Source organism: Urocitellus parryii, chromosome 10, assembly GCF_045843805.1.
Source record: "Urocitellus parryii isolate mUroPar1 chromosome 10, mUroPar1.hap1, whole genome shotgun sequence".
In the NCBI taxonomy this organism is placed as follows: Eukaryota; Metazoa; Chordata; class Mammalia; order Rodentia; family Sciuridae; genus Urocitellus; species Urocitellus parryii.
The window spans coordinates 86563881-86828925 of NC_135540.1; the positions used below are offsets into that span (position 1 = coordinate 86563881).

The window sequence follows — 265045 nt, forward strand, 5'->3', positions numbered from 1 at the left end:
TTTTGTCAAGGAGAACATTTTAATCCCATGTTTCTGAAAGCTCTTTCTGGGAACAGATTGTTTGCTTAGTGAGTCTGGTTGACCATCCAGTTAGGACTCTGGGCTCAGCAACATTGCTTTCTGACTCCCATTAATTCCATGGCAGATATGATAAGATACAGGGTCATGTGTGAACTTTAGAATTTATAAAAGTGATTCATTGAACTTGTATTTATTGGCCAATGGTATGGGGATACAGGACTGAACACAAAAGGAACTGACTCTTGCTTTTTCCCGGGTAGGGGGCTCAACTATCTCCATTTAGACAATTCTATATCTAGAATTCATGGAAAATTTTTGTTGTATACATTACCACTGCTTATTTGCTTGCTCAGGATAGGTGTTGCCAACTGATCTTGTTGCTCTTTCATGCTGAGCCCAATTAGGGCTTCAGGAATAAATGATGTGTGCACTTCCTGTATACCTTCTTTATTGGTGTGGTATTAGAAACAAGAGTATATTGCTGCTGGGTGTGGTGGCACACACTTGTAATTCCAGAGACTTGGGAGGATCATGAGTTCAAAACAAGCCTTAGCAACTTAGCAAGACTGTCTCAGAAAAAGAAAACTAAAAAGGATGGGGGATGTAGTTCAGTGGTTAAACGCCCCTGGGATCAGTTCCCGGTGCCAAAAAAATAAAGAGTATATTTCTTTCTTTTTCTTTTTTTTTAACATTTTTTAGTTGTCAATAGACCTTCATTTTATTTCTTTATTTAAATGTAGTGCTGAGAATTGAACCCAGTGCCTCACACATGCTAGGCAAGCACTCTACCACTGAGCCACAACTTCAGCCCCATAAACAGTTTATTTCTTTAACCACTGATTTTGATCAGAGTAATGCTTTCTGTTTATAAAAAAAGGTCTGTTGTTTTATTTTCATGTAATACTTTTGGGATCTTTGTTCTCTTGAATTTATCCAAGGAACTGAAAATATTCTGGAATATTACAAGATGTTACAATAGGTCCCACTTTGAAGACTGAAGTGGAAATTCCATGAAGTGTGAAAAAGAAAATATCAGGCAATATACACACATGGGTGACAAGGTGTGCATGTTAAGGGGGAAGGAAATAAAAGCCAATCTGGAAACCAGGTTCTTTTGCAAGATAAGGCTTATTCCTCAAGACCTGGCTTGGTCTTGAAGTGGGTGTCTGGTGATTTTGCCCATGGGCTTATAGGCCACCTTGGACCCAGACTCAGGCTGGCAACAGCCACAGAGCTGAGACACACAGACGCAAGGCAAGACAGCATATGGGGGCCCTTGACTGTGGTGGAAAGGAAGGATGACAGCAGAAACAGTCTGTGACCCTTGTCTTGTCCAAGGCTCTGCAGGTTCTGGTTTATCCAAAACATTCCAAATCTTCTTGCCAAAGCCACTTAGTGCAATGTTTTTTGTTTTTGTTTTTTAAGCTCTTATCCAAGTTTTGAGTAATATGTATCCATTTGGAAAAGAAGCAACCAATTGGGAAAAAGTGGGACATCTAAGAACTTCATTCTTCTGTTTATTGAAAGGGGTGCTTGCTTTGTCAGCCAGGAGCAGTGACAGCAGCCCAGGATACAGAAACAGCTACTTCAGAAACAGCTGTTTCAGATGCTGGTAAATCAAGAGCACATTGCCTTTCCTAAAAAACTGAAGTTATTTCAGATCAGGGTTGCTCAACAGTAGCATTTTTTGTGGTGGAAAGGAAGGATGACAGCATGTAACCCTTGTCTGGCCCAAGGCTCTGCAGGTTCTGGTTTATTTGGGTTGTTTTGGGGTTGCCCGAGACATTATAGGACATTTAACATTCCTGGCCTGTACCAACTGTGCCTCTACCTCCCAGGTAGGACAACTAGGGACATTTCTAGACACTGTCAGATGGGGAGTGGGGAGGCGCGCGCAAAATTGCATCCAGTTTCTTGCTTGGGGAAAGGAAGTTTATATTTTAGTTGTAAAAAGTGAGTAATATTTGAGGGACTGGAAACACTTGAATGTGTCTGAATTATTCAAACTTCGTATGAACTACAATTCAAATAGAAATGTTTAGATTTCGTAAGAACATTTTTTTTTCCTGGCATACTTCTGCCATATTAGAAAAATTCAGTATTGGGCTAAGTTTAGAAGTTACAAAGTTGAAACTAACCATTTTAATTCCAATATCATCTTTAAGAAAACCTAAAATGAAAATAGCATCCACCGTGTTCCTTCCCAGGGCTGCAAATGCCCCCAGAATACTGTTTATTGATCCCAAAGAAAGAATCTGGAGGACTCCACAGGGACATTTTTGGACATTTTGTCACTAACTCATTGCTCAGCAGCTGGGTACAATGTAGGACCACACCATACCTGCAAGCAGGGCAATATATTGGATAGTCTTATGCCATTGCGTGGGTAGATTTCTTAAGTGAGTCTATTCTTTTATTTTACAACCAACCTCATTCTGCTTTGCTTCTCCAAGACAAGACTGGAAATAAAGGAAGTGGCCAACTCGCCCTCTCCATCTCCTTTCTTATCACATTCTTTAGAGTTCTTATCTACTGCAAATTTGCCTAGGAACTGGTTAGTGTGGAACCCAACACACCGCCAACCAGAATAGTCATATTTTAACATTATATAAAAAATGATCATTTAGAGTGCAATGTTTAGGATGTTCATAAATTTCCTTTCCTTAAAAGCTCAGTGACTCCCTCAGCAAGATCACCAGAACTGGGGCCCAAGAAGAACTCTGATCACATTTTGCTTATGGCAATTAACTATTTTAATAAGCAATTGGTGATGATGAATAGGTCAACAGAGACAACAAGGATCTAAAAATACTGAGCCCAATGAAAGAACATTAAGTGCTGGGCAGTAATTGTTGTGCCAGAAGATAGCTTCCTTGAAAATACTCTAGCATTGTGCCACATTGATAACCAGTAATAAAATAGAAAAAAAAAATCTAGTCAAAGCACCGAGTATGGAAACTGCTCAAGTGGTGGCTGACAGCAACCAGGAGACAGCAGGAGTTGAAGTACACATCAGGCTCTTTCTACTTGGATACACTGATATGGACCCATCCTTATGACTGGTTTCCCCAGGCATATCTGGGACAACCAATGGCATTCAAAATGTAGGCAAATCAGGTCTAAGAAAGACCAGGATCACCATTTAGCCCAGCCTCAACTACACCTACCTGTTGGAAGCCATCTCAGTCTCATGCTGCCCTTTATCTTTTGTAGGACTCCTTTCTGTGACCTTACCCCAACACAAGTTCTTCTAGGTCAAGATTCTGTCAGTTAGCATGGAGCCACCTGTATATTCCAGTCAGGAAGTGTTTTCTCTAACCTGTTCTCTGTCCTTCTACCTTAACAGCCAATTCAAAGATTGAAAGGGAAACCAGAGAACACATTTGATAGGAAAGCAGTAGACGTGCTCCGTAGGTGGACTTTGGTGTTCCTGGAGTGCCAGACATAGTTGAACCCACTGTCAATATGGTTGTATGCCTCCAGTTTCAGCCAGTGCCCATCATTCCTGGACAAAATCCATCCACTTTAGCTCCTCCCAGGTTGGGAGCACAGCTCTGAGAAGCCAGACCAAATACCAGACAGAAATGGACATGCCTCTGCACCTGGGAATGTGGGAACTAGCTTTAGTATTCCAGTCAGATTTTCCCGGAAACCTCCAGTTCTGACTCCTCCAGGTCAGTCTGTTCCCCCAAGGGGGATACATGTTGTGTTCCTCACTCTCCCCATATCTATAGATATATGAGCTGAAGTGTTCAGTGGCCCTTGCTCTTGGGGGGAGCTCCAAACCTGCATCTGCTTATGGGGCTGTTTGGGTGTAGACAGCAAATTTCAAGGAAAGTGTTCAAATTCAAAGCTCAGGTGTTCCCAGGCAAAATAAGCTGCAGGCCATGGCCTATCAGCCTGGTACTGTTTCCTGTGAACCTACATATTTTGTTATGGGGCCACCTGGATTATCAATTCCTCTCAAAATGAAGTTCCTCTATAAAGAAGCTTCACAAACCTAGGAAAACGAGGTTAGCATGTGCCCTGTGACTCTTAAGCAATTTCTCACTGTTACCTAAAAATAAAACAGCATAACTGCTAAATCATCTCTGAACTGTTTAAATTTTTAAAAAGCAAGTTTCAGGCAAAATTGAGAAGTCATAGGGATTTGCCATTTCTGTGTCCCATCCTATATATTTTTTTTTTAATTTCCTTTTGTGTTCTCCTAATCTCAAACCATTTGTACCACATCAGGAAAGGTTCTGATACTGGTCATTTGCCCTTTGAATTCCTACAACACTTGGCACATTACTGAAGTAACACTGATGTTACTGATTTCCAACACTTGGGCTGTGGCCTCCAGAGGGAAAGACAGCCCACATTGTAACACAGTAATTCTACATTGGCAAATTCTTAGGGAAAAAAAAAAAAGACTCAGAAAGGGACTGTTTTGGAAAAAAAAATTAAAATACAAAAATTTGGTTCACAGGTTATCAGATTCTCCAAGTAGAAATAGCTTCAGTGATAAAGATCTTCAGAGAGTGACTTGGTAGATGATAATGAAAGGGTGAGCTAATTAGAAATTAGCAACTCAATTAGAAACAAATTAGAAACTAAAACTACAGCCAACCAGGCAGACTACCCAATTGATTCCAGTAGGGCTGACAGAGATTCACTCCAAGATTTTCATGGTGTTTCGTGCATAGCAAATAAAATGACTCAAAGGGCTAAATTGACAGGGCTTACTCAAAAAGAGGAAGCTGACTATCCTAAAGCAATAAGTTGATCTACCCTTAAAGTGAGAATTAATGGAGATCAACTGTCCTGAAAGGACAGAGCATATGACTTGATGGGAACTTTTCAATGCCCTGGTTGCCCACATCTTGAAACTGGAAGGAAAAAGGCTACAGATACTTGTTAGGCACAGCAGAATGTTTACCAAAGCATGATAAGGGGCTCAGAGCAGGTGTGCTGGTAAATGTTTAACCATGGGCTCTCCTGGAGACAAAGCCTGGATTTGTAGTTTTTGCAATAATATCGCTAAACAGAGTTGGGACATGTGACAGGCCACATGATTAGATGTTGTTTCTTCCATCCAGATAGACAAATAGATATAAATACCCCCAAGAGCACAAATACTGATGTACTAAAATACCTTAGAAGTGATGAATTTTGAGTACTTATTATCTTTTCTGTTTGTTTTTGTTGTTTTTAACCCTCTGCTCTGCCCAGCCAGACATTGGAGCTCCTGTGCTGACTCAGCTCCTACCCCTATGCTGCTGGTGCCACCACTTACCTCTGTTTTTAATATAATTTATTTAGTTGCAACTTTCATAGTTCAATTTTTAATAATGACTGGGCTTAAACAACCATTTCAGAGAGTTTTGGAAAAAATTAACTGGCTGCACTAGTTACAAAGACACCGCTAGTCATAAAGACAAAAATCAAAAGACAAAGAGAAACAGACGGAGGGAGCCTAGCAGTGCCATAATGAACATATCATTGTATCTCCAGACATAGTGCAGAAACCTCAAGAAAAGTGAAATGAAAGAAGTAGAAGAAATCCTGGTGGTTGCAATTGTAAAGTATCACTGGGACATTTCTGTGCTATACTTCACATAGAAAAACATGTGCACTAATAAAGAATCCAGAAGAAAGAAAAAGGAAATACCCAGAGTGGGCTGTCATCACTGAAGCATATGCTAGAATGAGATGAAGAAATGGGAGGAAAGGGAGAAAAACATGCAGCTGGGCAAAAACAAAGCAGCCTCAGAGATTTAATATCATGCTTCTCTGTTTGGGAAATAATTGTATTTCAGAGCCTCAGATATTAAAAATTTGTTGAAAGAAGGAAATTTAAAAATGCAAATTTGTTAATTTGATCTACAAACATTGCTGACTTCCAAGGACTGAGACAGAGAACACATTTTCACAATCATGGGGAAAGAAACTGGGGAAACAAATTACTCTTACTTTTTTCCTACACTGTAATTTTTGTACTCAGACACATGGGATGGCATTGAAGGTAACTCAGTGGTTTTCAAAGGTGGCCCCAAGGCTCTCCTGTGCTTACTGATGGCAAATGCATAGCCCATCACCCACTTCCAATCTCCTTCCCATGGCAATTATCACTAATGGACCTCAACGCCTTGGCACCCTGAGCAAAATGTGATCTGAGGATCTCAGTCAAATTGCACCAGCGAACAGAGCTTCAGGCACGCAAACTTCTAAGCAATTTTGGCCAAGACAAGTCACACACACACACACACAAAAACCCAACCAGGATGAAGATCTGCTAAAAAAATAAAATAAAAAAATTCTTGATGTTAGGAAAAAAAACACACTAAAACCACCTAATCTACCACTACAGAAAGTACCACTATGGAAAAGGACTTGGCTGCTTAAGTCAAATGTAGGGCTGCAGAGACTTCAAAACTATAAGCCACTGCTGCACTAATAGCAAAATAAAAAATTTCATCTAACAATCAAGGGCTTGGAAAGGATCCTAATGGTTATTTTATCTCCATTAAGGACAACTGGATATGTAGGCCATTAACCGTAGGCTCAGCTGTGCTTGTGCCCAATTGGAAACATTTACATTTCAAGTTTTAAAAACAATTACCATCATTTAGGCATAGTCAATAGACAGTTGGTGAGTCTTTAATGCAGTAAAAATGCCAAATAAACAAACATTCTATCATTGTATTTCCTCTGTAATAGAGAGCACAGTGTGTAGATATCTAACACAACAATATTCCAAGGTCATTCTCTGACATCCTTTGACAATGACTAAGGCTTTTAAATTTATGTACACATAGAATTCTCTCACAACTTGATTTTAACTTAATCAACTTGGGAAATTTCAATTATGTAAAGTAGGAAAGATAGAAAATAGAAACAAAGGCTCAAAACTTTCAAGGTATTTTTCAGTGCAAAGAATGATAAAAACAATCAGATTGTTGGAATAACAACTCAATTGATGTGTCATAGATTGTAGTAAAATACGACTAGCAGTAAGTCTGTTTCACCCAAGTTCCTTGTTAGCATGTTTTCAAATCAGTTCGAATAAAGGTGATCTCCTTTCTTAAAAAAAGAGAGAGAGAAAGAAAATATATAAAATCATCACAGAAGCGTAGGCATTATCACACTAATATAAAACAAATGAACATCAGAAAGAATAAGAAAAAATTACATGGAGCACAACTCAGAAAAATTGTCATAAAAGAGGATTAAAGGCCTGGTGTGGTAGTGAAAGTCTGTAATCCCAGCAGCTCAGGAGGCAGAGGAAGGAGGATTGTGAGTTCAAAGTCATTCCCAGCAACTTAGGCCCTAAGCGACTTACCAAGACCCTGTCTCTAAATAAAATAAGAAAAAGGGCTGGGGGTGTGTGTCAGTGGTTAATCGTTCCTGGGTTCAGTCCCTGGTACAAAAAAAAAAAAAAAAAAAAAAGATCTTAAGGTCAATATTTCTTTGCCCAAGTGTGTTGTTAGTCAGCCTTAGAAAAATCGACTTAAGGAGGAAAGATTTATTTTGATGCATGGTTTCAGAGGTTTCAGTTCATGGTCACTTGGCTGCATTTTTTCCAGTCCTGTGATGAGGCAGATCATGACAGGGGGTGAGTGTGTAACACAGGTGCTCGCCTCAGGGTATCCGGAAAGAGACGGTATGTGAAAGGAGCCAGGGTGCCAGGATACCATCAAGGGCCTGCCCTCAGTGACTTACTGCCTTCATCTGGGCATCACTTCCTAAAATTGCCACCACTTCCCAGTAGCACCACCAGCTGGGAGCCGAGCCTTCAACACATGAGCCTTTGGGGGACATTGCAGATCCAAATCATAATGAGAACATGTGAATACAGTGGGACTTAAACCAAAGACCCTTGGTTTTGTAGTGAAGGAGGACTAACCCGTGGTTACCCCAGGTTCTGTGCCTTAAGAGTTCATCATTACAGACAAGTCCTCTACAAAACCAATTCAAGGTCAAAAGCATTTAGAAAACATTGTCAAAGAACCTGCTGCATCATTTGAAAATGATTTCTCTAAAAAAAAAAAGAATACCCGCCCCAAAATGATTTATCTATATCCTTAAGATAGATGGATAGTCAGGTGTCCAAGTGAGTGCACACACATTGGGGAAATGACCTCAAAAAACGGGAAACTCCGGAAGCAAATGTACATAATAAATAAGCATGCTTTAAAAACTGGAGAAGTGCTTAAGTTTACAAAATGGCGTTTTAGCCTACAGAGAAATTCCTCATTCAGAGGAAGGCAAACAAAATTAGTAGGCAGCAAACAAAAATGAGCTATGCAACTCTATTTTGCTCCTGAACTATAGTGAGAAATGACTTATCTCCATAGTGCCAAAGATGAAGTACCTGACCAGAGAAAAATACTCCTTATGATCAAGGGAGATTTATCATGAACAAGCACTTGGTGGAGAATAGAAAAAATTCAATTCATTGCTATAAGTTGCACAAAATGCCTTTGTCAATTAGCTGCATACGAAGGGCATTCCTTTGAAAATTTGGGGACTAAAAGGTAATTTGAAGGAAACTTCCTCTGAATAATTAATGTTTCCTATGAGTTACAAGAAAGCCAAGCAATTACAGGTGTCTGAATTGCATATTTAAGACAGGAACCAGACATGCTACCCCCAATCCTTTTCTTAAGGCTCATCACAACCCAAAAGTACTGTTAGGAGAAATCATCCCAGTCACTCTGCAAGGTGGCTGGTGACACTGCAGACCTTGTTAGTTATTAGCCAACATGAAGGGAAGGTCCGATAAAACCCATTCCATGGTTTTTATTTTTTTTAAGCACTTTTCATTTTTTTTAAGTCTCAATCTTCAAAATTAATCACATAAAATTTTTATTTGGTCAATGTTCCCAATTCTATCAAAGGTGTAATAACTCAAAGCAGGTATCAAAGTCTTTGAGATAACAGGATAGATGCTCTCAGATTTTTAATTTGGTTCTGGAGGGGTTCAGAATATTCGACCCTGAAATAAAGCTCTTCAGCATGTTGAGTGTTTTAAGCTGAAGGAAAGAGAAATAGCAGGTGCAGGCAGAAGACTCATGTAGTAGCTGCCCTCCCTGTACCTGGAGGACAGGATTGTCCTTGTCTCTGAAGATGTTATGCTGAGAGGAATCTGAATAAGTTTTCTCAAATTCATTATTCTTAGTTCACACTTCGTTTTGTCTTATCGTGTTTTCCCATAATTTTCGGTTCTTTATCAAACCTAGTATAAAAATATTCAGGTTTAACCATTTCCTTTAGTCTTAATTTTCTTGGGGAGATTTCTGTATCATGAAAATAAAAAAGTATTCAAATATATGCTTTTTTCCTGTTCTTAGCCTAATTTACGGGTGCCCCAGCCAATGATTTTAAGGTGGGTAGAAAGCAATGAAAGAAAGTGAATAGGATTGATTTGTTTTTCCATCTAGTAATTATAGAGTGCCCACTATATCCCAAGCCTTGATGAGATTCAGTAGAGAGCAAGGTACATTTCCCCTAGCCCATCAACTGTGGCCAACAGAGAAATATTTAGAAAATGGCTGGGCATGGTGCTATGCACCTATAATTCTAGCAAATGGGGAGGTCAAGGGAGGAGAGTCATAATTTTGAGGCCATCCCTGGCATCTTAGTGAGACCCTGACTCCAAATAAAAAAAAATAGTATCGACTGGGGATGTAGCTCAGTAGTAGAGAGTACACTTGGGTTTAATTCCCAGTGGCAGAAAAGAAAATTGGAAAAGGAAAGATAAAGTTACAAAGAGAAGGTGAGTCAGATTTCAAAAGAACAGGCTTTCCAAACTAGAAAACAAACAGGTGTTTACGGCATTTCCCAGCTTTGTTATCAGTCTGCTCTTGGTAGGAAAGCAGTACATTTTCCCCCATGAGTATCAGTTTTGCAAAGGCTCTGATGTGTCTTCAGACATTAGCTTAGCAAAAATCTGGGATAAAATCATTTTGGTTAGGGCCTCTGAATTTATAAGAAACAGTTGGGTTTTCATTATTTTGGAGATCAGAACCAGTCGAGATGACTCCAATCTTTTGGGTTTATATCAGTGTGTAAAGCGTCCTTGGCCCTGAATTTGATATGTCAAGTACTCCATCATCTTGGAAGCTGAGCAATGCATCAGTTTTTGCATCTCCAAGTCCTGAGGTACAAACCCAGCTGCCAGGGCTGGTTGCTCTGCAGTGGGAGGATCTAACACAAAGTGCTTTTCACTCCCTGGGCAGAAGCCTGGAGAAGTCTAATTACACACCATAGAAGTCAGCCTTGAGGTTCCTGAGTCTTTACTTTTGACCAGTACTATCTGAAGCACTTTCTTACCAATTCATAGTCAGTCCTCAAAACCCTGTGAGAAAAATCACTTGTTACAGTTATTATTATAATTAATGCTTCTTCAGCACTTCCACTGCGTGCCACGGGCCTTGGCTAAGCACCAGGTGCCCTTCTAACAACTTGACATCCATCCATTCACTTCATTCCCATAATGCTCCTATGAACATAAGGTACAACTATTATCCCTGTCCTAGAGATAATGAAAGCGAGGTACTCAGCGGTTAAGTAATTTGCTCAAAGACCCAGAGCCTGAAAGGGATACAGTCAGGATCTGATCCCAGTGGTCCTGCTGCAGAATTGGTGCGTTTAACCACTGCCAGATAGGGGGCCTTTTCAGAAATGAGTGTTCTTTCAATTTTACAGATCAAAGGTCAAGGTCATTATTAGAATACAACACCTAGATTTTGAACTAATTATGTCTTTTGACTTCAAGTCAGACTTCTTTCAATAGTAACAAGAGCAGCAGCAGGGACAGCAGTCAACGCTGTGATGAGGCTTACTGTGAGCCCTGCACTGTTCCAAACACCTGTGACAGATTAGCTCATTGAATCTATAGCATTAAGGCATAGATACTATTATTGATCCTATCTTATAGATGAAGAATTGAGGGCACAGAAAGGTTAAATAACTTGCCCAGGGTCACACAGTTGAAAAAAAATGGCAGTTTCGCTTTGAACTTAGACACTTCCAGACTCTCCATTCTAGACTGTATGCTCTGCACTCCCCAGCACAGGGAAAGAGGAAAAGAAGGGAAGGGCACTAACATTTATGGGTCATGCTTTTAGAAGCTGTGATAGATTGTAGGATTATCAAAATATTCAGTGCCCCTCCCTCTCACCTATTTTTGGGCCTGTCCCTAAAGAAGGATGACACTCAGCATTGACAGCTTGGCCCTGCCTGGCTTTGTCCATGACAGGAGTGGAAGTGGTGCCGGTTCTAAGCAGAAGTTGTAGGAGTCTCTGTGAAATTCTGGCATCTCTCTTTTTCCTCCTATGTGGGACCCAGACAGAAGCTGTCTTGGGAGGAATAGATTGTGAGCAGAACCGCAGCTGCTTGTCCAGGATGTGAATGCAAACAGTAAGTACCTGTGGGTGTTGTGAGGCCTGAAATTTCAGGCCCATTTGTTTCCATAGCATAACAGCTTAAACAGATAAATATCTTCTAATTATTTAATCTTCACAACAAACCTATTAGGTAGTTAATGAGTAGCTCCAGGATGAAACTAATATTCATAGAGGTTTAGTAATTTGCTCAGAGATTTCAAAGTGTAGGAGCGAGGGTTTGCCGCTCTTTCCATTGCTTTATCATCTCTACTCGCTCATCTGCATTCAATGCCTAGGATGAATGGGAATATTAATTGACATCAGTGGCCGCCAGCTGTGGTACATGATGGCTCTAAGGAGCTGAGTCTGCCGGTAAGTCACTGCTTGCTAAGAAAGAACCGTGTTTAGAAAGACACGGATGAGATGGAAGAATTTTTCATGCATCTTTAGACATTGGCAATTTCACAGTGCTTTAAACATGATAGGCACAAAATTATGTTAGATGAAATTTCATTTGATATGAGTGGAATTTCATCCAGGAGTGAAAATTATATTAGAAAATTGGAAAATTGGTTGCTTTAGTGCTTGAGCTTCGTATCTGGTCTGTGATATGATCCTTCTCTTACATGAAAGAATCAACTAGTTAGTAGAACTTTCTGACACCAATCCCTGTGTCTCAGCAAAAGGCTATGACCACCTGAGAGCTGTTCCATTTTATCCTGTGCCCATGCCTTTTATATTCCTAGCAGGTCCCCCTGGTTGCCTACCCAGGATCCTTTCACTGCCAGCCTGGCCTTTCTTACTAACCTTTGCTTTGTTCACATATTGCCCACCTCTACAAAGCTGTGAATCTTAGGAGGTGCTGGAGAAGGAACTGCAATTAGTCAAGGCAACCAAGCAGATCTCACTTTCTCGGACAGTGATTGGTTTGCTAATGTGTGGTCTGTGAGCCTATCCTGGGCATGAAACAGGAAGATACAAATTGTATTGCAGATTTGAAATCCAGTCCTGCTTTAAACACAATTCTATGTCATATCAACAGTGGTTGTAGGTTTTGATGGTGAAACTCATATGATACAATAGATTTTATTCTAATTCTTTTTTAACTTTATAGAGAGACACAAGACAGGAATACTGAGTACCTGCAGACATCCAAGAGGCTCAGAGGCATACATACATACATACATACATACATACATACAGCTTATTGTTTCCTGTCACCCATCCTGAGCCTGTGCAGCTGCTTAGGATGATCAGGGTACATGGGCGCACTTGATCACTCTGTCACCAGTCTTCCATCTGGGTGCCACATCAGCTCTCCTAGTACACATTCAAATCCACAATCAGGGATTTACCAGCAAACAAGGAAACCATTCCTCATCTAAGTTAACTTGGTAGTTGTTAAGGAAACAGTGCTGTGAGAAGGCAGAACCAAGGTCATTTTCCCAGGTAGGCCTAAAAGTGTTAGAAGACTCAGGACTGACGTTAACCTTTATAGGAAGTTGTCAGGGGACTTAAGGAAAGATTTCTAGGTTCTTAATAGGAGACACTGGGTTTGTGAGTGCGCACACATGCACACACAAAGAATACAGAGAGAAAAAAGAAAAAGAATAGAGAGAGAAAAAAGAGGAGAGATATTCAGAACAAGGATTCTCATCCTTTGGACATTTTTGTGTCTGGAGTTGATGTTTGAAACTATATTTTCCTGGTCCATTCAACTCCCCACATTCCACTTCAAGATGTCTTTTTATAACTTCCCCACTTTCCTCAAACTTCTTCCCCAATTCTTACTTTCAGTGGACATCTTGCTTCCTACTTATCTGAGAAAATGTGAACAATAAGAAAACTTTAACACATTCCCACCACCACTTATCAAATGATTTCCTTTTTATCCATATCCTCTGTCTTCCCTCCTTTTGCCATAGGTCTATTGCTTATTCTCCAGCCCAAGGTCATCTCTGCTGCTCATGCCTTGGATCTTATCCCCAACTCCTCTCTTCAAGAACATCATCCTAGCACTATTCTCCTGTTTGATCATTTCCATCAGCATATATTCTTTAGTATTTCCTATTTTTAAAAAAGCCTTTCACTTGACCCCACATCCTACTCAAGCTACTGGCCCATTATAGCAAACATCTCAAAGGAGTTCGCTGTTTTCTGATTCTTCTGGTCTCACTTATTTGGAGTTGGGTTTTCTTTTACTTGTAACCTAAATTACCTTGAATATTCTCATCTCATGAACTCAAAAATTTTTTCCACTGAATACTGGTTGTTACTATGACTCAAGATTATTAAATTGGGAGAAAGTGTGTTTCAATATGAGAAACCATCACTGAAATAGCAGCATATTGTAACACCTTTCAAATATGAACAAACTGAATAAGAAAATGCTCATGTATTTTCTTAAAGGAGTTACTCCTTTGAATCTCCTATCTGTATAATCTTTTCATAGTTTATTCATTTACTTTTTTTAAAAAAAGGGAGTTTCATTTAATGCTCTAAATTAAAAGCTAGAAACCGTTGGTTATTTGACATTTCCTGTAAAAAGTTTTTTGTTTGCAGACAACATGGTGTTATATATTTACTTGTCTTAGTTTGGGAAATTTTTGAGAGTATGATTCAAGACAAACTAAAATAGTATCTTTGCAATTCAAGTACGAGCTTTGTTATTATTGTTGTTTTTTGGGGGGAGCATCTTTTGTAAATCACTAGATGCTTTTGTGTGTGTGTGTGTGTGTGTGTGTGTGTGTGTGTGTGCTGGAGATTGAACTCAGGGCCTTGTGCATATGAGGCAAATACTCTGAGCTACATCCCCAGCCCTCACTAGAAGCTTTATAGGTATTTATTAACAAAAAAAATCTAGTATACAAGTTTAGAACATTTTAAAGTTATTTAGATATGTGATACATTAAATGAAGTTCAAAATTCTATTATCTCTATTACATATATTTATTAGATGTCTAATAGCTCATTTACTCAATAAACAATCATCTTAATTATATAATGTGTTATAATATTTTCTAACTAAAAAATAAATTTGACGTTTTGTGATGTTCTCCCATGCATGAACACACGGAACTGTGGCAATAATCTGGTAAGATCAGTAGGGTAAACAATTACCCCCACCCTTTTTAAGAGGTGGTAAAAATGAAGTGTTTATGATAAAAATCAGAATACAAAAAAATACTCTGAAAGGCCATAGCATGCCGAGAACCTCACAAGTTGAAATTTAATATAAAGGATCTTGTCTTTGGGAGTTCAAAAGAACAAATGCACAAACAAAATGGCTTACTTTAGTATTTGTTGCAAGCAATCAAGAATGTGAGTTTGCCATATTACATCTCCTAAACAGCTACTAAGGTCTTGAATTGCATTGAAAACACTTTTTTAACTGCCAACATTTACCGGAGCTGCCAGACAAGGAACAGACTCAATCTTGTAGCTGAATGGAGCTTGAATTGCATTGAAAACACTTTTTTAACTGCCAACATTTACTGGAGCTGTCAGACAAGGAACAGACTCAATCTTGTAGCTGAGTGGAGCCACAGATCTTACTGAAGTAAGCATACGTGTCAAGGAAGCCTAGGAGTCCAGGATCATTAGGAGCTGAGGGTGGGCTTCAGTCAACAGTCAGTAAAATACAGGAGCCTCAGCTGTACTACTGCAGGAAAATTAGTTCTGCCAGCAAGCTGAGTGAGCCTGGAAACCAGCACAGCCTCACTAACTTATTGATTGCAGCTTCTGACAGAAGACCCAGTTAAGCTGTGCCTTGACTCCTGACCCACAGAAATTAAAATAACAAATGTGTTGTTTTGAACTGCTAAATTCACAATAATGTGTAACAAAATACGAAAGCTATTTGTGTGTGTGTGTGTGTGTGTGTGTGTGTTCTCTTTTTTTGGTCAGTGAGGATAAGGGTTTGTCAATTTTGTTTATATTTCCAAAGACCCAACTCATGATTTCATTCATGACAATACAATGATCTTGACATATCATTCATTTTAATCAAATGGAGTATGAATTCTCATTTTTCCAAGTGTACAGGTTGCAGAATCACATTGGTTATACGGCCACTTATATACATACAGCAATACTAGTGTCTATTGTATTCTGTGCCCTTCCTAGTAATACTTATTCAACTTACCTACTTTTAAGCAATGTAACCTTTTTGCTGCCAAATAGTTGCCTACATTTCTTTGTTTTACAGGCTTTACTTAGGCAATCTTTTTGTGGGTCAGGAACACTAGAGTAAAAAAGAAATGGAAGATTGACCCATGCTACACATGGCAACCACTTGTATTTCACCTTTTCTGTTGTAATAGGCAAAAATTGTCTTGCAGAGGCACTAGACATATAAAGGTCAAAAGTTATGCCTTTGGATCTTATCTCCACTCCTGATGAAGAACAAGGACTTTGGGTCACTTTCCCCCAACTTTGCCCTTTTAGCAGGAAATAACTAGAACTTTGTTAAGAGAAATGAGTCACAAGAGCCACACAATGGCAAGCTCTACCACTATGGATATCCCACTAGATGCACAGAATAATAGATCTATTTAAATACATCTATAATGAAAAGTCAGAGATGGAAAAAGACTAGAAAATCAGGTATTAGAAACTTTACATTCTCATAGGTGGAATATAAACTTTATATTCTCATAAAAAATTAGAAAAATTATAAACTTTATATTCTCATAAAACCAAGTGGTCTTATGTTTTTATAATTAGAAAAATCAAAAGTAATATATAATTGTAGCAAAGTCGATGTGTAAAGCTTTAATTTTTAAATGAAAACAACCAGTCATGAGTGCTTAAAGTAGAAATGAAAACAAACAAAAAATACTATTTCTAAAAACAACAACAACAACAACAAAAAACAACAGTTAATTTGGGGGCTGGGGATGTGGCTCAAGCAGTAGCGCGCTCCCCTGGCATGTGTGCAACCCGGGTTCGATCCTCAGCACCACATACAAAGATGTTGTGTCTGCCGAAAACTAAAATGTAAATAAAATATTAAAAAAAAAAAAACAGTTAATTTGCCAGGAAAGAAAATCAAAATGGAAACTCCTTCCAGAAGAGCTCCCAATTCCATTATATATTTATTTGTTGTTGTTTACTCTAGAATGTAAGTTACATGAATGAATGAACTTTTGTCGTTTCCTGCTATATCTCCAGTGTTTATAGTTGAATGAACTAATGTAGTTTGCTTTGTTGGTGAAGATTACCAGTTCTGATGAGAAGTAGGAGGCTCTTATCTCGTTGCAACAAAGCTGTGAAACTTAAGGGTTTGTTTTTTGTTTTTGTTTTTTTTTTTAAAGAGAGAGTGAGAGAGGAGAGAGAGAGAGAGAGAATTTTTAATATTTATTTTTTAGTTCTCAGCAGACACAACATCTTTGTTGGTATGTGGTGCTGAGGATCAAACCCGGGCCGCACGCATGCCAGGCGAGCAGGCTACCGCTTGAGCCACATCCCCAGCCCCAAGGGTTTGTTTTTCTATCAGCATAATTTCAGACCAGTTAAAAGGTGAGCTCTCCCGGGGGCAGGTCGAATGCCTATAATCCCAGCAGCTTTGGAAGCTGCAGCAGGAGGATCCGGAGTTCAAAGCCAGCCTCAGCAACTTATTGAGGCCCTAATCAACTCAGTGAGATCTTGTCTCTAAACAAAATACCAAAAAGGGTTGGACATGTGGCTCAGTGTGGTTTAGTGCCCCTCGGTTCAATCCCAGGTACTGGAAAAAAAAGAAAAAAAAAAAAAAAGAAAAAGTGAGCTCTCCCTTCACCTCTTATAGTAAGTAACTCTGGGTGGTTATTCTTTTCTTCTGGAAATGCTAGAGGTGTAAACTACTCTTGAATGTTTCAAATCATCAGGATGAAGGTTTTATGCTTTATCATTATTGCTCTACTGTTGTAGCAGCCTTCAATACATGGAAACCATCTTTAAAGTACAGCTTTGCTAATGTTTCTAAAGCTTAACTGGCTTCTACTCAGAGAGCATGTGGATCCCACCTAAAGCTTTAATGGTTACCATCTTCATGGTTTTCAGAGACCAGCCAATAATACTGATTGCTTTCATGCTAATTGCTTGCAAAAAAACAAGGCTTTGCTGTCTTATTGTTGTCTTGGCGTGATCCCTGCCCTATGTACACCTCATCCAATCACCCACCGACTGCCACCATGGACCTTTGGACTGCCCTGTTGCTAAATATCCTTAACTCTCCAAATCACACCTTATGGAGAACAAGGACTTTGGGTCACTTTCCCCTAACTTTGCCCTTTCAGCAGGAAATAACTAGAATATGTTGGTGCCAAATACCCTAAAATAATTTAGGGCCCAAAGTCCTTGAGGGGCGAGTGTTAGGGAAGAGACAGATGAGGATGGTAGGAAACATGGGGTTAAGAGAATAATTTTATAAAATGAGCCCACTGTGCTGACCCCTACATGCTTTCTTTTCCAAGAAGTGATTTACCTGCAGCCCTGCTTAGCCTAAGTGGACAGGATATGTCATATTCCTCAGCAAAGTACCTGTTAACTGCAGCAGAAATGCAGGCCCAAGATCATGTCAACGGGAGAAAACCAAGAGAATTTTGTGACCAGATCCTGAAACTCTGGGAGATAAGGATAGTTCCTCCCAACCATAAAATCTGTAAGAATGTATAAGATTCCAATAAGAACCAGTCAGCATGGGCTGTGACCCAGAGTTGCCATGACAGTGGGGACTTGAAGGTAAAATGTCACCTTGCTGTCACTCAAAAGTTAAGAAGTGGACCTGGGCAGGACTCTCTGAAAACATCTCTGGGATCCCCAAAAAAACCGGAATGCAGGAGAGGCATGTGGTCCCTCTCCTCTCTGAGATGACCCACTCTTTTCCTTGAGAGTGTCCCCTTTCCCTTTTCTGGGCCTTTCAATAAACTCATTCCTGTTACTCTGAGCAACATGTCTGAAATCTTTCTGACCTGATCACAAGAATCAGGGTCTGAAAAGGGGGCCTTCACCCTGTCTCAGTTTCTCAGAAAGCCCCAGCTTCACAAGAGGGTTAACAAACAAGCAGAGGAAAGAGCATGTGTAGAAGTCCAGACAGACAGGAGAGTGCAGAATACATGCACTCTGTCTTAGTCCATTTGGGCTGCTGTAACAAAATACCATAGATCACATGGCTTATGAACAGCAGAAACTCATGTCTCACAATTCTGGAGGCTGCAAAGCCCAAGACCAAGGTGCCAGCAGATTTTACTGTCTTCTTCATAGACAGTTATAACATTAATTTAGCGGAGAGATCTCTCTCAGGCCTCTTTTATAGGAGGGGCTTTGTACCCCCATGACCTAATCACCTCCCAAGGATCCCACCTAATACCATCACTTTGGAGATGAGCATTTCAACATCAGAATTGGGGGGGGGGTGTTGTAGGGACAGATGAGGCAGGGCACCGAAGATAGAAGGAAAGAATTTTATTTGGCTGGAGCCAGGTTCAGAGGGCACAGCTTTGTTGCTGTAAGCAATCAATGCCCTGAACCCCAAGTTCAGGTAGTTTCAGGATTTTATGCCCAGCATGTAGGGGGAGGGGCTCAGAAGTTCACATAAAAGCAGCTTTTTCTTTACTGTTCTGGGCAAGTTAACCCTTCAAAGACAACATCTGAGAAGGGGAGAGCTTCTTCTCCCCTTTCTTTCCTCCCTCTGCCAGCTGTTACCATGGAGCCCAACTGGTAACTTCTCTTATCTTAGAAATACAGATATCTCCGTGAAGGCCCAGCTCAAGATCAGAGGCCTTGTTTTCACATAAACTACTATACTGGGTACATGTTTGTAAAAAGCTAGTAGGGGGGTGTCCAGCACCTGGAGTGCTGATTTCTCCCCATTCAGTGGCCAAGTAAGATAGGGCAACACAAAAATAGGAAGTTATATACACTGAACTCTTTTGTAGAGACCGTCCTAAAATCAGCTGTAGTGAAGATTTCTGGAGAAGCCCAATTAAGACTTTTCTGTGGAGAAAGGGGGTGCCACTACAGGGGTACATACACATTCAGACCGTAGCAACCAGGAATAGCAAATATCATTTTTTGCATAATATTTTAATTTTATGCTATAATAATCAGAAATAGTTTATCTTTGGAAGGAATTCATATATAGAGGGATCACCTAGAGTTAGAAAATAATCATGTCCAAGGATTAAATGGATAAAATACAGAATAGAGAGGAATTTTAATTGGGATTCAAATTAACTAAAACAATAAAATTATAGAAAAATGTTTAGTATTTTGTGACATAGAAGTAATGAAATTAACTTGTTTACATTGAAAGTAAGTTCTAAATTATATTTGAAATGTACACCCTACATAAAAAGTGTTAGAGTCTGTAAACAAGTCAGGATGGAGCCTGGCATTTTGCCAGGGGGAGTGGTTTGTGAGGTGGCGCCAGCAAGCCATTAAGTGTGGAGATTTCTTATTGGTTGACTGCTGTATCTATTTTATGTTAATTAAGATAAGCTGTGTGGAATGTATATATACCCCTCCTGTCCTACAATAAACGGCTCTCACTCCTGCTGTATCAATGTACACAAGTTGTTCCTCACCCCCGGGTTATTTTGCTGCAGCCGGACTGTGGCAAAAAGCATGTTATAATTTTCAATAAAGCACCAGGTACTTCTAACAAACTCAGAGTTCTAGAAAAAATTAAGAACTTTGAAGCTGCATATGGTGGTATACACTTGTAATCCTAGCAGCACAAAAAACTAAGGCAGGAGGATTGCAAGTTCAAAGCCAGCTTTAGCAACTTAGCCAGGTCCTTGGTAATTTAGTGAGATCTTGCCTTAAAATAAAAAATAAAGAGCTGGGGATGTGGCTCTGTGGTTAAGTTGCTCTGGGTTCAATCCCTAATACCAAACAAATAAACAAAAGGAAATGTGCTAGATGATTACTGCTATTTTTAATCTCTACTGGAAAATTTCGTACAAATAAACATGTACATTTTCCTTTTAGTATTAACATTTTTTATAATACTAGGGATTGAACCCTATCACTGAACTATATCCCTAGTTCTTATTTTAGGTCTCAGTAAATTGCCAGGCTGGCCTTGAACATAGAATCCTCCTGGCTCAATCTTCCAAGTTGCTGGGATTATCTGGTCCAAGTAAATTCTTAACATTGTCACAAATTTTCATCCCTCTACCCAACATACAGGCATACAGACCCCTTCTCCATACTTAATGGGAAACTAAAGGCAAACTCAGTTGTTGCCAGGAAGTGGCCTTAAAAAACATTTCTTAGATGGAAGGAGAACCTCATTGTTATACAGAATACATATATGATGTTGTGATGAGAAAAAGAAAAAAAAAGTGTGTCACATTAGATTGGATAGAGAGAGGACGGGAGAGGAGGGGAGGAGCAGGGAGGATAGGAAGGGCAGCAGAATAGACAATATGATTGATGTATGTACATTCCATGTATGTATTATATGTCAAAATACATTCTGCTGTCATGTATGACTAAAAAAAATAAAAATAAATCGTATGGTTTAAAAAAATTTTTCTTAATACTTTTACAGGCAACTTTCTCAGCATGCTTTCAGGGCCATAGTTTATACTGGTGTTTCATTAACTCATCTCTATGGAAAGTCCTGATACCCATAAAGCTAAAATAGGTTCACTTATTATTCTGATATCCTGACTGAACAATTCTTTCTGGAATATCTTGGTTAAACAACACTGTTGAAACTCTCCTTTGTCAGGCCCTATCTTTTCACTCATTCTAATTTTTTTTAGAGTTTAAAATTTTTTTTCCTGATAAAATTTTTTTTAGTTGTAAATGGACACAATACCTTTATTTTATTTATTTTTATGTGATGCTGAGGATCAAACCCAGTGCTTCACACATGCTAGGCACGCACTATAGACTGAGCCACAACCCGAGCCCACTCATACTCACTTTTAAAATTTACCTGCTGCTACCAGTTTGGGGTTTTGTATTTCAATTTATTTTGGAATGATTTACTGGCATTGAATTATTCCACTTATATTTTTACATAACTATAATAGCATATTTTAATATGACTATTATCAATACCCGCTTAAGAGTGACTTTTACCAGTTTTATGGTGATAGGGCCATTTAACAGTTTACTCATCACAGTTGACAAGGTATCAAAAATAGCTTTATTAAATATAACAATATTATTAATTATCAACAGCAATTATGATGATGAATAGCTCCTCTACTAGTTATTGAGGATGTACTAGTTCTGAATGCTTGTCTCTCAATTTCTGGTAGAGCAGCCAAACATTCTTTTTTAACGCCCTCAGCGTGGCATTTCTAATATTGAATTTAGAAAACCCCAAAACTACAGACCTGATTGATTTGAACAAGAATCTAGTTCACATGTAGTAATTACTACTGATAGAACAGCATTAGGGTTAAGAATATGAATTTTGAAGTTAGACTGCTGGGTTCCAAGTCCTTATACAGAAGTGAGTAGTTTTGGGTTGCCAGATTTAGCAAACTATGATAGCCAGTTAAATTTGAATTTCATTTAACAGAAATACTTAGTGTAAGTATGTCCCAAATATTGCATAATATATACTAAAATTTTTAATGATCTTAATTTCAAATTTAACTGAGCATCCTGCATTTTATCTGGCAACCATTATTTAACCTCTGTAAACTTCAATTTTCTTATTAGTTGAATGGGGATAATAGTAGTACCAACTTGATAAGGTTGTTGTGAAGACTGACTTAAAATATGTAAAATACTGACTAATGACCTTTAAATAGAACATCTCAATAAATGTTAACTACTATTATTGTAATAGTTTTATGGTAGTGTTATAAATACTTACTGGAGGTTATTTTTGGAGCTTCTGCTATCAGCTATGATGATTAGCTGGTAACAGACTGATTCTATTGCCACCAACAACAATTAAACTGGTCGAAATGCATTTAAAGTGTTTTTTTTTTAATAGATTAAGTGATTGGCAGTACAAGACTGCAATTCCCTAGAGTGAAAACAAATCAATTTTTCATCTTCCCATTTTCTGACCAGAGGTACTTTAAGACTGGACAGCAAATAAAGAAAACCCCACACAAACATGGCAATTTGTTGTTAGTGAATTAGTTTGGGGAAGCTGAGACAGCTGAATTTGTGAGTTTCTGTACTGTAGTGACAGGTGCAAAGTAGAGAACACTTCCAGAAACCCACGAGTCACCATGAGTCTTTGAGTAAACTATAAACTCTGCATGCAGAGTGAGGTTCCAAGAGGCTGGACAGGACAGTTCTTTGTCCCCGAGGAATATGCCTGGCTTAGCATTTCTGCTTCATCATTTATTGGCTGAGAAGCCTGTGGGAAGAAAATCCTCAATGCAGATGCAGTAGCGGATTCTATCCAGGCAAAAAATCATGGCTGGGGCCATGGGGTAAAGATGCCCCTTTTGGTTCCAGGATGAACTGTGCATCTGAGACTTCCTCTTTCCACTCCAGGACAATCTGAGGGCTAAGTTGCACATACCACCAGCACTGATTTTGTAGATGTTTCTTTCTGAAGGTCTTTGGTGGTGGGGGGGCACAGTGAAGCATACACTGGCTCTTTGTAACACAGTCATCTTCTTTTTTGAGACAGGTGAAGAATACTTCTCTTTCAAAAGTTTGTGCCCCATAGTGAACTGCTCAAACTATTCCCAAACCCAGAAGGCAGATGATAAATCACCAAGCAGCCCAGGCTATTTTGCCTTTGAATCCATTTCTTTAAAAGAGAATCATTACTAAGAATTCTAATGCTGAATGTAGAAGCAGACAAACCCTTCTCAAATTTCTTCCCCCACTCCCGTAGTTTCTACAACTAGTTTCTTCCCATCTTATGGAATCCTAATTGTTAGTTTGAAATAAGATTTGTGGTGAGCCGTTTCTGTGAACTGTGGCCGCCATTACAAGATGGCGCTGGTTTCCCCTGTAGTCTGTGACAAACAACTCCTTATCAGAATGAGTTGGCACGCTGTGACTTGGCACCCTATGAGAAAAGTCCACGTGGCAGCTTCGCATTGGGGCTTGAGGTGCTTTATTAAGGCTGGGAGGGGCATCCAGGGGTTAAGAAGAAAAGTATCAAGGACCTGAATAAACTGCTGAGAGAAGATTCCCGAGTTGCGTCTTCCTTGCGGGCAAGGGGTCGCGACAAAGATTGCTTTTAATGTTCAGTCATAGTAATGTACAACTAGTAACAAAAGTCTTTCCATTTACATTGAGCTCACCCTTTATTAAGAATAAAACAGGCGATGGGAATAGGAAAACAGAATGAATCAGACATAACTTTCTTATGTTCATATATGAATACATGACCAGTGAAACTCTACATCATTTATAACCACAAGAATGGGATCCTAATTAGGATAAGTTATACTCTATGTAGGTGTAATATGTCAAAATACACTCTATTATCATGTATATCTAAAAAGAACAACAAAAGAATAAAACAATTTTCTCAAAGTTTAAAAAATAAGGAACCGTGACCATGGATTAAGTGAACATAATATCTATTTTTATTACGAAAACATTAAATTTTGACAAATTGCTTCATCTGCTTTTTAAAAATCTATTATCTGACTTAAACCTACTCAGCAAAAATGCCAATAAATTATATAAATCATAGTTTGGGTCTTTTTAAAACTAGGAACATATCATTTATAATAACCAAACAATACTAAACTGAATTGTATGAGCTATTAACTTGTAATTTATCTTCCATATTTAGCTTAAAATAAAAAGAAAACCAACTGTATTAATACACTGCTGCAAAAATTTATCAGAACCTCCCTCCACATCACTGTGTCAGAACCCTTCTTTCTTCAGAGGTACAAAATACAGCCACATCAGGTGTCAAAGCACTCATTCTCTATTGCCCTCTCCTGCTCATCTTGGGAGTCACATGCCACCAAGTGCTGATAACACATGCCCAGACTATCTTGCCTTTAAGTAAATTTCCTTTCTATAAAAGGAAATCATTAGCTAAGAGCTCAAATGCTCAATTTAGAAACAATGATTCCAATCCAATACGTAAAAATCAAATGTGTTAGTATTTAAAAGCCACAAATTCTGAAAAGTAAACAACCAATGAACTAATAAGGCCAATAGCACTGCCACCACATGCCTTCAAATGGTTTTGTGTGCGCTTGAGCATTTGTCTTCACAAATTATATTTTGGGACAGATTAGATGAATTTAAATAAAATGGGTGTTCTGTAGAGAGTTTTAGGGTTTTCAACATGGGTGGCAAAATTAAAAAATACATCAATAGTTTTATTAGTCAATGTTTTCCACTTGGTTTCTAAATCTTTATTTCCTGTAGAGGCAAACCAAAACACTCTTAAGATTCCATCTTCAAAATTACAATATAATGTCTATTATTCCTAGAGATTTTAGAGTTAGATATGATCCTGGTCCTTGATACCATCTTCATTTTCATCATCCTCATCGTCTTGATCTCCAGATTCAAGTTCATCCTCTTCTTCAATCTAAAGGGAAAATATAAATTTAATACTATGGAAATCTGTTCAAACTCAGATATAATATACATGATAAATGTATACATGTATTCTGTTTTAGTAATTATAGTAGAATATACACCATCTGATGTCCTTGATTTAATGCTCAAGATTCCCTGTCATTTTTAACACAAATGAGATATATCAGTTAACTTTACTAATAAATTACATCTCCACATGCAAATCTGAACCAAACATGACAAAGATGATGGTCCACTTGGGTGCTCAGAGTCTTGTTATCACAGGAGTTATCAAATTAATTCACTTTTTAGGTCATGGTCCAAAAGAAAATAGTCTAAAGTGCTGGAAAATAAATTTAATCTGTGTCTTAAACCAACTCACTGAATAGTGAAAGAAATGTAGATAATACCTTATTCATAAATCCACATAACAATACCTATAATAAAGGAACAATTTTTCCATGCTGTGTTAAAAATTTTTTAAATGTTCACAAAGAAATATAATACAAATCATTTCTGGAAACATTTCTATCTTACTGGATGACCAAGATCCTTGAGTTTATTCTTCAATGACAATATTTTCTGATCTTGATCGGCCAACAGCACCAAGAGATCATCTTGTTCTTTTTTAGAATCTGTAACTTCCAACTGTAGTTTGTCTTTCTCATTTTGTAAAATGGCAATAGTGCTGTTTGATGAATCCAGCTGCTCTTTAATGGCAGTTCTTTCCTCAGACAGAGCTTTAACTTCATTCTAGAAAAAGGTGAAAGTCAATAATCTGAAGTTAGTATTTACTGTGCTAGATTTTTAACAAATAGTTTCTTCCTGTGACAAATCACTATGCTGGTCCAATCTGAGGCATTTAGGGGTGGGAGTTGAAGATACATGAGACTTAAAACATATACATCCAGTAACATGAGAATTTTTAGACTATTCATTGAAGATGGTTACTGTGAAAAATAGATTAATATTGAAAATGTAGTTAGCTATTCCTCAAAAAATCCTAATAAAAAAAGCAATACCAATCAGAGGAATAAACAAAGAAACAAAATATTTCACAGCAGAAGTCTGGTTACCATCAGAATTAGAACCAAAAACTCAAGTTAAAAAAAAAAAAGTTGCCAGGTGCGGTGCACGCCTGTAATCCCAGTGGCTTAGAAGATTGATGCAGGAGGATGGGGAGTTCAAACAGTGAGACCCTGTTTCTAAATAAAATACAAAATAGGGCTGGGGATGTGGCTCAGTGGTCGAGTGCCCCTTAGTTAAATCCCCAGTACCCAAAAAAGTTCACATCATAGAATTAAGTGAGAAAGAATAATAGTTTAAAATAAAATCCATGGTTTAAAAATAAAACAATATGGGGCTGGGGATGTGGCTCAAGCGGTGGCGCGCTCGCCTGGCATGCGTGCGGCCTGGGTTCGATCCTCAGCACCACATACCAACAAGGATGTTGTGTCCGCCGAGAACTAAAAAATAAATATTGGAAATTCTCTCTCTCTCTCTCTCTCTCACTCTCTCTTTAAAATAAAATAAAATAAAATAAAATAAAATAAAACAATATGATCACAATCCAAAAAGCATAATTATACTTTATTTTTCCTTTTGTATTTTTCCCTTCATGCCTTTTATTTTTTATCAGTCACCTTATTCCTTTCTGCATTTATTTATTCTGAAGTCTCTATAACAGACTATCAGAATTTAATGTTCCTGTGTTCTTCAGCCTGAATTTGGCTTGTGTATTAGCCAAGTTTGTATTCCTTACTTTGTTATTGTGATTAGATATTGATATTGACAAGAAACTTAAATATTTTCAATGAATTTTACTTTTGTTGTACATGTACATAAACTTCTATTTCAAGTATTCAATACCATCATTTGAAACAGCATTAAAAAATCTTTATGACATCTTTGGTCATCAAAACATGAATGGTAATGTTATGATAAAATTACATCCCATCAGCTTTCTTCATAAACCTAAGGATCTGAGATTAAGTGAAATAAAATCAAATGTTCTAGTGCTCATATCATACTAAACATAATAAATAGTTTTACCAAAAACCAACCTTCAATTCTTTAGTTTCTTGTAGTAATGCTGATAGTCTTCCCTCTACATCAGTAGTTTTAGAAGCTATTATAGACTCATTTTCTCCTTGTACAGGAATGGATTTTGTCTGAAAGTAGAAATTGGAAAAAAAAACAACAACTGTTTTTTGGAAGTTATAAACAGTATGAACTCTCAAAGTGGTAATTTAATCTTGTTGTTTTGAAATTTTATTTCCAACTACAGAAAATATAACTCTTCGTATATTTTTGTGCAACAAAGTACTCTTCACTGACAGAGGAGCCGTCCCCATCTGGAGCAGCATTAGATCTTATCAGAGTATGAGGAAGGCTGGGCTAATAAGCTTCCTCAAGGTCAGCCTAGAAAAGTAATTAATGAGGCAGCTCCAGTGAAGCTATAACACAATATATAATAAACAGAAATTATTTTTTCAAAGCTTTTCCCTCATAAACTTCCTGTACCATGGGTCTACATCCTGTACCATGGGTCTACGCTGTCGTTTCAGATAAGACAAATAGGTAGATGATAAATTGAGCCAAAGGACATTAATTGGCAAAATGCAAGAATTTTTTAAAGTACTATAGTAGATGCTATTAAATCAAAGTCTTAAATTCTATTCCCATAAAATACCAGGAAGTGAAGTGCTAATGCAACAAATATCTAAAAACGTGGAAATGGCTTTGGAACTAGATAATGAGTAAGAAGCTCAAAGGGTTTTGTGGTGCATATTAGTTAAAGCCTGAATTACCTCAAAGTGACTGTTGGTGTAAATATGGACATAAAAGGATTCTGGTGAGGGCTCAGAAAGAAAAGCTATAAAGAAAGCTTTTATGATCTTCAGAGATACACATGTGCTATCCTGAACAGAATGTTGAAAGAAATATGAACATTAAAGGTACTTCTGGTGAGGTCTCAGATGAAAATGAGAAACATGTGAAAATGAGAAACATGTCATTGTGAATCAGAGAAAAGGCAGTTCTTGTTATAAAGTGGAAAAGAACTTGTGCTGAATTGTGTCCTAGTGTTTTGTAAAAATATTGAACTTTAAGGTTAGAAACTTGGATATTTAGCTGAGATAAAGCCTCATTTCAACTTGCTGCCAAGAGTAAAATGTAAATGAGAGACAAATTGACAAAGGAATGGCTAGGCAAAAAGAGTCGGAACTTGAAGATTTGGAAAATTCTGCCTATCTATATTGCAAAACATAAGAAGGCATATTTTGGAAACATCAAAGTTTGGAGAACTTTTAGGGATTATATGTGTGATTAATGGAACCAATCAACCAGCTCAGCAAATACCAGAAAGAGAGATGAAGTTATCCAAAAAGCATCTGTGGAAGACCCTCTTATCTAATGGCTTGGAGTCCTATGAACTACAGGGGAAGCCAACAAGGTTTCTGATCATTTTGACTGGAGCAGGCAGAGATAGGATGTAATACTAGCAAAATAAACCATTCACTAAAAACTTGGAGAATCTTGTCTACAAAATGACTGCCTCTCTGGTCAGGAAGCCTATGTTACTAGAATTCTGGCTAATGAGTGATCTAAAGAGAAGGTGCAATCTGATGAATCTGCTTCTTTTTCATTGAGGCTGAGAAATAATATATCACTCTGTGTTTACTACCTTTCAGAGGAAAAAAAAAAAAAATTCACGTACAAATGCTTCCATTTTCTGTAACAGCTCATGCTTTTCTGTGTGTAGTCTGGTGATCTCTACAGATTGTGAGTTTAATTGAGACTTTAAAGTTGCCAGTTCCTAAGAAACAAAAGAAGTTGAATCATACCATTAAGCAGTATTAATTTCATCAAGGAAATATATGTTTACAGAAATAAATCTTAAAAAAATGATTTCCTTTCTTGACCCTACCCTCTCAAACTGGAGGTTCACTGTTCAAACACAGATAAAATAATACTACGGTGAAAATGTGTTAACTGAAAGCTTATAATAATGAACTTCCCAATGTTTTTAATCCTTTTCTTCCCTATCCCACAAAAATACAATAAAAGAAAAGCAATTAAAATGGTGGTTTTTTAACCAGGAGTTATAAGGAAATGTCCCCCACCTGGGACATTTATAATGTTTGTCACCATTGAGTAGGCAGCAGAATGCAGGCATATAAAAAAATCTTTTTTCTTGTTTTCTTTAAAATTTCTGTTAGGTGTATATGTGGTTTTTCTTTAACTCTCCTGGTTTTTTAGTCCTCAAAATGAGTTATATGGATAGTAACATTATAGATCATTTTTGTTTTCTTTTTACACAGTATTTAATGATATATATTACAATTAACAAAAGCCTATATTACTAGTTAACAAAACCATCATTTTTAAAAATGTGTATTTTTAACAATCTAAAGTTTATAAAAGAAAATTGGAAAAAATACAAAACTAAAAGATAATTTTCTTCTGTGAAAATATCACATCAAAGTTTTACTGGGTCACATAATTAAATAATAAAGTTTTTACTTGGGATTTACAAATTAAGGTTAATATGTAACCTTATATGTAATATAAAGTCATATGTAATATGTAACCTTAATATGTAATATGTATACTTAATTTCTTTACATTTTGAGACAGTTCTATAATAGGTAGACTTTCTAAAACCCAAATAGCATTATTAATCTTCCCCACACAAGCAAAACATTATGGACATACTGGAGATCTGAAAATCCTTAGTGAAGGTGATTTGAAAAATAAAAAAGACCTGATTTTAGAATCTACTCTGAAGTATGCAGACATTATAAAAATAAGTCACAATCTATGGACAGTTTCTCCTCTCTCAGACGAGTGCACTAAGGTCAGCTAGCTGACAGAGGAGGAAGTCAGTCCTGGGTTCTAATATTAGTATTGTTTGAATTTTTTAAAGAAAATTCCTTTTAATAATAAGAGGGAAATGATGGAATGAAGAAGTGAGAGAAAAGGTAACTTCAAAACAAAAACCCCCAAACAAAATCTGTTTAGTGGTGATATACTAATGAGCCTGATAATTTTCTAAGTTTTTCTTCCAATTACTACATTATTTAGTTATTACCATGAAAAAAAGTTATTTTGTTTTTCAGCTGGAGTCATCTGAGATATATGCTAGTTTACTCTTTTCCAATTCCAACTTTCTGGACAGGAAAATTACCTGTTTTAATTCTGCAATTTGTTCAGAATCTTTAGTTGAAGACTGTTCATTCATGTCAGAAGCAGTTTGGGAAGATTTCTACAAGGAAAACAGAAATGAACTATGAAATAAAAACAATTTAATGAGAAAGGAAAAAAACAAAAGCAGAACTGTACACACATAAACTCTACCTTACAAATGTTTACCCAAAACTTTCACATCAATGTTAATTTTTTTATGCAAGATAAAATTTCAACCCATATTATGACTTCTTCATAGCTAATAAGTTTATGTATTAAAAGAGTTATTTCAGGCTGGGGTTGTAGCTCAGTGGTAAGAGTGCTTGCCTTGTATGCATGAGGCCATGGGTTCCATCCTCAGCACCACATAAAAATAAAGATATTGGGTCTATCTACAACTAAAAACTATATTAAAAAAATAAATAAAAGAGTTATCTCATTTAAATTTCACAACAATGAGACAGACATTACCTCCAACAATTTATAAATTAGAAAACAAGTTTAAAGAGGTTTACTTTGCTGCTTAAATTAAATTACTTAGGAAGCACTGAAGCTTAGACAGTCTAACTTCAAAGTTCATATTCTAAAATTTTAATGTATGATACTTCGGCATAAGGGTTCCAGCAAAATAAACAGTGCTCAGGATGTAGCTCAGTGGCAGAGTGCCCACTTACCATGTATAGGCCAGGGGTTCAATCCCCAGTACTCTACAAACATAACAAAATGAATAATCAAGAGAATGAGAATTATTCTCAACTTCTTATTCATTTATATTTTTACTTACCAAATTTTCAATCAAAGAGTCTTTTTCAGCAAGTTGGGTTTGTAAAAGTTCTCGATTACTTTTTAACTCTTCTATCTCTTCTCGTAATCTACTAATTTCTTCTGGCTGAATACCATTCATCTGAGCCCCATTATTGTAAGGACCTTGATGCTGATTGTCTTTTCCTATTAGATGGAAAAAAATTTAAAAAGCTAGCATAAAATGAAAGTTTTTCATTTTTGAACCAGAAGACTGAAAATAGATTAATATGAGATTTAACTATAACTTCTTTATCTCAATTTGGCAGTAATTTTGCAATCACATCTCATCTTTGCATCTCATTTTTTATTGATAAAAATAGAGAACTAATGATACTTCCAGGGTTTCTAGCAGGAAAATACATAGTTTTGCCTAAATTGTATGATTTGGTGATTTATGATTAAGAATTAGTTTCTAATGCATTCTGTTGTCGTAAATAACAAATTAGAATAAAAAATAATTAAAAAAAAGAATTAGAGTAGTTTCAATTTCAATTCTAACAATGAATGTAAAATAAAGTCCCTTTAAAAATTCTTCCCAGAGGAATAACTTTATATATGGGCTACAATACCTGACATATTGTCCTAAATACAGGAAGAAATTTTTTTTTCCTGAAATATTTAGTCACCCTTGTATACATAAAACAAACTTCATATTTCTAAGTAACCAGCATTCCAATCACAAATATTATTAGGATAATATTATTTACAAACAGATGACTCTGACTATTTGCTAGAGACTGAACTAGAACTACATACATACAAACATACATACAAGCACACAAACACATACATAAAATTTCATTTAATTCTCAGATGACACAAATTTTACTATTTCCATTTTGCAGATGAGAAAGTTGAAAGATTAGATTAGTTATTCTCAACTGGCTATATATTAAAATCACCAAGGGAGCTTAGAATAATTATTGATGCCCAGATCCAAACCTAGACTAATCAAATCAGAAACTCCAGTGGGGTTTCAACATTTGTATGTTTTTAAAAGTTTCTCAAGATTCTAACATGCAATTGTGGTTGACAGCCAATGGGTCAGATAATCAAACAGGTATCAAGGGTCCTAGACTTCAAATTTTAAAGATCTAGTCTTAACTACACTTAGTTACCAAAACATTTTGCTTTAAAATCTGATTTACATTTTTTGTCATAATGATTAAGGTTAAAGAAAGACAAATCTAGAGAAAAAATCCTTTTGATTTGTCAAGCTCTTGAGGAGATAATGACCTGGACACAATAATGCTGATGTGTAGTTATACTTACCTAGCTGTACTTTAAGAAGATTATACTGATCCTTTTGCTGCTGAATCTGAGATGCTTGCTGTGTGACTGCTGTTTGGAGCTGTTCATTTTGACATTTTAATGTAGAAATCTGCTGCTTTAATTCCTCAAGTTGTAGATCCTGTAAAACAAAACAATTCCAACAGAATTTGTAGCTCTAAGTAGATGAACAATTTAAAATACAGAGGTCATTTGGGGTCGGTATGATAAAGTATTCCAAATACTTCCAAAATCATTCTGTAATTAAACAGTAATACATTAATAAATTAACCAAAGCCAATTAACATGCAGCAGAACTATAAGATTTCAAGCAGAGTCCAATTAATAAATATATAGCCCAGTTTACAATCTCACTGTAATTATGGGGGAAAATCATGGAAAATAAACTCCACTTTAAAGTCCATCAAAACATTTAAGAAAATTTGTACCCAAATATTTAAGAAACTTAGTATATGAAGATGTGTGTGTGTGTGTGTGTGTGTGTATATACATCAATTTTATTTTTTAATAGTAAAAGATAATCATGAACAAAACAGAAGATTAAAAAAGCTTCCAACTCTTACCACACTAATACACCTATAGTTGGAATTGGATGTATTTATTTTCTTCCAATCCATTTTTTTAAACTTGTCAGAATGAGTCCATATGTAATTTTATTAACATTTATTTTTTTATTTTCTTCTTCTTCTTCTTTTTTTTTGGCACTGGGGATTAAACCCAGGGGTACTTTACTACTGAAATACAACCTCAGCCCCTTTTAGTTTTTATTTTAAGACATGGTCTTGATAAGCTACTGTCGCTAGCCTTGAACTTGTGATCCTCCTGCTTCAGCCTCCTGAACTGCTGGGATTACAGATGTGTGCCATGATGCCTGGCTGTAACATTTAATATTTAAATGTACTATCTAATCACACTGCTAATACTTTCCCAATCGTAATTTCTTTTTGCAGGCGAGTGGAAGATTGAATCCAGGGGCGCTTAAACACTGAGCCACAACCCCGTCCCTTTTTATATTTTATTAGAGACAGGGTCTCACTGAGTTACCTAGCACCTCACTAAATTGCCGAGGCTGGCTTTGAACTTTTAATCCTCCTGCCTTGGCCTCCTGAGCCACAGGAATTGTAGGTGTGTGCCACAGCACCAGGTCCAATCATGATTTTTAGTGCTCACTTAATATCTGATCAAGTAGATGCAATATAAATTATGTTGAGTGTTTTTTATACTGATGTTGCTTTCCATTTTTCAAAATGATAAATATCATCAAAATAAATATCTTAGTTTAAGTGGCGAGAATATATAAAATTAACATTTTTAAAGATGAGTCATGATAGTAAATGTGTCAAATCATTCTTTTCTTCTTCCAAAAAAAATGTACTTTTTGGTCCCAAAAAGGCTACATATCCCATTCCAAGTATGTATGTATTTATTTATTTATGTATTTATTTATTTATCTATCATTCCAAAAATATTAAATTTATTGCCTAGAAATGACTCCACATTTCTTTTTTTTTAAATTTTTTTTAGTTGTCGAGAGATCTTTATTTTATTTATTTATTCATATGCGGTGCTGAGAATCAAATCCAGTGCCTCACACATGCTAGGCAAGCTCTCTATCACTGAACTACAACCTCACCACATGACTCCACATTTCTACCAAGACATAGATGAAAAATACTAATAACCATGGGTAGCTGATGATTCAAATTTTGATCAAGATGATTCTAGTTTATTGATTTGCTTATAAATTGAAAAGCTGAGACTGAATGCTAAAGATACCACAATATTTTCATTCTTTCTTCAAATTTCAATCTCAATAACATAGGTGGTGGGGAAGAAAATAACATGCAAGGAAGGAGATGAACTTGCCCTACATGTGCTGTCATACATGCATTTTTTATGATACTGCAACTTTAACAATTTAAATAATCTTATTTTTAAGATTTTATTGAAACACTTTCTAGAATTCCTGTCAAGGTATATTCCATGATAAAAAATTAAATAAAAATAAAAATCAAGAAACACATTATAAAGGAAAAGGTTTAAAGTGCTCAATATAATCTAAGAAGTAGAAGTTTATTAGTATCTTGAAAATGTCATCTGATGATTCCGAAAATGTAGTTTCAACTTAATTCATCGTTACCCAAATACATCAGTTTCTTCTCTTATACTAACTCACTCTGTATCATCTATTCAGTTATCCAAGATAAAAATTTAAGAATCACATTTGACCCTCTTGGCATCTTTACATCTGCCTCCAAATCTTATCACATCCTGCTTAAGTTTTTGTTCTTTAGCTTCCACATTTCTCAAGTCTATTCTCTTCATACCACATAGTATGTCTCACTAACATACATATATTTGAATTCTGTTCAACCAGTAACTAAGAGACCTGGGGCACACTGAAATTCTCTGTCTCATTTATCCTAAAGATAAAAACTACTTCCTAGGGGTGTTGTGAAAATTTAATTAAACAGTTTTTTTTTTTTTTTTTTTCTGTACCAAGGATAGAACCCAGGGGCACTTAACCATATCCCCTCCATTTTTATTTTTTGAGACAGGGTCTCGCTAAGTTGCTGAGGCTAGATTTGAACTTGCAATCTTCCTACCTCAGCTCCTCGGCTGCTAGGATTATAGGCATGTGCCACAGCTCCTGGCCAAATTAAACAGTGTTTAAAACATGCTGAATGAGCTCATAGAACACAGTAAACAAAAAAGGGTAGTCACTGGCACCATAATAGTTACCATCAGTACTCTATTTCCTACTCTACCTAATCTACCACAATAACTTGCTTCTTGGGCTCCCTCCTCCTATCTATCCTTACCTCTCAAAATTTCTTCTTTACACAGCTAATAGAGTATTCTATGTGCACACCAAGGGCACTGCAGTTAAACTTACACTGTCATCCTTACCTCTCTTCTTTATCTCTCTTTTCCCATGGCTTATTATTAGGCATCCCTCTAGGACTCAGCTTCTGATTCTACAGGCTTCTGCTCCTACCTAGCTAAGTCAGATACCTCTCAGTGCTGCCATACCTTTGATCATCTCTATTACTGGACTTCATATGCTATAATATGTATACTACAATTATTTACTTATAGATTTGTCTCCTCCTGGGATTGGTGTGGGAATATGCTGAATCATGAACCCACAATATCCTGCCAAACGTTTAGCACATATCAGGTGCTGAATTTACTGAATACTCAGATGCTTTAAAAAATAATGAATTTTACTTTCTAACTTCTCTTTCATTTGAAATCCCCTTAAATTTTTTTCCCTAAAGTAGAAAGTACCTAATAATAATAAGATGTAAGAGAATAATAAGTAATAAGAGAATACAATTCCTTAGTACTTACTTGTTCACGAATCATATTTTTGTAGTGAGTCACAATATTGTCATGCTGTTCTAAAGTTTTCTTTACCTCCTCTTCTTTCTTATCTTCTTCACTTGACTTATAAATAGCTTTAGTAATAACACCTATAAAAGAAAGCTTACTTAAAATTTGTTTTAAACTTTTTTTGTTTATTTTTATGGCGCTAGGAATGAAACCTATAATCTTACACTTGCTAAACACTCCTTGCCACTGAGCCACACTCCCAGCAATTTTAAACATTTTGTTTCTTTATTTTGGTACTGGGGATTGAATCCTGGGACATTTTACTACTGAGCCACATTCCAAGCCCTTTGTATTTTTTATTTTGAGACAGGATCTCACTAAGTTGCTTAGGGCCTTGCTAAATTGTTGAGGCTAGCTTGTGATCTTCTTGTCTCTCAAGTTGCTGGGGTTAGAGGCATATGCCACTGTGCCCAGCTGTTTTAAACATTTTAAATACTATTTTATTAAGACTTAATCAGCAGAAACAGATGGCCTAGTTCCACGAGAGAAATAAACTTTGCAGTCATAGGAGAAATCCAAAAGTCTTTAAATAGGCTTTAGATCGAGCACTAGGGAAAAATAAAAAATCCTACTTGTAGACTTACAAAATTTGCATGTTTCCAGAATACGCAAACATAATTACTTTTTAATAAATATTAGTATAAATCTTCTCATCTTACCTTCAAGTTCTTTCACCAGCTTTGTAAACTCATGATCAAATATCATGTATTCTGGACTGGGGAAGTTCGGTTGGGGTTTCTGTGATGCTCTGGAGTATAACTCATGCTTGCTAATAAAGCCTAGTTTCTCTATGAAATTCTCTTTACCAATCCTCTTCTCTATTAATTGTTTTAGTTTCTCTCTACAGAGATAAATATTGAGATGTTAAAAAAATCTTGATAACAAAAGCTTGATTTAATTATACTTCAGCAGGAAAAAAAAAAAAAAAAGTATCATCATCTCCAGATGCCATTAGAGAGTCATTCTGCCCTTACTTACTTCATATAGCTCTCAAGTGAGTTGTCATTGAAGTAAATTGAAATACCCAACAGAAGGGCACATAACCCTTGAACCAACTGCTCCTCTTCTCCAAGATTTTCTGCAATTTGTCCAGTAAGCTGAAATCTTTGTTAAGGAGGTTAATGATTCATAATATCTAGAATATGTTTGTTTGCAATTTGAATTTAACATACATTTCATGTAAGATTTCTTACAAGGAACTCTGTATATAATCCAAGCCAGCATAAAAAAAAACAATGGTATTCACAAAGACACATAGCTTAAACCAGTATCATTACAACTATAATAATTTAAACATATGAATACTGTTGAGAATTCAAACAATTTGGAAATAGAGCTATTTCTTTTTCTTTCTTTTTTGTGCTGGGGATTAAACCCAGGGCCTTACATATGTAACAGAAGCACTCAACCAACTGAGCTATATCCCCAGCCTGGAAACAGAGCTATTTCTAAGAAGAAGAAATTAAAACTATGTAAGGTAAGTACTTACATGCATGTCACTAAAACATAAAGGATACAAATGGAACATTGGCTGAATTGTGAAGAAAATGTGTGACTGCGATGGGACAGTTGCTTAACCAGGTACAAAGCAACATTAATAATCCAACTCTTGTCTGTATTTTACTTCCCTGCAATAGATAAATTGGTTAAAATAGCTTTCCATTTTTAAATTTTTTTCAAGCTTAAAGTCTATTTGAATAAAAATAATTTTAACATCATACAAAAGGTGTGATGGGAAGTCAGATTTTAAAAGTTGAATAAAAGAATGCATTCTTATGTCCACTAGAATGTAGAATTAGAATTGGTTCTTGTTCATGAGCATATACTGGGCTATTTAAAATACTCCTAATAGAAAACGTAGGTTTATAAGAAAAAAATTTATGATACTAGAGGCTTTAAAAAGATCTACTAATCCCAAGACAAGTATGCAAATTTATGGTATTTCAATCAGAATTTAAAAAACAAGTTCTTGATAAAAAGAAAACTTCTACCTTTTTAAAAAACCATTAAGGGAAAAACAAATAATCTACTGACCATTTAGTCAAAGTCTATGAGAGAATATATTCTCAAACAAGAAAAAAAAAAATGCTACAAAACTCAGTGACAGCATGCCAAGATAATGAGAAATCACAAACATCATCAAAAGGGAAAGGGTTTTAGCTAAGTGCCCTGAAGCACTAACTGCACTACTTCCAAGTATAGTTAAACAATATTGAAAATTAGTATGTCCAGCAAATTATAATTTTCTAAATTTTTATATAACATATTTACAACTCCTATGTGAAATATTCTTGGTTCATAGCATTGCTGCTGTCCATATTTGTACTACTATAACCTGTACTTTTTTTTTTTAAAGAAAAATAAACTTGTTTGGCATAATGAAAATCAGCATAGTAATGTATTACTTTGAGGCAATTATCAGAAAATATCCAAAATATAATAAGATTTAGACAATCCAAAGATTTAGACAATGAATAAACCACTGTTTTCTTGTTTGTTTGTTTTCATTTTCTGATACTGGGGATTGAACCCAGGGCTTTGTGCATGCAAAGGGAAGCTCTCTACTGGCTGAGCTATATCCGCAGCCTAAACCTCTGAGTTTTTAAAATTTTCTACAACCCAGACTGTTCCAACTTTATGAACCTTAATGTCAATATCTTGGTCTTTCTATTTTCAGGTATATTTACTATTGAATTGAATAAATTCAAACTGGATTTCTTCAAATGATTTACCATGTAAGCATTAAGATGAGTTCAGTTTTCACACCATGTGTTATTTTTACCTTTTCCTTCATGTCATTACTGTGCTCACAAAGCATCTTAATGTTACTCATGTAAGCTAGAAAGTTAAAAACTGAGTCATTCTTAATTAACTACATACTGTAGAAAACTTGCAACTACTCAATTTATAAATTTAAATGTTTTGTTTATCTCCCTGGTTACATACAAATAGTTTACTACTTAGGATAACCACTTGCAGATATCAAGTATATCTACAATGCATGTAGAAGAATTTTGTATATATAAGAATGTGCCAAACAAAAATATCGCCTTCCCCCCCCCAAAAAAAAAAAACTGGGGGCCTCGTGTATGCTAAGTGCATACTACCAAAAAGCTACACCCCGAGTTCCAGAAGATTTTTTCTTTCCTGGAACTAAACAATCTGATTCCCAAGATTATGTAGAAAAATAAACAAGTGAAAATAATTAGGAACACTGTGAAAAAATTGTAAAATAGTAATGCAGGGATAATAGATCATGAACAGAGAATAACTGAGAGACAAGAAAGAAAAGTCCAGAAATCAGCTCATACACAAATGAGAAGTCAGTATATTAAAAAAGTACCATATAACCCTAAGTGGGTTTCAGATAGAATTTAAAAATGTTGAGGTAGCCAGGGGTGGTGCTGTGCACCTGTAGTCGCAGCTACACAGGAGGCTGAGGTGGGAGGATTGCTTAAACCCTTTTGATTTGAGGCCAACTTGGGCAATACAGTGAGATGCCATCTCCAAAGTGACTTTTAAAAAGTTGGATCAACTAGATGGCTATCTAGGAAAAAACAAACAAACAAACAAAAAACCAGTGGATCCATATCTTACATAATTTGCTGAGAAAAATGGAACAAAAAATTAAATAAAAAGAAAAAACCCACAAGTTACAATAAAAATATGGGTAAATTTCTTAAAATCATAAAGTGGGGAGGGTTTTCTAAATATGACTTAAAAATTCAGAAGCCATAAAAGAAAAGTCTGAGAAAAAAAATTGAAACAAAAACATTAAGATCTAAAGACAAATGACATACCAGCAAAAAACACATGTAAATCAAATCAAAGACAAATATTAATCTAGTATAAAATGAGCAGAGAATATAAGATACAAAAAAAAATTGTACTCCTCTTCTCAGAGCCACCAGCGTGTGAACCACTGAGGAGATCTGGAAAAACAATTGGAGGGCAAAACTATAATTTCAGAGTAATATGAGAGTTTGGTCATGAGAAATCATGACTATACAGAATGAAAGAAAACTACAAATAAAATATTTGAAGCTCAATCATCTAATCTTTAACTAATAAGCTGTTATGTTTTTCCCATTACATTTTCTAAGTAAAAATTTTTCTCATCCCTAGTAGGTACATTTTGAATGTAATATATTTGTACTGTTTATAAAAATATAAAAAGCTAGTATTTTAAACTTTCAGTGTTCCAAGAATTAAAATGAGGTTCTAGCATATTATGATCAGATTGGTTTTCTAGTGGTAGCCTCTTGGAACAGAGAATTAGTAAGGAAGGGAAATTCTAAAACTTTTTTCTTGGATTATGAAAATGTTTTCCATATTATATAGTTGCTAATTACAAAGGTACACTCAAATATCAAAAAATCATCAGACTGAACATGTATGGTCTGTTTATTTTACTGTGTAAATCAATATTCCCCCCAAATTCCCTTTTAAATGACTGACATGTTTACTCATAAAACATTTTCCTAATATCAAAAATTCTGAGCCTGGGAGTATAGCTCTGTGGTAGAATGCTTGCTTAGCATGCACGAGGCCCTTGGATTTGAGCACTAGCACCACCAAAGAAACAAAAACCAAAACTGCAGGTAGAAGAAATGGGCCAAATATGTGTATATGTGAGTGAATGAGACAGAAAGAGTTATTATAACTACATGTTAAATCATGCTTATGCAGAAAGATACACTTCTTAACATTCATCATTACTATCCACATTGTATAACTGAAATATGTCTAAACATGGATATTAAGTAAGGTACATTTATTTTTTGCCACTCAAAAGAAAATCAAACCAAACACAAATAACACTCTCCCTCATCACAACAAAAACTAACGCCCAATGGTAGTTGTAGCATATGGATTATGTCCAGAACAATCCATAGTATTTAATTTAAAGTCATTCAATTTATAAAAATTTTACTACTGCATATTTTAAATAATATAAGTAACAGAAAAGTCAAACATACACTGATTAAGACAAAATGCTTAACCATAAATTTTGCTTCCTTTGAAACAGTTTCAGGGGAAATAAAGAAGCAAGCTTGTGGGGAAAACACAAAAAAACCAAAACCAAGAGAATTCCAGAAAGTGCAAGCATCACCAGAGAAAGCACCAGGACACAGCATTAGATTCTCATTCCCATAGTTCTTAGTAACACCACTACAATATCCCATGGAGAAAATTGGAAAGCCACTTGTGACAGAGATAAACTTGTTGACACATAAAAGTGTGAGTAGAATATAACTTCAAACAAGCAGTTAAAAAAACCAATCAGCAAAACCCAAGACAAAGGAAAAGCCTTGCTGTAAGAGGACAATGCCTAAGCTTAATCATGATACATACCCGTCTGTCGATCTTATCACCCTGCAAATTATACATTAAAAATTACTCATAAATATTACTACTTTGAAAAAATATAAATCTAGAAAAAGCCCTCAACTACTTTTTTGGTCTCTGTAAATTCAAGCCAGTAATTTGGAACAGGACAGTTATAATCTTTTCTTGTAGAAAGATGATACATGTTTAAAGGATAAAGGTTGATTTTATAGCACTGTGATTACTTAGAGTGAGGAAGACACTTGAGAAATCTTTAGGATTTCTCATTATACATTTATTATAATTATAATATGGAAACATGTTTGTGGATAGTAACAATCAGATTACTGTTCAGCTTAAGAAAGCTGTTTCAACAAACATAAAAATGTCAAGTATTAATTAAGTAAAGATATGAAAATTTTGGTGTTTTTTTTTTTAAATCGCTAAGAGATAAGTAATAAGTAGTCCGTTGAAGTAAACCAATGTAAACATTGACACCTTTTTTTCTACAAGTTAATTTTTAAGCTTTCACTTCTAACTTCAATAGATGACATTCATGTTTCTTTAAAAGGTCAAGACAAGGGTTATGGTCTAGAGTGGCAAGCTCAGTGGCAGAGTGTGGGCTCAGTATGCAAGAGTGGTTCAATCTCTATCACCAATAAATAAATAAATACACAAATAAATAAATAAAATTCAAAAAGCTCAAAAAAAGGAAAAATTCAATGTGTGGCAAAATGAAAAACTAAGGAAGAATACAGTGCATTATCACAGGAGAATGGGGAGGTTAATTCTACTCCTAGAGAAAGTGGACAGAGACTGATTCACATTTTAACTTTCCATGAGTGACTCTGACTACAGTTCTGCTAAAGCATGAACTTGAACTATTGAAAAGCAAGGCTAGTATATGTGGACAAATTATTAAGTAAATGATATTTTTAAATGTCCTACCACCCATATTTCAACAAAGCTTGTTATTCTCATTAAGAATCTAAAGGAATGCAAATATGTTTGTTTTTCTACATCTTATTAGGATAATTATGTGTTGGGGACATGAAGATCTTTAGAACCCACAAACACAGAAGGGGTATACTGAATAACTGTGAATGCAATGGGTTTTACTTCTGTATGATCAACTGCTTTGGGAAAAGAAAGGGGACAGAACATAGCTATGAACTGCTTTATTCTTCTCTCATAAACTGATCTGAATTCAGATACTGAGCAGAAAGAGAAAATGACATTCAAGAACACTGTAAATACTTCAAAAAGAAAACAAAAGCCAAAAAAACACCTTTCTGCCCCAAACTGTGCTTTCACCATGAAACAGATCTTATCTAACTATTTGGTAAAACTAGTCATATAAAAATATTTATTGCTTCCTCTCCACAAAACTGCTTCTGGTTACAATGAAATAAAAAGTAGGAAAGTATTTTTCATGTGCATCTTCTAAGGACATCCTTAAATTGTTTTATCACTGGCATCAAAACATACAGCTCAAACTTACAATGTTTTACCTGTGAAAGGATGTTGGTGCACTGTTGCAGTAAGGAAACAGGAGGGTTGCCAATACTCGTAGCAAGTTGAACCCTGAGCAACTGTTCTTTCTGAGTAGCATTTTCTTGTAAAGCATGGGCAAGAGCCACAGCAGCACACCAGTTTGAAAGTGAATCAGTAGAAAACAAACCTCCACATAATAACTGTCCAGCTGAGACTGAATTCCCTGTTGCTACAAAGATGGCAGGCAGATAAAAATAATAGATTATTTGTGGAGATAATAATATATTATTATTATGTGTGGAAATAAACCAAAATTTACAACAAAAATTTTAAATTATTTTATACACACACACACACACACACACACACACACACACACCCAAGTATGAAACTCTACTAAATGCTACATTGTTACCAGAAGTATTCAGTCACATTTTCAAAACAAGAAAAGCCTGCTTTTCAAAATAAAATGAATGAGCTGGGCGTGGTGACACACCACTGTAATCCCTGTGAATCGGGAGGCTGAGGCAGGAGGACTGCAAATTTAAGACTAGCCTCAGCAACTATGCAAGGGCCTAAGCAACTTAACAAGACCCTGTGTCAAAATGAAAAAATAAAAAGGGCTGGAAATGTGGCTCAGGGATAAAGTACCCCTGGGTTGAATCCCCAGTAACAACAACAACAACAAAAAAGCCAACAAAGTGAAAAATGAGAGAAAGGTATCTTGGAGGAAAAGTAGCATAACAAATATCAGAACACCTTAGGCAACCAACTGATAATGATAATTCATAAAATTATTACTTTAACTGAAAACAATATTTCTAAAATAAATTCTAAAGAAATGCCACATTCTTTATTCTATTAAGTACAGGGTCTTACTTTCATTTATAGAAAATAATTTATGGTAATAAAAATTTTTTAACCATAAAAGCTTTTGGTAAAATATAATACTCAATTTTGATTTAAAAAAACTCTACAGTTTATGTAATTAAAATGAGATTTACTTATGTTTCCAATAGCCTATGTCAAATTACTCTTAAAGTTAACAAAGGTAAATATTAAAAGAATTCACCCCAGATAAATTGAAATATTTAAAGAACCCATAAAGAGGGAATGGATCTAATCTATACTAGAACAAGAGATTAAAATGTCAAGTACAATTTCATGGTAGGATGTATCCTTAGAGTGGTATTTACTACTAACAATAGTTTCTGTTTATTAGCATCTATTATGCCAGATATTGGGATATGTGCTTTACATAGATAATTGCATTAATTCTCTCACCCAACCTTGCATCCTTCCTTCCTGTACTAAGGACTGAACCCAGTGGTGCTGTACCACTAAGTTATATCCTCAGCCCATTTTATGCTTTTTAGACATGATCTCACTCAAGTTGCTTAGGGCCTCACTAAGTTGCTAAGGCTGGCCTTGAATTTGCCAATCCTCCCTCCTCAGCCTCTTGAGCAGCTGGGATTACAAGTGTATGCCATGGTACCTGGCCTCTCAATATTTCTAATGGGTAAGTATTATTCTCACATAAAGATAGTATTATCCTCTCATAACTTAAAAAAGCAAGAGAAGAGGAAACTCTATAATGTAAACTCTAGTCTGACTTCATAAACACTGTTCTCTACTTTTAACTAATTTAGGCTTAATAATTCAATTTATTTTTTAAGCATATAAAAAAATAAGTATTTTAGCTCAAGCACAAATGAAAATTCAATTATAAAAGCTTGAAAGACAATTATATTTGCTTTTAAAAATAGAAATTATAATTAAATTATTTACCATCAATAGTGGAAGGTAGAAGCGTTGACACAATTTCTCCTTGTCCTTTTTGGTTTTTGTATAAGAAACACTGGAAACAATAGAGAACAGCACAGCGCAACACAAATGGCTGCCTTTCATTAACCATGGACATGAGAAGTACTACAATTGCTGGTCTGTTGCATTTAAAAAGAAAAAAAGAAAATGAAGCATTATGACCCAAGCACACAAATGAAAAACCAGTCATTTTTCTTGAATGAAAAACTATAACTAGAACACCAGCAAGTTAAGTATTTCCATCTCCATTTTGTAGAAAAGGAAACTGCAGTGGAGAATAATAATTTGTTTGTTTATGGCATATACCTGTAAAGTGCAAGGGTGATTATACATGAGCCTAAATATTTAAGTTCCAAAGACCACACACTCATTTTTTTTGTACTATAGATTAAACCCAGGGGTGCTTTACCACTGAGCTTCATGCCCAGCCCTTTTAAATTTTTTTAGTTTGAGACAGGGTTCTGCTATGTTGCTGAGGCTGGTCTTGAACTTGTGATTCTCTTGCCTTGGAAGTTTCCCAAGTAGCTGGGACTATAGAAAAAGACCTCTCACTCTTAAAATACCAATATATTTACCTTTTTTCTTGGCAGTATTAGGGACTGAATCTGGGTGTGTTCTACTACTGAGCTATATCCCCAATCTTTTTTTATATTGAGAACAGGTCTTGCTAAGTTGCAGAAACTGAATCAAAATTATGATTCTTCTGCCTCAGCTTCCTGATCAACTGTTATAGGCATGTGCCACTATGCCCAATACCAGTATATTTACTTGTCAGATAATTTCTAGTTTTAAAACATAGAATTCAATTTTTTACAACGGAGTAAGATGTATAATGAGATATAGTAAGCTTTTATTTCCTCAAAGGAATCTCAGTCATTTCCCATTTTCTACCTTGGTGGGTTTGAAGGTGCGTTTACAGAAGCAAAGTAGTCTTGGTTTACTTGGCAGCCTCGAATAACTTCTGATACAGTATTTATGGTCTGTGAAGAAGAGAAAAAAATACTATATAAAAAAATAAATCAAGGAAAAAAACCTGTTTTCAAAAAAAGAAAATATTACATGCTGCTTTTTGTTTTTAAACTCCAAAAATCAGACACCCCAGATATCAGTTATAACATTATAATCTTGTAACATTTTCTCAACATAAAATTTTAAAACAGTAAATGTAGGGTTCTCATAAAAAAACAAAACACTTAAAATTGCAAAAAAAGCCCCTAAGTTAATAATATTCTAAGAGAAAAGAGATCTATTTCTATAAAACTAGAGAAAATGCTCTGAAATAAAATCAGAGAATACATTTAAAAAGTTTGAGGCCAGCCTGCGCAACTTGGACCTTGTCTCAAAATAAATAGGGCTGGGGATGTAGTGCAGTGTTAGAGCACTTGCCTAGCATGTGTGAGGCCCTGAGTTTAGTTTCCAGTAGTGCAACAGAGGAAAAACTAAAAAACAAAATATAACCAATTAAAAACTCAATTTAAGGATGACGTTGGAAAAAACCTCCAAGAAAATGGAATAAAAGGACAAAACTCTTTTTCAAAATAACATGTTATACATGACATATGCTATTTTTGTAGAATAAAAGTAATTTTTTTTAGAATTTTTTTATTAGTTGTTCAAAACATTACATAGCTCGACATATCATATTTCATACATTTGATTAAAAGTAATTTTTTTAAAAAGACAAATAGGTCCAGAAAGTCTAATCTGTTGTAGAAGATAAACAGAAAAAAGAGGAAATTATCAAGGAATTCCAAAATTTTCCTCAGAACTAAAGGACATGTGTCTTCAGTTGAAAAATAGCCCAATGAGTGGTAAAAATAATTAGGGAGTAGAAGAAGGTCCTTAATACAGCATATCATCACTAAATTTCAGAAAAATCAGAAATAAAGAAAATATTTCAAAAATTTCTACAGGAAAAAAAGGTTATTAAAAGGTTTAGAACTCAGAACAGTTAGAGATTTCTTTTTGGGGGGGAAGGGGAGTACTAGGGTTGAACTCAGGGGCACTCAATAACTGAGCCACATCTCCAGCCCTTTTTTGTATTTTATTTAGAGAAAGGGTCTCATTGAGTTGCTTAGCACTTCAATGTTGCTGAGGCTGGCTTTGAACTTGCAATCCTTCTGTCTCAGCCTCAGCCTCAGCCTCCTGAGCTGCTGTTATTACAGGCGTGTGCCACCTTGCTCCACAGTTATAGATTTCTTAACAAGTTACATGAGAACAATGTTCTGGAAGTTGAATATCATTTCTAACTCTGAATTCCATACTTAAACATTGAATTAACTCTGAAGGTAGAAGAATATAATTTTCAGATATGAAAGAGCTAAAAGAAATTTTTTTTGTCATTTACTTTTTTTTAACAGGAAAATAAGACAATTAACTAATGGGTAAGAGAAAAAGATATAGAATCTAGATGACTAAGAAATTCAAGTGAAGAAGAGGTACAGGGAAATCTAGGAATGTCAAGAAAAAAGAATTTGCTATTCTATGAATCAACTCATTGAGTAAAATTAAGTCACTTTGTTCTCAGGTACAGGTACAGAGTATGTACAACAAAATTAAAAACAATTCTGGATGGATCTGTTAAAAAGTTTTAAGCTTTATGAATCATGCTATAAAACTTGTGGAATGAGTATGTACAACAAAATTAAAAACAATTCTGGATGTATCTGTTAAAAAGTTTTAAGCTTTATAAATCATGCTATAAAACTTGTGGAATGAGTATACCTTTTGGAACATCATTATTATTTAGTAAGATAGTAAGGAATCCAACATAAAGACAGGTAAACCTAAAAAGTAGTAATAACTATTTTTCCTTCAGCTAATATCTGATTCTTCCACAGAGTGGCTTCTGCCTTAGTTTCAATTACCTCAGTCAGGATATCAGCAGGGACTCCAGTAGCCATTAAGATAGTGCAAAGCTGTTGCAGTAACCCACACTGGAACATAGCTTTCTGACAGCTACTGGTAGCACCAGGAGGGTTGGTGGGAGATACTAGTACCCGCACAAGCTGAAAGAGAAAACAAAATTGGTCTTTTAAAGATTTATAAAGTCTTGACGCAAATCTGATCCATGTGAACAAGAGAATCTATATAAAGCATCCCCTCACCTGCTTAGCCAGATCTAGGTGCTCTTTCCTTCATGCTCCCATGGCAACAGTGCTGTTAACAGTACATATTATATTATGCTATTTGCTTAAGGTTGTCTCCTTCAGGTGACTGTGAACTCCCAGAGAGTAGCAACTGACTTGGTCATTTTTGTATTCCAAATAAGCACAATATTTGTAATAATACATATTCAGTAATGAATAAATGATTAAGTTAGAGGATTGCAGACCCCTTATCAAAGTGCAGGTAAATTACCTAATAATAGAGAAGGACTGAAAACACAAGGGCCTGAGGTTTAACAGATACCCCTTAAACTGAAAATTTAAAGAAAGGCTAAAACTAACAATTAGAGATATGGCAGAAGATTTGTGCATAAGGCAAGGGGTTGGCCTTGTTAATTGTTAATGCTAATTAAATTCCTATGAGTCTATGATTATTCTAAACCTGAACATGAAATTTCAGAAACATTATAAAAGTCACTCCAAATGACTGTTCTGGCATTGTTACATCTTCAAAATAATTTTACATATATCCTGCATTATAAAACTACAGTTATATATATACATAAAATCTTGTATAATGAGACCAAATAGGAAATTTATAATATTTTGTTAACAACGAAATGAAAATCAAATGTTACACATTATTTTTCTGCACAGAGAAGTTATGAACTTAATCAATGACATAAAAGGGTAAACTAAAACAATTGTATTGCTACAGATGGTGAATATCATATAGATTGTGATTTCACTAAGAAAGGTGACATTTTTGTAGCGGGAAGGGGTACACATAAAAAAATAAAAGTGGGTTTGAAAAGCTAGAGAATAAAAGGTAACCAGAAGGGCTAGGGTCTTACTTTCATTTATAGAAAATAATTTATGGTAATAAAAATTTTTTAACCATAAAAGCTTTGGTAAAATATAATACTCAATTTTGATTTAAAAAAACTCTAATGGGAATGGATCTAATCTACACTAGAACAAGAGATTAAAATGTTAAGTGCAATTTCATGATAGGATTTATCCTTAGAGTGGTATTTACTACTAACAATAGCATGTGTGAAGCACTGGGTTCGATTCTCAGCACTGCATATAATAAATACAATAAAGGTCCATTAATAACTAAAAAATATATTTAAAAAAAGTAACCAGATAGCACTAGAACTTGGGAAAAACTTCAACTACTCGTTAAATCAGTAATGAACAAATTGATTATCTAGAAATTTCCACATGTGGATTACCATTCTCAAAGAGGGTTGATTAGTAAATTGATGTTTAATAGATTAAAAAAACAAAAAACCACCATCACCACCACCACCAACAAAACACTGTAAGTGGTGGTGATTCCTGTCCTTGGTCTTTTCTAATCAGGCTTCTGGGTTTTTCCCCCTTTATTTATTTCTCTCCCACCCTTATTATTACTATTACTATTACTACTTCTTTTTGAGTAAAGCAAGTACCAGGCAATGTTATTTCCTGCCTAAATATTTCTGAGTGCATTTCCAGTCAATAAAGACTAGTTAAAATCTTTAATAAAGATTTTTTAAAATGCGATTCTTCAAAAACATAATCATGCCATTATTGCACCTAAGAAAATTAACAATAATTCTTTAGCATCTAATAGCAGCTCAGTATTTTTATTGATGATACAAATAAAGAAAAGTAATTATCAACTTCCAAGATGGCAGAGGAGGATGGCTGAAAAAAGGAATACTTGATGATAATAAGATAAAGGAAGACCTAATAACATTCAAATATGTAAATTATTGTCACAAGGAACAGATTCCCATTATTTCTGAAAATAAGACTAGGGAAAAACTGTAGAAGTTTGGTCAAGACAGATTTTAATTTAACATATGGATTAATAACTAATTTTTTTCAAAAAGTGCTTTCCCAAGTTTTTATCTGAATAAAAGCCCCCAAGTATACCTGCATTCCAAGAGTTCAAAGCTCCCTAGAAAATAAAGTGAGACTTAGTCTCTTAAAAAAGAAAATAAATAAAGTTCCAAAGTAGCTCAATTTTGTTTTTCAATGGCTTAGAATTAAATCATCATGATTATAACTTTGATGTTGAATAATTTCAATTAGGATGTATATATCCAAACAGGAGAACAATTATGCATTTTCATTTGTGTATAACAGCTTGAAACATAAGCAACTCCAAATAAAGCTACTTAGAAAGAATACTCTAACAAAATAACGCGTGGCCTGTGAAGTCATGAATGAATCAACTACTCAATCTTTGAGGTGAAGAACTTATCAAAATAAAGTAATCTCAGTTCCTCTGCTTAGAAGTTTATAGTCTGCACTGGTAAAGAGGAAAGTTGTAGTAGGGTAGGCACAGTTAGCTTATTCACACTTTTTTTTTTTTTTTTTTTTTGAGACTACATTGCCCAGACAAGTCTTATACCCCTGGGCTCAAGTGATCCTTCATGTTAGCCTCCCAAGTACTGGCACTAAAGATGCACACCACTGCACCTGACCTAGATTATTCACTTTTTTGAAAACAATCAATCAAACAAACAAACCCCCAGAAAAACAACCAACTCATTATATAACTAGAATAATGTATTTTTTCTATTTAATGAAAAAAATTTTGGTAAAACAGTACTTTATTAAACTTTCTTCAAAATAATTCTTTACATAGCATTAAAATCATAAAATAGGAGCAGGCTCCTCCCACAGTGAGAAATTAAATTCTTACTGTTGGTCAGGAAATGTTTTTGCATACATATCATCAGATCCCTTCACTCACTCTGATCTCATTTTTGTAGTACTGGGGATTATACCTAGTGGCACTCTACCATTAAGCTACTTACCCTGACCTTTTTAATTCTACCCCCTCCAACACCACTTTAGGACAAGCTCCTGCTGAGTTGCTGAGGCTGCCCTTGAATTTGTGATCTTCCTGCCTTCACTTCCTTTGTAGCTGAGATTTCAGATGTGTGCCTGACTTACATTATGAAAATTTCTTTGAATATTCTTAAGAAAGCAGTATTTAACAAAGACTATAAAGTGACCCTCTTTATAAAACATAAAAATAATGAATTCTTGACATGTGAAGACAGAAATGATGAAGTCAGGAGTATAAATGTAATTGACTTTTTGACCATTTTTTCTGTTACAACACTTTTGTAACAGTTTTTAGACATATTCTAAATAGGGTAATGAGATAATTTTTAATCTAAACTAGGACACTGTTGAAGTGAAAGAGGGCATTATTAGTAATTACAAAAAAGAATCCTGTCCTGGTAAACGGGGGTGTATAGTCACCCTGATTATCAATCAGTGCTACGCAGGCAACTCTGAGGACATGGAATGATATTCAAACTCTCACTACAAGGAAGTGTACAATCTCATTTTGAGGTGTGTAACTTCCAAGATACTGGCATAATTCAGAGACATTCAAAGACCCATAAGAATCACTAGAGGAGAACATAAATTAGGAGGCTGGTACAAATTTAAGGATTTGGAGAAGGGGATTCAAAAGAGGAGTAAGTAAATAAATCTAACAACTTGAAAACTTTCTTCACTATAGAAATCATTTGGGATCCTACTGTCCTCACTTTTACATCCATCCTAAGCATTTACCATGAAGCTTAAATAAAATGACAAGGTGATTTGTCAATTTAATTTTTATTAATCTTAAAATTAACTTATAATCAATCTTTAGGCGAACATAATCATTCACATCTTAGCATCCAGTGCTTGGCTCTTAGTAAATATTTATTGAATTAATGTATAGGAAGTTAATATTCTGAATATTAAAATTTACTATATTAGAGCCCTAATTAAAGAAAGCATATTTTAAAAATTCAGAAAAACAAAATTGAACCTATTATTTCCTAATGTAAAACCTATCAGGAAACTGTGTCTGTATTTGCTTTAAAATAATGCAGCAGAGCAAGAGAAGAATAAAAGAGGAACAAAAAAAAATGTGGGATGTTAATTATCAAAGTTGAATAATGGTTGGATTGGGGGAAGGGATTTCTGGCTCTTAATATAACTGCAAATTTTCCATATTAAAAAGTTTTAAAGCCCACCTGAAACCAACTGAATTCCTTGGATCTACCAAATGCAAGTAATCTCCTTTTCTTTGAAATAATCTCTTAAAAAACTCACATCACATTTATGTCTAAGGACAATATACCTGTAACATTAGATGTAGATTGGTCACTTTCTGTGCAGACCAGCCAGAATTTTCATCTCCAACTTCAAACCAAGGTTTCATGCGCTGAATATATGAGCCTTCTTTAAAAAAATTTTGATTGGAATTGTTGTTTTTTAACAAGTTTTGGAGCAGAATCAAACAATCTTCAACTACTATACCTGGGGAGAAAATGTGAAATGGAAGTGTTAAGGCTGATAACATCTGAAGGAAAGTTCAATCTCCAAACATTTTCAAAAAGGTAAATCTCCATGCTTAGAATCTCCTCAGTATGGGAAGGCACACACCCTCTCTCTTGATGGCCACAGGCCACAATCCATGTGCTCTTTCTCAAATCTCATAATAATGTTTTGATTTCTATGTCCAACCATCCACTTACCACATTAACTCATACTTCTTATTCAAATCTAGGGTTAAACACCAAGACTCAAGGATCAGGTTAGCATCACCAGTTACATCCTCTTACAGTAGCTTGTTCTCATTAATACATGTCTGTCTTCTCCACTAGATTTTAATTCACAAACACAGAAATTTGTGAATGCCCTACTTACTTCTATATTGTTGGTAGAGACAAGACATCAGGTATATACATAGTAACTATTAAATATTTATTAAATTAATCAATCATACCTTATTTAATCTCTAAGAAGCATTTGACATTATTGTCTCTGTGTCTCTTCTTTAAAACCTCCTTTTCTTTTGGTTTCTAAAACACTACTTTCACCTGATTTCCCAATAGCTTTCTGGTTATTCCTTAGACTTTCTGTTTTTCATGGTTTCCATCCTTCATTGTTTGATCCTTTTCCCACTTCTCTGCTTTACAACATACTACTCTCTCTCAGGACAGTTTCATCTACACTACAGTTTCACCTATCATCACAGTGAAAACTTTCCAACTGATCCCAACTTTACCAAATGCCAGATTAACCAATGATTCCCATTTTCTCCGTAAAGCATACTGACTGATGACAGATGCTCACAACTGGTAGATTCCTCTATTTATACCCACACTTTTGCTCCTACTAGTTGAGCTCCACATTTATAACATCAATTACTTCTTAAAACATACTTTTAAAATGTTTTACAGAAAAACTGAGTGATAATAAAGTTTCCATATGTTCTCCGTTTTCTAATTTCTCCTATTATTATTGTTTTTACAGAGAGAGAGAGAGAGAGAGAGAATGAATTTTAATATTTATTTTTTAGTTTTCGGCAGACACAACATCTTTGTATGTGGTGCTGAGGATCGAACCCGGGCCGCAAGCATGCCAGGCGCTTGAGCGCACTACCACTTGAGCCACATCCCCAGCCCCTAATTCCTCCTATTATTAACATTTTGTATTAGTGTGGTACATAACTATATAACACAAAAATGTTAATTATGCAAGTATATTTACACAAATATAAATAATAAACACTTATATATTATATAGCGTAAAATATATGTATATTTATATATTTGTAATGGGGATTAAATCCAAGGTTACTTTACCAGAGTTATATTCCTAGACTTTCTTATTTATTTATTTTGAGTTGGGCTTGCCAAATCATTGAGGCTGGCCTTGAATGTTCAATTCTCCTAGTTCAGTCTTTTTACATTTTATTTTGTGACAGTGTCTCACTAAGTTGCCCAGGCTGGTCTGGAATTTGCCATCCTCCTGCCTCATTCTCTCAAGTAGCTGGGACTATAGGTATGTGCCACTGCTCCTGGCTATGTTTAACTTTTTAAGAAACTGATAATCTTTCAAAGTGGTTGTACCATTTCGCATGCCTACTAGCAATGAGTTTCTATTTGTCCACATCCTCACCAGCAATTGATGTTATCAGTGTCTTGGATTTTGTGTAGTGATCTTATGGTTTTAATTTGTAGTTCCCTCATGTGTATGATGTTGAGTATCTATTGACATGCTTACTTGCCATCTTCTTTTGTGTGAAGTCATTCAAATCTTTTACCCATTTTTACACTGTCTTGTTTTCTTATTGTTAAGTTTTTTAAATTCTTGGTATATTTTGGATATGCATCCCAGTTCATGGCCTTTCTTTCCATTCTGTCAACAGTGTCTTTTGCAGAGCACAAATTTTCAATTTTAATAAAATCCCATTAGTCAATTTTTTTCATTCAAGAATCATGCTTTTGGCATTTTACCTAAGAGTTAATTGTTTTTTGTTCATGAATTTACAATGATATTTACACTGGTTATTAATTAAATATTATGTAAACTGCCAAAATATAAATGTGAAAACAGGTATTTTTATGAAAACTAAATTTAAGTCTTTGGCAAAGCTCAATGAAAGGAAGTCATTAAAAACATCTCCTTGGTTAAGTATAGATAATGATTCTGAAAGACAAGGAAAAAAACTGTAAAAATGGAAAAATTCTGTATTCCACTTTAAAAAAAAAACCAAATACAAATCCTACATGATAAAATATAGGTGTGATGTAAACGATGAAAACTAATTAGCAGACTCATATTCAGAAAAAAGTCCTAGTCCTAAGATTAATACATAAATATATATATTTTTATATATAACATATATTTATATATATTTTATATATTTTTTTATCTTATTACATTTAACATAAAGCGTTTAAGGTATATATTTTAAGTACTTCTTAAGAATCTCCAATTTAACCACTCCCGATCTGTCTAGAGTAGTGGCTACCTTACTTCATATTACTGGATCCTCACCTTATAAGGAGGAATCACTCTATTTACCTCTTATATAGGACCACACATCTCCATTAAATAAAGTCTGCATTTAGGACAATCTGATGGCTCTGGAGGAAAAAAGTATGTCAAAACCCTCACTACAAAGGGCAGTCCTTTCTTCAGGTATACATGTAGTAAATACTAGAGCCTTGATGGCCACTGTCAGTTACAAGAGCCTCTGGAACTTGTCTTAGTAACCATGACAACTAGCTAATTCTACTTTGCCTTAAAATACCATTTTCTTCAATAATTTCCAAAAACATATTTGTTGGGTCATCTATACTCTACCATTTTTTATCATTGCATTCCCTTTACCACATTTAATTTTCTTTCAAAAACTTTTATGGTCTCAATAATATCAAATACAGCTGTACCCTCAATTACTTCTTGTAGTAATTTTCTTTTACAAATCTGCTTTATCCTATAATATTCTTAAGTAAAAGGCAGTTCATGCTCAATTGTATGCACCTAAGAGTTGGGATGCCAAATCTCTGATCCTCCCAATCCAGTATACTTTTTAGAGATCATAGTTCCTCTACCCTCTTACAAAAAAAAATCCTGTTCATTTAAGGTTCAGAATACCTGACTATACCATCTTTCCTTTTTTGCTATTATTGTTGGCTTACCACCCCTCACTGTAGTTATTAACAAATTTCTGGTCACTACTCTTTGCTCATTGAAAATACCACTGGCATGTTGCTCAAAGTTTTCTTTTTCTTAGTTGTACTATCATTCTTGATAGCTTTATAGTAAAAAAAAAAAAAAACAAAAAAACAAACAACTAATGTTGCCTCTTGTTTTGTGGCTTCACCTTCAATGACATTTCTTATTCTCTTACTAAAACCTCCTATTTTTCTGGTTCGAGTATTCTCAGTTTATCTATTTTAGGGCTCCCCTAAAACTTTCAACTTATCAACCAGACATCTTCCTTTCTTTTTGGAAACCCCATTCTGTCTTTACTTTCTTCCTTATCCAGCTTAGATTATATAGATCCTCATTTCTTCCACTTCATAGGTAATATGCTAAATACTGTTTCACTGTCTTCATAAAACCTTCCTGGAAAAGAACTAATAAGCCCTTGACTTTTTTCTACATCTGCATCTAGGCAGCTGAACACTGCTGGGAGGAAGAGTCATATAATCAAGCATGTACACCACCATAAAATCCTGGTGAACAACCTTGATGGGGCTGTATCCACTACTATGAGTCTTACTAATTATTGTAGTCAATTAGCTCTCCTATCCTTCAAAAAATGATTTCTAACCTTCTCAATTAAATCTCAACCATGTTCTCCATTGCTCTCATCAAGAGTCTGCCTTAAACTCAACCTCCTGTCAACAAATCTGTAAAAGGACCTGCACCTTCACCTATACTATCAGAAAGACAGGAAAAATGTGGCCCAGTATTATCTGAAGAGATGTAGCTAAGACTTCCCAGAAATCATGAAAAATACCAAGATAGATCATAGAAGCCTAACAGGATAAAGAAAAAGAAATCTATACTCATTCAATATGTCAGAATAAAAGAGGATCAAGAATGAGCTCCCATTTCTCAAACTGTATTCCCTAGAAATTAAGAATTTAGTGAGTACTAAAGGAATCTCTTCAAATAATCTCTTCATACTATACCTCCATCACTGTTCCCCTCCTCTGTAATAATGTCCAGTAGCCTCTCAAAAGCATTTTCAAAAGCAACAATTTTCTGAATTGCTCCATTGCTTCTTGTTAATGCCTGTAGTAGTAAGACACCCTTATGGAGAAAAAAAGGATAATGTTCAGTGAACTACAATATTTACTAGACATTTTAAAATCAATGGCAGGAATTTCACAAGTTCTACTCCTTCACTTTACATATAGGGAAAATAAAGGCAAAGAAGTATTGTAATTTTTCTAAGGTTACAAATCTCAAAGGGATTTACCAGGTCTAACAATCCCTAATTTAGTTCGTATATATATATATATATATATATATATATAAATATATATATATGAACTAAATATATATATATTTATATATATATATACACACACACACATATATATATATATATATATATATATATATATATACACACATACATATACATGCGCCTGTGTGTGAGTGCACACACATACCCCCATATTTATCAATCACTATAGCTTTCATTGTGGCTTAAGTGAGTTGGACATAATTATCTTCTCAAGAATGCTGCTATACATGCTTATATACATGCTAGAAAGACCACCACATTCTAGTAGAGAAAGTGCACAAATTCTTTTAAATATCTGGCCTCGAAATTCCTAAAACTTGATTCTAAGTCAACAGAAAAAAGAATGATAAAACTCATGTATCATGAATGTCATGTCCAGCATAAGACAATTCATGATAGTCTTTGCCTTTGCCTTTTAATTTTTCTTAGCTTCTGTTATTAGTTTATATAGTTTGCCACTACTTTATTATTCTACAAAAACTCGACTTCTCTACTTATTACCCACTTGTGCTTATTTCAGAATCAAATAAGAAGTACTTATGAGCCCATAAGTATCCATGACAGTCAAGGGGATAGCAAATATTTAATGAAAAAAATTTCAGATGCTACTTCAAAAGAATAGCAAAGATACTTCAAAAGTCCCACAGAAGCATATAAGCTATTAGCTGTCAGTTGGAGAAAAATGCCCATGGCCTTACTGGGCTTATTCCATCATTTTACTGTCAAGTTTCAACACAAAGATGAGAGAGAAAGGAAAAAGTGGTTATTTTTACACATCAAATTCTTGAGTTTAATGCTGACAACTTGAGTTTAACTGCTGACAAAGAGAAGAAGAAATACAGTAGAAAAAAACCATTGAGGTTCTGAGATTGATAAAGTGGGTTTAGAAACTGATTGTGCAAATTAAAGCAAATTACATAAATTCATAGAGTTTCCGTATAAAACAGGACAATAGACTATTACAGGATTTTAAAATAAAGACTGAGGAGGTAAAATAGTTTCTATAGAACCTACTATATTTTAAATTTTCAAAACATGTTAGTTTCTTTTCCCCTTGAATAGGTTTTATTGAGACTAAAGAAAATAAAGCTGTAAAACAATAAAAACCAAGAATCCAGACATTGTAACAAAAATAAAACTTAATCCCTAATCATAAAATTAATAAAAAACAATATGTAGAGAAAATCATTTTATCTATCTCAAATAAAAATTGAGGACAAACGTTAGAAAAATAGATGGAGAGTTAAAGGAAAATAATAGATAATGCAGCTCTCTCAACAAATATATAGATACAGATAAAGATATATAGGTATATATCAGGATTGGGAATGTAGGCCACCAATAGAGGGCTTGTACATCATGTATGAGCCCCTGAATTCAGTCCCCCATACCACAAAAAGGCAATTTTATGTCTGCAAAGGAAAATACAAGATATTCAAGGAAAGGCACCTCAAATTCCTAATGGATGTGTGCTCATTTAAATAAGAGAATTCTTGACAAATAACTCTCAAATATTAAAGAATAAAAAAATATTTCTTACAAATAGAATTACTATAATTTTACCAATTATAATATTGCACCAACATACATATACAAAATTCTAAGTAAGTTTAAAAAAAATTGAATATATGGGATAGAAGTCAAGAGTTTTGTTTCTACTTTGTCTCTAACCAGACATTATGAAGTTAAGAGCAATCCAAATGATAGTCACTAGAATTTAGGAAGAACAGGGTCAGGAAAAACAAATATAAAAATGAATGAGATATGGCTTACAAATAAAAAGTCCCTTAGTTTTTAAGGCTCTTGGGCTTCTGACTGCAAATATGGAGACTGAATTTAAAAAGCTTTTTTCAATTGCTAGCTGAAGTATTATAGTTTTGTGTTTGTGTATGGGAATGGTGCTGGGGAGCAAACCCAGAACCACCTGCATGCTAGGCAATACCTCTACCACTGAGCTACACTCTTAGCCCTTTTTATTTTATTTGAGACAAGGCTCACTAAAATGCCTAGGTGGTACCCAAACTTGTGATTCTCCCACCTCAGCCTCCTGAGCAGCTGAGATTACAGGTGTGTACCACTATGCACAGCTTATTTCAGAGTTTTCATCAAACTGTAGGTAACAACATAGAAAAAAGTTCAAGCAATACAGCATCAATAAAACATAGTCAAATTTAGGGCTAAAGGTTTAGCTTAGGGGTAGGGCACTTTCCTAATGTGAAGAACTGGGTTTGATCCCCAGCATAGCAAATGTAAGTGAGTACATAAATAATAATCAAATATTCAGACTTACATGTAAACATTAAAATAAACCAGAGCAACTCATGCTATATAGTTAAACAGATATTACCAGAGAAAATCCTTTAAAATTAAGGGAGGTTGAAAACAGCAAATGAAATGCTTTGCTAAGCTTACACAGTTAACATCTAGAAATGTTTCCTGTATTTTTTAGGAGAAAAAAGAAATTCTGGGGGTAGAGTTCTGTGTGAAATACAACCTTTCAGAAGACAGTGGAAGAAATCCCAAACTTGCAGAGGGAATAAATCTGAATAGCAAAATGGTTTTTCTATTCCAAAATATTGGAGAGTAAGGAAACATAAATAATGTGGTCTTGTACATAAAGGTCTAAAAGACTGATCACTACCCCAATCTTCCAAATTCTTATACACCATAAGGGTAAAAAAAAGATTTTATTTTCAAGAGAGAAAAAAATCCTGTATATTCTTGGATTTTTTTCAAATAACTTACATCATTACGAATAACTTCCCTGGAATCTGCCAATAAGTCCATCAGTCTGGAAACACCTAGAATAGAGAACCATGAGAACGATATTGGCAGATTAAAACTATGAATAGTGATTCAATTTACAATTTGTTAGAACACCATTTCATTCACCTTCTCTAGGAAATGATCCTCACATTTTAAACAAAATTATATTGGGATGATAAATCACTTACCCATTGGACTGACTAAAATAATCTGCTGCACCTGGGGCCCTAGTTGTTTTAAAAGAGAAGTCAGAAGCTTCACACCAGGCCAACGGACATGGAAATCAAATTCCTGTAATATAAACATTTAAAATATTTAACATCTATAATTCACATTTTGAAGAAAAACATTTTATTTCTGACTATTAGTGGTACCAGAAACTAAAGTTAAAAATGAAACTGTAGAAAACTTTTATAAAGAAATAGTGGGTGATGAAGCTCAGTGGTAGAACGCTTGTCTTGCATGTGCAGGGCTCTGCGTTCAATCCCCAGTACAAATAAAGAAAACAAATAAATAAGTAAATAAAAGTGAGAAATAAAAAGCAATAAAAAGTCAATGTAAATTGAATAAACTAACTAAAATGTTAGTGATGAAATAAAACAGTATTTGGTAAAAACAAATAGGATGCAAACAGTATTTTAATAGCTTATATATTTCTTGAAACATGCATATGGACTTCTTGCATGCATGCATGCATGCAGAAATATGACACAATACATTTTTAAAGGTATACACATGTTGCTTCCTCAATAATACCCAACACGCAATTTAAAAAACATGGGGCTGGGGATGTGCCTCAAGCGGTAGCGCACTCGCCTGGCATGCGAGCGGCCTGGGTTTGATTCTCAGCACCACATACAAACAAAGATGGTGTGTCCGCCGAAAACTAAAAAATAAATATTAAAAAAAAAAAGATGACAAAAATAGGGCTGAGGATGTGGCTCAAGTGGTAGCACACTCGCCTGGCATGTGCGGTGCTCTGGGTTTGATCCTCAACACCTCATAAAAATAAAATATTGTGTCCACCTAAAACTAAAAAATATTTTAAAAGAAAGATGACAAAAATATCAAGGTTCCCTATTTACCTCCAATAAAGATAACAGGAGAGTGACATTTTCTTGCTGCTTAATGAAAATTTCTGTAAACTGGCTTCCCAAATCCTCACTCTGTCTTGTGGAATTTTCTTCTGTAATATTAAAAAATAAAGTACTTCAACATGACACTGTGTTAATTTAAAGTATCCTTTCATTAAAGAGTTAAGCAGAAACAATATTATTCCTGGTATTTAACAATTCCATACTGAAACAGTATGGCTGGTAGCAATATCACAATTACAATGAAAAGCTTTATTCTCAAAATAACTTTCAATGCCATTTAAATTATTTAAATACATTTTATTCTTTAAATGTTTAAATATGATTATCTGAAGATATTTAAATATTTACATTTTCTCAAGATAGTAAGTTAAACTTCTATTAGGGAAAGGGAACTGTTTTGGGGGTGATAAAAATATTCTATCTTGAATGTGGTAGTGGTTGCACTACTGAATTCTTTTGTCCAAACTCACAAGACAAACTTCAAAAACTAATTTTTATTATGTATAAATTATATCTCAAAATCCCCTCAAAATATTATTGATATATAGTCCTTGATGACTGTTACTATTTTGAATAATTTGATTATAAAATTAAACCAATCATCTGCAGATTCTTTAGTTCCTTTTCCACATATAAAACTAATTTGGCAATAAAGTCAGAATTTAACATTTCATTTCTCATTTATTCTTTAAAAGATTTTCTATCTGTCCTTATTGTTTAAAAGTTTAAAAGTCTTTATTATTTAAATGTTCTTTAATAAAAAAAAATCGAAGGATCACTAAAACTGGAAGCAACAACTATCAAAAGCAAATAGTCACTTAAGATCTACCTACATTATAAAGTCCATTTAGAGATGGTAAATATACTACTTCCCATTCCCTCACTCATATCAGACACAGCTGATTGATCAGAGTCTCTATTAAACATCGGAATCCTTTTACACATATTGCTCCAGGCAGTGACTATAAGCCAGTGGAGCTGGCAGTAAAAATCAAACCTGTTTACTATTTTACTATTCCTCAGAATTTTTTTTGGATGTGACATTTTAAAATTAAAATAGTATAGAAACAGGAAAAAAAAACAGCAGATGACAGAAAAAAAAAAAACAACAACAACAGTGATAATGATAATCCCATCTAATTATTTATAGAGTAAAAAGAGACCAAAAAGGAGAAAAAAGTTTTTTCAAGTTTGATTAAGTACCATATATAGTAGGCTAATTCTTCAGAAACTCTAAAAATGTTTCTCTTAATCATCCCTTGTATCAATAAAATAATTCACTGTTTCTAAGCCTTAAAACTGCTCTTAAGCAGAAAATACTTTAGTTTTTCTGAACATAGACTGTTAGGGAAGCAAGGGAACAGAGTAACAGATCAGGAGGCAAGAAGCTTGGGAAGAGGTGAAAGTAGCTATTAGGAGTCATAAATCGTTATGAAAATAGAGGGAACAGGATTTGCTGACATACTGCATAGAAGGATAGATGGGAGAAGAGGGAGGAAAGGTGATTCCAAAGGTTTTGGCCTAAAAAATGTAGTTGATATCTTCTGAGCTGAAAAACACTGTGAGAGAAGCAGGTTAGGAGCACAGAAAGAATCCCAAAGTTAGTTTTCAACATGCTAAGTTTGAGATAGCTCACAAAAATCCAAATGGATATATCAAGTAAGTAGTTGGATAAATGTAAAAATAAATGTCAGTGGAGAGAACTGCATTGGACACACACATTAGAATGGCAACCAATGGATAAATGATATTTAAAGTCACAAGATTTGGGTGACAAAGGGCTTCTACAAAAAACATATCTAACAATACACTTAATGGTGAAAGATGGTATGTTTTCCCTTAAGCAAAGGAAGAGGCAACAATGTGCTTTCTTCGAAATTCTAGTCAAGACTGTCCTGAAAATCCTAGCCAGTGCCATAAGGCAGGAAAAAGAAATAAAAGGCATACAGAATAGAAAAAGAAGTGAAACTGTCTTATGTGTAGGTGACATGCTTGTTTATGTAGAGAATCTTATAAAATCTACAAAAAAAGAAATTAGAATTAATAAGTAAGCTTAGCAGAGTAAAGGAATAAAAGGTCACTATGCAAAATCAATTATAATTCTATACAACAGTAATGAACAACTAGAAATTGAAATTTAAAAACTGGACCAGCCAGCACCAAAAAGAATAAATTTGGCATAAATGGTTACAACTTATACTGATATTGCGTAAAAACTCTAAAATGCTACTGAAGAAATTAAAGAAGAGCTAAATATATTGTGTTCTTATCTCACAAGGCACAATATTGTTAAAATATCAGTTTTCCCCCAATTGGTATAGAGAGTCAACAGAATCTCAATTAAAATTTCAATTGGCCTTTTCATTGAAATTCACAGATTCTACAATTGGTATGCAAATGTAAAAAATCTGTCAAAACAATTCCACAGAACAAAGTTTTCATTACATAATTTCAGGATTTATTATACAGCTACAGTAATTAAAATAGTGCTGTGTAGGCAAAAAAAAATAGATAACACAAATCAATAGAAGAAAAGAGAAAGTTCAGAAATAAACTCATTTATTTTGAATTACAGACTTAAGACTTAACAGGAAAACTAGAAATGGACCATGATTTAATTGTAAGAGTTAAAACTACAAATTTTCAAAGGACAACATAGGGGAAAATCTTAGTTAGCTGAGATTTGGCAAAGATTTTGTAAATAGGACACAAAAAGCCTAAATCATAAAAGGAAAAAAACTGGTACGATGAACCTATTTAAAATTTAAACATTTTGCTCTTCAAAAAACAATGTTAGAAAGTGTCATAGACTGAAAAAATGTGAAATATATATCACAAAGGATTTGCATGTAGAATATGTAAAGAACTACCACAACTCAAGTGTAAGACAACCCAGTAAAAAAACAGGAAAACGATTTAAATATAACACTTCACTAAAGAATAAAGAAGGTATGGATGGGAAAAAGAAAAAAAAAAAAAGAAATCACAGGAGAAGTTGTTTAACAACATTATTCATTAGGAGAATACATATTAAAATTATAATAGGCTACTAGAACAACTAAAAAGTAAATAAAAACAAACAAAAAACCTGATTACACCAAGTGTTGGAGAGTATATGGAAGAATTTGAACTCACACATTACTGTTGGAAATGTAAAATATTACTTGTTTGGAAAATGCTTTGACTGGATGTGATGGTACCTGCCCATGATCCCAGCAATTCAGGAGGCTGAGGAAAGAGGATTACAAGTTCAAAGTCAGCCTCAGTAACTTATTGAGGACCTAAGCAACTGAGTGAAAGCCTATCTCAAAACAAAAAAAAAAAATAAAAAGAGCTGGGAATGTGACTCAGTGGTTAAGTGCCCCTGGGTTCAATCATTGCTACAAAAAAAAAAAAAAAAAAAAAAAAAAAAAAAAAAAGATTATATAGCCACACAAAAAATAAAAAGAAATGACCTACTGATATGAGTTAAAAAGAAAAGAAGCTACACTCCCCCACCAAGAACACACTGTATGATTTCATTTATATAAAATTCTACAATAATATAATATAATCTACAGTGACATAAAGCACATTTGTGACTAAATAGGGGCAAGAAGGAAGCACAAAATTTTTAATAAGTTCAGTATTTTGATAGTGGTGCTGGTGGCTTCACAAATTTATACATATACCAAAATTAATCAAACTGTACATTTATACATGTGTACTTACTATATATTAATTATACTTCAATAAAGCTGCATACGCAGGAAGAAAACCAAGTAGAGCTATCAAGTGAGAATTTAAATGTGCAAGTATATGAATATATAATGTATATTATTTCTGTGGAGAGGTCTGGATTGGCAATACACATTTGAGAATGGCAAACATAAATAATATCTGAAATCACCAGCACAGATGAGATCACCAAGGGAGAGATAAGAAAAAGAAAATGTGTCCTGAGGCATTCCAATATTAACAGGTTGGGGAGATGAGGAGGAAAAACACAAAGGAGAATAAAAAAGTAAATAGTTCGGGGCTGGGGCTGTAGCTCAGTGGTAGAGCACTTGCCTCGCAGGTGTGAGACCCTGGGTTCAATCCTCAACACGACATAAAAATGAAGGAAGGAAGGAAGGAAGGAAGGAAGGAAGGAAGGAAGGAAGGAAGGAAGGAAGGAAGGAAGATATTGTATTCATCTACAACCAAAAAAAAAAGAAAAAGAAAAATTAGACAGTGAGATAAGAAGACAACTTAGGGGACTGTGAAGACTGAGAAGTAAATGAAAAAAAAAATGCCTCAAGAAAAATAAGTTGATTAAATGAGTATTATCATCAAGATGTGAAAGATGTTAAAAAAGTTCATTAATAATATTTCCAGAAACTTGCATTTTATAAATGAGTCCTAATATTTTATTTTATATTTATACTTTTATGATAAGAATTGTATGCAATCTAAATAAAAAGAGTAGTTATTTGAGTTTATGATGATTTGGATTCTAATAAACACAAATTCACTGCATATTATTTAGCATTGGCACACTATTAATTTTTTGTCCTTTAAGTTTCATTTCTTAGGTTAGTGGTAGCTTTAGAAGTATTGTTTAGGGAAGCAGTAACTATTTCCACTTCAGGAAAAACAGGTAGAGAAGATAAAAGGATAAAAAAGTATACAAAGTGACTATACTTAAAAAGCTATCACATCAGGATTGGTTATCATAAAGACAGAAGGAAGTTCTGGAGTATAAGGAAATCAAAAGGGAGGGAGTAAAGATGAGAAAGGGGAAGAAATGTGAAATGAATTTAACAAAATCATTCATGTTTATACATAAATATACCACAGGAAATTTTACCTATAAGTCTATGTAAAAAGCACCAATCAAAAATAAGTGAAAGAAGATCAGTAGAGGAAGGTGAATAAGTGGAGGGAGAGAGAGAATGAGAATGGAGACTGAAATTAAATTCCATAGATGTATGACTTTGTCAAAATAAATCCAAGGGCTAGGGTTGTGGCTCAGTGGCAGAGTGCTTGCCTAGCATGTGTGAGACACTGGATTTGATCCCCAGTACCATATAAAAATAAAAAAATAAATAAAAGTATTGTGTCCATCTACTACTAAAAAAAACAATTAAAAGTTATCTTGCATCTTTAAATACACAAATTAATAAACCCAAGTACTATGTATAACTATAATGTTCTGATAAAAAAAAAAGATTTAAAAATTGTTCAATGCAATCATTAGGATCCTGCATGACCACTGATTTGGTGAGGATATTAAGGTGGCAGGGGCTTGATTCTACAAAGGCCTAAAATTAATCATAAGGAAGCCTAACACTCAAACATTACTAGAGTAGTTTCAAGGAACATTCTAGCTATGGATCTGCATAAAGGATTTCCTATTGTTCCTTTGGGAGCTGATAAACTTCTGTGTTTTAATTATTAGCATACCCTAGAAGTAAAATCTTGTTTGGTAAATTGTGATTTTCAAAATTCAAAAGTGAATTTAAAATTGGAGCTGGGAAAAACACCGATTAAATAGCAAGAACTGCATACCCTTCCCATTTATTTGCAAGTTGACATAGTGATGGAAAGGTAATCTGGAAAGAAACTGAAAAATATATGAACATATAGGAGCTGATAAAAATCTTTTGAAAATTTCCCTCTTTATAATCAGCTATGAATAGGAGCTCTGCTTCTCAGTGTGGTTAAACAGCATGTAGCCAATAAACTCCCTCAAGATTTGGAAGGATAATTGGTCTCTCTTTTGAAAGCCAACCCAGAGCCCTATGAACCATGGTTATGGGGTAGATCACACCAAGAACACGAAGAATCTCTAGTCAAATTCTAATAAAATTCTATATATTGGAAAATAAAATTTAATGAAAAGTAGTTCATGGAGAATACATGAGATAAATAAAAAGTTCTCCAAATACATAAGAAATCTGTAGATTTCAGAGTTCCTATTCATAGATGATTATAAAAGACAAGTAGCAATATGCACATCATAGTGGTGATATCTGTAGTCCCAGCTACTAGTGAAGCTGAGGCAAGAGGATCTCTTAAGCCCAGGAATTTGAGGCTAGCCTGAGCAACACAGTGAGATCCCATTTCAAAAACAAAACAAAATGAAATAAAGTAAGACTAAACAAAAGCTACCAAAAGACAAATACTACATTCTCTCTGCCTTAGAATTGTCTCTCTAGTATTTTTCAAAATGCAGGAAACACACATTAATAGACATGATGAAAGCAAGCACCTGTAGGCAAGTATCTTTGGATAAAACAAAGTTGAACAGCCTTCTTCACTGTAGGCTTCTCAGTGCTTACTACCCTTGGGTAAATTCTGTGGTGCTTCAAAAGGAATTACTGCATATTATGTTTGTAATTAGGAATCCCTTTTAATTCAGAGCACTCTCTGAAATCTTTGGCTACACTTTGAGGAATGCAGGTCTAACAGCCGAAAAAGTTTAATTCAATGTTTGCACTGAGCACAAGCTAACAACCTTGCAAGAAGAATACCTTTGATTTACTCTGTGGACGTATCATATAAAATATTATATCTTATCAGTTATATAATTAAGATCTAAATTTTGAATTTAAGTACTAAGATGTGGTCCTATTCCAAGGATCAATGGTGCTTTATAGTTTAAAACTGTCAAGTAGGGGGGGCGCAGCCATGCAGAGCTCGGAACTTCCTGGGAAGACGGCCAAGGAACCCTTGCTTCATAAAGAAAAGCAAATGAAAGATGCACAGCCCGAGGCAGGAGGAAGAAATCCTTGGAGTCTCCTGAGACCCCAAGTTCTCCTGCTTAAGAGAAGCTGGTAAACTGAAATCTAGCTAGATGCATTGAGTGAAACTGGGAAACTAGTTTTCACATGGACGCTGTAATTTTTCGTCGCATTATAAAATGTGACTTAATGGGCTGGGGATGTGGCTCAAGCGGTAGCACGCTCGCCTGGCATGCGTGCGGCCAGGGTTCGATCCTCAGCACCACATACTAACAAAGATGTTGTGTCCACCGAGAACTAAAAAATAAATATTAAAAATTCTTTCTCTCTCTCTCTCCTCTCTCACTCTCTCTTTAAAAAAAAATAAAATAAAAAATTAAAAAAATAATAAAAAAAAATAAAATGTGACTTAATTGAGTTGAGGGAAGGGGATGGTTTAATAGGCTTTGATGGATATGGCACTTTTTCTTTCCTTCTTCAGCCAGACACAGAAGAGCAAACTATATTGCAGAAATGAATAAGACAGAATGGAGGATTTGAGAAAACTGGTTCAAGCAAAATTTGGCTGGCATCAGACAAAAGAACTTGACAAAAATCTGCCCCTCAGGTCTCTCTGCAGTCCTGCTTCCTTACTACTGGAATCCGAGCTAAAATTGATGGCCTGCATATACATATTTGTGTGTATAGATTTAAGGTGACTGGGAAAGTAGCTCAGTGGCAGAATGCTTGCTTAGCATGTACAAGACTCTGGGTTCGATCCCCAGCACTGCAAAAATATATGGAGAAGGAGATTTGAAGGAACTGTTGTGGGTTGACTTATCTCCTCCAAAAAGATGCCAGTGTGACCAAAGATCGTTTAGAGACATCAATCTACACATACTCAGTCCACTGGTCTTGAAATCTGCAGAATGTTCCAGGTGTTGAAGCATTGTTGCCCCTACTCTACCTAGTGGAAAATATTTGGGGAATTTATAAAGTTGCAAAAAAAACCCAAAAAAACAAAAAACAACAACAAAAAAAAACAAAAACCCCACCATCAAACCATTCGGATAATCCATTGCTGAAAGGAATTTTATCACAAGTATGAATTACCCTGACTCCACCTGGAATTTTCATCTGATATTCCAGTGGCCTATGATAATGTCAGTCAGTTGGCATTTCTTAACAGCCACTGTGTACAGAGTGGATTTCTAAATTCTAAAAAGAAAAAAAAAGTACTGATCAGGAGGGGCTTCCTTCTAATTGGGAAAAAAAATCCATCACTCACAAAGACATAAAAATGAAATATTCAGAGTGTATTTACTTGTCATCTTACTTTTGTTCATTAATTTCATCCCCATAAACTAAGCTTTAGGTTAGGAGGCAGACTCCATGCCTTTATAGAATCTTCTATTCTCAGTCTAAACCCCTGCTACATTTGTCGGAGCTTCTTAGAAATTCAATCTCCACCTTATTCTTACAGAACCTGAATTTGTATTTGAACAAGGTGCCAAATCGCATGTATGTATATTACATTATTAAAAAAAACTGATCTAAACTGTTAAAAAAATAAATAAATAAATAAAACTGTCAAGCATTAAGAAAGTATTAGTGAAATACACTCTATTTCATTTAAGGCATTTTCATATGACAGCACTTTCAACTTTAACAGAGTCCCCCAAATTAGCTACGCAATTAAGTTAATACACAAAGCTTTTGGTGTAGTGGTAAATCAAGCTAAAACTACTAAGCTACTATAATAATTACATATAAAACTTATAAACCAAAATTACAACCACTGGAAATTGTGTTTTTATTATATATATATATATATATATATATATATATATATATATATACACACACAAACACACACACACATAAATACACACATATATGTATGTGCTATGTACATACACACACACAGACACACACACACACAGAGGTAGGAGTTAAGTAAACACTCTCTCATCAAGTATACTATATTGCAAATCCTAGAGCTGTTTATTTTTTACATGGTATAGTTTAGATATTATACCTAACTTATTATAATCTGTAAAAGTAAATGACCTTCTACTGTAAGACAAGTGAAAAACTAAAAATGAAATGTCCTTTGTTACTACAATGAAAATAAACTTGATAGAGATAAGCAAAATCAAAGACTACATTTTTAAGTCCTTATATCCCTCTGAACACTTTTAATTCAACACCTATAGATACATTTATTTATAGTTGTACTTTTTTCCTGAAATGTAAACAATATTTTAAAATACAACTGGACTTTCATTCAGACCTCCACTTTATACCAAGTTCACAACCCATATTACAGAGAACAAAATTATAGATTATCAGGGCTGGGGATGTGGCTCAAGCGGTAGCACGCTCGCCTGGCATGCGTGCGGCCCGGGTTCGATCCTCAACACCACATACAAACAAAGATGTTGTGTCCGCCGAGAACTGAAAAATAAATATTAAAAAATTCTCTAAAAAAAAAATTATAGATTATCTATAAAAGTAATCCTATTCAGAGAGCAGGAATATGAAGTAATCTTCTTTTGCGCTGTGGTCTATCAGTTAAACAAGTATACCTATGTTTTCAAATGGTTATCTGAACCTTCTATAAACCCGTTATGTAAATTATACAACTTAATAAAGAATCTAGACAGAAAAATAAAAAAATAAAATTGGCCACTACTTATTCAATTAGAAATCTACAGAATACTTGAAAAAATGACAGTAAGAAAATACCATTCTTCTCTTAAATGGATGATACTGTATAAATTACGTAGTCTCTAGGCTTTCATTTTCTCATTTTTAGAAAAGAGAAAAATAACACCAAGCCTCACAGACTGCTATGAGGATAGTGGGTTAGTGAACATGAAAGGACTCTGCAAATTTTAAAGCTCTTTATAAATATGAAAAACAATAATAGAGGGGGCTGGGGATGTGGCTCAAGCGGTAGCGCGCTAGCCTGGCATGCCTGTGGCCCGGGTTCGATCCTCAGCACCACATACCAACAAACATGTTGTGTCCACCGAAAACTAAAAAATAAATATTAAAAATTTTTTAAAAAAAGGTACATTGCTCTGGTGTTTTCTGATTTCTAACAAGGGATTCAAATGTTGCAAAAGGCAATGCCACATATAGTAAGTTAGTTTCTTTGTGGTTTCTCTGTTAGGTATAGGCAACTTTGTTATGTACCATTTTAAACCTATTTCATACAAGAATATTTCATTCTTCATTTTAAGAAGTTAAGTATCTCAGAAAAATTAGTAAAATAAAACTTGGTTACTTTAATTATGAGGGAAAGTAAATAGAACTTGACATTCCACTAAAGTACAAATGCATTCTATGAATTAATGTAAAAAATGTCAGTAACTAGAATATTATTGTGCATGCATTATTTTAAAGGGACAATATCAATATATAAATAGTCTCTAAACTTAATAAGAACCTTCCAGTTCTTATTAAATATAGATAGATAAATATGTATACATATATATATATTCAAACATTATTTTTAAATAAACTGTCTAAAGTTTTTTTGGAAGTACAAACAAAATAATTTAGATAAATTGTCCTACAAGAGAAAATGCTTTGATTTTATTTTTAAAAGCACTAGAACATTTGTGTGTGTGTGTGTGTGTGTTCTAAGAGAATAGACACATTTAGTAGTGATAAGAATAACAGTTAACATAAGATTATCAAATATTCCTCTTCAATTAAGGAATTCTGACACAGTGAATCAAATCTCACTTTTTACCAGCTAGAAAAAACATAACTTGACAGTGTCCTTTTTTATTATTAAAAATTATGCCTAAAAGCATCATGCATATGTAAATGCAATCTATTACCTGCAAAATCATCTGGAAAAGTAGACAAAAATAAATAAAAGACAAGTAGGTAATAAAACAACTTCATAAAAGTGTAGTTGTATATATGTAAAATAGCTTAAAAAAGAAAATTAAGAGACTAATATTCATTTTAGTCAAATAGCTGAGACACCCTAAAAGATACAGCATTTGCTATATCTTTAGGATCATGAAACAGACTTATCACTAAATTAAGGTAACCCTCAAGGAAAAGAACTCTAAAATAGATTTATTATGTCAGCTAAGAATTACCTTTCAATGAAACAGTAAATAAAGTATCAATAACTAAAGGATACATTTCTCAATATTTAGTTTCTAAAAATTGATTCAGAATGAGTAAATTTTCAGAAGAAAAATCCTAGAAAAATTTATTCTACTACTGTTTATATAAAGAATTGTTTTTCCTCTTTTAGCCAAAGGATTTTTAGATGAAAAAAAAAGCCCAAATACAAAAAGGAAAACAGAAAAAGCAGCTATTAAACATGATTATATTCTAAGATTGTGACAAGGGAAACTACCTATCCACAAAATATTGTTACTATGCACTTTTTTTTTTAAAGAGAGAAATTATCCCCTGCACACTAAGAAGAAAAGCTACATTTCTAACATGAAATAACTAAGAAAAAATAAAAAGGAAAGCCTTCCTTTAGCATGTTTGAACACTTGTATTGCATTTCATTTTCTCTTCTTGGAATTGAGAGTATTCAACACAATTTCATTTTACATGTTCCTATTACTAGTATTCTATGAATTTTATATCTACATATATTTCTGCTCTACTTTCATTTTAATAAAATATGAACAAGATCAACATATATCTACATTTCTTTATGCTTTGTCTACTCAGAATTTTAACATCAATATTGATACTGAATATAAATATCATTTTATAATTCTAACCAAAGGGATAATATCAATACATAAGTGGTCTCTGAACTGATAATCTTCCAGTTCTTACTGAATATAGATAGGTAAACATGTATACATACATGTGTGTGTGTTGTATATATACACTCAAATATTTTTAAATAAATTGTCTAAAATTTTATTGTCTAAAGTGTTATTTACTTTATAGAATTTTATTTTATAGAATAAAATATAGAACATATAGAATATATAGAATAACAATATAGACTATATAGAATAAAATAAAAATAATACTTTAGAACAAAACAACATATAGAACATATAGAATAAAACATATAGACAAAATATACAGACTTTCAGTCAAGTGTTTCACAAAGTGACAATAAAATTAACAACAGACTACCTTAAGTATGCAAATATTTGAAACAAAAAAGGAAAAGGAGAATGTACCAAACAAATGTGTGGATTCAAACAGATTCATGGACTGGGGCTATAGCTCAGTGGCAGAACGCTTGCCTAGCATGTGTGAGGCACTGCGTTCAATCCTTAGCACCACATAAAAATGAAGCAAATGAAATAAAGGCATGCTGTTTATCTACACCTACCAAAAAAAAATATATATATATATATATCATTTCACACCAACCAGACAATGTAAATGGAAAAAAGCTTTATAAACTTAATAAATCATGCTTTATAAACATAAGTAAAAAGTTTAAGAATTTATTATGAAAAAATCCTCTCATTTTGTAATGCTTATCATAATAACACATATATAAAATAGTTAATTTCCAGTCAATAGCCAAATGTGGTTTTTAACTCAAAATTGGCTAATCTGCACACTACCTAAAACCAAATACAAAGAGGAGAGAAATATCACTCAAGAAAAGATTTTATTCCATTTCCTCATAATTTCCCCAATCACACACAAAACAATCATCCTAAAGACATTTGCAAGGGCTGAGCTTACTTATTTTGCGATTAAATAACAATAATAAGAAAAATAAATAAATAAACTTGTAAAATAAACACCAATTTAAAATCTGCAAAATTGGTACAATCTAGTTAACTTTTGCATAAAAACACAGTAAAGTAAGTGGGAACTTACCTACTTCTTCTTCTTCATCATTAGATATTATATTATATAATGTGTCCAAAGCATAACCTATTATTTCAGAATCCGAACTGAAAAAAAGAAATTATTATACACTGCTAGTTAGAGTGTAAACTGTTATGATCATTTTTAGACAGTTTTCAGCAAGACTAAAGGAAACATTCCACTTGTATAAATATACTCTAATATTAAAAATATCAGTGTGCAAACTACAAAGAGTGTGCAAACAACTTAAATGTTCAATAACAAAAAATTACCATGGCAGGACTGGGGCTATAGCTCAGTGGGAGATCACTTGCCTCACATGCGTGAGGCACCAGGTTCTAACCTCAGCACTACATGAAAATAAATAAAGATATTGTGTCCATCTACAACTTAAAAAAATATTTAAAAAAATACTATGGCAAATCCATACACTTTAAGGTAGCAATGGAAGAACCGTATTTTCAAAGAATATTTAATGGCAAAGTAATTAAAACACACAGATACAATGCCAAGTGAAAAAAAATTAACCCAACAATTAACTAATAGAACAATCCCATTTAGTAACACACACACACACACACACACACACATACATACACACACACACACACACATACACATATACACACACACACCCCTGTCTTTATATATTTCTAAAAAAATTATCAATTTGTAGCCAGAAATTGGGTGCATGACTATATTTGGGAGGATAAGGAAGGAAGATTGCAAATTCAAGACTAGCCTGGGCAACTTATCAATAGTCTGTCTCAAAATAAAAAATAAAAAAGGGTTGAGAATATAGCCCAGTGGCAGAGTATCTCTGGGCTCAAATCCCTAGTACCAAAAATATAAAGAGATAAATAAATAAAAATATAAAGGTGTAAAATAAATCTAACTTCAAAAGCAACAAAATTAGCACAACTTGGTTAATTTTATGTATGTGTGGATAGCTACGTACCTCCATATATCACATAGACATATAGTATTATATGTAGTTGGACTACCTTCACCACACTTAAGAAAACAAAACAAAAAAAAAAAACCCTTAGGGTGACTATACAATTTATAAAATGAGGATGTATAACATTTTGTTGTGCTGACAGTCAAATTTTGAAATCATGTAGGATGATGACAGCATTTAGAGTAGTAGCAAGAGTGAAATACAGGTCCCCTCACCACCAAAAACAAAACAAAACAAAACAAAACCTCACAACTATATGTAATGATGAAAGGATGAATGTGTTCCCTCTAAGATCAGGAATATGATAGCAATGTTCCAGTTTACCACCTCTATCTCTTACCATCTCTATCCAACAATGAAACTGAAGTTCAAGTTAGAATACTACACAAGAAAATGAAGTAAAAGGTACATAGATTGGAAAGGAAAAGTAAAACTATACCTATTCATTGATGACATATAAGATTGGAAAGGAAAAGTAAAATACACCTATTCATAGATGACATATTTTATACATAGAAAATCCTAAGGAATCCACTAAAAAATTGTTAGAACTAATAAATTCAGCAAAGTCACAAGACACAAGGAATATACAAAAATCCACTGAATAATCAGAAAATGAATTTAAGAAAATTGTGTGTAAATAACATCAAGAAGATTGGTACAAATAATAAAATATTTTGAAATAAACTTTACTAAAGATCATAAGACTCATGCACTGAAAAATGCAAAATAGTGTTGAAAAAAGTGTTCAAGAACTAAATAAATAAAACGATACCCTGTGTTCATAGATAGAAAAAGGCAATATTGTTAATACAGTAATAAACTGCAAATTGATATATAAATTCAATGCAACCCATCAAAACACTAGCTGCCATTTTTGCAGAAATTGACAAACTGATTATAAAAGGTCATATGGAAAAAAAAAAAAAAAAAAAAAGGTCATATGGAAAGGTACTGTATTCAGAATAGCCAAAAAAACAAAGATGGAGATCTTGGAAGAACTCTGTGGCCCAGGGTCAGGAGTGAGAGTCTCCAAGTGGGCATCATGAACAGATCTAAAGAAAACTGATTTCAGGGTCCATTAATGTAAACCGAATAATTTGTAATTGTATTTATAAAACTCATTTGGAGATTGAGCCAGCACCTGGAATTCTTCCCAGCTTTACTTTGGGTTGTAATTTTAGCTCCCTTATATATCCTATATGCCTGCAGCCTGCTGTGTTATGGATGCTTATTTCAGCATTATTTCAGAAGTATCTGACTTTGTATTTGAAGTTTCACACTCTCCCTGTATAAAGAGTGCTGATGAACTGGTAATGGGGCTTTGAGGCCTCTCTCTTTCAGCACTAGCCCTTGGTTTATAATGGGCTGTTGAAGCTGGAGAAAATCTTGCCCATTCCCTCAATTTGCTGTGATTACTAAGCCTTTAATACACTACACACAGGCATGTGAATAATACATTTTAGTAATAACTTTTTGAAGAGCTTACATGTTTCTTCTCTGTTAAAGTTCTTTTTGTGGAAGCTCATTTTGCAAGCATTTAGAAAATGAAAAATTGGCAAATAACAGCAATAAGTTTATTGTGGAAAGCCTGGCATATACCAAAATTTAGATCTTCTTCACTTTGTCTTTTTTCTAAACATATGTACTATCAAAATAACTTTAATGGAATTGGGATTTTTATATTAAGCTTTAAAAACAATTTAGGAATATATTTCCAAGGCATTGAGAATTCTTAGAAAATGTTCAATGTCTCCCTCATTGGATGTAAGTTTAGTTAATGAACCTTGTTAAGGTAGTGTGACTTTGTTTTTAGGGTGAGGAACTGGGGCAGGAAGTATTTAAATATCTGTTTCAGCCATTTTCATTCTTCTACAAATGCTCATTAAAATAGCATTTCTTCCCAGCAGCTCCAGAGGCTGAGACAGGGGAATTGTCAAGTTCAAAATCAGCTTCAGCAACTAAGTGAGGCTTGAAGAAAGATTGTAAGATCATATCTCAAAATAAAGAATAAAAAAAGGGGTAGGTGACTTGGGAGGCTGAGGCAGGATGATCGCAAATTTAAAACCAGCCTCGCCAAAAGCGAGATGCTAAGCAACTCAGTGAGATCCTGTCTCTACATAAAATACAAAATAGGGCTGAGGATGTGGCTCAGTGGTCAAGTGCCCCTGAGTTCAATCCCTGGTACCAAAAAAAAAAAAAAAAAAAAAGCGGGGGGTGGGGAGGTGGGCTAGGAATGTGATTCAATGGTTAAGTTCCCCTGTGCTCAATCTCTAGTACCAAAAAAAAACAACAACAAAAAAAAAACACAATAACAACAAACAATTTTCACCTTCCATCTATTATCAGTGTCATTTATTATTTTGCTATACTAAGAAATAATGTTGAAGAAAGCAATAATAAAAAAAACACAGAACAACAAAGTTTAAGAACTCATATTTGGGGCTGGGGTTGTGGCTCAGTGGCAGAGCACTGGTCTCGCACATGTGAGGCACTGGTTTGGATCCTCAGCACCACATAAAAATGAATAAACAAAATAAAGATATTTTTTAAAAAGAATTCATATTTTCAGATTTCAAAATTTAATACAAAATTACAGTAATCAAGACAGCATGGTACAGGATGATACACATATAGATCACCAGAATAGAACTGAAAATCCAGAAATAAATAGCAATATTTATTTGAGCTGATTTTCTGCAAGGGGGCCAAGATCATTCAATAAAGAAAGAATCATCTCTTTAACAGATGGTACTGGGTCGATTAGATATGAACATGCAAAAGAATGAAGTGGGGCTCCTTTCTCACACCTTATATAAAAATTAACTCAAAATGGATGAAGACCTAAATGCAGGAGCTGAAGTTATAAAACTCTTTGAAGAAAATACAGGCATAAATCTGCGAAATCTTGGATTAGGCAATGTTTTTTTAAAATATGACACCAAAATCACACATAACAAAAGATAAAACAGATAAATTGCATTTCATGGAAATTAAAAACTGTGCTTCAAAGGATACCACCAAAAAAGTGAAAAGACAATCCACAAAATGAAAGAACTTACATATTTAAAAAGGGCCTTATATCCAGAATACATGAAAACTTCTGTAACTCAACATTAAAAGATGAATAAGCTTATTTTAAAAATGGGCAAGGAATCTGAATAGACAATTCTTTAAAAAGACACACATAACATCAATATGCACATGAAGAGATGTTCAATATCATTAGTCATTAGGAAAAGGTAAATCAAACCAAATTCAGAAAATGAAATTAATAGCACTGTATGCCCATTAAAAAAAAGATAATGACAAGGACATGGAAAATTGGATTTTCATATATTGCTGGTTTAAATGTAAAATGGTACATCCTCTTTGGAACAGTATGGCAATTCCTCAAATAGTTAACCACAGTGAGGCACGTAGCTCATGCCTATAATCCCAGAGACTAAGGAGACCAAGGCATTTGAGACCAGCCTCAGAAATTTAGTGAGACCCTGTTTTGAAATAAAAAATGATGATGATAAAAATAATTTTAAAAAGGCTGGGAATATAGCCCAGTGGTAGAGTGTCCCTAAATTCAATCCCCAGTACTTAAAAAAAAAAAAAAAAAGTTAACTACAGAGTTATCAAATGACCCAAAACTGTATGCCTATATATATATCCAATAGACAGAAAAATAGAACTGGGTGTGGTGGCATAAGCCTGTAATCCCAGCAACACAGGAGACTGAGGCAGGAGGATAACAAGTTTGAAGTCAGCCTCAGCAACTTAGCAAGGCCCTATCTCAAAATAAAAAATAAAAAAGGACTGGGGATGTGGCTCAGTAGTTAAGCACTCCTGGGTTCAAATCTTGGGTACAAACAAAAAAGTAGATTAGTGGTTACTAGGTACTGGGGGGAGTAAGGAATAGAGAATGAGAACTAATAGATACAGGATTTCTTTCTGATGTAAATGTTCTGAAATTAGACAGTGATGTTTGTTGTATAACTTTGTGACTAAAATCACTGAAATGTACAATGAAGAAGGGGGAAATTTTTGACATATACATTATATCTTAATTAAAGAAAACAAAACCACTGAAGTGTCCTGGTTTGGGAATATCAGTGGGCCTTGAGTGTAGGAGTCAGGAGAATGAGCAGTCTCTTTTTCAGATAGTGACAGGAGAATCAGACCCATGGCCAGATGTTCCCAAGAAAGGGAACACAACTTTTTGTGATATACTAAAGATAAAGAGCATTCAGTAGAAGAATTCTGAGTGTTTATGTAGGACAGGAGAAGTAACATGCAATAGTAATTAAGATGAGGACATGTGGAAAGATGGCTGCAGAATATAGATTTTTTTACACTCAATGAAGGTTTTTTTTTGTTGTTTTTTAAGAGAGAGAAAGGAGAGAGAGAGAGAGAATTCTTTAATATTTATTTTCTAGTTTTCGGCGGACACAACATCTTTGTTGGTATGTGGTGCTGAGGATCGAACCCGGGCCGCACGCACGCCAGGCGAGCGTGCTACCGCTGAGCCACATCCCCAGCCCCATCAATGAAGTTTTAAAAAAATCTTCACAGAACACTTTGAAAACAGGAAACTAGGCAAGTTTCAGAGGCAATGAAAAGAAGAATTTGGCACAAAAAAGTACAGAACCTGGCAAAAGGTAAATATGTAATAATTTTTAAAATCTATTATTTAACCTTTATCAAGAATATCTACTTATTTTCTGCTATGCAATAAAAATGACAATAAAGATCACTGTGAGAGGTAGCATTTTATTTCCCATATTGAGATGGTAATTGTTTCATTATGAAATTTGTAAGACTCAGTGAAAAATGCACATATGATTTAACACACATGAGATAAACAAAAATTGTAAGTATGTATAATCATTATACTAATCTGCTTCTTTTTCCAGCTCTTCCAGAAGTCACAAACATTTCTTGGCTGATGGCTCCCTTCTTCCATTTTCAAAGCCAGCAATAGTTGCCTTCCTATTTTGCCTGTGAAGGCCTTTGTGATCCAACGAGTGCCCCTGGATAATCCAGGCTAATATCTCCACCTCAAAGTTCTTAATTACATCTACAAAGTCCCTTTTGCCATCTAAGGTAACATTCAGAGATGTTGGTGCTTAGGATGTAGACATCTTTGTGGGTGAGGGTGTGGATTATTCCACCTAACATAATTAACCACTATTATATTAATAATACAGTTCTGACAAATCCAGTGAGTTTATTCAAATGTATGAGACTAACTTGGCCTTGAAAAAGTAGTTAATTTGGGTTATGCTGTACAGGAAGAAGAAAAATCCTAACTGGTATGAATAAGAAGTTGAGCATTACTGAATTATAACCAAAAAAACAGTCTATAGTTGGACTGCTAAAGCAATACACCGACCTTTACATTATTTGCCTCAAAAATTTGAATATCACATTACATTGAGGTAGTAAAATGCATTACATAGTTAGATGACAAAGAAATCAGAGGCAAAGATACAGTTTGGAGGTGGTGGTAGTTTAAGTTATGTTTAAAACTCTTGATACAACTACTCTTCAAAAGGTGGAACTTAATTCTCCTCCCCTTACACGCAGGCTGCGCTTACTTAGTTCTGACAACCAAAATGTGGAGAGATTGATGGTGACTTCTAAGATTAATTGGCTCTCTTCTGAGGCATACTGGCTTTCTCTTTGTTCTTTCTAGGATGATTTGTTCTGAAGCCAGATGCCATAACATGAGAATGCTCAAGCAGCCCTATTGAGGGAACAACACAATAAGGCACTGAGGCCCCTTTATTTATTTATTTATTTATTTATTTATTTGTATTGGAGATGGAACCAGGATTCTTTACCACTGAGCTATATCCCGGATATTTTTATTTTTTATTTTAAGACAGGGTTTCACTAAGTTGCTTAGGGCCTTGTTATGTTGCTGAGGCTGGCCTTAAACTTTTCATCCTCCTGCCTCAGCCTCCCCAACCTCTGGAATTATAGGCATGTGCCACCATGCCCAACTCACTGAGGCCTCTTGCCAAAAGCAGTATGAGTGAACCTCTTGCAATGAGATCACCAATCCAAATTAAGCTTTCAGATTACTATAGTCCTGGCTGTTATCTTTACTGTAACCTCCTAAGATACCTTGAGTGCTAAGCCTCTCAATTCCTGATCCATAGAAATTGAGGAAATAAATATTTATTGAGCCACCAAATTTTTTTTCCTGCAGAAGACAACAAACTTCTGTGGTGAATCTTTTTTTAAAATTGTAATTAGCTATATATGACAGCAGAATGCATTACACTTCATATTACATATATAGAGCACAATTTTTCATACCTCTAGTTGTACACAAAGTAGAGTCACTCCATTGTGTCTTCATACATTACTTAGGGTAATGATGTCCCTCTCATTCCATATTCTTTCCTACCCCCCTGTCCCCTCCCTTCCCTTTGCCCTATCTAAAGTTTATCTTATCCTCCCATGCCCCCATCCCCCAACCACATTATGAATCAGCATCCTTAAATCAGAGAAAACATTTTGGCATTTGGTTTTTTGGGATTGGCTAACTTCACTTAGCATTATCTTCTCCAACTCCTACCTATAAATGCCATGACTTTATTCTCTTTTAATACTGAATAATATTCCATTGTGTATATATACCTCATTTTTTTAAATCCATTCATCTACTGAAGGGCATCTAGTTGGTTCCATAGTTTAGCTATTGTGAATTGTGCTGCTATAAACATTGAGGTGGCTGTGTCCCTGTAGTATGCTGTTTTTAAGTCCTTTGGGTATAGACTGAGGAGTGGGGTAGCTGGGTCAAATGGTGGTTCCATTCCCAGTTTTCCAAGGATTCTCCATACTATTTTCCATATTGGCTGCACCAATTTGCAGTCCCACCAGCAATGTATGAGTGTGCCTTTTCCCCACATCCTCACCAACACGTATTGTTGTTTTCTTAATAGCTGCCATTCTGACTGGAGATTAAATCTTTTTTTTTTAATATCTTTATTTTGTTTACTTATTTTTATGTGGTGCTGAGGATCGAACTCAGGGTCTCACATGTGCGAGGTGAGTGCTCTACCACTGAGCCACAAGCCCAGGCCCCCACCAGATGAAATCTTAAGAGTAGTTTTGATTTGCATTTCTCTAATTGCTAGAGATGTTAAACATTTTTTTCATATTTTTTTTGGTGTTAAGATTTTTGAATTCTTTATATATACTAGAGTTTAGTGCTGTATCTCATGTGCATGTGGTAAAAATTTGTTCCCAAAGAGGCATCAAATTTTTAACTTATTTGTTACATAGCAGAAGGCTATGGAAATAGTTTAAGTAATAAATACTGAGAGCCAGAACTAAGGCCAATAAAGGAAATAGAAAATCATTGATTCCAGTTGTTTTTTGGTCTAATAATGGGTTAAAGAGAGAGATGAAATTCAGCATAAACCCTTGTTGAAAGGAAAAGTACTACTGACTGGGAAGAACTCAGGACAAAAGGCAATTGTGGGCAAAGAAGGTTTAGGAGCAGAAGGACCAGAGATAAATTAACTGTGAACATCTTGAATTTGAAGTACCTTTGAGTGATATTGGTGTGACAGAAGGGATGACCAACTAAAGCTTGAAAGACATATTTGATCAGAGGTAAGATTTGAAAGCTATCAATGTAGTAATTAAAACTAAAGATGCAGATAAAATCTCTTAAGAAGAAACTGAAAGAGCTAAAACTAGGCTGAGTGATCTTTCTCTGAAGACACATCAAATTTAATACTTCACTCTTATCTATAGTTTACTTCCTTAAAAAACAGTAAGTCTAGATAACTGATATGCGGTAATATGTATATAATATTATGGTATAGTACATCTAGGGAATATCAAAACAATTAACTTGCCCAATTTAAACCCTGAGCAGTTTCTTCATCTTATTTTTATGTCTATCGCAATGCTTAGCTCAGTGGCTTGTACCTAGTTTCCAATAAAATGACAACTAAGGGTAAAAATCTTAATAGTTTTAATGTGTCAATCTTTTGGAATAATGAGGCCAACTCTAAAACAAATTTATTAAAATTTCAGGAAAAATTAAGGAAAGTCAGAGACTTACCGATCTGTTTGTAAAACGTGGATAAGATGTTCCATAGCTTGAATACCCACTTCCAAGCGGTATTTCTATACATAAAAAAAGAAAAATGTTATTAAAGTAATAAATATCCAACTTAAGAAACTTAATAATCTACAAAGCATTACAGACCTTAGATAATGATTTGAGGGCACGCACAGCATTTCTTCGATCATCCAATAAAGTAGATGAAGCTACTCGGTCACAAAGCTTTTGAATCTGTCATGAAAAAATAAAATAGCATTAAAATAATAAGAAAAACTAAAGAAAAAAAAAACCACCAAGTTCCCCTTTCACCAATTTATGCCATCCAATTTTGAAAAGAAAAAAAAAAACTAATTAATGCGATATTGTGAATATGGTCTTTCAAAAATCTAAATATTTATCTAGATAATATTATAATCTCATTATAGGGATTGAACAAACTATGAGAGTAGTCAAATAAAATAAGTCATACAAGTTGAGGAATGAAGAGAAATCATTAGCTTTATAAATATGCCTGCTATGACTGAATCAAGAAGAAAGCAATAGGGTTATGGAAGAAAAAAGGAAGCAATTAAAAGCAATTATTTATATCATAATTTTACTAAACATTTCCATTATATATTTGAAAAAGAAAAACTGTATATCAAAATTTAAGGTTGTAAGTGTGTCTCAAAAACTTATAAGGAAGAAATGTTTCTATTTTAAAGTAATTTATGGGAATTAAAATTCAAGTTGAATTTTAAAATGAATCTTGGTGCATTATTTACAATAGGAAAAAACTAGAAACGACTGTATCAGGAAGAGAAAATCCAAATAAACTGTGATAAATTCTTTGGTGGAATGCTACACAACTATTCAAAAGAATTAACTGTACTGTCATAAGAATATCATGATGTAATAGTGAGGGAAAGAAGCAATTTGTAAAACTTTATACTTCTGCTATTCAAAAGATACTATGAAGTCAATGAAAATAGTAAGTCACAGAGTAGGTGAAAATATTTGGAAAATATCTGATAAATAATGTAGTTTTAAAAATTACTATTGTGTGAGCTGGAGATGTGGCTCAGCGGTAGCGCGCTCGCCTGGCATGCGTGTGGCCCGGGTTCGATCCTCAGCACCACATACCAACAAAGATGTTGTGTCCGCCGAACACTAAAAAATAAATATTAAAAATTAAAAAAAAAAAACTACTATTGTAGATCCTTTTTGGCTCGTTTGGTATAAGTTACTCTAAATTCTTCAATGACACTTCTTTTTTTTTTTTTTTTTGAATTTTTAATGTTTATTTTTTAGTTCTCGGCGGACACAACATCTTTGTTGGTATGTGGTGCTGAGGATCGAACCCGGGTCGCACGCATGCCAGGCGAGGGCGCTACCGCTTGAGCCACATCCCCAGCCCTCAATGACACTTCTTAACAAAGATTCTATAAATAAGACTTTGGCATGTCACTCAAAGATAAATATGATTTAAAATAAGGATACTTTTGTCTATAAGCCTCACAAAAATAAAAAGTCAATTTTATAAAATATAAAAACAGGGCTGGGCATATATGCCTTAATCCCAGCAATTCAGGACGCTGAGGCAGAAGGATTCCAAGCCAGCCTTGGCAACTTAGCAAGGTGCTAAGCAATTTAGCAAGACCCTGTCTCTAAATAAAATGTAAAAGGACTGGTGATGTGGCTTAGTGGTTAAGCGCCCCTGGGTTCAATCCCTGGTACAGTAAAAACAAACAAACAAAAGCAAAAGCAAAACAAAACAGGCAGAACTAATCTATGCTATTAGAAATATATTGAATATATTTACCAATAGAATATACTGGTAAATATACCAATATTTACTCTTGGGAGTGGGCAGTGACTGGAGCACAAAGAACACTTCTGAGTTATTGGTAATATTCAGTTTCTTAATCAGGATGATTATACCGATTTACTGAGGCTGTGAAAAATATACAAAGTTTATATATATGACAAGTTTTCTTATATTCTCCAATTTATTTATTTTTTTTAATATTTTTTTTTTTTTTTAGTTCTCGGCAGACACAACATCTTTGTTGGTATGTGGTGCTGAGGATCGAACCCGGGCCGCACGCATGCCAGGCGAGCGTGCTACCGCTTGAGCCACATCCCCAGCCCTATATTCTCCAATTTAAAAAAATTAAAAATAGAATCAAGCATAGACAAAGATATAAATTAGCTGGGCACAGTGGTGCACACCTGTTATCCCAGCCATTTAGGAGGCTGAGGTAGAAGAATGGTAAGCCTGAGGCCAATCTGTGCAATGGAACAAGACCCTGTCTTAAAGAAACAAACAAAAACACTGAAGATTTATCTCAGTGGTAGAGTACTTGCCTAGCATGCATGAGGCCTTGGGTTCCCCAATAAAACATGCACACATACACGTACAAATACCCTTTGGTCAGGTATTTCTATCTTGGGAACTTTAAAAACATACCTAGAACTATAAAGTGTTATATCCTAGAATGTTCTTTGCAGCAATATTTATAATAGTTAAAAGGAAATCTAATATTCACTCACCAGACAAGTGAAATGATACATGTACATTATGAAGTGATAAATGCATGAAGCAGATGCATACATACTCACATGAAAAGATGTTTAAGATATAAGTAAAAAAAAATTGTAAATAGTATGCTTAGCATGAGATCACTTTTCTTTTAATACCATAGCAATAACAATCTATATGAATCTATAGAAAAAATAATTCAGACTACATAATTATATCAATAATTTTGGTAGTGAACAGGTATTACTTTTTTTTTTTTTTTTGATACTGGGGATTAAACCCAGGGCCTCCCTACTGCTAAGCACACACTCTGCCCCTGAATTACAACCCTAGCCCAAGGTATTACTTTAATGATGCTTTAATGAACAGAAAAGAGCCTTAAAGTGGTTTTCTTTCTTTCTTTTTTTTTTGAGAGAGAGAGAGAGAGAGAGAGAGAGAGAGAGAGAGAGAGAGAGGGAGAGAGAGAGGGAGAGAGAGAGAGAGAGAGAGAGAGAGATTTTTAATATTTATTTTTTAGTTTTCGGTGGACACATCTTTATTTTATTTTTATGTGGTGCTGAGGATCGAACCCAGCGCCCTGCGCATGCCAGGCAAGCGCGCTACCACTTGAGCCACATCCCCAGCCCCTTTAAAGTAGTTTTCTGATTCATTTGAATTTCTAGAATATTTTTTTTAAAGATTCTATCTTCATTCTGGTGCTCAAGATAAAATGAAATAAGCAACTGATAATAATAAATCATCACAATAAAATATTCTTAGTTGGTTCCATTTCCTCAATAATATCCAAATTTTTTAGACTAGAATGCATAGCCATTTACTAAGTCAATAAACACATACTGAGTATACACGTATTTGTTCTTGTGCTAACCAAAATAAGATATGGTCTATGGCCAAGAAGAGTTTGTTCAAGAAGATAGTCATATAAATAAATTAAGTATAACAAGTTAAAGTTAAAGGTGCCATCTACAACCTGTGCAGATAGCTAAACTAGAGGTTGCTCAAGTGAAATTCTTAAGGCATCAAAATTAACACAGATATACAATTTACCTTTAAATCAAGCCTGGTGACAGCTCCTCTGCCCCTGGCCTCAAGATTCCCAAATGGGAGAGCAAGGAATCTCACAAGAGCGAGCACATTTCAGAGTGGACTTTTACTGGGGGGACTCCAGATTCTTTAGAAATTTCCATCCAATGAAGGTCAAGGGGACCAGGGTCACAAGGGCAGGTAAGGTAACTCAATCCCTGAGGATGTAGGAAGGCAAGCCCATGCACACAGACACATTTGTATTTTCTCTACCCTAAAGATCGGGGCCCGGTTACTTAAGCAACCAGACCACAGGGTGACTGACAGTGCCACTTGGATCAAGAGGGGAAGCAAACGCTGCTCACATGCTATGTCAGCCTCCCACATATAGGTTTATTAAGTATGTATTCTGACAAACGGAAGCATAAAAAAGATCAATTCTACCAGCAGCTCGGGAGGTTGAGGCAGGAGGATCTTGAATTCAAAGCCAGCCTCAGCCTAAGCAACAGCAAGGTGCTGAGCAACTCAATGAGACCCTGTCTTTAAATAAAATACAAAATATGGCTGGGGATGTGGCTCAGTGGTTGAGTGCTCCTGAGTTCAATACTTGGTACCCTCCCAAAAAGTCAATTCTATTTAAAAGTAAGACTGTTTAAAGAATGGCATAATGGGCAGGGGATGTAGCTCAGGGCACAGGGCTTACTGGTAGGTCTGATCCCCAGCACTCTAATGAAAAAAACTCGTCCCCAACAGTTTTTGATATCTGGATACCTTAATAATATTCCAGATGGCTGAAGTTTATTAATAAGGGATCTCTCTCCACAAGGAAGTATTATGTTGATACTTTTTATAGACAATGAAAATCAAATAAAAGGAAAATATATTACATATGGTTCAAACACTACATAAACTTGGTCATGTTTTAGTCCAAGCACAGATTAGTATTTTTCAGTGGATATTTACCAAGCAAAATTTTAGCACAAGTATGGCTAATCTGTACTGTTCTGTAGAAATTACAGATATCAATGATCATTTCTTCACTTACTCCTTACTTGAAAAACCAACTCAGTGCTGTATAATGGTGCCCCAATGTTCATCTCTCCTTCCTTTCAGCTATCAGAAGCTTTTATGCTTTAGCTGGGTACATGGCTGTCCACCTGGACTACTTTCTAAGACTTCCTTGCTTCTTGGCATGAAGAATAACTATATTCCAGCCAACAAGTTGTAACTTCAAGGTCATGTTCTTAAAATGAAGCTATTTGTTTTTCATTACTCTTTCTCCTTTTCCCAGCCTTGAACTTGAACCTGGTGGTAATAAAGAATTTTTAACATTTCAAAGTTCAGCATTCTAGGGGATGGCAGAAAAAGATGAAAAGCACTACTTGGACTCCTGAGAACTACCCTACTGTAGTGACTGCTACTAGCTTAGAGTTTGTTGGAGAAGATATAAACTTCTCTTAAATAAACCTGTTTTCCAGCTTCTGTTACAGCAGTTGAACCAATACCCAAACAAAATCACTTTACAGAAGAAACAAACTCAAGCAAAATAAACAGATACTGTAGACTTTCAGCCTAATTTCTTGTAACAAAGAAATTAATATTTTTTTAAAACCTTCTGGTGAAACTACTATATTCACTGATTAGTGAACTGAAAAATCTCCAATATCTGCTGTTAAATTACTTTAAAAAGCAAATACCAGAATATAACTATTTCATTCTTCAAAAGAAACCTACTTACATAAATACACATATTGATAAAAAACAAAACAAAACAAACAAAAACTCCCCAAACACTATATAAGGGTATATATGAGACTTTTGCTAGAGATTACTCCTGGTGATGAGAAATGAGTTGGGAAGAAAGAAAAAGGCAATTTAAAACTATATATTGATTTGAATTATTTACAATGTTTTCATTCATTTCAGTAACAAAAGAGAAAAATTTAAAGAAATTTTCAGAACTCATTAGATTTTGCTTTAATTCTAATATTCACTATAACATACCAACTAACTTGCTATTTTCCTCTACTATTGAGGAATGAATCTGGGGTGTTCTACCACTGAGGTACATCACCAACTCTTTTTATTTTGAAATAGTCTTAAAGAATGCCCAGACTGGCCTTGAAATTGTGATCCTCCTATTCAGCCTTCTGTGTAGCTGTGATTACACATGAGTACCACTGTCCCCAGCTCAGTTTTCATTATTCAGGGCAGTTATGTTCTATAAAATTACCACAAACAATGAATTAGTGGATATTAAACTACTGCTCTTAAAGGAAATGTAGGGTTAGAGACAAACTGATACAAAACCTCATCTTATGTGTACTTCTCTTTAAAGACGTCTACTAATACTGCACTCACAGCCAATGGCCCGGTAAGTCATATCACAGCTTTCTTGTATTCAGGACAGAATTCACCATAATATTTAGGGGCCAGTTTTAATAGAGAAATCCCCAAGGAAAGGAAAAGCACAAAATGTAAAAAACCCATAAACCTACGTAGACCAGGAAAGGACATTTGTTTATAGCATGAGGATTGAAACAAGGGACAGTGTGGCCTTATTTGACCTCAGTTAGTGATTTGTACTTTGCTAACACAATTTTTCATTTCCCTGCACATGTCCACAAATAACCACAAAAGTGTTTCCAGTATTGATTTTGGGGTTACAGATAACAGTTTAGTGAGTAGGTGGACTTGCAAATAAAGAATTGATAAATAATAAGGATCATTTTAAATATAATCACCATCTGCAAAATGGAAGCATAAACTAATTGAATTCTAAGATTACTTAATATTCAAAATTTAGAATATTTTAAAAATACTCAATTTTAACCTAGTATCAGTAATATATTATACTTAATACACCATTTGAATGCAGTTCATGCAAGTGATTGTACATCAAAATTCCTTTTTGTTTTTAATAACTATCACTTGAGATTCACAATTCCACTTATCAAGTAAAACATGAAAATAAAAATAATCCGACCAACAATTAGTAAATTGGGCATAACCAGAATTATAATCCAATAACCTGTCAATTAAAATTAAAAATTTTTATTAATAGTGCAAAATGAAACACAATGATATGCAAGTGAGACAGAAAAAAAAAGCTGCAGTAGCAATGGGAATAGGAGAGAATAGGAAAAAACGTAAGATGGGAGATGAAAATAAAAACTACCAAGAGGTAAAGAGTTAAAAAAAAAAAAAAAGAACACAACATGAAAGTAGGACAGTGAAGGTACTCTTAAAATTTGAAGGACACTGGCATAACACAGTTTGTAGAATTTTCTCACAATTCCTTGTAAAAGTTCTTTTTTTTCCTTCAATATTTAGTAGTACTTACCTGACATGAAAAAAAATTGGACAGGAACAACAATGAAAATTCTAACCATTCAATCAATTGTTCAACAAATGTTTATCTAGCACATGATACCAAGTTGATTTTATGAAATAACCTGCATTCATGAAGTTTAAAACATAATTTGAACTCCCTAGAACAGAATTTCCCTAGGGTGACTATTTACTGCAGGACTACCATGTTGACCAACAGACAATTCATTTATAATGTTTAATGCAATGAAAAAATTACTGGCTTAGAATATAAAAAAGACAGTTTTTGTTTTAAATTTGACTCTGTTACTGAGAAGACTTCATAAATAAAGCAAAAGGCAATCTTATCTTCAGGTGACCTAAATTATTATGATATAAAAAAAGATGTGGGAATGCTACAAAGTCAAACACAAATCAAATGAATCCAACACAACCCATTTCCACTGCAATTATCTATAAGTCTACCAAGGTAACATACTGCTTCATTTATTCTCCATTTATTCCGTGTTTTCTTCAAAATGAACTGTTTTTCAAATGGACATCCTTTTAAACAAGGTTATCATACTATATAGCCTATTACAAATGTTATCATGACCAAATCTAACACAAAAAAATTCAAATTAAAGTAAAATAACTTTATACAAAGAATGGTCATGGCATTTCTCCCCGAGGAATAAAAATGATAAGCATAACTTTTCTATAAATCCATACCAGTGAAAAAGTAGAGTGCAAAAGTGCAAAGCAGTATAAATAAAAAAGGGCAACTACATAAAAGAGAAATTATACTATCAATAAATGTATTCAAAGAATTCTTATATTCTCTCCTAAAAGATAAACTGATTCAAGAATGATTATAATTACTTCTCAAATCATTAGGCATCAGGATTTACTTTATCTTTTAGATATTCTGTGGGTAATACTTCTTGAACTCAATATTGGAGGATTCTGAAAATGTAGCATTCCAAGGCTGGGGATATGGCTTTGTGGTAGAGTGCTTGCCCAGCATGTGGTTAGATGTCTAGCACCATACACACACATACAAACACACCCCAAGTAGACTTCCCTTACATAAATACATATGCTAAATTCTGCCCTAAGTATATTTATCAAAATAGACGCATGGTTTGGCACAGTGGTGTGCACCTACATTCCCAGCTTTTCCAGAGGCTAACAAAAGAGGATCCCTGGAGCCCAGGAGCTAGAGGCCAGCCTGAGCAACATAGTGGGGGGTAGGAAGTAAGAATATGGATAAATACAGTCAGCAAACACAGCTTATTTTATATCTCCATTTTGAAAATGTCTAAAATTATAACAGTGCCTGCTTAAAACACTGTATAAATACAAGAGGTTTTTGTTGTTTTGGGTCATCATGCTCCTTTGGGGACAAAATCCTTTCTTTTTTTTTTTTCTTTTTTTTTTTTTTTTTAAAGAGAGAGTGAGAGAGGAGAGAGAGAGAGAGAGAATTTTTAATATTTATTTTATTTAGTTCTCGGCGGACACAACATCTTTGTTGGTATGTGGTGCTGAGGATCGAACCCGGGCCGCACGCATGCCAGGCGAGCGGGCTACCGCTTGAGCCACATCCCCAGCCCCACAAAATCCTTTCTTCAAGAACATCAACTCACATTCTTTGGCATACATCTTCATAATGCTAGAAGCATCTAAAATTTAAATGATTCTAGCATTTTAAAATCACCCTAAATAATCAACACAATTAACCCTCAAAAAGGCCATGTGTTATACAACAGACACTGCTTAAAAAGACATATTTGCTTGGATACAAAAGTGATTTTTAACATAAATCATTACTATGATCTTCTCTGACATTGTAATTGCAAGGCAAGCCAAGAAAGAAAACTCATTCTAGTTATGATATTGACCTGGTTATAAATGTGGAATGTGAAACATCAACCCAAATAGGAATTTCAGATTACACATTTATAGAAATATGGAATAATACTGTGCTTGATCAAACTAAAACAGTCTAAATTTAAGCCCACACTCCTTAATTTTAAATAAAAGTATAGCTGTGTCTATATTGTTAGCCCTTTTGCTTTCTGAGCCAGATCATCAAAGTTTGACCTTAAAAGAGACATCAAATTAGTACTGTAATTCTGTACACTTTTTCTGGATGTTAGCAACTTTCATACCTCACAATTTAACTTTAGAACAGAAAACACCCATCAAATGTATTCAAGTTTTCTTTTGGAATTTTCAAGAAACTACCTTTTAAAGAATGCACCAATTGATGTTGGATAGTTGGGAAAGCTAAGCCCTTTCAATTATAAAAGATGCTACAGAAATATTCTTGAATGTGTTTTCTTCTCTACAGATGTGGGAGTTATCTTAGAGTAACTACAAGTGGAGTTGTTGGGCCATATGACATGTGTGCATGATTTTAATTTTGCCTACTGATGCCAAAATGTATTTTGTGGTAGCTGTATATAATTGCATACTCCCTAGTAGTGTTGAAAGTTTTCCATTGTTTTTTTACCCTTGCTTAGCAAAGTCACACACATTAAAATTCACCAATCTGAAGGGAAAAAAAAAAAAAAAAGAATGCACCAACTGAAAGGCAAATGCAAAACTTAGTACACATAAACATTCAAAACTATAGGGGGCTAGGGTTGTGGCTCAGAAAAATAGGTAGAATTCAAATAGGTAGAGTTCTTGCTTAGCATGCTGGAGGCACTGGGTTTGATTCTTAGCAACACATAAAAATAAATAAACAAACAAACAAACAAACAAATAAAGGTATTGTGTCCATCTACAACTAATCCCCTCCCCAAAACCAAAAACAATTCTGCATAGGAATTTCACAATAGTGTTAATTTGTACCCTGCAAAGTATGTCAAGGATAAGAAGGCTTCAATCATCAGAAATCATTGTCTTTCTGTACATCTAGTTAAAAAAGAAATCACAAAATATTTGACTCTAAAATATAAAAAGTTTAATGTGAATGAATTAGAATTAACTGACAATCCTATGATCCAAATATAAATATTTACTATTTGGTTCTGAGTATTCTTAACAGTATGAAAGCTTGGTAATATACAATCAACAATATAATTCTCTAATTGTAGCTCAGTAGTAGAGTGAATGCTTAGCATATACAAAGCCTTGGGCTCAATCCTCAGCACTAGAAAAAAAGAAAGAAAAAAATTTTTTAAAAAGCCAGAGGAAACTGTGAAAGCAGTGAATCTGAAAATTTTCTAATATCCTGAAAAAGTAGTCTTAGTACCTAATATTTATAAGTTGCTATGATTATAGATCTGATTTCTTTCAAATAAAAGCATTAATTTTATAAACATTAAGTATAGCAAGTCTGAGACCAGCCTTAGCAATTTAGTGAGGCCCTAAGCAACTTACTGAAACTCAGTCTCAAAAAAAAAAAAGGGGAGGGCGGGGGTGGCTGGGGATGCTCAGTGGTAAATCCCCAGTACCAAAACAAAAACAAACAAGCAAGCAAACAAACAACCAAACAAACAAAAAAAACCCCTAACCCAAAAAATCCAAAACACCTTTGATCAAAAGAGACTTTAATAGAGGAATAATATATAGAGATATAAATATTTATATACAGATGTTTATATATCTATATATAAATAGTACAAAGCATAATCAAAGCACAATCTAGTTAAAATACAAAAACAGCTGAAAGGGGAAAGAAGTTAGGGGTGCAAGTTAGGGAAGACACTGATGATCGATTTGAAAAATAGGTAGAATTCAAAGAGGCCTTCCATTGGAAAAAGATGAAAAAAGCAAGAAATATGGAAAACCACAACGAAAAGAATATGATTTAATTTTGTAGAAAAAGGAGGAAACTAAATGATAATAAAGAAGTTAGAGATTCCAAACTTGGTAAGTAAAATATCCTGTCCAAATTAAACCATTAATTAAAACATCTAATATTATACTATATACTCCACTGATGCTCTATAATACTTCTAAATTAGTGACCTATGACTTTTCTTTTGTAGTAGCAGGGGTTGACACTGAGCTACATCCACAGTCCTTTTTATTTTCTATTTTGAGACAAGGTCTTGGTAAATTGCTGAGGCTGTCCTGGAACTTTCAATGCTCCTGCCTCAGCCTCCTGAATAGCTAAGATTACAGGTGTGCACCATTGTGTCTAGCTGAATTATTGAATTTCCTGATGGAATGAGAGTGAAATAAGTTTTATTCATGCTGTAACTCAAGAGTAAATTGATTTTCTTTTTTTTTTTTAATATTTATTTATTTAGTTCTCGGCGGACACAACATCTTTGTTGGTATGTGGTGCTGAGGATCGAACCCGGGCCGCACGCATGCCAGGCGAACGCGCTACCGCTTGAGCCACATCCCCAGCCCTGAGTAAATTGATTTTCTTCAGAAGACAAATTACTATTCCATATTGAGTGTATACACTCAGGCAAAGCTTCTTTTTCCTGTCAATTTATATATACAATACACACAAGTGACATTCAAACATTATTTTGAAATCATAATGTAAAAGATATGTTGTTCTATTCAATGACAAGATAAAAGTGTCCCAACTCTGCAATACTGGCAAGGTATTTAGTGATCTGGGTCTATAATACAAGGAGGCTTAACCTGCATAATCTGTAAAAATTTCTTCAGCTTTAAAATCCTATACTCAAATTCTACATCATCATTTCTACAGAATTCACAGTGACAAGGCTAACTATATTTAAAAAAAGAAGAAAATTCTTCCTCTAACCCACATATAGTAAACACTATCCTTTGTTAAGCATCTACCATATGCTAGGTTCTAATTTTTATTTCACTCAGTCTTCATTACACCCTGAAGAGAGAAGGTATTAGCCCCCTCTTTCCTGTTCAATTCAATCAAGGGTGGAAGGACAGGATTCAAATCAGCATCTAACTCCAAAGCAAGCTCTAATAGGCCACACTTCAAAACCTGATGTCTCAAACATGAACACCATACAAAATAAACAAATAACAGCTGAAGAAGTGGGCTGTGACTTTGGTAATCTTTAAAGAACATAGTCTTCTAATAAGGTAGCTCACTGCCTTATGTGGGAATGAACAAGTGAAGCTTGTGAAGCTTGTGAGGAGAGGAGTGGAGGGGGACAGAGGAAGTCAGACACAGATATGTCCTGAATTTCAACTGAAGCAAAGAGTCACCAGCCTTCTACTTATGCCTTAAACAGTTCTAATATGGAGTCTGGAGATGTAGATCAGTGGTAAAGAGTTTGCCTCCTATAAATCAGACTATGGGTTCAGTCCCCAGTGTGCCCCCCACACAACCCCCTCCCCAAAAAAACAGTTCTAACCTGGAACTAATCTAGATCAGTGGTACAACCCTTGTCTAGCATGTTAAGGTTTTGGTTTTGATCCCCAGCACTGCCCCTCCAAAAACAAAAAAGTCTACCTCAGTTTTTGTGCAGTTAACTTTATTACATAAATTTCCCACATAATAACTGAAACATGAGCATCAGCAATAAAATTTAGGCTTTGAAATCTACACCTTGGTTGAATTCTAGCTCTAAAGTCTTGGTCAGTTTACTTCACTTCTCTTTTTAAGCCTCATTTTCTTCATTTGTGAAGTGAGAATACCATTACCACTCATCAAGAATTGTTAGGAATTAAAGGAGAATGTAGAATATAAAGAGATCAGCTTAGTATCTAAGGCAAGTTAAGAGACTGACAAGTGAAAGCTACTATTATTACCCTTCAGGAACCCAGAAACAAAGGTGTTCATGACTCTATCCAAAGTTTACCTTTAAAATGTCACAGTTGGTAGCTTTTCTGTAGATTTTAAATTATTACCAAATTAAAACAAATATAAATTTTAAAAAGTCATACACATCCATTTCCAATAGACACGAAACTTCAAAACGAGTTTATCCCAAGCCTAAAAATCCATGTAGCTATTAAATAATTGTTTTAGGTGGCAAACACTCTTTTTTTAAAATGATGTTGCAAATCGTGAAGACAGGAATGAATTCTGTCCTCAAAGTGGTTTTGGAGGGAAAGATCTCTATAAACATTAAAACAAGTATTTGTCAAATGACATTTTTGGGTCAGCCTGAAAAGCGGGGTCTGAACAGATAGCACCGGGATCAACAACCGTCCTTCCAGTTGATGGGACAGGAGCAGGTGGCTTTGTGCCCCAATGAATATCATTTTATTCTTAGCCACAAGCTCTTGCCAACAGCTGGGTTTTAAATCTCTTTCCAGTCTTCTCCAACGCCCAGATTTCAGACTGCGAGTGAGGCAACAGGACTTTAGGCTCCTATGGCCAGTGGAGATACAAGGCTAAAGGGAAATGGGGAGGAGCCCACGGCCCCTAGGGGCGTGGGGGACAGGTCGTGCCATCTCAGCCAGGGATCTGTCCCACCGCAGACCACTCCCCACACCAGAGCTGCTAGGCCTGCTAGACTAGGAATGCGGCTGCTGTCAGTCCAGCAGAGCCGTCGCGGTGGGACTGCGCTGTGGGCGTGAGACTAACTCCGGAATTTCGGGAGGGGAAGGAAAGCAAAGGAGAGGTGATATATGGATCGCCGGCCCGCAGTGGGGAGCGGCAGGTCACCTCCAAGCCCCTGAGTGCTTCGTCCCCTAGTGGCTCTGACCCTTCCCAAGTCCCGGACTCACCGTCTCGGCTTCGGTGTGTTGGGGTCCGGCACTCTGACCCCCCATTACCCCGCGGAGGAAATTCATCTTGTCGCTCGGCCACCGGCTTTACCAGCCCCTTGGGTAAAGAAAATAGGGCAACTTCCCCTGCCTTCTGCAGGGCCTACACCCCTAGCCCACACTCTGCACTTCTCGGCCGGGGACACCACCACCTCCCACTCGGCGGCCGCTCCTGCTGCCTAAGCCCGGAAACAGCCGCCGCCGCCGGCCGAGATGCGCAGGCGCGGGGACGTGGCGTTACGTGGCGGCTCGAAGGGCGAAGGCAAAAGGGGAGAGGAGGTGAAAGAGGCCCAGTAGCAGCTGCCTGGAAAGCCCCGCCCACTGGTCAGGCCCCGCCTCCCGCGGCAGGGACACGCCTCCTCTCCCTCCCTTCGCGGATAGTTCTAGCTGGCCACAGCCACCCACGTGGTCGAAATCCAGCCCTGCCGGCTGGAGAGAATCAGATTAGACTACGCGTTTTGGCTCGCAGTGTGTTCAGTTGTCGCCGAACGGGACTTACTGCAAGCTATCAAATCTGGGTCTTATTTTGTTGAGTCGAAAGTGAAATTTTCCTTCGGCCAACGTGACAGGTAAGGGAGTCCCCACCCTGGGAGGATTCGTTTGGTTTTTCGGTTTAGCAGCACGAGCTTTTTGGCCTTGTGAGGTCCCATAAATTGCATTTCTTTACAGGGCTTTGTTTGGTGGTAAAAAGGGTGCTAGAGACCCCTCATTCCACTGCCACTGGAGGGCGCGTTTCTCAGCTCTTGCTATTCAAACCTGCTAAAAGGAATTCCTAGATCTAAGCACCCCGCACACCGCTAATTTTCAAGTGTTGTAAGAAAGCAACCCATCGCAACCTGCATTTAGCTTAAAGAAATCAGAAATTAGACATAATTTTTTTTTCTTTAGTGTCCGTTTGGCAGCGAGGAACCATGTTTTATTAGCGCAACCTTTTCAGTGTTTTTTAAACATGCAAAATGTCATCTTTCCAAATCGGAAAAATGCCTATTCTGTGAGGTTTCCAGGTACACGTTTCTGGAATGATCTTGTAAATTTCTTGAGACGAGAAAGCTCAGTCAACTAACTGACTCATGCACTTCTTCACTTGGATTCCCTACAGGTCTCAGATGCAACATTTAATATTGAACTCGTCATTTTCCCCAACCTCCCTTAAAGAAAAAAAAAAATCAATACGCTTCTACTGCGTTGCCCTGCCATATTCAGTAGTACTACTGTCTAAATAATTGCCTAAGCCAGAAGAAAGAAACCGGGAGAAAAGACTTTGGCTTTCCACCCCCAACATGTCCAATCAGTTAGTCAGGTGTAAGATTTCTATTTGTAAAATTTTCTCAAATAGGTCCTCTGCTCTTCGTCCTCTTTGCCTCTGACTGTTTATATTCTTCTCGTCATTTCTCACTGAGATTACAGCAATAGCCTCCTAACTAGTTTGTCTGCATTCAGCCCTGGCTTTCCTCCAGTGCACTCTCCAGTCTACCAAACATCTGTCCGTGTCAGTCCTCTTCTTAAAATCCTCCAGTGGTTTCTCATTTTCTGTAATAAAATCCAAACTCCTTAGATGGGTATACAGGCCTGTTAGGATCTGACTGCTGCCTACTTTTCCATCTCCTGTCTCCCCCATGTATCCTAGGCTTTTTTTTCTCTTGTCTCAGTATGCCCTTCCCCTTTGTCCTCTTAATTAGGCAAATGCCTGTTAATTCTTTAAGCCTCATCTCTAGCATCATCTCCTGAAAGCTTCCTTGAAACCTGGATGCATATGTACATGCTCACATCTTAATACATGGTGGGTACTCAATAAAAAAATTGTTAAATCAAACTGTTAATGGCCAGACCATGTTATCCATTTTTATATCTCTGCTGCTTAACACTGTCTTATAAAAGGTGGCATTAATGGATAAATGAATAAATCATCAAAAGAGTATATGAATATTATGCTGAGAAAGAGGGTCTTTTTTTTTGTTGTTCGTAATCCGTGAAGTGGAATTGTAGAGAATACACACCATAAAGGTTATGGTGAACGTTTAATTTTTTAGTGCTAAGGTTTTTCACCTGGGAGACTTTGAGAATGGTAGGGGAAGACTGCCCAAGATGGGCTAGGGTTGTAGCTCAGTGGTAGAGTGCTTGCCTAGCATGTGTGAGGCACTGGGTTCTAATCCTCAGCACCACATAAAAACAAATAAATAAAATAAAGATTAAATGCCTTAAAAAATTAGAAAAAGAAAGACTGCCCAAGATACTGTGTGCTATCCTGCAGTTTAAAACTAGAATCTGACATTTTGCTTCAGACATTTTCCATGGGGTACTTTATCGCACCCTAAAAAGAGTAACCAATAAATGCTCAGCATTTTTAATATCAAGTAATATGTACAAAGAACCTCACCCAGTTTCTAAGCCTTACCCATCCCTGAGCCTGACTGCACCCCATCATCAGGGATGAACTCTTGAGATGGAGCAACACTCAGAAGTATCTATTCCTCCTGTTATTTGGTAATAAAACACAGTACCTAGACAATTTAGCAAAGTTGTTTTAAGGTACCAGCCTTGTCAAAATATCCTATTTTGTTTTAAACTTTGGTGAGTATAGTAGTAACAGCTTATGACTTTTTCTTCATTTGACCCATTTTTTTACCCTAACGTAACAGCATCCCCTGAGCAGGAGGGACTACTGGCAGAAGTAACGAACAATTAGGTACAGAGGTAATGAAATTGGAGCCACCCAAAATCCCCTGGCAGCACTCAGTCTGGGTTTTAAGAACTGGTGGATCTGCTCTCTATTGGCCTCAAGAAGAGGCAGAGAGGGTACAATGTCTAATTTGTCCCCCAATTAAGGTCGGAAAGGGAAATGAAGCATCACTACTAATGGACAAGCATGAAATGGACTCCTTACTTAACAGGAAGAATGTTACATATTAATCCACTTGCACTGGTTTTATAGTGGAAACCACATCTTATTTTGTTTGTTTTCTTTCATTATCTGACATAATTCTTAACATGGTAATTGCTCAAGAACCATTTGTTAAATAAAGGACGATATGAAAAAGTTGTGACTGTCTGACATACACTATTATACTTCTGACTTTCATAAATCTAAGCGTTCAAGATATATTGCCATGAGTCATTACAATATACATAATCCAAAATTTTGAGAAAATAATGATTTTCCTTTTCCCAAACCAAAACCGACAGATCATTTAACAGAATCCATTGGTTTGATAATCCATTTTTAAAAATTGCTTCTTTCAGTGGTCTACTTTCCCCATCCTTTCATAACCTCCAGTGGAAAACTCAGCAAAAACAATGAAATATTATTGTGTAAAGATTGCTTTTTAGTTGGGAGGAGGTAGTGGGGTGGAATACTGTCTATATTTACTTAGGAAAATGAGTAGAAATGATAATTGGTGTTTGAAATACATCATATACAGGTTTTAAAAGACTAGTTACTAGAAAATTGGTGTCCAAAAACATTGTTGATAACAATTATGCATTACTGTCAGCTAACGAAACAGCATACAACAAAATAAACAGATAATGATGAAGCAGCTGTGAAAATTCATGACTAATCAAAAAATCACAATGTCAGAAATGTAGTACTTTTCATGTGATAGGTTCTGTTCAAAGTACTTTACATAAAATAATTTACTTAATCTTTACAACAAGCCTATGAGATGGATAGAGTCGTTAGTCCTGTTTTATAGGTGGAGAAACAGGTCAAGAGAGTGACTTGACCAATGTTGTACCACTAGAAAGTGGCAGAGCTGGGCATAAATTGGCAGTCTGGCTCCAAAGCCTGTATGCCTGTGTATTACATTATCCTACCTCTCTATATTTGAGACAGTGATCATACACTAAGTAGAAGGTAGCCTAGAAGACCCTACATATTCTGGCCCCTCTGCCCTTTTGGCCCTTACACTGTTCTTCCTGTGTTTGTGATGCTTACTCCTGTATCCACATGGAGGTATGACTCTTTCACCCTAGGGGCTGCTCAAATGTTACATAGGTCTTTCCTGAATGTTCTAACTTGCAGCCTTCTCATATTGTCTCCCTCTCTTCCACTTATTATTTTCTCTGTAACACTTATTGTCTGATACATTTTCTCTATACAATATTTTCCCAGCCAGGCACAGTGGCACATGCCTGCAATTTCAGTGGCTGGGGAGGCTGAGGCTCCAGGAGGATCATGAGTTCAAAGCCAGCCTTAGCAAAAGCAAGGTGCTAAGCAACTCAGTGAGAACCTGTTTCTAAGTAAAATACAAAATAGGGCCGGGAGTGTGGCTCAGTAGTTTAGTGCCCAGGAGTTCAATCCCTGGTACCAAAAAAAAAAAAAAAAAAATTCCCATATCTCATTGGATCTGTTACACTGTCAAGTATACCTGAGAGAAAGAAACAAAAACAAACAAACCCTGCCAGTTGTAAGGTGTGTTCTACCAAAAGATACCTTCCAATTTTAGGTTTTATAAAATGGGAGCAAAATGTAAGTTGTAGGATTAATGAAATGTAGTGAGTATGATTTTATATATTATTTATATTCCTCCCCCACCAGAATTCTAAACCCATCAGAGGATAACTTTAGTCGTTTTGTAAATTACTTTATCTCTAGTGCTTTGCACAGTATCTGACATATGATAAGCAATTGGTAGCTCTAGTGGTTGAATGAATTTCCCAAATGAGGAAATTCCCACTAGGGATTTGTGTACATAAGAGGAGAAATTCTACTGTTGGTAAGCACAGAGTGGCAACCAGACTTCCTCTGCAGAGTCCAAATCAGGATTCTCAGAAAGTGTTACTGACATGCCAGTTTTAGTTTATGACTATTTTGGTGGTCTTTAATGACTAACTTGACAATTAACTTTCATTATACATAAAGATAAACATCTGTGGAGAAAAGGACCTGCATTTTTAGATCAGATGTCAGTCCCTGCAGGTAATACACTTTGCTTTTAGATATACTATATTAATGCAATGGTTTTCTTCTTCCTCTTCTTCTTTTTTTATTTTTAAGACAGGTCCTTACCCGCCTAGGCAATTAATGTAAATAATTCTGTATAGCCTTCCAGATATAAAATATGTGTATATAATCCCCCTCTTTTTTTTTTTTTTTTATAACACAAGTAGATGTAGCACATTATACATACTGTTCTTTTGTGGTGCTGGCAAATCAAACCCAGGGCCTTGCCTATTCTAGGCAAGCATTCTGTCACTGAGCTATGCCTCATACCCATTTTTCCTGTTAATATATCTGGAGATTGTTTCATATCAGTAAAAATGAGGCTTCATCATCCTTTCTTTTTTTTTTTTTTTTTTACTTATTTATTTATTTATTTTTCACAGATCATTTTTTTTTTATTGTTGGTCGTTCAAAACATTACATAGTTCTTAATACATCATATTTCACAATTTGATTCAAGTGGGTTATGAACTCCCAATTATACCCCATATACAGATTGCTGAATCACATCAGTTACCCTTCCATTGATTGACAAATTGCCTTTCTAGTTCATCATCCTTTCTTAATGTGTTCTATGCAGCACTTTTCAAAGTATTTTTTTAAAGCCCCAGGAATTCCTTAGTTGAGGAAGGTACAAGAAAGAGGGTTTTAGGCCCCTATCCTGCTCCACTCAATCGGTTTCATTTGTTTATACTTCCTGTTTCATTTGACTAAAAACATTCAGGCACCCTGGAACACCACCAAGGCAAGGACTGGGAATAGCATATACTCCAGAGTTCACACTTCCTTCTCCAACCTTTTTTTGTTGTTTGTTTTTGTTGTTGTTTTGGTACAAGGGATTTAACCCAGGGGCACTTTACCATTGAGCTATATTCCCAGCCCTTTTGTTTTTTATTTTGAGACAGTGCCTCCCAGAGTTGCTTAGGGCCTCACTAGTAACTGAGGCTGGCCTTGAACTTGCTATCCTCCTATCTTAGCCTTCTGGAATGTTGGGATTACAACCCAGCTGCAATTTTTTTCAAAACAACCATAATTGTTACCTACCTCATGTGTTTGTTTTTAGGATATTATTAGATAAATATTAGCACTTGAAACATAGTATATCTACTCAATAAAGGTTAGAATGAATATAAATCATCTTTCATGTATATTATCAATTTTGTAACAACTGAACATTTAACGATATTACTTTAATAATATCCAACTCAACTATATTGGCTCCTATTTCTGAAAAGTCTGTTACTTCAAACATGGTTTAATCTGAGTCATGGAGACATTTTGTCCAAAATCAGGACTTTCTCTATTTATAGACTTTGTTCCAAAGGGGGTTAAGGTAGTTGCCATGACCCACAATCCTATCTCCAGGGTCCAAGTTCATCCAGGAAGATACCAAACTTCTTTCCTAATAGTCTCAATCAAAATCCCTACGGATCTCATTGAATCTGATTGGGTCATGTGTCCATGTGTTGAACCAATTTCTTTAGTCCAGGGTTTGAGATGTTCTGATTTGCCTTGAGTCATATGCTCTCTAATCATGGAGTGGGAGTCTTCAGCTCACCTGAAAGCATATGGCATAAAAACTGGGAAACAGGGCGATTCCTCAGAGGAAAGCTGGAATTCAACCATGTCAGGAGAAAGTTTTATCAAGATAGGAAAAACAGTGGATGCTTACTCTATCCCCTAAGGGACTTAACTGCTTTGCCAATTAAAAAAAAAAAAATTTTTTTTCTAATAGTAGCTTTTTTGTTTTGGTTTGGTTTTGCTTTTGCTTTTGGTTTAGGCACATTGGTAGTGTCAGTTCGGTGGCTCTGCAAAAGGTTCAGAAATTCATGTTATTTAATAAAAGTAATTTTTAGGTTATATTGTATTTATATCTACAAGCAAGCACACACTTTTTTTGGGGGGGGCGGTGCCAGGGAGTAAACTCGGGGGCAGTTGACCACAGAGTCACATCCCCAGCCCTATTTTATATTTTATTTAGATACAGGGTTTCACTGAGTTGTTTAGCTCCTTGCTTTCGCTAAGGCTGGCTTTGAACTCAAGATCCTCCTGCCTCAGCCTCCCAAACTGCTGGGATTACAGGTGTGCACCACCGGGCCTGGCCACACTTTCTTTTAAAGTGTGATGAAGATGTATTTCCATTTTTAAGAAAATATAATATACAGAATTGCTTACTTATGAAACATCTAAATTAGGAAATCACATTTTTCAGTTCCAAAAGACTTTATATAAAGCCATCAAGGGATGAGTTGATCCAGGCCCTGGCACTCTTGCTTCCTGTGGAGAACTTGTCACTTCCCCACACCCATGTATTCTCTCCTCCTATGCAGCTGGCTGAACAGGCAGATCCTGAATAGTCGAGATGGGATTGGAGTTTTTACTGTCCCATTCCATAGCTTGAGCAAAGCCTTTTAAGTTCACATTATTGACAAAGCCAAGATTCCATGGAATCTTAAGATGACTTATTATGGAGTCACTGCCATCTGTACCAGCAAGCCATAACAAGTTGCAGCTGATCTGTCTCATTGTCCTGAGTCAGTGGCCCAAGTGGGGTTCAGTAGGGGGAGAGGTTAGCAGGGTTGTCCATCTCTCGAGATCAGAATGAAGTCTTTCAAGGTAGAGTGGATCTCCAGGGCCAGCAGATGGTAGCTGACCTGGACCGGAGATTTTCAAAGCCGGCCCACATCTTCAAGGTCCTCTCATTCTCCCCAGTTTCACTTTTTTTTTTTTTTTTTTTTTTTTTTGGTGGATATGGGGATCAAATCCAGGGCTTCAAGCATGCAAAACAAGCACTCTGTCACCAAATTGAACTACATCCCTAGCTCCCAATTCCAGTTCTTTAATGAAGATGATTACAAGGTGCTAGTGCCCTGTGATTAGTGAATACACCACGCAGATAATCAAGGTGGACTCTGCTCATTAACTTGCAGATGTTAAGTGGACTATCCAGAACTGGCGTAGGCATGTGGTTTGAAGAAAGAAGACGGAGTTGTGCATGGACATCCTTGTCCACCAGCAGCTCAGAAGATGAGAAGCTGAGAGGTTCATAAGCACAGAGAGGCAAAGGAGAGATGTCTTCCCCTTGGCCAGAATTTGTCTCCTGAAGCTGCCTTTCCCATGTTCTCCTAAGTACCATACTAGTTGTGGGTAGTTTGAAGAGCTTTGACTTGCTCTCCCCATCACTCATTTCCATCAACAGTGCACACATACGAGGCTCATTTCCACCTACACACACATGGCCCAGGGTAGGGCTACAAAGTCTGTGAGAGACCCAAAGTGACCCATACCCAAGTCTTGAAAGTACTCCCTCTCCAAAGTATGTGATTGTGATTCCTAAATAGCACAGAATCCATGGTCATTGCAGCAGCCAGTCCCCCTGTGAGGGTGCTACTATCTAGATCTGGTTCTAGTATCTGGGTCAGAGCAAAATGACTATACTGATATTTTTATGGTAGAATACATATCAGATCTTTGTTTTTGTTCAGAATTCATACCATTTCAATCAGTACAGTAACATTTACCACATTTTGTTTGAGCACATATTAGTGCTTCCTGTCAACTTCAGAAGAGACCTGGGCGTGTTTGACAGGTCGATCTGGCTGGAATTAAATGTATTGCAGCCGCTTTAGCTTTTCCTCCTGGGGTTTTTAGAGCTGCAGCTTCTGGGTAGCTGCTCATCTCTGGCCAGAGCTCCCTACTGCAGTGGTTTTTTTTTTTTTTTCCTGACAACTTGGGGAGGATGGTCCTTCTTATGGTCTAACTCTTGTCCTCCCCAGCCTGATGAGCTGCTTTGTTCAGAAATCTTTACTCAGGGTTCCTTTTACAGCCCCTCCCTCTTTTATTTATTTTTGGCAGTGGTGGCTGGAGATAGATTTGTAGGAGCTGATGATAAAGAGAGGGTAGAAGGAGTTTCAGGAGAGAGGAAGGAAAGGAGGAAGGGGATAAAGTGGTGAGAGAGAACCAAGAAATTGAATGAAATTGCTGACTAATAACTGCAACTAGAGTATTACACCCACGTAAATAGTTTTTTTTTTCCCCTTCTTCAGTAGTTAAAATAGCTCAGTGTACCAGAATACTGAAACCAGATGTGCTTGGTTTCTTGAATTATTCAGCAAACATTTGAGTCTCTCGTCCTCTGTGCCAGGCCCTTACATATGTCATTTTGGACCACTAGAAATTCTTACTCCTATTTTCACATAGAGAGAAGCTTGGGCCTCAGCATGATATGGACCAAAAAGGCATTTTGTTTCTGCAAACCTAGATAGACCTATGTTTTCATTCTAGTCCTGTCACTTTTAGACTGGCCTTGGGCAGATTACTGTCTCAGTTGTGATTATCATGTACTGCAATAGAAAACCAAACTAAATAATTTCTTAAATAAATTAGGAGGTAAGCAGTGCAGGACTAACAGAGGCTCTAGGTTACCATCTGGGATCTAAGTTGATTCCAGTCTTTCTGCACAGCTAGCTTTGATATTAGTTCTTCTCTGGATTATAAACTGTTTCATCTCCACTTAGCAGTGCATACCTGTTTTGGGCAGGAAAAAGGATAAAGGTGAAAGACAAAAATTATCTGCCACAGAGGGTACTCTCCCTATTCTTTCACACTTTTAACTCTTTGTTTTGAACAAATTAACAGAGATTTCAAAAATCATATAAAGACTTCCCATATGCCCTTCAGCCAGATCCTTCAAATGTTAATGTTTTCATTCAGATTGCTTTGTCATTTATATCTCTTCAAATATACACATTCCACTAAACCATCTCAAAGGAATTTATAGGGGCAAACACTTCAGTGTATAACTCCTAAAAACAAAAGCATTTTCTGAAATAACATATGTAATACCAGGAAATTAACAGTGATATATTGTTATTATCTAATCTACAGGCCTTTAAAAATTTTTGCCAGTGGTCTCACTAATTACCTTTTTGGGAGGATTTTTTATTTTCTTTCCCTGGTGTAGGATCTGATCTGAATTACATTTGCCTTTAGTGTCACATCTCTTTGGTTGCCTTTAATCTAGAATAATTTCCCTATCTTTCTTCGTCTTTCATTATCTTGAACATTCTTGAGAGTATAGCAGGTCAGTTTATTCTGTAGGGTGCCCCTCGATTTGGTTTTGTTTGATCCTGCTCTGCAGTTCTGTTCAGGTTCTTCATCTTTAGCAGGAATATCATAAAATTGCTGTCCTCACAGAACATCCTTTCAAAAGGTACATGAGATCTATTTGTCCCATTACTAGTAATATTACTTGTTGTTTTAAAGTTTTGTCAGTCAATCTTCTCCATTGCATAGATACTGTTTTTTCCCCTTTGTAATTGATGAGTGTCATTTGGGGAGACATGCTTTAATACTATATAAAAGACCCTGTTTGGGGTTGGGGATAGTGGTAGCAGTGCTTGCCTAGCATACACAGGGCCCTGGGTTTGATCCACAGCATGGCAAAAACAAAAACAAAATCCTACTTCTCTCAAATTTTCACCCACCAGTTCTCATAGTTCCTCTTTGTGATTTTAGAAATTCCATACTCTCTCAATTCTTTTGGCACCCCTCCAGCTATACAACTAAAACTACCTCTATATTAGTCTACAGAACTATTCGTGGGATGTTGCTGTTTACTAAAAGAAGACAGCATTATGTGTATGTTGCATAAAAACATCTTTGATTCAAATATCTTTGTATTTGGAAAATTTCCACCTCCATTATTGTCCAAGACAATTGTTCTCTTTTTGGGCAATGGTTATTCATTTATTCCCCCAGTGATCATAATCGGCAGAGACCTGGGAGAGGGAAAATAGAGAATAATGGCATTTGTTCAGCTTTATAAATAAACACAATCATGTGTTTATTGATTCTTTGCAGTTTTTAAAATATTTAACAGAGAGAAGGAACTGTAAAAATCTTTCCTCTTCTGCCAGCTAAAAGAATTGGAATTTTAAAATTTCCTTATCACAGTCAGTATTAAATAACATGAAAATTTAACACAAATTGGCAACAAAATCTCACTTCATTTAACTGAGAATTTTATACTTAACTTTATGAAATAGTATCAGTACATGACAGAAATAAAAAATGACACCAGAAAATAAATAAATCAGGATACAGAACTGTATATACTGAATGATCACAGCTAAGTTTAAAATATATACACAGGAAAAAGCTTAGAAGGAAATGTAGTAAGATGTGAATTTAGAGTAGGTACAAGAGTATGTATATTCTGATGGAAGGGTAATGTTTTTTTCTTTCTGTCCCATAATTTCCACCTTTCTTCTGTCTCATTATTTCCACCCTTTTTTTTTCTTCAAAATCACAAACAACGACATACTTATAAGACCATATTAAATATAAATACTTGTGGAAGGGAACACCATCTGGAGCTCTAACTAAACTATTAGTTTGCTTAGATGGAGAGTCCCAAGAAGCCCCATATTGTAGCTGATGCCTGAGCCCAAATTTCATCCTATCCACTTTGGTACCATCTCTTTATTCCTTATTACTTTTCTTCCCTTTCTTTGTTATCTTTTGTTCTATTCCTCCTAATATAAAGATAGGTAAGGAAATTAATTATAAGAGAGACAGTTTGATATGGTAGGAACAACTTTTTTTAATATTTATTTTTTAGCTTTAGGTGGACACAATATCTTTATTTTATTTTTATGTGGTGCTGAGGATCAAACCAGCACCCTGCGAATGCCAGGTAAGCGCGCTACTGCTTGAGCCACATCCCCAGCACAACATTATTTTTTGAGGCTAGACAGACTTGGACTCTCGCTTCATTGATGAAACATTCAATTGAACAGCTACCATGCCACTGGGGATTTAGTGATGATTAAAACAGACAAAAGTGCTTTTATGGAAGTTATATTCTAGTGGGAGAAAACAATGATTTTGGATTTCCTGGTAAATCCCCTGGATCAAAAAAATCTGTCTAATCAACCAGATGATTAAATGTACCAAATTAAGCCATTTAGATCTTAGTCTTTTGGGTCAGTACATCCTTTTTTTTTTTTTTTTTTAAGAGAGAGGTAAGAGAGAGAGACAGAGAATTTTTAATATTTATTTTTTAGTTTTTGGCGGACACAACATCTTTGTTTGTATGTGGTGCTGAGGATCAAACCTGGGCCGCACACATGCCAGGCGAGCGTGCTACCCCAGTACATCCTTGTTTTTAGTTGTAGTTGGACACAGTACCTTTGTTTTATTTATTTATTTTTGTGTGGTGCTGAGGATCTAACCCAGTGCCTCGCACGTGCTAGGTGAACACTCCACCACTGAGCCATAACCCCGGCCCTCACTTAAATCTTTTTTGAAAATGCAAATATTAGTGGAAAGAGTATATCATCACTAGAACAGTCCTTTATATATTTGTATGAATTATTTCTGTCATATATCTTGAGAGCTATCTGAGAGCCATTCTTTGCAAGAGTAAACATTTTAATTGAAGAGAGGACCACTAGGGGCTATTCAGAAAGTATAGACTTGAGAATTTTAGAGTAGGCAGTGTGACATTCCTGTGGAAAGAGGTGACTTAGGAAAGGCAAGAAGTATATAAAAAGAAAAATGGTAAGATTCAGAGAATAAATTTCACTTATGAGTTTGCCCTGGGGGAAAACCCAGAAGCCTTCCCAGACTTTCTCCTTCTGAAAGTTGTTTTCTGAAAGGGTGCCTTATAACTTTATTCAGGGATGTTTCCGTGGCCTTCCCAAACCCCTCATGTTGGCATATGCTGCTAAAATGTATCATCTCCTTTACAAGATTTAAAAAAAAAAAAATGAGTAAGAATCAATAATAGAACCTCACTAAATTGTAAGTTGCAGGTTCTTGCCTCTTTTTTAAAAAATATTTTTAAGGGCTGGGGATGTGGCTCAAGCGGTAGCGCGCTCGCCTGGCATGCGTGCAGCCCGGGTTCCATCCTCAGCACCACATACCAACAAAGATGTTGTGTCCGCCGAGAACTAAAAAATAAATATTAAAAAAATATATATTTTTAAAGTTGTTGATGGATCTTTATTTTTATTTATTTGTATGTGGTGCCAAGAATCAAACCCACTGCCTCATGCATGCCAGGCAAGTGCTCCAACACTGAGCCACAACCCCAGGCCTTGCCTCTTTTAGTATAGGGCCTCTTGTTCACATTCCCCACCTCCCCCATATTAGGAATTGAACCCAGAGCCTATGTTTGACCACTGATCTGCATCCCTAGTCCTATTTATACTTTTTACTTGGGGATGGGTTCTCACTAAGTTGCTAAGGTTTGCTTTGAGTTTGCAATATTCCTTTTTTTTTTTAAGATATTTTATTAGTTGTTGGTGGCCCTTTATGTACTTTTATGTGGTGCTGAGAATCGAACCCAATGCGTCACACATGCTAGGCAAGCACTCTACCATTGAGCCACAACCCCAGACCCTGAGTTTGTAATACTTCCTGGCACTTCAGATATGCATCATTGCACCTGGCTTTTGTTCACATTTTAAAATAGCAGTTTGACAGAAGTACTTCATACAAATATATAAAAGGTTGTTAAGCTAGTGATGATATATTCTTTCCACTAATATTCGCATTTTCAAAAAAGATCTAAGTGGGGGCTGGGGTTGTGGCTCAGCCGTAGAGTGCTTGCTTAGTAAGCTGGGTTCAATCCTCAGCACCACATAAAAATAAATAAATAAAACAAAGGTGTTGTGTCCAACTACAACTAAAAAGAAGGTTTTGAATATGTAGATGTTGATGAAACCTGAGTTGGAGAGGAAATTCCTAAGGCCTCAGTAGTTGAGAAAGACCATTTTAGTGTCAGCAGCTGATCACAGCAGGGGATGCCTGCTGGTATCAACTCTGAGGGTTGCAGCTGGCAAAGCCAGATTCTTCTCTACTACTATTGAGTGATATGTTGCAGCTCTTAATGAAGGGTTATGCTCTCCTGTGTCACAGCAGACTCTAGCAGCTCACCACCAATCTCCTTCTGGGTTTTTGTCTCAGAAATTCAAAGAATGAAATCCATGGACAGTAATGGGATCCAAAGGTGAAAGGAGTAGGATTTATTCAAGTGAGAAGAAAAGGGGGGCTGGGATTGTGGCTCAGCGGGAGAGCGCTTGCCTAGCGAGGGCGGGACCCAGGTTCCAGGTTCGATCCTCAGCACTACATAAAAATAAAGGCATTGTGTTGTGTCCATCTACACCTAAAAAAAATAAAAATATATACATTAAAAAAAAAAAGAGGCAGAACTCTTGGAGGGTGAGAGAGGATCCAATAGCTGGTTGGTACTTAAATGTACTAGTCTAGATGCTCATATAGCTACTGGGTGGGGGTATCAAACAATGTTTATGCTAATCAGGCTTTGGAAAAACACCAGCACTACAGGTCAAAGTCTGTGCCTACCAGGTATCAGAAAAGTACCAATTCCTGGGCTGGGGATGTGGCTCAAGTGGTAGCGCGCTCGCCTGGCATGCGTGCGGCCCAGGTTCAGCACCACATACCAACAAAGATGTTGTGTCCGCCGAGAACTAAAAAATGGATATTGAAAATTCTCTCTCTCTCTCTCCTCTCTCACTCTCTCTTTAAGAAAAAAAAAAAAAGAAAAGTACCAATTCCTTAATCTTCTAATTGGCTGTGTCCTTTTAACCCTTGAGTTTGAATTTTCCTGTATCCTCTGTTAGGGGCCACACCCCACCCCCACCCCTTCTGTTTTTACTACTGCTTCAGGTAGAGTAGTAAAAGGTTTGGGTGAAATATTTGGAATGTTTCTACAGTTGAACCTCATGAAGTGACCTTTACATTAAAAAAAAAAAAAAAAAAGCTTTAATTGGGACCCAATAACTATCCTATCTTATTCATTACGGTCTGTCATTTTTTTTAAACCTTTATTTCATTTATTTTTATGTGGTGCTGGGTATCAAACCCAGTGGCTCACATGTGCTAGGCAAGGGCTCTACCACTGAGCTACAACCCCAGCCCAGTTCAGTCATTTTCACTTGCATCCACACCTAGTTCACCCTTCACCTCTATGAAGTCCTGCCTCTATCCCTGTCATTATGAAATTGCATCACCTGAAATAAGGGAGAAGTTCTGTGAGTGTCTCAGGCCTATCTTGTTTAAAGGAACAGAAAGTAAGTTTTTCAGGTCAAAGAAGAGTTGGCTATAATGATACAAGGGAATCTTCAATATTATGGCAGTACTCATAAGAGCCTGGCCCCATTACAACAGAAGAGTCATCATACAGGTAGTGTGTGATTTGTGTGCCTCTTTGTCATCTTCATAATCTCTTGCCTCTGCTTTTTTCAGTGCATCTCTTCTGTTCTCTTGCTACTCCCTGAGACTAGCTTTCTCTTTGAACTCAGATCTTCTCTGATACCATCTGCATTAAGCTTGCAGGTTGCTTTGACTTGCCACTGTGTACTCCCCATACATTCTGAACACCCTCTCCCAGCTCAGCTTCTGGTGGCTGATTCAGTATGACTTTGAGAATCTTATTGAGTTCAGGTTAGATCAGATGGCCATCCTGGTTCATTATCATCTGTGCCATTTTTAAATCTTGGATTTCAGAGTGAAAGCAGAGAGAGAGACAGAAATCTGATATATCTGTTATGAAGACCTTTGGAATGATCAGTTTCACCTCAGAAGCAGAGTGTTTGTTGGTATAATTTCTTAACAATAATTACCATGAATGATCCTTGGTACTAAGCACCTTACATATGTCATCTCCATTAACTGTCCTAGCTCCACTACTCTTTTATCCCTTTTCCTGCTGGAGAAAACTACTGAAGGTGACAAAAATCAATGATTAGGATTTGACCTGAGATTTTTCTGTCTGCTCAGCCTGTGCCCTCTCCACTTTTCCATCCCTCGTCTTTGACTGCTCCAACAACTGTCCTCATTTAAATCTGGTCAGAGTAACTTACTTCCTTAGCTAAACTGACTCACCTTGGGGAAGTACATGATTTGTGAGGTGGGAAAATTAACCAATGGGTTACAAAGACCCATATGGCCACAGCATTTTCCAGTTGTTTTTAGTTTGACATTTGTGATCTTGCCTGAACTCATGGAGACATGAGAAACTGCCCTCTTGGTTTCTCATGTTGAATTACCTACCAACCTAAAAAACCATCCAAACACACCTCACATTTTGTCATTAATATAAGGTATTGTTAATATTCAGTAATAGCATAGTGCCTGGAACGTGGTGAGATGTTTGATAAGCTTTTCTTTATTTTTTTCCTTTAAGCCCAACTAGCCAATATTAGCTTATATCCTCCCATAAAATTGAAGCCAAAGTCATCAGAATTGATTTGTTTTTATGTAAGCTAGAGTTTAGGGTAAAATGAAGAAGTTGAAGGGACTCATAATAGGTTAGTAACCTTTAGAATGTAAAACACTACGTTTTTTAGCTGAGCATAATGGTACATGCCTGTAATTCCAGCTACTCAGGAGGTTGAAGCAGGAGGATTACAAAATTGAAGCCAGCCTTGGCAATTTAGTGAGAACCTGTCTCAAAATTTAAAAAATTTTTTGAAAGTGGAGGGGGCTGGGAGTGTACTTCAGTGTTATTATCGCCCCTGGGTTCAGTCCCCAGCTTTACAAAACAAACAAACAGAAAAATCCTGCACTTTAAAAAATAAAAACAAAGACATGGACTTCCTTTTCTTCATTTGAACCCAGGACCTTGCACATGCTATGCAAGCACTTTGTCACTGAGTTATATCCCCAGCTCCAAACTTTAAACTTAATAGAGAAGATCCCAGTGAAGAGGATGAAGTGGACATAATATCATCCCTCTCTTCCTCAAGATGTATGTACCCTTTCCTCAAGTCTCACCAATGACAGCCACCACCAGCATGTTGGCCTCCAGGAGGCACTGTTTCCCTGTACAGCTGTGGCCTGAATCAAGTCTACAACTGCCCTGAATTCTAGCTGATAGGGAATATATTCCATAGGGCAGGAAGCGCAGAGGCTGAGAGTGACGTCAGTCTAGATAATCTGATTATAAGGGTTTATTTATCCTCAGCTGTAGCTCATTGGAGATCCTTCTTCTTGACTAATGGATTATTCATGTGGACTGGTCCCTTCTTCCAATATGCAGAAGTCTTTTGTCAGCCCTGGTGCTGGAGGCTGGAGTAAAGCAAAACATGTAATTCCCTTTTCATAGCCAAGTCTAGAAGGGAGAAAGGTAGTCACCTAGATTCCTCAAGACCAGGTCAAGAGGAGTCTTGACAGCCTTCCCAAGACAGCCTCCTCGTCCCTAGTTTTCTGGTTTACAGATGAGAGGATGCTTCCCTTTGGGCAACACCTGTCCTCCAGGGGGCAGTCATTTCAGCTCATAGCATTGTCCAAGCACTTGGATAACGGAGGGCCTACTCGTTACATGTATGTTTGAATTTATTATGAAACAAATTTTTATTTTATATATACATTGGCTGAAGAGCAGCCAGTACTGGTAATAACAGTAGTTAACAAAAATCAATTAGCTAGTTCATTAAATTAGGATATTTACATTTTTAAATTTCAAGATTAATATTTAAAGTTGAATTATTGATTCTGCTTTCCCTAAATCCAATGTTACTAAAAATAAATGTCACAAAAATTGAAAAATATTTGATTTGCTTTGGTTTTTTTGTTGTGTGTGTGTGTGTGTGAGCGCGCACGCTGGGGATCAAACTCAGGGCCTCCACTATGATAGGCAAATGCTGTTCACAAGGCCATTTTAGTTTCATAAAATGTATGTTTGACAGGCCTAAGAGCTACTCAGCATTTTAAAAAATGGGTTTGTTAAACCATAGCATTATAGTTGAACTAACCATTAATGATCCTTTACAGAAAAAAAACGTGATTAACATCCTCATTCATCAATTTGATTCATCAATTTCTTCACCCTAACCTGTTTGTGGATGTGTAGTTTTATCTGGGGACAGGAGAATCATATGTCTCAGATATACTCGTTTTTTATTACATTCTTCTCTTGTTAAACATATTTACACTTATGGACTTGATTATTTATGTATGTTTTTTTATTTCCCTCTTGCTGTTAAGGTTTAGCTTCAGCTCACACTGATAATTAGGATAGTCATTTTCATGCTGATTTGTTCCTTGTGACCTAAGGTGGATCTCTGGTAGTGGACAAAGTTGATTGTGGTCAGGACATTGTTCTAAAGACTTTTTTTGTATTGTCATCATAAGGGGGTTCAAGGAGGTCTCTCTAGAAGCAGAGGAGACCTCTACCCCAACCGTCCAGGTGCTTGACACGTTGTTAACAATACAATCTAAGGATGCATCAGGTTTTAGCAAAGAGGAAGAGCTTTATCTGAAAATGAAAGGTGAAGCTACACATTCTCAGAGAAAAATGTGTGGGATATCTTGTGAGTGAGAAGTGGTTCTGGGGTTTACGCCTTTTTTTTTTTTTTTTTTTTGGTGCCAGGGACTGAACCCAGGGGCACTTAACCACTGAGCTACATCCCTAGCCCATTTGAGACAGGGTCTCACTAAGTTGCTCTAGGGCCTAGCTAAGTTGCTGAAGCTGACTTTGAACTTGTGATCCTTCTCCTCCTGCTTCAGCATTCTGAGTTGCTGGGATTACACAGCCAGCAATGGTTTTTTGTTTAAAGGAAACTTGGGTGGTTGTGGGAAGACCTGTGGGAACAACCTCAGCCTGGTGAACTCAGTTCTTTGGTCATGGATCCAAGATTTTTAGCGTGGTCTGGTCTTCTAGGATCTTCAGGTTGCTATTGTCTCTTTTATTTAGTTAATGTTTGGAATGTGCCTATATTATATATTTCTTAAAATACATTTCCCTTTGCTTATCTAATCTGAAAATGCATCGTGTAAGCGCACTAAAACAAGGCAGTTTTCACAGATGAGTGAATGTATGGTGACTTTACTCTGATCATGAGGCTTTTAGATTTAAAGCTACAGTTTCTTTTTCTTCTCCTTTTGTTTCCTTTCTACCTACCTTCTATTTATTTCTTCTATTCTAGCTCAATATTAGCTAAAAGTAACCACCCTACAGAGAGACATTGTTGATGTAGAGTGACACCTGCCTGTGGAACCAAAGCAGCCTGGGACTAGGGGTCTGCACCACTGACCCTGGCAATCCTGCAGGAAGGATTTCAAGAGAGTTGTACATAGTAGCAATTTATTAGAAAGATGGGGAATACACATGTTCAGGACTGAACAGGTCAGCCCAGGGAGGTCCACATAGGCCTTACAAAGTCCTTGTTTTTAAAGACTGAACTTGGAAACCCTCCTGCTCTGAAATAAGCAGCAGCACATGCTGACTCCACAGGGAAGCCTCCTTCCCCTTTGACATGATAAGGAAGGCTCAGGGAGGCTCTGGCTCTGGGACTGGAAAGAAGGGGAAATCTGTGAAACTCCTGGAAGTGAAAACCTGTTTGAAACCTGTGAAATTTTATCCTAATGTATCCCTTTCCCCTTCTAAAATCTCTCTTCTCAGAGATTTTGGAGATGGAACTTTTTAAACAGTGAAGTTTTCTTCATCTTTCCTCCAAGCTGGCTTTGGATATAACCTACTTTCCTACCAATTTGACTCTGAGTATCTCTGGAGCAGAGAGAATTATGGTTTAGTTTCCTTATCCCTCGGGGCTGGTATTAGAACTGCCTGGTAACAGTTTTTTTTTTTTTGTTCTTCCTACTTTGATGAAGTTCTCTATTATCCTCAGTCCTGTGACCTGTGGACTCTCTGATTTTCTCCCTCTAAGTTATTACCCTTTACTGTCTGTCCTTTCCCCTACTACCTGCTCATGGCTGCTGACCTACCTAACATTGTAATGCCCATTATAGGATCATTGGTCTAAGGTTACACTGCTAGCAAGTGGCAGAGCTTGGGACTGAAACCAGTCTAGCTCCAGAGATCATAATAGTATATAAGAATAGACAATATTGACTGGATGTGGTGGTGCACGCCTGTATTCCTAGAGGCTTGGAAGACTGAGACAGGAGGACCTTGGTTCAAAGCCAGCTTCAGTAAAAGTGAGGCACTAAGCAACTTAGTGAGACCCTTCCTCTAAATAAAAAACAAAATAGGGCTGGGGATGTAGCTCAGTGATCAAGTGCCCCTGAGTTCAATCCTCAGTCCCTCCCTGAAAAAAAAAAATAGACAATATTGCCTCAATATCTAGATTTTTTTTTAAATCCATTTTTTTTAAGAGAGAGTGAGAGAGAGAGAGAGAGAGAGAGAGAGAGAATTTTTAATATTTTTTTTTTAGTTCTCGGCGGACACAACATCTTTGTTGGTATGTGGTGCTGAGGATCGAACCCGGGCCGCACGCATGCCAGGCGAGCGCGCTACCGCTTGAGCCACATCCCCAGCCCTCAATATCTAGATTTATTAAAAAATCTGAAGTTCAAGTCTAAGTAGAATCTTTGAGTAGCCAAAGAACTCACCTGTGAATTTTATCTTTTTACTTTACTTCCTTGAGCCTTTCTTTATCTGTAAGATGGAAATAATACATCAAACCTTATAGAATTGTTATGAGGATTAAATGAGAGGGGGAGAGAGAGAAAGAGCAAGAGTAAGCAGAATTAGAAATAGTATCTGGCATGTAGCAAGTGTTCATTATCGAAACCCTGTTCCTCTGCTCAATAATTGAGTACTGTCATCCTCATTATCATCATCGTCGTCATCCTTATCCATGAGTTTTTTCAAATTTATATATATATATTTGTTGATGAACCCTTATTTTATTCACTTATTTATATGCAGTGCTGAGAAGTGAACTCAGTGCCTCACACATGCTAGGCAAGCACTCCACCACTGAGCCACAACCCCAGCCCTCATCCTCCCTGAGTTTTAAGGACACTAAAACTTCATGGCATCTCCTTGTCTGTAGATGTCAAGAAGACTTTATGCTTTTGCCTTCTTCACAGTCCTTTTTCACAGTATTTGCTTCCCCTCTACCTCCTCTTTTTAGAGACCCTGCCCAGTTCATTTAAGAGATTCTGGCTGTGGAAGAACCTTTCCACTGGAAGGCCTTTCCACTCCTTAACCCCAGGAATCCTCAGCCCCCAACTCAGTCCCAACCTGCCCTCACATTCCTAACCTCCTTATCTCCCCAACCCCCCAACCCCCCACCACCCAGCCTGGCTTTCTCAGCTATAGCTGGGCAGAGTGTTCTCTTCTCCGGCTCTCAACCTGACTGTACTGACCTGCATAGGCCTTTTATTTGTATTTTTTAAACTAAGCTTCACAGTTTATCACCAATGGGAAATAGACTGGAGAAAATACACAGAACAATCCATGGAAAGTACAAAGGTGACTTAATTTGCTCTGGTCTATAATTCCTGACTTCTTGAAACAGTAAAACAGGAATTCCTGCAGGTTGCTACCTTGTTTCTCTGTGTAGATCTGTACCTCCCTGCAGCCTGAAGGTGAAGCCCAGGCTTTTGTGGGTGTTCTCGTTTCTGAAGTGAGCAATTTACATCTCTGAGGAAGCTCCAAACGGTGAAAGTCAGGCAGTTGAATGTATAAATGATTGTTAGGGAAATTATCCCTTCTCTGCAGCACTGACTTTAGATCTCTGGACAGGCCTAGAGGTCCAAATTTTAAAAATATAACCTTCATAGAAATCATATAGGATTATAAATTTTGCCTAAGATCTAAAATTTATTAGTTACTGAAAACTGGTCAAGCTGAGGTTTAAAAGAGGCAGTACAGAAAATGCAGGCATCAGGTGGGTAGGGAGGAATGGAGCAGAGCACATTTTGAAAACTGAAAGATCTTTAATAAATGATTCTTTTTTTTTTTTTTTTTTTTTTTTTTTTACTGCTGGGCACCAAACCCAGGGCCTTATCCATGCTCGGCCTTGAGATACACAAGAAGTGTTGTTACAAAAGAGAATTATATTTAGGTTGAAACTGTCTTTTAATGAAACACATAAGAGAATGAAATGACCTTCAGTGACATCTTATGAGTCAAATGAATAGCAAAAGAGGGGAGGAAAAAGAAAACTTTCTGGTTTCTCTCTTGGCTAACAGCCCTCTGTAGTTCCCCACTGCCCTTGATAAAATGAAAAATATTTGATTTAGGGCTGGGGATGTAGCTTAGCTCATCTGCCTAACATACAGGAGGAGCTGGGTTCAATCCCCAGCCCTGTAAGGAAAAAAAAAAAATCATTTATAAAGATCTTTTAGGGGCTGGGGATGTGGCTCAAGCAGTAGCGCGCTCACCTGTCATGCGTGCGGCCTGGGTTCGATCCTCAGCACCACATACAAACAAAGATGTTGTGTCCGCCGAAAACCTTAAAAAATAAACATTTTTTAAAAATTCTCTCTTAAAAAAAAAAAAAAAAAAAAGATCTTTTAGCCCTCAAAATTTGCCCTGCTTCCTCCATCCCTTCCAATCTACCTTGTCTTTGCACTGATTTTTTTTTTTTCTCCCCTTGGTACTGGAGATTAACCCAGGCTTTTGAGCACATCCCCTGCTCTTTTTATTTTTATTTTTATTTTTTTGGTACTGGGAATTGAACTCAGGTCTTGGTGCATACTAGGCAAGCACTCAGCCCCTCTTTTTAAAAAATTCAAGACAGCTTCTTGGTAAATTGCAAGAGGCTAACCTTAAACCTGTGATTGTCCTGCCTTGGCCTCCCAAGGAGCTGGAATTAACAAGTGTGCATCACCATGCCCAGCTGCACTACCTCTCTTAAATCCCAGGTTGATTAAACAGCTTTATGTCCTAAGGATTTACCTCTGCTATACCCTCCATCTGGACTATTTCCCACCCACAAAGTTAAATCCTATTCATCCTTCAGTTCAGAAGGCCTCTTTGGCATCTCCGGATGCCTCTACCTCTGCCTTTCTCTTATTATGTTAAAATCACCTGCCTGCTCCCTGTTTACCAGGCTAAGCAGATGTCAGTCTTTAGGAGGCTGCAAACCCTGTTTGTCTAGTTCACAGTCCTGTACATTTCAGTCTTGGCCTTTTGTAGAGGTTAAGTAAATACTTGTTGAATGAAAGATTGGAAGATGCATAATTGGCTATGAGTAAGTGCTGTGCATTGAAAGACTTTGAAAGGTAAGAGTCCTATGCATACTGGTCACTCCTTCTGAGTTGTGTCACATTGCAGATGGCAACAGGTCCAGAAATTATTTGAAACCCTGTAAAATTGACTTCTACTATCTGGACCTTGGACCACACTCAAGTTTACTCATTTGTTAATGTGTAAGAACAAACGTTAACTTAGAGAGGAAGAGTCTTCTCCTGTCAGCACTTTCTCTCCCCACAGGAAGTTACCGGAAACCAGATTACAATCAAAGGGTTGCAGTGGGAGCCTCGTTCTTCCTTCTTCAGTAGCATTTACTGAGTGCCTACTTAATATTGCCAACAAAAGAATGTGGGTGGGGATACCAGCTCTGGATCCCCTTCAAATGCCACCCCCACCCTGCCCAAAAGTCTATCTCTTTTCTATCCTTTAAATAAAACTTCTTTTCTGCAAAAAAAAAAAAAAAAAAAAAAAGAATGTGGATGATCTAAGGAAGCCCCTCAGTTGAGAGAGTTTCAGCAACATTTCCCTTTCCTCTATGGATACTGTTCCAGTGTCATGGCCACCTGGCCTTGCCTCTAATAATGTGGGAATCATCCTCAAAGTTGTTCCGTGAGCTCTACTTCTGTCTTTTCAAGGTGAACCATCCTCTTTTTCCTGACTTCAACTATAGTTAATTTTGTATTTCAGTCTGGTTATGATGCAAGTTCACCTCATGGGACTATTTGGAAATTTCTTCTGAGTCCCTAGCCATTTCTGTGCTATCTAATGCCAGTTTCATTTTCAGATTCCAGGGTTGGGGCATGGGCTGGGGCATCCAGGGCAGTCAAGACTTTGCTGTAGCTTCCATATGTAACACTGCTAGTGTAACCGTACATGATGCTCATTCATAGCAGGAGTCACATTAAGATGTAAAATTCAGTGTGTGCAAAGAAATGTTGAATATAATAAATCATAAGCTTGTTGGAAAGGAAAATCGTTTCCTCTACTGTCTTAGGTGCTATACTTGGGGACTTGTGAATCATGACAAAAGATAGAGATTAACGAGAAAAAGCAAGGTTTAATCACATATTTTTATTAATATATTTACAGAAATTCAGAAAAATGTGGTTCAAAGGGGTGGTTAGAATTTGGTATTTAATACCATCTTAATAGATGAAAGGGAGAAGTACATTTCTGGGAAAATAAATTACTTAAATGGAGAACGGGTAGAAGAGATGATAGTTTTGTGACTATGATTATCTAGGGATGGGGTGGAAACTTCTCATCGCTAGTGATAAGAGTCAGCTGTCTCTGGTTGTTCTTGGGGAGGAGATTTATAATAATTGAGTTATTTTGGGAGGTTCTGCTTTTAGACAGATAAGGGATTTCAGGAACTGAAATGCCATTTGCTGAATATAGTTTTAATGAGAGTGCCATGTTCTGGGACCGATTAAGGTGTCTTTTTACTCTGTAGAACACTCCAGTGGATAGAAGACAACCTGATGAAATTGTTCTCAAAAGTTATTTCAGTATTTGTATTTGAGTCTAGAAGCCTTCAAACAAGTGTCTAAAATATAAAACAAATATAAACAAACACAGTATATATTACTGGGTCCAGATGATGCTGTTATTCCAAGTGTAAAATACTGCTTAACAAGATTCCTTTCAGCAAATTAAGGGGTTTAAAAAAAGATTTTATTTAAATCAAATGGTTTAAAATGGTTACTATGAACAGGAAGTTGTGGCAGGCACCTATGGTCCCAGATACTCAGGAAACTAAGGAGAGAGGATTGCTTGTAGTCAGGAGTTCAAGATCAGTCTAGGCAGCATAGCTGGACTCAAAAATAAGGGGAGGGGTGCGTCTGGGAATTTAGCTTAGTAGTAGAGTGCTTGTTTAGCACGTGCAAGGCTCTTCTTTCAATACCTGGTACCCCAAAACAAATCTAAAAACAAAAAAAAAATCAAGAAAATTGTTAGTGTGATATTTAAAATCGTTTCCCTCTATTTGTAAGGGTCACATTAATAAATTATATTAGTAGATTTTTATCCCCGCCTCACACACACACTTTATGGTGGTACCATGGATCAAACTCAGGGTCTCATGCATGCTGGGCAAGCACTGTACCCCCCAGCTACATCCCAGCGACCCCCACCGCCTGCCTTTAACAATAAAAATAAATGATTTCATCCAACAGCTATTTGTTGTACCAGGCACTATTCTATTTGGAAATTTCATTTTAAACTTTATTTTATAATGTGCCAAAGAAGAACAAAGAAACTAAGTACAGGGGCTGGAGTTGTAGCTCAGAGGTAGAGCGCTCACTTGCCATGTGTAAGGCACTGGGTTCCATCCTCAGCACCAATCAAAAATAAAATAAAAGATATTGTGTCCACCTATAACTAAAAAATAAATATTAAAAAAAAATAAGTCTACGGTTAAAAACACTGAACTCTTGCTGTACAGGTTCCCTAAGGGAAAAGTGAATAAAAACTAAGTTACCATCCAAACAGAAGGAAAGCTGGGCACAGTGATACAGACCTACAGTCCCAGTGATTCTGGAGGCTGAGATAGGAGGAGCAAAAGTTCAAGGCCAGCCTGGGTAAATTAGTGAGACGGTGTCACAAAATTAAAAATAAATCTTGGTGAAGGATCATAATAACTTCCAGGCCAACCTCAGTAATTTAGCAAGACCCTCAGCAACTTAGTGAGACACTGTCTTAAAATAAAAACTAAAAATGGATGGAGATGTAGTACAGTGTAAAGCACCTGTGGGTTCAGTCCCCAGTACCAATAATAATAATTGTAATAAAAAAATAAAAAGGACTAGGATGTAGCTCAGTGGTAGAGTGCACCTGGGTTTAATCCCCAGTATCTGACAAAATAGACAAATAAAAAGAGAGACAAATAAAGAGACAAATAAAAATAAAAAAATAAAAAGCCAGAATTATAGGCAGAGAATCCCCAATTGCTAAACAATTAGAATTTATAAATTATAGCTGAAGCAGGGGGAAAGATTTTGGTCCATAGAGAGGCAGATTCAGTACCTACAGAATAATTTAGTAGTACTCATGTTTGTGGGAAAGAGGATGCAGAAAAATAAATTTTCAGTGGTATCTGTTGGGTTGATGGAATAACCTCATCAAATTGGAATATAGAAATTAAAAGAGTAATGAGATTTCTAGAATAGTGATGCCAGGATAGAGAACTTTAACCTTACTAGGATGAGCTGAATTTAGAAACTAAGGGATTGAGGAGATACTGTTATAATTACTTACAGAGCAGTTATTGATTATTTCACATACTATATACTTGTTATGCTCGAATTCGGGACCCCCAAAAGACCACCAGAGACCCAAGATTGATGTAAACAGCAAAGAGGTGTTTATTGCGAGCTAGCTTGGTCCTCTGCGCGTACACACAGCAACTGGTGATGCTAAGAGCCCAGGGTTTGCAGCAGTTTTATACATTCTTTGGAGAAGGCAGGGACATCACATACATCATAGCATCTCTTAGCAAATCATCACACACCGCGGGAAAATCAAACAACAACTCTAAAACATGATTAGCACATTCACTGGCGGGAACAAGTTGGGTAGGGGTGATTGGTTACTACAAGAGGGATTCGTTTGAACTGATTGGTTTAAGCCAAGAGGGGTGTACGTGCTGAACTACATGGTTTCCCAACATATTATCAACCACCATAAACTACTGGGAGGGTCATCTGGCATCCCAGGTGTTTCCCTGTCTCATGCTGATTGGTGGCTGCTAGGGGGTTGCTATGGATCCCCACCTAGCCTGACTGAGTCAGGGACACCTGGCGCAGCAGATCTCTCCTGTTATTTGTAGATAAACAAATTAGCAGGGTGGGAATGTGCCTAGGAGTGCTCTGTGGGTCTTTCCAAGGACAAAGGTGATGTCCCTTCCTTGGACAGGCTTTTCTCTGAGATAGAGGCTGGTTTTTCAACTTCCCATATATTATCTGATTTTTTTTTTTTTTCAGTACCAGTGATTGAACCCTCTGAGCCACATCACCAGCCCTTTTTTTTATCTTTTTTGCTACATTGCTTAGGGTCTCACTAAGTTGCTAAGGCTGACCTCAAACTTGGGATTCTCCTGCCTCAGCCTCCCAAGCCACTAGGATTACAGGCATGAGCCACCAGGGCACATTTTCTGATTAAGTTCTTAAAACAATCTACTGCAGTAGTAGGGGTTTTCTACTTCATTTAAGAGGAAACAAATTCTATAACCATTCTTTTATTGGTGAACATTTATTGTGTGTTTTTTTCTATGCTGAATTAAATATGTCATATTCTTTTGTACTGGTGCTTTTATTTACATTGATTGCATATTTAATAGATAAATGGAAGATCAGATTTCTATATTTGCTATGAATAGAAGAGAAAAAAAAAAGATACATAGTAAACCCTGGAAGGAAATCAGTGTTAACAGTCCAGACTTAGTACTGCATACCTGTAATCCCAGCTATTCAGGAGGCTGAGGCAGGAGGATTGTAAGTTAAAGGTCAGCTTTGTCAATTTAGTTAGACCCTTTCACAAAATTTTAAAACACTTAAAAGAGCTGGGAAAAATGGTAAAGCACCCCCTGGTTCAATTCCCAGTATTTAAGGGGGGGGGGAGCATTAACTGTATTTGTATTCAGTGGTATAATGTAATTATGGTAAATATATTTTTGTTTTCCATTTTGTACACATTGGTATTGAGCATGTATTACTTAAATGAAAATAAGAAATTAATGAATAAATAATGTTGCCTAGATTTTAATATTATTGCCTTATAGCTAAGGAAAATATTCATGGAATCCTTTGTAAAAGCAGTAACTCTAGGAGAAAACATATGTCAACATGAACCATGACACAGCCAGATAAAATATTAATTTCAAAATCAAAATATTATGTTGTGGTTCATAAACTAATTGGAATTCAATCTTGCAAGCACTTTGTAAGGAATGTAAACAAGATCAACATTATAAAAGACTGGCTAGGCAGTCTATTTTCTAGGTGAAATAAGAAACCAGAGTTAGGGCCAGGCTGAAACAGCAAGTAGAATACGGGTTTTAGAGTCAGCTGCTTACTGATATGTGGTTTTGAACAAGTTGCTCAAACCTCTCTGAGACTCTGTTTCTTCTGTACAATGGAAATTGTGATTCCCACTATGCAGAATTGTGCTGAGGATGGAATGGGCTCAATAGAGTAGAAGAGAAATTCAAGATAGCAGATATAGATAGCTGTCTTAAGGATAGCTCTCTTAAAGAAGCAGAGATACAAAGTGGTAGTTAGAGAGGAACATGTTAGGAGAAGTCTTGCTTTTTTACCCCCTTAGAACTGGGGATTGAGCCCAGGGCCTTGCACATGCCAGGCAAGCATTCTACAACTGAGCTACATCCTCAGCCCCTTAAATTTTATTTTAAGACAGGGTTTTGGGAAGGTGCCCGTGTTCTCCGCTCTCCTTGAATTTGCAATCCTCCTGCCTCAGCCTCCCAAGTAGCTGGGATTACAGTCATGTGCTGCTATGCCAGGCAGCCTATTTTTGAGTTAGGCATTTTTTTTTTTAATAGATGAACAGCATGTCTTTATTTTATTTTCTTGTGGTGCTAAGGATCGAACCCAGTGCCTTACATATGCTAGGCAAGCTCTCTGCCACTGAGCTACAGTCCAAGCCCTACCTTGGGCTATTTTAAAGCTTGTTGGAGAGGGAAAATTTGGCAATGATGGAGAACTGCAGTAGCCATGTTGTGGAAGTAAGGAGGGAGGGACTGGGTTTAGATGGAGCACAGTGTATTGAAAAATTATCAGGTGGGAAAGAGGAGTGAGTGGGTACAGATGCCAGTGTGAATAAAGACGCTAGAGTTTAAAAGTGCCCTGCTTGCTCTTGATCCTGTTGTAGGCCTGTGATCAAGTCCCTCCCTCCCGCAAACAGCAATGACCAAAAGGAGTTGTTTGAAGACTTGAAGAAAGCTCAGAAGCTGTGAAATAGTTGTCTGGGAGAGTTGGAGGGTAAATTGATAGGAAATATTGCACAGTTGTGTTGTTTGTGCAGGTAAAGGCCACAGAGGGCCTTCTGCAAGTCAGTAGGCAAAGATTTAAAGTGAGATCAGATAGCATGCTGTCTATTTTCCTCCAGGCACAGTCACTGGGCTAAAGTCAAGGTGTCAGCAGGACCGCTTCCTACTGGAAGCTGTAGGGTGAGTTGGTTTCACAGCTTTTGCCAACTTCCAGAGGCCACCTGCACTTCTCATGATCACTTTGGGCTCCCCTATACTTGCCACCTTGAGATCCCTAATTCAATCATATCTGCAAGTTACTTTTGCAAGTTACTTCACATGTAAGATACTCACAGGTCTGCAGATTAAGACACAGGCATCTTTGAGGAGGGCCAGTGAGTTCAGTATGCTTTCATATAATTGACTTTCTGTATTTCTTCTTTTATGAATAACCTGTTCATGACATTTATTTGTCACATATTGATGTATGCATATTGCATATTTCTCCCCAGTTTATTTCTTGGCTTTCAATTGTTTACAAAATGCTAACTCATATTAAGTACATTAATTTAAAAAATCTTTTTATTATGGAAAATCTTAAACAAATAAATGTAGAGAGAATAATGTATTAAATCTCCTCATACCCATCACCAAGTTTAAATAATTACCAACTCAAAGCTAATTTCATTTTGTCCCTATTCTTGCCCACACCTCCCTTATTATTTATCATCTTGAAGCAAATTCCAGATATATCATTTCATCCATAAACATTTCAATGAAATACATTAATGTTTTCATAAATAATATAGCCTGAGGTGGTTGTTTTTTATGTGCCATGCACCACAAAAAGCTCAATTCATTTGTCATTTTAAAAGAAAGAAAATCTTAATTTGTTTTTGTTTTTTTTGGTATTGGGTATTGAACCTAGGGCCTCATCACTGAGCTATACTTTCCAATCTCTGTTTTTGGTAACTTTTCTGTGGTACTGGGAATTGAACCTAGGGGCAGAATATCCTCAGCCCTTTATTTTGTTTTTATTTTGAGACAGGGTCCAAGTTGTTGAGGTTGGCCTCCAATTTGTAATCCTCCTGCTCAGCCTCCTGAGTTGCTGGGATTACAGGCTTTCACTACTGTACCCAGCTTGTTTTTGTACCTTTTAAGGAAGATGTTTTCCTTTTCTTCCACTTGTCTTTATTAGGGATAACCATTTTATAACTGCTTCAACAAATATAATTGAGCACCTAGCATGTGGAAAATCCTAGGAGTTTAACTTCATGTTATCCTTATGTGTGTATGAATAGGGAACTGTAGAAAAGGATTACATTTATAAAATTAGCAGGTTGCCCATTTGAGTCCACACTCCTGATTTAGTCCTCTTTCCATGACGACACTGATGATTGGGAACAACTGCTAGTAGGCTGGCAGTTATCCGCCATGCCCGAATCATTTACACATTTAAATGTTTTCTGCCAAGACCACTGGATACTGGGAGGTAAAAATCAAATGAGCAAACAGGAGGAAAAAAACATAACCTCTCCTTCATAGTCAGCCTGCTGCTTGACGACCCTTCCACATTCCCCAGACAATGGGCTGGCTCTCTAATCCTTTGTTGACCACAGCCCACACTGGGCAGATTGTTGGCCACCACAGGTGGGCTAGAGTGCTGCTGGCTTCCACTTGGAAAAGGAAGGTATATGACCATTCGGTTTTTACTTAGGACTAGGTAAGAATCGGTGATCCAGATTATTTCTCTGAGTTTCAGATATAAAAGGGGGCCACAGAGCAGGAGTTCGGTGTGTGCGGATCATAGCCTAGCAACTCCACAGCCAAAACAAACACAGCTCAACCCTCACTACCATAAACACCAGCGGATTTATTGGGCACCTCTCTGATATCCTCACCACCTACTCTCTTAACTCCTTTCAGCCTGGTTTGTACCCCTTTCTGTGAAAACTCCTCTCTTGAAGGTTACTAGTTAAATCCTGGATATTAGATCAGTCTTTCTGTCCTTTCTTCATTGACTGTTACCCACCTGCTTCTTTAAACTTCTTGGCTCTCTTAGCTGCTGTGATACTAAATGATTCTCTTTTACTCAGGTGTTTCTTTATGCATCTTTGCTATGGTCGCCCTTTGTCTCTGAAAGTGGCTCCTCTAAATGCTTTGACAGTCACCTATACTTCTTTCTTAGCACTCTCCTCAGCTTCAGCTCTCTTATTCCCAAATCTTTATTTGAAGCCCCTAACTTCTTTCCTGAACTCCAGACCCTTGTTTGTGGGTAATGTCTGTGTTGCCTTTCTCAGAAACAATTATGGCAGCAGCAACTGAAAAGAATCACGGTGTGTGGATTATAGAATCTGATTGCTAAAAATAAGGCAGACCTGAGTGGCTACAGAGTCACACAGCCTTCCCTCCAAAGGATCAGGATGCAGGAATTTTGTTGTTTTTGTTATTTTTTTTTAATCCAGGACCTGATGCATGGCAAGCACTATCCCACTCAACTACATCCTCTTCACTCTTCCTCTAGGCTTGATGCTTCCCCCCATCCCCAGGCTCTGAAATGTTAATGAGTTATATTTTGTCTTTTCCCAGATAATCAAATCCTCTTATTTTTACCCCAGCCCCTACTAGTGCAGACTTCACTGACTAAACCTTCTGAACACTGGGCCTTGAGCCACAGGGCCATCTCCAGAACATTCACTTGATCTTGGCCATTGCACCTTCTCAAAGTTGTGCCTTCCTCTGTGTCCAGTCGATCCTAACCTCTTTCATCCCTTAGTCATGCTGAGGACTACTGCAAACCTCTTTCACTGCTATTTCTAGATGTGATGTTTCAGCCTTCAGTGAACCCTACCTTCTAATGCCATCTTAAATCCTTCCTGGGATGTAGTGAAGAACAAAAAACATACCTCTAAAGCAAATTTTAAAAATTATTACTTTAATAACATTCTTTCCTTTTATTAATTATTTTCAATTTTGTATCATGTGAAAAGTTGGAAGGCCTAGTTTTGCTAGTGTCCTATAAATTTAGGCAAGCTCTCTTTTTGGCCCACGTGCTAGCCAAAGTTGTGCCTCAAATATTTTTAAACATTCATCTTGATCATGTTGCTGCATGGGAAAAATGCCTTCAGGTACTTTGTACCTAAGGCATAGAGCATATATATCAGTGTGCAAGGCCTTTCATAGTTAATTTTTCAGGTTTTTCTTTTTTTAGGTGCTGGGAATCAAACCCAGGGCTTTGTGAATGCTAGACAATTCTCAACCACTAAGCTATGCCCCTAGTCCCACAGTTATTCTCTTGAGTTTTAGTAACTGGGGACTTCTTCCTCTTCCTCTATTTTTTCAGACATGGGGGGGCCAGTGGTCTTGCTATGTTGCCCAGACTGGTCTCCAACCCCTAGACTTGAGCCATTCGAATAGCTGGTATGATGGGCCTGTGACACTGTGCCTGGCTCTTTTCATCTTAAGTCATTCATTGATGAAATAATTATTAAACATGTAGGTTGGGGAAGAAGGCCCAGTCTCTGAAGCAGGGATTAAAACCTTAGATACCTGGAGGGCAGGCCACTAAGTACAATAAAGCAGATGGTATGGGAACAAAAGTGGAGAAAAGATGCCTCCTCCCTGGGGAGCAGTAATTACTGGTCCTTCCCCTGTTTCCATGTGCAAAAGTGGGTTGGTTTTTACTACATCATCTTTTCTAAGAGAAGCTGGATGTTTGAATTTTGATGTGAAATATTTAAATTTTAAATGTCAATATCCTGTTCTAAAACCTTTTAAGCACTTTGAGTGTTAAAAAGCAAGATTGCAGGCTAAACAGGACCTATAGACTGTCAGGTTGCAACCCCTGATCTCTAGAAGTCCCTCTGTGACACTCCATGTTACCTGACACCTTGCATTTACATGCTTTGCTACATATCCCATTATGAGGACTGCCCAATCCATTCTTTCCATTGATCTAAAGCCTACTTGATCCTTGAGATCCAACTCAAAGCCTGTTGCGTGGTACATTTGGCTTTTCAGCAGTATCAATAAAGGCAGCACATAGGGGAAACCACAGTCTGAAATGAGTTGACAGGTGGTCTAGATACCAAATCTTGGGAGGTCAGCCAAGGTAGGGATCAGATTCTCAATTGACAAGTCCAGGGAACAGGGAGCCAGAGCACAAGAGGTTCAGTAACTTAGGTTAAGGAGTCTGAGCAAGTGTTAGGAACAGCCTGCCAAAGAACAGAATGGAACTTGGTAACAGTCACAGAAGCTTTTTTTTTTTTTTTTTTTTTAAATTCAGTTTTTGTAGGGAAAGAGAAAAAGAAGTGTTCTGAGTTTTTTTTTTTTGTTGTTGTTGTTGTTTTTACTTAATATGTGCTATATATGTCTCAAAGTGATACCTGAAGTTCAGAGAGATCAAATAGCTTAGTCATGTCAAGCAGCCAATAAATGGCAGAATGAGAATGTAGATTTTTCACTTTGTGAGAACCAGTACACCAGTGGTTATCAATTTGGGCTGTGTATTAGAATCACATGGGGATTGTGTGTGTGTTTAATATATTAATAAAATATATCCAAATATGATATGTTTGAAGTTTGGTTCCTGGAACACATTAATAAAATTCAGATGCCTAAGGCCTGGGGATGTAGCTCAGTGGTGGAGCATTGTCCTAGCATGCACAGGGCCCTGCACTTGCCCTAGCATGCACACAGTCCTGGGTTTCATCCCCAGCACTACAATAAATAAATAAATAAACAAACAAACAAATCGGATGCTTGTGTTGCACCTATATAAATCTGTAGGGGAGGGCCAGATGTCTATAGGCGACAGAGTTCTGCAGATGCTTTCAGTGGTGATGGAGGCCAGGAGCCACTGCCTTTTCCCACCATACTGACTGCTGAGTCAGTAAGCAGTGAATAATGAACAGTGGAAGTCAGGGAGGCCAGGGAACTCAAGTAAGTGGTTTTTAATTAGCCTTTTCTTCAACTGAAAATGTATATCTGTACTCACTCCACAAATAGATAACCAGTTTGGGAGTTTGGGGAACAGAAAGGAGGGACCAGTCAAGGGCATTGAGGCATTCAGAATAGGAAGTAATTGTTCTTCAAATGTTGGTTTGGGGGCTGGGGATATAGCTCAGTTGGTAGAGTGCTTGCCTAGCATGCACAAGACCCTGGGTTCAAACCCCAGCACCACAAAAAAAAAAAAAAAAAAAAAAAAAGTTGGTTTGGTCTTTTGCCTTGATTTTTAAAAGTGTACAATTCAGGATTTTTTTGCTATGTTCACAGAGTTGTGCTACCATCACCAGTCAAGTTCTGTTAACAACATTTTTGTTGGGGCTGGAGATGTGGCTCAAGCGGTAGCGCGCTCGCCTGGCATGTGTGCAGCCCGGGTTCGATCCTCAGCACCACATACAAACAAAGATGTTGTGTCCGCCGAAAACTAAAAAATAGATATTAAAAATTTCTCTTAAAAAAAAACAACATTTTTGTTACCTCAAAAAAAGTCTCCATCTTTTTAGCTATAAGTCCTGCTGTCCCTATCCCCATCCCCAGCCTAAGCCACCACTAATCTACTTTCTATCTCTGTAGAGTTTCCTATTCTGTCCCACTCACCATTCTGGACTCTTAATTTTTGTTGGTTTGGTTTGGTTTTTTGTTTTGCAGTGCTGGGGGTAGAACACAGGATTTCACACATGTTAGGCACTCTACCTCTGAGCTACCCCTCTAGCCCCCTAATGTTATTATTGTTGTTTTGACATGTGATCTTGCTGTGTTGTCCAGAGAGGTTTCATAATCAAGGTAGGCTCAAGTGATTCTCTCATGTCAGCCTCCCAAGTAGCTGGGACTGCAGGTAGGTGCCACTGTGTCCAGCTTCCTAATGTTGGTTTTTAACTCAGACACTTCATTGATGCAGAACCCATAAGATCTTTGTTTTTATTTATGGTTTTTGCTTTCACTGAAGTGTGATGTATGTATACATAAGTCTGCAGATCAGTGGAATTTTACAAACTGAACTCATCCATGTAACTAGCACCTGGATCAAGAACCCAAACCTTCTTACTAGGGGCTACCTTTGTGTCCTACTCTTTCCTCTTCTTCTTACTTCTAAAATCATAGGCCATTTTGCTCCTTTCATATTTTATATGAATGAGATTATAGAATATTTTGTGTCTGACTTTTTTATTCAACATTTTTTATGAGATTCACCCTTATAATTGTCAATAGCCAAGATGATCTTTTAATGTTTTTAAATTCACCCAGTTTCCATCAGAACACATTTGGAAGGGCTCCATGAAACTAAAATTCTTCAGATGATTTACTGAGTAAGCCACTTCCCTTGGTCAGTATGAAGACAATCCATTCCTGAAGGATTTGTTCAAGAATTTAAATTTAGAAAAATGATAGTTTTGCCGAACTAGTGGTATACAGATCATTAAACTTGAACTTCTCAAGAAGAGAATGACAGTATTAAACTCATAATGATTTGTTGAGTATCACAAATAAGTTATAAATATTTCAACGATATAAAAGATTGAATTACTTATCTGGATCGTTCTTGGGATATTTTTATTTGGGCATATCTTTGGGAGTTATGATCCCTCCCTTTTACGTATGGTATTCAATATCAACCCCTTTCTTCACCCAGATATGTTTAGATAGACTAAACATATAGCTAGTAATGAAATAGTGTTTTTATGCCTACAAGAAAATGTAAGGTATATCTTCTAAATTACTTACATTAGCAGTCATAGATTGATTATTAAGCATTTTAAGTACATCATCAAATGTTCAAAATGCCACAAAATTCACTCTTAGTTTTCTCAGCAATTTCTTCTTTCTGCACACTCAACATTCTCAAAAAAGCTAGCAGTATGATTCTTAAATATGGCCAAGTACTTTCCACAAATTTGTTTCTTATGGAATTCCGATTTATTTATTTATTTATTTTTGCCCTTGATAACAAAGTACAAGGAAGGTCTTTGTGTGTCAGTCCTTTCCTAGGGCTCTGAAACTACCAGGGAATTCAAGTTTTGTCCTGTGCTCTCTTCCCCTAAAGAAACCTCAGTTGTTCTAGAATCATGGGAGGCCAACCAGAACGGAAGCTTTGAGGACAGAGGCTCTGTGACATTTAAAATACACACAACAAACATAATAACCACGAGTGTGCTTCCTTCACTTCTCTGTACCCATAAAACTAGCAATGAAGTTTAGTCCTCACCTATTACTGTTACATACTAGTGTTTTTCTAAAATGATTTAAAAAATGCATTTCTAAGCAAATGGGTAGAACTTAATCAGTTCTACAGATTTCGATGATCAAATATCATCCCTGCTTGTGCTGTTATTCCCTTAAGATCCTACATTTTATAAGAAAGGTAATCAGACCCCTGCTATTTCTAAGAAGAAGAAGAAAAACTTCTGTGTTTAAATGCTTAAAGACTGTATGTTTTCTTAGTTTACAGAGGAAATGTAGTTTATTCATGGAAATTAAGACCAACTTTCAAGACTCTTCTCTTTGCTTACCACAGAAATGGGTGTTTTATAATAAAGGTGTTTTCTTGCACAAATATTTTTTGGTTTCTTTTTCTTTTTCAGCACTGGGGATTAAACCTAGGGACCCTTTACCATTGAGCTGCATCCCTAGCCCTTTTTATTTTTTATTTTGGGACAGGGTTTCCCTAAGTTGCTGAGGCTTGCCTTGAACTTGGAACAATCCTCCTGCCTCAACCTCTTGAGTTGCTAGAATTATAGGTGTGTGACATTGTGCCTGGCTTATACAAATATTTTTGTAGGATTTACATACATTGGATATGCTTGAAGAAAAAAATTTTTTCTTAATTATTATTATTATTACTATTATTATTTAATGCCAGTGGTTGAACCTAGGGGCTTATAACTACTGAGCCACATCCCTCCCCACTCCCCAGCCCTTTTTATTTTTTATTTAGAGACAGGATCTTGCTAAATAGCTTAGGGCCTCACTAGGTTGCTGAGGCTGGCTTTCAATTTGTGATCCTCCTGCTTTAGCCTCCTAAGTCACTGGGATTACAGGCATGAGCCACTGCATTTGGTGAAGAAAATTCTTCTTTAAATGCCATTTTCCTCCTTCCTGAGGTGGTATGCTTTTGTAGTTGTGCCCTTTGGGCATAATCTGGTAGCAGTGCTTATGGTTGCTATCACCTCTTTGCTGCCCCTTCATTTTTTAAAAAATTAATTTAATTTATTTTTTAACTACTAGGGATTTAGCTCTGGCTTCGAATAATGCTGGGTAAGTGCTCTACCAGTGAGCTGGCCCCCAGCCCATACTGCTGCCCCTTCTGCAGGAGATAGCAATTGTCTACCATATCAATTTCTTGACTGGCTTTAGTTGAATATAATATTCTTTCTCTCAGTTCTCAGCCATACCCTTAGCAAATCTGTATCTTAAACCTTATTGTGTTACCATGACAATAAAATTCTTCTTTTCATTTGTCACTCCCATTATTAAAAGCAATGATTAATTATATGACCATTCTCTTATTTTAAAAATCATAATATTAGCCTTTTTCCACACTTAGGTTTATTTAAATAATACTTAATGGAAAGCATCCATTTTATGGACAAGAATACTATCTTTTTATCTACTATTAAGTATAAATACTTTAAATGAAGATTCTTTATAACTTTCAAGGTCCCTAAGCACACTGTGGGTGCTCAGCAAATATGGACTAGAATACCCATTTTTTTAAAAAATTAGTCTAATACCCTGCTTTTGTTACTTTTTAAAATCCTGTCTTTATTAACTCCCTACTGTTCTCTGTTGCACTGGATTTTCTTTCTTCTCGTTTTTAAAGGTAAGACCTTGTTTATAATATATTTAAAAAAATTTTTTTAGACATTGATGGACCTTTATTTTATTCATTTATTTGTATGCAGTGCTGAGAATCGAACTCAGTGCCTCACACGTTAGGCAAGTGCTCTACCACTGAGCCACAACCCTAGCCCTTTTTTTTTTTTAAATTTTTTTTTGTAGTTGTACACAGTAACTTTTTTATTTATGTGGTGCTGAGGATCGAACCCAGGGCCTTGCACATGCAGAGTGAGCGCTCTACTGCTGAGACATAACACCAGCCCCAACCCTAGCCCTTTAATATACTTTTTTTGTTGTTTTGGTACTAGAGGTTGAACAGGGGTGCTTAACCACTGAGCCACATCTGCAGTCCTTTTTTCATTTTATTATTATTTTTCTTATTTGGAGACAGGGTCTAAGTCCTTGTGGCCTCTCTAAGTTGCTGAGATTGGCTTTGAACTTGTGATCCTTTTGCCTCAGCCTCCTGAGCCGCTGGATTTACATGTATGTGCCACTGTACACAGCTTATTATGCTTTATAGATTTGAATTTCCAAGACTACAAAGAAGACAATTTATTTCCTCTTAGGAACCATGTTTGAAAGCCATGTACCTGTCACCCAGTGAAGACTGATGTCTGGACCATGACCATATGGCCTAAAAATAATGTTGATAGTTTATGTTTATGTAATAATGCTTTGTGTGTCGGGCCCTGTGCTGAGGGCTATCTGTGCAGTAGCTCCATATGGTAGAAACTACAATTGTGCCTTTTTACAATATGAGAAAACAGACTCGGAGAACTTAATAACATGTAAATTCTAAATGCTGAGCTGGGATTAAGAACCAGATTTCAGGACTGGAAATATAGCTCAGTTGATTGAGTGCTTGCCTTGCATGCACAAAGCCATGGGTTCAATCCCTAGCAGTACAAAAAAGCAAACAAAAAAAAAAACAACAAAAAACCGGATTTCACCAACTATGTGTGTATATGTTTTAAGACTTTTTTTAAAAAAATGCATATTTATTCATTCATTCATTAATTCTAATCGGTTAAAAAATGCTTATTTTGAAATAATGTAGATTAATGTGAAGTTACACAGAATCTCATGGGCAAGAGTTCTTTGTAACCTTCACCTGCCTCCTCCAGTACTGACATCCTTTATGACTAGAGTATAAGATCAAAATCAGGAAATGTCTGAGATTCCAGTTTAAGTAATCTGAGGTCATTGATTTACACAGAAATTTAGTTAAATATGATTTTAAAATATGGCATGTTCTAGAAAGTTTTAATTTTAATAAATAACTCATTACCAAGATATACTTTGGAAAAAAAAAACATGATTTAGATAATTGATTCTTAAACTTTTGGGACATAGACCCCTTTTAGAAGAAAGTAAAATATGAACCTGGTCCTCATTTAAAAAGATATATATATATATATATATGTATGTACACATATACACACAGTATTCACAGTTTCCCAAATATTCCTTATGCTCACCTCCCAAAATGTGTATAGACTTCAAGATAAAAACTTCTGAATTAGCCATGCACAGTGGTGCACACCTGTAGTCCCAGAGGCTCAGGAGTCTGAGGCAGGAGGATTACAAATTCAAAGCCAGTCTCAGCAATCTGGTGAAGCCCTAAGCAACTTAGAGAGACTGTGTCTCAAAATAAAACATAAAAAGGGCTGGGGATGTAGGTCAGTGGTTAGGCACCCTTGGGTTCAATACTGGTACCAAAAGAGAACATAAAAACAAAACGAAACTTCTGATTTAATGCTGGAATTACACTTAGTGGTACAGCACATGTTTGGCATGTGGTTGTAAGGCCCTTGGTTTGATCCCCAGCACCTCCATCCCCACCAATTTCAGTTTAATGCAACCTTTAAAGAAATACATTTACTTAAATTTGGAGAGTGGGTGGCATACACCTGTAATTTCAGTACAAGGGAGGCTGAGACAGGATTGCAAATTTGAGGCCAGCCTTGGCAACTCAGTGAGTCCCTGTCTCAAAAGAATTTTTTAAAAGAGTTGAGCATGTAGCTCAGTGGTAAAGTATCCCTGGGTTCAATTGCCAGTAAAAAAAATAAAATAAAGAAAAATTTGGAAACTATTTAACTGCCCTTTTTAGTGTCCTTTTTTAAAAATCTTTTCCTGATTTTGTTTATATAAAAAAGTTTCCACCCTCTGCCCTCTTATTATTTCTCTACTTAAATGGCTGAGAGTCTCTTGGGTTTACTATAGCTCTTGGTTACTTAGAGGGGGGCAAAATAAAGATAAAAAAACAAGAAACAAAACCAAAACACCTTTGCTTCCAGCATCATTGCCCTTATGAACCCACTTAATCTAGGTCCTCTTTCTTGTACACAAAAAGCCTTTGGTCAATAGCTTTCAGTTCCGTTTCCATTTTCAGGTCACCACCCAGAACTTGGGAATTTGAGGTCATAGTCTGAAGTTAGGGGCAGGCCCAGCAGGAAGCCCAGCTAGTTACAGGAAAGTAACTGGAATCTCCTGGCAGTTGGAGCCAGCTGCCAAGAGCCAGGTAATTTACAACCAGGACTTACCTAGATAATGTGAGTCAGCAAGGTACAGGTCAGAGTGGCAACCTGCAAGAAGGAGGAGGATGTGTGTGTGTGTGTGTATGTGTGTGTAGACCATAGGCCTGGATATATGTGTGTGTGTGGTTAGACCATAGGCCTAGATATATGTGCATGTGTGTGTGTGTATTCCTGGAGAAATGTATATGTGTATACATACACATGCATGTATGTATATATATATATATGTATATATATATATATATATATATATATATATATATATACACACACACACACACACACACACACACGCGCACATACATGTGTGTGTATATGTATACACATATACATATCTCCAGGCTTATGCTCTAACCAGGATAGGGCACATCTTGATTTTTTTTTTTTTACTGGGGATTGAACTCCAGGCTACATCCCCAGCCTTTTAAAAAAAAAATTTTTTTTTTAAACCTTGAGACAGGTTCTCTCTAAGTTCCCCAGGCTAACTTCAAACTTGAGATTCTCCTGCCCCAGCCTCCCAGTAACTGGAATTACAGGGTGTGAGGCTGCATCCAATCCACATCTTCATTTTGAGGGAGATTCTTGCCTTAGTCCTAAACCTCTTATATGCTTCCAGCAGAGGTAAAGCTCAGAGAAATAGTTTGCCATCATGGAGCCAGAACCCAGGGTTTAGTTAGGCTGGACACTGCGAGGAAATGGTTACACCTGGAAATGTGGATGGGAAATAGGGCGATGCTGACACTGCCTGAAGGATGGTTGGCTGTATTTGGCTCTAAACTGGCCTGAAAGCAGAAGAAAGCCACAAGTTTCATTGTGTCTAACATCTGCATAATTTCTTTATGGAGCTCTTTGTCTCATCAGTAGTTTCACAATGACTCTACCATCTTTTAAGTTTTCTGATTGTTGATGAATATTTTGTAAAGAGGTTTTTGTCCTTGTTTTTGTTTTTTATTACCTTAAATGGTTTTATAGGGCTGTGGATGTGACTCAGTGATAGACTACTTGCTTAGCATGTGTGAGGCCCTGGGTTTAGAGGAGCCCCAGCCTTGCAAAAAAAGTTTTAGAGCCTGCTTGTTGAAAGAGATTAATGAAACAAAATTGCTTTTGAGGGCTGGGGATGTGGCTCAAGCAGTAGCGCGCTCGCCTAGCATGCGTGCGGCCAGGGTTCGATCCTCAGCACCACATACCAACAAAGATGTTGTGTCCGCCGAGAACTAAGAAAAAAAATAAAATAAAACGTTAAAAATGCTCTCTCTCTCTCTCTCTGTCCCTCTCTCTCTCTCTTAGAAAAAAAAAAATTGCTTTTGAATGTACTTTATCCTTTCCTCCTCCTTCTGAACTTGACTCTATTTCAAAGACTTAGGCCATGGTTTCTTCACTCTGCCAAACAACCAAGTATTTGATCCAAGAAGAGATTGGTGAGGGGATGGAAGGACAGGAAGTCTGTGACTTCGTGTAGCACTGTGTTGGATCCCCGATGTTGGTTTGCCTCAGTTTGTTTTTAAGAGATGGGAAGGGGTCTTACTATGTCACCCAAGCTGGCTCTGAACTCCTGAGCTCAAGGGATTCTCCTGCCTCAGCCTCCTGAGTGCTGGGACTATAGACATGCACCACCATGTCCCCAGTTTGCCTCACTTTTACAACATATGCTTACTTTATCAAGACACCATGCTAAATATTGTAAATAATCTTTACAACAACCCTAAAGTGGGCTGTTTATCCATAAAGGAAACTAAGTGTCAGAGAAATGAACTAACTTGATCAATGTTACTGAACTACTTAAAGAAGAAAATGGAATGTGATCCCTTGTGTTTCATGCTTCTCCATTGAAGTACAAAGTTGGCTCCCTGGCTCTGACTTCTTTCAGTACAAACTCCCTCCTTCTCCCATGAGGAGACCTGGCTCAGGGACACTCCTTGACACTGACTTAATCCATAGGAGACTGATTAATGAGCCACCAGAATTCCATTTCACAAAGGGAGATAGACCTTTCCAATCAACACATAACTGCTGACCCCCAGTGCCTGTAAGCATTAAATCAGAGGAAAGAGTTGGATAACTTGAGCCATCTCATGTCCAGACTGCACAGCTCGAAGAACTAAACACATCCCATCCCGCAGCCCAGTAATGACTAGAATATTCTTGTCTGACAAAATAGTCCTGGATAGTGCAACATAAACACTGGTGAAATGTTTCCTCTTTTCAAAGTCATTTTCTGGACTCCAAGCAACTCAGGGCAGATGACTCTTCAATTGTTTACATTATCTTTGGTTGTTACACTGTCCAGGATTACCATATCTCTTAGATCACTTAGCCTGAGGTGATTGTAGCTATCATAGCTTGATGAGTATTGGATAGAACCAATTAGAATTCATGAATTCAGGATGAGTTACTCTTGTAATCCCATAATCTAATTCTTTGTGTGTTGATTTTTGGTTACGAGTATCTCTAAATTCTGAAGAAGTGATAAATGGGCAGGTGGCACAACCAGTTTATGCATGTTTCTGGATGTGTGACATATTTCTCATATACACAATAACTGAATGGAGAATAAAAACCCTTTTAGACACTGACACATCTCAAGTCATAAAGAGCTAATAATTGTAAAGATTGTAGGGAGAAATTCACATTTGCTTTTTTCAGGCCATAATAAGCTTTCTTCTTTCTTATTCCACAAGGAATGGATTCATCCTATTCATGTGAATAGGCTTTTCTGTGCATTAAAAAACTGTGTAAGGAAGCCAGTCAGACCAAGAGAGAGCCCTGGAATTCTCAAGTAATGTGTTTTCAATCAGGAAGTCAGTGAAAGCAGCGGGCAGTCAGTGAAAAGGAATCAGTTGCAAGCAATCCATATGTACACATTCAAGGACCAAACAGTAAGTGCCAGTTTTATTGAGCACTCACCATATGTTGTGTTTTGTGGGTATTAACTTTTCTAATCTTAATAGTACCCAAATAAGGTAGATATTATTATTGTCCCCATTTTACCCTATCTTGCTGAGTCCTGACATCTTGCAAAAGTACAAAGGAATTAATGGGCTCCCTGAAGTCCTTTTGTGAGAGCACTAATGCCATTCATTAGGGTGTATCCTCATGACCTAATCAGTCCCTAGTCTTCTCAACCCTTACTTTAAGTGGGGAATGCAATCCCTAAATATTCATGTCCCCATCTACTTCACCAGCAAAGTGATGGTAATGGACTTGGTTGATCTTTTAAGACTTAGGAAACTTGGACTGGGGTTGTAGCTCAGTGGTGGAGTGCTTGCCTTGCAAACATCGGGCCCTGGGTTCAATCCTCAGCACCACATATAAATAACTAGAAATAAAGATATTGTGTCTATCTACAACTAATATATATATTTTAAAAAAGATTTAGGAAACTTGAAAAAGATCAAATGAGAGGGTATAGAGAAAAAAGGCTTTATAAATTAAAATGTCAGGTAAGTACTTTAAGCTGAGAAAATAAAAATCAGGAATAAGATAATATAATTCTAGTAATGTTACTCTTTTAAAACCTTTATTTGCTGGATTGGGGCTAGAGCTTAGTTGTAGAGTGCTTGTCTAACATGTATGAAAGCTCTAGTTTTATTCCCAGCACTGGAAAAATAATTAACTTGCTAATGAGTGATAGGATACATTTTATTTTATTTTCAACTTTTTAATTAAAAAAAATTCTGCACACTTTTAATGGTGCATTATAGTTATACATACTGATGGGACTTGTTGTTACATATTTGTATGTGCACACAATACACAATATAATTTGGCCGGTACATTTTCATTTTCTTTTTTTTTTTTTTTGGTACTGAGGATTGAACTCAGGGATGCTTTTGCCACTGAGCCACATCGCCAGCCTTTTTAAATTTTTATTTTGAGACAGAGTCTCACTACATTGCTCAGATCAGCCTCAAACTTGTAATCCTCCTGCTGAAGCTTCCCAAGTAGCTGATATTACAGGTATGTGCAACCATACCCAGCGAAGAGACTGTTCAAAGATGGCTTTAGATCAGAAAGTACTGAATGAAGTAGCCAGATATTATTTTATTTATTTTATACAAGAATGTGGATAAGGAAACATTTGGAAGAACACTCACCAAAATTGTGTCCACCTTCTCAATAAGTGTCATTTATGACAGTTCTGTTACCCAGAACAAAACTTGCAAAGGATTCTATTCTAGATTTCTCTCATATTTCCTATATCTACTTAGTCATCACATTTTTTGTCCCATATAGTTCTCAAATTTCTTTTCTCCTTGCCATTGTCTTAGACTTTTGTTACTTTTTAACCACTTTTAAAACAGATATAATTCATTTTTATCTGTCAAATAATGTAAAATTTTAAAGTACCAAACAAGAGAACCAACTTGATTGGAGCTTCCACTGGCCAAATCAAGGACAATTTGAGCAGGAAAATAAATACCAATAGCAACAAGTTATGACACAGGAACCTATCAGTTCACACTGATATAAATAATGATAAAATAAATGGGAAAAAAGGAGAGGTCTCTCTTATAGTATAATTCCAGCTAATAAATGTAGGAAGAATGATGGAATTAGAAAAATCACAACTTGGCAGCCATTATAGCAAATTTGATTCAAGCAAGAATTATACATGGATATTTTTAAATGGATAGGTAAACACAGTTTCAAAGTATTACTCCACACAAGATAATTATTAATTACAGAGAGGAATATAGTAGTAACTTTACACTGGAGAATCCTGGCAGACAAGACATTAACCAAGTAAAGAAAGCTAACATCACTACAGAGGGGGCAAATGGACACCCTGTGCCTCTGATATGATGCGCTGAGAAGAACATAACAGTGCTTCTCTGGTATTGTTAAAAACAACCTAGATATAAGGAAACACCAGAAGGTGTCACACTTAAGGGAATTCTTCACAGTAATTGTCCTGTACTCTTTAAAATGTTGAAGTCATGAAAGAAAAAGATGGAGAAACAGATGACACAAGACTAAGGTGACATGATAAGTAAATATTATTTGTAATCCTGACTTGTATCCTGAAAAGAGAATAAATTAAAATTTTTTTCTTATAGAGTATATTATTTGAACAATTGATGAAATTTGAATTTCTTAATTAATGTTAATACCTAATTTTGATAATTATGTTTTATTTACATAAGAGAATACCTTTATCTTTAAACACACTGAAGTGTTTAGGAGTAAAGGTACATTATGTCATAAATTTTTTTGAAATCAGATTTCTTCTAGTTGTGAAATACAGTGTTGTCTGGATTCTTTTTTATGGATAGAAGTCACATGGCAATTCACTAGTTGTCTGGCAGAGTGCCCATGGGTTTCTTTGAAACTCCTGGATTCACTCATTCAGTAATTACCATTGAGCGCCAATATATCAAGCACAGTACTAGGTACAGGATGAGACAGTGGAAATACAAAGAACTTAGGGAATTGGCAGCTTACTGAGAGAGAGAGAGAGAAAAAGATAATGATAAAGTAAATATAATACATATTAACATTTGAGGAAGGGTTGGTGAAAGGTATGGGATTTTTAAAAACTCTTTTTGCAACTTTTCAGGATCTATGAATTTATTTCAAATAGAAAAATAAAAATGTCTAATGCAAAAACTATTAGGAAGGGAAAAATGAAAGAAGGTGATTGTAATGTACTAGAGTTTTATGAACAACTTAAAAAAATTGTACCTATATTTGGTTACATGAAAAATCTTAGCAAATTCCAAAAAGCATTAACAAGTAGGCTGCACTCATAGCTCATAATACATTAAAATTAACAAGCAAAACAGAATCTTTTTTTTTTATCGGTTGTTCAAAACATTACAAAGCTCTTGACATATATTTCATACATTTGATTCAAGTGGGTTATGAACTCCCATTTTTACCCCCAAAATCTTTAAATTTAAAAATAAAAATGTTTAGTTATTCTCCATTAACTCTCTTTAAATAATAACTGAATCAAAGAAGTCTAACTACATTTGCAATCTGTTTAGAAAACAATAGTGAATAAAATCTACGGGATTTGACCTAAAGTATTGGGAAGGGAAAATCCACAGCCTTAAAAAAAAAAAAAGTATTAATCAAGAAAGAATAACAATAAACACATCATATACTGTTCTGGAATTTAGAGCCAAAACATTAAAAATACTCAAAGCTCAGGAGAAACACTGCTTTCTCTCTGTTTTCCCACAGTGGTCAGACAAGTCATCATATGCATATAGAGCATTTTCTTTTTTTCTTTTTTTTTTTTTTGAGAGAGAATTTTTTTAATATGTATTTTTCAGTTTTCGGCGGACACAACATCTTTTGTGTGTATGTGGTGCTGAGGATAGAACCTGGGCTGCATGCATGCCAGGTGGGAGTGCTACCGCTTGAGCCACATCCCCAGCCCATATAGAGCATTTTCAGTGTGACCATAACAGGTGCTGAATCCAAGAGGCCAAGAGAATTCTTCCTTCTTGAGACTTACTGGGATGTATATGTGTGTAGAGGGCAAGAAGGGTTATCAGATATTAAACGATAAATTCAAAAAGTACTAGTCAGTGTTTCTAATGGACTATCACTTAACAGTAACTTTTATTCTAAATTTATTCCCTGTTGCTTTTCTCTGCCTCTCCCTTTCTGTCTCTCCTTGTTTTTTGTGTTTGTTTCTTCTCTCCTCCCGTATTGCTGCTTCTCTCCATCTTTTCCAGTTCTCTGAGGATACTATATTTCCATTACATTTGCCCATCCTGAGCCTTTATGCTTGATGTTGTGTCATTCAGTGGTGGCTACTGAATGATTTTAAAGACTCTTCTAAGCTATTACTAACTAGACATCTGACAACAGAGAACATATAGACTGTTGTTTAGCTTATATTTTTATAAAAATGAGAATTTATGAACTATAAGAGAGAATGCAAAACAATTACAGAATATAGACAAGCTAATAGATGATTTAAGTAGTGTGAAGTTAATTGAAATTTTAAGGATTTTATATAAGGGGAACTCATATCTAACTCACCTTTAGAAGGCTTGAGTGAGATTTTTTTTTTCTTTTTTTCTTTTTTGCAATGCTAGGGATTGAACCCAGGTCCTCATGTATGCTAGGGAAGTGCCCTACCACTCAGCTATACTCCCAGTTCTTAAGATATTTTAATGTGGGTACTGGAGGAAATCAGTGGGTCTAAAATGCTTTGATTTTTCTCAGGCTTTTGCTAAAGGTTCACATTTAAAGCCTTGAGGTGGGAATGTAATTGGAATGTCAGAGGAGGAGCTGGAATGGTATAAGAGGAATAATGGTAAGAAGAGAGGTGGAAGTAATGGGTAAGGATTAGATGAGGTAGGCTGGTAGGCCATGGTAAGTACTTGATATTTGTATTGCCCTTGGAAGATTTTGGGGATCTCATCTGATTTACTGCTGTAAAGGATCTGGCTCTTGTGAGGGAGATGGACAATAATGAAATAAAATTGAAAGCATCTCAATCAAGTAGAAAACTCTTGGAATAGACAATGGTGGCTTGGATTACTAGTAGCACTAATAGTGATGTGAAGTGTTTAATCCAGAACAAATGAAGGTAGAGGCTACAGACTTCAGTGACATTGGCTGTGTGGTATCAGAAAAGAGGGTATTCAAGGATGATTTCAAAGTTTTCAGCCTGAGTGACTAAATGAATCCCATTAATACTGGCTTCCCTGGCTAGTCTTTGGGAATTGGGTTGCTTCCTGGAGGTTATTTTGAGAGGCAGGAAGGTTAATTAAGCAACTACTGCAATCATCCTAAAATGTTGAAAGGAGCCTGAACCTGGGAAGAGGCTATCAGTACTATCAGAGGTATTCAGAGGACTACTTAGGAGAATAGGCTAGAGTTACTTACTAAAACTGAAGATAGCCGAATCTTCTTTTTCCCAGTCAATTCACTTTTTGGTGTAAACCCTGGACTAGGGGTTGTTTGAATGTGCTTTTGTATAGCCCTAGAGCTAAGCTAAGAAAGTTTCTTGCATTTGAAAAAGGTTTATAAAGGGGTGTGGATCAGGATATGAAACAAAGACCACAACACACGCGTCTCTCAAAACCTAAAATATTTACTCTTTGGGCCTTCACAGCAAAGTTTGCCAGCCTCTAGAGCAGCAGTAGCAACATCACCTGAGAACTTGTGAGAAATGCAAATTACCAGGTTTTAGCATAGACCTGCTGAATCAGAAACTCTGAGAGGCATGTTTTAACAAACACTCCAGGTGATTCTGATGCACTATAAGGTCTGAGAACCACTGTATCAGAGTACATGGTGAATATTTATAACAGCATTACACATGAGTACCAAATTTGAAACAATTAAAATGCTAGTCAGCAGTAGAGAAGATAAGTAAATATGGTAATTAATACAGTAGAAATGTTCTATGTAGTTTATGGTTAAGAACATGGATTATGAAGGTTGATTGCTTGTGTTTGAAATAGTAGCTGTGTGTCTTTGGGTAAGTTACTTGACACCCGGAACCTCAATTTCCTTATCTGTTAAGTGGGCATAAAAATAGTAATTAGAACTATGCTTTTTATTTAAAAGGTAATCTGCATGTAATGTATTATACTTTAAGGAACATCTCAATAACCTTCATGAAGCAACCCAATTCCCAAAGACTAGCCAGGGAAGCCAGTATTAATGGGATTCATTTAGTCACTCAGGCTGAAAACTTTGAAATCATCCTTGAATACCCTCTTTTCTGATACCACACAGCCAATGTCACTGAAGTCTGTAGCCTCTACCTTCATTTGTTCTGGATTAAACACTTCACATCACTATTAGTGCTACTAGTAATCCAAGCCATCATTGTCTATTCCAAGAGTTTTCTACTTGATTGAGATGCTAATAAAAGAGATGGTTTGCCCATATATTTTGCAACAACAAGAATATTAAGTAATATAAGGTAAAGCCATTGTAGATTTTGGAGGCCCCAAAGTTGGTATTGCTTTTGTGCACCTGTTTTTACATTTGTAAAGTAAGTTAAAATCATCCTTTTAGGATTGTTAAGAAAAACTGATGAAACTTGTATGTTTGCATCATGTTTGGTACGTAGGCATTAATGTTATTTCTTTCGTAATCTCCCTTTTTACTTCTCTGCATTCCAAAATTCTTCCGCTGTCCCGAGGTTCTCTGAAAATAAGTTTCCAGAAAGGGATAAAGTGGCATCTTTAAAGATTTGGTTTTCCAGTAATCAAAACCAGGAGTCATTGTCCATCGTTAAGTCCTGGGGGCAAGACTGGTCCTAGAAGTGGGACAAGATTGTAATCTTAATATTTCCTGGGATTTCAAACCTTTTAGCCTTAATACCATAAAATGCTTAATATGTACTTAGCTATGCGTAAATACATAACGGACAAAATACTTTCTTTCTGTAGAGACCATGTCACATTTTTCCAGTACCCCAGGGCCTAGCACTTAGTAGGCTTGCAACTTAAATTGTTTTGAACCATTAGGATATAACCTTCTATTTCCTAGAATGTATTAATAAATGAGTTTTGTGTATAAACAGCTGAAACCACAGGCTCGACTTAAAGCTCCTCTAGAGTAGCAAACTGAAAACACCTAGTTCAGAGAGATTACTAAATTCTCTCCGTATTAACATTACTAAAGGGACCAGGAATATAAGTCTGCAAGACATTGCGCCGCAGGGAACCAGCTCTTGTTCGCGCCATCTGGAAGAAGGACAGAGAGGCTGGAGCCCCAACGCTGGAGAAAGCGGCCTCCTTGTGACGTCAAATCAGCGGACTCTCTCCCCGGCTTTAGGCCGGTTCCGGTTCCCCGGCTTTCCGGGCGCCAGTGTACGCGAGCGCGGCGGCGTACTGCGCCTGCTCCGCAGAGGGACGCGAGAAGGTTGGGTCCGGCTTGCCAAGGAGATGCGTGATTGGCTGACGCTGTGCTGGGGGGTTCCCTGGCCCTTTCGGCAGGGGTAAAACAATAAGAGGGGGCGGTGGCAAAGGGGGCGGGACGTCCGTGTTCCTTGTCGTTCGCCGCAGCATCTGGCGCCCGGGAAGAGGTGGTTGTGAGGGAAGCGATCTCGCGGTTCTCCGGCTTCCGAGGCTTCTGGTTTGTCGCGGGGAGGAGGCAGCGAGCGAGAAGAATCCGCTGCAGCCGATCCTCGGCTACTCTCCTGCTCACCTCCGCGCGACGTACCCGCCGCCGCTGTTGGTTGGAGGTGTGTACGGGGGCCGGGAGGGGAGGTCGGTGTGGTGGTCGGAAGGGGACATTTCCTTCGCGCTCCGCGGCTCGCGGCAACCGTCCAGTGTGTAAGCTCTGGTGTCCGAGGTGTTGCGGCAGAGAGACATTGTTCTTACCGGCTGCCTACGTTGCGGTGTGTGCGTGAGAGAACCCAAGCCTTTCCTCAAAAGGTGAGGAATGGGAGGCCTCGTAGGAAGGAAGGTGACCAGTGCGCGTGGTGCGGACGGAGGTCTCCGAGGGCACAGGTGGGGCTAGGATTTGGTATAGGGATGAGATGGCGAGGTGGTCAGAGGGACTCAGCAGCTCCCGAAGGAGCGATGAAAGCTTAATGCGGGAAACGGGGGAGTGGGCTTTCTAGAGATGTTGTGAGCTGGGGAGGCCACCAGCCTTGTCTCCAAGTCATTTGCGCCTCTTATTCCTGGTTGCTTCGGAGTGGGGACGCGGTCGCCGCCCCGCCCGTGGGGGAGGGGAAAAGAGGCTGTGTCGGCGGAGGCAGAAGCGACGCAGATGCGAAAGTAGCGGCCTCCGGGCACCATTTCTGTGCAAGGAAACAGAATCCCGGTTTGAAGGCAGCCGCCGCTTCGCTTGCCCGGAGCTTAGTGTTCCGGCGTCTATGACACCCCCCCTCTCTTCGGGTTTATTCCGAACGCGTTCGGATACTAGGGTCTTAACGCGTGCCTTCTTCCGTCCCCTTGTTATGCAGAGGATCCTCTGTTGATCCAGGAGTAGAAATTTTGGTGTTTTGGGGAATGGGTTTCTTTCCTTCCACTTTTTTCTCCCTTCGTGGAGCAAGGGGGACGGAGGGGAAGTTAAGCTTCCCTAGATTGTGAATTTTGTTAGTGGAATCAGATCGAATTTTTCCTGCGTCCCTAAAAGCACATTTCTTAAGATGGCCCTATGCTGCTTTGGGGCGAATATAGATTCGCGTCTACAATTTTCCGCATAGATCGATTTTCCTCCAAGATGTAACTAAATTTTTAACGGAATTTTGGCAAGGTGCTTTTGCACGTGCACTTAAGCTGTAATAGGAAAGTTGTCCCATTATTTCCCGAAATGTGATTGACATTAACTTGGGTTAAAATACTGGTTTTAGGTTAAAGGCACAATGCCTCATTCTAGTCTTTCAAACGTTAGAATTGCAAGTACCTGATCTAGGAACCATTAATAGCAGTTAAGGGAACACAGTCTACTAAAGTGGGAGATGATGGTAAATCCTTGTCCATCTCCATATTTGGCAGTTAATATAGTCTTAGGCTTGTGAACAAAGTTTCTAAGTAAACATTTGGACTTGCCAAATCCAGTGTACCTTTTGATATCCAAAACTCTTGATCTTAAGGAGGTTTGATCAGTTTGAACTTTAGGATTGAATTATGTGTTGTCTTGGCAATATTACCATCCGTTTTCTTAAATTTTTAGTATTAGTCATTTGTGTTCTTTTGTTAATGACTTAAACTCAACAAGTTATTTAATTCTGAAAAATTATCAAGGATTTGTAGGGACAGTGAATACCTCAGATGGATTGCTTACTGTCTCAGACTTGTAATGTTTCAAGTTGTTGAATATTCGGGGTTGAAATATGAATGGTGGAGAGCAAACATCAAGAAAAGCACTAAGAATGGAATGAACCAGAATGCTTGTGGAGTGGATAGGGAACAGAAATAGCAGATAAGGAAGAAGAAGTCATTGAATAGTCAACTAGACATTAACCTGAAGAGTTGAATTGTCAGTAGGCAACTTCTGGTTTAAAGAAATTGTTGGTTTGTTGGTAGCAGGAAACATTTGTAATACATATTTGATTTATGAGAGATTAAAAATCAAAATTTCAGAATCAGTTAACTGGAAATTTATAAATACAAATAGTGGTTTTAGATTCTAAACAGCTTATTTATCTTGCAGAATTCTATTTTCTAAATTGATTTAAAAAGACTTTTTTAACATATTTTATGCTGAATGGCTATGAAGACAGTGACCCCTTTTCTTTTGAAAGGTACAAATTTGAGGATTACTTCTGAACTTAAATTTCTGAGTAGAAACCCTTTTTTTTGAGGGGGGGTGGTACTGGGGATTGAACTCAGGGGTACTCAACCACTGAGCCATATCCCTAGCTCTATTTTGTATTTTTATTTAGAGACAGGGTCTCATTGAGTTGCTTAGTGTCTCACTGTTGGTGAGGCTGACTTTGAACTTGTGATCCTCCTGCCTCAGCCTCCCGAGCTGCTGGGAATACAGGTATGTGCCACTGTGCTAGGTTAGAAGACTATTCTCATACCGTAGTAGGTATGTTTGGAATGACTTTTATACTTCCTATTCCATTATTGTCCTATTCCTTTGATTTTTACTCCTCCTAACAGTTCCAAATAATCTTGAGAGTTGTCTTTTTAAAATTAATTTTTTTATGTTCTGGTTCCTTTGGCTGTTCTTCCAAACCAGATGTTCTTAATTAGGTGTCATCAAAGCATCACTAGAGGCAGGAGACCCTATTTCACATCCTTTTTCTTGTATCTATAACTAAGGTACCTACCTATTTCAAATAAATAAAGGAACATACAGGTTACTTGTTAATTTTTAATGCATAATATAAACACATTGCTTTTATTTTGCAAACATTTCCATTTCTTGATGTTTGACTACTTCAGTAGCTTCTGAATATCAAAACTTACTCCCTCACCTTTGGAGCCTAAGAAAAGGGTTAATCCATAACTTCCCTTTGTTATTTATTTTTATTACTATAATTCTTAGCCCTTTTGTGTTCTGCCACAACAAATTGGAGGTCACTGCTTTAAAAGGGTATAGTACTTTGATTGTTAAGGTCACTTTTAACAAAGATCATTAGGAATTTTAGAAAGTTGCAGTATTAATATGGGACAGACAGTTGAAAAATAGGTATGTATAGTCCTTGACTCAGTGAGAATAGGCATTGACCTGATCTCTGTGAACCCAGATAGTCAGACTCCAGGGAAAATAGGAGTAAGCATCCTATAGTGGAGGTAAGTGGGTCCTGCCACTGTTATATCCTTAGAAAACACAATTTCTGGTAAAGAGAAATGCAACCTGTTATTGGAAATATTCTTTCTATAAGAAGCAAGATGTAATACATACAATCTTTCAGGGCTAAAAGCTTATGTTTCTAGTTTTTCTTTTATAAATGTCATTTCGTTTGGATTATTAGACTTAAAAAAAAAAAGGAAATGTGATATATGGTTTCTTCTTAGCAGTCTTTGTTTTGACTGTTTACTCAATCATTGAAATAGCCACCAAAGAATGACTTGAACTTTTCGTGCAGGTAATTTGTAGTGAGTGGATTTTTGATTGTTTTGATGCTTATAAAGGTTGAATGTGCCTTATCTGAAATGCTTGGGACCAGAAGTACTCAGATTTCGGGGTATTGGGAGTTTGGAGTATTTGCATAGTTTTCACCAGTTGAACACCTCTAATTCAAAAGCTGGAATGCTCTGAAATCTGAAACTTTAAAAGTTGTGGCAGGTATTTGAAGATAACAGTTAAAATTAGATTTCCTGAAGATGTAGCCATTTTATACTGTATTGTTGTGGAGAAATCCTTTAATAAAAACATGGAGAGAAGCTGTTTCAGAGGTCCTGGTAACTAATAAGAATTGATGGAGGGACTGGGGATGTGGCTCAGCGGTAGCGCGCTCGCCTGGCATGCGTGCGGCCCGGGTTCGATCCTCAGCACCACATACCAACAAAGATGTTGTGTCCGCCGAGAACTAAAAAATAAATATTAAAAATTAAAAAAAAAAAAAAAAAGAATTGATGGAATACAAATTTATTTTTCTTAAGATTATGTTGCCTTTCTGTTATAATCTGTTCTGATAGTTATTTTGCTATCTTTAGTGAATTTAAATTAATTTTCATTCTTTTGCCCACATTGCTTTTACATGATTGAAATCCTAACCTTGGTTGTAAATATTTCTTTTTTTCCAATGTTTTTGTGTTATGATTCTGTAGTCTTTGACATGTGAACCATTATACTGGTGTTTCCACAGTTTATCATTTAGAAGCATTAAAGTGAAGAGTGCTTATAACTGATCATTTTTAATTCTGGTATGGTGTTTTTAGTATGTTCTACCATTTCCATTTCCTAAATTTAATTTTCAATTAGTAACATTGTAAATACACTCAGACTTAGCATTAAATAATATTTTGTCAGATATATTGTCACTAATGTTGGCATAATGGTAATGAATACTTGTTAATTTTACTGTAGTGCTAAATGAATTTTCACACTTCTTTTTTTCTGCCATGTTAGCAATGAGACCTTAAGGTCTCATGCATAGAAGTGCTCTGCCCCGGGGGTGGGGGAGCTGAGGTTGTGGCTCAGTGGTAGGGCACTTGCCTTGCACATGTGAGGCACTGGGTTCAATCCTCAGCACCACATAAAATAAGTTAAAAAAAAATGAGGTAGATTTGGAAAATAAGAACTAATATGTTAAAAAAAAAAAAAAAAGAAGAAGAAGTGCTCTGCCCCAGCCTGGGTTTTCACACTTTTGTTTTTACATTTTTATCCTAGGAAAATATTTCGAACTAGTAACATGCATATGTTAGCTGGTTATTAGGAGTGGAATGAGAATTTAGAGATATGATTTTAAAACTTACAAAGTTAACATTATGCTTTTTTTTTTTTTTTAATGATTATTTTATTTTACATTTTGGCGGACACAACATCTTTGTTGGTATGTGGTACTGAGGATCGAACCTGGGCCGCACGCATGCCAGGCGAGCGCGCTACCGCTTGAGCCACATCCCCAGCCCAACATTATGCTTTTTGTAGCAGACAGCAATATATTTAGACTTCCTTCCCCATGCCTTTAACTCAGTTATTTGTTTCCATACCATACATTTTTCAAAAGACAAGATTCATATCATTGTTCTACAATTTATGATTATTAAGTTTTGTGGACATTGTCTTCTACAGTTACAATTCTTTTCTTTTGGGGGCAGTACTAGGGATAAAATGCTTTGTGCATGTAATGCAAGCACTCTACCAGTGAGCTACATCCCTGGCCCTCTTTATTTTATTTTGAGACAGGGTCTGGCCAAGTTGCCCAGGCTTGCCTCAGCCTTGTTTCAGCCTTGTAATCCTCCTGCTCAGCTAGCTTTCCTTAGTGGTTAGGATGACAGATGTGTGCCACCATGCCCATTTTTATATTTTTAATGAATACATAATACCATAATCAATTTGAATTAAACTGTCAAATTACAGTCTCCGAAAAGTTGTAACAACTCCCATTTTTACCAGCACCATATATGAAAGAGCCTATTTTCCCCCCACACCCTTGATAATACTGAATATTATAAATTATTTTCATGTTTGAAAATCTAATAGATAAGATAGTATCTTTTAAATAAACTTTTTATACTGTGATTGATGATTATAGGATACCATGTTTCTTTTGTATAAATACTTGTTATGTAGTATATTCATAAGTGTCTGAGAAGTAATTGACCAAATGAAGCATAATTATATTGCAAAGTTTTAATAATTGGGGCATAAATTATGAACAATAAAAACCAATTTTGTGTGCAGTTGTATGGCTTTAGACAGACATACAATCATGGAAACATCACCACAATCAAGCTAGAATATATTCCCATCACCCCAGAAGTTCCGTTGTGCCCTATTATAGTCTTTTAACTTCCATGTACCTCCTGCTCTTGATCTGATGTGTCTGTAAAGTTTTGTCTTTTATAGAATGTCATTATAAGTAGAATGTTAGTCTTTTGTGTCTGGCTTCTTTAGCTTAGAGTAACGCTTTTGAAACTTAATTCATGTTCTTGCACGTCTCCATTCCTTTCTATATTGTATTATTTGATTTTGGGATTTACTAGAATCGTTCATTCATTCACTGGCTAGCGGACACTTGGTTTGTTTGTAGCTTGAGGGTGTTTATTAATAAGCTACAACAAATAATACAAAGATTATTTTATGGACAAAATGCTTTCATTTGTCTTAGGTAAATACATTGGCATGGGATTACTGCGTAATGTGGTGTGTGTATATGTTTAATTTTTTAAGACACTGTCATGTTGTTCTTTCAAGCATATCTATTTTCCTTTTTTACCAGGTATTCTCCATCCTTCCAGTTATTGGTGATTTTAGATTTTTAATGTCACCCATTATTACAGATGTGTTATGTCATTGTGGTTTTATTGCATTTTTTCTAATGATTAGTGATTTTGATCATCTTTCATGTGTTTATCTTAGTGAAGTGTATATTCAAATCTTTTGCACATGTTTTAAATTGGATTTTTAACATTCTGATTAAGAATTCTCTCTATATTCTGGATTTAAAAAAGGTTTTTATGGACTGGAGTTGTGGCTCAGTGGTAGAGCGCTCGCCTAGCACGTGTGAGGCCCTGGGTTTGATCTTCAGCAACACATAAAAATAAATAAATAAAGGTATCATGTCCAACTACAACTACAAAAAAAAGTTTTTTATCAGACAACATTGTACCTGATACCTTCTTTCAGGCCAATCTTTTTATTTACTTGATGCTGTTTTTATTATTATCAGTATTATTCATGGTACTGGGAATTGAATCCAAAGTGTTCTATCACTGAACTACATTCCTGAGCCTTTTTCTTTTTTCTTTTTTTTTTTAAGAGAGAGAGAGAGAGAAAGAATCTTTCAACGTTTATTTTTCAGTTCTTGGCGGACACAACATATTTCTTTGTATGTGGTGCTGAGGATCGGAACCCCCGAAGCACGCATGCCAGGCGAGCCTTGAGCCACATCCCCAGCCCCTCCTGAGCCTTTTTCAAATTTTTATTTTGAAAGGGTCTCATCACTAAGATGCTGAGGCTGGCCTCCAACTTGAGATTCTTCTTCCTCAGCTTCCCAAATTTCTGGGATTATAGGCATGTACCCTACATTCTTAATGATGTCTTTTTTTTTTTTTTTTTTTTAGTCATACATGACAGCAGAATGTATTTTGACATAATACATACATGGAATGTACATACATCAATCTTAATGATGTCTTTAAATGGGCAGTTTTAAATTTTAATGAAAGTTCAAGTCATCATGTTTTTTTTCTTTTGTGTTTTTTGTGTCTTATGAAAAATCTTCCAGTAACAGTGACCTTCTCCTGTGTTTTCTTCTAAAAGCTAGAGTTTTAGGTTTTAATTGAGGTCTGTGGTCCATTTCCAGTTAATTTTGATACATGGTACACAATATAGGTCAAATTTATTTTTATTTTTATTTTTCTATGAATTTTGGGTATTTCAGAGTCATTTTATTGAAAAAAACTACATAAAGTTACCTTGATGCCCTTGCAGATAGATTGACTGTGTATGTGGGAGTCTATTGTAATGCTTAATTTCTCAAGTATAATTATCTTAAAAAGTTCTAAAAATTATCTATTAAACTGGGCTTGGTGGCACAATCCTATAATCTGAGCTGCAGAGGCAGGAGGATTGAAAATTCAAGGCTTGCCTGGATAATTTAGCAACACTGTCTCAAAATAAAATTTTAAAAAAGGACTGGAGATATAACTCTGTGGTAGAGCAATTTCCAAATGTGTGAAGCCCTGGGTTCAATCCCAAGGACTAAAAGAAATAAAGAAAAATTATTCGTGATAACCTGCTATACTTAATTTATTTGGACCTTTAATTGATCACAAAACTCTCATTTCTAACTTATTAGGAGTAGTATGTTTTCATGTAAATGTGTACTTATGGACATTTTATATTAAAAAAAGCCTGGGAGTGTAGAAAATGGACTTTTAGAATCATTTTGAAATTGCATGGCTAGGGCTGGGGATGTGGCTCAAGCGGTAGTGCGCTCGCCTGGCATGCGTGCGGCCCGGGTTCGATCCTCAGCACCACATACCAACAAAGACATTGTGTCCGCCGAGCACTAAAAAAATAAATATTTAAAATTTCTCTCTCTCTCTCTCTCTCTCTCTCTCTCTCTCTCTCTCTCTCTCTCTCTCTCTCTCTCTCTCTCTCTCTCTCCTCTCCTCTCTCCTCTCTCACTCTCTCTTTAAAAAAAAAAAGAAATTGCATGGCTAATCATTTAACTGTTTAATCTATTAACATTCCCCCATAACAACTTAATTTACTATTGAAATATCTTTGTGTTGTGTTGTTTTGTTGTATCCAGAAGCTATATCCGCAGACCTTTTTAAAGAAGAACTATGTATAATACTAATAGAAAGGAGTAATTAATTTTGCCTGGAGAACAAAGGTAGGAAGACCAGGTGGAATTGGAATAAGACCTTGAGTAGGTTTTTGAAATTGAGAGAGGAAAGATTTGTTGGTATGAAGTTTTAAGAAGACATTATCTACAACTTCTTTTAATTCTGGTTCTGAATATTGAATTCTCATTTTGTGCTTGTCATAGTTCTACTCCTGTTCTAATTCAAGCAGTATATATTCTTGGTGGAGGGTTTATAATTTTATCATATAAGATAATTGTGTTTAGGAATTCTGTATTTCATTGTGTTTTAAATTCCTTTGAACAGAGCACGTCTATCCTTTTCACTACAGTTTTTCCTAGTATGTTTTTTGGCACACTTAGTAGATATTCAGTATATAGAATGATTTTTTTTTTTTTTTGGTTGTTGCGTGTCTCATTCACTCAGCTTCTGTTGAACAACATAATTAAGATAAAGTGCCAGAGAATGAAAATTCAGAGAATGATATTGAATGGCAAAGTATAAATAACTGTTGTTACAGGAGTGAGAAATGTAGTAGGATATACATTTGAAAAGTTGGTTAGAACCTTGAATTGTCAGTGTATTTCCTTGGAGGGCCTAATATGCTGAACTGAATTCAGGTATTAAGATTTTACTCTCTATAATGTATTCTATACATGATATAGGAGCTTGGAAGATGACTACTATTACTTCTTTTTTTTTACTGGAAGACTTTTGAGGAAGAACTATACAATCTGAATTAATTCAGTGGGAGTGAAATGGAGGGGACAATTCCAAGAGATTTGAGTTGTCTGGATTTCATAGTTTGAAAGGCAAAGCTTAAAGGGGGAAAGTCACTTAACAACTAAGCCTTCACCTAGAAGGAGGAGACACCATAATGGAAATCAGAAAATAGATGTCTCTATATTGAAGGTGTGTATAATTGAGTTGCCTATGAAATCATGAGGTATTTAGCACATGGTTAGAAATGCAAAGTCTGAGCTTAGGGTAAAAACTGTATATATATACGTGTGTTTATGTCTGTATATGTATACATGCACACACTAGAGACAGCTGAAGCTGTTAGGATATCTGAAATTTGCCAGACAGGTTAGAATATAGAATTGTGAAGACTTAGCATTTTGGTGAGAAGGAAAGTTGCCCTGTCATTGGAATTTTATATTTAGGTGAGGAAGTGGCCTACTGTGATAATTCAGACAGGTGGAGGATTTGCAGAAGTCATTGGATGGTTGCAAAGAATTGTGAAATTCCAGAGAATTGCATTCAGGAAGAGCTAAGTTATAATATTTGAGAGGGAAATGGAGAAGACTAAGATAGTTAGTTGCACAGTTGGTAACTTAGGACAGAATATGATTAATAAATTTCCATGATAAATGCCAAAAGAACTTTGAAAATTAGAGGAAAGAGTTATAGTCTGTTGAATTGTGGAAGATTTTCAGGAGGACAATATTTTAACTGGGCCCAGATGAATGCAGAGTGTTTCAATCATTATAGGTAGGAAGATATGAAATAACTGTAGATGATTAGGCAAAAGTCCAATTCTTTTTAACAGACTTCTAGAATCTTGGTGTTGGAAGAACCTAATCTTACTCTTTTGGATCCCTTTACTATATTTCTGCTAACTTGTTCAGTTAATGTCTGGAAAACCTAGAGTGACTGTCTATTTATGAAGTAACTGTTGGACATTTGAATAACTGGTTATTCTTGCATTATATTGAATCCAAATCTACCTTCCTGTAATTTGTATTTATCTCAGAACTGACACCTCATTTTAGACTTTGCGTCTGTGTTAACATAACCCGAGATTGTTTAACTTGGAGGCAGCCCCATTATATTAATGATTTACTAAACTTCCTTTATTCTCAGTTTCAAAAGTAAATTTAAATAAGCTCTATATTTATTGCCTAAAAGTTGAAGTTTTCATTAGCAGGAAAAGCCATATTTTTTTTTTTTTTTGTATGTGGGTGGGGGGTGGGCTTCATTGTTTTTGTTGTTCTTGTTTCTTAGTGGTACTGGGAATTGAACTCAGGGCCTGCCTCATACTAGGCAAGCACTCTACTACTGAGCTACATCCATAGTCATTTTTATTACTTTGAGAAACTGTCTTGCCTAAGTTGCTCAGGCTGATTCAAACTTAGGATTTTGCCTTGGCCACCCAAATAGGGATTTTAATTGTGTGCCATGATACCCAGTTTAAAAAAAAAAGTTATTTTGAAGTTGAGGAGATGAATATATTATGTAGAATCTAAAGCCTAGTGTGACTTTTTTGGGGGATCTTATTTGTGTTTCTTATTTCTTCCTTTACTACCTCTCAATGTGTATTATTGACACACTCAATGTTTATTATTGAGAGATTCATAAAGAATGGGTGACAATTGGTTTTTGAGCAGTTTCTTATGAGAGCTGGAGTAGATGTGCTTCAGGAATTAAGTCTAGGCAAATGGAAAGGAAAAATTTTAAGAAAGTGTAATAAATAAAAGGGATGTTGATTAAAAATTCACAGGGACTTGAGGTAGGGTAGGCAGAGTAGAAGAATAGAATGACCTTAGTCTCTAAAAGGTATTCCAGGCTCTGTAAAGTGAAATGAAGCTGGATATAAGCATCTTAGGATCTGTATAAATAAATAGTATTGCTAATGTTTTTAATTCACAAAAGATTTCTTTATCCAGAGCCAGGATAAATTTTATATTGTGTCTTACTACACAGTGCAATCTCCCTGTTTTCAGGTGTCATTGCAAGAAATGGGGTTTAATACATGAAATGTCACTTTCTGTAAAGCAGTGGTGATAATTGCTCTTATCTTTAAAGGTGCAAGAGCAACCTCTAATATTGTTTTTTTTTTTTTTCTGGTTTGCTTTAATATATTGAACAGCTTTCTAAAATAAACTATGAGAAAGCCATTCTAATCCAATGGAAGAGATGCTAAGATTGTTTTTATACTGTGTGTGGTCTTCTAGGGTTGACCAGAGATTTCTTCTCAATTTTTATTTTAGGAAATTGAGATTCAGGAAGGTTGAGACTTTTTCATGATCATAGATACGTTTTTTTCTCACTCTTGTGTTCTGAACTTTATTTTGATGACTTTAAAAAGAAAAAAGAAACATCCAAATCCAATAATCATTTATCAGTTAGTTGGGTTACATAGCTATGAAGAATAAAAAGCACACTATTCTTTTTATTTGTAATCACATTTTTTTCAGAGTGTAATTTGGCTTTTTTTTCCTTATATGCACTGGTTATGTATGCGTTACAAAATTGAGTAATATCAATATATTTTCCCCACCTATTCAAACTACTTTTTCTGTGGCTTATCTATAATCTATACCAAATACTTTTTTGATGCCATTCCTTATTTGTTGAACTAATCTCCCTTCTCAAGGGGAGAAAATTGGAAGATGGGCAGAGAAATGGAAGGTGGGTAAAATGGCAGTTGCTCATGAAGGACACATGTATTAGTCCATAAATAAGTAGTAGGGTTTTTTCTTTCTTTTCTCTAGTACCTTCACTTTCTGCTTGATTTCCATCAATTATATCTTGGCTTTCTGAATTGAATCATTTTAAGTAAGAGTGGTAAAGACCTGATTTGTAAGTATTGTATTGAAACACTTTCTTAGTAACATCTTCATTTTGTCTTACCATCCTCTGTGGGAGCTTCTTCCTCACTTTAAAACAAATAGTAGACTATACATAACACATTTTATATATTATCTCATTCACCATTTGAGTTTCATTTTTAATGTTTCCTCTTTCCTCCTTTGAATAAGTTATGCTAAATAATAACTTACTGAATAATGATAAATATTAATGATAAATAATAACTTACTGAATAATGATAAATTGAGTATTGGTTATCTCTTCTTCACTTTTGATTGCAGTTGATACTATTATGACCAGTATACTTTAGTGACTTTATATATAGTGAGCAATTTGAAGCCTCTCTTGAACTTTTTTACAATGAATCTTAAAAGTATTTTGACTTGTCTTTGATATGTGTATTTGGCAACTTTTTATTTTGAGAAAGAACCAAATATGTAAAGGTAAAAATGGTAGGTGAAATATTTATTTTATGGATATGATGAAATTTGAGATAAAAACAGGTGTTACTGTACAAGATGTGGAAATTACCCAAAATTCAGAAATGATCCCTAATGGCATTTCTTTATTTCTTTCTCTTTCTCTCTCTCTCTCTCTTTCTCTCTCCCCCTCTCCCCCTCTCTCTCTCTCCCTGTTCCTTCTCTCCTTCCCTCCCTTCCCCTCCCTCTTTCTCCCTCCTTTTGCTGTACTGGGATTGAACCCAGGGCAAGCTCTTTACACTGAGCTACATCCTCAGCTCCCTAATAGCATTTCTGTCACAGTTTGAAGAAAGTTTTGTACATAATTGTATTATCCAGGGGTATTTTATTCTATGTCCCTTCCCCCACCCAGGTATTTAACACAGGCTACTTTGCCACTGAGCTACATTTCTAGCCCTTATTTTTTTATTTTGAGACAGGATCTCATTAAGTTGCTTAGGGCATTGCTTAGTTGCTGAGGCTGGCCTTGAGCCTTCTAAGCTGCTGGGGTTGTAGGCATAGGATACCCAGCACTTTATTATTTTAACATCCATTGTAACAATATTAAAATTGCATAATTTCTCCATTTTAATTATAAAGCCTTACTAGGTAGCTCTACTTTTTTTTAATCTCCCATTATTTGAAATAAAAACATTAAGTTGCTTAGTTTTGCTACTGTATTTTATTTCTGGTGGTGCTGGGAATCTATCCAAGGCCTATACATGCTAAGAAAGTACTCTACCACTGAGTTGCATTCTCATCCCAGCTTTGCTACCTCATTTTTAAGTTCCTATTCTTGTAATTGTACATGATGAGTAGTTATCATGATCATCTATTATTTAAATGTAGGAAGTGACAGTCCTTTTATGCATTAAGGGTAGTTAGCCTAACCTACCTTATTGAAAGTTTTAAGTTTGGAGAAAATAAGTGGCACTCAAAAGGGCTATAGCTGGACATGGCTTTGTGAATTTACTATTTCTGAAAGTAAATTGGGCATTATAAATACATTTAAACATATTTGGGTATTTTTGTACATCAAGTTTGAAAATTTCAGGACAATTGCAAAGGGAGAAGGAAGGAACCCAATAGAACATGATGTAAAGCTGAGTTGGAAGTTGCTAGAATTGTGTAGTGCTACAGTCTTATCTATGTTCTATCATAATCAATACCTGACTTTTATGAAAACAGCATCATATTGTCATGACTATTGTAGGCTGTTTTTGGCTATGAAAGTTTTTAATTGTTTAAAGTGTGTTCAAATTTGTTAAAATAGGAATTTAAGCTGCACTTTTATTTGCCCAAAAGATAATTACTGATTATTGTTCAAGTGATTTGAAGTATAGTGAAAAAGGATGCTTGATGTGTAAATAACTTGTATTTATGATTGAACCCAGGACCTTATCTATACAAAGCACTCATTCTACTAATGAGCTGCACCGGCATCCCAATTACATGTTTTTTTGAAAAAGAAGTCATACTCAGATTTGCATATATTTTTGCCTCTCTCCTGCTCAGTTACTAATGTTATAATTTTGGTTGTTCTATGTGCTATAAGCATAAATGATGAGAAGTTGTGTCTATTTTGTGCTAATTCTTCTTGGAATTTCTTCCTCCTATACTAAGGGTTAGGGAAATCAAGAAGGGATAAAAGAAGATGGAAACTTTCAAGATTGGAAATTATTGTTTTGTTGTAAAAAAAAAAAAAAATTTGTACTGGGAATTGAATGCAGGGTTTCACCATGCTAGACACTTGGTTTTCCATGAATCTACATCCCCAACACCCTTCATTTTGAGGGGGAGGAGAGACAGGGTCTCCTATGTTAGCCATGCTGGCTGCCAACTTTTGATTCTCCTGCCTTAGCCTCTCAAGTAGCTGGCATTACAGGTGTGTGCCACTAGGACTTTTGTTGTAAGTTAAGTTTTAATGAATAATGTTAATTTTCTTTATTCCCATTTTTATGTCTTAAAAAAACATTTCATAGGATTGCAAGTTTGAGGCCAGCTCCAGCAACTTAGCGAGGCCCTGTCTCAAAAAAAAAAAAAAAAAAAAAAAAAAAGGGATGGTGATGTAGCTCAGTGGTAAGAAAATGTATTTCGGGCTGGGGATGTGGCTCAAGCGGTAGCGCGCTCGTCTGGCATGCGTGCGGCCCGGGTTCGATCCTCAGCACCACATACCAACAAAGATGTTGTGTCCGCCGAAAACTAAAAAATAAATATTAAAAAAAAAATTAAAAAAAAGAAAATGTATTTCATGGTAGTTTACAAAGATGATTTTTTAATAGTTAATTATTCTTGTGTTTGCTCCCTCAGCATTTGACATTGTGCAGCAAAGAAATGGTTATGGAGAAGCCCAGTCCGCTGCTTGTAGGGCGAGAGTTTGTGAGGCAATATTATACTTTGCTGAATAAAGCTCCAGAATATTTACACAGGTAAATTTTAAACAAATTTTGTGTTTTTATTAGTTTTTTTTATTACTACATATATTTTATCTTTCCTGACTCCTCATAATTTAACAGTATCTTTATAAACATCTCTAAGCCATATCTACTACTTTTTATCATGTAATGACTCAAGACTGGTATTTTTTCTAAAGTACTTAGTACTTATATCCCAGTACTTAGTACATTCATACATTCATATGTGTGTGTGTGTGTGTGTGTGTGTATGTATGTATATATGCATACACATACTTTTTTGTATACTCTTGCATTTTATATTTCATTAAAAGAGTAATGTGTGGGACATGACCGACTGATGGGTTCCAATATGAAATTAGAAATAATGTCTTAAGGCATCTTTGAGCTTTTACAGTCTCGGGAAATTAATCAGTAATATTCTTAATGAAAATTTGTATTTGAATCTACAAAATAGTGTTCCTTGGTAAAGTAATAGTAGCCTTGTTTACTATTTTGGCAAGAGTTAGGCCAGCTGTAAGCTAATTTTTCCAGAGATTGAAATGAAATTGATTTATGTTGTGGGTTGTTCTTATTTTGTTCTGGTTATATCTTACCAAGTAGAAGGTGAGATTCTTATAAGAATCAGGATTTGTTAAGTATTTGCTGTAGAACACACTGAGTGAGTTAAAGAGAAATATATCATTTTTTCTTCCCCTGGGAAAAGGCTGTTAAGATTTAAATTCATCTGTTGATCTCAGTGTATCTATCCTTCTCTCTTTCTCTCTCCCTCTCTTTCTCTCTCTCTTGGCGGTGCTGAAGATCAGTCCCAGAGCTTCACACACGTTATGCAAGTGTTCTGCCACTGAACCAACATTTCCAGCCCTTCATCTGTAGATCGTCTTAATCAAGTGTTCTATAAAGTTAGCTTTCATAATTTGTCCTGCACTGTTGAACATATGTGTAATAATTTCTGCTTTCTAGGGGCATTTTTATAAATAATGTTTGTTGTGCTCCTTTCCAAGTACTGAAATATGTGTATCATTATATTTAATCCTTATGTAAGTCTTTTTACAAAAAGGAAAAAAAAGTATAGGTGCTTTTATTATCTCATTTTCCAGATTGAACAACTGAGGCTAATAATTAATTCCGGATCATTCCTAGTTAGTAAGGAGATTAGAAATTCATCTACAACTACTTGTATATAAGTTATAATTAACACGCTGCCCTTCCACCCAACCCCAAAGTGAATAACTGTTTTTGTAATTATAAAAATAAAAATGTGAGACAGTGTATGTGAGAGAGTTGGGAGGAAACTGGAATATAAGGACTTTTCATAATATGGATATTAGCATTTTCTCTTATAGAAACAATAAAAGCAAAGTTTAGACTAGTAGGACTGTACATTATCATGTTCACCATCATGTTAAGAAACAGCATAGACTGCTGTTTTATACCCAGCTTATTTAACCACTTTCCCTCTTAAAATCAAGATTGTTATAAATATTTTACTGGTATAAACAAAACTAAGAAATGTCCTTAACCATGCATTTTTGTGCACCTTACTAGTTAAGCTATATTCTTAGAAATAAGTTCCCGGAATTGTTACTTGAAAGGTATGATTCTTTCTAAGGCTTTTCCTACACATACACACATACTCTGTCAAATTTTTCTTTAGAAAAATAATGCCACTTTGCATGCTTGTAGTAGTACATAGAGAAAATAGTGTAAATTTTTAAATATAGGATAGTGCTAAAAAGTGTGGACTCTGGAGTCAGATTCTATCTGGATTCTTGTCCTAACTGCTCTTATTGATGGGTATATGATATGGGGAGTTCATTCAATCTCTTCTGAACCTGTCTGCTCATTTAAATAATAGTGTTTATTTTATGAGATTGTTAGGAGAATTAAATGAATCAATATATGCCATGCACGGAGAATATTGCTTGGCACAGAAAAACTTCTTACATGTTTTATTATGATGGAGATGAATTCTCTCTGAAAAAATTAGCTTTACATTTTTGATAACATTAATTTAGAAAGATGTTAATTCTAATTACTTTAATGCCAGAGAAATTCTTAACTTATTATCTGCTTTGGAACAACATAAAAATATTAATGAGAAATTAGATGCTGAAGTAATTACACTTTTTACTTGGTCTGAATTGTTTTAATTTAAAATCTAAACTTTTAATTGAAGCCTTTGGAGTTAGTAATCATTTGGAGCTCTGAGTATTAAATGGAACATCTGATTTCTAGACAAATCTAGGTAACTGAGTCTTTTTATCTGAAGAAGATGAATTTTACCAGAGCATTTGTATTTAGAGTGTACTTGGACTATTTCATTCTTACACTTGAAATAAAGATGTGATAAGTACTAGAAGAGAATAGCTAATGATTATCATCTTAGTGTGCCAGATATACTAAGCATTCAATTCTTGTGGCATTCTGTGGAGATAGTTAACTACTCTACTGTTTTGTAGCTAAGGGAACTGCCAGGCACAAGCCTGTAATCCTACTGGCCCAGGAGCCTGAGGCAGGAGAATGGCAAGTTCAAAGACTGCCTCAGCAATTTAATGATGGACTAAGCTATTTAGGAAGACCTAGTCTCAAAATTTAAAAAGTTTTAAAAAGGACTGGGGATGTGGCTCAATGGTTAAGTACCCCTGTGTTCAATCCCTAGTACCAAAACTATACATATGTATATATGTATGTGTTTATATATGAAATTGAATTTAAATATTGAAAATTAAGTAACTTGACCAAGATTACCCATCTAGTGACAGCCGGACCTAGGGCCTAATCTATTTGACGCTAGAACTCTACTGCCTTTTAATTCATTAGTAATCCTTAATTATTATTGTTTTTATAGGTTTTATGGTCGGAATTCTTCCTATGTTCATGGTGGAGTAGATGCTAGTGGAAAGCCCCAGGAAGCTGTTTATGGCCAAAATGTAAGTCATTTCATATAAATTTTAAACATCTTCTTGTGTTAATAGATCTCAAAAGGATTTCTTTTTCATTATAATTATTAGTTGTACCTGGAATGAGTTTCAGTAATTACCAAATGCGCTTGGAATTCTTAAACATACATCCATTTTGTTTGAAACATGGTATTACTTTGGGATGGATACAGTGAAGAAAATGTGATGTTTATATCCTTGATAATTGTACATGAAATAACTAGTGTAAGTTTCTACACATGTAGATTGAACCCTCTTTCAGGAATGCACAGAAGTATATTCTCTTTATGACTTACTAGGGAAGGAAGACTGAAGAGATGGGGGACTTCAGTTAGATTCCCAAGATTTAGCTTTACCAAACACAAAGAAATTGGAAGTAGAAAAGTGCATCAGCAAATATGACAATAAAGTAAAATTAGAAATGACGTCAAGGCGCAGTCAACACTGTGAAATTTTCTACTTACAGAAAGTAGGAGAAAGCTGTATACCAAGCTCAGATTACTGTACAAAATCTGAGAGGCATTCTGATTTCTTGTGTAGGGAGATGAAATATTGAAAATGGTCTTTTTAGGAGCATCCGTCTGGCACTGGTGTGTAGCATAGTATAATGGATTCAAGTGAAGTAGAAAGATTAAGTAGTTAATGTTTTGGAGGTATGAGGAAGTCATGGGTAGGTAATGGTTTTTGTTGAGGTAGTGCAGAATCACAAGAATTTTTATTTCCTTCCCTCTTTTGCTTTATAAAGGATATACACCACAAAGTGTTATCTCTGAACTTCAGTGAATGTCATACTAAGATTCGTCATGTGGATGCTCATGCAACCTTGAGTGATGGAGTAGTTGTTCAGGTCATGGGTTTGCTGTCTAACAGTGGACAGCCAGAAAGGAAGTTTATGCAGACCTTTGTTCTGGCTCCTGAAGTAAGTTTTCATTTCACTTAGTTTTCATTTACATGATTTAATTTGTTAATTATTGGTTGATGTGTCCAAGAGTTTCTTCTAATAGGTTTAGATTTGTGTATTTTTGAGAAATTTTATTGGATCTGTTAATACAATTTATTTGTGTATGTCCTTGTACTATAACTGTATGGAATTAGAAGTTAGGTACCGATTGATACAAGTATATAAATGGGTGATTAAGTATATAGAAATAATAGAAAAGTATATTGGTATATTTTATTTATTTTGCAGTGCTAGGGCTCAAGCCCAGAACCTCACATATATATGTTAGGCGAGTGCTTTACTATTGAACTAGATCCCTGTCTCTGTATTTGTATATTTCAAAGATTACACAGAGGGGGTGGGGGTGGAAAAGTTCTATTTATTAATTGGTCCTAATTCTCTTCTATTGAGAAGAGTTTTAGTTTATATTAGATTAACATCATAGTGTGTCTAGCTTTGGAAAATTATAATGAATTCAGATTTTCTCTCTGGTATTAAAATTGTATATGTCAATGAGAGTAATATTGAATTCATGGATATTAATGGAGTATTTGTACATTGTTTACCTGTAGGGATCTGTTCCAAATAAATTTTATGTTCACAATGATATGTTTCGCTATGAAGATGAAGTATTTGGTGATTCTGAACCAGAACTTGATGAAGGTGAGATTACTTTGACGATAAAAGGGTTCTGCCAGTACTTTTAAGAACTCTTTAATTTCTCTAAGTATGAAATGTTTAGAAATTTAGCCCTTTACTGTAACTAAGTCAAACTTCCTTTTCTTCTCTTTCACTGTTTGTTTTTTGTTAGGAAAGATAGTGATGTTTGTTATGAAATTTTATCAAACATAAAAGTTTTCATCAGTGTCATCCCATTTAGGTAATCATAAGTTTGGTGCCTATTATGTATAGACTTTTTTTTTTAATCCTATGCTTACTAGCACTTTTATCAAAATGGAGGTAAATGATAAAAGCTTTAAAAATGTTTATTTCTTACTTATAGGTGGACACAATATTTTTATTTTATTATTTTATTTTTATGTGGTGCTGAGGATCGAACCCAGTGCCTCATGCATGCTACGCGAGTGCTCTACCACTCAGCCCCAGCTCCAGCCCTAGCCCTGATAAAAGCTTTTTTTCCCCTCTTCACCTAATATATTTTTGTTGGCTGTCCATTTTGTGGCTAATACTGTAATTATGTGATTGATCTTCCACTAGTTTGTTTCCTTCTCTATAATTACTGCTTTATTAAGTAGAGGTCACAAGGAAATTGAATTATGTATTTTAGTTCCTTTTTTATTAATATGTCTTGTTAAAATAGAGTACAATAAAAACTTTATCCTGCTTGTTCTTTTAAGTTTTCTTAAGAAAAAATATTGAAATTGAATAGCTTTGTAAAAATTTGTATTCTAAACTAGTATTCCACTTCCTTAAACATATTAAAAATATGTATTAGAAATTATATAAATCCTCTTAAAAAATGTCATGTATTATATATTGTCAGAGTCAGAAGATGAAGTAGAAGAGGAACAAGAAGAAAGACAACCATCTCCTGAACCTGTGCAAGAAAATGCTAACAGTGGTTACTATGAAGCTCACCCTGTGACGTAAGAATAGTATTTGCAAGGTTACGTTTGGTTTGAACTACAGGCTAGTTGCAAGGTAGCTTTTGTTTCTAGGATTGTCGTTGGAAGTTTAAAAAAATTTTAAAAAAATTTATTTTTAAATTCTTTTAGTAGTGAGTGCTTTGGATCAAACCCAGGGCCTTGTGCATACTAAATATGCACTCTACCACCAAGTCTCACCCTCAGCCCCTGGAAATAAATTTTTGATAAAACTACCTAGTAGGCCAGTATTTGAGTTCTATTGTGTGTATGCAAGAAATTTGGACAGAATTGTATCACTTAAATTGAATATGTTTGCATCAAAATGGTGGTGATTTACTATTAATGCTGAATGTTTAAGATAATGCAGAGTAAGTGTTCTATTTTATGTAAAACATTATATAAAATAAAGGGTTTATAAAATATTAGTACTTTTGTAAAAATATTCTTGGTTAATCAAGTTTTAAAATTGTTAGGTTGAGCTAGAGATATAGCTTAGTACTAGAGTGCATTCCTAGCATATGAGAGGCCTGGATTTGATCCCCAATACTGCAAAAACAAAAAACCCAACTTCTTATAGAACAGGTTATTGGCTTATAACTAGTTATGTTCTTTGGACTGGAGAGACATTGAATGTTATTTTAACTGATCATTTTATACTGAAGAGTAAACTAAACACTTTATTGTAGTAATGGCATAGAGGAACCTTTGGAAGAATCCTCTCATGACCCTGAACCCGAGCCAGAATCTGAAACAAAGACTGAAGAGCTGAAACCACAGGTGGAAGAAAAGAACTTAGAAGAATTAGAGGAGAAGTCTACTACTCCTCCTCCTGCAGAACCAGTTTCTCTGCCACAAGAACCACCAAAGGTTAGATCAAAGAAACTCTTCAGACCTCTAACATTACACATATATATTTGGTGTCATTAATGAAGCATGACTGTTTTGTGTTAAATTATTTAATATATAGTAAATTATACATTTTTTATGTATATGAAAGAAGCTGTGGAGTTTTTTGTTATCCTGAAGAAGTTGCATTGGTTTTTTTCCCCCCTCCCAATAAAACCCCTAGTAATGAAATTTATAACTTCAGATTAGTCTTTGTCTGTATTTAATGTTTAGTTATGTACATGAAATTATTCCAGTCCATGTATAAGGCTGTCAGTTGCTCTTCCCTTCTGTATAAAATCCTCTAAGCACAGATGCACCAGGAATCGTGCAGTTTCCCAACTTAAGTTGGTCTGTAATTAAAAGAGATGCCTATTGTTTGTGGTTTAAATGGGATCAGTTTCCTTACTACACCAATTAACTGTCTTGAAAAGATAAGTAACACCAGTAGTGTAGCATGTAAAACTTCTTTTATCTCTCTGTAAAGTAGAAGGTTAAACTGTTTGGGTAGTGAGAGGAAGAGATTTCTTGTCAATTTGAGAATGTCTTTTAAAGTTTTCAACTAGTATTCTTATTCTTTCCTATCTTTCCCCCTTTCCCTTTAACACCATCACACACCCTGTTTTCCCCCAAAAGGGGAAAGAAATCTGTCCTACCAGGTTCAAAATTTTCTAGCATGTTTAGCTGTTAGTGATTTTGTTGGCCACTCGCTCATCTACTTAGAATATGTAGGAACTTGATTGTGGTTTTATTTAGTAGTTCAGACAAAACATTTATAATCCTGCATAATGAGATTTTGAAAGCTGGCACATAGACTGGCATGTGTGTGTGTGCCTTTCTTGTAGGAATCCTCCAATATAAAGCAATAGTTTAGAAATGAAAAGAAAATATATATTTGGAAGTTTCCCTATAGGAATGTTGGTGGTTTTCCATGATTAGTAGTCTAGGTTTGTTGCATTTCCTGCAGGCTTTCTCCTGGGCTTCAGTGACCAGTAAAAACCTGCCTCCTAGTGGTACTGTTTCTTCCTCTGGAATTCCACCCCATGTTAAAGCACCAGTCTCACAGGTAACCGATCTGTGAACACATTGGATTGTATCCTTGTTACATTGCCAATTGCTTACTTTTTTTTATATATATATATATATTTATATATATACTTTTTTAAACAAGTCAATCAGCAATTATGGATTAAATATACAAAAAAATTGTATTAAATGTCAGTACACCCACTTTAAATGCCAATCTCCATTCATCATCTACATAGGTGGTATTTGGGGTTTGGGTGTGTGAAATACAGATTAAGTTGGTTTTACCAATATATAATATTGTCATTTAAAAGGCTTCTTAAAATAATAAAAAGTTCCTTTTAAAAATTTTAAATTTTATTTTGTAAAAATACTTTAGTTAAGAAATTTGGAAAGGCACAAAGTATTGTGGCATTATAAAGAATTATTGTTTTTAAAAAATAGAGAACTTTTTTTTAATATACATTACCTAAACTCTCAGTCTGTAAGTGGTTCACACTGTTTAATTGAAGCCTGTACCAACTTATGACTGTAGTGTTCACCTTAACTGATTGATCATTCCAGTATTCTGCTTTTTGTCTGTTTGTCATTTTACCCATTTCAGAGCTTTCCAAAAATGCGAAAATAAAAACATTGGCTATTTATGATGTTTGTTAGATATAGTTTAGATTAGCTAACTTTTATTTTAAAATTCATTGGCATAGTTAAAAGGTGTCCAATTCTTTTTTTCCCCACATTTTGAGTAAATGTCATTCCACTAGATTTACATCTAAGATTGTTAGCTTATTTACCTTATATATGCTCTAAACAGTAAAACTTTGAGGTTTCAAAAGTAGCTAGTAATTATTAGGCAGTCTTTCTGGTATTGGTATACATTATAACATTTTAATCTGTTATGTAATAGAATACACAGTGCCATAATACCCCTACCTCTTTTTTAGTTAGAATATTCAGGAAATAAACGGTTACCATAGATCACAAACCAGACTCTATCTGAATGAAGAAAATGAGTTTGCCCAGTATAGTTTATGCTTTTCAACTCAGTTTCAGACCTGATAAGTGACTTGTGGCTTTTCTTTTAAAATCTTAATTTCCTATCAGATTTGGATTTGGAACCTTTGGATGGTTATTTCATTTCATAGATTTGGTTACATTTATTTAAAATAGTTAAAAGTTAATTAATGCTTATTGTACCTTTCATTTGTACTTGGCGTTGTGCTAAGCACTTCATATTTATTCACATTGAATCCTTACATTCATCCTGTGAGAGCAGGTACAATATTTCTCCTAGTTTAGAAATAAGAAAATCGAGGCCTAGAATAACTCACTCATGATCATACAATTAAAATAGTAGAATTGAGTCTTGATTTATGTAGTTGAACATTAGATTCTATATGTGACTCATGCACACCTACACATTTCTTTAGAAATTTGTTGAAGGATACAGTATTTGTGTTTATATCAAAGAAGAGTTCTATATTTAAGCAATGCTAAAACTGCATTATATTCTTGCCTTTTGCCCAGACAAGTAACTGTTCACATTATCTTAAATAATTTAAGTTGCAAGTATTTTTCAGAGTTATTTTTCATATTCTAGGAAACTAGGTTGTATTGGTTTTACCAATATATAATATTGTCATTTAAAAGGCTTCTTAAAATAATTTTTAAAAAGTTCCTTTTAAAATTTTTAAATTTTTTTTGCAAAAATACTTTAGGTAAGAAAATTTGGAAAGGCACAAAATAGTGTGGTATTATAAAGAATTATTGTTTTTTAAAAATAGAGAACTTTTTTTAATATACATTGGCTAAACTCTCAGTCTGTAAATGGTTCACACTGTTTAATCTTAGAATTTTAAAAAGAAATTTTTAAGTGTTTAAAATTTAAACTTTAAAAGTACTTTCTTATCTGTTTACACTCTATTTAGAATAAATTATATTTCCACTAAGTTTAATAACTTTTCAATTTTGTTTTTATTTTGAAGTAATATTCATTTCTTTATACTCTAATTGATTAAATGATGAAATTCTAATTCTAGTTTATTGGTAGGCATTAATTTAGAAGTAGGTAAGTTAATTTTTTGGTAAAATGGTTTTGTGTAGAAATGCCTAGGTCATCTAAATAGCTTATGGTTAACTAGACGACTTGTTTATCAGTTGTGTTTATAATTGCTTTTACTGACTTGATTTGATGGTTCCATTTTTATTTCATATTCTGTTTGACATTTATTTGTAGGATTTGTTACATGATCAGACTTTATTGTTACATGAAATTAATTGTAAGATCCTAGTTGTAGCATGTGGGATATTAACCATTTTATCTGTTTGGAATAAGTAGCTTCAATTATTGGTCCCCAAGAATTATAAATGTACAGTTGGCTTAGGTTTTGTTAATCAGATATTGAAAGGAACATTGTTAGCTTTTTGGTCTCATATTTTTCATGCATTGGTATCATCAAATATTTACTTGCTGAAGTAGGTCAGCTTGCTAAATCAATGTTGTGAATTATTTTTAAGATGTTGGAAATTATTTAAATTTATCTGGAGCCTTATTTTGCTACCTGCAGTTACTTTGTTTTGGTCATGTTTTGAAAAGAACTTAAATTTGTCAAGGTTAGTGCCTCAAGTTCTTTGATAACATTTGGATGGATGTGTCTATGGTTTTTCTGGAAATTTTAAATACAAGGTACATTTGCTATTTTTATTTCTAGCAATATACTAGCTTCGTTAAACTTTGAACAGAACAAATCTATTCTTTAATTTTGTTATACATTCAGACTGAAGGTATGCATCTTAGACTCCCTTAGTTGAAATTTCTAAATATAACTGCTTTATTAGGCATTACATTTTGGATCAGTTTTTTAGTAAAAATTTCCAAATACACACATCAGTGATCTCAGGGCTAAGATCCTATTGTTAGACATAGAACATTCTCCTATGTGTTTTGGGTCAGAGAACTGAAGATAAAGTTTACTTTTAAATGAACCAATAGTGGTTGAACGTCTGTGTCTAACAGCGCTGTGCTTGGTTCTTTGTGTGATATGTGAGGCAAGCACTCTACCAACTGAGCTATCTCCCCAGCCCCTCTTTGTGTGATATGAAAATGAATTAACATGTATAATATTTATAGGAATGAATACATACAAAAAAAACTGGAGAGATTTAAAATTAATTTTTAAAATAGAATTCTAGAACATGGAACAATTTCATCTTGAGGAAAATGGCACAGCTATATGGAGGAAACAATTTGGAAGAGAGAGCAGATATGTTAAAAACTGCTAGCATATCATTTAATATATCTTTTGGTTACAGTGAAATCATTGGCAATATAAATGTCATATTTGAAAGAAGTATAATTTTTTGTCTCCAAATTTATTTTCACAAATTTTATTATCCCAGTTATATTAGTGGTAAAAGAGTTTAAGCCGTTGCTTGGGTTGAGGTCCTCAGAGATGATCACTTACAAAGATGAGACTGAAATTACTAGCTTTCAACTTTGAGGATGTGTTCTGAATATCCTGCTGGGTATTTTCAGCATCCTTTGAAGATTTATATATTTTGCCTTTTCCATGGATCATAAATATTTGGGCAATGATAGAAAGCCTGGATGGATTGGGAATTCTGAAAATTTTGTTGTATTAAGGAAAATGTAATAGCAGATGTGCATGATATTTTGTTTTAAAAATAGTCACTTTATGTGTTTAACTAAGCAATTAGCAGAAACTTTTGGAGACTACCTTAAATTATTCTATCCCTACTCCCTACCAACTACAGTTAAGCAAAATTGTTTGGGACAATGCTTTTTTTTTTTTTTTTTAAATGTGTACATGTTAATCAAAAGGAAGAATAGTAAGGAGCTTAAAGGACTTCTTTGACTATTTGAGATGCTACATAGAAGTTCTTATCGTTCAATGTGCATTTAAACCTAGAAGTAGCAGTTTTGAGTGCTAGAGTAAGCTAAATTATATACTTGGAACTATTCAAGTATTGATTTTAATGGGGTGGGAGTTAGGAGATACAGTTGAGCACTGTAACATCTGAAGGCCAGCAAACTAGATATTTAGAAATAATGTGTCTTATATTCGTGTCTTTCTAAGATAAGATAACTTTTATTTTTGTTTATGCATTTACATGGAGTGGGCTCATCTTGCATTTTTGTGATTTTTATTTTTTTTTAATTTTTTTAGCAGTACCTTTATGCTGTGTCAATGTGGGTATAACTTTAATAAAGAAGATTATAAAATTTGAGAGTTATACATCCTTGAGTGGGAAACTAAAACCTACCTACAGTCCTAGATTGGTACAGAATTTATCTTTAAAGATTTTATTTTTCACATACATAGGGACACTCTGTTAAAAACATTGTAAACTTTGAAATTACCATTATCTCTGTTTGTGACTTGCTGATAGTTGCTTTAGTTGTTGTTTTTTTCCTATAGAATGTGTTTCTTTATAGTATGTTTTTTTTCCCTTATATTTTAGCCAAGAGTTGAAGCTAAACCAGAAGTTCAATCTCAGCCACCACGTGTGCGTGAACAACGACCTAGGGAACGACCTGGTTTTCCTCCCAGAGGACCAAGACCTGGTGAGTCAGCTTTTTTAATAGCCTTTAGCATTTAGCTCTTGGAAAGTTGGAAAAGATTGAATTTTTGTAAAACCATAATGGGTTTTATACACAAATCTTTGTATCAAATTGCTTAAAGATGTGAACAACCTGTTAAAATACAGCTTGGGGCAGAAAAGCCAACTTTTTTAAAAGAGAGCATTTATTTGATGACATGCCATAGAGTCATGTATTTTGGAGGTATTTTATACCACTAAACTTGAGACACTTTTATTTATTTGGTTATTGTCACTGGTTTTAAGAATTCAAAACCTAGCTGCCAATAGCCTACTCTTACTTAGCACTCTTATCTCTTCACAGATAAACACTAAGCACACCCTGATTCTTCTTATTTTGATTGTCTTAGGTATTAAGTAAGTTGCTATGATTTTTGACTTGTTTACATTGCTAGCTAATAATACATGTAGTACCTTTATTTGAATTCTATACAAATGTTTAGATTGCTTTTGGGAGGAGGCGGGAGATCGTATATTCAAATTTAGAATATTATTTTTCAAAAAAAATTTTAAATAAGTTTTTTTTGTGACTAAATCAGAAGTCTCAGAAGCTGAGGATTTATCCTGGCTTTGCTACTGGTTTTGTTTATGGTATTGAATGAGAGCTTAAATTCTGAGCTTTCTTTAATGCTAATTAGTTATTTACAAACATTTTTGTGTGAGTAATACATTACTGTCTTATACAACTCATTGTGCTGCTTGTATATTGGGACAATCAAATAAGATTTATAGATGAGAATAATACATAAAAAAGACTATGTAAATGAGATATTGGTACTATTAAAATTTACTGATTTGACTGCAATGTCATAGAAAGATTTAATTTTTGAATTAAAAGATTAAACAAATATTTAATAGAACTATACCTATCTCAAGTAGGCTTGGTATTTGGGTGATGGCAATAGTTTGGTTAAGGAAGAATACCTGTACTTCTAATATTATTTGACTTTTTTGAAATCAGACCAGTAGTCTACCTGAAGGGACTTTAGCAGTCCTAGTCAGTATTCTCATTTTACAATATAGTATCATGTTATTTTCTGACTAACCTACTAATAATAGACACTGCCACCTCTTGAAGAAGCTCATCTGGTTTTATTAGAATCAAACAAGAATACCAGTATTAAGTGATTTCTTTTACACTTATTGCTTTGAACTGTTTTTTATATAAATTTTTAAAATCTATTCTTATTCCCAGGCAGAGGAGATATGGAGCAGAATGACTCTGACAACCGTAGAATAATTCGCTATCCAGACAGTCATCAACTTTTTGTTGGTAACTTGCCACATGATATTGATGAAAATGAACTAAAAGAGTTCTTTATGAGTAAGTGGTTTATTTTGCTTTTAAGTAAAGTTCTAAGTTAAAATATAAGAATAAAATTAAGCAGGGAGACCTTTTTTATAATCAGTTTTTTAAAAATGGTTTTCTCTATATTTCTGTATTCCACTACCAGTCTCACCTTAATTGATCTGAAGGAAATAAATTTACTATAGCTAATGTTTCCCAGTGACTGATTAGTGTTGATTAGGAGAAGAAAAGCCTGACTAATTGAGTCTTAAATTTGCCAACTACAAGTCAGAATTACGAGAAAACACATTGTCTTTCTAAAGCTTTATCAGTAACTTTTTAAATGAAAAGGCTAGTAATGATGAAAGAGACCAGGTCAACTGTTTGGTATCTAAGGTGATGGCTTAACATAAGTGAATGTTACCTTAGTTGTCACTGGGTATAGCAGCTTGCAACTTTTATTTTCAAACAGATCAACCTCAACAATTGCAGCCAGCAGAGTATTCTGTTAAAATATTTAACCCTTGGTGTAATGTATATTTTCACAGGTTTTGGAAACGTTGTGGAACTTCGCATCAATACCAAGGGTGTTGGGGGAAAGCTTCCAAATTTTGGTTTTGTGGTTTTTGATGACTCTGAACCAGTTCAGAGAATCTTAATTGCAAAAGTAAGTGATTTAAAGGGTATAAGTCAAGATTTTCTTATTTCTGTTGCAGAAACTATTAACTTGGCACATTTAAAACAATAGAAATCTTTTTTAATGGTAAAGCTAAAAATAGTTTATTGTGAAATGGTATTTATGCAAAGAATAAAGATTTGTCAATAGTATTAAATCTGAGGTGTGGATATTTTAAATTTTATTTGCTCTGCTGAAGAAGTTTGGAAATACTGCATATGTTCATGAAAGTTTTTTTTTATTTCTTAATATGTTCTAATTTATTTATGCAGAGTAATAACTATACTAACCTCCCATGTCAATATTTTTCTCCTCTTTTAAAGCCGATTATGTTTCGAGGGGAGGTCCGTTTAAATGTGGAAGAGAAGAAAACGAGAGCTGCAAGAGAGCGAGAAACCAGAGGTGGTGGTGACGATCGCAGAGATATTAGGCGCAACGATCGAGGTCCTGGTGGTCCACGTGGAATTGTGGGTGGTGGAATGATGCGGGACCGCGATGGAAGAGGACCTCCTCCAAGAGGCGGCATGGCACAGAAACTTGGCTCTGGGAGAGGAACCGGGCAAATGGAAGGCCGTTTCACAGGACAGCGTCGCTGAAGCTCCACTGTTGGCAAAGTCTTGGCAGTGGTACATTATTCATCGTGTTTGCATTCTTGTTAATTTTTTTGGCTTTGGAATGTGACACAGCCTTTTTGATTATTTCTTTGATGTGAAAAGCATCTTTGGTTCAGTTAAATTGAGGTGGACATTATTTCCCCAATTTCACAACAGGATTTACATTGTTAATTTATAAATCTAGACTTGGAGAATTAAGGACTGAGAAATGACCATATCTTAAAACTATCTACAACAAAATGAACTTAAAAGGACATGCCCACTGAATTCAGGTCCTTTGAGTCAAAAAAAAAAAAAAAAAATCTTCTGCTGCACATTTTGTTTAAGTGTTACTGTTTCTGCCTATTAATGTTGGAAACACAAATAGTGCAATTTGTGCAATTGGAGAATCTTGCCTTTTTTCTTGGCTCCCCCCAAAAATACAAACCAACAGAAACTTATTATGCACTCATCAAAATGCACTATTGGGTACTCTGAACTCATTAATATTGACATCTGCAACAGGAGGCAACAGGGAAAAAAAAAATCTTTCATCTTTTTTCCAGTAGAGAATAGTTTGTGAATGAGGGCATTTTATCTGCTTGCTGTGACCAGCGTGTGTACTCTTAAACCTTAACAAGACTACAGAAATATTCCAGAAGGAAATCATTTAGTTGTGAACTAATAACAAATCAGAACTTCAAATGTTATGGTCTTGAATATTAGACCAGATTTAGTAGCTCCATAAGAGTTTTCTACCTGCCCCTCTTCAGTACAGGGATGGCTGGCTGCTCAACACAACACTCCTCCTCCCTTTTCCTTTCTTTAAGCTGTGTACAGTGGAAATTGTCTTTCCTGTATTTTTGTTCTCTGGTAATGTAATAAGCATGATGGTGCCTTCTATTAATACATCATTCCAGTCTTGCTGGTAATTTTGTACAGTATAGTTTATGAATTGCTGTGCTGCAAAGCCAAACAGCTGCAAAATGTTGAAAAATCATTGAAGTGTATAAAAATTGCAGTATCTTTAAAATCAGTAAAATGGACGCTTATTATTTATCTTGTTTTTCAGTTAACAACTTTTGTGTTCTTTGTGGGAGGGAGTCTTGTGTGTTTGGAATGGAGAGGGAAGAAAGAAGTCAGTTATTTGAGTGTCTCTAGTTGACTTTTAGCTTAAGTGTGAACGTTGAAACATCATTTCAACTCTTGGGAAAGTCAGTCAACTTGATGTACATTTTTAGTGACATTTTAAAAGCAGTCAGATTCCATATGTGGCAATTAAACCTAAAGTGAGGATACTGCAATTTTAAGAGGAAAGAACAGCAGCTCTTAAGTGTTTGCATTTTCTATTTGGGGGGCAGGGAACTGTCATTCATTTTGCACAATTCTTGAACTGATGTCAGCCCCCTAGTGGCTCCTGAATTTAAGTCTGGGATGACATCTTTTTATTTTTACATGAATCTCTAAACAATTCTGTAGGCAAAATTTGTAGCTGCTGGATTATTGTCTGTCTGTATAGCAAGTTCCAGTATACCACAAGTATGGCCAAGGTTATCTAATTTTTATGCTTGGAGCAATCAGTACATACCAGTTTCTGATGTTTCAGGCAAAAAGTGGGGTAAATAAGTGTGTAACCACTTAAAGCTGCTTGTTGGCATGGAAGACTTCTCCATTCTAAGTAAAAACAAAATCTGCACTTGACATAGTAGCAAATTGGTTCTGAATTATGCAACTGTTTGCTATTTAGTAAACTAGCAAATGATGCATGTATTTTGTTTTTTATGAACTGGGCAATATGAATACAATTAAATCTTGTCCCCCCCCTCCCCCCAATGAGGTCTTCCATGTTTGAGGAAAAGTCTTGCACTATTGCATATATTTGGGACATAGATTTTCATTTTTGTGGGCTTAAGGATTTTTGTTTGTTTGTTTTGTTTGTTTGAAACAGTTTTACACTTTCTAATGTATAGTACTTGAAGTTCTTACCAGAAAATTACTTTGAAGTTTTGAAGCCTTTATCCAAACTACTTTTAAATAAGTGGTTCTATTGTCAGTGTTTTCCCCCCCCAAGCATGTTTTTCCTCTTCTTTCTCCTTCCCATCATATATATATGTATGTATATGTATATATATGTATATACACTCACACACACACACACATATATATATATATATATACACATATATATAGACATATATATATATATATATTTCCAATCCAGGATATTGCCCTGTAACCCATAAAAACTGTTCTGGCACCAAAAGAAATGACAAATGTTAAGTGTAATAGAAAAGTAGAGCAAAGAGCCATTCAGCTTCAGTTTTTACATACTAGAAATGAAACATTAAAACATCATATGGAGAAGTTTACATGGTGATTGTTCACCTGCAGTACTGTGGACTTTTAACATTTTTGTCCCATTTTCGGTGAAGCAGTAAAAATATTCATCTATCATTACTGTTATTTTCTGATTTTATTTTATTTTTTGATGGTAATATTCTATCCTTATGACACTATTGCAACCAAATTGACTTTACCATCTTGGCTTTAGTAGGTATAGAAGACAATGGATTACCATCTTTATTGCTGTAATGTGTTAAGCATTATATGCTAGTAGAACCTAGTTTAATTGTTTCGGGTGGAAAGTATTCTTTTTGAGTTTCCATTTTGAATGTGTTTGGACTAAACCAACAATAAACTACTGATGTCTGCAGCACTTATCTATGTCCCGAATTTAATCTGTAGTTTTATGTTCCCAACTATCTTCTCCCACTTGCATTTCATACAACCTAAGTAAAAATAAGGAATTATTCTGAAAATCAACTGCTTATTATTTGTGATATTTGATGTATAAATAGGCAAAACATTTAAGTAACACTTGAACGTTGTTAGATCTATGCCAATAGAGTTAGACAGCTGGTATACAAGTTAAACAATATAATAGTAGAAAGTAAGGAAGAAGAGAAATAATCTAAAGCATATCACTAAATAGTTATTTGACCAAAAAAAAAGAAAGAAAGAAAGAAAAAAATTCTTTGGGTTTTCTAAAGGATTGCTACCTAATATCTCAGAAGGAAAAGTGAGAAAGAAGGGATGAGAGGAGGATCCAGGCTATTATAATGGATGTGTGGCCTAAGATCAGGAATGAGAACAAGCTATATAAGAATGTTAGAAATGCTCATTTAGGCATATTTAGTCATGCCTCAAATGAAAAATAAGGTTCTAAAGCATATGTAATTTCAAAAGTTTAAACTTTTCCTGCTAGTATTCATAACACTGCTTAAGATTCCTAAATTAATCTTTACTAGGTGGTTCTGGAGAAAAATCAGAATTACTTAAGTAATCTTTAGGAGGCAGTAAGACTTAAGTATTTTGTAATACAAATGTAAATTAATCTAACTTTATGGAAAAACATTTTTTAGAGGAGACAAAGGTATCCCCACACTTTTGAAAATAGATCCAAATTTGAAGAAGCAAGTTATTAGATTCAGGAAATTATTTATTTTTTTCATTTTTTAGGTTTTTGAAACAGTCTTGCCATCTTGCCTAGGCTGGTCTTGAATTTTTGAGTTCAGGTACTCTTCCCATATTAGGACTACATGTGTGTATTATCAAGCCTGACTTGCATATTATTTTGTGGTGCTGGGGATTGGACCCAGGACCCTGCTCATGCTAGGCCTGAGCCTCTTTTCCCAACAGATCCAGAAGATTTGTAGGAGCAAAATATTTGAAAGCATTAGCCATTCAATATGCTTCATTTCATTTATGTTATATGATATAGTCTTTTTAAAGGTACAGTCTGTGTATCAGTGAATGAAAAATTAGTGAATTGAGTTCACATATTTTCTTTAAATTGGGTTAACTTAATCAACTTATATTTTAACTGCAGGTCTGTAAAGACCCTATATTTTGTGTGTGTGTGTGTGTGTGTGTGTGTGTGTTCATAAGACTTTGTGGTAGGTTTCAGTAGTTTCACGAAGAAAGTAGTAACATTAAAAAGTAATTGTTTGCTGAGCACTGTGGCTCATGCCTGTAGTCCCAGCAGCTGGGGAGGCCGAGGCAGGAGGAACTTGAGTTCAAAGCCAGCTTCAGCAAAAGTGAGGCACTTAGCAAATCAGTGATACCCTGTCTCAAATAAAATACAAAATAGGGCTGCAGATATGTGGTTCAGTGGTCGAGTGCCCCTGAGTTCAATCTTTGACACCCCCCCCCAAAAAAAAGTAATTGTTCAAAATGATTGTAAATTTTGAGTTGGGGCTGGGGTTGTAGCTTAGCGGTAGAGCACTTGCGAAGCACATGCAAGGCCCTGAGTTCGATCCTCAGCACCACATACAAATAAATAAATAAATAAATAAAGGTATTGTGCCCAACTATAACTAAAACAAAAATATTAAAATTTTTTTGAGTCAACTCCTAAATGAAATTACTGGCTATTTTTGAAAGAAGGGGCTAAAATCTTCAAATCCATTTATGTAGCACATGTATAAATTATAATGTGTAATGTATTTCAGAACTGCAGTAAGTAAAGTCCATTTTGCATTACCACATACTTGGGAAAAATATTGTAAATACAGAATCAGAATTGGACATTCATAGAAAGATTACTAGCCTATGAATTGTCTCATTAACTGATTGCTTTTTTCTTCGTTTCTAGAATTTTGATAAAGCTGTTGTCTTCCTTGAATATGTGATTTTTAGCTATTTTCTTTTTTTACACCATAACCTCATTCCTTCTTCCCATAGTCTCTTTCCCCTTTTCTTGATGGTTTTGTTAGGCCAGGTACTACCTTGGCTTTAATATATAAATCATTCAATGAATTATTCCTTGTTGTATATTATAGTCAAGAGCAGTGTTTTTGTTGTTGTTTGCAGTGCTGGGGATTGAACCCAGGACCATGTTCATGCTAGGCAGGCACTCTACTGTTGAACTATACCCTCAGGCCAAGAGCAGGGTTTTGAAGACACAGCCAATGGCATCTCTATCATTTCAGTGGTGCCTATTTTTCCTGTGCCTGTTTCCTCCTTTGTAAAATGAGGGTGATTATAAGATTCAGTGAAAATAAAGTATCTAAAACAACGTTAATAGGCCCCTATTAAGTGTTAGTTAATGTTGTTGACTCAAATGTATTTCTGCTTTCTACCCTGTTACAAACGTGTCTTTAAATATCTGTTTGATTGCATCATCTTGGAAGGCACTAGGTAATTTAAAATTAGGAACTCCAAAAAATGTTATTTTTTCTAAGAAAATTAGCTATGTCTATCTGCCTCTTTAATAATGAACATCTCTGTTTTTCTGATCTATTTTAATCAGCCTAGAAATGTTTGAAGTCTCATGTGTTCCATTCAGTGTTTTCTTCGTTGTGTGTATTACACTTTGCAAGGAGACTTGCTAATGTTACTCTGATTAACTTATAGTGGCTCATTCAATTCATTCAAAATTCTGGGTACTGTTCTAAGTATTATTAATAAATGGTAAGTTATGCAAGGTTCTGTGCTCCTAAACAGATAAAAAGGATGGAAGCCTTGTGGTAAGCCTTATGGTAACAATGGATGGCTGCATATTTAAGAAGATAGCCAGGGGACAGACAATAGAGGGTCTTGTTGGCTTCAAGGCGTTTGGTCATTATTCCAGGAGCAATGGAAAGTTGTTCAAAGTTTTTGCCATCATGTAGGTGAGAAGAAGAGGTAACAAGTGACAAAATTTATTTTGAAATAACTTCAGCTACAGAGTAAAGAAATTGAAGGAGTTCATTAATGAACTGGAGTAAACCAGGTGGAAGAATGTCACAATATTTTAGTCAAGAGCTGTGACAGCCTAGAGTGGTGGTGTTAAAAATCCAAAGAACTTGACAGCTTTGAAAGATTTGAAGGTAAAATGGCTAGGTCTTGGTGAGGGAATAGGTGGTGTTAAAGAAGAATCTGAAGTTTTTCCCTTGCAGGTCGAAGAAGTAAAATGATATGTGATAGAAACACAAGGGGAGACAAAGACATTTGAGAAGGATGGACAGAAGGACGGACACAAACACATACATGCATACAATATGCATGTTACAGGAAGTACATCAAAGGAATGCAGCACACAGATGGTCCTATAAATATTTTGGCATATGTTGTTTTCTTTTAGATTTTTAAAAAAATTTTTATTAGTGCATTACAGTTATACATAATATTGGGGTTCATTTCAGCATGATCATACATGCTACTCCATTGTTATTTCTTTTTCATGTTACTCATTGCTCTCATGAAGACAAACCATGAACAGTGTTTACCAAGAGTTTGTTGAACAGCCATGTATGTCATGTTGTATTGAATACATGAATCAATGGACAAGGCCCCTTGGTCTCACTGAACTGATTTACTTGATAATGGAGAAGTAGTTGTAAATGCTATGCCTCATATTAAAAGAAAGAAATGTAGGGGCTGGGGGTTGTAGCTCAGTCATAGAGTGCTCACCTAGCATGCTTGAGGCACTGAGTTTGATCCTCAGCACCACATAAATGTAAAATAAAGATATTCTGTCCACTTAGAATTAAAAAAAAATTAAAAACGTAAAATTTAAAAATATATATATATAAAGTGACCACTTTAGGAAGGTATTCTGAGTCACCCATTTTAGAGTTAAATCTAATGCATGACTTTTCCAACCAGAGACCAACTTTTTAAAAAAGTGCCTATTAAAAAAAACTTGGAGGGAAATTAGAAGAGGCTTGATAGAGTGAACTCAAGAAGTGGCAAAAGTGGTAAAAGGTGAGTTAGAAGAGAAAGGAACTAGATCATGTAAAACTGTAAGAGAGGGGTATATTTGGATTTTTTTTTTTTCTAATTGCCATAGGAAGCCACCAAAGAGAATTGAGCATGGGAGTGATGAAATGGTGTATGGTGAACAGGTTGTAAGAGTACAAAAATGAAAGAATGAATGAGCTATTGTAGTCTAGGACTGTTAAATCTTGAGGAACAGAAAAAGTAGTATCTGTATTTTTTAAAAAAATACTTCATAGTTGTCAGTGGGCCTTTATTTTATTTATTTATATGTGGTACTGAGAATTGAACTCTGTGCCTCACACATGCTAGGCAAGTGCTTTATCACTGAGCCACAACCCCAGCCTACAGCATCTGTATTTTAAGGCTAACTACTAAAGAGTGAAACAATTTAAAGTAATGGATTAGCCAGGTGTTGATCAGCTTTGAAGAATGTAAAATCCTCCTCAAGATGGTTTAATTTTTTTAAAAATGTGTTTTAAACACCAGAAATTTAAATTTTGCATGTAATGTATTTTATCCTGGTTTTGTTTTAGAAAATGTGTGTAAAATCATAGCCTCTAGCACTAGCAGGCCTAAAATTGTGGGTCCTTTAATCAGAAACTACATTTTTTTAAGAAAAGCATTAAGTAATGAGGTAGTCATACTATGAGTCGAGCTGATAAAAAATATTTTTAAGGGCCTGTCATTGTACATATAATCTCATAACCCTATTAAGTTGTTTTTTAAGAAGTGAGCTAAACCTTGGAGAGGTTCAGAACAAAATTTGCCTAAAATAGTGATGAGGATGAGGATTGTAGCTTTTGAGAAAACAAAATATGAAAGACATTTCATTGAAAGGTGACAGTGGTGTTTCAAAACAGGCACAAATTACATGTAAATAGAGAAGACTTTATATAGCAGTCAATGAATATTAGCATCTAATATGTGCCAGAAACTGCCTTCCTTGGGTGTTGGTTGGCAATACAGCAGGTACAATGTTCCCTTAGGAAACCTGTTTTTTTAGGGAGAGAGGTAACACATTTTTAATTTCAGTCCTGATTAGTCCTGGGCAGAATATAACTCATCTAATTCTAACAGTAATCCTATGAGGAAAAGGTTAACTCAGATACAACAGTTGGGTTAGCAACTTACACCAGACTACATGGCTACTGCATGGTACTACTTGAGGCTATGAGAGTGACTCAGGTTGGGCCTGTTCTACCCAGGATGGTAATAAAAAAAAAGGTATATTTGCAACCTGAAGAGAAGGCAACTTTGATGAAATTTGGAGAAAACATTCCAAGTGTAAGAACAAATAGTAGAGGCCCTGTGTTTGGAAGGAGGTTGATGTATTCCAGGACAATAAGGCCATTCTAGCCCTATGATTAATGGAAACATCAAGAGGAGGTAGACCTAAACCAAGGGTGGCCTTGTTTGGATTTAACTCATGATGGGATCATAGAGTTCTGAACAGGGAATTGATGTTGATCTGAATTAGGAAGAGATGAAGATGACAGTGACTTGAATAAGTAGGAATGAGGACAGTGAAAAGCTGTCGGCTAATATAATAGAATTTGGAGATACAACCTACAAGGGTTGCTTATGGATTGGAAGTTGAATATATGGAGAGGGAAGACTTGAAGACTCCTGGGATAATGATGGAACTTGGATGGAAGGTGGTATTTGGTATGCCGAGATGGGGAAGAAGCAGAAGGGGATTGTGAAAGAAAATCAGCAGTTTTGTTCTAGTCATGTTAAGTTTCATATGTCAGTTGCATATCCAAGAAGTGGTGTTATATGATTAAATGTGTAATTCTGGAGTTCTTAGGAGAGCTCTGTGCTGTCAATGGCAGCCTTGATTATAGACTTTTGCAGCTTTTGAATTAGATAAGATCACCTAGGAGAGTATACAGAAGGTAAGGGGCTGAAAACAGTTCTCAAATACTCCCAGAAGTGCAAGATTATGATATAGGAGAAATGTGCAAAGGATACAGGGAGACAAAATATGGCAAGTATTGGAAAGCTTAAATTTCACTTGAGTTTGTAAGAAGGAAAGAAGGAGTTGTGCTAAATGCTGCTTAGAGGTCAATGTAGCAAATGAATTATAGTGAGCTGCTATTACAAATAAATCCTAAATTGTCAAAGGGTTCAGATAGCATACTTTTTCTCTTCTCATATATAAAGTATTAGGAGAATGGTGGTGAAGAGGCCAATGTGCCCGGCTGTATCTCACTTAGTCATTTAAGAACACAAGTAAATGAAGGCTCCAATACAGGGTGGCTTCAAGATCACATTGGAGTTATCTCCATTAAAGCCAGCTAACAGGGAAAAAGAACACAGAGGGTTTTAATTGGGAGATTATTATGAACCAGAACTGGGAATGGTAAACATCTCATATTCCAGTGACGAATTCAGTCACATAGCTATTAGCTTCCTTGGAGGCAAGAAATGAAACAAATGAATGCAGATCTTTTCTGTAGTTTTACTACAGAATGGCTTAGAGGCCAGAGGAAACTTAAAAGTTAAGGGAGGATTATAAGAGGTATATTACCAATACAAACAATGCATAATATTATAATTTTGAGAAATTGATTCCCATTTTCACATATTATAGATATGTTGGTGACTGACAGATCGAGATATTTATATTGAAATTTGTAACAATAAGTGATATACTTTGTTTTCAACTCTAGTTGTTTTCTTAATCACTTTTTAAAAAATAGTTTTTAGTTGTCAATAGACCTTTATTTTATTTATTTATATGTGATGCTGAGAATTTAACCTAGTGTCTCACACATGCTAGGCTGAGCCACAACCCCAGCCCATTGAGGTAACTAAATTACTAGGTTAGGAACAGTTTTAACTCTTCTATGGCATGTGTCTTTCTATCAGAGAACCTTAAAACTTCAATCTTAGTCTTCTTTCTTTCATGCTGAGGACTGAACCCAGAAACTTGGGCGTGCTAAATATATGCCCTACTCAGCTACACCCGTAGCCCCCATTTTCTTAATAGAGTGGCAGAATATATCATAGTTGCATCCTTTATAATGTATTGATTATGAAGAACCTTACTTATAGTCTGAAGATGTTATGACCCTTTATCTCACTTGATGACTCAAGGTGATACCCAAAGCTCATAATAAATCAGGATAGAAACTAATCACAAAATCTTTTTTGCTTTTTTTGGTAAGGTGGGAATAGTGAGGCAAAAAAAAAAAAAAATGACCCAAGCACATTGTTTTTGAATGCAAAGATTTGTAGGGAATGATTATTGTGAAATTATATGATAGAAATAACTGCTAATAGGAAGAAAGTGACTCTGCTGTAAGTTAGAATATATAAAAAGGTATTTCTAGGGATGGTATATATTTCTTAGATCCCTTAATTTTTTTAGTGAGTTACAATTTACATAATGTTCACCTTTTATAAGTGTATATATAATTCAGTGATTTTAGTATATTTCACAAAGTTGTATAACCATCACCATGAATGCTTAGAAAGTTTTCATCACCCAAATTCATCACCCACATCCATTAGTAGTCATTCCCCATTCCCATCTAATCCCACCCAATGGTAACTACTAATCTGCTACTGTGGATTTGCCTATGGTGGACACTTTATTATATAAATGGAATTATATAATAAGTGGCATTTGGGGTGTAGCTTCTTTCATTTAGCATATCATATGTGTTGTAGCACATATCAATGTTTCTTTTACTAGTTGAATAGTATTCCATTGAATGACTATATCAAGATTCGGGTTGAGGATTGAATTTTAGGCTTTGTACATGCTAAACATGTGTTAATGTAAATGAGCTGAGCTCATATACCCACAGCCCTATCAGATTTTATTTATTCCTCTGCTAATCTGAGTCATTTTTACTTTGGGGTTGTAATGAATAATATAACTATGAATATTTGTGTACAATTTTTAAAATTATATATTTTCATTTCTCTTAGGTATATACCCAGAAGTGGAATTGCTAGATTTTACGTCCAGTGTTCTATTTTCACCTTGTTTTCATGGCAATCTCTGAAGCACTTTTCTCAATGTCCATCTCATACTCCAGAAGTTCTATTTGGATTTTTAGAACATTTTTACTTCCTTTGGTGATTAAACTGCCCCTCCTAACCTCTTCTGCTAGAGTGATAGTTGGGTAGTTTATGTTAATGTCTTTTCATACTTTAACCTAGGTTCCTGCTCAACTTATTGTTACCCAAAGAAAGGGCCAAACATTTCATCCTTTATTTTGTTGTTGTTGGTGGTTTTTTTTTTTTTTTGGTTCCAGGATCAAACCCAGAGCCTGTGCATGTTAGCCAAATACTTTGCCAGAGTTCTATCCCCAGTCCCAACCCTTTAGAACTGATCCTCATCTTGTACCATTTACAAGACTGAATTCATAAACTGCTTTCTCTGTAATAAATTCCTATTTTGCTCCTTTATTAAACATAATCTTCATGCCTATGATGACCTTCAGTCTCTCACTGCCTTTCTATTTTCAGTTTGTTAGCTAATTGCTGTTATAATTTAATCTTCTTATCTAGCTGGAACCCATGGCAAGGTATTTCAATGGTACATTCTCCAGCATCCTTGATTCCTCAATTCCTTTTTAAAATCTCTTGCCCTACCAGTTTTCTAATAGAGGTAGCTTATATACCATCTGTTTTCTCTATTCTTGTCCCTCCAAGTTGCTAAGTCCTATGAAACAGTGTAAGCTGGTGTCACTATAAATTCATGGTATACAAGCTCAAGCAGGTACATTATCCTATTTTATATCAAAATGACTTCCTGTCATAACTACCTATTTGGAGGAATTTCTGTTAATAAATTCTTGACCCTCAATCTCCCAGTACACCTTTTCATGGAAAAATGAAATTTTTACTGAGGAGATCTAGGCCAGCTAATGTGTCTATCCTATACTTTTCTGTTTTCCCTAAATCTCTTCAAGTCTAAGCCCTCCTCATACTTCAGAACTTTCTCCTCCCTACCTCTCCATGGGTTTTCATCAATTATTCTTTTTGCTGCATCTTAAGAGTCTCTCTTGGAGCTGGGGCTGTAGCTCAGTGGCAGAGTGCTTGCCTAGCATGTGTGAAGCCCTGGGTTTGATCCTTAGCATCACATAAAAATAAAACAAATAAAGGCATGCTGTCCATATACAATAAAAAACCCTCCCTTTCCCTACAAATATTTCCCTGTTTTAAAAGAATAACACAATCCTATTTCTATATAATGCTACATACTCTTTAGCAACCCTGTAGATTGCTTTTTCAAGGAAGTGTAATTCTCTCCTGGTTTTCAAACTTAATTCTTTTTGAAATTGTTTTCTCATGCATCACCTGTTCACCAAATCTAAAGTTTATCCTTTTGGTTCCCTGTGGGCTATAAACAGGTTATTTAAGCTTCAGAGCCTCTTGCTTGCAGGGACCTTAAAATGTTTATTTGGTTAAAATTTTTCATGAAGTTGCAAAAGAAAAATTTTTTGAACTCTTCTTCTTGAGTTTCAGGCTTAATCAAACCTGGATCTGTCCCTCACATAAAAGAAGTTTATCAGATTCTGTTATAGCCTATAGAGGTAATAATGGGGCATGGCTCTCTCCAACTCACAGCAAAGGACAGAGGTAATTGCTACAAGAATACTTAACATCTTGGGTTGACCAAAAAGGGTATTTCCCTACCTCGGTTCCAGGTCCATTCCCAACATAGGGTCAGGAACTAAGTTTTAAGCAGCTTGGACAAGATAACTAAGCACAGGAAGATTAATACTTGCTAATCAAACTTACTAAAGTTAGTTTATTTCTTAGTATAAAGAAGGAATTAATACTGACTATAAATGTCTGCTATCCAGGACACTTCCCCAAATCAGGGGAAACCAAATATTATAAAGCGTGGAATGAGAGTGAAAACCTTAGGGTTTCAAGTTTGTTGAAAATTAGGGAAATCCTGTTTCTTATATGTGTGACTTGAACACACAAGATATTGATTGATCTACCAGTCTTTTCAAGTAGCGAGTTGTTCTGATCTGCAGACGTTAGACCTTTTAACATCATAAGCCCCAACTTCACCCCATTTGGCTGCTGTATAAAGGTACTGAGCACCCATCCCAGCACCTTCCCTCTTTTTTTTTTTTTTTTTTTCATTCATGCCCTCTCTTCCCTTCCTTGATCTTTCTTGAAACCCAGTGTTTCACTGCCCAGGCTTAATCAGGTCTGTAAATGCCTACCTTCTCTCAAACCTACTAAATCGCCTCCTCACTGTGATCTTCACCTCTACCTGACCAGATTATCCTTACGCCCAGAACGGAAAGGACTACCGAATCGGGATTGGGTTGAACCTCCCCTGGTGGGGGCACCCAGGGCCTGCTTCCTGCTTAAAGCGGAGAAGCTGTGAAAAACACTCTTCTTTCTATGCTTTCAGTCCTACTTAACCGCCACCTTACCCTTCGCTAGGCCGCTTGGCTCATTTGCGAGCAGAGGTCTGCCGCAGGCGAAGAGGCGCCTCCCAATTACAGAACGTTGGTGTGCGGAGATGCAGGCAACTGCGCGTCAGCGAACAGAACCTGAGTCAAGCCCCAGGTGAAGGGGCGGGGATATTGGCTCTAAGCCAATCATAGCGCCTAACGACAGGGCTGGACCAATCAGAGTAAGGGAGGTCGGGCACTCGCGGGGCGGACCTGGAAGGCTGAGAACCCGCCTCCTTGCAGCTCGGTGGCCAACGCCTTCGCTGAGGGCTAGTTGGAGCCCGGCTGCTTCACAGACTCGAGGGACTGAGCGCCTTCGGAGCTGTGGGGCGGTGCCCTCTTACCACTGCTAATTTTTCTACAGGCCTTGGCCTTGACAGGTGTTGGTGCCTGCAGTAGACGCATTCTGATTCGTGCACAGACTCTCTCTAGAGACTGTGCCTATGGCTGGCGACAGAGTGAGGTCGTTGCCTTGACGACGACAGCATGCGGCCAGCGGTCCTCCTAAGTGTGAGCTTGCGGCGGGCTGAGGCCCATCTGCCTCCCAGCCTGCTTCACCCAGGACCCGTCACTGTGCCCGCAGAAGAAATCATAACACTGGAATTGCTAGTTTGCTAGTCAGCATCTTTTAGTCCAGCTAGCGAGATGCATTTCACCTCAAATTTGTTTCCAAGTTGAAAACCTTTGGATCTTTCCATGTGAAAGGATTTGAAGAAACAGTAAGTATATGACTTTAAAGAGCTTCTATTTTCTTGTTCTTTTACCAAAAAAAAAAAAAAAAAGATTTCTGTCTTTAACAAAATAAAAAATTATCATTATATAAATTATTAGTATTAGAACCATATGCTTACATGGCGCATGTTCAGAAATACTTAACAGTGCCAACTTGCCAGGCTTCTTTAGTTTTATTACCCTTAGATTCAACAATAGAAGGCATGAAAAGAAGGAGTTTATGAGTAACTATTTCAGGAAACAAGGTTTTGTGGACCGTGATACTTTTAAGGTATTTGTAGGCAGTGTCACTTGAAAAAGCAGGTATGTTCAAAGTGGTGTGTCCACATGTGAAGTTGGTTGGGAAAATAAACTTGGAGTAGTCAACATGGATAAAATTAGTTTTGATATGCTTCAGAACACCTTAGATATGCTTAAGGTAAATTTTATTTTGTTTATTTTGCACTTTAAAACATTGATGCCAGTTACAAAATGTTTTTTAAATGATCCTGCATAGATTCCAGCTATTTTTATCATTGAAGTGGTAAACCTAGTCTGGTCTTTAATAAAACATACTTTCTTAATGGAAAGACAAAAAATTTAGGAGAGGAGCTATTGGATTATATTGAATTTTTTCAAATACAAACATTTTATTAAAAAATAGTTAACAGAAGTTAAAATGTCAAGTATATGGAAAGTCAGTGTCTGGGACCCTACTCTGTAGTTTGTAGTAGAATCTACTATCAAAATTGGTAGTAAAATTAATGACAGCATTTGAGTTGGAGTTGATTGGGATTGTCTTCATTTTTACCCCTCAAAGGCCAATCTTCTGGTTCTCCATTTATGTTTACATTAAAAATATGTATATAATGGGAGCTAGGGATTGTAAGCTCAGAGGTAAAGTATCACTTAGCAAGCTGAAGGCCCTGGGTTCTATTCCCAGCAGTGCGTGCACACACATACGTACACACACACACACACACACACATGCGTGCACACACATACACACAATGTATATAATCTAACCTCAAACTTAAATGTCAAGTGCTGAAAATTTATTATTTACATTGGATTATCATGGTTTTCTAAAGCAAAGAGAATATATGTTTTGTCTTTGCCATCTGTAAAGAAGTCAGTAAAACATTACCACAACAATTTGGGAAAATTTATTTTAGATTGCCCTAAATACACAATATAACAGGCAAGCATTTTTTTCCTTTCAAAGCTTATGAATGCCTGTTTTTTTATCAAGGTTTTAATAATTCACCTATGAATCATCACTTGAATATGAAGTTACTGAAAGACTGCTTTTTCTCTCCAAACTATTGAAACTTCATTGGAATTTGGAGCAGTACTTTTTAATCTTCTGAAATTTAACTTTATAATCAGATGACAAAACTAAATTTAAAAACCTCAATTTAACTTTGAAGTTGTAATAATTTAATAGCTTTCATATATCACAGCAAGCAAACCTTATGAAAAAAATCTATTTTTACTGTAATAATTGTGTGTGTGTGTTGTGTGTGCATGTGTGTGTGTGTGTGTGTGTGTGTGTGTGTGTGTTGCTGGAGATTGAACCTGGACCCTCAAATATTCTAGGCTTGTGTTCTACCACAGAACTATACCCCCAACCCTAAAATAATTTTTTTTTTTCTGTGTGAAACATGTAGTGAAATGATTGTAGCACCTCCATTAATCATTGATAAAACAAGTAAGATTCTCTTGTGGTTAACTTTATTCAGAAAATGTCATAAAGTGATTTGTATAAGAATTCAAACCATAAAATTCAAATGATTGTGCAGTGGGTAATCACTAATCGGATTTTAAAAATACTGTATTTTGTGATACTAATATTTAATTTCTTTTAAAAAATCTGCTAATATACTGTGACGGTATTGATCTTATTTTATAAGTTCAATATAGCAATTTAAGCTGGGTGCTTTGGCACGTACCTATAATACCAGTGCTTCAGGAGAGTAAGGAGGAGCACAAGTTCAAGACAAGCCTTAGCAACTCAGTGAAACCCTGCCTCAAAACCAACCAACCAACCAACAAATAAATAAATAAATAGGGGTGGGGATGTAACTCAATGATAAAGCACTCCTGGGTTAAATCTTCAGTACCCTCCACCCCACAAGCAAAGTAAAGGAAAATTAATCAAAGATTCAGTGTTAGTTTGGTAAGTGATTATTTTGTGATCAATTTTTTTCCAATTGAGTAGAAAGTACATAAAGATTTCCAACTTTGATTAAAAAAAACTTAATTTTCTTTTAGTTGTGCCTTTTTCACCTTTGAGTGAAAAGGAATTGTGCTTTTCTAAAATGTTTATGTAATATTTTGATCTAAATTAAAATATATTGAATTTCATTAAAATGACAGCAAATTAAATTTAAAGTTAACCACTTTAATTCCTTTGCTTTGTCTATTAGGAAATGTGTATGAATTTTTTGAAAACAGACTTAGATATGAAAACACTAAGAAATTGTATTAGTACAAATAGCCAAAGACAGTAATATGACTGTTGTAATATGGAAAATGAGCAGGAAAGAACTAATTGCTGGGAGGATGGAGGCAATTAACATAATCAAAACTATTAATTCTATGTCTTGTTTTTCATAGCAAGAAAAATTCCTACTGGTTTTAAATTAAAATGGAAAAATATGAGAACCTAGGGTTGGTTGGAGAAGGGAGTTATGGAATGGTGATGAAATGTAGGAATAAAGATAGTGGAAGAATTGTGGCCATCAAGAAGTTCTTAGAAAGTGATGATGACAAAATGGTTAAAAAAATTGCTATGCGAGAAATCAAGTTACTAAAGGTGAGTAAATGTATATACTGAATTTATAAAATGAGTTGTTTCTTGTTCAAAATTATAGCATAGAAAAATATTACTTTTTTATATTTGTTTTTATTTTATAACAAACTAAAGTATAAATTTCTTTTGTCAATAAGAAGAAATAAAATGATTATGTATGCAAATTTACCTTGTGAATGTAAAGATGATTTTTAAAATATTTGTTTCTTCTCTCTGTATCTATCATCTATCAATCAATCATCTGTTTGCCATCTGTATTGGGGAGTCCAAAGATCACCCCCATCTTCTGTAACTCAGAGTCCTCAGCACATAGTTGCATTTATGGGTATGACTTATTATAGTGAAAGGATATAAAGCCAAAACCACAAAGGAACAAGGCATATGGGATAAATTCCAGAGGAAACCTAGGACAAGCTTCTTTCCCAGTGGAGTTACTCACCTGCTTATTTCCCCCAGGAATGAGTAGTGACAATACATGTGAAATATGGTCTACCAAGGAAATTCATTAGAAACGCAAGCATTCACTGGGGTTTTACTGGGGATTGGTCACATAGGCACTCTTCTTGGCACTCACCAAAATTCCAACTTCCCAGAAGGAAAGCATTTATTCAGCACAAAACAAATTTTTTTGCAGAATGAGCCATCCATATTAGTTCTGGAAATGAAGAGAACCTTCCTGAAATCTACATTACCAGCAGTCACCAAGGCCCACAAGGCAGTCCTTTCCAAGGATAGCAGTCTAGCCCTATTATGCAAAGTCCTTTGTCTCTTTCTCTATCAATTCTACTTATCTTTAGAAGGAATCAATGTTTGACTTTTTAAAATTTTATTATTTCATTCCTTCTTATTATTTTGGATGAGTTTGTTTTGTACTTCTTTTCCCTAACTTGTTGAGATAAATGCCTACTTCTTTAATTTCCAACATTTTATTCCCCACCCTCATACATGGATTTAAAGCAGTACATCTTCTCTATGGACATGGTAGTATGTATCCCAGAAATTTTGATTATTAGTTGAAAATATTTTCTCATTTCCATTATACTTTCCTTGATCTCTGAGTTATTTAAAAGTATATTTAAATTTTTGAAATATGTAGAAAATTTTTGGGTTTTCTTCCCCTGTTAGTTATGGCACAGCTACTCTGTGATCTGAGCATATGCTATATAAAAATAATTCCTTTGAATTTTTTTTTTTGCAATTTGGTTTGTAATATAGTCACTTAAAAATTACTTGTGATTAAAAAGTATTCTATTATAGCCATTAGACCATGTTTGTTAAGTATATTGTTCAAATCTTCTAATTCTTATTTTTTTCATGTTTGTTCTACCTAAAACTGAGAAGAGATATGTTAAAATCTTTTGTGATTATTGATTTCTCTACTTTTCATTGTAGTTCAGTTAATGTTTATAAACAAAAAGGCTATATTATCAGTGTGTCAAATTTAGAATTATCTATCTTCCCGCTGAATCAAATATTCTATCATCATGAAACATAATCCTGTTTATTATAGTAATAGTTTGTCTTAATGTCTGTTTTGTCTGAACTCAGATTATGCTAGTTTAATTTTAGTTAGTGGTTTCCATAGTATATCTTTGTCTATATTTTTACTTTCAGTTTTTCCGACTTGTCTATATATGTGTCTGCATATAGGTACATTTTGCTTTTTATTCTGTTTGATAACATTTGCCTTTTAATTGGAGCATTTATCCATTTACATGTAATGTAATATCTGAAATATTATTTGTCATACCTATTCAATACTTGTATTTCTCTTCTTACTTTACATTGATTACATTTATTCCTTTTTATTTCCTAATAATTTTAGTTTTTTTGTTTATTTATATTTATTTATTTATTTATTTATTTATTTATTTATTTATTTATTTATTGTGCCAGGGATTGAACCACCAGGGATACTTCATCACTGAGTTGCAGCCCCCACCCCCCCAGCTCCTTTTATTTTTTATTTTGGGATAAGGTCTCTGGAGCCCCTAGTACAACCAGGAACCATGGGGCACATCGTTTCTCTTAGTGTTTCTCCTAGAAATTTGTCAAAAAGAGTAACATTATCCAGTAATTTTATTCTTTTCTCAGACATATGGAAACATTTTGCAAAACTTTTTCTTTGGTTATTCCCTTCCATTTTATATGCTAATATCATTACACTTCAACATTACCCTAATATATTTTAAGATATAATTATTCAGTGATTTGTGTGTGTGGTGTGTGTGTGTGTGTGTGTGTGTGTGTGTGTGTGTGTGTGTGAGAGAGAGAGAGAGAGAGAGAGAGAGAGAGAGAGAGAGAGAGAGAGAGAGAAATGCTGAGGATCAAACAAACCAGGTCTCATGTATGCTAGGTAAGCACTCTACCACTGAGCCACATCCTAGGCCTTTTAATTTTTATATCAAGATAAGATCTTACGAAATTGCCCAGCCTGGCCTTGAACTTGTGATCCTCCTGCCTCAGCCTCAGTAGAAGCTGGGATTACACATGTGCACCACTATATCCAGATTCATTTAGCTTTCTATACATTGATCACTTTATTTGGTTGTCCTTTTTTGTTATATTTCAGACCATTCATCTGGGATCTCTTTCATTCTTCTTGAAGTACATTATTCAGGATTTCCATTTGTGAGAATCTACTGCAGGCATAATATTTCCACTTTAGTTTGGTGAAAATGTCTTTTATTTTGCTGTTATTCCTGAAAGATATTTTTGTTGGGTATGGAATTTTAGTTTAGCAGTTATGGCAGTTATTTTCTGTCCACAAAATGAGGGTAACATTGTTTTGTCCCTTGGGGCTTGCACTTTGCTTCTTGAGAGGTCAGCTGTCAGTCTAATTTCTATTCTTTAGTAAGTCTGTTCTTTAATGTCTGGATATTTTTTCTTTCAACTTTTTGTTTACATATAATATATATGCAGAAAAGTGTATGCATCATAAAAATACATCTCTATGAATTTTTAAAAACGGAATGAGCTCATGTAACCAGCATCCAAGTCAAGACACAAAACATTACAATCACTCCATGAGCCCCTGGATCCCTGGATCCTCTTCCCCTTAGAAAATCGTTAAAGTTTTCTTTTTGTTCTGGCTACTTATATTATTTTCTCTTTAAATTTCTTCTTCTGTAGGTTCATTATGATGTTTCTAGTGTGGATATATTTTATTCTACTTAGAATTCACTGAATCTATGATATGATTTTTAAAATTAATTTTGGAAAATTATCAGTTATTTCTTCAAGTATTATCCAGACCTTTCTATTCCATTTTTGGAACTCCAGTTAACATATATTAAATTTTCATATGGAATCATCTGCTTTTCTTATCTGTTTTCCTTTCCATCTATTGTTTTTGTATTCTTCAGCACAGTTTATTTAGTTTACTAATCCCCTCCTCAGTATGTCATTAATCTCCATCATTAAGTTGCTCATTTGGAGTATTATTTATATATATATTTTAGTTGTAGTTGGACACAATACCTTTATTTTATTTATTTATTTTTATGTGGTGCTGAGGTTTGAACCCAGGGCCTCGCACATGCTAGGTGAGTGTTCTACTGCTGAGCCACAACCCCAGCCCTGGAATATTATATTTTTGAATTTTTAAAATTTTATAAAATATAGACCACATATAGACAGTGCACAAAACAATAATTATTGCTCAATTAATTATTGCAAAGCAAACATTTATGGAATCACTCTCCAGGAAATAAAACATTGCTAAGGACGTTCTTATATACTATGCCAGTCATTCAACCCTCTGTCCCTTTATGGATAAACATTATCCTGATTGGATATTAATCACTGCCTTGATTTTTTTTTTCACATTTACTATCATGCACTCTTAATCAATGTAGTTTTATTTGTTTGTTTGTTTGTTTTGGTACCAGGGATTGAACCCAGGGGGCTTAACCACTAAGTCTCCAACCCTTTTTATTTATTTATTTATTTATTTATTGAGACAAAAGTCTTACTAAGTTGCTTAGGCCTTCCCTAAAGTACTGAGGCTGACATTGAACTTTCAATCCTTCTGCATCAGCCTACCAAGATGCTAGGACTACAGGCAAGTGCCACTGTGCCCAGTAATTTTTAAAAATTATTTTTAAATACACAGAAGAAAAGGGAACAAATCCTAAGTATACAACTCAGTGAATTACCAGAAAGTGAATATACCTGTGTATCTACTACCCAGGTCAAGAATAGAATTTATTATTACCTCAGAAACCCCTCAAACCTTTATCTCAGTTATACTTTGACTATAAATCATATACTAATTATATGTGTTGTAAATTTCTTTTGTCCTCTGTGAGCTTTCTCTTCCCTTTCTTAATGATGCCTTCTTTTAAACAGAAGTTGCTAATTCCAATGTATTAAATTTTTAATCTTTTAGATTGGTGCCATTTATGTCCTGTTTAAGAAGTTCTTTTCCTACCTAGAGTTTAAGATTATTTTTAGGAATAAATTGAAGATATTTCCTCCAGATATGATTTTTCTTTTCTTCTTCCATGTTCATGGGCACTGTGACAATAATTAATTCATTGTCTCAGTTCTAAATCACTGCTTCTTGGACCTGTCTTGTGATATAGGAACTAAACTCTGTAAACATTTCTCCTTTGCTAGCTGGTTTGATTTTAGGTTTTGTTAATAGAGAAAGGGCATGGAAGGATTCTGTAGATCCTTAGCAAGAGGCAGAGGCTTTTCCTCCAGACTCTGGTATGCTTTTTTTGGGGGGGGTACAACTGTGAGCAGAGCACCATATCAAGAGGTTCTGATAGTTCACCTTAGCATTTTTCATGGACTGGCTGTGGCCCACCTGCACTTTCTGGTAAGTTTCTCTATCAATTGTAGAGAGGTTACAAACCATCTCTGGCCTGTATCCTCTGGCAGATTTCTTTACCACTGACAACCACACAATTCTGTGGTAGCCAGGACCTTTCCAATGAAGACTGTATCCTTGATGGTGGTTGAAGTGCTTCTAAAATTCTTGGGAACTTTCCCTCTGCCCTAAAAGTAGTAGCTTCTCTGTATTTGCTATTTAAAAATATTCCTTAGAATCCTCTTTTACCCCTTTTAGTAATCAACTACATTCACTAGTTAACATTATTATTTATATAAAAATTTTCACCCTTCTCGGGCTGGGGTTGTGGCTCAGCAGTAGAGCGCTCACCTAACATGTGGGAGGCGCTGGGTTCAATCCTCAGCACCACATAAAAATAAATAAATAAAATAAAGGTATTGTGTACAACTACAACTAAAAAAAAAATTTAAAAAAAATTTTCACCCTTCTGGTTTCTATATAATACCAACAATTACCGGTCCAGGATCTACTCAACAAGTTCAAAGTTCTCGTTAATTGTTTCTTGCTTTCTTGTGGTTCTCATTATCTTTTTGCTTTGAATCTCATTTTTGAAATGATATTTATAGAAATATTTTGAGGCTAAGGTAAAATTATCTGCCTCCAGAGATTATTTTTATTTATCTGATAGTGATTTCTGTGAAGTACACAGTGGGAGCTCCCAGTCCCTTACAAAATAATCCAAATTCAAGTTTTTTTTGTTGTTGTTGTTGTTTTAATTATTTTAGTTGTACATGGACACAATACCTTTATTTTATTTATTAATTTTTATGTGTTGCTGAGGATCAAACCCAGCACCTCCCACGCACTAGGCAAGTGCTCTATCACTGAGCCATATCCCCAGACCCCAAATTCAAGGTTTGAGGTTCCTTCAACCATTATAGGTGATGTGAAGTCTAGTGATGCCTGATTGGTTTCTACCTATGTTTACTTTGGAGGGTGTAAGTTTTAGGAGACCAGCTTAAATTGGAGGTAGTTTTTTGGGGGGGTCCTGCCTTTACAGCTTTTGGGCTTTAACTTTTGCTTATTAATTGTATAGGGCACAAAAATAAAAATTCAGTTCCATATCTGATACTTCCTGGCAAAATCAGCTTTGAGTTCTGCACTTTTCTGTTCCTGATTTTGGCCCAATAATCCTAACTATCTTCTTAGCCTTTTATGTTTCAGAAAATTAGAAAAATTTTACCCAGATTTTTAAGAATTCTCATTTAGAGTATTGGTCTGAGTTACTTAGTCTGCCACTACCAAAAGAGGTCGTGGTCTACTTTTATTTGTTTATTATTTTATTTTACTTTTTTGTGACACTAGGTATCTAACCCAGAGCCCTACACATTAGGCAAGACTCTATCACTGAGTCACATCGTCGGCTGGTCATTTTATTTTTAAAATATTAACATAAAGATAACCTGTGGACTATAGTTTGTGTTTTCATAATGATTGCAGGTTTGGGGCTGCTATAGCAATCTTGACAGGAAGGACTTTACATTTAATAGGGAAAGAGAGATTATCTTATGTAGTCTGAATTTTTGATAAAAAGTAGAATATTTAAGTATAATGTATTATTCTACTAGAAATATGCCAATGCAATCATGATTGAACAGCTTTATTTTATTATCATTTAATTTTTTAAACAGAATTTATTAGAAATTTTAGTTCTATTTGAATACAAGATTTGTGAAATAAAGGTGTTTTGTTTTATCAATGAACTGTATGTCTTATTATGAGTAGCTTTCTCTATAGTTTCACATTTCATGGTAAGCTTTTTTAATAAAGATGTTTAAAATTTTACACTCTTAACTCATGAAGTGGACAACTACTTTAATATTTCTTAGAGAAAAAATAAGATGCATTACTTATTATCTCTAAAAATAAGTCAATTCCAAAACCTTACTTAAAGCCTCTAATCTGCTAGGAGATTTTTTTTTTTTTTGTACTGGGGATTGAACCCAGGGGCTCTTTACCACTAATCTACATCCCCAGCCCTCCCCTCCTGCCCCTTTTAAAAAAACTTTGAGACAGGGTCTTGTTTAGTTGCTTAGGGCCTCAATAAGTTGCGGAGGCTGGCCTTGAACTTGTAGTCCTCCTGCCTCAGCCTCCCAGGGATCACAGGTGTGTGCCACCATACCCAGCCTGCTAAGAGTTTTAAATAGATTTGTCTTTAGATATGCATTTTGAGACCATCTCAGTGCACTTTCTGTTTATGAGAAAACACTATGGAAAATGAAATGCCATGATTGCTTATTGATTATAATTAAATCTTATTTAGCTTTTTCTTATTTTCAATGGGAATGAGTTAATATCATCAATAATAGAAAATAGTTTTGTGATAATAATCAAATTGAAACTTCATCTATCCTAGCTGAAACATGCTTCTTTAACTCTTTGAAAAGCATCTTCATTGATTACCCTGTCTCAAAATAAAACATAAAAAGTGCTGGGGATTAAGTGTCCCTGGGCTCAATCCTTGCTACAAAATAATAATAATAAAGGAAAATACCAGATAGGGTTTTACTATAGTGAGCTATCAGATGGGGATAATATTATAGTATATAGTGCTATGATGATAATAAGACGGAGTAAGGTGCTCAAGAGTGACTGAAGAGGTGACATGAAGCTGGGACCTAGATAGCAGCAAGGAGTCAGACATGTAAAGATCTGGGAAGAGTGTTTTAGGCATACAAGAGTGTAAGAACCCTAATGAATGACAAAATTACTGCATTTTCAGTTGTAATATGAAATGAACACTTGTCACTTTTTTCATCTCTATAGAAAAAGCAAAACATTCCAATTCCCTACCCTATGATTGCAGTTTCTCATTGTGTGTAGTCGTGGTAAGGTGCAGTGTCTTGCTTCCCATGACACAGCCTGAATGCAGAGATCTCCCCCTTATCCCATCTTCTTGTAGCCTGTGATCTAAGCTGACCAGTGGAATATTCTGCCAGGGACTTTGAATCCAGAGGGCATAACACAGAGAAGCAATTTTTAGAAACATAGTTTAGATATTATGCAGGATGGTCATTGTGTTGAGAATTGATGGCAATAATACATTGGTGGAGGTAGTTCAAGCTTTTTAAGTAGATGTGACCTTGACCAACGTGGTTCCTCCTAACTAGCTTGATAGACTTCAAGCTTCTTTTTCTAGTCTCCAAGTTAATTTTTATAGTATATATCTTTTAAAATTTAAGTTTACTAGAGTATATGTGTATGTACTTTCACTGATACATATTTTTTCTGATTTAAATTTTTGTTATATAATACTTGCATATGCTATAAAATTTAAATGAATTACCCTGCCACCCATGTGTACCAGTCATTTAGTTGTATTTTCCATAACAAACCAGTGCTATGTTATACAGTGATCAGAGGGATTCTGTTCCCATACAATCATATGGATTTGTATGGGGCAGTATATGTGCATATATCAAATGGGAGCAGACTTTGCCCACTGACCTGCATCTTACCTTCTTCTGCTTAGTATATTGTACATCAGTAGACATAAATCTGCCTCATTCTTTTTAATTGATGTGTTTTATTTCATCATATAGATATACCTTAATTCATTTAACCAGTAATCTGGAATGTTCTTTGTGACCCAGTTAGACTAATTTTACCTATTAAAATAAAATATATTCTAATATAACAGATATATTTGGTTTTGTTTCCATTCCCCCCCTATAGAATTGTAATAGCTTAGTGGTTAAGAATAAGAAATCTAAATTTATGGCATACAAACCAACTGTGGGCCCGAGTGAGTTTATAGTGCGAATGTTCTGAACACAGAGGAGGAAATGACCAAAAATGAAATGTTTTCAAGAGACGACAGAAGTCACAATTCCTGGGTTCCAATCCTGCCTCTACCAGTTATTGCTGTGTGACCTTGGAGCTTCCTTAATTTTTTCTGCTTTAGCTTCTTCATCTATAAAACAAGATAATTGTACCTATTTCATAGAGTTTTTGGGCTCAGAATAGTGCCTAGAACATAGTAAGCACTATGTAAGTATTAGTGATTATTTATAATGTCACACTATTTTATTATTCCTTACAAGTACTTTTCTATATGGTCTCTGAATTCCTTATTTACATTGGCTGTTTTCTTTGGTAATTGGGAAGGGTTTTAGTTTTGTACAATTGATTACATTTATAATTATAGTAGTCTATAATACACATACTCCATTGTAAAGTAATTGTTATGTTTCTGTTTCCTTGTCTCTCCCACACATCTATCACTTATATTAGAAGATTCCTTATTTATCTTAGTGTTTATCACTAAATCTGTGGCTATAATTATAATTGAAATTTTCAGGTCAAAAGTTATCATTTGACCAGTTGACAAGAAAAATCAATGCACATACATCTTATTTTTATTTTTTCCATTTACTATTATTATTAGTAATATTGTATATTGTTGAGTTTAAAATACTTTCTATTTTATAACTATGATGCTCAAATTTGCATAATATTTTGTCCTGCACTAAATGCATTCACTGCTCATGTTCAAAAATTTTCTCCATTGTTTGTTACTTAAATGACACATTGTTTGGGTATTATGGTCCTGGATTACACTTTCTTTCCTTGAGGATTTTGAAAGCTATAATTTTAAGAGTAGCCACTTAATCTGTAATTAGTGTTTCTCTCTTTTACAGTATCTTTGAATAGATCTTGAATTGGTTCTTCTTTGTTTCTTGGACATGATTTTGTTCTAGGCTAGTAGAATATGTCATGGTTTACAATGATGTTCCTTAAGATATAGGCCTGGTGTGGAATTCAATGCTGTTAGCCCTAATTTCTCTGAAATTTGTAATTTTAGTTTTATTCATAATGAATTGTTTTGCTTTCTAGTCTAACCATTTATTTCCAGCAAATATATTTTTGTGTGATTAATTATTCAACCCTCCTTCCCCTTCCATTCATTGGTGGTATTCACTGGTGCTATTCAGTTTTAGTGATGCTTTCAGTGATACCCACAAAACTTATCAACATTATACCAAAGAAGGATATTTTCAGTTTTGGTCCTTTTCTCCTGAAGGTATGTTCTAACTTTGGAAAACTCTGGCTTTGTTAACCTTGTAGCTGCAGATAATCCTTTGGTGTATCCTTATACTCCTGTTTGACCTTGAGTACTTGTGGTAATCAAACCTCATTCATTGTAGATGGGGGTGGGGTCATAGATCCATCTTACTTTCAAAAAGATGGAGTTACATTTCTTCTTTTTATTGGTTTTATTGTGTTCTCTGAGAGAAGAAAGGAGCTGTAACTTTAAAACTAGAATATACTTTTATAATATGCATTGTTTATGTATTTTATGCATTCTATTCATATGCTGAGATCTGTTTTAGATTGTGGCTAATTGCTAATAATTTAAACTTATAAAACTATTTTGCATTTTTTTAATAATAGCAATTGAGGCATGAAAATTTGGTGAATCTGTTGGAAGTGTGTAAGAAAAAAAAAAGATGGTACCTCGTCTTTGAATTTGTTGACCACACAATTCTTGATGACTTGGAACTCTTTCCAAAAGGATTAGACTACCAAGTAGTTCAAAAATATTTGTTTCAGATTATTAATGGAATTGGATTTTGTCACAGTCACAATGTAAGTATTATGATTAAGTAATTTTATTTTTCAAATCCTTGACTATCCAGATACTAGTCGCTTAATTTAGTGAGGCATTTGTTTAAACTAAAGTTGGAACCAGTAAAATAATTGAAAGGATCTATATTACTTTGATATTGTCAATTTTCATGTGTCCATAACACATTCTTTTCTTCCAACTTTTTTTTATTGTAAAAAACTTAGGTCACACTGGGAAGTTGAAAGGCTGTAGGATGAACACCCATGTTTCCACTATCTAGACTCTGCATTTATTAACATTTTGCAGTATTTACTTTTTCACATATTTATTCATTCATTAATATATTAAGCTATATTATTTATACGTTTGAAAGTAAGTTGCAGAATTAGTATACTTCTTCAACACTAAGTACTTTATATCACTAACTAGATTTAAATATTTGCTCTTTTTTTAGGGCAAGATTTACTGAGTGAAATTCACTAATTTCCATAAGGAGTTTTGACACATGCATACACTAAGGCTCTATGTATTTGTTAATTCAGGTTCTCTTGACTAGTTATGAAATATGAAAGTATAAATATCTCTATTCTTACCTTATTGCAATAATCTTTTGTCCTTTTGAGTGCCAAATAAAATAACCTCCAGGAAAATTGACACAGGGTATAAAATGAATAACTATACACATAGTATGCCAGTTTTATAAAGTACTTTAAATGAAATTTATGTTTGATTATAAAAGTAATGAATGCTAATGGTAGGAAATTTGAAAATTTAAAGATAATCATTAATAGAAGAAAAAATTATGTACTATCACTTCAGCATTTGAATTTTTTAGTTTTCTTATTATTATCTTTATTTTTAACTATCTTATTGTGTAGTTGTATTATGTATTTGAATTATAATGAATAGTTCATCTCTACATATATTAGAATAATTACATGCTATTATGTATATATTAATATAATGAATAATATAACACTAATATAATTAACATATACTTATATACCTATGTATATATGTATGTATATGTGTATATACACAATATACATATGTATATATATGTGTGTGTATATGTATATGTATATACACACATACACACACACATATATATATATATTTTAGGATAATTCCTCAATAAAGGTAGAGATATAATTTCTACCAGGCAACACATTGTCTAGCTTTTCTTAGGAAGCCTGCTCTTGGCAACTTTGGAATGATTCAGTCTCAGAAAATTGATTTTGAGAGTAACCGAATTTAGAGACTATTTCTATCTCTTAGACTAGACTTATATCAACCAAGCTCAGGAGACTGTCAGTTTAGTTAAGTTAGAGAAATAATTGTTTCAAGAACATATGAATTTTAATAATAATAATAATCAGTGTACAGGCATTTGGACCAATATTAGGAATCAATAAATCAAGTAATTCATGGCATCAAGTTAAAAGACACTGATTAATCCTTCTCATAAAAAGAATAGTATCTTCCCAATGGGCCTAAGTACTTAAAGGAAGCTAGTTGTATTCCCTACACTGAGGGTGGATTTGTCAGAGGAACCATACACAAAACTATCATTGGCTTTCTCTCTTTTGAAGCGTGTTTGAATGTTCTGCCTAAGTTTGCCTCTGTGTGCCTTCATTTTTTTATATTTTCATGACTAATCAACCCATGTTTAGTAACATTGCCTACCTTTATATTCACATTCAGGGAGTGTATAGTAAAGTGTTGCTGGCTTGAGAGCCATTCTGTCTTTAAGGCAGGAGGTTTTACTATCCATTTGGTCCCATGCATAAACTTCAGAGCATCCATATATCTTTTATGACTCTTAATTTATCTAGTCATATCTCTAATTTATGACTAGTTAACATCAAGGGATATTTAGTATTGCCTGGTAGTCAGACTTTTTTTTTCCTAGTTCATTTACTCTCAAACTCTTCTCAAATTATAATTTCATATCCTTTTTCCTCTCAAACCTCCTGGACCTCTTTCACAATCCTCATTCCTAACCCCCTGTTAAGTGGAAATAATAATAATAGCACTGGGACTGGGGTTGTGGCTCAGGGGTAGAGCGCTTGCCTAGAATGCATGAGGCACTGGAATCAATCCCCTGCAACACATAAAACTAAAAAAAAAAAAAAAAAAAACAAATAAAATAAAGGTATTGTGTCCATCTACAACTATAATAATAATAATAATAATAATAATAATAATAATAATACTCTCAGGATTGTTGAGTGAATAAAATAAGTTACAATATGTAAAATACTAAGAATAGTTTCTGACACATAAATGATCAAGTATTAGCTCTCATTCGATCTTGTTTTCTGGGGAGTTGCCGCCTTTGCTGTTAAAGGAGACAAATAATTATGATGGGAGAGGGAGAAGGGGATAAAGAAACATGTACATACATGTTCACTCAAGGATGAAAACATTTGTCCGTTTTTTAATGGAAAAAAATCAAATTTTATTACCCAGTTAAAAGAAAGGCAACTTAGAATAAAGCCTAATTTTTCAAAAAATCAGTCAGTGTTTTAACAAGAGGATCAAGGAAAGAATATGTATCAAGCACTTGATCCCTTCCCCATGTAATACACAAGATCTGTAAGTTTTATTTTATGGTTCAAGTAGTATCTATAAATCCATGCACTCTCTATGCATTTGCCCCTTTATATTTCCAAATAGCATATTTAAAGCAGATAGGTAATGTTATTTTCTCATTAGCATATCATTAGTATCTTTTTCTAAAGGCATTTCTTCTTTTTTTCAGCTTTTTTTAAACATTAAATTTTTATTTTTGTATTTGTAGATGGACAGAATGCCTTTATTTTATTTGTTTATTTTTATGTGATGCTAAGGATAGAACCTAGTGCCTTACACATGCTAGGCAAGCACTCTGCCACTGAGCTACAGCCCCAGTCCTTTAAGACATTTATTCTTAAATATGGTATTCATATGAGTCTACATCCATATATGTGAACAGTTGAATTTAAAAAATTAAAAATATCATTTTAATACTTTGTAAGCCAGGCTGAGTAAATGTATTTAACAACAAATTTAAGATTGCTATCAACCTTGATGTTAAGTTGGACCCATATAGCATAAGGCATTATGAAGTGTTTATAGACCCCTAAACAAAGTTTTTGCTGAAATTTATTAATTTATTTACATCATACATGGTATTAAGGACCCATATCAGAGCCTGGTCATCCCAGATTGCAATGATAGCTTTTAGTAAAAATTCTACTTCTGTTATCTTGGTTATGCTTGGGTTTTATTGTTGTTACCATAAGTCATAGACTATGAGAATTGGGTGGGAACATAACAATCATGCACTTTGGCCCTCTCATTTGGAGTATGAGGAGGGGAACTCAGAAAGATTGAGTTGTCTATGGCTTTAATGAAAACCTGAGACTAGTGCCGAAGTCTCCCAACTCCTAGTTCAGCTTTTTGTGCTGTATAGTACAGTTGATTTGGAACTGGTCCTGTGTCCTTACACTGATACCTAGGGTAATAAAAGTTTCTAGCTTATGCAAAATGTTTAAAAATGACATATTGCCATTTTGGATCCTGATCTTTTGAAGGGGTCTAAAACAAACACACACACACACACACACACACACCCATTTTTTAAATTCCAAAATATAGTTTACTTACATTAAAAGGATTAAGCCTAATACTTTGTTTTGCTTAGCTGTCGAATTAATATTCTCTATCCTACTTTCCTGTTTTTCCTCCCAGGAAATCTTAATCATTGATCTTGTTTTACCCTCTTTCTATTTCTAATTGTCAAATGAATGTCTCTACTTGGGTGTTCAGCATTCCATCCAAAGTTCATATGGCTAAAAGTAAGCTAATCATTCCATTAAAATTTATAGATATTTCTACTTTCGGTAATGGAACTACCATTGCAGATTCTCAGATTTAAATAAAACATCTGAGATTGCTCCTAAATTCTATTGATTCTTGATTTTAAGGTATTTCTAAATTATATATTCTCCTTTGTATTCTTCTGAGCACCAGCCTCATTTAGGCCTTTATCACCTCATATTTGTCCCTTTTCTCTTCTCTCTCCTTCTAGTGGTTCTCTCTGATTTAGTTGTTTATCACAGGCATCACCTTTAAACAATATATTGGTCACCTCACTTCCATGGGTCCCCAGGACATTGACACAAACTCAAACTTCCCAGGATGGCCTGTGCTTAGTGGGGGGGGGGGGAACCAAAACATTTTACTACAGTTTCTGTATTTCACTTATTAAAATCTCACTTATTAAACTGAGAGTTAAAGCTCTTAACTTTAGAGGAATGTCCTTTTATGGTAATTTAAGGCTTATTATTTATTGCTTTCCTTGTTACATTCACTTGGATTGCTCTTTTTTTTCTACATTTATCCAGATCATACTCAGTATTAAAGGCCTACTATAGAACCTGCCCCTTTCATAAAAATTTTTCTTACCACCCCTAGTCTTCAATGAGAGTTTTTTTAGTTTTGAGATTAGTTATTAGCCAGTTGGTTTGTTGATTAATAATGTATGTATTTTTTTGTGTTTGAGTATTTAAGTAAAACTTCAAGCATGAATGTTTTTTCTTGCCCAGCCAGGTCTCAGTTTCCTAAAAGTCAGTAACAATTTGTATGCATTATTTTCTATTCTTTATAGGGATAAAAAATCAGTTTCCCACTCATGGTAGGTGCTCTCCTAAATAATTAATTTTTGTTTACCATATTTTGTCCTCTTCTTTTTGTTTTAGATCATACACAGAGATATAAAGCCAGAGAATATTTTAGTCTCCCAGTCTGGTGTCGTCAAGTTATGTGACTTTGGATTTGCACGGACTTTGGCTGCTCCAGGAGAGGTTTATACTGATTATGTAGCAACTCGCTGGTACAGAGCTCCAGAACTCTTGGTTGGTGATGTCAAGTACGGCAAGTAAGACATCAGTACTGAGAGGGAGCGATTTTAACTTTTTTTTTCTTGATAAAACAAAGTATCTTTACAATATAATAAATGATTCTTCTAACACTGAAAGGAAGGCTTGAGTTGAGGGAAGTTAATAAAATGATTTGTAATCATTTGATACATTTCCTTTAAAAATTCTCATGAGGGTTGGGGTGTGGCTCAGTGGAAGAGCCCTTCCGCAGCATGCCCTAAGCCCTGGGTTCAACCCCCAGCACTGCAAACAAGCAAAATTCCTGTGAAATTGGAGTGGGTTTATTCATTTTAAAGGTGGGGAAATTAAGTTGTAAATAAATGGTCTGCTTTTGGTAATAGGTCAGAAATATATATATTTATCACTTGTAAAGAGACCAATATTAATTGGGTAAGTCTGACACTGTTGGAAAGAGACAAGGTAGTGTCTCAATGAGACAAGGGTGGGAGTAAAAATAAATTGAACAAAATGTTCTTAAAACACAAGTGTCTTCAAATCTTTAAAGAAGGGAGAATTATAAGTTTTACTGCTTTGATAGAAATCTTTCTAAAATATTTTCTACTATTCTCGGTTTTTAGAGTTTATTAAATGTCCTTAATATTTTCTTAATTGCTCTAAATTCACATTTTATAGCCATGCTGCATTTTTTTGTAACATTTTCTAATTCAGCAATGACCTTAAGAAACATCAAGATAGTTGTTCCTATGTTAAATGAAACTAACATATTATTTAAGTTTTTATGACTAATTTTTAAGATTAAAAAAAATGTCTCCCCGTTAGCCTTCAGGACCTGCTGTTATTGCATTTGTCTTTAGCAATCATCTTTTTCTGCTGTGTTTTTCTTTTTTCTATGAAACAAAGAATGAAATGACCTTATTAGAGTTGCATGTAAACAAATAATGAATAGACTGAATGGAAGCCTGAGAGCCTTATTAGAACAAAGTACAGGTAATAGTGTTTTCACTTTTCAGAGGCTTTTTCCCTCTTAGGCCACATGATCAAAGCTTCTGGAAATCTCACTTATTAAAATTGAGAGAGGTCTTAACTTTAGATGAATGTCTTTTTATGGATAGTTTAAGGCTTATTACTATTATTCTCAATGTCCAGAATATAAAGTATTAATATGCAGAATAGATTCAGATATAATAAACATATTAGGATGCCAAATTTTACACCACATTGCATTTCTTTCAGGGCTGTTGATGTGTGGGCCATTGGTTGTCTAGTAACTGAAATGTTCATGGGAGAACCACTATTTCCTGGAGATTCTGATATTGATCAGCTATATCATATTATGATGTGTTTAGGTAAGATTATGCATTTGCATTCTTAAATTCTAGAAGTTTTTTTTCCTGTGTGTTTGTATTGGTTTTTAAAGTTGTTTGTATATTAAAGAGGGTATCTATTCTAAGTGAAGGTAGGGCATAAATAGGAAAACATATATCATATATGCAGGTGTGTGTGTGAGTCTCCCTGACCCAGTATGGTTTTGGTTTATCTGACACATGTTCTTAATCAGGCTAACCTCCCCCTCCTGTCAACAGAGAAGAAAAAGAGCAGAGGTTGTCCATTTTCTGCACTTGTACATTCAGTTAATCACATGTAGAGAGAATACAAATAATTATCATCCCTGGTCAGTAAACATTTGGTGAAATACAGTCAATATCCTCATTCTCAAAATGAGAGACACAGAGACTTTGAAGGTAATCTTGCTTCATCTTTGACCTTTTAAAAATATTTATTTTTTAGTTGTAGTTAGACACAATATCTTTATTTCACTTATTTTTATGTAATGCTGAGGATTGAACCCAGTGTCTCATATGTGCGAGGCGAGTGCTCTACCGCTGAGCCATAACCTCAGTCCCATCTTTGACTTTTGCTGTTAGCACTTTGGATAAAGTTTCAGAGCTAGACAATCAAGAGTCTTTCATTTGTTGAAGTATCAATAAATGTTCAGAGATAGAGCTTGGAAGATGAAAATAATGGGAAACACTTGGTAACTATTTGATTTTACGTTTCCAGATGAGAAATTCAATAAGCAATAAATAATTTCTTATGGAAACATAAATATATATGTTTACGTATTAAAGTTGTGAGAAAAGTGAAATGCTCAAATATGACCTTAGATTCAGGTGTAAAATCAGTTTACTAAAAATTAAATTCATAAAGGGAGGAATTGATTTATTTAGATTAGATTCTGTCTACATGACTATATTTTAGTTGTTTTGGTCAACCCATTATGTTCTGTTGTTAGAAATAAAATGCTGGTACTTATATCTGGGAAGCTATACAATATTCTTTAACTGTGTTCTCACACTTCAGTTCTATTTATAGCAGCTTGTGAATTTTTCTAAATGATGAGTTCAGATAGTGATGTTACTTCCTTGAGTTGACTATGTCAAAGCCACTATAAAGACTGCCATGTGTCATTACAGTAACAGCTCTGTTTTTGGTTGATTTTGCATGCTGAGAGAGTCCTAAACTCCTGAAGCTGTGTTCCACAATTTCCTCTCCTCCACATAAGTTGTCCCTTCACCATTTCATGTATAATGACAGAGATGTGTGCTGTTTTCACTTCTAGGTAATTTAATTCCAAGACATCAGGAGTTGTTTTATAAAAATCCTGTGTTTGCTGGAGTAAGATTGCCTGAAATCAAGGAAACAGAACCTCTTGAAAGACGCTATCCTAAGCTCTCTGAAGTTGTGATAGATTTAGCAAAGGTAGTCATATTTTTTCTTTTCACTTTCTGACAGGAAATGTATGTATTACGTAGAGTTGGTTCTCTCTTTTGTCTAGTTGATCTTTTGGTCAACAATTCGCTCATGATCTTTTGTTTTTGTACATTAAGGAAGAATTTAAATACTTTGGTGTGTATTAGTATAGAAACTTCAGATAAAAACCTGAAAATGTTACCTGTTTTAAACTCACTAAGAAAACAATTAGTGTTATATAGCATGCTTTTTTAAAAGTCTTCAGACATTTTCATAGCAATGTTAACATTCTCATCAAAAAAACATAAAAATTTTATATTTTAAGTGGAAATTAGAAGAAAAGTAGAATAAGAAAATAAAAATATAGTTAGAAAATTAGGAAAAAATAAAGTGTGTAGAGCATAGGATCATGACCTATTCTGTTTAGATTCTGGATTTACTGAAACTAACCACTATTGTTGCTTGTATCTAATTGATGAAGAGATTAGGGAGATTTTCACTGTATCAAATTATTTCTAAAAGTTGACCGTATACAATTATTAGCTCAAATAATTCTCATTACTTAGACTTGTTCAGAATATTGTTAAAATAATTATCTCCAAGTGCCAGGATCCTAGACCATTTCCCCAGGATGTCTTTTTGCTTCCTTTAACTCATTAAAAAAAAGTTTAGTAAGCTCATAACTAATGATAATAAGTTTTTAGAATAGTATGTTTGTACTTTTTACCTAATCTAATAGATTAAGCATTTGTTATTGAGACCAGCTTCATCACCTGTCTGTAAAGAGATTTAAAAGGGAATAAAAGTTAAAATACTGTCCAACATAAATCCCTTAAGTAGAATCATATAATTTTAAAAGGTTTTATTATAGAAAATTTTAAAAATAGAAAAGAAAAAATAGTCATAGAATAAACCCAGACATTCTTTTCATCTAGTTTCAGCAATTACCAACCTTTTTATAATCATGGCTAACCCATCCATACTCAACTTCAACGTTTTTTCCCTCCTTGGAGTATTTTGAAACAAATACCCAACATTATATTATTTCAGTTATATATTAAGCTTATAATTATTTGTAGAACTTATTTACTTAAAGCTACTTACTAAGACCCTTTTATTTTTATTGACATTGAGGGGTTTCAATGTATCACAGTGAAACTTGCATTAAAATAAAATGATTTATGTAAAGCACCTAGTACAATAAGAAGTACAGAGTAGGTCTTTTCCCCCTCCAATCTCAGTAGATCTAATTTTTAAAAATTCACAATAATTCCTTAGTATCACAAAATATGTAATCATTGTCCAAAGTTTTAACTGTTATATAATTTTTTATAGTTTAAATTAGAATCCAAATGAAGGTTATAAATTGCAATAGATTGGTTGATAAGTCTTTTAAGACAATTTATAAGCTTCTTTTATTCTTTCTTTTTTGTTTTAATCCTGCAATTTGTTGAAGCAACTAGGTTGTGTGTCCCATTAACTTTCCCCATGATATGGTTCAGCATGTTCCTGTGTCCTTTATTTCTTATAAACTATAGTAAATCTATAGCTTGATCAGAATCAGGTTATTTTTTTAGACAAGACTACATCCTAGGAGTTTGTATATTTTCATCTAATGCTACTGAATATATGGTGCTGTGTGTGTATGTGTGTATGTATGGTGTGTGTGTATGTGAGTGATATTAGCAACCATTGATGATCATTTTATAGATTTGTGCTTTTTTCTTCATCCTTAATTAAAGATGTTAAAAAATTCATTGGCTATGAGTAGGTTTTTTCTTTTTTCTTTTTTTTTGTGTGTGTTTGGAAATTTAAATGTAGGAAGTTTTCCTTGGATAAGAATTATTTGTGTTCTTAATTTTTTAGAAATGCTTACATGTTGACCCAGACAAAAGGCCTTTCTGTGCTGAGCTGCTACACCATGATTTCTTTCAAATGGATAGATTTGCGGAGAGGTATAGTACCTACCCATGTTTTCCAGGCCTTAATAATCTAGGATTTAAGTAAGGCTTCTGCATAGTCACAGAGAGCATTTTCCTTATTTTTGTTGTCACCTGTTTTTGCAGGACTAAAGAATCTACCATCGTACCCGAGTTCACCCTTAGTAATAATGCAGTTGTTCACCCTTAATAATAATGCAGTTCTTGGGGATAGTCTCCTATGCTTACTAAACTGGTGCTTCTAGTTTTCAAGAAGCGTTATTTCATGCCCCCCGCCCCCATTTTCCCTGTGGTGACATCTGCCATTCAGGTCACTGATTCCTATGTTGCTACCAGCTGTGTGATGCCATTATCTTCTGTGCTAATGTAGTTACAAAGGTGCCATCTCCTGTTGCTGCTAAACTCATAGCCACACCAGGTACTATGATATTGCTGGCACCGCTGATGTGCTGGAGATCGTAATGTCAAATCTGTGGGTGTCGTAGCTACTGGCATAGTCTCTAGAGCTACCGTGCTGCTCCAGGTGTTGGCATCAGTGCAGCTGACAGAACAAAAAAAAAAAAAAATAATAATCAGATGAGTGTCAGTTATATCACCTTATATTTTTGCAAATCTTTTTAATATTTAGCTTAGTAGAAGATAGCCAGATTCTTACGTTTGCTTGCTTTCACATTCAATTAATTGTGCTATATTTTTTGGTTGAAATATATGAAGAAACTCTGGCCTTACACAAACATGTGATTGGAAAAATGGAAGAAAATTTTAACAGCCTTTTTGGATAGTTGTGGGTGTTTTTAAATTTTATACCAAATTCTGATATACTTAAACTTGGCAGTGGTAGTTTCTTAAAGGTTGGTCACTCTGAAATCTGAAACTGTATCAATGAACTTGTTTTTCCTCTGTTGCATTAAAATCTATTTATCTTTCTTATTTTTTTAAGTGGATCTTTTTAATCATCCTTGCTTTTATAACACCATGCATTAATCATTTGGAAAATATTGATAAATTTCATTGTACAATATAAAAAATGTCATATTCCATCTCATCATAAAACTGTTTTGAATCATTGGGAAGCTTTTAAGATCAAAAGTTCAACAGAATTCTAATTTTAACATGAAAGCTTGAGTTTTATTATTGAAATATATTATTCATCATTTTTTTATTTTCTAAAAGAATATGTCTGCCACCTCCCCCAAATTTAACTAACCATCAGTTTTCTGTCATTCTTTCTTTCAAGTAAAAATATTGTTCTATGAAAAAGTTTGTAGTATGTATCTCAAACAATATACAAGTGCTTTTCTTAAAATGATCATTGCACTTTGGTTCATAATAGATGCTTTATGCATATTACCATTTTGTCACATAGAATATGAAAAGAGGGTTTAGCTTTTATAAAATTAATACTTTTCACTGCCTTATCAGGGTCATTCTTAAGTAAAACTGTTTTACTGCTTTTTTTTTTTTAACTGAAAATGCATGACAATGAAGAAAATGACTGCTGGTATAGTTTGGTGCCAGTGTTCTAATTCTTGGCAAGGTGCTGGCAGGTTTTCCCCCCATTGTTGTGATAGCATACAGACAATATCTTCATATTAAGATAAGAATAGCTTGTATTAGGCATGGTGATGCTCACCTGTAATCCCAGCAACTCAGGAGGCTGAGGCAGGAGGATCACAAGTTCAAAGCCAGCTTAAGCAATTTAGCAAGGCCCTAAGCAAAGGTCTCAAAATAAAGGGTCTCAAAATAAAGAATAAAAAGGCTGGGAATGTGGCTCAGTGGCTGAGTGCCCCCTGGGTTCAATCCCAGTATCTAAATAAATAAATAAATAAATAAAACAAAACAGAATATCTTGGACTTTATGAACCTCCTGAATGATACTCAAGGGATCCCTACAGATCTATAGACTACCCTTTCTTAACTGTTGATCTAGGCCATCATTTTTCTTATTTTAAATGAAATATTCTAGTCTCACCTTTGATTGAAAATTATTTTGAAAATCAATTGTTTTTCTAGGTTTTTCTGTTTCATGCAATTTCATTTTATTGAAGAATGTATTTTTCTGTGTAGGTTTTCTCAGGAACTACAATTAAAAATACAGAAAGATGCCAGGAATATTTCTTTATCTAAAAAATCCCAAAACAGAAAGAAGGAAAAGGAAAAAGATGATTCCTTAGGTGAAGAAAGAAAAATGCTGGTGGTACAGGTAAATGTCTATGTTTTAAATTTAATTTTGTGGGAGGAAATGAAGCTTTTAGAAGTTTTATGAGTGGTGAACAAGCTCTTAACTGTTAGCCTATTTGTTAAAAATGTATCTTCCCTACAGATATTGCCAGTTTAAAACAAACTTAGTATGTTTTTAATGCCAGTGTATACCAGGAAACTATAATAATGCTTGTCAGGAAATTAAAGTTGTTAACATAAAATTATGTTGGTGGAGTCTAGGTAGATGAGCTACAGCAGAAGGAGAAATCTCTTTTATAGGTTTCAGATATTATAGCATTTTTAACTCTGGGGTTCTTGGAGGCTAGAGGTCTGCTAAGCCTAGTAATACATTCCAAGAGTTTTACCTAAGAGTCATGAGGATGTTAGGTCAGATACAGAGGTTGAAAGTAAATGGCTCAAAAGACAGCTCAAGATAATTTTGGCTCATGACCTACATTCCATCTCTCCATAATCATAATGTTGTAGTCATCCAAATTCAAATAGTCTGCAGGATCTTTAATATAGATGTGGCTTCTTCCGAGAAATTCAGTTCCATACGCTCATCTGAAAACACCTAGACACATGCTTGTATGTGTCCACCCACACAGGGAGAGCAAACATACATACATATAGGGAGCAAACACACACACCACTCTTTCTCCTTAAATGATGTGAGAAAAAAATATTGTTTTAGAATTTTATATAAATTGGAGCATTATAAAATTGAAATTTGAATATTTAAATTTGCTTTTCTGGCTAAGGTACTCAGGATCTGTTCTTAATAAGGTAATTTGAATTCACTACCCTCAGAGTCAGGGAGCATAGAGGTGAGAAAAGTAGCTTTCTTAATTCCTCTTTCACTTTTTTTCCCCCACTGAAATTCATATACACCATATACAGATACCTTATGCACACATATCCAAATATATTATCAATTAGTGTTACATTTTGGTTCTTTTTGTATTTTCACAATAAATATGTGAATAAGAATGTGGGTTTCATTTTTAATTATATAGGTAGATTAAAGATAATGGTCACAAAAAGGTGATACCTGTAAAATTCTGCTTGAGGCAACAAGTAAGTACTACATAAGAAGAGGTAATTTTCTTTCTTTTCAGATCATTAACCTTAAAATTTTTATTCATGCTTAGGATATCAATGCTGATCCCAAAGTTAAGGATTCTAAGGTATTTAAAATAAAAGGATCAAAAATCAATGGAGAGAAAGTTGAAAAAGGCAATAGAGGTTCAAATGCCAGGTATCTCCATGAAAATAGGATAAGCCACATCAAAACAGTGCCTTCCACAAGTCTCAGAGACTGCAGCAATGTCAGCGTGAACCACACAAGGAATTCAAGCACAGCAATGCCCCCACTTACACACAATCTTTCAGCAGTTGCTCCTGGTGTTAATTCTGGAATGGGAACTATCTCAGGTGTACAGAGTTACAGGTATGAATTAGGAAAGTAAGACTAAAAAAATTGCTAAGAGATCTATTTGCAAATGATAATGTTTATTGATTCATTCACACTGTTTTACTCGTAGAATTATAGATGCTATTTATACTTGTTAGGTTGTTGTTGCAAAACTTTTTGACTTGTATGATGAAAATTATTAGGATTTGTACCCAAAATTCACCTGAGTCCTAAGGAAGTAGAATTGTATGATTTAAGGTGAAGAGAATTTACAACTATTTAGACTATAATATGAAAGAATGTTATTGTAATAAGAGATTTGTTTTGGTGGTCTGCTGCTGCATAGTTTGTCTATTGGCACTTGGTGGTAAAAGGAAGCACCTTTTGGGAATTTTGCTAAAAGAAAAGTAAATTTTGCTAAAAGGTAGGAGTTGAGGCTGTGAGGAAGGCATGAGTCAAGTGATAAATTATAGAATGCTTCACTAGATTTATATGTAATATATATTTGAAGATAGGCATCAAATTCTGATTAAACTGCGTAACACTTGGTGCTGTGTCATTTGGTTTTTTGCTTGGAAATAATAATTATTGATTTTAATTTTTTTTTGCAGAGTGGATGAGAAAACTAAGAAGTATTGTATTCCATTTGTTAAACCAAATAAACATTCTCCATCAGGAATTTATAATATTAATGTGACATCAGTAAGTAAACTGTTCCCAGTCAAAGAAGAGCAAGCACTAGTCAGTTCTAGACTTGTATAATATTCAGTATGACAGTTAAGAACTGAGAATTGTATTTAGAGTCATAAAGTGAAACATTAATTATGCAAAAATCGTCCTGTCATAGTCATGATGTAGAATTCTAAAATTTAAATAAGTCTGAAAGATGTTGTAATAATGCCATTTGCTTGTTTATGGAAGCATAGTAAATTTTCTTAATGCTTGCCAATCAGTTAGTTCTTTTTTTTTAAGAATAAATGAGGGCTGGGGATGTGGCTCAAGCGGTAGCGCGCTCGCCTGGCATGCGTGCGGCCCGGGTTCGATCCTCAGCACCACATACCAACAAAGATGTTGTGTCTGCCGAGAACTAAAAAAAAAAAAAATTAAATAAATATTAAAAAAAAAAAAAAAAAAAAAGAATAAATGAAAAGAGAAATTATCTCATTATCTTACCCGCACCACATTTCTGGTGAAAATATTTTTTTATTCATTTAACAAATATTTCTTGATCATCTATTTTATATAAGACACTGGAATTAAGTCAGTCTCTCTCCATGGAACTTTTGGTCTAGAAAATCAGCAAACTAAAAACATGCTATCAGATTTTAGTATTCAAAGCATGACTAAGGTTCAGAGATAGCACAGGAAGGAGCATTATTATTCTCAACATAACCTCCAGAATGCTGCTTTTATAAACTATGTCAAATCATCATCATTCTTCTGTTCAAAATCCTTCATTGACTTCTCTTTTCTGAGTAAATGCCAAAGTCCTTAAGGGGCCATCAAGTTCCTGCATGATGAAAGCCCCCTGCCCTTTTAATCCTACCTCTGTTTCCTTTCTTTTTATCAATCTGTTCTGACCATGCTGATTTCCTTGTTATTCCTGAAATATGGCCATGCGTTCTTCTGGGCTTTTACACTTACATTTAGAGCTCTGTTCCTCCAGATAACCCACTATGTGTACTTTTTCTCCTCTTTAGTACACATAAAACCTTATTGTGAGTTCTTCTTTAATATTGTGACTCATTTTTTCTCATTACCCTCTATCTCTTCTCCTTCCTTAGTTTTTTTTTCATTACCTATATCTGCATCCTCTATATGCTCATTTTTATGTATAGTCTGTCTCCTCAAAAATACAATGTGTAAGCTTCCATGTCAGTAATTTTTTTTTAAAGAGATAGAGAGAGAGAATTTTTTAATATTTATTTCTTAGTTTTCGGCGGACACAACATCTTTGTTTGTATGTGGTGCTGAGGGTTGAACCTGGGCCGCACGCATGCCAGGCGAGCGCGCTACCACTTGAGCCACATCCCCAGCCCATGTCAATAATTTGTGATGTTTTCTTCACTTCTATACTCCATTACTGAGAATAATGTTTAGCCCAGTAAGGCTGCTTAAGAGGGGCTAGGAGTACAGCTCAGTAGTAGAGTTTGTGCTTAGCATGCATAAGGCCTTGGATTAGAACCCCAGAAAAAGAGAGGGGTGGGACTTAAGAAATGTGGAGAATAAGTAAATTCTTTTTACATAGAAAGAGAGGTATGGATATATTTCCCAAACAGTATTTTTTCCACTAATTTCTCTACTCATTATCCTCAGAGATGAAAAATATAGTCTTTTCATCTCTCTTATGATTTGGACATTGCTGTTTTTCTTTTAATTATTCTTAGTTTATTACTTCTGTGCTCATGACATTTTATTTTTTGATAATACCCTACTGATTTCTTTTATTTTTTAATCCTGGTCTGTTCTGGAAGATTATTTCAATCAGCAAGCCTTTTTAAAAGTAGCTAGCTCAATAATGTTTTTTAAGAATTGATATCAACTGCTTTCAGGCATTGCATATTCAATGCTGGCTAATAATTTTATATCCTATTTTTATTTATTCTTCTTTGGAAAAGATAATCGAGAAAGGGGGTAAAGATTGGTGGAGAAAAGATCCTTCGGTTCGTAAGCGTGATGACTGGGGGGTCCTGCTCTTGTGTGAGATGTGCCTCCCTCTAAACCTTGTTATGACATCAGCACATTACCCATCTGACGTGAAAAAACAATGGTGGAGAAAAGGCCCACTGGAGTCTTTCCTTAATGAAAATTAATGCAGACAGAACTAAATCTAGACTTTCTTCAGCTTCTGCATTAAAGATCTGTACTTTCCCCACTCTTTATGCCCTAATACTGGGATGTGAATAAATATACAAACATTTATTATTATGTGTTTTTTTTTTTTGTCACGCTTTGAATGTGTAAATCTGGTAGTTTGAACTCACTTTTTGATTTTATTTTTTGTACTCAAGGAATCTTCATGGCTTAATGTCATTATGTGTATGTTTGTTGTGTGTGTATTTCATCATATATATGTATATATAAATACACACATATATGTGATTTTGTCATATATGTTTTTTGTCAAGTCACATAATTTCTGTGTGCCATTTATTTTGAAGATGTTGAAAAGAATGTAGTTTCTGCAATTCTTAAATGAAAAAGTTTATAAAAATATCAAATTTCTAAAATTGAAGAATTGAAGTGACACTAATATTCCTCAATTTGGATGTTTTCTGACTTTATCAACTATGAAGTAATAAAAATAAAAAAGACAAGGAAAATAACTGAGGTTACAGTTTTTTACTAAATAAACTATATTTCCTGGGAAGATAGTATCATGCTAACCCTAAGGAGCAAGACAAGACCAAATACAGAAAATAAGTAACAAGATTATATTGAGAAAGAATGAATCAATCTTGGAGGAGATATGATTATGCTACTGGAATTGAAGGTTCTGCTCACCACTCAACCAAAATTCAGGAATCACAAATTGGTGGAAGAAAACAGATTTATTCAAAGCCATTCCTGAGGAAGTTAGAGGAGACTTTTCTGTCTCAATCTCCAACTTGAGAGTGCTCAGGGATGCAAACAACTTTTATGAGAGAAAAAGTGGGTATAGTAAGATAAAAGGCAGGAAATACACCTATGTGGATTTAGCTATGCTGTGCTTGCTAGAGAATTATGTCAAAATTCCAGTGTCCTTGGCAGCCACTTAATCTAGGGACTAGTTTTTCAGTTTCCATTTTTATCATGAGGAAGTTAAGATGGAAAAAAACTTTTTTAAAATCAGGAAATGAAAAGAATTTAGAGCTTTTAATTTCAAGGGAGCTCTGTTATAATACATGTAATGGCAACTATTTGTTGAAAAGCCCAAGTGTTATTAGGTCTGACCTCAGTAGCCTGAAAGACCAAAGTATTGATTTTCATCTTCTATCCTTTTACTCTTGGCAGGACTTATACCGAAGGTTGGCACGGGGAAAAGGAGAAATGTAGAACAATCAGGTTATCCACTTGTTAACAATTTTAATAAATTTGGTAAAGAGGAGGTTTAGAATAATTGAGTGAAATGGTTTCCTATGTTATTAATATCCTTAAAGTTTTTTATTCTGGCTCTTTAAATCTATAAACATTAGGATACAAATCTAGTCGTTACAAAAGAAAGAAAGTCTAGTTTACCCTGAAGCTAATTTATTTCTGTTAATAATTCTGACCAAATTAGGTCTCTAGTGAAAAAAGCCTCCTTCAGGCAAATAAGAAAAGAAGGGAATATTCTAAGACAGACGTCCGTTTGCCTGAACTGAACTATAATCATCTCCCTGAACTAAGAGCCTTGGAAGGAATAGGTATGTTTATGATGCTTTTAATTTTTTCAGCCCTTTTGTGTACATTGTAAAATGTGTAGTAAATAAACTAACAGAATATTAGAAATAATTTATGGTAACCTTACATATTTTAAGTAATTAAACACATATACTCATTTATGTGTAATAAATACATATGGAGGGACAGATGTAGAATATGAAAAACTAAAAAAATGTATATTTTTTCATTGTGTTTATGGTTGTTTTTATCTAGCTCGAAATTCTAGACTAATAAAGAAAGAGAACAAAATTCTTTCAGAATCTCGGATTCCTTCTCTGGCTGCTATTGACCTGCATACTCCCAGTGTTGCTTTACATCAGGTATTGAAATATTCTTTGTAAATTAGAAACTTGGGTCTCTTACATATTTACTATATTTTAAGGAAAATTTGGTCTTAAGAATTGGGCATGTTTTCTGTTGATCTATAAGATTTTGCTTGCTAAAGCTCATTTTATGTGTCATTGCAGTTAGTATCTTATTGCATAAATATTTATATATAAACTTCCAAACTGGTAGTAATCATTTTTTTTAGGTTAAAAATGTGTGTCTGTGAGTGAGTGTGTGTGTGTATGTGTGTGTGTGTGTGTGTGTGTGTATAGCCTAGGTATGTTCTTTGTATAACAATAGGCTTTGTGGGAGTTTGTAGTATTTTACTGCATTAACCCTAAAGTTAAAACCTCATTTTGAAAGAGTAGAACTCTGGAATCATTTCTTAATCTCTCAAAATGAATTGTCTACTTGACATTTTTTTTTTCCTAAGACCATCCTTTTACCTAATTTAAACGTTTTCTATTCCATATAATCTTCCACTTCTAGAATTTCTTTTAGTTCCTGAGAATATGTATGTTTCTGCTCCTTTCCTTCTGAGAGTCTAATGACAAAACATAGGTTAGACCTTTTGATGTTTTCTCACAGGTTCCTGAGACTCTGTTAACTTTTCCCTAATCTTTTTTCTTTCTACAAATTGTACAGTTTCTTTTACCTCTGTTCGTGTTCTGTGACATTTTACTTCATTATCTCTGTCCCACTATTAAGTCCATTCAGTTAGATTTTAAAAATTTCAGATAGTATATATTTTAATCCTAAAATAACCACTTGATTATTTTTAATAGCTTTTATTTCTGTGCTAAGAATTCCTGACCCTTCATTCATTTCAAGTATATTTTCCTTTACTTCATATAACACAGTTATAATGGTTGCTTTGAAGTCTTAATATGATGATTTCAAATGGTTTTTATTTTTGTTTTATAATAAGTTTTGTAAAAAATAGCACACAATGACAGATTAGAAGTATCTTTTAATGTATGTATAAACTAAAGGCCAAAATGTCCTCTGACTTCATTCTTTCCCATGCAAGCAACTTGAGCTATGAATAGTTAATTCTAAGCATCTGATATTTAAACAGCCAGAATTGGAATTTTGGAGGAGTGAGACATTTACAATTACTGAGAAACTATAAAGATTGATTATTTTATAGGTATCAGGATCTCCCCTGTCAGATGATTCAGAGGCCGACTTGCCTCGGATGGAACACCAGCATTGAGAATTATTTTAGTTCAGAAGGGGGTAAGTCTGATTTCTCATACTTAAAGCTGTGTCACTTTAAAAAAAAAAAAATACCTGTGGTGCTGGGGATCGAACCTAGTACTTCACACGTGCTAGGAAAGCGCTCTGCCACTGAGCCAGTCCCTGTGTCACCTTTAATGAGAAATATTTTGTGGTTTTCTGAAGAAAATTTTCAGCCAAAACATTCTCTGGTTATTGATTTTATAAGAACTCCTGCCAGGGAAGTTGTGCCACTTAGAAAATCAAAAGCATTTGTCTATAAAGTAAAATTTTTTAAATAGATCTTATATCTCTTGATCTTGAACTAATCTGAATTTTATTAGCTATAATAATGTGAATTCAGGGTGACAAGTACTGAAGAAGGTTATATACTTATCTTACTTTTCCCAGTATTTTGTTCTGTGGGCTTGTCAAGCAAGATAAATTAAACAATGACTTGGTATTCTCTTTCCCAATAAAGAGGGATCAGCAGTATACCAAATGATTACTTTTAAGTGTTTTTGTACTAAAAAAAATTTAAACCTGTTGGAATGATAATTTGCTAGATGACTTTAAGCAAGTCATTCAATGTTTAATATCTCATTAACTCTGTAAAATATGATATTGTAATAAAATTCCAGGTTCCCTTAAATTTTATTATTGGAATTCATCTGTTAATCTCCACAAAGCATTTTGAATATCTGTGATATCAAAGATCACTTTCCTGTGAAGTGAAAAAAGCTTAAATTTTAATTCTTCATTTGCACAAGCCCTTCCTAGACCCAGGGAAAGGGCTTTACAATGTAGTGGCACCCCCATTCTCCACAAAAAAAAAATTAACTAGGCTTCTGCAGAAATCTTCACTATGGCTGATTTTAAGACTGTCAGCAAATGAGTCTCTACAAAAGAGTTCAATGTAGATAAATTTCCTATTTTCATGTTGCCCTATTTTTCTTGGCTGCTAGCCTGGAAGAAATCAGCATTCCAGATGCTAGACACCCCCTTACTAGTTTTTCACAAATGTATCCAGTATAGTAGTTTGCAGAAATGTGTAAACAAGGCCTCTGGTCTTGAGCTGGAGCTTCACAGAGATGTCTACATTTCTAATATAAGAGAAGTTACCAATTGGGCTCCATGGTAAAAGCTGGCAAAGGGAGGAAAGAGAGGGGAGAAGAAGTTCTCCCCTTCTCAGGTTTTGTCCTTGAAGGGTTAACTTGCCCAGAACAGTGAAAGAGAAAGCTGCTTTTATGTGAACTTCTGCAGCCTGAACTTCTGAGTTCCTCCCCTTATTTGCTGGTTATAAAACTCTGAAACTACTTGAACTCGGGGTTCAGGGGATTGATTGCTTATAGTAAAAGCTGTCCCCTCTGAACCTGGCTGCAGCCAAATAAAACTGTTTCCTGCTAACTTTGGTGCCTTGCCTCGTCTGTCCCTACAACAGCAATGTATTTATTTGAGCTGGTTCATGTGAACTGTGAACAACTAATTCATGTAAACTGTATAAACTTCAGGCTCTACAAACCTAACATCTCTTTTGTCAAAATCAGTCATTGTTTGCATAAAAGAAGATAATGTGCTATACAAGATAGTTTAGATTGATAGTTATTCTAAAGAATGTTTTTAAAATCTTCTTTTTAATACATATAATCTAGGTTTTCTTAGTTTACATAGTACCCACCAATGTTATCAATGTATACATTTTGAGAAAGTGAGTGAGACAAATTAATTTCTAGAAATATTTAATATAAAATATTTGGTGGAATATTCTGTGCTTTTAGATGCTGCTATAGCACTTGAGATGACATCTCCTTGCAACTAGAATGCTAATATCCTAAGAGGAGAGATTCATGGTATTCATTGTTTCCCTCTGAACTTCCTGCATTTTCTAAGAAAGTTGCTTTGCAGAGGAAGGAAAGACAAAGACATCCTTCAAATGTTTCAAAGGAAGATTGAACAAGTTCACCTTCCCGACTGTTATCCTGTTACTTTTTCAGTCTGTTGATGCTTGCTATTTCAAGATATAGACAATGAAAGAATAGTAATATGGTTCTTGTTACATGAATGTGAATTTTCTATTAGTAGATTGTGTATTTAAATTACTAAGATTAAAAGTGATTAAAAATGAAGGCGAGAGACACATTATAAAAGGTCATGTTATTCATGCATTTAACCTTGTGTGATCTGTATAAATGTTTACAGTTGAAGAAAATGAAAACAATTCTAGGATCAGTAAAAGAAAATGTTTTGTTTACTTTACCTATAAAAACACTTGAAAATCTTGTTTCTAGGCATTAAGGTGATATGTAACTGCTGTCCAGGAGTGATATATATCATTGGTTTCTGTGATTGTTGTTAATATTCAGTGTATTGTGGGAATCTGGCCTTTCTGCTGATTTAAGAACTACGTTAATATAAATATAACAGAGAAACTTTTTATTTCTAATGACTCAGTACAGCTGTGGCATTGGTAGTCCTCTGTGTTGTAAAATTTTGGTGCTAATGTTCCTGTGTGAAGGAACATGATTGGAACAAGAGGAAAAGGAGAATAGAGTAGTGAACCTTAAAGTTGAATACTGCACTTCTCACTAGAAAGAGTTACACATACAAAATAGGTGATGGGAAGCAGGGTTACCTATTAATCAGGCTGATCACTTTTGTCTAGGCCAATTGCTATTGAATCATTACTGAAGAGACTGTAGGGAGGGAATGTCTGTTATTACGGACTCCACTCTTGTCCACTGATATTTTGAGGGTGATATTAGAACCCAGAGAAGTTTCTGTGCCTTAAATACTTAGGCCTTCCCAAAGTTTTTCTCCAAGGTACATCATCATTTACCCACATTCCACACATTTTGCACAGGTTTGCAACATTTTAGGTGGGAGGGTTAGACCAATTGAGCTCCAGATTCTTGTTTCTAGGATTCCAGTCATGCTCTGCATTTATCATTTTTTAAGAACAGTTGTTAAGGAGACCAGGATTTGAGTAGAATTTTTGCCTTAGCCAATTAAAAGTGTGTTGTTTTTCCCTAAAAGCCTTTGACTAGAATTAATCCAAGAATTTAACTAAATTTTTCTTTATTACTCCAAGGAACTTAACATTGAACTTCTGGCCTTAGATACTTGGGCCTCAAAAGACTAGGACATTCAAGAGGAAGCAAAATAAATTATTCCAACATATAAGTCTATAGGTGATGATTAAATTGATATTTGGTTTTGATTTAAGAGCTTTATTTTTAACCTTTTACCTGGTATTTGACTAGATTAGTATGGCTAAAATGCTGAAAAAAATTAGAATATCAGCATTAATGATCTTCATATTAATATATTATTTTATTTTTACTTTGAAAAATATTGCCAACAGACTCTACAATCTAGAAAGAAGACAATACTTAAAGTCAATCCTCAACAACAGCTTATTTCAATGCTATGTTTATGTAAAGAGAAGTGTGAAAATATTAGCTCAATTTCTGAGGGTCTAAGTCATTTACCTTCTAATTCTGTACTCTCCTTAGGTATCTTTTGCCTATTTAAATATCTTTGAAAAAACTGAGAATCATTTATACTCAAGTCTTTGTTGAAACTTGAGGATCATATATGATTAGAACCTTGGCAGAACTATTAAAAAAGATTTTTCAAACTAGGGTTGTAGATACTAAACCAAAATAATCTTTGTTTTCAGTTTGTGGTTATTTACTCTCCCTTTACAAGGATATGATTTAGTCACACACTAATATGAACTATGGATATGTACTAGTGGGGGACAATGGGTTTGCTGTGTATATGTATGTTTTAAAATAAATAAATATTATCTAAGCTCCATAAGTAGTTTTAATTTATATTTATTTAATTAAGATACTAAAAATTACACACACACACACACACACACACACACACACACACACACCCAGACCCCACTGTATGGTATTTAATAAATAAGTTTGAAATAATGTTAATTTGTTTTTTTGTTGTTGAAAATTTGAATATAGGGGCAACCAGTTAATTAACTGTATAGCTGGTGATATAAATAGCACAGTGATAAAATAATAAATAAAGACTACCTGGCAAAAGTTATGACAGACCCAGGTTAAGAACCCAGTTCTTTTTTTTTTTTTTTTTTTTTTTTTTTTTTTTTTTTAAAGAGAGAGTGAGAGGGACAGAGAGAGAGAGAGAATTTTAATATTTATTTATTTTTTCTTAGTTCTCGGCGGACACAACATCTTTGTTGGTATGTGGTGCTGAGGATCGAACCCGGGCCGCACGCATGCCAGGCGAGCGCGCTACCGCTTGAGCCACATCCCCAGCCCCGAGAACCCAGTTCTTCTGATCAAAAATTCCCTGATTGTTTGGGATGCCTGACTTCCTGTTTAAATGGGGATATGGTAATGAGCCCAGAAATAAATATAAAGAATAAAAATCCATCCTTGCCAACAGTTTTGACCACCTTGACAGAAACAAATCCTTCTTTCTCATTAAGAATTTTAACTTTAAAAAAAAGTATTATATAAGTGATATCATACTACATGTATTATTTTGGAACTTGCTTTTAAATTCTACATTATTATTGAGATCTGTTTATGCTGATACATAGGATAAATTTAGTTCATTCTTACCTACTAAGCATGTGAATAAAGCACCTTTTATGTATCCATAAAAAAATAAAAATAAATGGGGATATGGAAGATGTTTTTTTTTTCTTATTTTTTGGTTCACTTATCTTAGTTGTGCTATAATATAAGGCTATGTGTATACTCAGCTGTGAGTCAGACTAGACTGAAAAATGTGGTTGACTTGTTTTTTAATCACCCTGTGTATAAGCAAACCACTGGCAGGGAATTAGAGAACCACCAAAGGACCGCTTCTAACCTTGTAGGCTAGTCTTGGTGAACTGGACTAAAAGAATTTTTCTTTATTGTTTTGTGTTAAGTATGTTTACATTAGGAAGGAGCCCTTAACACTCTCCTATTTTTATAAAACTTATCTTATTATATTGCTTTCTAAAGGGACCTATTTTTTTTCTCTTGATGGCATAAAAACATGAAATAACTTGAAAATGCAATTAACAGACAGTTTATCTGCTTCTTAACATGCACTTCTGAGAGGTACTTTGCCACAAATATTGACCTCATCACATGTGTATAACTTGTGATTTAGAGCTTTTTGTTTATTGATATTTGTGGATGGCCGACAGTGAATATATTATACACTGAGAAATTTTCTTTTCCCTCTTTTTTTTTGTACCAGGGATTGAACCCAGGAGTGCTTAACCACTGAGCCACATCCCAAGCCCTTTTCATTTTTTTATTTTACTGGCTTTGAACTTGCAATCCTCCTGCCTCAGCCTCCTGAGTCACTGGGATTACAGGTGTGCACCACTGCACTGGCAGAGAAATTTTCTTTAAAATAAAAACTCTGCTCAGGAGGATGCAACAGGAGGATTGAAAGTTCAAAACCAGCCTTAGCAATTTAACAATGCCTTAAGCAACTTAGCGAGACTCTGTCTCAAAAAATACAAAGAGCCGGGGATATGGCTTTAAGTGCCCCTGGGTTCAATTCCTGGAAACAAAAACAAAAACAAAACTATCAAGAAAATATCATTTTATTTTGTTTTCGGTGAAAATTAATTTTCCCACTATATAACCTTATTCACTTATTTCATTCTTTACTTTAGCCTGCAGGATCATTTCCTGTAGGAGCAAGGAAGGAAGGTGTCAACAGTAAAATTTTGGAAAATGTTTTGTCAGGTAACATGAATTAATATAAGAAAGAATCAGGGAAATTAAAGTGACATCTCAATTCAGCATGTTTTCTTGTCCTTAGACTAGGGTGGTAGCAAGAGCAATACCTAATGTCTCTCCCTCACTAAGTTTTCAATGTTTCTAAAGATTAGGAACAACAAATTATTTACCTATTTCTATTCCACATAATCTAGTACAGTGATTTCTATGTGATAATAGTACTAATACCTATGAAAGTAGGAATATTGTTCAGATTTTATAGGCAAGATAATTGACTTTGAAGGTTTAAAGAATTTAGTGTCATTTGACAAATAAAACAGCTATGAGAGTTTGTTGGCATAAATATATAGTCATGATTACTTGGATCTGGAATTAATTTTAAAAACGAAACATTTATTTAGATAATATAAACATTAGGAGCTTAGATTACTGGAGCTCCATGCTTCCTCACTGATTCTAAAGGAGAATGAAGAGTTTGCTCACCCATCAAACAAAACTTCACTCATAGATTGGAGCCTGAAGCAAATCTCTGTATGGGTTGGGGTGGGGGTTCAGTGAGGATGGTGTGCACTGAGGGGCTCTTGTTAAGTACCCTTGCCTGAATTAAGGGGAGTGAAAGGAAAAGGGATTATGCTGATTGGCTGGCAGCCTATCCATGGAACCACATGACTTTTGTAGAGCAATAGGGGCACAGAATGGACGCTGGAGAAATCATCACAGGGCTCACCAGAGATGGACTTTTTAAAGCTGCAGAAGGTATGATTCATTTTAGATTTTGATTGATTCTGCCAAATTTCCCCCTTAAAAGGCTGTACCAATTTATATTCTCGCCAATAGTATCTAAGAAAATCTCTTTTCTTACATTAACTCTTATTTATAATTTTCATTTTGGCCTGTTGGGTGAAAATTCATGATCTTGCTTTTTACATTTTCTTGAATACTATTGAGGTTAAAAATATTTTTTTCTTTTTATGTATTTTTTTTTTGGTTATTTGAATTCCTTCTTCTATCAATAAAAGATAGGAAAGATCTTTGAAAAAAGCAAAGTAGATTTTTGCTTATGTTTTGGAGATTTTGCTCTGTGCATTTTTTTCCTATCCCTGAAAACCTACCCCTAAGGGCAAGTGCCAGGTTCAAATAATACTATTCATATATGTTGCATATGAATATTTATTTACATATATGTAATATGATTATATTACAAATATTTGTGGATAAAAACTTATTTTATATTAGTAAATGTGTGAAGAATTTATTTTTGCACGTCTACAGCCTGAAGAATTTATTTTTAATTATACTTGCTTAAGGAAGGTGGTCAGGTTCCACTTGTTCTGTTGGGTCTTGGGAGGAAATAGGCCAATGAGAAATAAGCACTTTTCCTAGGGTAGAGGGATGAAGGAGGAGCCAGTTCTGCTTGAACAGACAATAATTATTTAGGGAAAGTTATCAAAGAACTGAGCTCTGGAGTTGCAGCAATTAGTCTTTCACATATTCCACTACTCTTTGGGCTCTGCTGGGACTGCCCAGTGCTGCCATGCCATAATCCAGGAGGGGGCAGTAAAGACCCAGTCACTGTAAAACACATCCATCCCAAGGGAAAAATGATAAATCATGGAATGAATTTCACCTAAGGGTTATCTGTTCCTTTTTTTGTCTATGTGTCAACAATAGTTTTCCTTCTCCATTATTAAGGGTGCAGTAATTAAGGGGTGATTAATGGTTTGAGCCATTAGGAGTGGTCAGGGAAAACTGTAGTAGATAGGCCATTTGGTGGTAATCACCAGAGGAGTGGTGCTCCCTAGTGGACATTGTTAATCCTTCTGGTAGCCCAGGCACACAGGGATTTACAAAGCATTTAAGGAGCAGAAGAAGCCCAGTGCACTTGACCTCCTTAAGAGCTTCTGTGCATATGTCAGGACTCTCCTAATGTCAGCAGGTAGCCGGTGACACAACTCAGCAACACAGAGTCAGTGGCTGGTAGGAGCCTAGGAGTGCTAGGAACCAGCTGCAGGCTTCATTGAGAATCCTGAGTAAAAGACAAAGAGGATGAAGAATTATAAAAGTAAATTTGTCTCACGAAATGAAACTGGAAAGATGATTAAAGACAGAGTGGCAAGAAGGCTGATCAGTCCACTTTTAAGATACCAGTCTTATAAGAGCTCTGAACAACTTTGGAATTAACTGGAAACATGGTTTTCAAGTGTGATATCTAAGTAAGTGGAAAAATGTACATTAATCCTCACAATGAATGGAACTTTGGAAATTAGTCCACACGGGCATTAGCTTGCTTTGTTGATTTTGTTAGTTTGCATGGTGCAACCTGAGATGTATTTCCAACCTTGGTAGCACTTGGCGAATACACTTAACTCAGCCATCAATCCCCTGAAATTCTCAATTTGAAAATTTCCCTATTTTTAAGGGAAATTTAATTAAATTAATCCATCTACTTTGTGTCTAAAATTTAAGCCCTCAATGTAGCTGTTAATATACTAATTTGAAAAACAAAAATAAGAAAACTGAAGAGGGACTATAGAAAAGAAGAAATGTTTTGCCAATATGGTTATAGAAGAACTTTAAAAATATTCTGAACAAACTTTCATTGTTAAGACTGTATGAAATCTACTTCTATCCTAAGTGATCTAATTCTGAGTGAAGGAAATTGTGAAAGATATTTCCAAAGAAATGAGTTATTATGTGCAGAACATGTAATAAACCTACCATTTAGAACATAAGCCAGGAAGAAGACAAATTTTGTTGTCAGAGTACGTTTTGTGTGTGTGTGTGTGTGTGTGTGTGTGTGTGTGCGCGCCTGGTGAACTGATATTTGAAGAATAAAAGCGCCATCTTACATAATTAGTTTTCCCAGAAAACTGTGGCCCTCCCGCCAATGCTGGGAATTAAATAGGACCTCATGCATGCTAGGCAAGCACTTTACCGCTGAATTACATCCCCAGCCAAAACTGGACTTGAATTGGCCTTTAAGGAGAGATTTTACAGAGATAATTGGACGCATATTTAAAAAAACAAATAATTTATGAAACTGATAATGAAAGTCTGAAAATTACAAAATTAAGTGGCAATTAAATAAAGGATTCTCTGCTTACCATTAAAATCTATCTTCCAACAAACTGCTAAAGGAAATTGTATCTTCATTAAAACAGAACTTTTTGTTTTGGAATTCTTGAAAGGTGGTTGAAAGAATGTACCTACCAGTGGCCAGTAACTCTTTTATTTGGGAGGGCTGTGTGTACTTATTTTTCTCTCAACAGAAGTTCTTTTTTTTTTCTGGGAGAAGACTTTCAAATCTTGAGACTTCCCCTGATATGTATGAATTGATTTGGAAGGAAATAGAGTTTAACATCAGGGAAGTTTAGAAATTTATTTATTTAACAAATACTTTTTGCATCCCTACTATGTGCAGACATTGTTCTAAGTTCTGGGTATAAAGGAGTAAACAAAATAGACAAAAACCACTGCAAATAAACAAGGTAACTAAGAATATGTTTAGATATTTGAATGTCAATCATGCTAGAATAAAAATAAAGCCAGGAACAGGGAATGGAAGGGAGCCTGTGTCTGCACATCTCCATTGGGTGTTCAGGACACCAAGAGGTGGCATATTATGAACACTCTGAAGGAAGTGAGGGAGGGAATCATGTGTATATCTGCAAAGGCATAGGCCCTGAGGAAGAAGTGTGCTTGGTTTGTTGGAGGAACACCAAGGAGGACGGTGTATCTGAAGTGGAATGAGAGAGAAAGAAAATGACAGGAGATGAGGTTGGAGAGGAAAGAGGTGAGAATGGGAAGAAAGTGTGAAGTGGGGTTGTGCAGGCCACCCACATCTGTGTCAAAAACTTCTGGATGTAATTGTTTGAGATGGTCCCTTGTATATAAATCATTTATAGTAACAGTTGGCGCCTAATCCATGCTTACCCTAAATGTCTAATGTTGAAATTGAGAAAAGATATTTCCTGTTTAGAATGTGTGTTTTTCTGTTTTTGTGGTTCTCTGATAGCCAACAAGAGAATAGGGTTAAATTTAAAACTTAAAAAATTTCTAGTTCATCAATTCAAGATGGAGGATTAAAAAAATTTTGCATTCCTAGTTGTTCTGTTACCAGTGCTGGCACAAAGTGACTGAGCTGGATATAAAATTCACAGATCAGCGCAGCCTTTATTTGGTTGTGCACATGCATTGGGTGGACCCACTTTCCTGATGGAAAAAGAGCCATTGGCCAAAGGAGGAATCTGTGCTTATATATATTACACTGAGAGGTGACTTAATTATTGACAGAGTATATCAATTTGGGCACACAGGAAACAGGTTTGTGAGAATTTGATATTTGTTTTTACTGGGCTATGTTTTTACTTGGGAAGAATGGAAGGTCTGGGGTCAATGTTCAGTGCTTATCTTTTTCCCTTCAGGGTCCCATTTTACTGTCACTGGGAAAGGATTTATTTGGGGGAGGATCAATGAATGTTTTGGCTTCTTTCCAGAGACTGCCATTCTAGGCTTGATGGATATCTTCTTCCCAGGGATTGTTTTGTCACTGGATGATGTTTGCTTCCTTCCCAGGGATTGTCCTGTCACTGGGAAAGGATGTATTGGAAAGGATCGATGTTATCAATGTGTTGCCTTCTTCCTCACTCCCTCTTCTCAGGCCACGTTATTTTGGGGTTTGTCATTTTCTACATCTCACAACCAGCAAGAGTCATGATCAGCGCACCTGGGAGGGGCAAGAGTGCCATTTAAGTTGTATGGTGCTCCTCCTTTTAAAGGTACATAAGGAGAAGTCGATAAGCTCCTCTTGACTGGGTTTTGATATTTCATTTGTCTCAGATGGGCAGGGGCTAGATTATGGATTATATGCAGTCACTTTTGGCAAGATAGAGACATATACACTGAGAAACAGGAACTGTCTTATAACATTTCTGGGCATGTTAAAATGGCTGTCCTCATGGTTGCCCTCTTGTTAACCTTTACTGTCCCTTCCCTACTCTCCACTGTTTAGCCTTTTCTATCTCAGTACGGCTCAGGTTTTAAGCATTGGGAGTACTGATTCTTAGTGAGGGGGGTGAAAAGAGGGATTTCACTAAAATTCAATATTGAACAGTCAGAGTGTCTTAGAGACTCAGAAAATCTGGGTATGTTAAGCAAAGAAGAGTACATGGAGGGAAAACACAGAGAAAAACACAGTGGACAGATTTGGTATGGAAAAATCCAAGATCAAAAAGGAAGCCTGAACTTTGCTGATCCAGAGGCTCAAATATACATATTTGTTTCTTTTTTCTTATTTTTAGCATTTAAAAATGTATTTATTTTTCTTTGCCTTGTCTTTTGAGGGTTAGAGTTTTTGTTGGTTGCATATTTTAGTTGTATATGGTTATTATTGTTTCTGGGTTCTCTTTCTCTTCTCCTGCTAACAGCCAATTTTTGTTGTTCTTTCTTTCTCTTTTTCCTTTGTTTCTCCTATTTTTCCTCCTTCTTCCTTATAACCACCACCCGATACACTTTTTTACATTCTCTGTTCACTTTTTGAAACTGTAAACTCTTTTATACATTCCTGTCATAATTTATTTTCTCTTAACTGTATTTTTACCATCTTTTAGAACTAATTGGTTTATATATCCCTTGCCCCATCAAAGCTATTGCAGTTATCACTGCTGTGAATGACATAGTTGATAGTTGTTATTTCCTTTAATGCCAGATCTAATTTATGCTTACTAATTGTTTTTGCTGTTGGCAATTGCTGCTCCCACCATTTCTGTTTTTTTTTTTTGTGTGTGTGTGTGTGTGTGGTGATTAACATTGTAAAAGCCATAAGTAGGAAATAAGTATTTATTTTAATGCTCTCTCTCTCTCTCTCTCTCTCTCTCTCTCTCTATATATATATATATATATATATATATATATATATATATTGCATTGGTTAGTGTTATTGTTTTCCCCCTATTGTAAGATGTGGGGTACCTACAAGTTCACAGGGTAGTAGTCTCTGTACTGAACTAAACTTAACCAAAAGACAATTTACTATGCTGTACACACAAATTGATGACACTCAATCTTCAGCTATACTTCAATACAAAGAGTAGAAGAGACAAAAACCCAAACTCACATCAGGTCCCAAGTAGCAATAGCTAGGGGTTGGCCCTCAGATCCCACCTATGGGATATCCACCGCTACAGCAAAAACAGAATTAATATAAAGGCTGCGGATACAACACCTATCTCAATCTAGATCATTCTGGGACACTTTGGCAAGTGAAAAAGTGCCCTACCAAACACCTACACATAAGAGTAGAAGAGCAATTCATCCTAATAGATGCATAAAACCCAATCCAGGAATACAAGAAATATGAAAAAATAAGGTGACACAGCACCTTCTAAAGTTTATAATTCGCCAGCAACTGACCCCAAAGATATTGAGGTAGATGAAATATCAGATAAATAACTCAAAAGAATCCAGTACAGAAAAACAATTAGATGAATTAAGGAAGTCAGTATAAGGTATGAATGAGAAATTTAATATGGAGATAGAAATATTGAAAAAGTCGGGGCTGAGGTTATGGCTCAGTGGTAAAGCACTTGCCTAGAATTTTCGAAGCCCTGGGTTTGATCTTCAGCATCACATAAAAATGAATAAATAAAATAAAGGTATTATGTCCAACTACAACTAAAAAAAATGTTGAAAGAGAACCAAATAGAAATATTGAAAATGAAAGACAGAATAAATCAAATAAAATGTTCAGTTGAAAGTCTAATGGAGTAGACCACACTGAAGACAGAATGTCAGAGCTGGAAGACAAAGTGGTCAACCTTAAACATTCAGATAACATTAAAGAAAAGAAAATAAGTATCCACTATCAGAATGTACAAGAACTCAGGCCAACATTAAAAGATAAAATTTAAGAATCTCTGGAATTGAGGAGGGTTGTGAGATTCAAGTTAATGGAAAGGACAACCTCTTCGGGGAAATAATAATAAAAATTATCAAATCTTCATAATGACGTGGCTCTTCAAATCCAGATACAGGATGCATTAAGATCCCCAAATAGACAAGACCAAAACAACAACAACAAAAAAAAAGATAGAATTTTAAAAGCCTAAAGAGAAAAATATCAAGCCACATTTAGAGGCAAGTCAATCAGAATAACTTCTGATTTCTTAGCCAAATTCTAAAAGCCAGGACAGCTTGGAATGATGTATTCCAAATCCTGAAAGAAAATAACTGTCAATCAAGACTGCTACATCCAGCAAAGCTATCTTTCAAATTCAAAGAAGAAATAAAAACTTTCCAAGATAAGAAACAAACTGAAAGAATTAATGACTACTAAACCAGTACTTCATAACTTAAAATACTTCACACAGAAGAAATGAAAAACAAACTCTAGAGCTCACAAATGAACAAATTTCATTTGAAGAGTAGCTAAGCAAATGAGAAACAGGACCAAATTAAACATGATAAATAAAAATGGCAAGAATTAATAAACATCTTTCTATGATAACATTGAATGTAAATAGTCTCCATTGTCCAATTGAAAGACACAATCTAGCAGAATGAATTAAAAAACAAAACCCAACTACATGTTGTTTGCAAGAGATGCACCTTATAGGCAAAGAGAGCCATAGGCTGAAAGTGAAAGTATAGAAATTGATATATCATATGAATAGAGGCCCCAAACAAGGAGGAGTATCTACTCTTATATCTGACAAAGCAGACTTCAAAATTAAAAAGAAGAGACAAAGTTTCTCCATACTAGTAAAGGGAACAATTTGACAAGAAGATATTACAATAATAAATATGTATGCCCCCAAAGTGGGTGCAACTAATTACATAAAGGAGATACTACTCGAACTGAAGCCTCAGATAGACCCCTGCCGCAGTCTGGCTGGGCACAATTCAGGAGCCACTTGTCAAAAGAAACTAACTTTATTTTTAGAACTACAAACACCAAACAAAACAGCTCCTCAGGAAAAACCTTCAGAGCCCAACTGCCACCACCAGCTTCCCACAAGCCTCTCAACCTCCCCCACTCCTTCTGCTCTTGAGGCTGATTGGCTGGGTCGCGGCAGAGCCAAAAAATGTCCCCCAATGAGCAGCTCCGTGGTCTGAAAGGGCGGGGAAACAGCCCAATGAGCATCACCGCAGAGGAGCCAATCAGTTGGCAGCTAGAAGTTTGCTGGGGCTGCTGTGAGCCAATCATCAACTGACAACTGGAAGTTTACTGGCAGCTGGAAGTTTGCTGGGGCCCCTTCGGCTGTGGCTCTCAACAGACCCCAGTACAATAATATTAGGTGATTTCAACACACCTCTTTAGATAGGTCATAAACTATGGTAAATACTTTTTGGACCTGAAAAATATTATAAATCAAATGGACTTAACAGAGTTCTAGAGAATATTCAATCCAACAACAGCTAAATACACTTTTTTTCCCTCAGTGGCTCATAGAAACTTCTCCAAAATACAGTATATTTTAGGCCACAAAGTAACTCTTAGCAAATACAAAAAAGAAAAAAATCTACATAATACCTTGCATCTTATCAGATCATAATAGATGAAATCAGAAATTAACATGCAACACTCTACAGAAACTATATAAACACATGGAGACTGAACAATACAGTTTTAAATTATGCATGAGTGATAGAAGAAATCAAGGGAGAAATTTAAAAATTCTTAGACTCAAATGAGAATAGTGATACAATATACCAGAACCTCTGGGACACTATGAAGGCAGTTCTAAGGAAATTTGTAGCTATGAGTACCTACATAAGAAAATCAGAATGCTCCTAAATAAAAAATCCAATGATGCATCTTGATGCCCTTGAAAACAAAACAAAACAAACAAAAAAACAACACACACACACACACACACACACACACACACACACAAAGGATTAATGAAACAAAGAATTGTCTCTTTGAAAAGATAAACAAGATTGATAATCCCTAAACCAAAAGAAAAAGAAAACTAAAATTAATAAAATTAAAGTTGAAAAAGAAAAAATCACCACAGACATCACAGCAATCCAGCAGATCATTAGAGACTATTTTGAAAACTTATATTCCAATAAATTGGAAAATCTAGAAGAAATGGGTACACTTTTAGACAAAGAAAATCTGTTAAAACTGAATCAAGAGGATGTGGAAAATCTAAATAGACCAATAACTTTCAAAATGACAGTATAAAGCATTATTAAAAAGTAATGAGATATAAGTAATAAAAAAACTTTCCAACAAAATAAAAGAGACACTACTCAACAAAATAAAAAGCCCAGGATTAGATGGATTTGTAGCTGAATTCTACAATTTTTTTTTAAAATAATGCCAGTACTTTTCAAAATTATTCCATGAAATAAAAAGGGACGGAACACTTTCAAATTCACTCTATGAAGCCAGTATCACATTCACACTAAAATCAGATATAGACACATGAAGGAAAGAAAACTACAGATGAACATCCCTAATGAATTTAGTTGCAAAAGTATTTAACAAAATATTAGCAAACTGTGTTCAACAACACATTGAGATTGTTCACCTAACCAAGTTGGTTTTATCCTAAAGATGCAAGGCTGGTTTAATATGCAAATCAATAAATGTAACTTATCATACATATAGACTTAAGGACAAAAGTCACTTAATCATTTCAATAGATGCAGAGAAGAATTTTGACAAAATTCAGCACTCATTCATTATAAAAACATTGAGGAAACTAGAGATAGAAGGAGCCTACCTAACATCATAAAGGTTACATATGAAAAACCCAAAGCCAACCTCACAGTAAATGGAGAAAAACTGAAAGCATTTTCTTTAAAATCTGGAACAGGACAAGGATGTCCACTGTCAACACTCCTTTTTAATATAGTGCTAGAAATTCTAGCTAGAACAATTATGCAAGAGAAGGAAATTAAAAGGATAAAAATAAGAAAGGAAGAAGTCAAATTATCACTATTTTTTTTTAATATTTATTTATTTTTTAGTTCTCGGCGGACACAACATCTTTGCTTGTATGTGGTGCTGAGGATCGAACCCGGGCCGCACGCATGGCAGGCGAGCGCGCTACCGCTTGAGCCACATCCCCAGCCCCAAATTATCACTATTTGATGATATGATTCTATACCTAGAAGATCTAAAAAAATGTCACCCAAAGACTTCTAGAGCTAATAAACAATTCGGCAAGATAGCAGGTTACAAAATCAACATATAAAAAAACAAAAGCTTTCCTATACACCAACAATGAATCTGCTAAAAAAAAAAAAAAAAAAAAGAAGAAAAACAAATCCATTCACAATAGCCTCAACAAATCATAATACCTAGAAATAAATCCAGCCAAGGAGATGAAAACCTCTACAAGGAAAACTATAGAAAATTGAAAAAAATAAAGAAGTCCTCGGAGAATAGAAAGACCTTCTATGTTCATGGATAGGAAGAATTAATATTAAAATGACCATAGTACCAAAAGCAGTATACAGAGTCAAAGCAGTCATCATCAAGACACCAGTGACATTCTTCATAGAACTAGGGGGAAAAAAAAGCCCTAAAATTCATTTGGATGAATAAAAGACCCAGAATCACCAAAGCAATTCTAAGTCAAAAGCCCTGAAGGCATCAAAATATCTGACTTCAAATTATTCTACAAAGCTATTGTTTTAGTCAGCTTTTTTGTTGCTGTGACCAAGACTTGACAAGAATAATTCGAGGAGGAAAAACTTATTTGGGGGCTCAGAAGTCTCAGTCCATAGATAGCTAGCCTCATTGCTCTGGGCTCTCTTGAGGCAGAACATCATTCTGGAAAGCTAAGGTGGGGTAAATAGCTGGGAACATGGCACTAAGAAGCGGGTGAGGAGGGAGGGGGTGGGGTGGGGGAACCAGCGGTTCAACAAGGACAATATATATATAACAAAGGCATGTGCCCAGGGCTACATCCTGCCTGTCTACAGTTACTACCCAGTTAATAACTATTAGGGGGATTAACAAATTGATTAGATTAAGGTTCTCATAATCTGATCATTTCACCTCTAAAATTTTTTTCATTGTCTCTTACTTGGGCTTTTGGGGGACACCTCATATCTAAATCGTAACAGCTATCATAACAACAACTGCATGGTACTGGCATAAAGCCAGACACATAGACCAGCCTTACAGAGAAGAAGAGACAGAGACAAACCCATACACTTGAATTCCATCTGAAACTGGACAAAGTTGCCAAAAACATACATTGGAGAACAGACAGCCTTTTTAACAAATGGTGCTGAGACAACTGGTTATCCATATGAATGAAATTAGGTACTATCTTTCATCCTGCACAAAAATCAACTGAAAACGAGTCAAAGACAGAAATTAATTTACTAACTGTAAATTAGTATAACCACTAGAGAAATCAAAACCACCATATAACCCAGCCATACCATTCCTTGGTATTTATACTAAAGAATTCAAGCATCATACTACAGTGAAACTCATAGAAGAAAATGCAGGATCAATAGTCCAGCACCTAGGCACAGGCAAAACTGTCTCAATAAGCTCAGAAAATAATACCAAGAATTAATAAATGTGATGAAATCAAATTTAAAACCTCTGCAGAGCAAAGGAAACACCTAGGTGTCCAACAATAGATGAATGGACGTGGTATATATACAAAACAGTATTCTGCTTAGTCACAAAGAATGAAATTATGCAACTGGAGCATATCATGCTAAGTCAAAAAAGCCAGACTCAGAAAGTCAAGAGTCCAATGTTTTCTCTCATATTTGTAAGCTAGAAAGAAATAAGGAAAAAAAAGGGAGGGGGTTTATGAAAACAGAAGGAGCTAGTTGTTGTTGTTGGTCGTGAGAAGTATATGATACCTCATGCCATCTACTTCTCTGAGACATTAACTCCAGTCAAACTTGTCCTCTAATTAAAAGCTACCTTCCACCAAAATCAATGATATTTGAATCCCAGTTTATCTAGATACTTCAAAGCTCTTAAAACCAATGTGAGTTGTTAAAAGGAAAGATTGATAATGGGGCATGTGGGAATAGGATTTTATTTTTAACTTAATTCAGGGCATAGATAAATTTAAAGTGATATTTTGATGGTGGGTTTTTTTTTTGTTGTTATTTGTTTTTGGTTTTTTGGGGGGGTACCAGTGATTGAACCCAGCGGGGCTTAACCACTGAGCCAAATCCCCAGCCCATTTATTTTATTTTATTATTTTTCTTTTGAGATAGGGCTTCACTGAGTTGCTTAGTGCCTTGCTATGTTATTGAGGATGGCTTTGAACTTGTGATCCTTCTGCCTCAGTCTCCTAAGCCACTGGGATTATAGGCCACTGTGCCTGGATGATGGTGTTTTTAATAATGCCTTTTATACTGTCATTTTGAAATAATGTCAAACTATAGAAGAGTTGTACGTGTAGTACAAAAACTCTCATATACCCTTTTTTTAATTATTTTTTTTATTGGTTGTTCACAACATTACAAAGCTCATGACATATCATATTTCATACATTAGATTGAAGTGGGTTATGAACTCCTAATTTTACCCCAAATGCAGATTGCAGAATCACGTCGGTTACACATCCACAATTTTACATAATGCCCAATTAGTAATTGTTGTATTCTGCTACGTTTCCTATCCCCTTCTCATATACCCTTTACTCAGGTACATCAACTGTAAAAACGTTTTGCCGCAACTATTGGTGTCTCTCTCTACTTACCTATCTACCTACATACACACATACCTGCTTATCATTTAACATCATATATATATATTGTTTCTGAATAATTTGAGATTTCATTGCAGAATGTACTCATTTACCTCAAATACTTCAACATCTATTTCCAAAGAACAGGATGTTCTCCAATAGAATGATCAAACTCAGAAATTTAACATTGATAAAATACTATTTTCTGATATCTAATCATATTAAAAAATTGCCAGTTTTTCAAGTAATACCCTTTATGGCAATCTCTCCCTCCCTATCCCACCTCTAAGTCTGGTAATCAAGATTCATGGACTGTTTTAGTTGTCAAGTTACTTTAATCTCCTTTAACTTTTGTCTTTCATGACATCTACATTTTTGAAAATGCCAGTTTTGAAAATGTCCTTCAATTTAAGTTTGTCTAATGATTGCATTTAGATTATGTGTTGGAGTATAATTATGACTTTAGATTTACATGGTCTACCACACCCTTCTACCCAACCGCCATTGTTTCATAAACAGCTTTATGTTAGAATGAGCTCATTTGAGAAACAAATTCATTTTGAGGCATGACTGAAAACACCCCTGACTCAAAAACCTGCCAGGGATCACTGTCTTTTAAAAGCAAAATTTCTTATCTAAAGATACAATACAAAACAAACATTTTTTCTTCAGTCACAAAGCAAATACTCACTCTCTCTCTCTCTCTCTCTCTCTCTCTCTCTCTCTCTCTCTCTCTCTCTGTGTTTCTGGAAATTGAATCCAAAGTTTTGCATGTGCTAGGCATGTGCTCAACCACTGAGCTACATCCCAGGCTAAGCATAAATATACTTTTAATTGCAAGTGTAGTCTGCTTCTTATATAGACAACTCTATGCATGTTTCAAGATGATAGATGATGGAATTTTTACTTGAAGTTATTTTGAGAAAGGACTTTACTACAAAACATTATAACAATAACCTGCTTTCTACAACAGACTCAGTGATTGATGCATTAAACTTGTTAATCCATTATTAGTGTGTCTCATTTTACCTGAGGCTTATATATCACAGAGCAAGGCCTCCCAAGAGGCTAGACTTAAGAACTGCTTAAGTTTTTAATTGCAATCAAAGCTAGGTTGGTTTTGGGCAGTTGGGAATTTGTGAGGGCACCAAGTACATTGTTCACTGTGAACGTGGCAAAATAAAGAAGGGTCAGAAAGGGAAAAGGGATTCAAACACTAACTTCATCTGTCTTTGAGTTTGCCCAAAGATAGCCCTTTTCTGGTATCTCCCCACTAACTAAAAAAGAAGGCAGGTGAGGTTTCTTTCAAAATACAGTTTCTGGATTAGAGTGTTTAAATTTGTTTTTATTTAAACCTGTAAATTTCAAGTAAATATCTGTTCTTATAAATACTATTTGCCATGAAGTGAGTGAAAGAAATATTTTTCTTCTTTTATCATTCAATATAGCGAGGAAGCACAGTATGATTTTTTTTTAAAAAATCTCTCTCTCTCCTTTTCCCAGGCATCCATTCCCAGAATTCTATTGTCTTGTGTTATTTCTTTTTTACTTTGTAGCAATAGTAGCAGCAGTTCTTGAGAGGAACAAGTAAGTCATTGGCCATATATGCAAAGCACAAATTCCTACAGGCAAGATGAGTGGCACAAACAAGAGGTGATATTTTTCAGTTTTTTTTTTTTTTTAAAAACAGCCACCAATGAATGCAATCTGATTCATTTCTCAAATTGCACCTGAGAACACAAACTTCCATCACTGAGTGAACTTTGTCTGCAGAGTTCCCTTAATCAAGGCATTCAACATAGGTCTGTGTTGAAAGTTTGAGGAGAAATTTTTCAACTAGTGTTTATATTATGACAACAAAAGAAACTAAGATACTTATAAAATGAATCACATCATTTGCTTAAAAGTTAACATTAAGGTAAATTTGGAAACTTCAGTTAAAAATAATTATTTGAGCTAGATAATTCAGTTTATGATTATAAAGTATTATCTATAGTCCGATTCCCCAGACCTTTTTTTTTTTTGCTTTAATCTTTATAATTTCTTTTAAAGTTCAATTTGTTGCACCTTGCAAACTTCACTAATGAACATAAAAAAGAGGATCTTCATGTCTTCATTTGGTTCATAATTATTCCTTTTTAAATACTCTTCACTCTCATTTAGAAGAGGAGGCTAATTCAGTTGGAATCTTGGTATGAATAGGAATTATTGGAACAGCCCATTTGAAGATTTTGTTTTCATTAATTTCCTGTAGGTTAATAAAGATGTAGTTACTGTCCTATTTTGCAAACAAAACAACCCAAATCCAATATCTTCATTGATGACAATTTCTGGTCAATGTTATTTAGGTTACTTTATCTTCTCATCCAATAATTTTAGTTTGGAAAGAGATAGCAAAAATATTTTCATCTTTTTGGAGGCATTGGCTCTTTTTGCTTCAGTATATTTTGGCTTCTCTTTTCTCTCTGCTTTCTTCAGATGAACTTTCACTCTGGAGATTTCTTCCAAGGAAATATCTACGAGAATTAAGACGACCCTGAGGCCAGGGAAATGGCTGGAAGTGGAAACGGTGGTTGCATCCTGGAGGGAGAAAATGTCTGTTTTGAAACCCAGGATAGATTCTAGGCCTTCTTTGTGTAATACGACTGAAGGGATATTTGGGTGTCCTAGTAATGGGCTGGACCCTTGTTGTCGGATTCCTCGTGGTGGGTGGAGGGGTGAGTGTGAAGATCTGGCAGTCTGTAGGGTTTATATGTTGTGAGCCTCCTGGTGGGATGACAACCTCTTCTTGTCCTGTAAGGAGGAAAATAGGAGTCAGAAAATAGGCCTGGTAACAGAAACAGAAGCAAGATAGATCCTTGAATGTGGGTGCAGGGGAGAAAGATAGAACAAGAAATAGAGATGTCTTGGAGCATGTTGGAAACAAGGTCAATAAAATGAAATGTGGGTACACCTTATAATCCAGCATTTCCACTCAATGGAATTGACCCAAGTTTTTATTTGCAAAAGTTTGCAAAAACAAACAGACAAAAAAAAAAAAACTAGTTCAAGGATGTTCATAGCAAACTTTTTCATTATAGCCTAAACTTGGAAACAATCCAGGTGTCCATCAATAGAAAAGTTAAATAAACTGTGTATATTCATACAATGAAAAGTACTCATTGTGGAAAAGGAAAATCTACTAATGCGCACAGTAATATGGATGAATCTCATGGATATTATGTTAAGCAAAAGAAGTTGGACACAAAAGAGGATACATATTGCAAAAGAATACAGCAAGTGAAACTGTGGTAAAAGAGTCAAATAGTATTGAGCTCAGGGTTAGGGTAGGAATTGTTTAGTGGAAAGAGTAACCAGCAAACTCTCAAAATGTTCTGTATCTCAATCTGGGTGGTTTTCTAAATGGGACTATCTACGTCTCACACATATACACACATACATATAGATGTGTAAGTATACACACACATATAAATCTCTATACATGATGTATGTTTGCACACATACACATATATGTATGTATATATAAAATATAATAAGCTGTAACTTTAAGATTTGTGGAATTAGGTGTAAATTATAACAAAGAAAATTCATGAGAAAAAAAATTTTTTTTAATATTTATTTTTTAGTTCTCGGTGGACACAACATCTTTGTTGGTATGTGGTGCTGAGGATCGAACCCGGGCCGCACGCATGCCAGGCGAGTGCGCTACCGCTTGAGCCACATCCCCAGCCCCGGAAAAAAATTTTTAATGTTAAGAATATAAAAATAACATTAAAATTTCTTTTTCCCTGCTCAGTCAGTAAAGTCATTCCTTAGGAAAGGAGGGGCATCTATAAGCAGCAGAAGAAAGAGTGCTGAGGACCAGGACACCAATTCATTTTTAAGAAGAAATGTGGTTAGGTTCCAGCTTCAAGGTCTTCCCTTGACTAAATCACCCATCCAAGTTGGCAGTGTAAAGGAAGTTTTCCTGTAGTGAATTGTTTCTTCACTCCTGCAGAAGCTCACCCACACAGGCCTGGGAAGGAATGCCAGGCATGGGTGATGGAAACATGAACCATCACAGGAAGCTGAGAGTGCAGATGCATTTAAGAACTAGATTTCCTGCTTTCTGGGCTGTAGTGGATATGCTTACATAGTTCCTGTGCCCATAGTTCCTTCCAAATACTGTCTTATCTACAACCTGTGGAATGGTCCATCTTTCACACCTTCTGACTATGGCTGATTGGATTGCGGATAGACCCTAATTTATTGGCTAGTCAATGATGAATTGGATCCTCCCTTAAGAATTAATTATAGCAAAAAAGACATAGTGAAAGCTGTTACTGGAAGGCAGGGGCTGGAGTGTCAGGCTTTGGACAGATGAATGATGAGAAGCATAGATGCCAGGATGGATACAGAAGCAGTGAACTGGGGAAGGCGAGAGAGAGAGAGAGAGAGAGAGAGAGAGAAGACTATATGGTAACAGTGCTTGCTGATGGGACTAGCCTTGGTTCTTGACTTTCCAGGGTTAGTCCCTCTGAGGCTCGGCTGATTATACTTAAGGTTCTTGAAGATATCCTTATAATGATCACTCCACCTCCAACTCTATTCTCTCTGTTTTATTTATTTTTTGGTACTGGGGAGTGAACCAGGATCTTGCATGTGCTCATGCTCTACTACTGAACTCTTGCTCTACTCTTTTTAAAACTAGCTTGAATGGGTATCCATACCTTGAATAAAATGCCAACCCTTTCCCCATACCCAGTCAGGATATTGAGTTGTAATCCTGTGATGAAATTAGACTAACAAACACACTTTGAGCTTCATAAGATGACGAAACCCCACATTACTGTTTGTGATAAGTTTTGAATCTTTGTGACATGAAAACTTTCTACCCAGAATCTAGTCAGCAGGGGAGATGCCAGCCTCATTATTAATCCCCATTTTGACATTTTGCTATAAAATGAAGCTTAACTAGGCCTTGCACTCTGCTATTTATTAAACCACTCCAGCTGTAAAACAATCAACACACCTGCCCATTGGGTCCATCTCATTTCTTGAAACCTGAATAGGCTGTGGGATTTCCAGTAGTATCTAGTGTTCTTTCTGGGAATTCCCAAGGATTCAAAATCAAGGAACAAGCTTGCCCCAACCACCCACTCAAGAATGTGGGCAGGACCATGTAAAAATGCATTCTTCTAGCCAATTATACACAGGGTCATTATCTGCTTGGTAGCACATGTGTTCTAAAATGTGGGACCACAGGGACTGATTTGGGACCCCGTTACATCTTACAAAGTTAAGGAAGGCCACACATCTGAGTGATATTTTTCATGACTCTATCTTTGGCTGAGTTAGCTCTGTTCATTATTCTTTTCTTTATCCTTGTTCTGCACTGTTCATACTGTCTTTATAATCTTTGCTATCTCCTCAAATCTCCTTCAAAAATTTCACATTTGAAGAATTATCTGTACCTTTATCTTTTAAAAATTGTTTTGTTTACACATATTTTTTAGTTGTTGATGGACCTTTATTTTACTCGTTTATAGGCGGTGCTGAGAATTGAACCCAGTGCCTCACACATGCTAGGCTAGTGCTCTAACACTGAGCTATAATCCCAGTCATCTCTGTACCTTTCTAAGTAGATTATTTAGCTTCATATTGCAGACAGAAAACTGAGGTGCTCTGCCATGAACTTTGGTTCCTATTTCTTCTCTTTAAAGAAAAATTTATATGCTACATAACTATTTAATCCTTTGGAATCTGACTCTGTATCTTCTACTCCACCAAAGCTACTTTGGAAAAAGTCATTAATAGTCCTGAGCTTCTAAAAAGTTAATTCTAGGTGCCTAAAGTACTATTTTCTGCCCTACTTTCCTGGATTTCCTGTTAGAATTCCAAGTTTGGTCTCATCAGGGAAGACTTCCCTACCTGGAGCTGCTGAATGTCCCTGGCAACCTACTTGCATAGCATCCGGTGAATCCACTCGCATAATACACATCAATCGTGTGATTACCATTCAGTGGTAATGGTAATCCTGCTCCCATGAAATATCTACGTGAACATCTTGTAGACGGCAGTCTCAACCCTAGCCCCGTGCCTGCAGTAGAAATGAACTGAGCTAAAGAAATCTATTTTTACAATTGGAAAAGTTACCATGTTCCTACCTCTTAGGGACAGCGTGATGATTAATAAGCATTTGATAACATTGACATGCCATCAAAGTATACTGAATGACAAAGATGAGAGTTTTCCAAGTGTAATGAGACCAGAGTAGGTCAAACGTTTGATATACATTACAAACATGTCAGGAGGCAGAGAACATAGTGTTGAAAAGCTTGGGCTCCCTCCCTGAGTTCTGTAACTGTGTGACTATAGACAGATTCCTTAACCTCTATGAGTCTTTTCCCTGATTTGTAAAAGGGAGAAAATAATACTACATATCTCATAACTTGTGAATTTATCTAAGATGTATAAAGTGTTCAGAGTATTGCCTGACACATGGTATACATTTAGTGTTAGATATTATAATTAATAATCATGAATATTATGAATTATTATTAATCATGAACATTATGAAAAGATTCTATTAGCATGAGCCCATCTTAGGCCCATCTGGTTATATCTCGTAGATTATCTCTGCATTAAGGACAGGACAAAAGAATACAGATGTAATAAGAATAGGCCTTCACTGGGCATGGTGGCACACATCTGTAGTTCCAGTAACTCTGGAGGTGGAGGCAGGAGGATTGCAAGTTCAAGTCCAGCCTCAGCAACTTAGCAAGATCTTCAGCAACTTAGTGACACCCCATTTCAAAATAAAAAGAGTTGGAGGTAAGTTCAGTGATAAGTGCTCTGGGTTCAATTCCCAGTACCAATAAATAAATAGATGGAAGAAAGGAAGGAAGGAAGGAAGGAAGGAAGGAAGGAAGGAAGGAAGGAAGGAAGGACTTCCAAGAAATAATTGTTGACTCACAGTCACTGCCAATATCCTTAGCACCTAGAATAGTTCCTGGTTTACAGGTGTGATCAATAAAACACTTGATGAGTTCAATGAATTGTCGAGCAGACACTGAATTTTCCTCTGATATTTTTGTGGCACTCAGTGTTTAAATCAAGTTTCAGAACATTTGATATATTTAAAATTTGAGCATAATTTGAAAGTCAAAATATTTCTTGGAATTTGGATATCACTTTTAAATGGGTTTATTATTGTCTAGACATGAAATTCATAGCATACCAACAACCAGCACTTTTTAAAAAGGGTAATGAGGAGAAGATCTTTGTTGTAATTACCTCTACTCTGTGGTTATTTGGGCAGACAATAGCTGGTTTGTAGTGAACTATACTGGTTCTTAGAGAAGTAGGCTTTGTACTTGGAGTTTAAGTATACAGTATTCCATTACAGTGCACATGGATTCTTAGAAGAATTCTCATATGCTTTCAGAGTTGAACCCAAAAGAAATATAAGTTCTGAGTTTATTTAATTTTCTCACGATAACTGCAGCTCCGTTCATTTTGTGGATTCACAAAATGACTGGCTATTGTGGTCAAATCTGTAATTTTAAAGATATAGAATTTGGAGCCCCAAGGGTGTTCCACAGGCCTCTTTCAATTCTGTGCTATAAGTCAAGTCATTTTAACAGTGTTCAGGTTACCGTGAGAGATGCTGTGCACATACAGAGATGGTAAGGACGCAGCCCTGCACCAGAGAAATGCAGTGATGCTGTAGATATCTAGATCTGCACTACAGAGTGGAAAGCTGAATCTATGTGGGTGATGTACAGATTGCTTTAAGAATTCAAAGGTATATGTGTGTGTGTGAGTGTGAAAGAGAGAAAGAGATTGCAATTTTTAAAAAAAGTTTTTTTTTGTAGTTGTAGATGGATAGCATGCCTTTATTTTATGTATTTTTTTTAATGTGATCCTGAGGATTGAATCCAGTGCCTCACACATGCTAGGCAAGTGCTCTGCCACTGAACTATGGCCCCAGCCCCAGAGATTGCAATTTTAAAATTATGTGTCTCAAGAAAGATTTTGTGAAGGTGAAATTAGGGTGGCATTTAAATGTTGAGACTTGAAGCAGAATTTCAATAAACAGGTGTGAAATCAGGAAGAGGGAGCAGCCACAGCCATTGCCATGGAAGAGAGAGAAAAGAGGATAAGTTTGAAGAGCCACACATGACCCTGTCTGGTAGACACTGAATATGTATAAGTGAATGACAAACAGGAGCCAGTGCTGGGATAGAGTGAAGTTAGATGGGAAGGTCTGCCCAATTCAGAAACCAAATCTCACATTTCAATTGATATCTTTTATTATTTAGTTATTTATTTTTGTGTTACTGGGGATTGAACCCAGGGCTTCACACATGCTCTCTAAGCACTCTAGCAACTTAGCTACATACCCAGACCTTTTTGAATTCTATTTGGAATCAAAGTCCCACTAAATTGCTGAGGCTGGCTTTATACTTGCTGTCCTCTGCCTCAGCATCCCGAGTCATTTGGATTATAGGCCTGGGCCACTGTGCCTGGAATTGCTGTCTTTTATATATGACTAAAAAGAAGCTCTAATGTCATTGTAACTTGTTTACGTATTTACAAAGCCTCCTGAAAAGTGGAGAAGGTGACAAAATTGTCTCAATGATTACACATTACTCATAAACTGGAAAGATGGAGGTAGGGGGGTGCAGTACCAGGGATTGAACTCAACTCAGGGTTCCTTGACCACTGAGCCACATCCCCAGCCCTATTTTCTATTTTATTTAGAGATAGGCTCTCACTGAATTGCTTAGCACCTTGCTTTTACTGAGGCTGGCTTTGAACTTGCCATCCTCCTGTCTCAGCTAAATCTGTTTTTTAATGCGTCTTTTACATATTACTTTTAGTAAGAAATAACTGGGACTTTGCCTTGGGGATTGGGAGCAAGTGATATTTATAATCTATGTCTTCTGATGGTCTGAGTTTTGTAGACATTAATAAGGGAATTTCTGGGTGTCCTACAACCAGCTCTGAGGGCTATACTCATGTCTAATTTGTCATGAGCAAGGATGCTATTGAGGGATGAGTAGGGTTTGCCTGAGCCCCAGCAGAGTTCCCCACACCAGGGCACAGGAGGGGGTGAAGCATCTGCTTGACTCCATTTTCTCCTTCCTGAACAGCAACTGCGATGAACTGTATGTGGGGGGAAAAATGCTAAATTTAGGGCCTCCAGGATCTCTTCCTCCTTCCTTTCCCCTTTTTCTTTCTTCCCTCTCCTTCCTTACCGGTGTGTATACACACCAATTCTAAGGCTGGATATTTGGTAGTGGGGAAAAGGAGAGAGAATTGAAACAGTGGAGAAATTAATCTCAAATAATCCTAAAACCTGTATTCACCTCGAAAGCACTAAGACACAGATCACTAGATGTGATTAATTTAAGCAATTAACAGAGACTGAACACCAGCCTTGTACAAATTACTGCACAGCTAGAGATGGAGAGAAGAGGACCGCACTGCAATTCAAGGTAGAAATTGTTAGCTTCATGACAATAATGAGTGCTTGTGCAGTTTTTAGTGTGAAGAGCTTTTCACATACAAGCTCACCTGGTCCTTTCAACCCCCATAGCAATGCATGTTATTAAGACAGTCAATTCACATCGAAGGAGTCTGATGCTCAGAGAAGTTTTCGAGTATCAAAGTCACAAAGCTAGAGCTGAGATTAGGATCCAAGTCTTCAGATGATAAAATATATCATTCTCTTTAAGCACACAGGCTGATGGAAGCAGATAGAAACATTTTCAGCTTATTGGAATGTGTAATCACAGAGCCAGTTTTATCTTTTCAGATAGCTTATTAATTAATGAGCCCACAGGAGAATAAAACCCAAACCCTTACCTTCTGCCACAGCTACTACCAACCAGCAGACCAGTGACCAGGAGGAGAAGCAGGGTCTGTGAGCCATGGTTTCTACCTTGAACTCTCACTGCCTCCAACCCCAATGTTGCTTTAAATGGGAGTTGGTGAGTCACCAGCAGCCTGATTCAGGTAATTTGCATTTGCATAGTGGACCACAGCTATCTGGGCCTGTGGTGTGAGGGCAACAAATCCGTAAGGACATACCAGACAGCATGTATCAACTAGAAGTGTCTTGTTATGACAGCCAAGCATCATTCATCATGCCTTGATTTTGGACAACCACATCCTTGCTATCCTTTTAATCCCTCAAATCTACTCCCACGGTGGTGCCTTCTCTTTACCAGCGTGTATGAGTCTTCCTCTGCAGGAAAAGGGAGCTGTCTAGGCAATGCTCAACACTGCTTCCCACTCTGGAGCTGACTGAGGGCGGAGGGCACTGTCATGGGGCTTCCTGACCCAGTGGGATGGGGGTGTTAAGAAGCTCCTCTTTGTTTCTGACCAGAGTTTATGATCCTTCTCTGCTTTTGTCCAGGATGCAAGGGCAGCATAGTCAGAAAACTATCTATCTTCCTTTGTCTCCATCACAGTCTCTGTTTAAATATCATGAAAGCCTGGGAGCATAACTTAGTAAGCTGTCCTTTCAGGTTTCCCTCTAATTCACCAAAATGCCTACAAGATGGACATGGTGTACCTATACCTGGTTGATTTCCTGAGAAGACTGTCAGCTGATGGGGGAATGGGAGGTGGTGCTCACGAGTGATTAAGAATCTGGACCTCAGAGTTAGAAAAACTCCCATCTTGACTCCTTTTCTTACTAGTGGAGTTGCAATGGTGAGTCTCTGAGGCCTTAGGTGACTGATCTGTAAAGTGGGGTTTGCAATACTGTGTCAGTTTTTGTTGCTGTAACAAAATATCTGAGAATCAACTTATAAGAAGTAGAAGTTTATTTTGGTTCACAGTTTGGGAAGCTCCATTGCTTTGGTTAGTGGGCTCCATTGCTTTGGGCCTGGGGTGAGGCAGGGAGCGTGTGATGGAGCAAAACTGGTCACCACAAGATATAGGGGAAGCAAAGAGGGAGAGAAAGAGGGCCGGGGTTCTAGTATATCACTTGCATCCCTCAGTGATCATTCTTCTATTACTATCTTCCCCAAAAGTTCTACCACCTTCCAATAGTGCCATAGGCTGGTGACCAAACCTTTAACACATGGGCCTTTGGGAGACATTCAGGATTCAAACTATGGCAAGTGCTTCCTTAGAGGAGTGTGAAAAAAGGGGATAGTTGACATAAAGCTTCAACCACAGAGGCAGGCCTGTGAAAGGAGGGAGTGTTTGTGGTGGTTATCAAATTATAATAACCCTAATTTATAATTAATTTTAGGAGGTTATACTTGCCAAATCATCCAGTCACTCAAATGACCTCCACTTTGAGCAGAGCATGTCCCGGCACATTGTAGAAAAAGCAAAATTAAATATACTTCCCAGCTTTGAAGGGCAGTATAAGAAATCTGCAAGGATAATCTAATGAGGTACCAATCATTCCATCATTCAATCAGGATAAATTAGAAGGCAAACACTCACAATAAGGAAGTGATGAATTCCTCAGGCAAAGTTCTAGAATGGATAATTTTTTTGTTATTTTGTTATTTTTTTTTTTTTTTTTGAGTTTTATCTTTTTTCCCCCTCTATATGCTATCCTGGGTGATCTCTAACTCCTGGGATCAAGTGATCCTTCCTCCTTAGCCTCCCAAGTTGCTGGGATGATTGGCCTGTGGTGCCACACCTGGTTAGATCAGATAATTAAGTGATAACTTGTCAGCAGTTAGAAATGGAATCACAAAACATTCAGGACAGGCTCGGTTCATTGGATCAACCCACTTCAGGACTCTTTATTGACTCTATTTATTCAAAGGCCAGACACGGGTCAAGGGGTGGGGGCTTACATTAGTGTTCCTTCCAGTCTGGCAGGGACATTAGATATTAACCCAGGAGTAACATGAAGAGTTTTGAGTGTTATGAGAGAAGAAGTATGCCAGCTATAGGAGCATGAAGCACAGAAACATCATCTGTAATTTTACAACTGTGAGTGTATTATATGGTCTGTCTGGTGCCCTGTGCTGGAGACATATTGCTATGCCAGTAAAACTAGATCCCACCTAATTACTTACCTACTGCACAGTGTTTCGTTTTATAGGTCCGCGGTAATTTATTTAGCCAACCTTTTACTTGACAGACATTTGTATTATTTCTTTTGAAGTTTTTTCTTTTCTTTTTCTTTTTTGTGATACTGGAGATGAAACCCAGGGATGCTCTACCACTGAACTACATCCCCAGACCTTTATTTATTTATTTTTGTTTTGAGACAGTCTTGCTAAGTTGCTGAGGCTGGCCTCCAACTTTTTATCCTCCTATCAGTCTCCTGAGTCACTGGGTTTGTGCCACCACTCCTAGTTTGTTTGTTTGTTTGTTTGTTTCTTTTTTTCCTCTCTAACAAAAACAAAGTAACATATTTTCTATTTGCCACTATTATTCTGAAATTTATAAAACAAAGGAACAAAATCTTTAAGGCACAAAATTCATTAGTGCATTTATATTCTTATTTAAATAACTCATTTGTTTTATGTCCTCTGGCTTAACCTGTGAGGAACAGCTCTTTTTTGTCAGTACAATTTAGAAAGTCCTTGGGAAGAACTCTGGTTGGCCAAGCTGGGTCATGTGGTTGGGTATGGAGGAGGGATGAGTTATTACAAGGAGGATTAGGAAATGGTAGCAGTGACTCTGTCACAGGTTCTGTTAGTTTGTGTGTAGTATACCTATGCTGTCATGTGACCTCCCCGCACAAATAATCAATCTGCAGTATGTGTTTGTTACCCAGAACGCCTTTCAACAAGAATAAAACAATCCATGTTGTGAAAAATAAAAAAGAGCACTTTTTATTATTTGCTGCTTGGGGTTGCAATAAACATAGCAATACCTATGATGCTATTTTATGAGGGAGGATACCAGGAAATAGTTGTTGGTGACTGAAGGGTCTTCTGATTTAGACAGATTTGGCAGGATAACTTGTTCTAAACAAATGTCAAGATGAGATTATTCATTGGTTTCAGTCTGTCTAGTGTTTGTATCTATATCACCTTGACCAAATATTTTCAATGCACTGTCGTGGTACATACTATAACAGAAGGAATACTAATCTAAAAAGGTATTGTTGAACTTTTAAAGAAACTTGTCTCAGGTTTCCAACCTAGAGAAGTAGAGCACCTGGCACTGAGGAGGTTTGTCTTGGGTATGCGAACTTCATTCATTCAAGTTACTTCCTGGGTGCTCATGATATTCCAGGCACTTGGGGTCTAGACAAAAATACTTGGTCCAATGGAGTTAGCAGTCTAGTATGTGGTCACAAAGAATAAATAATAAATATAACACAGGAATAAATTATTAGCATGCTAGAATATGTTAGAACATTCTGTACTATGTGCTACAGAAAAATAGAGGATGATCAGGGAAGAAATGTGGGGAGGTTGGAATTTTAATTTGAAGATACTTGAACAAGGAGTTGAAGGAGGTGGGGAAATTATCCATGTGGGTTTCTAGGAGAAGAATGCATCAGACAAAGGGTAAGAGACTGTGGAAAGATCCTGAGGTAGAAGTAGGACTGGCATGTAACATACAATAGCACAGAGAGCTTTTTAGCTGGGTCAAGGAAAGGCGGAAGAGGGTAAAGAGTAACATGAGGCTGGATCATTATTCTAATGAGTGAAACAGGGTGCCACTGGAGGGTTTTAATTAAAAAGGGTGTGATATGATCTGACTTATATTTTAAAATGACAGCTCTGTTCCTTGTGAACAGATTGTTGGAGGCAAGAAAGCCCAGTTATAGTAGATGGGCTGCAGTAGTCTTGAGGGAGATTATGGTGACTCAGATTGGGTTGGTAGCAAAGGAGGTATGAGAGATTCCAGACATGCTTTGGAGTTTGAATTGGACACGATTTCCTGGTGAATTGGAAGTAGAGTGTGAATCATAAATAACATTATAATTTTTGGTCCAAGCATTTGACCACTGGGGTTGGGTATGTTCAGATGATGAGAATATGATATGGTCAAATTAAAAATTTGTGATTATATATATATATTTTGCATTTTATTGGAAGAATAAAAATGTCTTGCCAGGCGCGATGGCATACCCACGGTGGTACGCTCCTGTAATCCCAGCGGCTTGGGAGGCTGAGTCAGGAGAATCACAAGTTCAAAGCCAGCCTCAGTAACTGGGAGGCACTAAGCAACTCAGTTAGACCCTTTCTCTAAATAAAATACAAAATAAGACTGGGGATGTGGCTCAGTGGTTGAGTACCCCCGAGTTCAATCCCCAGTACCAAAAAAAAAAAAAAAAGTCTTTTCTGGAGGATGCAGAAATACTAGGTAAATACTAGGAAACTGTATAACCCAAGATCAGTTTGAAGAGTCTGTGGAGGGATGTCTAAAGGGTGAGTTCCATGAAACTGCAGCAGTAAAGAAGTGAGGTTTTCATATCTGGACTCTAAGAAGGATTTGCCTTGCAGCCTGTTTGATGGTGTGCCAGGAGATTCTTATGTCCAGAGCAGTTTTGCTCGGGTTGGGGGACAGAAAGCAGGGAGTTGAGCAGCTGAGTCAGGGAGTGAGGCCGTTTCTGCTGACACAGTGGGCTCTGGCTTCTCTGGTTTCCCCATTTTATTATCTGTAATTCCCTGTTTGTCAGCTTTTCATCGTGTTGACAAAAATACCTAATAAGAACAAGAACAACGTAGAGGAGGAACAGTTTATTCTGGGCTCATGGTTTCAGAAGATTAGTCTGACTCCAGAGGTTGGCAGACTCCATTGCTTCAGGCTAGCTTGCATTTTTGGCTTTCAGGCCCTTAAGGACTAATAGGATGTCTGCGTGAGGGTAAGTCTGCTTTACCTGCCAATCTTATCTTCACTGCTGTGGGAAAGGCCTGTTCTGCTGCTAGGAGTTGGAGAAGCAAAGGTGAACTGCCCTAAACAGCATTAGCTACTCTCCCTTTTGTAACTGAAATGCTGCAGTGGCCTCAAAGAAATGTCCCACACTCAAGGGGCTCCAATGAGTAATCCAGTAATCCAAGGAGCAGCCCTTAGGCCCACCATGAGTCAGGATTCTGTGTGTTGTGTGTGTGTGTGTGTGTGTGTGTGTGTGTGTGTGTGTGTTTGGGGGAGTTGAGCCACACTGAGGGAAGCTTTAGGCTGGCCAGGATAGATGATCTTTTGGGGGGATATAAATGTTCTGTGGCTGGTGCTCAGATGAAGGTGCAGCTGACTAATTTCTGTGGCCTGGATAATTTCTGTGCAAGTCTTGCTGGGAAATTGTCTGCTGGGATTTCTCCTAAACGGGGTTTCAGGTATCTTAGCCACACTTCCAACTCCCTCATTTTTCAGATTGGGAGACTGAGACCTGGAGAAGGATCCTAAAATCATCCCAGTGATTTAACAACAAAAGAGAGTAACATCCTGGTCAGGGTCAGAGCCCTCATTTATCAATGGTGTGAAACCCAAAATTAAATTAGTGGGATAAGTCAGTATGTTAGTCCCTGCCGTCCTACCAATTAATTACAAGACCTTGGACCAGTCAGCCTTATTACCTCTTAATTTTCTCATCTATATTTAATTTACTACATTCTAAACATTGGATATAATTAAATCACCCATTCATTAAACAACCCAATGAGCACTGGGAGTGTGGCTCAGTGGTAGAGCATAGTATGTGCGAGGCCCTGAATTTGGTCCCAAGTACTGCGAAAAAACAAAACAAAATTAAATGACATTGACTCCGTGAGGTATATTGTCATCCTCATTTATTTCAAAATGAGAAAACTGAGGCACAGAGAGTTAAGTCAAGTGACTAACAAGTGGCAGAGCCATGCTATAAGCCCAGGCAATTTAGCTTCAGAATTCTTGCCGTTAATCATTGTGTCAGGTGTGTTTTGTTCCCTTTGCTGTCAACTTATTTCAGCAAACATTCCATGAAAGTATCCTTAAAATTTGCTCATGTCCTATAGCACAAAAGACTCAGTTTGCTGTGGTAGAGCACTTGACTAGCATGTGTGAGCACCTGGCTTTGGTTCCCACCATCAAGGTTAAAAAAAGAAGAGAAAAGAAAAATATTCTTAGATAAAATATATAAATATCAAGAGGGAAATAGGTGCTTCTACCTGCACCACCCTTAATTTAGAATCCCTTCGAGGGGTGATGGGGGATTAGAAAAGACAGACACACACAGAGAGAAAGCTGAGACCAGGTGGTTCATTACACCCTGAGGGAGATGTAATGACCCAGAGCTAGCTCAGCATGTTTATTTTATAGGTTTTAACATCAAAAGGGTTTTCTGTGAGAAAGCTTCTTCAAAGCAAGCAGGACCAAGGTTGAAGACTAGTGGCCCAATTAAAATTATCAACTTATGATCATGATTCTTTACCACTGGCAGCTGGTATCTGAACTCAGGGTCAAGACTGATAGTCTTGTGGCAAACATGAAACTCTTTTGAACAGGGCGTCACCATGGCAACTGGGCAGTCTCACTCCTGCCTTTGCACCAAGAGTTCCCAGCAGAGGAACACTTTTGTGGCGGGACAATCAGATACCATAATTCAAATCATGGCTCCTGACAGATAGGGAGATGTAGATTAAAAGAGATATAAGAGGGCTGGTGCTGTGGCTCAGTGGCAGAGCACGTGCCTAGCATATATGAGGCGCTGGGTTCGATCCTTAGCACTGCATACAAAAATAAGTAAAATAAAGACATGCTATCTATCTACAACTACCAAAAGAGAGAGAGAGAGAGAGAGAGAGAGAGAGAGAGAGAGAGAGAGATAAGAGAGGTATCAACCAATTATAGTCCTCGTACTTTATTTGGGTTAATTTTCAAATAAATAAATTCTAATTAAAAATTAAGACAACAGGGGAAACCCTGACTGGGTATTTGATGATATTAAGGGATTATTGTGAAATATTTTTAGGTCTGATAGTGATATATGACTTTGCCATTAAGGTTAATTACACTTTTTTTGTTTGGAACTACAATATTATAAAAAAGTTTTTAAAAATTGCCCTGCAAAAGTTTTTATTTTCTCTGAAGAACATCAAAAGCTCCATAGCCCTACCTCACTGGGCTAGTGTGGGCAAGTTATTTTTCTCTGTTAAGTCCTTGACTGTAAAACAAAGACAACAGTTACCTGCCTTACAGAGCAACAGCCCACAGGGAGAGTGTGAGTGGGTGGTAAAAGATTACCTTCTTAAAAGATTCACTTCCCAAAGGTATATTTATTTGGGGGTGACCCACAGTGCTTTACATGTGGCAGATACTTAGTAGATTGATCTGGACTGTGTGAGTACATAAGCATATGAATGAATGCTGAGAGCCATAGCCAATAGGAATGATGCATGGCATTTTTGGTTGAAAGGTGATGCCAGCAAGCCATTGAGATGATATGATTATGTTAAGATCTTCATTCAATTGGATATTAGACCCTGGCTGTCCGCCTCGGGCCTGCTACTTTGGAGCTCTAGCGGGACTCCTGGAGAGTTCCCATTGGTTGGGGAAATGCGGTAGGAGGGATTTCCGGAGGAGGGATTTTCCTGTTGGTGTAGTGTGGCCCGGGAGAATGCCGAGTGTGTGGTTTGGCATATTTCCCAGGAGCATGCGTGGCATTGGCGGGAGTTTCAGAAATAAAGTTTGTTCCTGCTTGAGTGGCTCATGATTTTGTGCCCAGCCAGACTGCGGCAAATGAACACTGTGAATGAATTTGATTTTTAGTGAATTGGAGAACCATTCTGCCAAAAGATTAGGAATAGAATTTAGTTTCTAAGCTAAATATAATGATAAAATAATTCTGTATATTTCCTGGTAGACCCAATTGTATATTTAAAGGCAACTTTCTCTACCATGATGGTCATAATGAGGATGAAATACTTTTTTACTGTTCCCCTTATTCCTGTGGACAAATGTCAATGAAGAGATTTGCTAAAAAAAAAAAAACCCAAAAAACAAAAAACAAAAAAACATTTCATTCTGCAGCCATGCCCCTCCACCATTCATCCCATAGACCATTCTCTTCTCTCATTTCCACTGTCAATGTTTGTGCCTGCCAGTCCAACACCCATTCCAATTCTAATTACCTAAGTTTCCCCTACAAAATCTTCATTTCCCACTTTCCTTATTCCAGAATTGGGGGGTAACCTATGCCTACCAGTCATAACATAGCATTTCTGTGGCCACAGCACATGATTTAGGCATTTAACACAAGCCAAATCAATTAAGCCAAGTCAAGAGTAGGCCTGGGACATTTGTATGAGTGACTAGAAAGACAGCACACATTTTGCATTTGGACTTGAAGGTGTCAGGGGACATACCTACCTGAGAGGCTTTGTGATTACTTTGTGATTAACAAAGTGGAGAGATACCAGATTCTGACAACACCATTTGAACTCATGTGCCAGCTCTATTTTGCAGATGGTTTGCTAAAACGAATTCTGAAGCATAATCATTTGGGTAGAATGAAAATTCTATGTTAAGCCAAGTATTAAAAAGTGGAAAAAAGAATGATTAACTTTTATACTCTTGTATTTGATCATAGACTATTGATGTAGTCATGGAGTGGAACATTGTTTTAGATTGAGTGAAGCATTAGCAAAGATCAAGATTATTATTTTTTTTCCCCTCATTCCATGAATCCTTTCTGCGGGCTGGGAGAAACCAGGTTACTAGACAGATTCCTGTACCCACGGATACTTGAGTGTCTTGCCTGTGGGTGTGGTAAGGTGACTTCACTCTGAGTGCTCAACCGCTCTGTTTGTGCCTGTCAGCAGCATCAGACAAATTCAGATTGTGGTGATGAGTAACTCTGGGTTCCCCTCAGCTTCAGACGCAGGATGAGTTCACATTTCATCCTTTGGCCTCCACATGCCCCTGCTGGAGCTTCTGAATGGAATGACTGGAGTCTGGTCTTCAACACCTTGTGAAGATTCCACAACAATTCAACCTTTAGTGAATTGAAATCTCTGGGCCTGACATTGCAGATCTGAGTGGACAAAAATGGAATTCTTCTCATTATCCTTATCATTCAACCAGTTGTGAGAACTTGGACAAGTTACTTTTCTCTGTTAAGTCCTTGTCTGTAAAACAATGACAACAGTTACCTATCTTACAGGGTTGTTGTGTGTTAAATGAGTTAATAAAACCTTAAACACTTTGATTGACACCTTATATAGATTAGCTGTCAGTGTTACCGAAAATAATATTTTTCTTCTTCAAACAAATGTTTCTTCTTGAACATAGACATCTGAAGCAAAACAAAGGAAGGGAAGAAATATGAGGATTTATGAAAATTCTGATTAGCTCTATGAGTGTGTGTTAACACTTTTCAACAGGATTTAGAAGGCATGTTTTTAGTTTTCTGAGGTAATAAGTAAGTTGCTAAACTATCTAAATGTTCTTTGCAGGGGTTGGAGTTATTTTTCAGGTTCTTTTAGATCACCTGTCAGAGCTAACTTAAGTAAAACCTTGTAACCACACCTCCCCAGACAGTGGTTTGTAGAAATCTCAATAGTTAAGCTGGCAGGGGTTTGGGAGATTTCTTTAAAATATCCAGGTGTCACAGGACATGGTAGTAATTCAAGACTTGGAACTAACTTCAGCCTATGTCCCAGGGAAATGATGAAAGTAATAATAAGCAGCCCTTAGTTTTTTAGAGTTGAAATGGTTTTGTTTAAATTTGTAGAATGCTTATTTTAGTCTCTTTCCTATTGCTATAACAGAATACCTATGACTGTAGAATTTCTGAGGAAAAGAGGTTTATTTAGCTCACAGTTCTGGAGGCTGGAAAGTTCCAAGATCTAGTGGTCCCATCTGGTGAGAGCCTCATGCTCTATCATTACATGATGGCAACAATGGAAGAGGGGAGGGGACAAAAGGGACTGGATGCTTTAAAAGAGTCAGTTCTCTTGATAATGAACCCCCTCTCAAGGGAACTACATTAATCCCTTCAGGGCTCCACCCCAAGACCCATACACCTTCCACTAGGCCCCACTTCCAACACTGCTGTATTGGGGGACAAGCTTTCAATGTGAGTTTTGGTAGGGATAAATTGTATTCAAATGATAACAAATTGTTGTGATTAAAAAAAAGAAAAATTTCCCTCTCTTTCTGCCTACCATTTTTCTTTTTTCCCTCTACCACATCCATCTTTCTCTCTCTGCCTCACGGGAAGTATATGCACTCCCCTGGAAAAGTAATCACTTTTAATAATTTGGCATATTCCATTCCCTCTTCTATACACTTACATATGTTGTGCATATATATGTATCTATATTTATGTAGATATCTATATCTATACACAGATATAGAAATTGTTTTGTAACTGAGTTTTAAGCAATGTTATATAATGAGGTACTATTTTGAGTTGTCCATGAACTGTATTTTTTCCCCCCATTTAAATTTCTCCCCATGTTGATAAATATAAATTAATCTTCCTTTGGAATTGTTGCTTGTTTACTATTTGATTCTATGGACTCACCATAGTTTTATGTACTCAGCTATCATTTGATGGACATTTGGGTTTCCTTCCATTTTCTTACAAATAATCCTCACACAACCCATTTTGGGCACAAGCAGAGTCCTTTTGCCACCAGGTACATTTAAAAATAACTTGCTAAAATGGTTTTTAGTTTTAACTTATAGAATACAGTTGCATTTCACTCTTAAATTTATCAGTCTCTATGGTGTCTTGCTGAGTTTGAGCCTTTGGATAGTCACATTTCCTATCTTTGCAAGGAAATATGGCTAGATAATATGATGGCTACCAAAAGGTGAAATGTGTATCTCAAAAATCAAGATACTCCCCACTTTTCAGACCCATTTACAGGTGTCATAGTAAGAGTGGCAACCAAAAAATTTGAAAAATCCCCAGAAATTCAGAGGCAAATTCTTTCTATGTAGCTTGTCAACATTTTGTACCTTTATGAAATCTACCTTTTAAATAAATACCAGTACCCTTCAGTTTTACTGAAATTGAATGTTGAGTACATTTACTGCAAGTCTATAGCTGAATGCCTTCTTCACAAGGTACTCATCACTAGTATTTATGGTTAGCATACTGCACAGTCTGTACAGCTTACTCTTTATTTAATAAAACTACTTCTGTTTTGAGAATCACGAAGCTCAGATCTGCTGAGTCAGATGTGATGTTACCTTTCAAATGCTTAAGCTCTGCCACAAGATCTGGGAATTTATTATCCGACACAAATCTGTCGGGAATTCCTCTGCTGTCAATTGACCACAAACCATAGTTTAGGTGGGTTCAAATATTGCCTGTTTACTGACTTGCTACTCTGAGACAGCGCTCCTCAAAGTAGCCAGCTCCTCAAAGTAGCCAATCTGTGAACTTTTTCTGACTGGTCCAAGAATGAGATAAACATTTGTTGCTGAATGTCAAGCAACATAATGTTTCACTTATAGAAATAAAAAAAAATGTTGACTGAATTAAATAGTGTGCTTCACGATGTAGTTGATCGGCATGGTGCAAGTTCCTTAACTCTTATGCTGGTCTGTGAGCCACATTTTGGGTAGCCCTATTTAAGGTGTTTTATAAAGTTGGATGAATGGGTGAATGAATTAAACATGTCTAAGATAGATTGCATAGCTTGTCAGAGTTGGGGTGAGAGGATGGAGAGGAGGATGGTAATTTTTAAATTTATTTTTTGTTATTGGGGATTAAACCCAGAGCCATTTTACTCCTGAGATACATCCTGAGCCCTTTTTATTTTTTGAGAAATTGTTGAGGCTGACCTCGAAATTACAGTACTCCTGCCTCAGCCTCCCAAATTGCTGAGACTACAGGTGTGCACCAGCATACCTAGTAAGAGTGGTGATTAAATAAAAATTTCTTTTAAAATAGGACAACGTTCCTTGCCTGTTTTTGAACTGCCACAAGAAGGGAAGGGTATTTAAGGCACGAATAGCCTATCTGGTCCCTGTTGACTATACCACTATCATTTCCTGTTAAATGTGTTTTCTTCTCTTGCTTTTTGCCCTTCTTCCTGTTCTTATTCTTTTCCCCAAGTTTCTGGGATAGGATTTAAGGAAGAAAGACAACAATACATGGAAGGCTCATTGTATAGTCTGTGTTTTATATGTAATAATTTTTTTCTCCACAACTGAGTAACAAAGATATTATCATCTACTTTGTAAATGGTCAGAGAATTTCAGTTATTTTATTAGATCCCATGAGTAATAAGCGGTGGCACACTTCTGTAATCCCAGAGACTCAGAGACTGAGACAGGATGATTGTGAGTTCAAAGCCAGCCTCAGCAACTGGCAAGGTGCTAAGAAACTCAGTGAGACTCTGTCTCTAAATAAAATACAAAAAATAGAGCTGGGGTTGTAGCTCAGTGGTTGAGTGCCTCTGAGTTCTCCAGTATCCCTCAGCAAAGAAAACAAAAGGAGACAGAAGTAAGATGCAGAGGCAGCAATGGCTGAGTGGCAAAATGGCTGCTCATCTGAGTGGCTGGCTTTATATCAATGGGTTACATTTGGTCACAATGTAAGATGTTTTGCTTATGATTAGACATGTGCTTGGCCAAGCATGCATTGGTTATCTCAAGAGTGCCTGGGAAAGACTGCAAAATATACCAAAGGTGGGAAGCAGGTCCCACCTCCCCGAGTTTGCTCACTAAAGGAACGCTGCCTTGTATATTTCCATGGTCAGAACCTCTACATCCAGACTCCCCCACCCCCACCAAAAAAAAAAAAAAAGATCAGACCTGCCTGGGATTTGAACTCAGGTCAACTCCCGGTATCTATTTTCACATCCGATGAAGGTGCTAACAGAATCCTGTTCTGAGACAGGATTTAGTAGGTGTGCATGCTGACACACTCACGCTTCAGTGTGGAGTTTTGAGCTCTGCCAGTTTCATTCTCAATACCTTTAGTTGCCACAATATCTGTATGAGATATATCTGCGTGACCCTGTGGGTTGCTGCAGAAGTCATCCATGAGCTGTGGGTGAACTGCACAACATTTCAGCCATTGGGCCGAGAAGGCAGGTCTTGGAAACTCCCAGTCAGAATCCACCGGTTCCAGAATGTCCAGTTCACTTTGGCGCCCTGTTCTAGTTCACCGCTCACGTTCCAGCCCCTGAGATGAGAGTGACCCACTAAGAGTCCTTATCCTCATCCATATCCTGTTTTCCATGAAGAAGCAAGCCCTGAGACAAGACTCCTCCCACACTGAAAGCTTAACCCTACAGATCCCTTTTGATCTGTACTGCCGTAATAAAGCAAGTCCAGGTGCCTTCTTTGTTAGAAGCTGTACCCCTCTGGTTGACTTAATCTGTCACTGCCTTCACTCTTTAAAATATGTTTCTAGTCTTTTGTGTTTATTTTGTGGTGCTAGTTTCATAGCTTTTATTTTGCAGCCAGCCCATCCATCAGATGGGTACCCATTCCCTTGCCCAGGCAGGACCTGAAAGAGAGGCTGTGAATGCCTTCATCTTATCCATCTCTGTATCCTTCATGATAGTGCATGGGGCTTTGAAACCAGACAATGCCATAGATTATTACATGGAATATTTTAGTAGATACTTCTTCATGTGCCTGACAAGGTAAGTTTTAAAAATAAATCAACAAATACTTCAACATGTAATGGTATAAATCTATTGAGTATGTGTGTTGTCCATCAAAGCAGGGCACAGTGAAGACAAATGCAGAATTTAAGAAGTTATCCTCCTGAGATAATATTCTTAGCATTCCTGGATTATGGCTTTTAGAACTCTTTTACCAGTCTATATCCTCTTTGAGGACAGCAACTGGGTCTTTCTTTGTTGTTTCTCCAATGTCTAGTACATTCTCTGGTAATGTAGTTCCTATACTTGAAAATTGAGAATTGAACTGATAAATGTACTAGGTCCATAGTGTCTCCTCTTCATCTGCCTTTATTAATGTTCACCATCAATTTCCATGTGGCTCCTAGATTACAAATTGCCACTTCTGCTCCCGAGTTTCCTGGCTCTGATTCAACATTTTCTTTTTCCATGTCCATTTCCACCAACTCCTGTTGTGCATCAGGCACAATTCTATGATCAGAGGCACAACTGGGGAAGATGAGTGATATGGGAGCAGGGGACAGACAGTTGTTTCTCCAGGGCATTTGTTGGGGGCTGTGAATGAATTATGGGTTTGTTTGAGCCATCTCAAGGCAGGCATATTGCTCTTTTGAGAACTCTAGGTGAAATCCCACCAATTGGAATGGAGTTTGGATGGATTTGTGTCATACTGGAGGTACCTGGATGGATTTCAATGTTTGGAGGATTATATACACACACATTTCAGGGAGAAAAAGGGAGGAGGGTACTTTAAAAGACTGTTTAGGATAAAAGACATTATGTAAGAATAGCCCAATAAAAATAGTGCCAGGGTGCCAGGACTATAGGAAGGCATTATTTTAGGTTTTTGGATAGTTTTGCAGATTGCTTAGTTTATCTTCTGTTTTTTAAATGCAGACTATGACAAGCAATTCCAGAAGGACACCTGTGTTGAGGTCTCCAAGCACCCCCAGGTTTGATGATTCCTGGGAGGGTTCACAGAATTTAGTATATAGTTGTATATATGGCTAGGATTGCAGGGGAAAAATACAAAAAAACAAAATCAGCAAAGGGAAAACACATGGAACAGCCTAGGGGAAATCAGATGTTAAGCTTCCAAGAGTCCCTTCTCAATGTTGCCACACAGTACACACTTACTTCTTATAGCACCAAACTGTGACTATATGAAATGGTGTATACCATGGAAGTGTGTGAAAGATTCAATGTCCAAGGTTTTCCTGGGGGCTGGTCATAGAGGCACACTTTGCATGACACATTCCAAAATTCCAGATTCCGGAAAGCAAGCGGATGTCAATTATAAACTACGTTTTTTTTAGTTAAGGTAGTGTGAGCCACTCTTATCAGTTAGGGAATGATGGGATCCCTCCCCAAATTCAAGTCCCTCCTCCCCAACCTTGCAATCCCATAGGCCTTCCTAAGACTAGTGTCTGGCCTTCTACTGTTAATACTTTTTTGCATACTATCCCCCTATTTCAGTTTTCTGTGGATTTGCTATGGGGCTACAAGATGCTGGAGTGGTAGCCTTCATCATATCTCCATTTGATTCACCACTCTGGCCTCTGCAAAATTTAGACTGATCCCTATAAAAGGATCAGAAACAGTTCATATTCACATGGAATGGACAACAGTATGTAGTCTTGCCCCAAGATGTTAATGCTATTGCTTGTTATTAAGAAACCTAGACCAGATACACATTCTAAAGAAAATTAGATTACTACAAGGATGGATTGTGTTAGTCCAATGAGATGAGCAAGAAGTGACTAATAAAATGGAGGCCTAGATAAAGCATCCATACTCTAGAGAGTGAAATAAAAATCTATAAAAATTTTAAGAGGCCTACATATCAGTAAAAATTTGGGGGAGGTATGTCCAGTGATGTGGTACACTCTGGGACATCTTCTCTAAAGTGAAGACAAATTACTATAATTTGTATGCCCAACTCTGAAGGAGGCACAAATGCCTGATAGATGTCTTTGGATTTTGAAGGTAGTCTATTTCACACCTAGGAATATTATTGCTCTTGCCTATACAC

At 35.8% G+C, this 265045-nt stretch overlaps 4 protein-coding genes and 1 non-coding gene across 11 annotated transcripts; 3 read left to right on the forward strand and 2 right to left on the reverse strand.

The window, feature by feature from the left end:
• Positions 1–21639: 21639 nt before the first annotated feature.
• Uso1 (USO1 vesicle transport factor) lies at positions 21640–95350 on the reverse strand. Of its 2 annotated transcripts, XM_077803217.1 has the most exons (25): positions 95059–95350; positions 81711–81797; positions 81564–81628; positions 72535–72611; positions 59993–60093; positions 59096–59198; positions 58887–58942; positions 55801–55921; positions 51444–51622; positions 47057–47197; positions 45081–45169; positions 44154–44308; positions 42383–42594; positions 40899–40919; positions 37061–37171; positions 36522–36640; positions 36203–36384; positions 35502–35623; positions 32130–32268; positions 30838–31001; positions 30055–30132; positions 28585–28683; positions 26930–27037; positions 25404–25619; positions 21641–24876 (listed from the first exon to the last, which is right to left on the reverse strand). In XM_077803217.1, exons 1-25 carry the CDS (start codon positions 95122–95124, stop codon positions 24787–24789), a joined length of 2901 nt encoding a protein of 966 aa, XP_077659343.1. In that variant the 5' UTR covers positions 95125–95350; the 3' UTR covers positions 21641–24786. The 2 variants fall into 2 exon arrangements, with proteins under 2 accessions (XP_077659344.1, XP_077659343.1); XM_077803218.1 differs by lacking the exon at positions 40899–40919 and having other exon boundaries at positions 21640–24876.
• A 218-nt stretch (positions 95351–95568) lies between these two features.
• G3bp2 (G3BP stress granule assembly factor 2) lies at positions 95569–185916 on the forward strand. Of its 6 annotated transcripts, XM_026408458.2 has the most exons (13): positions 145319–145539; positions 160105–160223; positions 163060–163141; positions 163896–164069; positions 164663–164753; positions 165595–165697; positions 166384–166564; positions 167550–167648; positions 172088–172190; positions 173421–173549; positions 174062–174180; positions 174513–174815; positions 185484–185916. In XM_026408458.2, the coding sequence occupies exons 2-12, from the start codon at positions 160129–160131 to the stop codon at positions 174783–174785; spliced, it is 1449 nt and encodes a 482-aa protein (XP_026264243.2). In that variant the 5' UTR covers positions 145319–145539; positions 160105–160128; the 3' UTR covers positions 174786–174815; positions 185484–185916. The 6 variants fall into 6 exon arrangements, with proteins under 6 accessions (XP_026264245.2, XP_026264243.2, XP_026264242.2 ...); XM_026408460.2 differs by lacking the exons at positions 145319–145539; positions 185484–185916 and adding an exon at positions 95569–95666 and having other exon boundaries at positions 174513–177498; XM_026408457.2 differs by lacking the exon at positions 185484–185916 and having other exon boundaries at positions 174513–177498.
• A 2738-nt stretch (positions 185917–188654) lies between these two features.
• On the forward strand, positions 188655–222949 carry Cdkl2 (cyclin dependent kinase like 2). Its single transcript, XM_026408469.2, has 14 exons — positions 188655–188700; positions 191312–191510; positions 201760–201954; positions 206680–206858; positions 208054–208166; positions 209441–209580; positions 211438–211526; positions 213579–213714; positions 214865–215163; positions 215739–215829; positions 219389–219512; positions 219745–219851; positions 221009–221097; positions 222855–222949. Exons 2-13 carry the CDS (start codon positions 191343–191345, stop codon positions 221072–221074), a joined length of 1707 nt encoding a protein of 568 aa, XP_026264254.2. The 5' UTR covers positions 188655–188700; positions 191312–191342; the 3' UTR covers positions 221075–221097; positions 222855–222949.
• Positions 217783–217884, forward strand: LOC113196527 (small nucleolar RNA U13). The gene has a single exon (XR_003302561.1). It is a non-coding gene; the product is annotated as a small nucleolar RNA U13 (small nucleolar RNA).
• Positions 222950–241937: 18988 nt separating the features above from the next.
• On the reverse strand, positions 241938–249419 carry Odaph (odontogenesis associated phosphoprotein). The gene is made up of 3 exons (XM_026408452.1): positions 249353–249419; positions 242161–242293; positions 241938–242019 (listed from the first exon to the last, which is right to left on the reverse strand). The coding sequence occupies exons 1-3, from the start codon at positions 249417–249419 to the stop codon at positions 241938–241940; spliced, it is 282 nt and encodes a 93-aa protein (XP_026264237.1).
• Positions 249420–265045: the final 15626 nt, after the last annotated feature.

Excerpts from the sequence above, each read along its gene's own strand:
- Uso1 (XM_077803217.1), bottom strand. The coding sequence starts at position 95,124 with ATGAATTTCCTCCGCGGGGTAATGGGGGGTCAGAGTGCCGGACCCCAA. Across the intron at positions 55,922-58,886 it reads GGGAAGTTATTCGTAATGAT|GGTGTCTTACTACTACAGGC; the intron begins GTAAGTTATTTG and ends TTTCTCCATAAG. Across the intron at positions 51,623-55,800 it reads GGAGGGGAACAGTGATGGAG|GTATAGTAGTTGAAGATTGT; the intron begins GTATAGTATGAA and ends TTTTCTCCCCAG.
- Odaph (XM_026408452.1), bottom strand. The coding sequence starts at position 249,419 with ATGGCTCACAGACCCTGCTTCTCCTCCTGGTCACTGGTCTGCTGGTTG. Across the intron at positions 242,294-249,352 it reads GGTAGTAGCTGTGGCAGAAG|GACAAGAAGAGGTTGTCATC; the intron begins GTAAGGGTTTGG and ends TCCTCCTTACAG. Across the intron at positions 242,020-242,160 it reads CAGCCCATTACTAGGACACC|TAGATATTTCCTTGGAAGAA; the intron begins CAAATATCCCTT and ends TCTTAATTCTCG.
- G3bp2 (XM_026408460.2), top strand. The coding sequence starts at position 160,129 with ATGGTTATGGAGAAGCCCAGTCCGCTGCTTGTAGGGCGAGAGTTTGTG. Across the intron at positions 164,070-164,662 it reads CCTTTGTTCTGGCTCCTGAA|GGATCTGTTCCAAATAAATT; the intron begins GTAAGTTTTCAT and ends GTTTACCTGTAG. Across the intron at positions 174,181-174,512 it reads AGAGAATCTTAATTGCAAAA|CCGATTATGTTTCGAGGGGA; the intron begins GTAAGTGATTTA and ends CCTCTTTTAAAG.
- Cdkl2 (XM_026408469.2), top strand. The coding sequence starts at position 191,343 with ATGGAAAAATATGAGAACCTAGGGTTGGTTGGAGAAGGGAGTTATGGA. Across the intron at positions 209,581-211,437 it reads TTGTGATAGATTTAGCAAAG|AAATGCTTACATGTTGACCC; the intron begins GTAGTCATATTT and ends TTAATTTTTTAG. Across the intron at positions 213,715-214,864 it reads GAAAAATGCTGGTGGTACAG|GATATCAATGCTGATCCCAA; the intron begins GTAAATGTCTAT and ends ATTCATGCTTAG.